A 251,661-nucleotide genomic window follows, 5' to 3' on the forward strand; every position below is an offset into this window, starting at 1 on the left:
CTCAGAAGCATCATGAGCCTTGCTGGTCAGAACACTGGTAACAAGGCAGAAAGGGTACAGGGAACAAACTCCATTAACTTTCCTTCGTTTCTTTAGGGTACTCTAGGTTTTTAATGGTAAAATATGCAAGGGAACAATACAGCATCTGGGGAATTTAAAGCTATTCTGCAATGCATGCTTTGGTTTCATGAGTTGCCAACTGAAGCAGGGTGGTGTTAGTTTGGCCATCGAATCAAAAGTAGATGGCAGAACGCATCTTTAAGTGTCTGGTGTGTGTGTTTGAAAGGTTCTATTTAACAATTCAGGGTTCCACCGAACATTTGAGGGAATAGGCCCCAGGTCTTTAGGGGGCTTTAGGAGGCTTTAGGAGCAATTCAATAGCTGGAAGGAAGTGAGGACCCAAGGCACAACAAATGGTCGAGAGATTTCTGGAAGGGGTTTGTGTTCCGCATAGCATTATTAAACTAAAATGGCTCTTTTGGCAAATGGGGAAACATCCTTCTGGGATTTTTAGGAGAATGGTTTCTCAGCTTTACAGAAAACAAAACAAGGCTTTTGTAGAGAATCTTGCCAGGGCTTTTGACTGTATCAGTGCATTGCAGCAAAAGTCCAGCGATGCTGATTGTGCACAGATGGAGAGGAGGAAGAGGCAAGATGGAAGGAGCTGAAGCAACTGAAAGCAGGAAGAGGATGCTGGAAAAGATACAGAGGGAGATGCAAAAGTTGAAAGCAGGTCTGACGCACAGTGTTTACAAGGCTGAAGAACAGAGCCATGACACAGCAGAAGGGACTGTTGGTTACAGGATAAACTTGATGAAGATGGCAGGCCTATCTGCCAAAGATGTGGTAAAGCAGGGCACATTGCCAGTGGAGAAATGATGCTGGCAAGAGTGTTCCTTAGTTGGAAAAGTCAAACAGAGCCCTGGAGCAGCTGATGAGACAGGTGCAAGACATGGAAGTGGAGTGGGAAGAGGAAAGGGAGCAGCACTCCATGGCTGTGGCTGCCAGGAAGCTGGAAACAGATGTAATAATGGATCTAAAGGCCCAAAGGGACTTTGCTAGCAAGAATCATGAGGCAGCCATCAAACAACACTGCAAATTGCAGGCCCAAATGAAAGATTAAATGCACAGCTGAATGATACTTATATGAAATGTTAACACAGGCCATTGAGGATGAGAAGACATCCCTCTCTTGCTGCGTCTGACATTTGGCACACTCCTTTTCAGGGAAGCAGAGATTATTCGGTTTGAAGAAGGAACTTGCAGCTGTTGAACATGCTAAATGTCAGGCACAGCAAGAGAGGGATGAGATTGCAGTGCCTGAAGGCTTGGATAGCTCTGCTTGAAGAAGGACTGGAGGAAGAACAATTCAATACTGAGCTGTATCTAAAGGAAGCAGATCTTCAGATTGACCAGATAAAAGCAGACCTAGACATAGAGGATAGTAAAGCCCATAAAGAATGAAAATGCTCACCAGCAGCTTCAGCATCAGAACAAGGAGTCTAAGGCCAAGCTGCAGGAAATGGAGAATGCTCCAAAGTTTAAATACAAGTCTTCCATCACTGTTCTGGAAGCAAGGACAGTACAACTGGAAGAACAGCTGGATGCTAAAACAAAGGTAAATAAAGTCCCCAGCAAGCAGGTGCAATGTACTGAGAAGAAGCAAAAAGGTGTGGTACTGCAAGTGGCTGCCTCAGTTTGGGTTGCTTCACCTCAAAAAGGGTATCCTAGAATTGGCAAAGGTTTAGAAAACGGGAGCCAAAATGACTGAGGGAACGGATAAACTCCCATATGAGTAAAGGATCACAGCATTTGGGGCTTTTTAGTTTAGAGATGAGGCAAGTAAATGGCAACATAACAGTTGCATAACATGGAGAAAATTGAGGATCACAGCATTTTTCCCCTCACATAAAACTAGAACTCATGGAGATCCAATGAAGCTGAATATCAAAATATTCAGGACAAATAAAGCTACCTCTTTACACAACACATGAACTAAAGTATTCACTCCCATGAGAGGCAGTGATGGCCAACAGCTTTTTTACATTTAAAAAAGAGGATCAGAAATTTCCAGAAGGCAACTTCATCAATGGCTACCAACCCCAATTGCTATCTTGTACCTCCCCAGTTGGAGGCAGTATGCTTCTGAATACCAGGTTCTGGAAGCCACAGGAGTGTGCTTGCACTCAGGTCCTGCTTCCTGACTTCCCATGGGCATCTGAGTGGCCTTTGTGAGAACAGAATGCTGAACTAGGTGCGCCACTGATTCAGCAGGGGTATTATTAGGTTCTTATGAAGAAGAAGAAGAAGAAGAAGAAGAAGAAGAAGAAGAAGAAGAAGAAGAAGAGTAGTAGTTTGGATTTGATATCCCGCTTTATCACTACCCAAAGGAGTCTCAAAGCGGCTAACATTCTCCTTTCCCTTCCTCCCCCACAACAAACACTCTGTAAGGTGAGTGGGGCTGAGAGACTTCAAGAAGTGTGACTAGCCCAAGGTCACCCAGCAGCTGCATGAGGAGGAGCGGGGACGCGAACCTGGTTCACCAGATTACGTATGCTGTCAAGGTGACCTTAAGTGAAATTCCCACAAAGCAGTGGTTTGGGATGCCTACAAATGGGGGACAAGGGGTTAGCTCCACTGATTTTGAGACAAGAGTCTTAGGCACTCTAAGAAGCCCCAAAGAGACATTCCCTCCAGAGTTCATGAGAGTGGTGGAACCTCATGTTCACGACAGGGGATAGGTTGTGGCTCTGACTAGCTTAAAGGGACAAACAGGTATCAGTAGAGTGACTTACTGGAAAATAAAACTCCAAGGTGGCTTTCACCTTTGGAAGCTAAGGCCCGAAAAAGACTCAATATGGAGGCCAAATGGCCAAAATATTGGGAGATATTAGAAAAAGACTAAGACAATTGGAAACTGCAGAGTTTGGAGAAAATGAAGGATAAAGTGCGAGACTGGTTACACTACACTCAGATTAAAGAAGTTTTTAAAAATGATAAAAAGATAGGGTTCCAGGTGGAGAAATCGAAATTGGAAACAGAACTGTTAGAACCTAGGTCCAAGGTACTTTCAAGAATGTATAACTTGCTGTTAAAATGGAACACACAAGATGAAACGGTCAAATCGGCTATGATAAAATGGGCACAGGATATTGGGCATAATATTATGTTTGAGGACTGGGAAAGGTTGTGGACCACTGGGTTGAATTTCACTGCATGTAATGCTTTGAAAGAAAATGTTATGAAAATGATATATAGATGGTACATGACCCCAGACAAACTTGCAAAAATATACCATTTGTCTGATAATAAATGTTGGAAATGTAAAGAAAATGAGGGAACATTCTTTCACCTCTGGTGGACCTGTCCTAAAGTGAAGGCCTTCTGGGAAATGATATATAATGAGCTGAAAAAGGTATTCAAGTATACCTTTCTTAAGAAACCAGAGGCATTCCTCTTGGGCATTGTCGGTCAGAGGGTGACAAAGAAAGACCGAACTTTTTTTCTGTATGCAACAACAGCAGCAAGGATACTCACTGCTAAATACTGGAAGACCCAAGATTTACCCACACTGGAAGAATGGCAGATGCAACTGATAGGCTACATGGAACTGGCTGAGATGACTGGCAGAATCCAAGACCTGGGACAGGAAAGGATGGAAGAAGACTGGAAGAAATTTAAGACTTATTTGCAAAAGTATTGTAATTTGGTTGAATGTTAAGAAGGATGCTAGATCACTATAAAGAATTTGGCACCACTAAATTAGATGGAGTAATGAGGATAAGCTATTTAAGGAGAATTAAAAAATTTTTTTGAACAACTATTAGATAATATTTAAAGCATTAAGATTTGGTTAATTAAGTTGATAAATTGCTGGAAAAATTTTATTGGAATGGAAGCAGGAGCGGGGGATGTGAGGAAGTCCAAAGAAGTGCTGAAATCATGTTAAGAAATATGTTTTATTGTTTGGCTTTATTCATTGTATTAAAAAATTCTTAATAAATATTATAAAAAAAAACAGGTATCAGTAGAGCAGGGCAAAGTATGTAACTTTAGAACACAAGCAATGCGTCTGGGAGGGGCATGGAATGGTGGTGGTGGAAGTGAGTCTCAGTGAAGGAAGTACAGTTGGGGCAGGGCAAAGTCAGAGGCCAGAGAGAAGACACAAGGGGAAGCAGCAAAGTTATAAAGAAGATGGACAAAGGGATCTAATGAAGGATACAGAAGAAGGAAGAGTAGAGAGAGAGCACACAGAAAAGTGAACTCTGAAAGACCAAAGACAGAAACTGTCACTTAAATAAAAGCAGTTAACTGACAACACAATTCATTTACTCAAGAGATTCACTGTTGCAAAATAACCAGCAGATGTTTGAAGTTGGGTGTTTTAATTGTTCATGAATTATTGCAATTTTCGTTTCCTGGTTATGTGTGCATTTTTTTAATGACAAGTAAGTAGTTCCTTGATGCAAGATTGATTGCAGCCTGCTCCTTCTCATCCTGATCACAGAACCCTTAAGCATTATAGCTACATCTAGTCAGATATGCACCTTGTATACCCAGCAAGTCAAAGGCCCTGCTTAATGAGGTTAGCCAGAGAGCAGGTCACAATGCTCTACATCAGAGCTTTCCAAACTGTATGTCATGACAGATTTGTGCGTCGGCTGCAGCGTGTAGGTGTGTCACACGAATGCTCCCCACACCCCTCGCAGGACTGGAAAGGAGTTAGTTTGACCTCAGGTTTGCTAGTAAAGCTGAATTACTGTGACGCGAAATGATGCATGTCTAAAAAGTGTGTCACCAACATGAAAAGTTAGGAAAGCTCTGCTCTACGCTCTATCCCCCCAAGTGTCACAGAAACATTGCCAAGTCCCTTGATGACATCCTTTAAAATGCCTAAACCACCTAGAACACAGTAAGCCACTGTTTCGTGCTCAGTATTCTCACGATCCTATGACCATCCTCCTGTGCCACCTTGGCAAGATAACCAAAAAGACACCATCCTTCACCACCTTCTTATTACTGCTGATGCCATCTGCCAAATTAAGCCTCTGGTGACACCTACTTCCCCATCTAGCCATCTCTCCACCACATAACTGCTGGTCTCCACTAAGTGAGCAGGCATATTGATCTTGTCAAGAACCTGGGCATGGAGCAGGCACCACTTGTATCCTAGTGCCTACTCTCCCTGCCACCACAAAGCAGAGACAGACGGGCATATTTGCAATTTGGCTGCTCTAGATACAATATTTGCTTCTCTGCTCTGAGCAGCTGGTCCTTCTCATCTTTAACAAACCAGTACACAGAGAAGAAAATTTGCTAAACATGTTACATGTTAGACTCTTGAACCTGGGGCCCCTTTGAACCAGGCCCCCATACCAATTTCTGGAAGGGCTTTTCTGTGCCAGGTGATCAAAAGGGGAAGAATAAGAGTCTTTGGTACCTTTTAAAATCTGAATCAAGATATACATTTTTTTAATTAAAAAAACAACCCCATTAAAATCAGTATCCAGTGTAAATATAGCCTTATTTAAAATGCATCTTGGAAGTGATCCTTCTTGCAGTGTCAGGATTGCAGTCTTCCATGTTAAGCCGATGGTCTTGGACACTAGTGTTGATTCTAAAAGAAAAAGGAAAGCGTGCAGTAGAGGGCAGTTAAGCCAATCACAATTGCATCTATCTGAAATAATGAAATTATTATTTAAAATGTTTAGTTTAGTCATGCATTAAACAAGGCACCTCAGCAATAAGAAATCCTGCAGCAAGGCATGATTGTTCTCAAAGTTTTTAATTTATTATGTATCTCCTGCAGGATGAACAAAAGCCGTACTCCCTGTTTACTCACTTGTAAGCGATTCTAAAATAAGTCATTAACAAGTAAATAGGTCCAGACTAATTCATGCAACCATTTTAGCCCTTGGCAGCTGGCCTACCTACCAGATGCTGTGGTACTCCAACACACATCAGCTCCAACCTGCATAGGCCATCAACATCAACACTAGTTACTACTGTATTACAGTTGTGTAAGGCCAGCTGTGGGTGTTAAGTGGCATGTGCACACAACTATGCATAATATAAATAATAAATCTTGCCATGACCTGAGTTGCTGAAGTCAGCACTGGCTTTCCCCTATGGCTACTATATATTAAAATGATTGTAAGTGAGCCCTGGGACACTGCATTATCATAGGTTAGCGTTACAAAAAACAGATTTTAATGGCTTTTTTAATACAACCAAGCAGACAGTCTGATCAGCACATACCTGTCACATTACATAGTTTTGATTCTTTTCCTGACACTTAAGTCACAACAGATCAAACTGGCTTTCACCTCCTCTACCATATGCTTAGCACAATACTATGTATTGTCTACAGGGACAATTTTCCATAGTATTTTAGTAAGCAGTAATAATAATAATTTTATTTATTTATACCCCGCCCTCCCCAGCCAAGGCCGGGCTCAGAGCGGCTTACAAGCAATAATAAAAACAAGATGAATGATTACAACTTAAAAACAAAAATAAAATACAACATTAAAATAATGGAACATTAAAATATTAAAATGTAGCCTCATCGCAGGAGGAGAAGGAAAAGAAAGAAAAAAAATTGCAGTAGTGCCATGCAATTATCAAAATTTAATTAGGTGCAACATTTGCTCAAAATTGCACATTTTGTGAATAGTTAAGATTTGATCTAGTGGAATAGAGCTTTGGAAAATAAGGACAACTAGGATTTGGGTAAAGGAAGTCAAAGAACTATTAGGCAAAGGGAAACTAGGGGTGTTGGTAGTCTTTAACCTACCTCTAGTTTTTTTCAGCTTTCCCTAAAGCTGCATGCATGTATTCACACTTTTCCCTGCAACCATAAAGACAGAAAATGTTTAATTTATAATGGCACCAGGTTATATAAGTTAACAGCTCTTAATGAAATAAAGTCAAAGGGTTCTATCCAATGGCAGCTTTGCAATGTAATGTGCTGCATGAAAGCAGTTTTTCCAAAGTTCTAGAACACTAAGATCAAGAGAGAACTAAGTTACTTTTGGGGAGCTATAATAAAATACTCAAAAATGGATCACAACATTCTCTTTCCAATTGAATTAATTTTGTGTATTAAGAGATCCTATTCTGATCCTAACCAGTTTCAGTATTTTCAAAAGTAGGTCCCTTCAGCATTTCAGGTTCCCCACCCCAAGAGTTCCCAAATCATGAATATTCACCTTTTTCATTATCTCATCACGGGTTGTGAAATGTGGTGCATCTTCAACTTCAATTCCCTCAGCCATTTCAGTTACCTTCTCCAAGAGATCTTTGTTGTAGCTGAATAAAAAGAAGAGTAAATGGAATATTTGTGCAATATTTTGCTGTTCCTCTCGATTCTCAATACAATCCATGTGTGATTTTAAAAAAGTTTAGCCTTGCAATTTTAGCAGCTGAAACTGCAGCATACATTAAAGGTAGAAAAGGCTGAAAGGGTGAGTGAGGAAAACTGGGTTCTTCTATCTAGACCAACTCAGTCGTCTTCTTGGATTTTAATTGCATTGCAAGACCAACCTCCCTTGTGTGCTTCACTTATATATGTAGGAACGGATTCAACAAACAAGTCCTGCCAGTGAAAACCTGTGTGCAAGGGACCTTCATTAGCCCAACTGAGTTTCCTCCCTGCAACTCCAATCCCAACCCCCAATTGGCTGCTGGTGGTGGGGGTGTCAGGAAAAGCACCAGGAGAGGGCACACTGCTTCATCAGGAAAGCAGAAATGCTTGCACTGCTCTGAGCAACTTGTTTAGCACTGCACTGAATTCCTCTCATTATTCCCCCACCAAGCCAAGCAGTTAGGAAGTAAATTTTATTAAGTTTCTCCTAACAATGCCTGGAACAGATTACAGTGGTAATGTTAAGTACTTAATTCGTTCTGGAGGTCTGTTCTTAAGCTGAAACTGTTCTTAACCTGAAGCACCACTTTAGCTAATGGGGCCTCCTGCTGCCGCTGTGCCGTCGGAGCCCGATTTCTGTTCTCATCCTGAAGCAAAGTTCTTAACCTGAAGCACTATTTCTGGGTTAGCAGTCTGTAACCTGAAGCATATGTAACCTGAGGTACCACTGTACTGAAGTGTGAAATGCATCTGCTCAGTTTTAGCAGGGGAAATATTGTTGCCACTGCGGCTGCAATCTTTACCCTCTCCTTTAAACACAGCAAGATCGAGGCTTGCTGTAACTTCTAAGTACTGTAAACAAATATAGGATGCTGCTGCTGCATCGGAGCCTTTCAAAACCTGAGGCACATAATATTTTTATACTGAAAACCTACAATATGGAAACAGAAACAAGGGGATTTCCACGGACAGAAACAGACACGTTAGCTGCAACTCTCAGCCTCAGCAACTGTTAAAAAACTCGCAGGTGGGCAAATATGGAAGGGAACCATGTGTGCGTGCCTGTAAAAGCACGTGGGGTGGGTATTGCCTCCCTTTTTTACTATTATTATATAATTTGTTTCGTGATTTATGTTGTAAACCGCCCTGTGGTCTTTGGATTAAAGGCGGTATATAAATTTAATAAGTTAAAAAAAGGGAGCGGAAGTTAGATTCTGCCGCCACATGCCTCTAGTCCTTTGGAAGGCGGGAGGGAGATGGGGCGGTACCTGCATCCCATGAAGATGTGATTGGCCCAAACCATAGAGAGCGAGAGCAGCTGATCCACGCGGAGCGGAGAGAGCGCCTCCCCATCTCCCGGCGGATAATTGCGCACGATGAAGGCACGCCGCGCCTGCCAGTGCTTGTCGTTTTCCGAGTAGGAGCGGAACTGCTCGGGGAACTCGGCCTCGCAGTCGTCGCTCACCATCCCTCTCCCTCTTCCGTCCTCTACAGCCCGCCAGAAAATAAAAAGGGTGGGACTGCGGGGAAACGGATATGACGCACCCGTTCGAAAGCGAGGGCGGGGAAGAAAACAGGAAGAATAACATTGCCGCTCTGGCCTTGCCCTCTCTACTCCTCCGGTGCACCTCCGGCTGCTGAATGCGCCCAGCACCCCCGCTCTCTGGTCAGGTTGCGCATGCGCTATGGGGCCGTATGGGCTCATCTTCCGTTCCCCAGCTCGCTTGGGGCTGTGGGATCGCGAGTTCAGTTGAGGCGTCTCAAATGGACGTCGTTTACATCTCTTCAACCCCCCCTCCACGCCCACTGCTGTCAGCATGAAACTGCCCCCACCCATCCTGTGTTTTCCTATGTCCCCGGCTTCCTTTTCCTACTCTGGTGAATCCATAGCCCCGCCTGACGTCATCGGGATGCCAACTGCGCTGCTTCCCTTTCCCGCCCTCTCTGCGTCGCCTCACAGGAGGACGAGAGGGGCTGCGTTGGACTGCGCCAGATCCACGCAAAGGAATGTTCAGATTACGTGTTTTAACGCCCCCGGCCCTAAAGCCTCAGAGTCTTCCAAAGCACTTCACTCACTGATCTCTGAGGGGCTTAGCTTCTGGGGAAACGTGAGCCCATGATGTGCCTGCACACGTTATGCGTCAACCTTGATGCAGAGAGCCAATTCTAACTACAAAACAGAAAGGAGATGCCCGCCCTTGTGCTCACACTCCTGAATCTGCCCCCACAGGGATTATAATCCCCTGAACCCAGTATCCCGAGTTGGATCTTTGCTTCAGACAGAGAGTCTACCCTCTAAATGTCAACTGGCCAGTACTCCCCCCCCCCTCCGGGGGTACTCAAGGATACACGGTAACAGCACCTTTCTTTCCAAAATGTTAAAAGTGTGGCATTTAACTGTAACAACTTCATGGTGAGTATTGACAGCTTTTTTCATTAAAAAAAGCACTGGAAATTATTATGTTAATTAAAACCACTGTTCCTACAGAGTAGCCAGGCCATCCTATGGAAGCCTAGCTAGGCAGGCAAAGACAAAATGCCCCACAAGGTTCAAGAGTGACAGTTTACTCCAGTGTACTTCATACAGCATTAGATGATCATCCCTGAAAGGGAATTAAACCATATGATGTGGTTTGGGGATTAGATTATGCATGAACAAGCCTTATTTCATAGCACACGGTTATGCATGTTTACTCAGGTGTAAGTGTGCATTGGATGGCAGCCATTTATCTTCCTGCCCACATCTTTAATTTTTAAGGCAAGGATGGGGAACCTCTTGCCCTCCAGATGTTGGTTTGCAGCTCCCATCATCCCTGACCAATAGCCATGCTGGCTGAGGCTGATTGAAGTTAAGAGTTCAACATCATCTGGAATGACACAGGTTCCCTATCCTTAATAATCTAAAACGGCATAGTCAAAACATGGCCTTTAATTATTTTCCCTTCCTCTTAACTGTACTTAGAGAGGCTAGTGCACACACATTACAGAGGCTAATGTGCAGACAAAGCCCATTATTGCAAAGTGTATCCTAAATCCCTGAAACTAAACTAATTCCAGAGCCTCACCAAATCTCCTATTGCTGAAACCCTGTTTGTTCAGGTAAAAATAACTCCTCGTTGATTTCCACTATCATTCCACTGTCCCCTAAATCCCCAAGGCCTAATTTAACAGAAATATCTGAGAAGAGAAGAAGACACTTGGGGCCACTACACGGCTGTGCCATGTTCTATAGTGTAATTAGCTCTGCAAAGCCAATAGATTTCCTTATAGCACATTCCAGCTAATACATCAAGGGACGAATCAAGGGGGAGTATGAGCACTTTCTGGTTCTCTATTGAGCCCCCCTAATGTACAGCGGGAGCTTCAGTTTAGACTGGCTACCCCATTTACTAGTCCTTTTATATTGAAAACATGCTACTTTGCACCAATCTCTATCAACATGATGCCACCCCCCTTCCCCACTAAGCTGTGTAGTCCTTCTCTTTTTTTTTTTAAACATTTTTTTATTGCTTTTTTAAAAGTACAGAAATACAGAAAAAAGAATAAAGAGTGGTTATAAGAAAGAGAGATATAAATAACAAATTTCCATATTCTTTTTCCATCTAACCTATAGGACTTCCCCACATCCTCCGAACCCTGCGTTCTCTGTCTTATAAAGCATCAGCAATTTGTTAACTTATTTCAAAACTTATTGTAACTTCCATTTTATCATGTTCCCTATTTTCAATTTTACTGTCGCTCAATTCTTATATGTTTTATATTAAACACAATAAAGTTATTTCATTATTTTACCTCTGAATTCTTGTGTCTTAGTTTTCATTCCAATAACTTACATTTGCTGAAGCTAGAATTTCCTGAAAGGTGCATTTTTTTTTTTTAACATTCATACAACTTATAGTGTTTTTTCAAATAGTCCTTAAACTTTTCCCAATCCTCCTCAGTTGTTTCTTCTCCCGCGTCTCGGATTCTGCCAGTCATTTCAGCCAGTTCCATATAGTCCATCAACTGCGATTGCCATTCCTCCAGCGTGGGTAAATCTTGTGTCTTCCAGTATTTTGCAATCAGGATCCTTGCTGCTGTGGTAGCATACATAAAAAAGGTTCTGTCCTTCTTAAGCACTCTCTGGTCCACCATGCCCAGAAGGAAGGCCTCTGGTTTTTTAGGTAAGGTAAATCTCAATACCTTTTTTAGTTCATTATGGATCATTTCCCAGAAGGCCTTCACTTTCGGGCAGGTCCACCAGAGATGAAAGAATGTCCCTTCCGCCTCTCCACATTTCCAACATTTGTTGTCAGACAGATGATATATCTTGGCTAACTTGACTGGGGTCATGTACCACCGGTATACCATTTTCATAATATTTTCCTTCAAGGCAGTACATGCCGTGAATTTCAAACCGGTGTTCCATAACCTTTCCCAGTCTGCAAACATAATGTTATGCCCCACATCCTGAGCCCATTTTATCATAGCGGATTTGACTGTCTCATCCTGTGTATTCCACTTAAGCAGCAAGTTATACATTCTCGAAAGTAGTTTACTTTTTGGCTCTAACAATTCAGTCTCTAATTTCGATTTTTCCACCTGGAATCCAACTTTTTTATCTAATTTAAATACCTCTTGAATTTGCGCATAGTGCAACCAATCTCGTACCTTAGTTTTCAATTTCTCCAAACTTAGCAACCTCCAATTGTCTCCAGTTTTTTCAATTATTTCCCAATATTTAGGCCAGTGGGCCTCCATGTTGGGTCTCTTACGTGCCTTGGCCTCCACCGGTGAGAGCCATCTCGGAGTTTTACTCTCCAATAAGTCTTTGTATTTTATCCAGACCCTCCAAATTGCTCTTCTGACAATATGGTTTTTAAACAATTTGTGCACTTTGGCCTTGTCATACCACAAATATGCATGCCACCCAAACGCGTTGTCAAACCCTTCCAGATCCAGGACATCAGTGTTCTCCAATAAAATCCAATCTTTCAACCAGCAGAAGGCTGCAGATTCATAATATAGCCTCAAGTCTGGCAGGGCAAATCCCCCTCTTTCTTTCGCATCAGTTAATATTTTAAACTTTATTCGGGGCTTTTTGCCCTGCCAAACAAACTTAGAAATATCCTTCTGCCACTTTCCAAAACATTCCACCTTGTCCACGATCTGTAGGGCCTGAAACAAAAATAACATTTTCGGCAATACATTCATCTTTACAGCAGCTATTCGGCCTAACAAGGAAAGTTTCAGTCTTGACCATATATCCAAGTCTCTTTTGATTTCTAACCAGCATTTCTCATAATTATCTTTAAACAAATTCAAATTTTTGGAGGTCAAGTACACCCCTAGGTATTTTACTTTTTTAACCACATTCAACTCCGTTTCTTTGGAGAACTCATCTGTTTCTGTAGCTGTCAAATTTTTTGCTAAAACCTTGGTTTTTTGCTTATTTAACTTAAACCCCGCCACCCGACCAAAATCAGAAATTAATTCTAACACTCTTTTAGTGCTGGAGACTGGTTCCTGAAGTGTTAATACCAAGTCATCTGCAAATGCTTTCAATTTATATTGTTTCACTCCGACCTCAATTCCCTGAACCAACCGGTCCTTTCTAATCATATTTAGCAACACCTCCAGGACTGAAATAAACAATAGGGGGGATAGAGGGCACCCCTGGCGTGTCCCTTTTTCAATTTTAAACTCCTCTGTCACCACATTGTTTACTATCAATTTAGCTTTTTGTTCTGTGTAGATTGCTTCTATACCATTTTCGAACCCCCGCCCCACTCCCATCCCTTCCAAATTTTTCTTCATAAACATCCAAGAAATATTATCAAAGGCCTTCTCTGCATCAACAAAAATCAAAACCGCTCTGGTATTCAGATTTGTTTGTAGAAGTTCCAAAATGTCAATAATGTTTCTTGTGTTGTCAAACAAATGCCTACCGGGGAGAAAGCCAGCCTGGTCTTTGTGAATCACTTCATTTAGTACTTTTTTAAGTCTATTTGCCAAAATATCTGCAAAAATTTTATAATCCACATTTAGGAGTGAGATGGGGCGGTAGTTCTTAAGTTGGGTCTTTTCAGTCTCTGATTTAGGTACCAATGTGATGAAAGCTTCTTTCCACGTTTCCGGTACCCTCCCTCCCTCCATTATCTGGTTGCAAACCTCCATCAAAGGTTGTATCAAATAGTCCTTTAAAACTTTATAATATTTGGAGGTTAAGCCGTCCGGGCCTGGGGACTTGCCAAGTTGAAGATTTTGAATGGCATTTTCAATTTCTTGCTGTGTAATATTACAGTTCAGGTTTGTTCTCATTTCCAGGGGTATTTTTTGTAATCCATTAGTATTTAGAAATTGATCCACCTCTGAGGCTTTTTGCAGCCCTTGTGTATAAAGTTATTTGAAGTACCTCTGGAAGCACTTTCTGATTTCCTCGGGTTTCTGAACCATTCTCCCTTCGATCTCTAGATTTGTAACCGTATTAAGCTTTTGTCTGTGTAGTCCTTCTCTATATAGCCTTGTATTATGCTGGTGGGCTTCCCACTTCTGTCTCATTTCCTATAAAAGTCCCATCTCCCTCCCTTTAGCTAATTAAGACTGCAATCCAATACACACTTACATGAAAGTAGGTCCCATCCAGCTCAGGAGTGCTTACTTCTGTGGTGCTTACTTACTTGTGTTATAAGACAGCAATCCTAAACACTAGGGCATAAGTCCTATTGAATTCAGTGGGATTTCTTTCTGAATAACAATGCTTGTAAGTGGGCTGCACAAACTTCAGCAGCTTGCAAGGACTGTCATTCTTCAGATGAGCTGAGGTTGATCTACTGTATCATCCAAGTTGGTCCAAATTATTGCTTTCCTGTTGCCAGTGCTCAATAAAAATAAATCCTCACACAGCATGTAGATACAAGTTAGCAATGTCTGGAGTTGAATATTTATAGTATTTGACGGTTGCAGAATGTTCAGCAGGCTTCCCTTAGTACTGGAGCAACCCAGGCACAATAATCACAGGCATCTTCCAGATGCCTTTAGAAAACAACAACAGGGAAATGGATGTGGGTTTCATTTTCCATTCTCATCATATTCTAAGCAGTTGGGGTGAGGGGGTGAATTTCTAGAATCTGCTTCAGTTTAAAAAGAGTGGCTTCATGCAGCATTCCCTTGCTGCTTTGCCTTTTTGGATTCAATTCTTTACCACTGTCTTCCATGTGGGGCACTTTGATTCCTGTGCTGTCTGTCAGAGATGCAGAACATAAGCGAGGGTGTCATATTTTTCAAAATGTGATTTAAGCCAGTCTGCATTTTAAGCCTATCTATGAAAAAACTGGTCTTTAGAAAGGCAGATTCTCAGGCTTGCATGCATCTTTATTTACTATAGATTGGCATAAGGCTGAAATTGTATTCATGCTCTCACCTGGAACTCACTTCCAAGTAGACATATATAGGAATGAGGGGTACATTTACAAAAATAAATAAATGTTGGAACCTTTTTCAGGACTAGCTGACAGCATCCTAAAAATAGATTGTGTTTGGTTGCAGATACTGCCATTTTGGTTGCCTATGTGCACACCTTGCCATTCCTATTGTTAAGCCTGCCTGTTTCTATTCCAAGTTCTGTTTCTCCCAAATTACAAAAACACACACATGCAGACATTGTATTCTGCTAGGACAGCCTTCTACCTACCTGCTGCCATTTTTAACCTTATTCATAGTCATCTGCCTAGCCTTAGTACATTAGGGGCTAGTCCATACTTGCACTTGTCCCATGCCTAGAAAGCATTGGTCCGAGAGGCTTTCCATTGGTCCCACAACTTTCCCAGGGAAAATCCACTCTTTAACTCTAAATCAGAGCAAAATGTCAATCCGGAGAAACCCCAAAATGCCGTTTGCTCTGAATGAGAGGTAAAGAGCAGTTCCCCCCGGGGAAAGCTGCAAGATAAGAGGAAGTGTGGCAAAGCCCTCAGCCTACATTGCAACAGTTCACTTCCAAACACTATCCAGCTCAGCTCCCGGTTTTCTCTTCTTGTTTGCTTATGTGGCCCAATCTTGGCCAAGAAGAATATGTGTGCTAGGAATATTCCCATTCCCTCTAGCATACTTGGGATAGTGCCTAAGTGTACAGGAACTTCCTGTTTCAGGGCAAATAACCAGCAGAATGACCTATATTGATGTGGAAGCCTATGATGCAGTTTCCATGCTCTTGCTTTCATTGAGTGCCAATTGCATTAGCTGGACAGTACTAGGGATGGGATGATACCTAGAAGGAGAAAAGGAAGTGGCAAAATACACTTGGTGGGGCATACTTGGGACTGCAGAGGAATAGGGAGTGGGAAGAAATGTTGGATTAGCTGTGAATGCCATTTCCTAGGGTTGCTTTTCTGCCTGACCCACGGAAACGTAGCAGGTGGTTTCCCCTGGAAAAATGAAAATGAACTATTGGTGAAACAAAAAGGTAAAAATCTTAATCCTTGTACAACACAGTCCTGTGCATGTCTGCTCAGAAGGAAGCCCCATTGAGTTCATTGGGACATGACCCCAATTAAGTAGGAATAGAATTGCAGTTTGTTATACAAAGGAGGAGCACTGTAAGGTGAAAAGGTGACAACCCCATAAACATCAAGAAAGTCGGGTGACATTGCTTGTAGTTTTTTTGTAGCACAAACTACTACAGCAAATAGCATTATTAGGGATAATGGGGGGAAAGAGAGAGAGAAAGCATGTGTTGGGGTAAAAAATATGTTCTAAATGATTTGTGTAGGTAGCATTCCACAGCTTTACAGCCAAGAGATCAGTTGTACTGAGCAATCTGACAGATTGGAGAATACTTTATTCCTAAATTCATGTCTGCTGAACCTATAACTGTAGGTATAAAACAAGGAAGAGTGTGTTTGCAACACTATACAGGCAATCTGCAACACTCTCTACTGTGGCTGTCTGGCACAGCACTGTATCTTCCCTCCAGTTCTTTCTTCCTCCTCTTCTTCTTCTAGAGGGTGCACCTTGGCCTCTTCAAACTGGATGTTGTCTAGTCCTGAAAACCACTGTCAGTTTTGACATGTATTCAAAATAATATGTATGTTCAGGGCTGTTAGTTTGCCAGCAGTTTCTTTTGCTGTATTGCGTCTTTCGTATCACACTTAACCATGAGCGAAGAACATACACAAGGAAAAAACTTTTAAAGATAAGAGCTGTAATTAACATCATAAGACTGTAAAAACAATCATATGCCCCAGAGATTTCCTGTCATTCTTGTCTCTCACCCACCCCCATTGCATTTTTAAAGCAGTATATTTTGTTGGCTGTTGAATGAAAATTAATATTCTGGTCCTTCATCTCGTTATCTATATGTCTGTTAAAATGGCATCTCTGGGTTGATACAAAGCACTTGTAACATAAGCAGCAGAAGACTGACAAAAGTGATGATTATCTATGTGTCTTCATATATTTCTCTCAGGGGTTTCTAGTAGTTTAACCAAACTGCTAGCTGATTAATACTTTTTGTAGGCCAGAGAAATCATTCTTTAAAAAAATGGGATGGCTTTTTCATGTAGTTTAAACATTTGAAACTGGGAAATGAATTTTACTGAAGGCAAACGATATTAAAGGATGGAATCCTAATGCACACATAAAGGGGGGGGGGGTAAATCCTTTTGAAAACAGCAGAATTTAGAACTAAGCAAACGTGCATAGGCTTGTGGTGTTGGGCTGCAATCCTGCACACTCAGCTGGGATTAAGAGCAACATGGTGAATTTATGAGTGAATATGCTTAGGGTTATGCTGCACAAAAGGCTCTTAAATGGAGGTGGAGCAATTCTTGATCTAGTTCTCTGGCTTTTCTAGTCAGGGAGGTACCTAGTGGTTGGTTAGGTTGGCACCCACCAAGGGGGCAGGTCAGGGGAGAAAGTGCAAAAATTGTGCTTCTCTTTTTGCTTTGACTGGGGAATCTGGGTGCTGATATGGGCCGTCGCAGCAACCCTGCAGAGTCCCCTCCCCAGTCCACCAGCAGCACTGGTGGTTAGTTTGCACAATGGGGCTCCCAGTGAGGGCACCACTGCTTGGCACTCCATTCTCATGTGGTGCTGCTCCCCACACTCCACTCCTCCTCCTTGTCCCAAGAATGGCCTTTCAGCTGATATGGTGACTGAGAAACGTTAGGTGAGGCTCTTATTTTACCACAGCTGAGTCACTTTTCCTTGGTTTCTTTGCCGCCTTGCCCAATTTCCAACATGCACACTGCTGCATGTTTACGCCAGAGAGCAACAGCCATTGACTTAAGTGGGGTTTACGTCTGAGAAAAGTGTGCACTGGAGCACAACCTCCAAGTTGGCGCATTGTCAGAAGTAACGAAAAGGCAAGCAAGGTATTGTCAGAGGTTTCTGCCTCTGGCTTACCAGATTTAAGTTGCAGTCCTGTGTACTGGGTTTTTGGGGAGTAAACCCCATTGAACTCAGTGGGATTTACTTTTGACTAGACATTTATAGGATCATGCTGTTAAACGCCCAGTTTAAGAGTCATTGGTGATTATTGAATTACATCATTTCTCCTCCTGGTGATGGGTGTGTGTGTGTCGATACATCTCCTTGCCAGGGGTGCAAGAGACCAGGGTGAGGTGCGCAGATACAGCTCCTTGCCAGAGGCACAAAGGAGCCTAGGTTTCTAGTAACCTGGGAAGCTGTCTCATCTAGCTCAGCATCCTCTAAATACCAGATAGGGTAGTGGCTCTCCAGGATTTCAGCCAGGAGCCTTTCCAAGTACTACCTGGAGTTGGCAGGTTGGGTGGGGATAGAACCTTGGACTTGAACCTTATAGGAGGAAAAGCTGCTTAGGTAGGGGAATGATTTGCAGTGAGCAACCTATAGATGGAGGAATGGCTTCATCAGCCCTTTGTCCTCTCCCCTGCTACAAATAACACCTTCCTGAAGTATTGCATCTTAGCCTGGCTGGACAACTATGTGAGCTGAGCTTGGGTTCCTGGATCTTTTCAAGTTTCCAGGACTGGGTATGAGCAAGTTGCATGGGTGACCCATTCCAGCTACAGGTGATATTTATTTAATTGCATTTATATTACACCTTTTACTCCAAGGAGCTCAGGGCAGCATAGGTGGTTCTCTCTGCCCACATTGTATCCTCACAACAACATTGTAGACTGAGAGATTGTAGCTAGCCAATGGTCACATCCTGAGCTTCGGGACTCAGCGGAGACATGAGACATGCTCCTTGTCCAACACTCTAATCTTGTACTACATAAAGCGCTTAGAGGTTTTTGATGATTAAGTGGTATATTAGACAAAGATACGGCTAAAGGGAAACACCCATGGTCTAAACAACACAGAATATTGGGTCACCTTAAAGACCTACACATTTATTGTGGCATAAGCTTTCGAAGACTACAGTCTGCTTCATCGTTATGGCTAGAGACACTATACCCATGACTGTGAGTTGTTGGGGAATACCAGTGAAGAGTGGTGTTGTGCTCATTGTCCTCTTGTGCACTTCCCATAGGCATCTGGTTGGCCACTGTAAGAACAGGGTGCTGGACTACATCATTTGATCCAATGGGGCTCTTACGTTCTTCAAAATATCTTGGATAGCTGCACTAGGAAGAGACCTCTGTGTGGGAGACACTATCACTTTAAGAGGATTATGCTTAAATGTATTGCTTGTGGGATCCGAAAACAGCCTTCAGTAGGAAATGATCTGGGGGCAGCAGTGACTATAGTTTTTCTATTAATGCTTCATTTTGTAAATAGTTAATAAAAATTGGTTTGCTGCATTTTGAACCCTGATGGTATAAATACAACTACCTCTGGCTGAGTTCTGCTGGCATCTGAAGCAAGACAGTACAAGGCTAGACAAGCCATCATCTGACTTGGAATAAGACAGAGTTCACATGTTTCTGTGATAGGGTGGAGCTGAAACAACTTTAAGAAGCTCTGTGGCTTTTGCTGCTGCTGCATTTTCACCATCCCGGCGACTGGCTTGGAAGCCCTCCAAGTGGTTTAGGAATATGGTCTTCTGTGATTACATTCTGTTAGCCAGAATTGGTTGTGATCATTCATTTCCTGTGTTCAGCTGTTATGCAATGTTTCTGTGTTTTGATGAAGAGGTGCTGGAGGAAGTGAGCATTGTTATAGTTAGTGGGAGAAACAAAAGCTTTTGAACTTCAAATTTCTGGGAATAAAAAAAAAGTACCTCCTACTGTTTTCTGGGAAAAGTAGACAGAAGAAAACCTCTCATTCTACAGTGTTGTGCAGAACTGTCATATGCAGTTCTTGGGAAGTAGTTGGCTAAAATCTGCACTGTTCTTTCAAAACCTTTGGCAGCGAACCAGAGGACCAACCAACAGCATGAGGAACAAACTCTGTACCAACAAACATCATCCCCAACAGAAGACATTCTTGTGTTACATTTTGTAGTGGGGGAAACATTTCCCTCCCCTTGTAAAGAAAATAAATGGTGTGTAGGGAAGGTGTTTCCTTCTGCTGATGCAAATGAAATCAAATATATGCTTAATGCTTACAGTGTATTTGAAATATTGATTGCCCTAGATTGCTGAAGAATTCAGACTCATCACATAAACTACAGCTCATCACATAAACTAATATGCCATTGATGGCTTCACTCCATTGAGAGAAAGTATAAGGAAGCTTTCAGTGGAAGTTGTGCATCCTCTACGTTTGGGGAGCTAGTCATCACACTGTTTCATAAATCTCGTCAAAATTAAATTTGGTCATACAGTTCCTATGACAATTTCTGAAGAGCAAGCATGCAATGTGTAAGAATGTGGATGGGGTGAGAAGCAATACACTACTTGCAGCAGTTTTGTGCAGCCTCCAGGACCTTGACAGATAACAGAAAACCTCAACCTTCCTATTAAAAATGGTCCTTGTGTATTTAGATACCTGGCACTTGAAAATAAGATGGCAAAATAGATTACAGGCTTAGGTCATCCTCTATCCCGAAATTAGTTTTATAATTATGTGAGTGGTTTCTTGGTGGTTTGAGCCTACACAGAGATGGCTATGGGCAGAATTTGTGCATTTGCAGGGGGTTGGACTAGATGACCCTTGGGTCCCTTCCAACTCTACAGTTTTCTATGATTTTATGGTGAGAATGTTCACTTCTCCAAGTTCACTTTGAGATGTTGGTGTCATCCAGAAGGAAAGGGGATGGCAAAGATACAGGGGCTGAAAGAAGGGGTGGTGGTGGTTAAAGGGCAGAAACACAGTTTTGAATGTCACCAATGTAAAGGCTGCAGCTGAGGCCATGAGAATGAATATGAACTAAGAGATATTGTAGACTAGTGTGCTTGCCGCAGGGCCTCTATGAGAAATAGATTGGAGTAGAGACAGTAACAGTGTAAGTGGTGAGGCCATAAGCATCAAAGCAGGCCACACAATTGGAAACCTCTTGAAAAATATACCAAGGAAGATTGTCATTACCATTTCCTCTTATTTATTCATCTAATCAATTCATTTATAAATCACTTGCCACAAGGCACCCCAAGATGATTTATGATGTAACTTACATAAAACAGTTACGTAGATTAAAACAATTGCATATATTACTAACATGCAGCTAGTAAACGGAAATGTTTTTCATTTCTCGCTTATCAAGGCTGTTTCAGTAGCCTTAGAAATGCCAGGTAAGAGTCGTGGCCGTGCTTGGGATTACTGCCCCTGCTGTAAGATTTTTATTATCTATTTTTTTAACAAAAAAGCAGAGTCGTCAACTCCCATTAACCAAGCCTAGTTGTGTGTCCAGCATTCTGTGCTGAACACTTTACCCTCATTTATCCCATGATGTGCAGGAAGGCAGGAGACGGGAGCAATCTCCCATTCTTGTTAACGGGAATTGTGTACCTCATTCTCTGTGCATTGTGCTGAGAATGAACGGGGAAAGACGTGTTTGGAATCAGCAAAAAGCTTCTTCTATTCAGCTGGAAGAAAGCGCTGGCTAGAGCTGGCGAGTAGAGGGAAGAATTGGAAACAATTGCTTAAAAAGAGAATCGGTTGGATTTCTCCCCAAATTTCTGCTGAGGCAATGACAATTTGGAAGTGTTTTGCAGCCTTGCTCCCAACCTGGTTGATAACCTTTGTGTTGTGTGCAATAGTGCTGCTACCAGCACTTTCATTGGTACGTCAGTTTTTCATCTGTGCTAGCTAATGACTAAAACAGCCCCGGTAACGCAGTTGCTTATTTTCCAATATAATTATTTCTGAGCACTCCTACATTTGCTGCTTATCCCAGGGGATGGGCTCTCTGCTGTGCTGCTTTGATAGAGCAGTCCTTTGCATTCTTCTACACCTTCCCTTCAGGTGTGGCAAATCAGGTTGGCAGCACCGCACTGTTTTCAAGCTCTGGTGGCATCCCACCCCTTCTTCTTGGCTCTTAGGCTGGCTCTGTAATTAAGCAGGAGGTGGCAGGTAAACACTGACTTGTACACCCCTAATGATGCTACCTTCTGCCTTGACTGAAGACCCGAGAGCATCCTAAGCATTAATGAACAAAGCCTCACAATGCCACCGAGAGCAAAAGCAATGGGGAATTAAGGCCCTGTTTACTTGAGCTGTTTCTGAGCAGTTAAGAGCAAAACCGTGTCATTGTGCAGCAAAGGCAATCAGAGAGCCACTAATACAGACTCCAGAGTGCATGCTGCTCACCTAAAAAAATATGTGAAGTGCTGCATGTTATTCCAACCAATGTTAAAAATTTAGAAGGAACCCAAAAAGACATCTGGTTAACTTCTTCAGGATGGGACCTTGCTTCTCTCTCTCTCTCTCTCTCTCTCTCTCTCTCTCTCTCTCTCTCTCTCTCTCAGGTTTCTTTATTTGAAACCTATGATCTTCAGGGAAACATACTGGGATAGTTGCCAGCACACCCTAGACATGGATGCGATAGGCAAAGCCAGCAATACCTCAAAGATGGGTGCCATGTCAGATTTCAGGAAGGGACTGAAATCCAATGGGATGTGGGTTTCCTAGAGGCATCTGGGTGGCTGCCTCTGTGGGAAGGAGGATGCTGGCAGAGGCAGTTTTAGGGTGGCACAACCAGTGCGTTCGCTCTGGGCACCGTGTGCTGCAGAGGGTGCCAAAACAATGCTATAGAACAGAGCATGAAAGGCAGAGGGTGCCGAATTTTAGCATCGTCCAGGGCACCGCTGAAATTTGAAAGCTCAATGTCCACCACTGATGTAGAACCAGATGGACCTTTGGTCTGATCTAATGAGAACAGCTGTCATATTCTTATGCCAGTTGACTTGCAAATATTTATTGTGATTTTGCTTTTTCGTGTATCTCACAGTACCTAGGGGAATGTTATCAGCATAAGATAGTTATTCTTTCCCTCTTTCTTGAGAAAAATCAACCACCAAGGGATTTGTCTCTTGGGACTAGCGTATGGAGGAATTGAATATTGTTTATAATAGTAGTTGCACATCATAGACAACCACTGTGCTTGCCTGAGACAAAGATGCTTCTGAGGGACAATTCCATGGGTGGTTGTATCCAGAGCAGATTAATTGCAATTAATGAACATGGCTAAGTTTGGTCCATTGATTTCAATGGGTCTGCTCTGAATAAAACTGAGTTGACCTGAAGGGGGGGTGATGACTGCCCCCTGCTCAATATTGCCTCTCTTCATGGACTATGTTTGTTCAGTACCATGAAGCACAGCCATTAATTAGAAACATACTGGCTTTTAAGGCCTTATTGCTGTTACCCAGCATGACATCATTTTCGTGGTTTGATTGGTAGAGCACTGGCTGGCTGACAGCTGTCTTTAGGTCATTGGCATCATTTATCTCATTCAGTGTTTTAACGCAATGAAGACCCACAATATCTCTGCTTTCCCGTCTCTCTTCTGCACAGCAGCTGCCAATTACCACTACACAGGTGCTCAAAGAGAATCTAAAGGATTTCAGATTTAAGTTTTGCCCAGAGGGTTTCCCCTCTCTTTCTTAAAGCAATTTGGTTTGCTAATCTCTCCAGTACAGCAATTCTAGGCCTGAGGCACATATTTATTTTCCTTTAATAGTTTCAAAATTAGGGCTACCCAAAGCGGGTGGTTTTATTTACATCTTCTTTTGTCTGTCCTCCCCAACTGAACTTCTGGGCTGGGGTTCAAGTTGTATTTCTATGCAGAAGAAATACAGGGCAAACTGGCTATCCAGCTGTAATATCCACAGAGATCTTTTGTATTCTGCCTTTCAGTTCCTCAGGAAGTGGACCAAACAGAACCTTACATATAGGTGCTGCTTCCTGGGTTCATCCGTTAGTTGAGATTCCTGCATTGCAGAGGGTTGGACTACATGATCCTCAGGTCCCTTCCAACTCTACAATGTTATGATTCTACAATCAAGGAAAAGGCAAAATGCAAAGCTTCCGTGTAAGCAAATTAGTCTGAAACATTCATTTATCCAGGGTGCAAGCAGTAAAAAAATCACCTATTTCTTAGAGGCAGGTGTGGATGCAGGGAAGAAATACTAAGTATTTTTTATTATTAAGATACTAAGTAAAAATTAGATTGCAGGATGGTATGTTTTAGCTATATTTTAAATGTGGCACAGGCATCCCCTTCTCCCTCTCCTGCTGAGAGGAGCAGATTTCTAATATGTATGCATTACCTCTCATTAGGAAACGAGCATATTTAATGCTGGGTAGTTCTTTGAACTGAATGACTGCAAAAGGAGGGATGTTTTTCACTTTGAAGAGTTGCCATGATTTCAAGGCAACACACTCCTGATCACCTTTTGAGTTAATCTCAATCTGACATGAGCAAAGGTGGGATGCTTGATAGTTGGAAAGAGCAGCCAGAGTTGAGAGCAGAGTTTGGCAGTGATGTGAGCCAGAGGAAAAAGCAGCAAGCTGGAGAGAGTGGGAGCCATGTTTGATTTCTGTTTGAATCCAAGATTGTAGCTATGGGGAAAATAAGGCCATTTTGGGGTGTTAATGCTGCAAACTCCTCCATCGTAGGCTCAGGTTGTACATGTAAATCATATATCATAAAGACACCGCAATCTCTTCTGTGCCTCATTTCCAAAGGAAACACAAACCCTGGGTAAGCGCCTGGAACCCCTGGAATCTTGCGCTGTTCAGAGACTGGGGTGACGCACAACTACACTATATCATTGCCAGTACAGAAATATGATTCAGCTACCAGTCCAGTTGGCTTTTGTACATAGAGGGGTAGTGGTGGGGTGCCATTTTATCCTCAGGCAGCAATATGTCTTGAGCTGGCCCTAATGCTGCAGAAGCAGCCGCCAATGTGGCTGTATGCCTTGGAATTCCTGGCTGCCACCACTGGGTAGAATTCAGTGCAATGCTAAGTGGGGTTTGCATGCAGGGAAGGAGGTCTGTTCACACAAGGAGACTCCATCCCACCATGTGCACCCGCTGAACCTGTCCATGGGTTCCCCCATCCCTCAAGAGCATATTTAAGGGCCACAGGAGGGGGAGGACGAAAAAGTCCTGTTGTGCGAGTGGACCCCGTTTCGTATTCTGAACAACTCTTTTGAATCCCACCCACCAGGGAGGAAAGAGGAATATGGAGTCTGCTATAGGCCCTTGTGCGTGTGCCAAATTATCTTTCATTGATAAAATAGGGTCTTATGATGAAGACAATTGTATCTGAACCTAAGATTAAGAGTAATGATGCTATTTTACCTGTAATCAGGATAAAGGTGTGGAGAGGTGTTAATGTATCTGTGACATAGGTTCCAAGAGCTGCGTTGGTGAGACTGAGATGGGGCTGCTTCACCCATTCCTGTTGTGCTCTGTCGCTCCTTTACACAGTCAGATCTGAGTCTGATGTGTAGTTATTCTGATGGCCATCTTCCCCTCTTCCAGTGGCCAGTAAAGACATGATGGACCCTGACCCACACATTAAACTCTCTCCTGATAAGCAGTGAAAGTGCACCATGGGTGCCAACTTGGAATAAAATATGGGGGGGTAAGCCCCACCCCACATAATTGTTCACATGATGCAGCACTTGCACCCCATTTGAATGGCAATGTCCATTAACTTTGGAGTGTGTGGGCCCCTCAGATACCTTATGGGGGTGCTGCTGAAGGGACTTTGAGAGTTGGCCCAATGCCACATTGAGTAGAAGTCTGAGTTTGGGTAACCAATTCAGATATATACTATTTTTTTTAATACATCTGAATTGGCTACCCAATTTTTATCCCGTTTACCTTGATTCCTAAATAGCAGAGAGGCTAAGCTCATGATGTTCTGAATTTAAGCAGAACACACCAATAGCGGTTCCAGGAATAAACTTTACAAGGTTAGTTGTCGTTATCTGTGGCTTCTGATAAAAATACAAATGTGCTAACCTGAGGTTATGCCTTGAACTGTAACTCCACATTCAATTCCTCAGAATTTCACCAAAGCCGCCGCAACAACAAAACAGTAGTTTAATCAGTGATTGCTAAAGAAAACAATGTGTCACATCCTGAGAATGTAGGCATCAAGCTGCCAAATCCCTGTAGGTGGGCAGCCAGCAGTGCAAGTAGGAGAATGCAGTATTGATATCTGGGGAGGAGGGTGAGTCAGAGAGTTTTCCAGAAACAGGAAGTCAGGAATCACTCCTCCTCAGTCCTGCCCCAAAGTCTTTTCAGCTGCAAAACTCACTGGGGGCTAATTTGTTTCATTGGTCCCGGCCTCTCACTAGCCCTTGTAAAAGGTAGGAGGTACAGTGGTACCTCAGGTTACATACGCTTCAGGTTACATACGCTTCAGGGTTACAGACTCCACTAACCCAGAAATAGTGCTTTAGGTTAAGAACTTTGCTTCAGGATGAGAACAGAAATCATGCTCCGGCGGCGAAGCAGCAGCGGGAGGCCCCATAAGCTAAAGTGGTGCTTCAGGTTAAGCACAGTTTCAGGTTAAGAACGGGCCTCTGGAATGAATTAAGTACTTAACCCGAGGTACCACTGTATCTCTTACTACCTTTAGGCTCCTCAGCAGTTTGTAAGTGGAGTTTACCTGTATCCTTAAACCTGCCTGTTTTGTTTGCATCTGTTACTCCCTTTTCATTGCTCTACTCCAGGCTTCCTCAACCTCGGCCCTCCATATGTTTTGAGACTACAATTCCCATCATCCCTGACCACTGGTCCTGCTAGCTAGGGATCATGGGAGTTGTAGGCAAAAAATCTGGAGGGCCGGGTTTGAGGAAGCCTGCTCTACTCTATCCCATCGTTTCCATTGGTCTCTCTAGTGCCTGATCTGGCAATGCCCCTTGTATCCGTGAAAGCTCCTAAAACAGAGTTCAACTTCAACAACTGGTCAAAGGAAATTCTTCCATCTGAAACATTTGTTTGCCAAATTTGTTGGGGTGGAGGAGGATTGTACATGTTTGGTCTCTAGGCATTGTCTGTCACGTCCGTTTGATGCAAATGCATCTTTCTGGACAGATGATATCTTTATCATTGTATTCCAGTAATTTTATTCACATTCTCATGGTGATTTTTTTGGTGGGACTAAAATTGGTTTTTTTATTCTATGCACATTTTAAAACAGTGTTTTATATATATGTTTGGTGTTTCCCAGTGGTATAGTGCCAAGTGGTTTTTAGAAAGCATTGCTAATATAGAAGCATTGGCAGTACCCAATTTGTAATGTGTTTGAAAGTAAAATTATCATTGTCTAAACAATCAGATAGGACCTACCGTAGCAACTAAGGCCTTGGTGTTTTACCTTGGGTCCACTACATATAATGCTCATCTGAACTATGTTGTCTGAAAACATCTCTGTAGGTGAGGTGTACTATCCTGACAATTTCATTAGTCTGAAGATGGGCAAGTCTCCCCACATTGCAACCTGCCACATAAAAGCATAGATGAACGAAAAGCGAGCATTTGTAATGACAGTATATACTTGATAATCCTTACCATTCTACATTGCTATCTTCCACCACTACCATGATTCCTGGGGAAATTCCTCAAGCCCTTGGGCCACTGGACACTTTCTGAGCAGCAAGAAAATCTAGCAAATTGCATCCTTTGGCACCAGGGAAAAAACATTTCCCTTTAACCTATGTCATTTTAAATCTGTTTGTGGGAGAGGGCTGTTACTGGTTTTATTTTTGTTTTTATTATGTATTTTGTATTCTCATTTTGTATTTTTATATTGTGAACCGCCCTGTGATCTTAATCAATAAAATCTTTCTATTTCCTCCAGCAGTGCTGTGCCCATTTTGGGTCTGGGGAGTCACTGTCTTGCCTCTTGCTACAAAAGCAAGCAAGGAGAGGCTCTTACCTGTAAGAAAGAAAGAGACTTTTATTCATGGAATGAACTGTACAGGCTCAGCAGCAGACAGAGTGCTGAGGGGTCATGATTCAGGACCTCAGGAGCAGGGCAAGAAGTTTAGAACTGGACGGAATCAATGAAGATGTCCCAACAAGTTTCCATGCAGTGTCTGCCAAACTTTTAAAGATGAGGTATGGCATGTTCACTTGTGAGACTTGCTTGCTTTGCAGGAATGTTGGGATGGCATATGCATGCTTCATCAGGGTTGGTGAAGATCAATGGGATCAAGTTAGGTATTACTAACTCAATGAATGAGTATTTGGTGACCTAAAGGTATAATGACTGGGAACCACTGATAGCTTTATCCTCTGTGAATTTGTTCAATGTTAAGCATGTTTTGTGTGACTAAGTCCTTCCCTTTGTCTGTCTTGAACCTTCTGCTAATCAATTTCATTGGACAATTCAAAGTTTTGGTATTATCAGAAAGGAAGTAAGGAAGGCTCTCGATCTACTTTCTCTACATTATACATTATTTAACTTCTGCCATATCCCACTTACTCACTTTTTTCTAAGCTAAAAAGCCCCAATTGTTGTAGTTTATTCTCATGGGCAAAGGGTACAGCTCCCTAATCATTTTCCAACTCTAAATATTCTTTTTGAGGTGAGTTAACCAGAACTGTACATGGTACGCCAAGCATGTCCACACCATAGATTTGTGCTGAGAGTGTTATGATTCTGGCAATTTATTTTCAGTTCTTCTCCAAGTAATCTCAGGCACAGAATTGGTCTTTATATAACTGTTGCACAATGAGTTGACATTTTTCATTCAGCTGTCCACTATGACACAAATATATCTCTTCTAGTTTGTAAACACCAGTTCAGCTCCCTGGTATGCAGACTGTTTGTAGCTTCTTCTTCTTCTTCTTCTTCTTTTAAAGAAGATCGACCATTTCCTGTGTCTTTAAGAAATTTTGGCTTGATGTCATCAGGAGCTGGTAATTTGTTACTCTCCTAGGATTTAATATTTTGTTCTATTTGCTTCAGTTCTTCAGACTTCCTTCCTGAGAAAGTCTGTTCAGGCACAGGTATCTGACCTACTTCTTCCACAGTGAAGGCAGACGCAAATAATTAATTCAGCTTCTCTGCAATCTTCCTATTGTCCTTCAGCATACATTTCTCTCCCTCCCTTGTCAGTTAGTAATCCTGGTTCCTGTTCTTCCTGCCTCTGCAGTATGGAGATAGAGACTGCAGGGTGCCTGAGTCTGCATGTCCTTTTCCAGACAAGGGCTCAGTCAGGGACTGTGGGCCTTGGAAAGGAACTGGGCCTAGTGGATTGGCTTACCACCTGTTCCTTATTTAAAGGAATTGTTCCTTATTCAATAATACTAAAAATTAAAAATTGGATAAGGAACCCTTCCCTGAAATGAGCAACAAGGCCTGGCCCAGCCTACTGAGTTACCATGTGCATGTTTTTGATACTATTTTTCTGTATCTTTATTTTATATCTTATTATGATTTATGTGGAAATCGTTTAATTTGGTTGTGTGCTTTTTGATGTTCTATTTGTTGTTTATGACTACTTTTGCTATGGAAAGGTGGCACACAAATAAAATTATGTAAGTATGTAAGACATCAAAGTCCAAGTTGACTGTGTTACCCAGGCCTCAAAGCCCTCTTCAAGAGGCAAACAGAAATGTTTAGTGCAGCATAGGCTCCTGGGATTGGCAGGCTGCATGCAACTATTCGAATGGTCAGGTCTGGTATAAAAACTGGTACCTTGGGCCTGTCTTGCCCTGGTCAATAGACCAGGTTCCTGAAATACAGCTTCTAGTTCAAATCATTTAGGGACCCAAAGCACCATCCATGTACAAATTTGGGTACAGTTGCCCTTCACCCTACGTAGCCTGCCCTGACATGCTTGCCTCTTCCTTCTTCCTGAAGATGTTTGCTCTTACATTTTCCCATATTAGGGGAATATGTGTTGACCACAGACAGAGTCTTGAAAATACCATGAAATTGTTCCCAAATTCACTTGATTTGCAAGACCTCCTCTGTGGCAGAGGCTTCTCACAAACTAATGTCCATGTGGCTTAAGCCAAACCGCACAGAAATTGTTCTGAGAATGCTGAGCCTCACTTATTTTCAACCACATGTATATTGTAACATGGAAACATTCTCTATGGCTTTGAAATCTTCCCCATCTTGTTAAATTGTCTCTGCAAAAGGTCCTGTGGTTTTGACAAGCTTTTGAATGTGAAAGTGCTGGTGACTGCATCCCAGGCTAGGCAGAACGGAATTATTGACTGAAGGCGTAGAGATGAGGAGCTTTAATATGTCTAGAGTACCTGCTCAATAGGGGTCAGCACAGACCACTACATGAAAAGCATCTCTGCTTGAGCCATGTGCCCTCCCCAGCAAGGGAGGACGGCTGGGTTCCTGTGTAGGCACAATACAGGGGTTCCACTCCCCCAACCCCCCATGTCATGTGGGGATGGCCAATCAGACACATGAAACAGTTTGACACTGGGAGAGATGAAATGTACAATGGCGACTGATGCCAAACCAGGTTATAAACTATTGAGTGAAAAATAAAAAGTAAAAAGAGCATTGGAATGATACTCTGTCATCTTAAAAATACACACGTATTTTGAGAACTATAATTTTATGAATGAAGAAGCAGAGCAGTCAGATTCCTAGCCAGCTTAAATATACATCTGGAGTACATATTATTGTTTCCATTAGAAGCAATAGCTCTTGAACACTCGAAGGATGGGCTTGCTAAAGATACCATCATTCTGTATACAGGCAGATGAAATCAATGCCAGAATGTGATCCTTCATCCATCTAAGAGATGGTTTTTCAGGATCAACAACCCAAGCAGGGGCATCCTTGGCCCAGTCTGCCCCCCCCCCATCCCTTGCCGCTTCCTTTTTCCAAAAACTTTGCTTACAGAGCAGCTGGGCATGATGCAAAGCAAAGTGCAAGTGAGACCCCAAACCCTGACCATCTTTCTTTGTTCAGAGGACATATAGTTTTTATATTTTATACATACATTATATTTTATACATACATTTACATATTTTATTTACTTCAAATATGCTTAGCCCACACTTCATCAGATGATCTAAGGGCCAGTAACAGCCACAAAAACCTAACAGTATCATCAAACTTCCTTTTGTTCTATTTCTTACTTCTATGACAGTAATAAAATACTTAAAACCACCAATTTCTACGTACCGATAGAATGGGCAAAACAGTGTAAGGCTGATGGAAGCTACCTAAATTCAAGCAGTTCAAGCAAGAGGAAACAAGTGCGGTTTTCAATTGGTGTCAAAAGATACAGAAGGTTTGTAACCAAGGTTGTTTAAAATAGAAAAACTGCATACACCCAAGAACTACAGGGTTTTTTTTTTAATATCTTTGATAATTCTGTGTCATTAATTATTTTCATGTTGTGTATTTTATTTTATTTTTGCATATAAATAAAAAAACCCTTCATAAAAAGAGGAAAGGGACAGAGTGTTGGCACCAGCAGCAGCTTCAAAGGGAAGGAGATTCCTATGGAGAAGGGACTTTCCCACATAGCCACATCATATACTTCACCCAACACCAGCACACTCAAAACAGCTATATAAATCAGCATTTGCAAATCTATGTCATAACCCTGTGCCCTGGGTCTTTTGAGCTTCTGGCAGTGCCCCTGTCTCACTCTCAAATGTTTGAAATTATTTCCCTAGACCACTTGGCCTCACCCATGGGAGCTCTGGAATAGTCCTAGGGCAGGGGTAGCCAATGTGATGCCCCCCAGATGTATTTGTACGCTACAACTCCCATCATCCCTAGCCAGTATTGCCAATTGCCAGGAATTGTGTGAATTGTAGTCCAGCAACAGCTAGAGGCCACCATTTTGGCCCACCCTGGTTGGGGACCATTCAAATTGATTAATTAATCAATACAATTTTCTACCATGCTTTACCACAGTCCTGTCCGCACATAACATTTCCAACCCTTCTTCTTTTTAAAGTCTTCCTTCTTTTCAATGTCTGGCAAAAAAAACAAAAAACAAAAAGGTATTTATCTTACCTTCTCCGTCATCTCTATAGTTTAGTAAGTGTGAGGGATTGTATTGAAGCCACAACAATCATATCAGAAGACACAAAAAGCTCAACATCCCCTCCCCCAAAAAAAACACCACCACCAAAGAAATTGGATCAGTGTCATTCTGAAAGTCGGCAGCATTTAAGGAAATAAATTTCACCTTACTTTGTAGCACATGGAACAATTTTATGAAGCCTCACAAACTCTGAGTGGGCTGAACCATTTCAGAGCACAGTCAGCTGCCTTCTACTGAGTGAGAAGAGGGAGCGGGTGGCACTGTGGTGTAAACCACTGAGCTTGCTGATCGGAAGGTCAGCAGTTCAAATCCGTGCGATTGAGTGAGCTCCTGTTGCTCTGTCCCAGCTCCTGCCAACCTAGCAGTTCGAAAGCACGCCAGTGCAAGTAGATAAATAGGTACCGCCGTGGTGGGAAAGTAAACAGCGTTTCATTGCGCTCTGGCTTCTGTCACAGTGTTCCGTTGTGCTAGAAGCGGTTTAGTCATGCTGGCCACATGACCCGGAAAGCTGTCTGTGGACAAACGCTAGCTCCCTCAGCCTGAAGCAAGATGAGCGTCGCACCCCAAAGTAGCCTTTGACTGGACTTAACCGTCCAGGAGTCCTTTAGCTTTACCTTTACTGAGTGAGACCATTAACATCTATAAATCTACTTTGAGTAGAACTAGTAGTGAATACAACCCATAATTTGGGATGAACATTAGAACTATGTTTTAATTGTCATCACTAATTGAAACAAAAACTAATATACAAATCCTTCGGAGCACAGAATTAAGGCTAACTGTTGTAATATCAGCAAGAGACTAAGTGCAATAGCACTTTGAATATGTTCAATATATCAAGCACCATTGTCTCTAGATACTCCCTTGTTGTAACACTGAATAATAATGATTTTTTGGTCATGTAAACTTTTACCTCTTGAGCATAAAGCTGAGTCATCACACAGACCATTAGCTTTATCTGCAGTAAAATGTACAGTCTAGTGGGAGCCCCCAGGCCCATATGGTTTCACATCTGAATTGTTTTAAGCCATTTAAGTAACAACTTGAAACAACCTTCCTTTCCCCATATGTTGAGGAGTGTTCCTATTCCCTTGTACAAAGCAACTCCTGCCAGTCTTTGAAGAGCATGAATCTGTCTTTGATCTGCATGGAAAGAAGTGGCCCAGTCTTATGGTGGCAATACAGCTCTGTTTCTTTCACAAGTACCTCATCCAGAGAACATTATTTATGGTTGCCAAACATTACTGATCTTCATCAGGCTAGATTAACTTGAATTTATGCTATGTATTTCCATTTAGACACTAAAGGAGCTTAAAAGGGCTTATTCTTATCAGGCCTTCTTGCAACAGAGCTACGAATGTGGGGAAACTTAATATTTGTGATGCAAATTAAAATAGCTAGGCAGGAAGAAGAAGCCATTGTTGCTGATCCCCAGATTTTACCATAGCTATGAAAGTCTCTTCTAGCTATTACTAAGCACATTTAGATGGGCTGTTGCTTTTTATGGATTCACTTGGTAGAACAGAGTACAGGAGAACTCTAGATTTAATTGACCAAATGCCTCTCTTCATAGTTCTATAAATAACCTCAAAGAGACAAACTACATATTCTGCAAGAGATTCGTGATTTAGTACTTCTTCACTTGAAGGGCCCAGACATTTTTGCAATTATGCTACCCACATTTTTCTACAACTTAATATAGCAGAAAACTATAAGCACTGTACATGAAAGCAATAAAAACACATCTACTGCATTCAAAGAAAGAGTCCTAAGAGCTAGATTAAAACAAAATGCAACTGTCTATCACAAATAAACTTCAGCAGTGTACAAAACAAAACAAAATAGTGTGGGCTTCACCTAACAGTCCTGTCAGCAGCAGCACTATACAAGGACTCCACTTGCACAAAGGGGCTTTCTGCCCCCCTCAACTGCCCCAATTCCCTGAAATTGTCTTGCGGGGTCAGGAGAACCCCCAAAATAGCATGCATTGGGGGGGATTGTTCCACTTGGCAAGCTGAAATGTTTGTGCAGATGGAACAACTGGAAGAGCGTGATGTTAAATTACCCCCTAAAAGTCAGAGTGCAGGGAAGCATGTAGATTCTTAAGAAATATCTAAATGTCATTACTGCCTTGACCTCACAAATGACCAAAGGAAAAGGACATCAGAAGGACAGTGCTGTCACTGAGAAGGTCTGCTTCCATGTTGTCACCAAGTGATAATGCACTGATCATGGTATAATCAGCAAAATCTCCTTGGAAGATTTTAAAAATCTGTTCGATCTGCCTCAGAGGAGGCACAATGCCCTTCAGAATTATGAGGGGGAAAACAATACAATATGTTGTTGTTGTTGTTGTTTAGTCGTTTAGTCGTGTCTGACTCTTCGTGACCCCATGGACCAGAGCACGCCAGGGACTCCTGTCTTCGCTGTCTTTGATATAGAGATATCAAAATGAAAAGACTTATTCTATCACATTTTAGATTACCTGAGATTCCTTTTACCTGAGGCTCCAAGAAATCAACATTCTGATCCACAGGAATGAGAGACAGTAGAGGAAGACCTGAAGTTAATAAAGTATGCCTTAACTGTAGAGCCATGTTAGCTTTATTATTAACAGAGTGACTTTTGCTTTCCATGAAGGAAGTTCCTTCCATGTGAGCTTCTTTGAAGATTAAAAATGTTCTCAGTACTGACCCAGCAACCTATATATGTCTTCTCATATGCCTCCTACTTTTCTTCTGACCTACTGACCTGCATACATTTTTGAATACAACTCCTATCATCTTTTATCATTGGCCATGCTGGCTGGAGCTGATGAGAGTTGTAGTCCAAAAACATCTGGTGGGCAACAGGTTGGGGAAGGAACAATGCTCTAAACTAGGGGTGGAGAAGCTGTGGCCCTCCAGCTGTTGTCGGCCCATCAGCCCCACTCGGCATGGCTAACAGTGTGGGACTATGGGAGCTGTAGTTCAGCAACATCTGGATGACTTAAAAAACCCATGCCAGCATACATGAACAGCATAGCATGTGTGATATCCTCAGCAGACTTCATAGCCCGCCCACCCACCCCCAGTAAAGGAAAAATCCACTTTAGCTCATTGTCAGGTTCAGGGGATATATACATAACAAGGAATGTGAACAACTTGTCGGTCAGGGTAGCAAGCATCCCAAGTCTAGGCATAGCTGGAATTCATTTTAATTCAAGTTTCATAAAGCACCCTTCCATTGAACTTCCAGGGTAATTTACAAAAACATTATATCATATATATTAAATATAACAAACAACATGTTAAAAAGAGCTAATATCTAACAATACATTTTAGAACCTAGGATAATGAAAACATCTTTGCTGGAGAGTCTAAAATAGGCTTCCTCAAACTCGGTCCTCCAGATATTTTTGCCCTACAACTCCCATTATCCCTAGCTAGCAGGGCCAGTGGTCAGGGGTGATTGGAACTGTAGTATCCAAACATCTGGAGGGCTGAGTTTGAGGAAGCCTGGTCTAAAAGGACAGTCTTCTCTAGGGTTCCACCACTGAAAAGACTCTCCATCTCTCTTATTGCCACTTGCCTCATGTTGGATATTCAGGGCACCTGGAAGAATATGATCTCAATGCAAGGGCCATCAAGGATGACCTCAGTGCATGGACAGGTTGGTGTGGGAGCAGGTGTCTCTTCTGGTACCTGGTTCACAAACCATGTAAAGGTTTGAAGGCAAGAACTAGCACTTTCCATTGTGACAATTCCAACTTACTTTGTTTTCCGAGTGTATGAAAATAGATACTTTTGCAGCAAGTATTAATTAACATCAGTTGGGAGCTGCATCTATCCATTCCTGGAACTGATACGGAAGGCAAAGAATTTTCAAATGGCCAGGTTTTAATAAAAATCCAAGTGACACGCTTATGGTAAGAATCACAGGTTGTACTTTGTTATTGTGACTGTTAATTAATGGGATATGTGGTAAGCTACAGTATATGTTTTCAGAGGTCTGCTTCACAACAGGAAGAATTATTTTATCTCCACACAAGTGGGTGGATTACAACTTGGCAGCATCTCTTATTGGAGTTTAGCATGAAAATATTTCCCAAGAAATTAGGACTTTGTTATACAACTTGATAAAGACTGCATCTAGTATATTCAGTCCTGTTGTTCATGTTATTGTGTGTGTGGACCCTCACTGTGTATACTTTTGTTCTCTTTCGATACCAGAGGCATACGTTCCCATAGATCAGGCCTAGTGCAGAACCCAGTGGATGCATTTTGAAGTAACTGAACAGGCTTCAAAGGCGGGCCTATTTATTTATTATTTATACTTACAACCTGCCCTTTACCAACTGACCCCAAGGTGAGTTACAAAAATGTCACAATTAAAAGCAAGTACAATTTACATTATATTCATAAAATAAGACCACAAAACAACCAATAGAAAAGTAACGAACAGTAGCACAGAACAGTAGTGGACAGCAATGCAGGAGGAGGAAAGCCATCTACTCTACCAAAGATCTGGTGGTGAAGAAGAAGAAGAAGAAGAAGAAGAAGAAGAAGAAGAAGAAGAAGAATTTGGACTTGATATCAGCAAAGGTCTTTCAGTACTGTCGGAAGAAGAACTGGCTGGAGACACCATCAGTTCTTGTGCTACTAGGAACTTTAATTGAGAAGGGGATGCACCACAACCTCTTTTAAGGGCCAATCCCTCTGCCCTGCAACACAGCATTCAGCACTACCTGGACCTTTCCAGCCACACCCTGTTGGCTAGTTTTTATAAATCATGATGGACAAGGGTCAAGAGGACATAATGCATTGCAGCAGTCGTCCCTGGATATCACTACAGCATGGATAAGTGTGGCCGTGAGCGTAGCCAAGGGGGGTGGGGCTTGTGATATCAGGTGACTGACAAATGGGTGATCCCACCTGCCTGTCAAACTTGACCTTCCAATGGACCAGATCCAGTTCTCCACCTTTGAGCTTAAGGAGAGGAAGCGTGGTCTTGGAGGACAATGTTCAGCTGTCAGGTCTGGTGTTTGCCACTCCTGCTTTAGGGGGAGTATAACCCCATCTGAAACAGCTTGAATATAATTTCTCTTCACAAATACATTGCCTGCCCACAGAACTGGCTTGTCTTTCCAGCTCATTGCTGATTCCAGGCCCTGGTTCTGCTGTTCCACTTGCTCACCTTAGTCCAATGAGGAAGAGACAGAGATTGGTATTGTCAGCATGCTAATAGCACCTCACTTCAAATCCCAAAATGACCTCTCCCAGCATTTCCATGTAAATGTTTGAAAGCTGGGGGGACAAGACAGCATCAGTGCAATGGGGCTGAGCAGCAGCACCTTCTGAAATTGACAGGAGTAGAATTTCCCTGTCACCAAGTCTACAACTCTCAACCTTAGAGAGCCCACCCAGAAGCGCAGCATGGTCAATATTATGGAAAGACCGGAGAATTAGCAGAAGTGTGCTCTCTGCAAATGTCCTTCTTCTGGCATAGTTGATTCAATTTGGTGTCCAAGGCAGTCACCAGACCTGAAATCAGATTAAAATTAGTCCAGACAATCACTCTCATCCAAGAGCATCAAAAAATGGGACACGGTATTAGTGATTGACCAATAATAATTATCCTCAGTGTCCAAGGAGGGTTTTTTTAGGAGCAGCTTCACACCTGGGCTTTGAGACTCCAAAGCCTGCATTGATGAAACACTCAGACGTGCCCTGTCACTTTGTGCTTAGATCTTAGCAGGATCAAAGCTTGTACACTTTTAGGGGTGCTGCAGCCTCCTCTTCCCTCCCCCACCCCAATATATACATAAACTGATTATCTTCATGTTTTTTTAAAAAAAATAAAAATTGCAGACACAATTAGGAGTGAAGATTGCCACATGGATTCAGATTCCTTTCTAACATACATTTTTAAAATGTTAATTCCTTCTTGTTTCCTCTTTATTTCAAAGATCTGTGCTACTTTTAAGAACATAATTTGTCAGCTTAGAATACAAAGTATTGATCAAAGGACAACTGGCAACTCTTTTATACAGTGAAACAGAAATCCAAGCATCAGAACTCTGCATCAGCAACTGTAAGTTTTTAAAGCTTCCATCAGCAATTCTATTGCACCACATTCCACTTAGCACAGATGGTTTTATGGAGAAAAACAGATTTTCCCAAGCAAACATATTATATTAATTAGGCTTCTCTCCCCATTCAGGTTATGATAGACAGAACCATTGGCTCATAGCTAGAAATCAAGCTTATCTCCTGATCCTTTAATTAAGTAACAATAAAAATAACAATTATTTTGTTTGTTTATCACCCTTTCTAAATATTCATCCCAGGGTGGTTTACAATGAAAATGAAAATTACAAAGCAACGTCAATAAAAATATACAATTAAACAAAACAAATAAAATTATTAAAACTGTAACACAATTAAGCACTGGAGTGAACAACTTAATTCTCAGTGTTTAAAATACAACTTCCTCCCAATATGTATACTCCAAATTTAGCACTTTGTAATGTAAGTGATTCAGATACTGTACACTATTGCACTGATTACATGCCCCCTGTAAGCCTTACAATGTGAACATGCTGCCTTCCAGATTTCATTAAACTCCCACCATCCTTGAACTCTGACATACTAGGCCAGATAATAATAATAAATTTGGAAAATAATACAAAAACTCTGTCCAAAATGTATAAACAATTATTGGATTGGAACCTAGTTGACGAGGAAGTTAAGGCAGTAATGATACATTGGGCTAGAGATCTGGGTCGCAATATCTATTTCGAAGAGTGGGAAAAACTCTGGAACCAACACCTTAAATTCACGGCCTGTGTGTTATTAAAAGAGAACCTAATGAAAATGTTCTATCGCTAGTATCTGACCCCTGCAAAACTAGCAAGAATGTACGGATCTAGCAATAAATGTTGGAAGTGCAGGGAAAAGGAGGGAACTTTCTACCATATGTGGTGGGAATGCCAAAAGGTTAAAGGGTTTTGGGAGAGTATATATAATGAAATGAAGAAAATGTTAAAATATACCTTTGTTAAAAGACCGGAGGCGTTCCTGCTGGGTCTGGTGGGAAGGGAGATCAAGAAGAAAGATCATAAGCTATTCCAATATGCAACAACAGCAGCAAGGGTCTTAATAGCCAAAAATTGGAAATTAGAGGGTATACCGTCATTGGAGGATTGGAGATCGAAATTATTAGAATATGCGGAGATGGACAGGTTGACAGGAAAAATCAGATACATAAAGGATCAGAGGTTTGTCAAAGACTGGGAAAGTTTCACAAAATATCTGGAAAATCTAATTGATGATCAGATAACTCTGGTGGGTTTCAAAGATGCTCTGTAAGAGGTAAAGGGTAATGTCCAAAAGGAAATGTACAAATGGAAATGACTTATGGCATTACAAACAAAGAAACGCAGAAATAATGTTTATTAGTAGTATGGACGATTCGTGGTAAGACTGAAGGAAGTCATCTTCTTATAGAATATGTAGAGAATTGTTATGTTTGTTTGTATTTTGATTTTGTAAACCAATAAAAATTATGCATAATAATAATAATAATAATAATAATAATAATAATAATAATTTTATTACTTATACCCCACCCATCTGGCTGGGCATTTCTGCATATCAGAAGGGGCACAGATTAGCACCCTTGCTGTAAGGTAAGCCAAATACTGTTATCCCCATATCCTCAAATATCTGCATTGTTTGCCAGTCTGTTACTGGGCCAGGTTCAAGGTGTTGCTATTAGTATATAAAGCCCGTAACAGTTTGGGATCAGTTTCCTTGAGGGATATGCTCACACAACAACTTCAATATTTGTAACTGTTATTATTACATGTGCCACATAGTATTCATTCTGCACTTGTAAGGAATAAGTCTTTTAGTGTGACAGACTCATACTTCGGAACTCCCTGCCTATTGACATCAGGCAGACTCTTTGCTGTATCCTTTTTCAGGGCTTGTAAGCGGAGGAAAGTAATTATAAATGTCCTTGTTTCCAGGAAGTACATCCCCGCCCCCTCTCTTATTACTGGCAGGCATTCCTGAAGAATATTTGCATTTAGACAAAGGTATATTGATTGCAGCTGTTTTGCAGAGAATAATAGGCAAAGAGAGTAAACATAGTTTTTAAAGAGGCTAAAATATATCCTGAAATAAACTAAACTAACTAAAATAAAATACAGTGTGTTATGAGGAGTTTGTGACATTCCTAAGAAGTGAGAATCCCACTTACTTGCTTTTCTTTTTGTTCTTTGGAACTTTATAAAGACAGTGGAGTAAACTAATCAAAAGAGAGACGTGAGGAGAAAGATGTGAAGTGGTGGGGTGATATTGTTGTGTGTCCATGTCTCTGTGTTCCAACAATGAGAGGAGGTATGACTGGAGGCAGTGGCATAGACTGGAAGGAGCCAGAGAAAATACCAGATGGACTATTGAAATGGTGGCAAGAGGATTCAATATTAGGCCTGAAATGACTGAGGATGCCTTCCTTAAGTTGTAGTTACAGATAGGTAGCCGTGTTGGTCTGCCATAGTCAAAACAAAAAAAATTCCTTCCAGTAGCACCTTAAAGACCAACTAAGTCAGTTCTTGGTATGAGCTTTCGTGTGCATGCACACTTCTTCAGTTGTGGCATGAATATAAAATAACATTGCTTAACATTCATATTATTTGAGCTTGGTATATATGTTACAGTGGAGTGAAGAAATAGTCTGGTTGAAAGCATAAAGAAACGTATGGTTGAAAAAGTAAATATTGTGTATGTTAAAATAAACCAAACTCCATATTTAATCCAAGCCTCCAAATGCCTACCGGAACACAAAGGTTTTTAATATTTTCTCTTCTGTTAACCTATAGGTGAAGGAAGCTCCACAAATCTAGGGCTGCTCAACAAAATGCCTCTTTGTGTAAGTCCCAGATGGAGGGCCAGAGCTTAGCCCCACCCCCAAACAGATGGATTGATGAAGATGATTGGTTTTGTTTTACACCAATCACACTAGGGTGTGAACCTGACCTCAAAATCAATAAAGTGGAATAGGAGACTAAAATAGCCATGGCACAAATCAGCAGTGAATTAGGGGAGAAGAGCAATGGCAAGGATGACTCAGTCACTTGTCATTAACCATCTTGAATTGTGTGAAGAATTAAAAATGGTGATTAAAGTCTGTTATGGAATACGTAACCTGCAATAAGTGATCTTGAGTGAACACCCCTAAGATCAGTCTCTCACGCTTGCTGATAAATTTCTGTGCTAGCACTATTGCATTACAGCATTTCCCGCATTCCATTAAGCATTGCTCAGCCTAGCTTGACAAGCAACTTGGCTGCTGTACCCTCTTGTCTTGCAGCTGTGTGAACAGCTTGCACTTTGGAGCAGTTCTCTGTACACCTTGGACAAGGGAGCAGCCAAAAGCCAAGGTGAGACTGCATAAAGTTAACTGAAATGTAATGGGTAAAAGCATTAAGTGATCCAAATGTTGATGGATGAGAGTTGGAAGCCACACTTAATAACTGTTGACAGTTTGCTCTGTAGAGATGCAAAATGACATTATTGTGAAGCTTTTGTATAGCTTTCTATCTGAGGGTGCTTGCTTAATGGCCTTGGAAGGCTGGTGGCTACTAGCTACTGCACACCCACCTGGTACTGGGGACTGAAGGAAGCCATTTGACTGTTCTGAACACAGCCAGAAAAAAGAGAAATAAGTCTGAAAGTTTTCAGCTTTCTGAAAAGAAGCAGTCTTGTGTAGACTGCGTGCTGTTCCTTTGGGGAAACGGATGCTGCTTTAAATACCAGCTTTGTTTGTCTAGGTGTCTGCGTGCTGCTCTGTACTTAACTTGCATTTTTGTAAAAAACTTTAAAAACCACAACATCAGAAGTCCTCAATATTCACAAGGGAACTGGTCCTGTGTAAAAGTTGCTTCTGAAACTTCCTACTATTAAGGAAAGTAGGCTTGTGAAAGAGTAAAGCAAGTGGGACAGGGGAGGAAAGGAACCCCAAATTACAACCCTGGATGTTTTTAATCAAGCTGATTCATTCTAGTTTCTAAATCTGTAAGTGGAGACATCAAACTGAATTTTAAAGTCCTTTTCATTCAAGGTACAAGTTTAAGACGAATAATAACCATTATACTTCATCTATGACCTATTTAATGTTCAAGTCACTACAGTACTTTTCCGGTTTCCCCCCGATATATCTGCAGGTTTTTACTAGGCTTCCAAATGCTGTTTCAGCTTGATTTATAGAAAATGCTTAGTCACTGACATTAGCTTTGCTTTTTATGTGTGAAAAAAGAGACACTCCTTAGCGTTCCTTTACAGCACATTCTGCCAAGAAGCTGCAGCTGCCCTGCTGTTGAGAAAGCTGACTGACCAACTTCCTAAAGGTCTTCCTCTATGGCTGCAGATGAACTGTGGTGTAGCAGTCGGACCATCAAACAAAGGGATTGGCTGACTTAAGTCAAAATCCCCATGCAACAGTGAACTTCACTGAGTGAGTTTAGGCTAGTCACCACCTCTCAGCCAACTTTTCCTCACAAGGGCCGTGGTGAGGACAGGGGGCATGTATGCTGCCTTGAGATCCTTGGAATATAAATCATGGATTCATGGAATTGTAGAGTTGGAAGGGGCCCCAAGAGGGATGTAAATAAATGAATAAACGTCTGAAAACGATGCACAGAAATTCAGCTAACTGCAAAAAGTACAGGAGACTCGTTTTTTCCCCCTGAAGTCCAGCCAAAGAACAAAACAAATACACAAAATCCTCTGCAACTAATCTGTCACTTTTCATCTGCTCTGATGAGAAAAAAAGTGCTCAATTCAGTTAAGATGCCCTACTTTTAGCCTGAGGAGACCCTTACAAATTTGGAATTTCTAGGCTTAGTTACTTCAGCCAGTTATTATTTGTAGGAAAACAAAAGGATTGTAAATCTGTGCATGTAAATTACCTCACAGAGGAAGGATGTGGACAATTTGGTGAAGACTTAACCGCTATCTTGAAACATTTGGCTGAGAGGCCTGCTGCCTTGTTATGCAAAGCCATTGGCATGGCTTGGTCATTGTTGTCAGACAAAGGGTGCTAGCGGACAATTTAAGCTTTCTTTAAAGCCCTTACTAAAGGAATGTACCTTGACTTACCCTCACCTGCAATGCCTGGGGCAGGGAACCTTTTTCACTGAAGGGCCATATTCCCTGATGGTTAAAGGGTCCCCCCAACACAAACCAGTGATGAGAAGGGCCAGGGACAAAAGTAGGCAGAGCAACAAATGTTACTTCTACCTTTGTGCAGGAGACTCATTTCTTCCAGGGCCAGCCCTCCTATGATGCAAGATGAGGTGATTGCCTCGGGTGGTAGGATTGGCAGGGGCAGCAGATCCAGCCTCCAAGGAATGCATTGCTCACTGCTGCTGCCACAGGTGAGGTGGCAGTGATAGCTCCTTTGAGGCCAGATCTGCCACCTCCTCAGCAACCCCCCATGCCCATGCTTCATCTACAGTGGCCTCGTGGTGAATAGGAGGTGTTGCTGGTCTCCTCCTACCCTTGTTCTTTCCCTTGTTCCTAATGTAGATCTTCACTCACCCCTTCTTCCCTGGCAGGGGAGGATGCCATTCTGTGATTTCCCTCAAGCGTCAAAATGTCTTGGGCCAGCCCTGGTTTCTTCATACACAGACATCCCTTCATCTAGTTCAGGCTTCCTCAAACTCGGCCCTCCAGATGTTTTTGGCCTGCAACTCCCATGATCCCTAGCTAGCAGGACCAGCGGTCAGGGATGATGGGAATTGTAGTCTCAAAACATCTGGAGGGCCGAGTTTGAGGAAGCCTGGTCTAGTTCAATAAGAAGCATGAGCAGAGCCAGACAAAAAAACAGGGCTGGGGAATGGTGTGGTTTGGGAGAGAGTCCTGAGGACCAAACATGGAGGAGGGCCATATTTGGCTTCCAGGCCCAAGGTTCCCCACCCTGCATTTGTGGAGCAGAAATCTGTTTTACTTAATATAGGAGAACATATCTATTATTATTTTTTCCACATAGTTTCTTCCCCACTTTATCCTCACAACAGCCCTATGAGGCAGTATGACTGACTGACTCAAGGTGAATTTCATAGCAGAGCAAGGACTTGAACCTGCCTTGGTCTCCCCGATCATTGTCCAATAGATTAATATGCTAGTCATACTATCATACTGGTTCTCTTGCCAAGAAATAAGCAGGTAGTTTTTGGATTCTAAGCTGGTCTTACTTCTTTCTGACAAGTGCTACCTGCCTGAATGTTTGCATTTGCAGCCCCATCACCTATCCACATTCAACAATGCTACAGCTCTCCAGCTTACACACTCATATCTTACAACACTCAGAGAAGGGCTAGTTTGAAGTTCCATCCTGAGCTGCTAAAGTGATATTCTCCCACTCCTCTGGGGCGGGCAGGGGAGGATAGTTAGTGGTTCAAAGCTATTACTAAAAAAATAGACCTCAGATCACAGCCAGTAGACAAGATAAGCTGCATTTCTCCCCTCTATGCTATTCTCCAACTCCAGAATTGGAAGCTAGAAATTGCAGCTTTGGATGTGATTGGCAGAAGTTAAGCGAGACCTCAGTACTGCTGAATCTAATTCACAAATTAAAACATTTGCTAAGAAATATACACATTGCCAAGTAGGTAATGGGAAAGACATGTGATGACATATTATAGTTCACATATTTTATTTGCCCCCAAACTAAGAACATTTCAGCAGAATGGTGTCCTTTGAATTTGACGACAGCATCTGTGAGCTGTGTAAGTAGGTTACTTGTAGCTGTGATTCATCATTCTAATATGAATTCCAGAAGTGTGCCTGTATTAGTCAGTAACAGCAAGAGGGTACTCCTGAAGCACCTTACCTAGTAACTCGTTTAGCCTGGCATGAGAAACAGCCTTTTTCAGCACAGTGGAGTAGGAAGGTGGAAAGGAGTCATATCAATTGGCATACAGAAGAGGGAAACCAGGACTCATCAAAGCTGCTTGTGGTCTTTATAATGAGGTTTGACTCACATAACCTTTCCCAGGGATGAAAGTGTATTACATGTTTTCCCCCCACCACACACCAAGATTACGGTATATCTAGCCTGGGGAACAGTGCTTTAACAATTATATAATGGGCAAAGATTCAGCAAGTGCAATTCCTGATTGCTGCATTTCCAGGTTGTGGGGTAAAAAAGCACTTTTTCAAATTCTAGCTGTTGCACAATTGTTAAAGGCACAGAGGATGCTACCAGAAAAAGGTGGCATCTCTATAAAAATTTTTTTTAAGCCTCTAGCCCTTATATTTCCAGATATATTAAGGGAAAACATGCAGACAATATTTTGCTCACATTTTCAGTATGAAGCAAGCTTGCTCCTGCTTTCCTGCATCCTACCCAATGAATGGAAACCACTGTTTAATGATTATTTGATCAAGGAGAAGAAAGCAGCAATAGCTCTGCTAATTGGACAGAATTTAAAGGAGGGAAACTGGATTTTGATGTGTGGCTGTAGGATGACTTTCCTTTGGGCCAGGGAAAAGAAACTAGTGGCCCTTCCCTTGTTGGATTCTAGTTCCCTACTACTGTTCTAGACTCAGCCTTAGAATTAAGACTTCACAATGATTCCTTAGTAATTTCTGGTGCTAATTTCAATTACTTGCAATGCATCTTACTGTATTACATTTACTATCCATGGTCTAGAAGGATTGTGTGACTTTATCTTGGGGAGGTGCTTTGTGCTCAGTCTGGCTGTGCAACTAGGGGGACAGAGCTTGGATCTGTTGGTTTCCCCTGACTTTAAATGCTTGTTTATTCCTGTGAAGAGAAAGATTGGTTTCCTTGACACCCCCCACCCAAACATGAATGTTATTGATCAAATTCTTGTTTTCACCCTCAAACACTGCAGGCGATATTATGGGGGGTGAATTATAATAGCTTCACAAACAGGCCCCACCGCTCCCAAACCTTAAGCTAAACTGTTTGACTGATGCAGTGCTATCGGTGTGATCTGAAAGAAGAATCAGGTTGTCACCTTTTTGTTTTCAGAAACTTAAAGCTGGGAGCCTCTGAGCATACATGGAAGGCCTGTCCTTTGACAAATGCCTTCTTCCTGCTTGTATTAGTGAGCTGGGGAAATCTGGTGGTTGGAGCCTTTAATCGCAAGGGTAGCTTTGTGGTGCCATATATGTTGCGCTGCCAAAGAGGTGGCCTTTGATGGGAGATAGTTTGCAGCATCAGGACTTAGGGGGAGAATCTCAGGTTCTGCCAGACGGGGCTCTTAAAAGTAAGAATCTAGTACCAGTCTGGTCAGCTTCTGGATGTGCCAATTTGTCCTTTGCCATGCGCAGCAAAATGTCTTGGGCCGGTCTTGTTTCATGCTAGAATGTCTAGTCCATGAGACTGATTACTGTTATAGTGATGACTGATCCTCTAATGACCTTCCCATGCCTAATCCTGCATCTGAGGACTCCTCTTTTAGCGCAGGGTTGAGGGTGTTGCTGAACTACAACTCCCATCAGGCATAGCAAGCATGGCCCAAGGCCAGGGATAATGCAGTTCAGCAACATCTGGAGGGCTAAAGGCTCCATATGCCTGTCTTAGTGGAAGAGAAAGTACTCTCTGCCATGGAAGATACAAGAGCAAGTTTTTTAAATTTTGTTGTTTTTTTTAAAAAAAAGAAGTGGGAAAGCTTTTCCTTTCAGTCTGTGGCCTGTTGCTAGGAAAAATTACCTCAAGGCCTGTTGTTAATTTCCGAGACCTCTGACCCCACAGATTTGTGCTAATCTTGCCCATTAGCCTTGCCTTGTTCTTTTGCCTAATAGGCTCCAGGGACTGGCCTCTTTCTGAAGCACATCTTATTGATTCCAAGCCAGGGGGTTGACGCTGATATGGTTCTACAGACCATGTAAACTAAGACACATAACTTAGAGCAGCTAACTTGTGGCGCTTGAGATGCTGTTGTGCTCTAACTCCCATCAGCGATGCAGGCCCGGTCAATGGTGAGAGGTGTGGGGAGTCCAGCAACACCTGGAAGTCCACAGTGTAGCCACCCTAGAGTTGCCCTAGAGTTTTTTTTGGGCCTTTCAAAGAATGTAAGATCCTTGGTTTGAAACTCATGGTTTTGTTTGGTGGAGGCAAACTATGAGCCTGGGCTCAGATGGTATCTTAAGCCTAACCATGGCTTAGTGCTGTGTAGCACAGCAGCAGGAGGACTGAGGAAGGAGCACAGCAGCCTCTCTAGGAACCCATGTGGCTTGTATTCTTTGCACTACGCTTTGGTTTGGCTTGGGGGTTACATGAGAACTGAACCAATGAGAGAGACCATTCTGTGCTGGCAGAAGCTCCTTCCTGGACTTTTGTGGTCTTTGCTAGGAGCAAAACACAAAGCATTTGGTAGAGAATGCAGACATTAATGTGCCTGATTTGCATAATTAGCAAGTAATTACATATCAGGCTACAGTACTCATATTGGGGGAACTAGGTTTTGACCATCTTAGCTGCTGGTATTGATTGGTGCTGACTCAGTTTTGGTCCTGGGTCTTGAACTGTAACCTAACATGCACAAAAACTGAGCCTAGGCAAAGGGGATTCCTTCACTTACAGTATTTTGGTGTCTGGAAAAGCTTGATTTCTGCTGGCCAGTCTGCTGTTAAAGGCACAGCTTCAAAACTAGTAAAAAAAAAAAAAAGTTGGCAACCTCATTCACAAGAAAATAGAGTTACAGGATCCCAGTTTGCATTCTTTCTGACAGTTCTTTGTACACTGGGGTGGGGTAAGTTCCTCTGGTCCTTTTAAATTAGATAAAGTGCAACCTTAGCAAGGAACAAAGAACTGATCTTCTAAGCAACAAACTTAAAATCCCTCTGACCTCATAGGCAGGGAGAATGCCCTTGTCCTTGGAGCAACAGCTCCAGACATCAGGCCATGAAAGCTAACTTTAGTCCAAGCTTTAAAAGGTTTCCTCTGCCATTAGACAGAATTTGCCTCCAAGTTTTCATTTCAGTGTTGGCATTTAGTGCTCCTGCTCTTGGCCCCAGCTCTCTGGCTTTGAAACTTTCTCTCGCGTGGGGAGGGGGCAATGCCACCAACCAACAATATCTCAAGGATTATCTGAACAGTAAATGCTAAGCAGGCAAAACCAGATAACCCCTCCTGAGTTCTCATTAACATGCCAACCTTTGTTTGCCAAGATCTGATTTAAAATAAAAGAATACAGATAATATTTTTGGTGCTGTCACTTTAATGAAAGTATCACTTGACAAAACCAACAGAAGAGAGAGACATTTGCAACCAATTATGTTATTGCTGATCAGTCAAATTGCATTGAAAATTACATGTTGAGTTTTCTTCAGGGCTGCTGATAAATTAACTGGCAGCCTAGTGCTGAGATCCGGTATCAGTCTAATATCACATTGGTTTAATTTGAAATGCAAAAGAAGTGGGGGCATTTGTGGCAGGAGGCTAATGTAAGCTACATGGTTATTAACACAGTGTAGCAATAGCCATCATTAGCAATGTCTGAAGGGATCCCTTTTTTTGTACCCCTTGACCCAATCAAAAGCAGCCTTTGAACAGGGTATAAATCAGAATGGGATTTGGCTGTGTCTTATGTAAATTCATAGCTGTGGCTACTTTTAAACTTCTGCTTTCACAAAATATAAAATTATTCCTCATAACCACAAGAGGAAGTTAGGTACTTCAGCATATAATTCAGAGGTTACCAAATCACTGGCTAACAATCAGTTTATGGAGAAATACTTGCTCTGCACTCCTGCTTCTGGGGAAGATAGTGATATTTCCTCCCCACGGCAGATGCATTTCTTGGGGGTTTGCGCACAGCTCCATTTTCTTAATTAGTACTGACATTTTGAGCTATCAAGTCATAAGCTTTTTTGGGGGATGGAAGAGACCCAATCAAGTGTTGTCTTCAGAAAACAGTTTGATTTAAATGCATGGAAAATAACAGGTGAAAAAAGAAAAAGAAAATTCACATCTTAGGACTGGATGAAAAGGATATTGAAGAGGTAGCAGGGTTTTTTTTTGTTTTTTTACATCCATGGCTATTGGATACACCATAGAATCCAAGCTGCATGCCAATGAAATTTATACTATGCACCCAGAAAAAATTATGTAGATTGATAAATCTTTTTAAAAGAAAACTCCAATTTTGCTTTTCCCCTTTGCTCTTCATTTGGATAAACTGAAAGCATGCAAATCTAATTTCTGCTTTTGAAATCTGCATTGATTCCTCCTTTTTTGGTGCTGGCAGGGCTTCTCCACTTTTACCAACTTGTGATAGGCAGAAATCCAGCCAGTGCAGCTTTTCCAACATAGAGGTACAATGTGCTCCGGTTGAATTTCTGCCTCTCTGTTTCATTGTTAAAGTCATAGGATGCTGCTAGAGAGAAAAGGTGGTAGCCTTCCCTACCAGGACTGGCTGGCTGGTGCAATGTGGGATTCCAGAGTGTGGGATAGGTGAATAAATTCCCAACTGTCTAGAGAAACCACAGGCCTCCAAACTGGGGCTAGAGAAGGGAAGGGCCGGGCTCGCCTTTTGACACATGGTTGCCTGGAGTCCAAAGGGTGCCGGGATGATTTTGAGTAGTCGCCTCTCTATTTTTTGTTCTCTATTGCTTCTCCTTCTGCTCTATGAGGGATGAAGAGGAAATCCCTCCAGCTCCCTAATTGTCTTCTGCAGGCTTTTTGAAAGCAGACTTTCCTATCAGACACCCCACTCTGAAAGGAAAAAAAAGAAATCAAAATGAACACAAAGAAATAGGTGTCTCAATATTGCAAGAGGTTGCAGTTCAAAGTGGTGTGGTGTGTTTCTTGAAGGTAGCATGGTGAGACCTTTCAGTGCATGAGAAGCCACTAATGGCAAGTGATACCAATCATATTTAGCCTCAAGTTGAATTCAGTTGCTGGAGTTGGCACAATCTGTGTGTTTGAGGTGGGGGGGGGGGACTTTGGCAATCTTTTGCAATATGTCATCCTGTGTGAGGCCACCAAACACATCTTCTCAATTTTGCTCTCCCTTGCCTCAACGCCCTCTGTGGAGGAACTACCTGCACCGCCCTAAATCCGGTGCTGGTATGCAGGGACATTTCGAAACCTCGGATGGGTTTCAAAAGCCACCTGCAACATTCTGGAATTTGATGATTGTATTGGAATGGCTGGCTTTCACCTTGATGCTGATACTAAGGACTGCACGTGAGAGAATACAGAAGTGCTATGTGTAGCTGGCTCTCTTTAGCTCAGGGGTCAGCAAACTATGGTCCGAGGGGCCATCAAACCAGCCCCCGGCCTTTGCCACCTGCTCGGTCAGTCCCTGTGTGGAGCTAAACTGGCATGGCGCACCGGTTTAGCTCCGCGCAGGGAATAACTTCTGGGACGCAGCCACGGCTTCCTATTGGCTGCAGGAAGCTCTTGCAGCCAATAGGAAGCCACAAACACCTCCTCCTCCCCTGCCATGGCTCCGAAAGCCAGCGGGGAAAGAGCGGCAGGCGTGAGCGCTTGCGCATGTGTGCGTGCGCTCCTGCTCTAGTTTATGGTAAGAAACACGACTGCAGAGGGTGGAGCTTTTTGTGTTCTATTTCAGCCCTGAGCAGGATGAAAGATAAACCACATTACTGATTTTGTACCTCCTCCTCCGACCAGTGGCAAATGCAGGACAGCATTTGCATGCTCAGTTCCCTTTGGAAAAGAACCCCGGAAATCCACACCACACCTTTAAAGCACATCCAGTGCCCATTTAAAGCACACGACTTCCCTCTAAGAATCTGGGAAACTGCGGAAAGTCATGTGTTTTAAATGTGCCTTAAATGTAGTGTGGATCTGTTTCTTCTTTCTAACCAACTGTTTACAGAGATGCATAGGTTGACCAGGTATTTTAAGGGCACAGCAGCAAGCCCTTGGGTGATTCAAGTTCCAAAGCGACATGAGTACATGTTTCAGATTTAGTTTAACCCAAGAGCTATGGGCTCCAGCTCAGAGAGAATTGTTCTGTCAAACAACCTGAATTGTAGCCACTGTAAACCAAAATTCTAATGACAAAACCCTCGAGCGGTTTTCCCGATCAGCTCCTGCAGCATATAGGAAGCAACAAATGCAGTTACTCTTTTTCCTTGTTCAAGGATATTCCTTTACATGCAGCCCCGAGTACATATACCTTCTTTATTTATGGTGAGAATGTGAACATCGCACTTCTCTTCGCACGCTTCATGTTAAAACCTAGGTGTTTGGGTAAACTGGTAACTTAAATGTTCCGGAGATTTAATTACCAAAGCTGTGGGTGGGTGGGGAAATAAAAAGGTATTTAGAAATATAGATTACAAATAATTTAGAAGAGCTAGTAAAGATTAATCATGAGAAATTATCAGTCCTCCAGAGCTTGCCTTTGCATGCAGGGAAAGCCCCTAACTCACTGAGGGTTTGAGACCCATTGGCTACCCTCACCTGGTGTAGGCAACCAGTCAAAACTGTTTTCCGGGGTGTGGCCACTGTCTCATGCTGACAGCTTCTAGGAGCCACAGGTGAGAGCTAAGTGCGGGATGGGGACCAAAGGTGAATAGGCTACCCCAGAAGAAGCACAATGTGTCCCCCACCAGAAGTACTATGCCACCCCATACACCCCACAAAATATATTAACTTTCGAGGTACAGGTGAAACTCGGAAAATTAGAATATCGTGGAAAAGTTCATTTATTTCAGTAATTCAACTTAAAAGGTGAAACTAATATATGAGATAGACTCATGACATGCCAAGCGAGATATGTCAAGCTATTATTTGTTATAATTGCGATGATCCTGGCGTACAGCTGAAAAAAAACCCAAATTAACAATATCAGAAAATTAAAATATTAAATGAAATCAGCAAAACAAGGACTGCAAATAGAGCAATATTGGACCTCTGAGAAGTAGAAGCATGCCTATGTACTCAGTACTTGGTTTGGGCCCCTTTTGCATCAATTACTGCCTCAATGCGGCGTGGCATGGATGCTATCAGCCTGTGGCACTGCTGAGGTGTTATGGAAGACCAGGATGCTTCAATAGCAGCCTTCAGCTCTTCTGCATTGCTCGGTCTCATGTCTCTCATCTTTCTCTTGGCAATGCCCCATAGATTCTCTATGGGGTTCAGGTCAGGCAAGTTTCTGGCCAATCAAGCACAGTAATCCCATGGGCATTGAACCAGGTTTTGGTACTTTTGGCAGTGTGGGCAGGTGCCAAAGTCCTGCTGGAAAATGAAGTCAGCATCCCTATAAAGCTCATCTCTGGAAGGAAGCATGAAGTGCTCCAAAATCTCCAGGTAGACGGCTGCGTTGACCCTGGACTTAATGAAGCACAGTGGACCAACACCAGCTGATGACATGGCTCCCCAAATCAACACAGACTGTGGAAACTTCACACTGGACTTCAAGCATCTGGCATTATGTGCCTCCCCATTCTTCCTCCAGACTCTGGATCCTTGGTTTCCAAATGAGATGCAAAAGCTGCTCTCATCAGAAAAGAGATTTGGGGAGCCATGTCATCAGCTGGGAAGGTAAGCTGCGTTTCCGTGCGCTGCTCTGGTTCGCCAGAAGCGGCTTAGTCATGCTGGCCACATGTCCTGGAAACTACACTGGCTCCCTCAGCCAGTAAAGCGAGATGAGCGCTGCAACCCCAGAGTCGTCCGCGACTGGACTTAACTGTCAGGGGTCCCTTTACCTTTAAACTCAATATACATAAATTTTAATTAATGACTGATTACTTTGTAGTAGGTGACTTCCATTTTTTTATTAGTTATTTTAAGTTTTTCTCCATCAGTGTTTATGTTATGTGCCTAGATATTTATTTCCAAATGCCACACAAAAATATACAGTGTCTGTCTCTTGGAACAAGTCTCTCAACCCTTTAGGCTGCCCCTCTCTGCATAATCATTATTTATCTTTGCTCTTAAAATGTTCCTTCTCTGAATTTGTCCTGTCCAAGAGGGCTTAGATCACTTCCTTTGCTGCACCAAAGCTGGGAATTTGTAAAGACTTTTATTCAGTTTGTTCTTTATAGCACCTCTTACTTCCCAGATGCTGGCTTTCAGAATTCTGGAAATCAACGAGGTGCAAACTTGGATTCCCCAAATGCCTACTTGCATGAATAGAAACACCCCTTTACATGCACACCCCACAAGGTAGTTAAGAAGGTCCTCTCTTTGGGTGTTTTTGGGTAGCCACAACAAAGAAACACAGCAGTCCTGCCTCAATCAGAGGCAAGAGATGCCCTGGACTGCCAATATATACAGTATAGTGTGTGGGTCCCACTTAGACTTGTCATATTCTTTTTACCCAAAAAATGGTAAATCTTCAACATGAATTTCACAGGCTTATTAAATGATGGAGAAAAAGGCCATACAGTGTAGGTAAGCACCTAGTGCTCATTGGCCCATTTCTCTTGTGGGTTTCATAACAAAGGGGCAGAATCCAATCTTAGACCAGCATTGAGAACCGGAGAATATGAGCTGTTGCTTCAACTTCTTTTATTCCTTTCACTTTACAACTGAAGTAAGAGAGCCTTGGGCCTATGGCTGGCCCAGAACATTTTGGTGTCTTGAGGTTGAAAATACAATAATAGTTTAAACAATATATTGATAAAAAATATCCTTCCTTTTAATAATTCCTGAAATCTGACGCCCAATGCAACCATTTAATTCTACCTTATTGCATGGGCAGCCTTGCTTTATACAAATAAAATAATACTAATACTAATAATACTTTTATTTTTGTGCGTGGTGCTTGACTTCTTAGCATTTTAGTGTATTTCTGACATGTGTCCTTCCAAGAAATTCCAATAATCTCCTAGAGACGGTAATACTTAACATATTACAGCAGCCTTGGGGAACCTATGGCCCTCAAGATGTTCTTGGACATCCAGCATGACTGATATTCAGGAATTATAGTCCACAAACCACCTGAAAGGCCACAGGCTGCTCACCCCGTGCTATGGAAAAGGAATCTGCAGCTGTTCTTGTCTCACTGTTGAATGGGATTTGCCAATGGAAGGGTTGTCTTTTGTCTAAGGACCCAGATTTTATCCTGCTCATGTCTAACAAGGGGGAATAACATTCCTGGTGAATGCCAGCTCTGTTACCCCCCCCCCCCATTACTCTTATCTTGCGAAGTGAATTGAGACTGATAAGAGTGATGTCCGGATCTCCTCTGTCCACAGTCTGACAAGATGGAGTGGAAGACAAGTATCAGTGCCTTTTAACTTCGAAGTGTTTTGTCAGAACAGGTAGTTGCCTCTTTACGGGAGGAACATGAGTCTTCCTCCTGATAGGGACCTGGGGGAAATGTGTTTGTGTTTCTTCCGTGATGGATGACACAGCAGTTTACCCTTGAAATCGCACACCCTGGAAAAGGATAATCAGGTTTTGGTTTCTAAGGTGTTTTCACACATTTGGCTTCAATCAAATTTTCTCAAGCTTTCTCTCCAAACAAATATTACCTTTATTTTGTTTGCCATGTACACTGTACGGCCCAGGGAGTCTCAAAGCTCCCCTCTAGGAACAAGAGAATGCAACTTAATTCTCTTTGCCACCTTAGTAGCTTTCTAGAAGAGGGAGTTGCTGAGCTTCAGTGCCAGCACTGCTGAAGGCAAGAGGACAACATTGCAGCTAGCAGGCAGTCATGTGACACAAGAGACCAATAGGGTTTGCTGTAGGGCAGGAGTGGAGAACCTAATTTGTATGCATATATGCAGTGCATTTTTTCTTTAAAAAATGTTCGGGGGTACTCTCATTTTGACTCAAGAAAATCACCATTTTATAGCTCAAATTAGGGGGGAAAACCTGTAAATGGACAAAAGTACAAAGATTCACAAAGTGTTTAGGGTATGCGTATCCCTGCGTACCCCCAGAAAAAAAGCACTGCATATATGCAAATTTAGAAACAATTACCGTAATTTAAATAGAAATACAGTGATACCTTGGGTTACATACGCTTCAGGTTACAGACTCTGCTAACCCAGAAATATTACCTCGGGTTAAGAACTTTGCTTCAGGATGAGAACAGAAATGGTGCTCCAGCAGCAGGTGGCCCCATTAGCTAAAGTGGTGCTTCAGGTTAAGAACAGTTTCAGGTTAAGTACGGACCTCCGGAACGAATTAAGTACTTAACTTGAGGTACCACTGTACAATACATTTTAGTATGGTGAGGAAGACTGTGACCAGGTGACTTGTGCACCTGTTCAGTTGTCCAGGTGCTAACTGTTAATAGGCACCCTCAAGTCTTCTCCTCTTCCTTCTTACTTGATTGATTGAATGCCTGAAAATGTGACAGGTAGGCTGGCAACATCAACCCCACCATATGAGAATCCCTTACAGACAATCACCAGTGCCGGGAGACAGACAGTCAGGTTGTATATCCACAGCGTTTTTGCCTAGTGCCTAAATATACGTAACGAAGGTGCCAGGCAAGCCTCCCTGGGGAGAGCATTCCACAAACAGGAAGCCAACGCAGAAGAGGCCCATTCTTATGGTTCTTTATCTTTATAATGGACAGCATTTCAAATAGAGGACTCCTCCAAACAGATGACTGTCACCTGCAAAGTACCCTACTACTGCTACTACTACAGCATCAATGAAAATTTTCTTTGTGAAAGCCTGATCGCCATAACCAGAAATGATACAGAGGAATCTGCCCTGGCCTACAGAATACATCATTATCTGGCACAGAAGCAGAGAATAATATTTACAGCCTTCCAGCACATAAAGCGGTTTTGCTGAGAGACGCTGCACATTTTGTTTGTCATGGGTGTGGACTGGAGTCTGGAAGCAATGTGTCAGAGCTTACCAGGTCTACTTTTGCTCATCATCCTAAGTCTTTCCTCCTCTTCCTTAGCAGGATAAAGTAGTGTCCAGTTGGCTGAAGAGGCTTATCAGCTCTGTCTGTCTGGGTGTTAACAATCTATTTGTCTAAGTACCTGTCACATTCACATGCCACGTTTCCATTATGACTCACTATATTTGTCTGGTCATTTTTTTTTCCAGTTCAGGATTGTGTGTGCGTCTGTGTGAAGGCTCTCTGCCTTGCTTTATTGGTGCCACCATTCTGAGGCAACAGCTAGTTATATGTAAACATTGTCCAATAACAAATCAAGCTCCATTCATTGTCCCTTTGAGGCCGTTCCTATATCCCACTTACAACTCCCAAAAAACTGTCTCTTAGAAACCAAGGCTGTGTTCATTGAAATCAACAAGCTGAAATAAGTCAACCTTTGAAATCAGTAGGATTTGGCTGTGCAAGATGGCATCCTCACTGGGGAACCATTGCGTTCTTTGTGTTTAAGGATGAAATCAGGGCTGACCCTACCATTAGGTAGTGTGAGGGAAGCCACCTCAGATGGCAGATGTGGAGAGTGGAAGCAAGATGCTGATACTCAGAGCTGCGTGTGCCACACAGCTTGCCCTGTGCCCTCTAAGCTAGCTTGTGATGGAAGACGGCTTTCCCATCAGCAGCATTACAGTCAGATTCAGCTACCGGTCTGATTAGCTCCCACGCATGGAATGCAAAGGGGTGCTGTCTTCTCCTTTGGCTCAGGCAGCAAAATTAAATTGGGTAAAATGAAACAGAAATCCTTCTACCTCCTCCTGCCACACTACCTGCTACCATCAGGGACCAAGAGCTCATTTAGACTTGATGTGCCACAAACCACCTTGCTGTGGTTTGGTGGCAGCAGGTAAAAGCAGATAAAGGAAAATGAGTCAGGTGATCCACGGGCTGAAGGAAAAAGAAGCCTGCTGGAAATATGAATCAACTCTTCCCCCATTGCCTGTGCTGAAGGCGCTGGCATGATTTAAAGGTGGCAATAGGAATAGTTCCCCACCTTTTGATACTTGGGTCATGAGTGTTTCACCTCCTCCTGGATTATATTTTAAGCACATTGCTCTCTTACACCCAAAAACATACTACGTATGTATTTTTTCAGTATTTCTTCTAGGGCTTAATTCTGCTTCCACAGATTTTAATGAGTTCCTGAAATGGGTCTTTATAACTTGTAAAGAAAGGGAGTGAAGATTATCATTTTGGATTTGCAGAATGAGTGTACAGAATGTTTGCGAACCATTCTTGTATTGAAATGCAAACAGAAAACCTAGACCAGGCTCCTGTTCTTCAATGTTTGACTATGTTGATGATGTTCCTACCATACTCAGGTTTGCTGTATTGCCTTAAATAAACATAATGCCCAAATGTGCAAATTGTTCTTGAGGGGGCCCCGAAACACACTGACTGTGAACCATGCTTCTAGTGAATTTGCTAAGGAACCCATCAACTATAAAACTGCTCTTATATACAGTATTCCTATATTATTATCTCCAGGCTGGTGGAATACTGCTTTCAACGATATTTACTGAGTCAATATTTGTTGTAATGAAAACAGAATCACCAGAACAACACTTTAAACATAAGATAACGGTTTACACTTTAGAAACTCTACTAAAATTTCTTTTTTCTTTTTATCAGTGCCTCAGTGGTGATAGTGCAACAGGAAACTATTCAAGTGTCATCTGATAGCTATATCACTTACACAGCTGCAATTTATAATGCAGATATATTTAATAGCACTTCTAAGCCAAAGCAAATTCTTCTAAAATGCAGTACTTGTGGAAAACAAATGTCATTCTAGCTATTTGTTGCTTATTGTGTGCATGTGTGCATATACCGTATACTGTATACTGCTCCATTCTGTCATGCAGTAAATTAGGCACTTGCTTTTGGTAAATTTTTCCCTTGGGAACTAGAGGCTTTAAAATGGAATTCTTCCTCTGTTTCCCAGGAGAAATGCTGTGGAAATTGACTAAGTGCTTTATACACTGAGCAGCTGAAGGAAATCCATATAAAATGTTGGATCTATACAGTTTTAATATATGCAATATATGTAGTTTCAGAATCAGTTGTGGGAATCCTAATATTGTGGTAAGGTTTTCTCTACTCAACACCTGTAACAGTTTAGTTTGGCTTCAAGCCCAGTCATGACACTGAAGCCACTTTGGTCATCTTGGTTGATGCCATTTGTCAAGATGGCAATGGGAAGGCATGGCTGATGACAGTCTCTTTAAAGGGCAACTTCTGGTCCTTTTAGGCTGAGTCATTGTCACTAGTACAACCCTGTTAAGTTAGAAAATGGGAGGAAAGTCTCTATGGCAGTGCACAATGCCATCTGGCATTATCCTACTTACAAGATTCAGGTTGTGTCTATAGCTGCGGTGGCACCAGCACCAAGTTGTTGATTCTACATGCTTTTTAGTTTAGCTACACAATCATTTATTTATTTTCAATTTTCTCTCCAGTGTATTTGTACAAAATAGGTAAGAAAATTCTTCTTGCAAGAGACAGTTAAGTAAAAAGAGGTTAGCTATTAAAAAAAGAAGCGCTAGCAAAATGAGATCCTTTGTGGTAGATGTAAAAATTTCTAGCCACAGCTGATAACCTTTTGCATTTACAGCAGGAGTAAGGAATTTGTGGCCCTCCAGATGTGGTTGGAGTCCAAGTCCCCTCAGACCAGCCACCAGGCCAACAGTCAGGGATGATGGGAGTTGTAATAATGAAGATGATGATGATGATGATGATGATGATTTTTATTATTATTTATACCCCACCCATCTGGCTGGGTTTCGCCAGATACTCTGGGCGGCTCCCAACGAAACATTAAAAACATGATAAAACATCAAACAGTAAAAACTTCCCTAAACATCCAAACAACATCCAAAGGTTGCACAGGTTCCTCATACCTGGTTTGCAGTATTTAAGTTGTCCCCAATTATATCATTGCTATTATTTATTCATTTATATTGGCCAATAGGCCCCTAATACATTAGAGAAGGTGTCTTTTTATTTATTTAAAAAATAGCATTCTCCCACCTTCCTTAGCTTCATGTAAATATGCAGGCCTCTGGAATGCCCTCTTATGTAGTTAGTGTAGGAACAAATGTTTAAAAAGAAAGCCTGCACATTAAACGTTTGACATTTTAAGGGCTCATGTTGAAGCGGTGCAAAATATAAGGGATCTTGAACTTTTGGATAAATTGTGGTTGGGAACATTAATTCTTGTGAAAGGGGTGTTTGAATGACTGTTGAATAATGGAGGCACTATTGGCCTGTGCTATGAACTAGTCTGTAGTTTAATTTTGAGAAACTTTGGTACTGCTCCAGCTCCCACTCCCCATTAGTGTTTTTTGGTTAGGTGGTAGTAAAAAAAGAAGAACCCCTCATTATTCTAAGATGTTTGTCTCAACAAAAGTCTGTTTGGGGTCTAAGTGGGGAAAGGGGCTGTGAGTAACAACTGGAAGGAAGGACAAGGAGCAAAGTATTACAGTATATCCCAGCAGGAAGTTCTTTTAATAAGTAAATCTTGTAGTGATGACTTGTAGAGATTCAGAGAATGGTGTTGGATAAAACAATAACAACACAAAACATTTATTTGCAGCTTGTGACAAGCATTTGCATTTGCATTTTCTTTTATATATACATATGAAACTGTAAGGTGCCTTTTCTTCTACCATTGTGTCAGTTAATTACTTTTTCTTGTTTGTTAGCATTGGGGCTGTCAACTTTTAATGGGCAGAAATTCTGTGTTTGTAATAGAGAAAGCTTTACAACAGGCGGGTACACGAAAGAAATGCAACTTTATTGTGGCTGCAAATTTTTGCACAACTTCCACATATCTTCCTCATAAAAATGCTGTCCTATGTTATTTCTCAATTTAATCTGGATTTACCATTTCTGCAAAAAGCACACAGTAAAAAACACCTTAAGAACACAGTAGATTAAAGGGAGATGGGGTGGTGGATATGGAATGGGATTTTTATGAGAATGCTGTAGAAAAACATGCATGCATGAACGGCACCAAAACCACAATAAATTGTTGTGTGGAAGTGTGGCCTGTGTTGGGAGAAACCAATTTTTGCCTTTCATGTAGCTGTTCATTGCAAAGCCTCTGTTTATAAACTAAAATTAAACTCTTAACCAGGCAACACTGCATTTTAGGCAGCACTCTCGGCAGGATCAGGACCTGATGGGTGAGTTTATTCTGAACCAGAGGCTGCACAAGGCAAACAAGCACAAAGGTGGCAGGCAAAACTCAGAATCAAGTTTGACAACTGAGTGAAGGTTTTGAGAGTGCAAAGTTGTAAGGGATTAGAAGTTGTTTGCAGGAATAAATAGGAGCCCAGGAGGTGCAGCAAATGTAAGTGAAACAAGAATTGATAATACTGAGATATAGAAGGATCCCGGTAGGAAGTAACAGGAAAGCCCTAAGTGGGCAGTCATAGGACCTTCATGTCCTTATTCTGGGCTTCTAAGAAGATCCATGAACGCGGGTGTTGCTGTGGTCTAAACCACAGAGCCTAGGGCTTGCCGATCAGAAGATCGGTGGTTTGAATTCCTAAGGGCCAACCAGATTCCGCTGCCCAAGGTATTTTGAGAGACCTGACCTTGTTCAGATCCAATTTAGTCCTGCATGTCCAATGTTCCAAAACCGATCAGCAGTAAAGGACACTAAACAATTCATGTACATGAGCAAGGATACTCATCGCTAAGAGTTGGAAAACTCAAGATCTACCCACGCTGGAAGATTGGCAGATGCAGCTGATGGACTATATGCAACTGGCCGAGATGACTGGCAGAATCCGAGACCTGGGAGAAGAGAGGGTTGAAGAAGACTGGAAGAAATTTAAGATTTATCTACAAAAATATTGTAATTTGGTTGAATGTTAAGAAGGATGCTAGATCATAAATAACTGCCTACCACTGAATTAGATCCGAATTTGACGATAAGTGAGACTAAGGAAAATATAAATTTTTTGGAGAACTGCTAGATTCTATTTAAATGAGCGGATATAAGATTGTAAACAAGATGGTAATTTGCTTAGAAAAACCTTTTTTAACGATGTAAGTGAGAGTGGGTGACGCGAGGGAGTCCAAAGAAGTGATGAAATTATGCTATGATATAAATAATGTTGTTTATTATTTATGCATTTGTATTTGAAAATCTTAATAAATATTTTTTTAAAAAATAAACAATTCATGTACATGAGACCAACCATCTCAGGTCCATTCCTCAAACATTGGGATGGTTCCGGCCTTGCACGGCATCAGTCCATGCGCGTTATACGAGGGGCGATCAGTCCATGCGCGTTATGCGATGGGCGATTGCTGCCTGTGGTTTACCCTCAGCTGAATTCGCGGTTAACTCCTTTAGGATTGGGGCCGCCACCACAGCAGTGCATTTGGGACTCTCATCTGAAAGGATGAAGGACTTGGGGGCAGTGGAAGTCTGATGCATTAAGGGAAGTCTGATGCATATAAAGGATATATTCGTAAGACCTTGTGATTGTTCACAGTATACCTGACCTGGCTTTGTTACCTTCTTTTGCTTTCAGGTGATGTTGTGATGCATATTTGGAGTATAGGCCCTGCACCGTCCACTGGGATAGAAACCATGCCGTTAACGGGGACCTAGGGTGCAGGAGCTATGAGGGCGCACATCTGGATAATCGGGCACAGCATGGTGCATTGGGCCAGGGTCCGCGCCATCAATTCCAGTCTCGGGCCGCACCTTAGCTACATCAATATATCTTGGATCTCTCGAAGGGGAATGCGCTGGGCCGAAATGTTGCCCGCTATTAGGGCCAGAGCGGCAGCGGAGGGCCCCCCAGATGCTTTAGTTATCCAATTAGGCGAAAAGAGTTAGCTTATAGAAAGGCAGTCGACTTGATGTGGCATATCTTTAGTGACTTTGAGGAACTTAAGGCCTCTTACCCAAACGTCACTACTATTTTATTTGGGCCTCGTGGATGGAGAGGCGGGTTTGGTGAGATTGCAGGTGCCCGATAGCCATAAATAGGGCGGTGGTGCGTAGAGTGGCAGCCCTGGGGGGGGAGTGTCATTGACCACCCGGGCATATGTGTCAACGGTGAGGCCCTCTACCGGTTTGATGGCGTGCATCTTTCGGATGCGGGAAATGATATTTGGCTGATGGATATGGCAAAGGGGATAAGGGATTGGTTTCAGGCATGAGAGTATTGGCGGCGAGCGATTGCTCGTGTGGCGGTAGGCATTGGTAAGAAGGGGTTAAGAGGATGTGTGTGGGGGGGGAGGAACGGCATCACCTCCCCCCAGTGAGCGAAGGGTGGTCCGTTAAAGGACTCCGGGGGGCGTGGCCCTGTCCGAAGCCTATGGAGGTGTGGGCCAAAGGCACGCCCCAGAACGGTGACCCGGGGGAGCTCCTAGTCAACGTGCCTTGGCAGGAGACTCCCCCGATTAGTGTTAACCCTTCCCCGTGTCTCCAGCAAATGGGCTGGAGCCGGATAGTCGATAGGACCAATTCCTAAGCCAATGCCTCTCATTCCTGAATTCAATAAAGTTGTGGCCTAATTCGCCCAATTAACCTTAATTATGGTGTCTTGTGTCTTTATTTATCCTGGTGGGGGGCGGGAACTCGCCACGCAACTGAGTGAAGGTTTTGAGAGTGCCAAGTTGTAAGGGATTAGAAGTTGTTTGCAGGAATAAATAGGAGCCCAGGAGGTGCAGCAAATGTAAGTGAAACAAGAATTGATAATACTGAGATGTAGAATGATCCCGGTAGGAAGTAACAGGAAAGCCCTAAGTGGGCAGTCATAGGACCTTCATGTCCTTATTCTGGGCTTCTAAGAAGATCCATGGACGCGGGTGTTGCTGTGGTCTAAACCACAGAGCCTAGGGCTTGCCGATCAGAAGATTGGTGGTTTGAATTCCTGCAACGGGGTGAGCTCCTGTTGTTTGGTCCCTGCTCCTGTCCACCTAGCAGTTCGAAAGCACGTCAAAGTGCAAGTAGATAAATAGGTACCGCTCCGGCGGGAAGGTAAACGGTGTTTCCGTGTGCTGCTCTGGTTCGCCAGAAGCAGCTTAGTCATCCTGGCCACATGACCCGGAAGCTGTACGCCGGCTCCCTCGGCCAGTAAAGTGAGATGAGCACCGCAACCCCAGAGTCGGTCATGACTGGACCTAATGGTCAGGGGTCCCTTTATCTTTACCTTTAAGAAGATCCATGCCACCCACAAGCAAATGTGGATTATACTCTCCTACTCCATCAGTTCCTGACACGAACCCCGCATAGTCCTCACATCCTCAGTCACCTCACTCTTCTTTCAAATCCTTTCCCTGTATAACATTACCTCACTTCCTGATTTTTGTGGCTTCTTCTGTCCTTACAATAAAACTATGATCAGAATGTATACACAGCCTAATTAACATATGTGGTAGTATGTTACACAGGTGTTATTTGAGTGTTTGGAGCTGCCTTACTATGAAAGCTGGTGTAGCTTTTATTTAGTTTTCTGTCTCGCAAAATTTATCTGCTTTGAAGTATTTAGTGGCTCTTAGATCCAGCTAACAGGGTTTGTTGCAAGCAATTATTGCAAGGTAATTTATGTTTTTTATGTATGCTGATTCAATACTGTTGTATTAATTTGCAGAAATAAAAAAAATGGGGGTGTGCAATTATGACTAAATGCAAAGAAGTAAAAGTGTGAGCAGCACCTGTTCAAGCCTTCAGCAGTCTCAGTCTGTGGAATATTTATGGGAAAAGTAAGTAAGAATCTTGCGGTTCTTGTAGAGAGCCCTCTTTAGTTACTGATTTAAGACCATATAAAACCCAATAAAAGATAAACTCTTTGTTACAAAACATCTGGTAATTCCACTTGTGTTTTCATCATGCAAAGGCTATTTCCCTTTTTCCTTCCAGATAAGCAAATGCAAGTGGGAGTATGGTCTTAGTGAATAAAGATGGGGGGGGGGGGAGAATAAAGCAGACATCATCTCCAGAGATAAAATTTCTTACGTATTAAACTGTTAAGTGCATCGTTCTGTCTGCCCTTTCAGTAGAGAGAATTCCTTTTGGGGTTCCCAGTAAAGTCTGCACAGCACAGCACAGCACAGCACAGCACAGCACCGCTACCATACACCATTCACATTACTGAACCATCTTCAGGGTTAGGATGTGGTTGTTCTTAATGGGGCAAGAGGTCAGGTTCAGCAGTGGCTGCTGCTACAGGAGACTGCATCAGATTTTCACTCTACTCCATCCCCACCCCAATTTAGCAACATGGTTTTTGTTTGGGTTATTGCTTTTCCATTTATCTCAAAGAAAGTATATGGACAGGGTTTTTGTGTTGGGGGGTGGGGGTTCAGTTCACGAGGGAAGGGTAAATAGAACAGCACATTTGATTTGTCCACTCTCCACATTTGTGGAGTAAAATGGGATGCACTGTAATGAATCAAAACATGGAATTTATCAGAACGGAGCAAAGCGTTATGTGTGTATATAACATTTTCACTATTATCTCAATTCTGTAAATTGTTCAAGGATAGTTGGCCAAATCCTATATAAAAAAGGTAAGGGCTTTTTTTTAAAAAAAGAGTATATGAGCATTTAGTATATTGAATTTATGTTTGAATTTGATACCCCAGCTTCAGAAGAGATAATATTATGCAGTGAACTCCCGTTGCTCAGTCCCTGCTCTTGCCAACCTAGCAGTTCGAAAGCACGTCAAAGTGCAAGTAGATAAATAGGTACCGCTCCGGTGGGAAGGTAAACGGCATTTCTGTGTGCTGCTCTGGTTCGCCAGAAGCGGCTTTGTCATGCTGGCCACATGACCCGGAAGCTGTATGCCGGCTCCCTCAGCCAATAAAGCAAGATGAGTGCCGCAACCCCAAAGTCAGTCACAACTGGACCTAATGGTCAGGGGTCCCTTTACCGTACTACATTTATTATTATATTCATTTCTGCAGTGAGCAAATGTTTGCTGAACTTTGCATTTCCCGCCCCAATTTCAGTATTATGTAAATTGTGTTTCTTATTTATTAATCTAATAATTGTTTTCTAGAATGTCTAATTATTCAATACACCAGCGTGTCTTTATGTCTCCTAGGAAGCTGAAGGAACAATACATGGAGTTCCCACATGGTCACTGAAACTGACCAGATGAAGACCTCCTTCTCAATGGTTTTGCTGCAACCTGTAGATCAGAGATGGGGAACCTGTGGTTCTCCAGATGTTGTTGTATTACAGTTCCCATCAGCCCCAGCCAGTATGGCCACTGGTCTTACTATTTTACAAATGCAGAACACCTGATGAGGGATTGTATTTCTGAAAGGGAAGCCGGTGGAAATGGGCTGGCGGGGTGAGAGGGGAATACTGCTTATGATTGCTAAAAAGCCATGAGTACTAGAAGACAAACCTAGACAGCATCTTAAAAAGTAGACACATCACCTTGCCAACAAAGGTCCGTATAGTAAAAGCTATGGTTTTCCCAGTAAGTGATGTATGGAAGTGAAAGCTGGACCATAAAGAAGGCTGATCGCCAAAGAATTTATGCTTTTGAATTATGGTGCTGGGGGAGACTCTTGAGAAAATCAAACCTCTCCATTCTGAAGGAAATCAGCCCTGAGTGCTCACTGGAAGGACAGATCGTGAAGCTGAGGCTCCAATAATTCAGCCACCTCATGAGAAGAGAAGACTCTCCGGAAAAGACCCTGATGTTGGGAAAGATGGAGGGCACAAGGAGAAGGGGATGACAGAGGACAAGATGGTTGGATAGTGTTCTCGAAGCTACCAGCATGAGTTTGACCAAACTGTGGGAGGCAGTGGAAGACAGGAGTGCCTGGCGTGCTCTGGTCCATGGGGTCATGAAGAGTTGGACACGACTAAACGACTAAACAACAACAAAGTAGAAGACAATCTACTATTGATAAAATCTTTGGCTTTAGTAAAAACAACTCCAGTTAGTTCAAACAAGTGTGAGAGATAGAGCAAAATGGAGACTGTGATTCTGCTGTTGATGTATTCAGTTGCATACTGGAGTATGCAAAGCATATGTGCCGCAGCTAAACTATCCTGCCCATCCAGTTCTTCACCCTGTCATGACCTGCTGATGATCATGCCAATTCAGTACACTTTGATATTTTGTTCCATATGCCAGACAGAAGGCAAACCATGCTTATGATTAGGGCTTGAAAACCCCACTGGATCCCTCCAAAATATCTAGCATATGATCAATGTTAATTGTATTACATTAATTATTCCCTTTTTCTGGCACAGGACATGTGTGTTCCAAGGGCCAAAAACAATGTGGTATGTTCCATGGCATGTGGTTCTGTAGCCTAGCAGAACAGAAGAGGCTAAACACAAATGTGGGAACAAGGTGATAAACTGACCCATTTGTCTGCCAAACTATCTACCTAGAAACTTGTGTATGAGGCACCCCAGTGGCTTCATTGGTTCTAAAATACACCAGCAATTTACCGTATATTACTATCGCACTTCTAATGTACATATGCTAGAGAGTTAGTCATCAATAAATTAGAGGCAGCATGGTTTAATGAATGGAACACAGTGATCTGTAGCGACTTAGGCTTTGAAAACACAAAAGAGGATAGATACTCTGCCCAAGAAGTGCACCAGGGTCTAAAAGTTTATAATAATATTACCACAGAGTTAAAACTAAGCACACAGTTTGAATGCTACTATGAATGCTTTATTCATTTGGCTAAGTTCCATTTGTTCCCTGTGGAATATACCCTAATGATCACTTTTCTTAATATAACTGCTGAGGGATGTGTGTTAACTCTGGGATTTATTTATTTTAAATCTTCACTGGGAAACACATGAATGGTTTTCCTAAAACGGCAACTCCCCTGAATCTTGCAGTGACTCTGAGGCATCCCCAGATAGTTTGAATGTATTGGGGTTCAAACAGTGAACATCCGGACAGAAAAGTTGCAAAGCTGCTGACCTTATTTTGACAAAATTGCAAAATAATGCAGTTTTTGAGCTTTTTTTTTTTTTTTTAATAGGCGAAAACAGCACTGTGACATGGGCTTCCATACGTCTGGATTTTCCCGGACATTTGCTGCTGCTGTGAATGCTGGAAGGAAGACCTGCTCTCTGCTGCAAGGCCCATTTCCACCTGACTCACCCTGAACAGCTAAAAGGCTCCTGGGAGGCCATTGGGACATTGCTGGAACAATTTTTGGGTTGGGGCAACTGGCTGAAATGTTTTTAAATGTTTTAAACGGTTCTAATTTTGGTTCCTCTGTTTTGTTTTTGTCAGGGTGGTAGTGGTTAAATGTTTAGTTGGGGTTGGCAATTATTTTAATTTTGGTATAACTGTAAACTATTGTTGTTATTGGTTTCTATTGATTTATTGGTTTTCTATGTTGCTTGTATACTAGGATATTTTGTTTTTTTAATGTTTGGTTGTGTGTTTATAGATGTTGTAAGCCATCCAGAGTGGCTGGGGAAATCCAGCCAGATGGGTGGGAAATAAATAGTATTATTATTATTATTATTATTATTAGCCCAAATTCCTCCTGAACACTGCTAGAGACAGCTGGATTCCAGCTATGTCCGGGAAATCCCAGACATATGGAAACCCTAGAATGTATAATTCCAATACATGAGGTAAATATATAAATACCTTCATATTTTAGGACAAGGGTGGTAGCTCAGTTATAGGGCATCTGCTTTGCTTGCAGAAGGTCCCAGGTTCCATCCCTGGCATCTCCAGGTAGCGCTGTCTGATATCTTGGAGATGCTGCCTGAACTGCAACAGCATAGCACTTTATGTTTCTCCTAACCACAACAATACTGCAATGTTGAGTGTTAGGAGAATGTAGCTATCATCTCAATAAGAAACCCTATGCTGGGAGGGATATCTGGTTTTCCTACCACATCTGAATAGCACTTGCACATGTACCAGTGTAAAATCCCTTAGTAATAATAATAATAATAATTTATTATTTATACCCCGCCCATCTGGATCAGTTTTCCCCAGCCACTCTGGGCGGCTCCCAATCAGTGTTAAAAACTGTACAGCATTACATATTAAAAACTTCCCTGAACAGGGCTGCCTTAAGATGTCTTCTGAACGTCAGGTAATTCTTTATCTCTTTGACATCTGATGGGAGGGCGTTCCACAGGGCGGGCGCCGCTACCGAGAAGGCCCTCTGTCTGGTTCCCTGTAGCCTCACTTCTCGCAATGAGGGAACCGCCAGAAGGCCCTCGGCGCTGGATCTCAGAGTCCGGGCTGAACGATGGGGGTGGAGACGCTCCTTCAGGTATACAGGACCGAGGCCGTTTAGGGCTTTAAAGGTCAGCACCAACACTTTGAATCGTGCTCGGAAACGTACTGGGAGCCAATGCAGATCTCTCAGAACCGGTGTTATGTGGTCCCGGCGGCCACTCCCAGTCACCAGTCTCGCTGCCGCATTCTGGATTAATTGCAGTTTCCGGGTCACCTTCAAAGGTAGCCCCACGTAGAGCGCGTTGCAGTAGTCCAAGCGTGAGATAACTAGAGCATGCACCACTCTGGCGAGACAGTCCGCGGGGAGGTAGGGTCTTAGCCTGCGTACCAGGTGGAGCTGGTAGACAGCTGCCCTGGACACAGAGTTAATCTGCGCCTCCATGGACAGCTGTGAGTCCAAAATGACTCCCAGGCTGCGCACCTGGTCCTTCAGGGGCACAGTTACCCCATTCAGGACCAGGGAATCCTCCACACCTGCCCGCCTCCTGTCCCCCAAAAACAGTACTTCTGTCTTGTCAGGATTCAACCTCAATCTGTTAGCCGCCATCCAACCTCCAACCGCCTCCAGGCACTCACACAGGACCTTCACCGCCTTCACTGGTTCTGATTTAAAGGAGAGGTAGAGCTGGGTGTCATCTGCATACTGATGAACACCCAGTCCAAACCCCCTGATGATCTCTCCCAGCGGCTTCATATAGATATTAAAAAGCATGGGGGAGAGGACAGAACCCTGAGGCACCCCACAAGTGAGAGCCCAGGGGTCTGAACACTCACCCCCCACCACCACTTTCTGGACACGGCTCAGGAGGAAGGAGCGGAACCACTGTATGACAGTGCCCCCAGCTCCCAGCCCCTCTAGACGGTCCAGAAGGATGTTATGGTCGATGGTGTCAAAGGCCGCTGAGAGATCCAGCAGAACTAGGAAACAGCTCTCACCTTTGTCCCTAGCCCGCCGGAGGTCATCAACCAGCGCGACCAAGGCAGTTTCAGTCCCATGGTGAGGCCTGAATCCCGATTGGAAGGGATCCAAATGGTCCGTTTCCTCCAGGCGTGCTTGGAGTTGTTCAGCAACCACCCGCTCAATCACCTTGCCCAAGAATGGCAGATTTGAGACTGGGCGATAGTTGGCCAAATTGGCCGGGTCTAAAGATGTTTTTTTAAGAAGCGGTTTAATGACCGCCTCTTTCAGCGGGTCTGGGAAGGCTCCCTCACAGAGGGAAGCATTCACCACCCCACAGAGCCCATCGCCCAGCCCTTCCCGGCTTGCTTTTATCAGCCAGGATGGGCAAGGATCAAGGAGACAGGTGGTCGGTTTCACTCGTCCAAGCAGCCTGTCCACATCCTCGGAGGTAACAGATTGGAATGGATCCCATGTAACAGGACCAGACAGAACTCTAGCACTCTCCCGCCATGGCCCTGCTCCCACAGTGGAGTCTACCTCCTTCTGAATCTGAGCGATTTTATCTGCAAAAAACTTTGCAAAAGCATTGCAGGAGATCTTAGCAAGCCTACATCTTGAACCCAGAGCTTTGAGCAGCAGCTCCTGAGAAAAGTTCTACTTTTGAAAATGCACAAGGTTCTCAGTTAAGTGGGAACCACTCTAGAAAGGCAAAGCATTATTAACAAGTGGTGGTGGTGTGCGATGCTTAAGGAGGCACTTGGGGGAGGCTGCTGCCTTGAGTGGGCGACAGTTGATCAGGCAGAAGGCCTCCCCTGCGTGAAATAACTGTTATTTTATGAGAAGTAGGTGCCTGCCTCAAGCAGGCAGCGGTGGGTGTGGCCAGCTGGATGTTGGAGCTCTTCTCAGCGGCGGCTGCTGCTGCCGCCGCCGCCACCACCACAGAAAACAGACAGGCAAGAGCAACAGCAACAAACACCCTTCCAGCAACGGATTGAAGTGTATTGTTTGTGCATCACAAGGTCAAGTCGAGAACTACAGGAGGGCGGACCTGGCTCCTCTTCTTCCTGTGCAAACTGGGCAAAGTTCTTTTTCCTCTTTGCCCTGTGGAAACCTTTCGGTAGTAAAAGAGGGCATTTGGAGGGATCGAAACAAACAGGCTCAATGGGGCAAAATGTTAAGCTCCCCCCCCATATCTGTGTGTAGGGAGGGGGTGTCGAATCATGCCGTTCAACCCCTGCTTTCAATCTCTCTCTCCCCCCCCCCCTTTTGGCACGCTTGCTGAAAAGGAGCAAGTGCTTAACGTCAGCATGCTCCCGGCTGTAAGTGATCTGGATAACTATTTGAATTAAAAGCGCCCCCCCATGCCCGTCTCTCTCCAGAGTGGTAGTATTTCAGCACAGAGGTGGCCGCGTAACTTTTGTGACCCGCGGGAAAACGATTCTGTTCCGATCTCGATTTGCAACCTCCCCCCCCCCCGGCTTGCTTCACTCCCTCACCTCCCGTGCCCTCCTAGCGAATGCGAGCTCCCCCCCCCCCCCAAGTCCCCACGCGCGGTTTTCGATGCGAGGGTCTCTTTCCTCCTTTCCGCGGAAGAGGTTTCTTGCTCGGCGTTTCTTTCCCCTTAATATCCCTCGCCGCCCGCCTTGCACCTCATCTGTTATTTGCAAGAAACGTCTTTTTGACGCAGGAAGAAATGGCAAATTTGAAGTACGTCATTAATATGGCGCCAAAAGATTTTGTTAAGTATAAGCTTATTTTTTGTAAGGTTGCAGCAGCAGGCTAGTGTGTACGCCTGTGCATAGCTCCGGGGAGGTGAAAGCGGCGCGGTACGGGGGGGGGGGCGCAGAGAGAGAGAGAGAGGAAAAAAGAGGGGGAGTGTGTATATATGAGAAGGGGAGGAAGCAAAGAAAGTGTTGCAGCTCTGTGATCTGTGTGTGCACTGCTGCCGCCGTTGTGTGCGCGCGCGAGGCTGAAGATCATTGCGAAAGTGACCTGATCAGGCTTGTAGAGAGAGAGGGAGAGAAGGAGAGAGGGAGAAAAGGAGAGCGAGCCCGTGTATGCAACCCGACCTCTTTCCAGCTGCCCAGGGCACAAGAGAAAAGAGATGGGGACTCAGCGCATCGGAGGGAGGTGAAGGCGAGGGAGGGGTGGTGGGTGAGCGGTGCGTTGGGGTGGGAGGCAACACATGCCGAACACAATCAGGGATGGGACCCACGTTTGCTACTGCCGCCGCCGCCGCCGCTGCACCTGGACCTGCTGCTCGTCAGGGAGAAACAACAAACAAGAAAATAAGAAATTGAGGGAAGGGGGTGCGAGGGGGCGTGGGGGGGAGGAAGAAGGTGGGGTGAAACCGCCAGCATCACCCTAATTTATATACTACTCCTTTGAAGAAGTCCCTTCTTCGCCAGCAGGGGAAAAGGGGGGTCGGAAGAGAAAAGAAGAAAAAGGGCAGTCGCAGGATTTCGGGCAATTGCAAAGAGATCCGAAAAGAAGTCTGGATTTAAAAAAGAAATAGGAACACGCAGGGCTCGCTGGATTTTGCACAGAGCGGCCATCTCAGCTGGAAGCAATTCTTTGGAATTGATTTTTTGTTGTTTTTGTTTTTAATTTTGCATCCATGGAGTTACTTTGTATCTACTCCTAAAAGAAGGGCATCATCTTCGGATCCTACAAGGGGGATGGTTTGCCCCCTGCGCAATGGTGCCGGATTAGTCTTTGCAAAGGGAGATTCCATGAGCGGTTACGTTTTTGGAGCATCTCTCCCCACACCTCTCTGGTAACCCGAGGGACAGTCTCAACTCTTGGAGGACGCTCTTTCCCAGGCAAGGTAAAAAGGGTGGAGAATTGCTCCATTTTTTATTTTTTTTGCAGCTTCTCTCGACCCCCCCCCCCTGCATTTGTTTTACTGCTCCCTGACTGTGCTGCCTGCAAAGGAGGATGGGGGGTGGAAGAGTGTGTAGCGTTTTTAGACATGGATTGCGCATGTTGGTCAGTCATGTTTTAAAAGGGAGGCGGCAGGAATGTAAACAACAACTTTTTAAAGGATCAGAAGCCTCAGGAAACGTTTCCTCGAATTAATGACTGCGGCAGAGCTAACCCCAAAAGGTCTCGAAGCAAGAGGGTGGCCGGGAGAGGGGAGTTAGACACGTTTTATTGAGGTGGAAGGGGGAAGAAGGCGCTCGAGGGGCAAAAAAGGGTGGCGGGCGAAAAGTGCGCGGCGTGTGTTGTGTGTTGTGCCCTGTATCCGTGAGTAAAAAGAGGTTCGCGCGGCAATTAGCAGAGACACGAGTTTCATTTTTGTTGATACGCAGCACGTTTTGGAGCCTTTGCATGTCTTGAAGCTGCACCCACATGATCCGCTCCTCTCACGTGCTAGGGTTGTGGGGTCCCTGCCAGCTCCTGCAACAGACACAAACAATGCGCCCAGGAGGCAGGCAGGCAGGCAGACGAGGAGAAGAGGCGCCTTTCCTTGGCGAGGGTGGGCGAGCCCGGGTGGGCTTGGAAGGGCGCAGGATTTTCCGGGGTGCCGGTGCCTTTTGCAGGCGGGCTGCACAGCCCAGCGAGGGCGGTGGGCGGTTGCCCGGGTTGGGAGGGGGCAGGGCGAGAGTCGCGCCGCTGGGGGGCATGGAGAGATTTGGGAGTGGAAATGTACAGGCAACGGCTGCGACGGAGCTGCGCGGTGGGGAGAAGGACTGTAGGGGGCGTGGCTGTTGTTTACCTTCTCAAACTCTCCCGGCTCCCAACGGGCTCCTCCGGGGGCGTCTCATCTCTTCCTCCATCTCTGCCACTGAATCCCTCCCTCCCTCCCTGCACTTCCTTGCAGGCTTTGCACTTTGCCTGGGCTGGGCTGGGCATTCCTCCTGAGGGCGGCGCATCCTCTTTTCCTGCCCTGCTGCCCCTACCCCTCGTGCGGACACCCGATGCCCCGCTTGCGGCTGCTTTCTATCTATACAGTGCATTTATATGGAGTCAGAGGGACAGAGACCTGCAAGGCGCAGGTTCTGCCCTGGAAGCCCACCCCTCGTCCCAGAAGTGTGTGGGCTGATTGTGGTTTACGTGACCCTGAGGACAGATGCTACCTCCCCCACGGTTAAACCAAAAGGCCTTTTCTTCCATTATGGTTGTTTGGTCTCTAGGGCTGAGTCCTCTTGTCAGCTTAACCCCTGCAGATCTTTCTTCACTCAAACAGTCTTCTCTGCTACAGGTGCCGCTTATACTCTCTGTCGCCCCCCCCCCCCCAAGTGCTGAACACCTTTCTGTCTTTCCCGGGCTTGGTCAGTCATCTTTTCCAGGCTGAGGGCAGGCATTCTGAATAGGGGGAGATACCCTTCAGCCAAGGGTGAGGTTCTTGTGGCCCTGCAGGTGGTATTGGACTCCAGCTCCCACCAGTCCCGGCCAGCACAGTCAGCAGGTCAGGGATGATGGGAATTATAGTTCAGCAATGTCTGTAGGGCACTATGTGAACTACCTCTGGCCTTCAGCCTCCTGAGCTTCATCATGGTGGGAGGTTGAATACTGGTGAAGGAGAAAGCAAACAAATGGCTGGGAATCTTTAGGCTAATTTGGGTGTCGGAAGATGCTCAGAATCAACATGGAATGAAAATAAACACATAGCTCACCCCGTCCCTCCTAGTCCTTCATTCTTGTGTTTCCCAAGGGATTAGATTAGGCCTCATTCAACACTTCTTTAAAATGAGTGTTAATCTTTTTTAAAACAAAAAAACTTTCCCATACAGCTTGCCTACCCCATCCCACCTTCCATTTTTTTCTCTGCTCCTTTTCCAAACTCTTAGTCTTGACTTCCTTTTACATGTGATTTTTGTAGCAGTGCCTGAGCTTCCTACTCTTACCCAAGATTGTTCTCTTGCCTCTTTAACATTCTTTGATGCATTCTGCACTTTGCTGTTACCCATGCTTCAATGGAATCTCCTTACCCTTCTGTTAAATTGTCAGTTATTCTGTCACACACACCCCTTGCTATTTTCCTGTGCCACTGAGACAGTCATACCTTCTTTTGATACTTTTCCATTGCTGGCACACTGGGACTATGTCTCTTCTGTATAACTTTGCTTCTCCTGTAGTCCTTAATAGTATTAGCAGCCCTCAAGGATGCCCAGGTGCCCATCTTCTCTAGCTTCATTAAGCCCCACAGCAACATGATCATGCTCACTCTGTATTCCTGTTCTTAATTGCAATCCTCATCCTTTTTGTCTGCTACTTGTTGATATGTGGATGCCGCCTTCCTTTGATGGGACTGTGAACACCTGGAAGTACCATAAATCATGCTTGGTAGATTCTGGGTTATTGTCCAGAAACTTAGAAGTAAACAGAAATGCAGGTTAGCATTTAACTGTGTTAACTATTGGTTAATCTCCCCCAAAGCATCTCAAAGATAGTCAGTTTCTCTTTGCCTGTTTCTCCCTCAGTCAGCTTCCTCTGTTACTCCTCTGTTACTCTTCATTCCTCAGTAAATGATGCTTGATGGTCCTTGCTTTTTCCACGTGTCCCTTTCATTTCTCATTTTGTCTTGCTTACTCTCCTTCATCTTCTGTGGAATTGAGTTCATAGAAGCAAACATTTTAATCTCTTCTCTCCTTGCTTATGTTTGCATAAAGAAAAAAAAAACATAATCTCCAGAAGGTTGATTTCTTCAAGTAGCTTTGCAAATTGTTGGGGCCTCCCAGCTGTCACTCTGGGATATAAATTAATCTCTTTGCCCTCCACCCTTGAAACTTTGAGCACATTTTCCCTACAAATCAAATGCCCGTCTTTGATCGTGCGGCTAACAGCATTTTAATTTTAGACCTAAATTGAATATAATATCCTAATTGCCTTTTCAAATCCTAGGGAATCTGTCAGCACCCCTCTTAGAAATTGCATTTGTAGTTTTAAGTTGAGGAAGATGAAAATGCACCTGATCATTGCAAAAAGCAACTGAATTTCAGATGCATCTGTATAGATCCCTAGGTGCTGTGAACCTTATGCACAGCAGCAGCAGCAGCTGTTTGCAAACAGGCAATTGATTATTCTTCCAACTGTCATTAAACGCAGTGCACTAATTTGGTAAATCTACATGCAAAACAATATCAGAAAGACCTTTGCAAATGAGTCTTTGGCTCCTGATAGGGCAGCAGTTCACTTCCCTCATCTTCTCACTGGGGTTAAGCAATATTGGCCTTTAAGAACTATACTTGACCTTTAAACATTTGCTGGCCCCTGAAGTTGAAGCATATTTGAGACTGAATGAAAAATAGTTTGTATAAAGGTCAAGTTTGCTGTAGGAAAATTCAGCTTGGGTTTTGACAGCCAAGGCTGCTGAAACAGGGCAGGAAGGTAAACATATTCCTTGCTTATGGAGGCTGGCCTTACTCAAAATTTCCCTAAGGTTGTTGCCTCTGAGGATATAATTGGAATAACTATAGTTGCCTGCATTAACATGGTCAGATGTTGAGGAGGACAGAACTTTTAATGTTAGGTAAAAGAGGAAGTTCTGTCAGGAAAAGCTTTTATCATGCAGAATTGAGAAAAGCTGTCCCTGCTGAAATTGCCTTGTTTATATAATTATTGAAAATATTGAAACCTTGGCTTCTTTGGACTTCTGTCATGCTAGTCCAAATAGGTATCTTAAAGTCACATTAACTTCTATTCTGTTTCCAAGAATCTTAAGGCCTGACTATGTTTACCCTGCCTTTACCTTGTTTGTATGAAGTTAAAAATGAGGAATGAAAATTGTAACCTGTCAAATCTGGCTGTGTGAATGGAGCCCTGGGTACTCCTCTGGCACTAACGCACATTTTTCATTAACCTTCTGATCTTGTTCTATAAATAACAGGATTCCTGTTCTATAAATAACAGAAAATGGGAGGTGAGAAGTTGTGGGAACAGAAAACTGAAGTATGACTTAAGTTGTCAGTTGTCAGATACATACGTTGGAGCTGCTTCTGATTTGGGGAAGATGTTGAATAGTTTGGGACAATAGTGCACAGATAACTGTGGAGAAGATAAATTTGCTGCTAGGGTTGCTACTCTTGAGTTTATTTATAATTTTATTTATTCATTCCATTTATATCCCACCTTTTTTCAAAGGAGTTCAAGGTGGCATAGCTGGTTCTCACCTCTCTTTCTTTAATCTCTGCAACAACCCTGTCAGTTAGGTTAAACTGAGACTAGCCCAAGGTCATCCAGTGAGTTTCGTGGCCAAGTGGAGATTTGAACGCTGGTCTCCCAGGTCCTAGTCTCACACATTAAGCACTATGACTTCACTGATAGATAGCTTTCAGTTAAAAGCTGTAGACGGTAGAAGTTATTTTTCTCCCTTTGCTAGTAGTGCAGCCAGCAGCTGGCTTTGAAAGTTGGTTGCCAAATCATTTTCAAGGTGCATGTTTGCCAGTTATTGTAGGATTCCAAAATTAAGGCCTGAAGCATGCATATTCTGTCTTTGGCTACCCAGCATCTTTCAATAATTCTGTTTAGAGTGGGCTATGCTTAGTTGCATTTTATTATTGGTATGCTTAGACATTACTATGTTGGTGATGCCCATCTCTCCTCCCTGTATCTAGATTAACATCTGTTGTCATTAACTTAATAATAATATAGCAATAATTTATTATTTATACCCCGCCCATCTGACTGGGTTTCCCCAGCCACTCTTGTCTGTCTCTGTTGCTAGTTTGTCTGGATATGTCTTTGGATAACCAAAGGGTTAGCAGAATAAAGAGTCAGAAAGGGAAAGTAGGATTATAAATATGTGTGATAAAAAAAAATCCTCCTAGATATGGAAAAATGCAAAGCAGACAAAGTGAACACAAGAGTTTTGTTTTAAATTTAAATGAGCTTAGAAGTTGCTCCAGGAACCAAGATAGTGAGCATGGCTAAAGCAAAATCAAAAATACCCAACTCTAAGAAGTACACAGTGCTAGTTTAACCCCTCAATTAGAGTAATTGAGCCCTTGTTGCATCTTGAAATGTCTGAATGCAACTCTTTGGTAGCTTTTTGCTGGGTGATTGCACAGACAAAAATGTAGAGTAGTTTCACTGGATCCATCTACCAGCTGCTTTTTGGATACCAGAGACCAAGCAATTTCAGATGGAAGCTGCATGAGTCATGGGGTAGGAGAGAGAGAAAATATGTGGTGTTCAGTGACCTCTGAATATGGCCAAACAATGCTTTCAAAGCGGCATTTTTATACTGATGCTCTGCTAAATAAATAAATAAAATGTTTACATGCTGTCTTCAGACAGCAAACTCGCACAACAGCTTGCAAGATAATAGAACAAATCCAATAGCTGCTGATGATTAAAGCTATGTAAAGTAATACAGCAGAGCACAAAAATGCAGAGTATCCAAAACCAGCAGAGAACAGTTAAAATCACCAGGTTAAAATCATCTAGCTGACATTCTAGAAGACCTGGGCATATAAAAATGTATTCTGGAATTGGGCTAGGTGAGCCGACCCTGGGAAGGGAGTTCCAAATGTGGGGGCACCACAGCTGAAAAGGCCCCCTCTCTAATTACCACCTTCAGAAGAAGGGGGCTTGAAGAAAAGCCTCAGGTGACAAATGCCAGCCGTTGGGGAGACTCATGTGGAAGAAGGCAGCCCTTTAGGATCATAGAAAGTTGCCATCAACTGGGTCAAGCCATTGGTCCATCTAGCTCAGCTCTGTCCACACATAGGCAGCCGCTCTCCAGGGTTTCAGACAGGAGTTTCTGGAGATGGCAGGGATTGAACCTGGGACCTTCTGCATGCAAAGTAGATTCTTTACCACTTCACTATCCTTCATTCCCCTTAGAAACCCAAGTCCCCAGCCATTTAGAGCTTTAAAGGCCAGCACCACCACTTGTGCCCAGAAACTGACTGGCAGCCACTGTTAGCGGGACAAGCAACTTACAGTTTTCTTATTCATTCATTCATTCATTTAATAAAACTTAGGCACTGCTTGATTGTAAGCAACCCTCAATCTTCTTATAGCCAGTCTCGGTTAGCAGCATAGTCACTATATTTTGAAAAGTTTCTGAGAAGTTTGCAGAGTAGTCGCCTGTGCAGTGCAGTAGTTTAATTTAGAGACTACTGGAACATGAATAACTGTATATGGGCCAGCAGGGATTGAAGCTGATGGCAGGAGGTGCATAATGTGACCTCCAGTGACAACACTAGATCTATCGGCACCCACAAAATACAAACTTGATTCTTCAGGTGGGTGTAACCATGCCCAGAATGGGTATTGTCACAATTTGGCTTCGGGTGTATTGCTTCTTGCCTGGTCCATTATTATTATTATTATTATTATTATTATTATTGTTGTTGTTGTTGTTGTTGTTGTTGTTGTTGTTGTTTTGTAAAGAACAGTTATAGCAACAGAAGAAAATCAAAAGATGAAAAACAAAGCGATAAAATAGGTACATAGAATGAATACAGTTGCGCATGGGTTAAAACAAAGTCCAAGTAAAGACCATCAGTGCTATCAGATTATAAAGTATAGTTCCAGTTTTGCCAGACTTGTGACAAGGTTTGTCATGAAAATGATGGTTCTGCTGACCTAGTTTAACACTGGCCAAGTTAGCTTGTGATCCTATACTGTGGTTTATCACTATGTACATGAGCTGCATCCAACATAATTAAACAAGCCAACTTCATAGCCAGTGTTTTGAAGTTGGTTTGTTTGGAAACTAAGCAGAGTTTGTCACTGAAGTGCAGGAAAATTAGAAGGGTCTCGCTCTCCCTGTCCTTTCACTTGTGCGATCAAGGCTGTTTCCGTGTCAAAACCAGGAGTGAAGCTAGATTGAATGGATCTAGATTTTTCATATGTTGGAGCTGGCAGAGGAAGAAGCAGGAAGTAACTTTTATCTTTGTTTAGAAAGATGACTCCAATTATTGGAGTCATCCTTTGCAACGGGACCTATTAAGTGGGAAATGTTTACAGGAGGCACACAGCTCATACTTTCCACACAGGCCAATCTCCCATTCAGTTTCTACATACAGTGGTACCTCGGGTTAAGTACTTACCGGTAATTCGTTCCGGAGGTTTGTTCTTAACTTGAAACTGTTCTTAACCTGAAGCACCACTTTAGCAATGGGTTTCCTGCTGCTGCCGTGCCGCCAGAGCACGATTTCTGTTCTCATCCTGAAGCAAAGTTCTTAACCTGAAGCACTATTTCTGGGTTAGTGGAGTGTGTAACCTGAAGTGTATGTAACCTGAAGCGTATGTAACCCGAGGTACCATTGTAATCCAAAAGCAAGGGTAAGTGCAGGGCTTTAAATATAATGGAACTTTTCCTTCATGGTCTTTTATTAGTTGCTGCTTCCTTAGGTATTCAGGTCTGTCATATTTTTAGATGTTGAAACGTGTATTGCATTACATATTCAGATATGTGCATAACTACTACTTTGTGTCGTTTTAGGGGAGATTGATTACTTTTTAGTGAAAGCATTTCTGTCAGGGATGGGAAGCACCTAGTTATGCTGGGGGTTTGTATCTGAGACTGGAGAAGGCAATAATTTCCACATCCTTTCCACAGGATCCCCACACACAACTAATGGGAATGCTGCAGTTATTGTCTTGTATTGTTATTCTGAAGTTGTTTGCCTCAAATGGGAAAAAATGAGTATAGTATTGAAGATGATTGATATGTAAACACAGGGACTGAAAAACAATTGAAGCCTTTTTGTTTGATTCTGTGTTTCTGATTCTATGGCATAGTTCTCATTGAAAACTAGAAAATAACTTAAAAATGAGAACTAGAATTCACAGGGTTCTTTAAAAGAAGCAGAAAAACTGAATTATTGGATACAAACACCAAAACTTGGTGTATACCGCATGGAGGGGGGATGGGTCACTTTTGCTTTTCAGTTATGCACCAGGAAAACCTCTCTCCCATGGTAGAGGTGCAAGGTATCACCCAGTGTGTGTGCCATGCTTGATGGTGCAAATGCAAGAGTTTCTCTTTGGATATGTTTAGTTAGTCTACTCCCCTTCTCAACTTTGTTCTTTCCTCCAGTAGAGGGCCTTCTTATCAGTTTGGAAACTTCTCTTTCTTGGAATAAGTAGAAGGCTAAAAATAAAAATTATCCAAGAGAAAACCAGCTAGGATAGTTAGATATGTGGAAGGGACAGGGAACAAAGAGCTCAGTCCTACCATGTCTACTCAGCAGTAAATCCTATTGAGTTCAATGGCGTTTACTCCCAGATTAATGAGATTAGGACTGTAGTTTTAAAGCATGGTTAGGATTACATCCTAAGTGTGGTTAAGCATCTTAAAATACTAACAAGTACAGAACATAAACATAATGAGTGCCAAGTCAGTTATATGCATTAAATAAAATATTTATTGAACCATATAGATACTATAGAGGGAACTTTATCCATATTTTATTGGTTTATTGGCTTGTGTATATCCTTCTGTTCCATGGTATTGAACTTAGGACATAAGAATCCCAAACTTTATAGTGCTAAAGCTCTTTTTGGAAGGTCACTTCTCTTCTTTCATAATGTGCCTCTCTTTTGTTAGCCACGGAGGGAAATGTTAAGAGTTCCCATTAGTTCAGTCCAGGTAAAACCAATAAAAATAGCCAGATTGTTGACCAGGCTGGTTATAGGAAGCATATTGCTACAACACTTCCACTGGCTACCGGTCTGTTTCTGGGCACAGTTCAGCATTTTGGTTATAAAGGTCTACAGGGCTTAGGTCCAAGCTCTCTGAAAAACCATATTCCCTCATAGGAACCTGCCCTTCCTTCAGTTTCTCTACCCTCTCAGGCACAATTGGTAGAGATGCAGGAACAGGACTTCTCGGTAGCTGCTCCCTCCCTAGAGAAGCTAGACTGGCCTCCTCTTTGTTGGTCTTGCCGCAGCAGGTGAAGACTTTCTTGTTCCCACAGGCTTTTGGGAACTGACTGCTTTTAATGAAAGTTGTGCTAGGGGGAAAGGTGTAGTAGTAGCAATAGTAATATTAATATTAATAATAGAATGGAAAAGTTAGCTATATTATTATTTCCCAGCATCTTAAGTTTGAAAAATGCAGAGCACAAGCTAAACAAAATGTCAGCTTGGTCAGAAAGATGATAAAATGAGATCTAGGAGCTTAGTTTTCAGATGTGCTCTGAGCCAATCTTAGGAGTGTAGGAAGCAGCACAGTCAGACCACACTGGTTCTGCCTAGCTCAGTATTTTCTACACTGGCTGCCTATGGCTCTCCCAGGTTTCAAGCAAAAGCTTTCTTTTGCCAGTCCTACCTGGAAGCAACAGGGATTGGACCTCTCGCATGCAGTGCTCCATCACTTTGAAACTTGAAGCTGGTCAAACACTAGTCGATGGAGCAGGTGTGGAGGGGCATGACTAAAAAGCTTTAAACCTCATTTGCTTTACTAGCTTCAGGCTTGAAGATGTGCTTAGAGTATTTTGAACACATCGTGGGCTCTTATCATACACAAAAGCCCCAGAAATCTGAATTTGATTGATAGCCTTTGAGAACCATGAGAACGACTTCTTGCTTTTTATTGTAGAAGAGGAATTTAGAGCACCTGGCTTGGACTCATTCTTTTCAGATTAATAAGCCCTCTTGTCTGAACCTTGAGTGAGGCCTAGTTTTTACTGAGGTACTAAATGTGGGTCTTGGATCACTTTATAGTGCAAGTGAAGTTTTATACGGCTGTGAATGCTGTATGACTGCAAATAGTTCTAGCCATTCCGCCCCCCCAAAAAAATTCTGTTATTATTATTATTATTTGGTATAGAGTAGTATTCAATCAAGTGATGCAGCCTAGGGTTACCTAGGCCTTACATAGTTTTGATTCACAAACTGTAGAGGGGAATGTTTTATGGCACGGAGCAAAGAAAATACAAAGAAGAGAATGAAAACCCAAGGATCAGTAAGATACTTTTTAAGGAAAAAGGTTAGCTGTATTTTCTAGAAGTTACCAAGCAGTTTCCATGAATGCTAAAAGGCAGTGAACTGTCCCGTGTGTTTTTAGCTGACAAAAAGAAAAGTGTCTGAAAATGGATTGCTAGAGAAGAATTACGGATTCAGAAAGAAGATTCCTAACATGCCACCGGGGGTGCTGTTTTCTTTTTTTTTATTCAGGTATGTAGGAAGAACAAACAGGAAAGTGGTTTCTTTCAGCCGTACCACAACTTGAGAGAACACAGAATTCAGTGTGTGCGTTTCCCTTGACCACCATAGGATAAAAAATGACTAGGGATGGGGAAATTTGAGCCCCAAATGGGACACTGTTAAGTAAGGCATTCCAAAGGCAGATTATCTGATGACCAAACACTTTTTTCCTTTTCTACAATTTGCTCTCCCAAGACGGTATTTGAATAAATTAGTGATATTAAAGATAGAGATTCCATTCACATGTTGGAGTGGTTTAGGCATTTGCACATTACGGTTGCTGTATAATTCTCGCTTTCATGTTAAAGAGTGCCACTCTGGGAGAGACTTTCCAGGCAAAAGTACTTTAGATCTTATTAGCATCTCATTTTATTCAACTTCTTAGTGACCTGCCACAGGGGGAAGTCTCAGAAGTTGCCTCCTGCAGTTAGCATTATCAATTTAAAGTGTATGTGTGTGTGCGCGCGTGCGTATCTGTATAACTTTGAGGCAATGGCTTTGTGGATTGTAATGCTGTTGCAAAGCTTATTCCTACACTGGGTAGGCTGGCTGATTGAGCTGTGTGGAAGAAATTTAGAATTTATGCCAGAATTCTGCCAGATCTTTGCAATATATGCCACACAGAATAATGTTGTGCCTTCTGAAAAGTTGTAGAACTTGAGATACACTTCTGAGGGACAAGGCTGCTGGGCTTGCATATATGACTTGTTTATGCACGTTATCAACCTTAAGAAAAAGTGCGTGTAGAAATAATGTAAATAGAGGATTAGTTTATGAGTGGTTTTTAGCAATGAAAGTTAAGTGGGCTCTCCATGTTCAGGTGAAACAAATGACTATCACCTCCTGTAACTTGCTATGAGCCTTCATAAGTATCTGGCTAGCTGAGACCGAAAACAGATTCCTGAACTAGATGGCTTGGAATGATCCAGCAAGAAAATGCATATGTCCACAAGTGAAAGTTTTCAAATAAAATGAGGGAGCAGGCCATTGTAAGTCAGAATTTTCTACGCCTGAGAGAATGACACAGCTAATGCGTAAAGCAGAGGAAGGAATGCATAGAATGTCATTTCCCCTGCTGGATAGGGTAACCTAGTAATCTAATCAGCAGGTTGTGGTTATTTAGAGACTCTGGAACCGCATATAACATCCAAAGCCTGGCAGGATTGACTCAGCTCTTCTTCCAAGGGAAAAGGGGAGAGCACAATGCAGCTTGCTGTTAGGAGGCTCTTTGAAGAAAATCTTTGAAAGAACATTCATCCTTAATTTCTTTTTGGAAGAGTAAAGTTCTCAACCCACATTCCTGCAGTTATCTGCCAGGCCTAATAACATTAGCTTGCTTACTGGTGGTTTGCTTTGTACATAAAGTAAAATTACTGCCAACACCGGGGCTTCCCTTACCGTCCCTGTGTGTGGCACCTGTGCCGTGCAAGGTCCACTGCCCCCACAGCATGTCAGGTCTTTATAAATGCCTATGGCTCAGTTGTTCAAGAAATATAAAAAGGTCAAACATAGTTGTCATTCTGTTGCACATAGATTTTGAGGAGTACCTTGGGACGGTTATAAAAACATTCTTAGATGCTTAATCATCTTTGGCAAATTTAGTTAGTAGATGTGATGAACCAGGCTCTTGCCTACAAAATCTCACTTTAACAAATGTGCTGGCGTTTAACAATATTTTATTGTTTTTTTGCTGCAACAGACTAGCATGGCCACTCTTCTAGAATTTTCATATCTTTGGAACAAACAAGCCGTGAGCACTCAACCCCAGACCCCATTTGCTATATGAGGATAATAATGCTGGCCATCCTTACAGGGGTGTTGTATACTGAAGGAATGCATGTGGTGCACCTTGAGCACTAAAGCGTGTTTTTTAAATAAATGCAGATTATTATACTGTGACTGCTAACCTAGAAGGACTTCACCATAATTTCTCATGTTATAGGAGCAGCATGAAAGAACATTAGCCTCTCAGCTTGATGCAAAAGGGGAGGAGACAGGCTTTACTAGCATCATTGTACACATGACAGCTTAAGTATCTCTGCCAGGTAACTTGTTTACTCCCGATTCAGTGACCTAGGCTCTGGAGTGCAGTGCATGCTCATTTATGTCCTACACCTACAAGTGTTTCTCCATTTCAACTCAGTGCCGAGGAACTGGGCAGGCAGCATCCTGTGCCATTGAAGTGGCACAGGGGATTCTGAATTGGCACAAATAACTCTGCCACAGCTGGCAACAATATTAAGAAGTAAAAGTCTCAGTGGAACTTAGCAGAATTTTGTAGCTCTGAGTCTTGCACCCTTCAGGATATTTTTGCATTTAATTTGCCCCACAAATACTTTTTTGCAGGAGAGCTTGTGAGGGACAAATATCAAGTCCTCAAATGAATCTTTCTCTGCCCATTCTTAGTTCCAAAGAGTAGAAGCTGCTCTGTTAAGTATTTATTTATTTTTAACTGACCTGGTCAGCAAAACCCCAGTAGGAAGATGCTCAGTTGGAATTTCAGCTTCATAAACTGTCTTCAAATCCATCTGCGGCATCTTTCTCTCTCCCTGAAATCTAATGGCCCTGAAGTGCAAGGCTGGTTTAATAACATCTGTTCCCCCTGAATTACTGGAGAAAAGTATTGATATAGCCATATTGTCAAGAAGTAATTTTAATCATGTTTTGACAGGGCAATTCTTTACCACAGCGTTGTCAGTAAAAATGTTTATGTTACTTCGCTGTTATTATCCTTCGTAGTGGCATGGTAAAACATTGCACATGTGCTGGAAATGAAGGCAGTGCTTAGGATTTTATGATTTAGTATTTATGGGAATTCCTTTGCGGATTGTCATCTTTTCCAAAGGATAATAGCATCCTGTGGTCTTGTCATCAAGTGCAATTTTCTCCTAATAGCTCTTGTGATTAAACCACAAACAAAACTATTTTCCACAGTTTTGTTCTTTCCTTCCTCATTCCTAGAAGAAGAAAAACAGGGTGGTGGTGGTGAATGGTATCTAGTCATTGGTACCTTAGAGAACCCCTGCCCTGTATGTTATGATTTCTTATGGTGGCGGCTTGTGAGATAATGTTGTACTTGGGGATTAAAATATGCTTATACTGCTTTAGTTATGATGAAACCAGGCGTATTTTGGAAAATCTGAAAATATACAGAAGCAGCAGAAAAAAGCAGGCCTTTGTTGTTAGGGTTTGCCAAATCAGGACCCAGAGGTTATGTGAGTGGTTTTAAATCCCTCTTCGCCGTGAGAAAAGAGGTAGCCAGAGCTGCTTCTGCCTGTTTGTGTTCAACCAAAGGTGACCCGTTCTGGAAGATTTACTAATGCCATCTTGGTAGTCAAGATAACCCCACAATTAATTGGTAGTTGTTGCAGCAGCAATGAGCTCATATATGTTTATACTCACTTGCTTTGATATAAGTTAATGGGCTTGCTTTGATGTAATCCTTATCTGTGGACTTGGGGTGCTGGGCTCTGAGCCCAGAAAAGGGGAACTATCTTTCAGACTTGGGTATTTGCCACCCATGCCCTCATCTGGGCAGGTGAAGCAACAGGAAGGCCTAGACAAAGTGACCTTTGCTGCTTTGTGTTTAAAGAATGTATGCATGTTTATTTGGGCATGGACAAGCCATCTCCTTTCTGTGGTGTCCATCCCACGTCTGCAAAGGCTGAGGGTGCTTACCTTTTTCCTCTCTTGAGAAGTACATAGAGCTAATGCAGGAAGTTGGAAGAGTTATTGGAAGAGCTCAGATTAATTTTACTGGATCCAACGTTTACCTGCATTGCTTGGAAATGTAAGGCATGTGTGTGCATGTGCACGCTTTCTCTTTCTATGTCTCTGTGGGAGGGGCCCCCATCCAGGAAGGTGGGAGTGATCGGAGGATGGTACCCATGACGCTTGCTCAAAAGTCCTAATGTCCCCATGGGCCTAGAAAGGTTTGTGATATATGACTTGTGCAATTTGGACTAGATGTAGTACCATCTGTTGCTAGATAGCAATATATAAGGGAGGAGGAATTGAGAGTAGGTGTAGTAAGGATCAATTGCTCCATTTGTGCTGCATAGCGTATCACTGTAGTTACATCCAGCACAGTTAGCTGTGATGGTGTGTTCACAGCAGGGTTTCTGTACAATTGGTGTGTGAATCTCTGCTGCCCTTAATATTCTTTTTCTCTCAATATACTTGGTTCAGGGGACAGTAGGAAAAATGCTTTGAATTAACCAAGGATACTGTTCTTAAAAAATAAAGGAAAGCATAAGAGTTCTAGGAATAAGTGTTCCTAGAAATAACTTGGGCCATGTCTGCATTACAGTTTATATGGAGTGCAATCTGATTTCCATGCACATCTGACCTGTGCACAGATGTGCATTCACCCTTATGCACCATAGCAGAGAGTTAATTGATGTAGATGCAGTGGGTTGGTATGGAACATGGCATCTGGCATACTTCTTCCTCTCGGGAATCATTTGTTTTGCAAACAACTTCCACACCTGCATGCAAATACTGTGAGAGGGACGCATAGGCTTTTTTGTTAGTGTTGTGTAGAAACAATACCACTTAGCGTGAGCTCTGACCATTGAGATACTTGCACACCCACCCACTTTGTATATACCAGCGGAAAGAGTGGTAGTGATAATGTGCAACACAAGTGAGGCTTTGAATAATTGGAAGACAGTTGGCTTGCGGTATGGACATAAATGAACTGAAGTAAAGATTAGCTTCTTCCATCTTAGAGATTTGGTGGTGATCTTGGGGTGTGCATCTCCCTCTCTCCTGTTTGAATATGAAATTGGGTTTGTGCCAAAAAAATAAACCTCCAGAGTGGCTTCTTGTGGTTCTGGAATGTGCTGGGTCATATCCTGATGTGGATTCTCTAGTTTAAACAGGCAGTGGTTCATTGGTTTGGGCACTAAAGTACTGTAATAAAAGGTCATGGGTTGAGGAGAATTGTGCAAGGTGTCATCTTTAATCAATAGTGTCACCTTCTCCTCAAGGTAAACGGCGTTTCCATGTGCTCTGGCTTCTGTCACGGTGTTCTTCTTAATCATGCCGGCCACATGATCTGGAAAGCTGTCTGTGGACAAATGCTGGCTCCCTTGGCCTGAAGTAAGATGACCGCCACTCCTCATAGCTGCCTTTGACTGGACTTAACCATCCAGGGGACCTTTACCTTTTTTTAACTTAGTTGCAGAAGCTCAGTAGGAGGCTAGTCTTTTAACCCATTTCATACAGGAAGCTTAATTAGGAGCATAAATTTCTGGGAACAGAAACTTCTCCCTCAAACCCTTCTGAATGTCAGTCCTAAAATCTTGGTGAAAACCCTTGTAAATGTTATTGTCTTGGTGAAATCCGCATGATAAGCATTTTACATTTCAGTGGCTTGTTGAATGGAGCCAGCCACCATGTGGTTCAATTTTCAAACCATTACCATGGGGCTATTGCTTGTCCAAGACTACATCTTCCCTTAGCAAAATAATTTCCACCTTTTATTTGAAATCAAGTCAAAGGTCGATGCTGTTGCCGCTATGGGCCATGGATGGTTTCTAAAGGGGTTCTCCCAAACTTTTCATCAACTCATTTGCTCCATTGGGCAATTGGCTATAAGTAAGTGCTGACCTTGATCCAGATTTAGATGCATGGTATCCTTCTCCACGCCACAGTAATGGACATTCCTTAAATTTGTATTTATTGTAGAATTGGTTTGAAAGTTTTGGTTTCCACGAATTCTGCATGATTAAAAAATAAAATACACCCAAGTGGCAGAGGGATTTAGAAGAGAAGTGTTACTGCACCTTAAACTGCAGTGGTTCAGTGATGTTCTTTTTCACTCTTTAAGCCCCTGGTAATTCTCTTGTCATTAGGCTAAGTATTCACTGGTATGGTTGGGTTAATGCGATGTGTGGATATCCTGAGATAACAGTGATTTGGTGCCATAATGAGTTTCCTGAACAGTAAGTGTAATATTCACTTTCTTTTGTTACAGATGGAAGAGAAACGGCGAAAGTACTCGATCAGCAGTGATAACTCAGACACCACTGACAGTAAGACCTTTAATTCAAGGCTTTGAACAAGATAACTAAACGATTCACCTCCAGCAGGGAAAGCATTTGAATAATTACTTTGCAGACAGCCGGGGAAAGCTACATTTTACTGGGTAGTCCCTGAACAATAAATTGTACTTGGGGATTGCTTTTCAAAATATGCTACAAGACGTTAATATCCACTTGCATATCTGGCAGTGGGGTGCCTTTTGTCTGATCTAAGTGTCCTTCTCCTTCTGTGAATGGTGCGCAAGAGGAAGCCATAAAATAAAACTGATTATAAAACTTTGACTCAGACCTTATTAGACAGCACACTGCAACCTATCTTCTCTCATAACAGCTTAGTCAAAGGACACTGGGCTTCAGGAAGGAGCAAGTGTTTGAAATAAACTTAACTTTAAAACCAAAGTAGTCTATGGCAAGGCTGGAAGCTATCTGATGGCTACGTTCCAGGAACAAAAACTGAGGAAGACACCAAACACAAGGAAGCCAAAAAGAGGCAAAGCCTCCAAGTGGTGCTTAGAAGTATAGCATTTTAATTGAAAGATGCAACATAGTCAACACATTTTGACATACAACTTCTTCTGTACTCTATGGGAACTGTTCTGGCTCAGTTTTCCATCAGTAAATTGTGTAGTTTAGGCTCTTAGCACTTCAAGGGCAGAATGTTTGTTGGCATAAAAACAAACTGTAGGTGGTTAAACTGGGCATATAGTGTAGGAATTAGTTTGGGATGTGCAACATGAACACAATTTACTTTAGTGTACAAATATTATGGACTCTTCTCTGTAACTTCCCATGCTCAGTTACCTTTAAACAAGCTACAAGATGTGGCATTTAAAACCGTGTGACAATCTGCAGCTACTGTCACTTCCTGGAAAAGGAAGGTCATGGCTGTGTTTACAGTTACTCTGCAGGAGAGCATTTGTCAACAGTTAAAACATCACCTACTGCATAAATACCAAAGTCCAACTGAGATAAGGTGGTGCAGTTTAATATTGTGATTAACAATGTTTTAACCCCTCAAGAGCCCTGAAGCTCTCCTGAAAAGTTTTTTTAGAGGTTTATTTTTTAGGGTTAATTAAAAGCCTGGTGCTGAGAGGAAGGGGCGATAGTTCAGGGATAGAGCATGTGCCAGGCAGGCAGAAGGTTGAATGGCTGGCATCTCTTGTTAAAGGATCTCCAGTAGAAGGGAATCAAGTGGAGCCTTCCCCATTGGTGCTTTGTAGCTGTTGTTAGACTCCCAACTCCCACTCAGTCAGTATTGCAAATGGTCAGGGACGAGGCCAGGTTGGTAAAGGCTGATTTAAACAAGACACTGCTAACTGAGTGGACAATACTGGTCTAGATGTTCTAACTCAGTGAGAATCAGCTTCATGTGTTGTGCTTTGCCTCTTGAGTTAGCCATGTGAGGCTGGATGATTCCACTCTTGGGATCAGACACTTCCTGGGGATTTTCACTTGCTGACCCAAACTTCTAGGTGGAGTTTAACATTTCTTCCATGTTTAACTTTTTAATACAGGGGTGAACACATCCAGGACTTGATACATTCAAATGCAAAATGAGAACAGCATATTATTACAAATCTTTCATTATGTCTATACACATCTTTATACGCAAGTGTCTTTCTTAAAAGAATAACCAACCACCTCTTAGAATAGAGAGAGTGTCCAAAAGCTATATGCAAGTACAGGACTATGATGTGCAGTGTTCTTTAACTCATGTAAGAGTAACAACACAGTACAAAAATTGACTTGTATTAGGTTTTGGGGTAGGTTTCACCACACAGATGTTTTCAGAATAGTATGCATGGGTAGGCCTCAGCATGGCCTATATAGAACTACTTCCATAGCCTTTTACCCCTTGAGGTAGTGTATGTGCATCATTACACATGCCGGCATGCTGGCAAAGAGTTCGTCTACCCATTCAGATTTATAAGTGTCAGACTCAAGGAGGAGTTGACATGTGGGAGGGAAAGTTTGCCCTCCTGACCCACAGAATAAAGCAAGTTTATTCTGAACCGAGAAAGCCAAAAGAGATAAATGGCAGCATAAGGTTCTATGTTATGATTTAATTGGAACAAGTCAAGCAACAAGGACCTTTTTAGCCTGCGGGGACTTTTACTGCAATGGCAACAGCAGCTTTTCCCTCCTCTTTTTTTTTTTTTTTTGCAGACTCTCTGCATGGAGAGCATTTTAAAAAATTGTAAAGGTGTGATCTCTAGCACTTGAGAGAGGATCAGAGCAGAGCTTCTGCATAAACTATTTAAAGCAACAGCTAAAAGAGCAAGTTTCTGTGGCCTTCCTCTAAATAGCAGAACCACATAACAATGGATGGTTTTATCAAATACCCTGGCTGGCATCTCAAATTGGATTAGAAGAGACTTAACACAATTAACAACAGTTTGTAATCCTTGAATGTCTGTAACCTGTAAAATCCACTCATTCCGTGACTGCTTGTGTGAGTACTCAGCACCTCATGTGAAGTACACTTCAGTGACCAATAAAATTAAGGCTTGTTGATGACACTTGAGTTGCTACAAGGGCTCTTGCTGGGCTGCTTCATTGTAGACCTCACCATGTCTAAAAGCTGCCATTCTTGTCACTTGGTAAAGCACCTGAGGGAGTTGCTCTAGCAAGAGACTCCTCCCAGGGCCATAGGAAGCTGCCTTAAACTGAGTTTATATTGATCCATCTAAATCAAGATTGTCTACATTGACTGGCAGTGGCTCTCCAGGATTTCATGCAGGGCTGTCTCCCAGCCCTACCTGGAGACGCCTGTGGGGCTTGAACATGGGAAATGCTTGCAGTGATGGAGCAATCTGCTTAGCCGTGTTGAATCCTTCACTTTGGGTCTGCATAGGTTGGCTCACAGTGACTGTGATATATGATTAGCACAGGGGGGAAAGTAGGAAGGAATCACCCAACAAAGAGTTAGAGCTAATTAAAAACCTCAGCTTTGTTATTAGATTTCCACTAAGGTTTGTCCACTCTTATTAGGCTTAAAGCTACTAGCCCATAACTGAAGCAACACTTGATGCTTCACCTGGATTTGTATTTTCTTAAGACCCAGATGCTTGTCCAAATTAGAAGCATTTGAAGTACAATAGCTACACAGGATATTCAAGAGCATCATTTAGGACAGTGGTTCTCAACCTGTGGGTCCCCAGATGTTTTACTACAACTCCCATCATCCTTGAGCTCTGACCTTGCTAGCTAGAGGTGATGGGAGTTGTAGTTCACCAACATCTGGGGACCCACAGGTTGAGAAAGGCTGATTTAGGAGAAACCTATATGTCCAATCAAATAATGCATCTAGCAAAGAGATAATTCAAACAAGAGGCAACAGGAGCAAAACAAAGCTGCTGGCCTCATGTAGAACCAGTTTATATACCTCTGCTAAGTTTCCCCCAGTTGCTTTCTCAGAAGTTCTGGTGCATTGAATTATTCTCCTCAGCAACACAGTTGGTGTTCAGATTGCAGTCCATAGGTCCTCAACAAATGAACTGTAAATTTCTTGTTAGACACAGTTAGATGGTGATTAGACTTTTCTTCATGGAAGTCTTGCTGTCGTTATCTTAATGAATTTTGTTTTCGTTTGAAGGTCAGACAACATCAACTTCAAGATGCTCCAAAATTCCAAATACAAAATCCGGTTGGTCCAGACAGAAGGAGAAGAAACCCTCAGAGGTAAGTTGCATTTCATCTTTCTGTTCAGCCTCCATGTTTGGCGGAGTGTGTGTGTGTGTGTAGGTTTAAATACAAAAAGTAATGATCTCAAACCTGAAGTTAAGGGCGGCACTTGACACACCAGCAGGGATCAGAGACACTAGAAGAAAGCCCATATCTCTCTCCTTAGAAATACATAAACAATTCTAGTGAACTCCCATCTGAAGATGCAGAAAGCACATTCCAGCACCATTTTAGTGCAGGGCCAGAACTCTGCTTCTCATAACACCTCTCCAGCTAACAGCTGTAGCTGGGGCTAGATCTGGTCCGAGGAATTACAGCTATATGACAGTTCCCAGTTGAGCTTTGCTAGAGCTGTCTGTCTAGTTGCTGTCCTTGGTCCTGCAGTACCTACTATCTGTTGGCTTTCATTGCACTTTTGATCCAGGTAAACCCCTAGTTCATCCCAAACTTGAGTCCAAGACAAATGAAAGCCTCTGCAGACATTCATTCACTGTCATTTGTATTCTGGTTCCACTTTTTGTCTTGACGTGGTAAAACCTTTATTACATGTTTATTCCTTGATATGCTTACATATGTATATATTTTAATTTTGCACCCTGGTGTGGAGCTGTTGGGTAAGCTGTGACCAAGCAGAAGGCATCCAGAGTTGTGGTATATGACCATCCACAGAAAGACTTGGGGACGGTCCAGTAAATGGCTTTCCATAGAGCTCACTAAAACCTAGGGCTAGCCTTGAGCATATCGTTTGTAGATGATGGAATGTTACCATCCTTGCAGCACTCATGGATCAGTCTAATGTGTGAATGAGCCTGACACAGTGGGAAATGCTCCAACAGACTTCCATATGGCTTCCAGTTTCTTTAGCTATTTTAAGACAATAGCTAAATTTGACTGGATGATGAGTATTCTCAGTAGACCACAGTTTAGAGTTATCCTACATCTCCCAACAAAAAGCAGTTTGTGTGTGCATTTGGGTGGTGCCAGTTTTAACTACAGCTAAAGATGCAGTTCTGCACTAGTGGCGTTTGGGATGAAGACTCCACATAGTGCAGGAACGAATGCATTTTGTTTATTCTAACGTTCATTGGCTGTGTTTCCACTGAAAACTTTGCTTAAGGCAATGCACAATAAAATTAAATGCACAGAATAAAAGAAGCAAAACAGCAAACTACAACTCAGCAGAGAACGAAGATCAAATTCTATACATCAGTTACATTTTTTAGTTTCGCTGCCTGGTACTTGTGGTGAAGAACAGCTCATTTGACAAGAAAGGTTAGTTATACATATTTCTCTAGGGCCCCAGGAAGTGTGTGACACACATAACCCAACAGAAGAATCAGATTCCTCAGAGATGAGGTGAATCACTCATCACAAGCTGAAGGAGAAACAGCCTGGCCCTTTCTAATGACAAATCAGGGTTGGAAAACTGTTCTCTTTGGTTGCCTGAGGTGTCATTCCCCATTGCTCTAGCAAATACCATTCCTTTCCAAGATATGCTGATTCATAACTCAGTCTTTTAGCCACTCTGCCACATTGACTCTCCAAATAAGCTAAGATGCTGTCTCTGGCACACTAAAAAGCAGCCCTGGATTCTGGAAGGCGTGAGATCCAAGATGAACAACCCTAGGACTGTCCCTCTTGAGGCCGTGTTCTAGTTCCATCTTTGAGCTGAGATGCCCTTCTTGTTTCCTCTAGATAGAAGCATAGGCAGGAAAGATAAGGAATCAAAGGCATTAGTGCAACATAGTCATTAGCTAAATCAAGAGTGGTGCTTATTATGAAAGGCTGTGTGACAAGGGATTAGCTATATGCATTTGCAGTGCAACTGGAAAAACGAGCTTTGCAGAGGAAAAAAACACCAAGCCTTTTGTCAACACTGAGGTCATTATGCAGCATTACCAGGACACCCAGCAACAAGCCTGAGGCCCGTTCCAAACACTCAAGGTAGCTGCCATGTATCTGTGGAGATGGTGAGACTATAGAGTCCTAACATAATATAGGCTTCTGCTTACATATATGTTAGCAATGTGGTTTACAAACGTGTGCCATAATGGCTCTCCTTTGGCAAGACTATATATATATATATATATTCCTTTTGAGAGCCTGAAGATGTATTTGAGTGGTGATAAAGCATAGTGAAATTGTAGTATGGATGGAATTGCAAGGCTTTTCACTGTTCACCTGTGTCTGTTCCTCTTATTCAGGAGCTGGCTAGTGACATATACCAAGGGAATATGTATGTAAAGAAGTACAACCAAGGGAATTTGGGAATACCCTTCTTTTGGCTGCCATAGCCCAGGTTAGCCAGATACAGTGGTACCTCGGGTTACAGACTCTTCAGGTTACAGCCTCTGCCAACCCAGAAATAGTACCTTGGGTTAAGAACTTTGCTTCAGGATGAGAACAGAAATTGCGCGGCGGTGGGAGGCCCTATTAGCTAAAGTGGCACCTCAGGTTAAGAACACACCTCCAGAACGAATTAAGTTCTTAACTCGAAGTACCACTGTACTAAAAACAAAGACTGTATGTGGTTAAGTGATCTTAAGTGTGACAACCTCTTTTGCCCTTTTCCAATCCTGCAAGATCTCTGTCATCACCTTCCCATTGTTCCCTGAGTTTCTGGTTCCTGGCCTCTGAACAGCGTTTAGATCTGACCTTGCTGTGTTTGGGATCCATATTAGCTGGGAGCTGCCAGAAATTGTCCACTGAAACTATCAACTTAATGTAGCCATTCAAAGGGCAAATGGCATACTAAGAACCAATAGTAAAGAATATATAATGCCTCATTTACAATTATATTCTGCCTGCCTTTTGAATATTGAGCACCATTTTTGGTTGATGTCTTATGGAAAGGATTTAATAGACTTTGGAAAATAAAGCAGAATAAATTGACCAGGAACATGGACCAGGGGCCTTAGATAGCAAAAGGGAGAGATGGATGGTAGTACTATATCTTCATAGTACTGCTCTATAGCAAAAGTGAATGAGGAAATGCTTAGTTAAACACACAGGTTTTAAAACAGATGGAAGAAGATACTTTTACACAACTCACTATTAACCCACAGAACTAATTATATCGGGAAGGAGTGAAGGCTAACTTGCAACCAAAAGAGGTTTTTATATTTTCACAGAAGTGCATCAGTGGTTTTGACCAAGATGTCCAGAGGCTTGGAATGTGGATTAAATTCTGCATAAGCCTTTTGTATACCTCTTCTGAAATTGCCGATACTTGCTGCTTTCAGTAAAAGGGTTGAAAACATCAATCACTTTCTAATACATAGGATTCAGAACATTTATTCACAATGGGGCCAGTTCTCAAACCACACACCAATGAGAACGACACAATCCTATAAATGTACTCAGAAGTATGTCCTGTTGAGCTCTATGGGACCTGATCCCACATAAAGACGTGTAGGATTGTAGCCCTCAGTGCCTAATCTAGGTTCCAGTCCCACATCCAAGGTTAAGTGAAAGTATTAAGATAAAAGCCAATTCATTCCCATGGCTCCAAGTCCCTATCTAGCTGCCCATGCTGGTCTTGGAACTCACATTCCCATTTCTTGCCAAAAAGGTCCTGAACTTTGAGCAAAACAAAGCATTGCAATTCAAATTAAGCATGTTTATGAAAAATGGCCTTATCTTCTAGTTAAAAGCAGTTTTATTCTTTGTTTTACTTTTAAAGTCCAAAACAGAATAAAAAGCTTTAGATCTCAGCCAGAAGCAGCTTTCACACAAACACAGAAAAGTTAACCAAAGAGGAAGGAACTCTGGTGTTTCCCAGGGACGCTTAAAGCAAGCTAGGTGTCTAGCAGCACCAGATTTGCCAATCTGCAGCTGCTTTTAAAAGCATTGGCTGTTGGTGGAGGGTTTAAAGTGCCAGTTGAATTCTAGTGAGATTGGCTAGAGCTTTTGTAGGTGAATAAAATAGCCTTGAAACGGATATAGAAAAATTAATAGGAAAGCAAGTGAAGAGGCTGATGGGAAGAGAGAAAAGTGAAGTGGTTAGATGTGAAGCAGAAGTGGTTTTGTGCCAAGCCAGTGAAAAGCAGCACATTATGGGAGACAGAGAATTTCAACAGTTGCAAAGGGGTCTGACAAAACTGCTGACCATTATCATCTTCAGGTTTCTCTTGTTTGCACGCGTCACTGGGGTAATAAAGTTGAGTCTTCAATGCAGCAAGAAAATGGCTTCTAAAATTATCTTCCTCTAGATTAGGGTCCAGTGGAAGTCTGTTTATGGTGGTGAAGTCCCGCTTGTTTCAGCACTTTGCAGAGCATATAGGCACTTCTCCTGGTAGGTATGTACTTACTGTAGACTGCTAGCCACAAACTGCTTAATTGATTTGACTTCCCTGTATTTAAGGCAATTTTATTGCTTGCAGAGTTCCTACTTGTTTGGTCCTGTTGGTCAGCTGACTTTCAGTTGGAAACCAGACAACGGTGGTGGTGGTGGTGGGAATCTTCAGAGCCCTATTTGAAGATGCTGGGGATTGAATCAGGAAACGTCTACCTACAGAGCAGATGCTCTGCTACTGAGCTACAGTGCTTCATGTGTAACATCAATTCATGGATTCCATTTGCACCCATCTGCCTTTCCACCACATGCATCCATAAGGGAATGCCTTGCAGAATGGTAGTTTCCCCCAAAGTATAAATGCAAGTAGGCCTGAAAATGATCTGCCTCTACTCACAGTTCGAGGACCGTAAATTGTAGTCCTGTAGGGCCAGTGAGTAGAGGCAGATCATTTTCAGGGACGCGGGTGGCACTGTGGTCTAAACCACTGAGCCTAGGGCTTGCTGATCGGAAGGTCGGTGGTTCAAATCCCCGCGACGGGGTGAGCTCCCGTTGCTTGGTCCCAGCTCCTGTCAACCTAGCAGTTTGAAAGCATGTCAAAGTGCAAGTAGATAAATAGGTACCGCTCCGGCGTGAAGGTAAATGGCGTTTCTGTGCGCTGCTCTGGTTTCACCAGAAGCGGCTTAGTCATGCTGACCCGGACAAAGCCTGCTCTGCCCCATTCCACTCCCTTTCATGGTTGCCTCTGGGTTGCCGTGATGCGTGCATGCACAGTTGTGCACATTCTAAATGTGTGTGAATTGGTCCTTGCCTGTAACCTGTTTGGTTTAGTATGGAATATACTGACCACAACACCCATGGAACAAAAAACCCCATAGAGTGTGATTCACCTAAAGATCCTGCATAAGGGATTCCCCCCACAGTCCCCTTCTGAATTTGGCTCTGGGGAACACTGGGAGAACCCTCAGAACAGCATGCAGGGGGAGGAGCAATTGTTCTGTCTGGCCAGCTGAAAATTTCGTGCAGACAGACTGATCGCCTCAGCTTGACATTGAATTCCCCCCATAACGTTATGTTTATACTGAAGGAGTGTTATACTGGCCTTCAGGGCAGATTAGTCAGAACAGATGTTTCAGATTGGAGTGTTAGGCTTTGGTCAGTTACTTTGGAGTAATCTCAGTGGCTTCAGTATACGTACTCTATGCTAAAGATTCTGCAAATCATAGCCTTAGGCTCATTTTAATACTCATGCAATAGCATGAACTGAGCATAAACAATTGTTCCAACACATTAATGAGCCTTCTCAGTGTGAGAACTACACAGCCTGCATCAGTGTCAGATTGTTCCTTTATGGGCAAAGTCTACAGCTGATAAAGTATTCAAATTAAGCAAATTTATGCAAAACTGTCTGATCTGCTAATTAAAAGCGGATCTAAGCAAGACTTCCTTCAGTTTACTTAAGATGTCTAAAATGAAAATGATCACTTCTCCTAAATATAGTTGCTTGGAAAGTAAATCTCACTGTTTCAGTAGAACTTTCAAGTAAGTGTGTTTTGGATCAGGGCTTAGAGTCTCATTTCAGAATATGGCAGTGTCATGGATTGGCTAGAAATAATGATACTTTGAGAAGTGGCTGATTGGTTCTGCATTGATTGATTATACAGTTTCTTTTAGATTCTTCCAGCCTTCAAACCATTCATGAAGTTAGTGCCCAGTTGACTTACTCTTGCTTGGTAATTCCAGAGCAGTCCATTAGGGGCTAATCTCACTGGATTTTAATATTCTAGATTGCATTTTCTGTGTCTCTTAAAAATAATATAACATCTAGTTGAACTTTTTTTTTTAAAGAGCACTTCATATTTGGGCAGGTATAGCCATAGGATGGCTTCCAACTCTGACTATAAGTTGCTTATGAAAAGCTAGACGGCAGCCTTTATGATATTTGTTTATGATTATTCTTGTAATCTCCGGTTCACACAAGCAAAGTATTTCCTTGGCCTTGAACCGAAACCTGTGATTGGTTGTTTGAGCTCCGAGAAGTAAAGAGTCATGCTGGTTGGGTTATCTTTTGTTATGGCTGTGGCTAATATATGGGGCTATTGCTTCCTATTGATTCAAGGCTTTTAATTTTTCAGAAGTGTTTAAAAAGAATACCAACCCACTTTCCTAAGTAGGCAATAAATAAGAACCTTTGCAAATAGCATGTTGAAACACACTTGTGGTGATTTGATTCAGCCTCTGCCAGTCTCAGGAGCTCAGAGGAGTGGAAATGACATATATTTCCATTGAGCTGATTTTTAATGACAGTATTTATCATGTTAAAGCAGTAGCCGATGCAGAACCAATAACTCAGAAGGACAGATTGCCAGTCCAGCACCTGCAGCACTTCCTAATGCAGGGTTTCTTACTGGCTTTGGAAGTTATAGATGTTTGCTGTAGGTTCTTTGGGAGCGGGAACTTTTCTCTGGGTGAATGAATTCTCCATTCACAAACTGTGTGAGGCAAGAAGAGTTCTGAATGGATGACACAGAGCTGATGAATGGCACCACAGGGGCGCCAAGTATGGGGTGCTCTGGGTGCCTGAGCACCCATCAAAATTTTGTTGTGGGTGCTCAGCACACACACCACAGGGCCCCCACACAACTTCTGAGGTCGTGCAAGGCTTCGGACAGCATCTCTGAGGCTTCAGAGATGCTTTCTAAGGCCTTCTGAGGTTTCAGAACCTGACTTCTGGTGGTACCAGAAGTCAGGTTCCAAGGCTGGGGGGGGGGCGCGGGTGTGATGTCATACACTGGTCACCCATAACCTGGGGCCCAAGTTGGCTCCCCTGGTACACCATAGGCTTTATTAGAGCAACCAGTTGGCAATTCACCCATCAGTCAGTACAATGGCCCTAATCCAAGTAAAGTTGGTGGTGCCAAAGTCCCATTGAAACCAGTGGATAAAACACATGGACTAACTTAAGTCCAGTTCCTTTCAGTAGAACTTAAGGTCAAAGTGTTATATCCAATGGAATCCCCTCAAAGACAAAAGGCTTATTGATCCAGTGGCAGCAAAACACAGAAGGGAAGTGGTTTGAGCTGATTCCTCCTCTCACTGACAGTTCCGCCTGCCTTTGGGAATGGTAGTGCAAGGAGGCTGCAGGATTGAGGGTGAATTGGCAAAATATACACTCCCTTCTCATTGCACTAATGGGAACATCCACTGCATCAAACCGTTTTCAGCTGCTATCTTGGCAGCTGTCACCAACTGACTTTACTATTAGCAGAATTCGCACATTGGAACGCCCTGATTATTGACACTAGGAGAAAATATACATAAATCAAGGGAAACATAAATAAAATACAGCATCTTCACAGACAGGGAAAGAAAGGTAATACAATACAGTGTTGTGCGAACAATTAGTCTATCAAACTTAAATTTATATGTGCATTCACAGGCTTGTCAGATAAAAAAGATAATAGCATTGCTTCCTATGCTCTCTTTTCTCAGTTTTTTTCTAACACAAACTGTTTTCTGTTAAGACTAATACCTCAGACCAGAACATGTTCACACTATCCAGACCTTAGTTTCTGGCCACGTGTCTCCTAGTTTGGAAATGAAATGAAATGAAATCATACTGTTCAGCAAGGAATTTTTCCTTTGTACTTCTTTGTCCCCTTGGATACTTCATTTATAGGAAATTTCTCCCAGGAGGGCAATTTGCCATACAGGTAACTCTCAACTTACACACATATAACTTGTGCGCATTCAGCTTGATGTGCTTGACAGTTAGGGGAGGGGGAAGGAAAGGGGGTGGGTGTCCATGGAAAAAGACTTTGGCAATCCCACCTGCCATTGAACCCAGTGTGCATTGGCTTTACACGCTGTCCCCAGAACGTAACCCCCATGTAAGTTGAGAGTCGCCTATCCTATTCTAAGCTGATCAAGTGTCTTTCAGAATTTTACTACAGATGACCATGCCAGTGCTAACAAATACAAAATGATCCCTTTGTTTAAGTCTATCTCTTCCTTTGTGTATAAAAATCAGTAGAGCTAAATAAAGAGGAATGACTGTCTATTTAATTAGAACGCTCTCAGTTGTGCTGACAAAAAGTTGTTTTATACCCCTGTCCATTCCATTGCTCCTCCTCTAGTGGTGTTCCAGTTAAGTTCTCACTAGAGTCTCTGACTCCTGAGTGGAACCAAAAGAGGCATCAAATCAATATTTTACATGATAAAGAGACCAGGCCCTTTACAGGCACATTTGCATCTTTATTTATTTGGCTAAATTGGATTTATTACATAGTGGCGCTCCCCTTTTTTGTCTATGAACCTAACAGAAAAGAGCTCAGTTGGCAACCCAAGAGCCAAGTGTGTCTTAATATTGGTTGTAGATAATGTTTTGCATAGAAGTCCAATAGAGTGTATAACTGATGAGACTGTATAACTGATGAGGCTATATATTAAATGATCTGCTATTATATTTGAACAAGAAATGGAGCTGCGGTAGGATAACTGGGGCCATTCCCGATGTCAAGTGTCTCACCCATTTGGTCCATATTTTAATTGTAGGTGTATAAGCATTTTCGAAGAACTGTAAAGAACCAAAATTTTGTTTCCAGAATGGGAGGGTGCTGTGCTGTGTGTCCTCTAACTACATCCCTCATCCATACCCGTTGTTCATTCTCATTCTCTATTAGCAAAGGAACCATATGGTTTAGTTGACATGTTTCCAGTTCAGAAGTTTATTTTTCTAGCCAAAAGCCATGACAAACTTTTATTAGGCAATAGTATTAATAAAATAATACAGAACATACATCCATAATATAAAAATCCATATTATAACTAAGGCTTTGTGCATCTCTGACAGCTAAAATTCTGTTATTTTGCCTTTTAAAAATCCAACACCCAACGCCTTTTAAAAATTGCCAACACCCATGATGTAAGAGAGAAGTTTCCAGAGACACCAGCAAACTGAAATCCAGCTTGATTTCAGATTAAACTTCCGAATCACCACAACAATTTATAGTGATTTTCCTGATGCTTTTGCAGCCAGTGCATAGATGGCCTCTCTCTGTGTTACGAAGCTATTATTTTCCTTCAGAAGAAACCAAATCCTTTCTGCTGGGGTGTGCCTGCTTGCTTGTGTGAAAAGGGTTTCAGAAAGTGATCTCTTGGATCTCTATATGAGGGGCAGTCTAACAGATAATGAGTGATGTATTTTACCTGAGGTTGACCACAAATACAAAGTCTGTCTGAGTATGTTATAGCGGCCATCCAATACTGCAGTGGGTGTCGCTTGGAAATGCAGCTCAGTAAAGGCATTTCTTAAGGAAACTGGTGAGAGCTCGGTCAGATAATGAGCTCTGAAATGCTCTGTTCTCAAGACTGGATACCAAGGGGGGAAATTGGTGTTTCTAATTAGTTGTAGGTTCCTTCTGGATTCTATCTAGAAGAGCCAGTCCTTTAGTTGACACTTATTCAAGTTCAAAATAGAGCTCATTTCTGAAAAATAATAATACAAACATCTTGACAAGCTGCTTTCCAGAGTTGGTTATCGCCCGATTCTATATAGCGCAGTACAGGAAAATGCTCAACAGGCACAGTAGCAATTTAAAAAATGTACTTCAGCTGAGTACAGTCCACTTTTGCCTTAATTGTTGGACTGGACTCTGTGCAAAGAAGAACTGCTCATATCCCTGATGGTAGAGAGTAAAGCTTCTGGGAAAAAAGGGGTGCCAGGACTGCCTCAAGCAAAGCCAAAATAATGCAGCCCAACTCTTGTTGGGGCAAAATTTCCAAAGGTGTTTGTGGAACTATCCAGACACTTAATTCCTGCCCTCTTCTCTTCCATCCTTTCCCCCTCATGGTGCCAACATCTGAAGCTGATCTCTTTGCCCAAATACATGGCAGAAGCAGTCATGGCTTCAAATGCTATTACCTTCCATCTTCCATAACTTCCATACTCTGCTTTCTTCTCCAGAAATTTGTTACATAGAGAAGGCCCGTCTGTGCAACTAATTTCTGCTTGGGGGTGTCCTGATTGTCTTTTGCCCAGTGGCTACGGAAAGGCCAAATAAACTAAAGCCATAAAGCTGATTAACCTATCATATTCCTGACCAGTTTATCATTCTATTAAATTAGAGGTGTATCCCTTTAAACGTTTCTCATTGTTTGGAGAAGCAATTAACATCTTCCAAGCAGATCAGTGGAACTGGTGTTGCTAAGCAGCAGAACTTTAAAGATAATTTGTCAATTTCTGCAGAAGGAAGAAAATAATAAACAGTCCTATTGAGAGAAAATTGCTCGTTTTCCAGTATGCAACTTTCCCTCCACCACCAGGTCTTCAGTTCACCATTGCTCAATTTATTCTTTATTTAGCTTCTATAAATAATTCAGAATTGAGTGGAATGATTGAGTCTTTTCCCAAACGCTAATCCTAGATAATTTGAAACAAAAGGGGGGAAATGTTCAGATTACAGTCTGAGTATATTAGCTGTTGGTAGCTTTCCAGACCACTTCTGTGGTTTCTTTTAGGCCTTTTCTGCAGCATTCCATCACTTCTAAAGGGCCCTAGTTTGAACATTCATAATTTTGTGCATTTCCAGCTCCACATCAGAAGAAGTATCATCATCACTAGAGCGGTGGCACACTTCCTTGTCTTTGAATGTGGGAAGCTTATCTCTTCAGAGGGGGGCACTAAATAAGTGAGGTAGCAATATTACAAATCAAGGCTGTGCATGCCTTTCCATTTTCAAGGAAATAGATGCAGTCATTTGGCATAATATTAGAACTAATCTGCTGTCTTGGTCCTGATATGAAAAGCCAGAAGAGACAGCTTGGGAGTAGGGGATGCTGGGAAAGGGTAAGTTAGTGAAGGAAAAAGCAGAAGCTTGCAACCTGTGTGGATGTTCAGGTAAGATATTTGTCCCAAACATCCATTCTGGATTCTACAAGCTCTCTTGAGCTTTGTAACCCTGCGACTGTTGCGTGTTTTCCATTAGTCCTGGCTCACCAGGTAGCCAAAGCCTCACATACAGCTCAGTATATGTAAGCTTTTCAGCAAAGTTGATGCTGCCAGAGGCTGCAGCAGGGGAGAACATGTGTTCAAATGCAGAGAAGCCATGACCCCCATTAAAGCCATCCTGGTGACATAGAATGAACTAAATAAGTGGAGCCAGGTAGCTGCTGGAAATCAGTCAATCAATCAAACAAACAAAAACTCAAACCAACCAACCAACCACCACCACATTTCATTTTTATGGTAAGGAGCTTGCTTGCAAAATAAGATTCCTTTCTCATCCAGGCACATGTCAAGGAGAAGGTGTGTCCACCTGCTGCTACAAAAGAACCCCAAAGTGATTGATTTTTAATGCTTGATCTTTAATGCTTGATCTTCACTGCTGTGTGCCTGCGGCATGGAAGTTGGGGGTGGGGAGTGAGTGAGTGAAGAGGGAGGGGGACTGCAATGAAAGCAGCAAACTGTCAGGTAGCTGACTGTCAATTAAGCGAACTGCTCTTCATTCATGACCTTCCGTTAGCCCACCCTCTGCCGAAAAGGCCTCCAGATGGTGGGGAGGGCGAGGAGGAAAAGCACTTTGCTGCAACAATAACAGATTACGGAGGCACGCTTAGCTCTGCTGACATTTGGTCTGTGAATGAGATCTTCCCCTTTGTAGGGGTTCATTGGGTGGGAGTTCAGATGCTGCTTGGATGGGACAATATAAGCAGATAGACAGCCAGATTAGATGGAGTTAGCTTTTATCTCCTGATCCCCTATTAAAACTATTTGGGTGATTCACGCCATTGAAGATTCCCATCTGTGGCTTTCTTTTCTTTCTTTCTTTCTTTCTTTCTTTCTTTCTTTCTTTCTTTCTTTCTTTCTTTCTTTCTTTCTTTTGCATGGACTCTGCAAACAGTATCAGCCCCCAAGCGCTAATGCATTATATAGTGCCCAACAGCTTGCCATTTAGTTCTGTTGAGAAATATTTCATTTTTGTAGTGCACACCTCTCCAGTCACGTCTGCAAGTGAAAACATAGTATTGGTTGTATGGATTTCTGGCTTCCATTTCCAATTTCCTTCTACCACATCTTAGAACAAGACATTGTTTCTCTCTCGTAACAATTTCCAGAGGGGTTAGCTGTGTTAGTTTCTTACAGCAAAAACCGAAATGAGGGGGGAAAAACAATTTCCCTCTGACCTTGCTGTTTACAATTCCTAACCACCAGCAGCCTCCAACCATGTGTACAGATAGATAGATACCTGTAACTCAGGATAACACTTCATGCATCTCATAATGTGGACTGTATTCCATAAAAAATCTTTGTCTTTAAGGTACCACAGGATTCTTTGTTGTTTTCTCTCTTGTGCTCCAGTACTTCCATTTCACCAGAATATATTGATAAAAAGGTCCCAGCCATTGCATACCCAGATTTACTAATATCTCTGTTCATAGACACCTACCTATAACTTAGCCTGACATGAAGCCCTAAACTAACCACATGAGAATACACTGCTTTATGTTGAGTTTAATACACTGGGTGCAAATTCTGTGTTTTATCGATGGTAGGTAGAAATGGGTTAGAGTTAGTTAGGCAAGTGAAGAGTTGAAGCTATCTGGGATGCTGGTGTTAAGGGCTTGGCAGAGCTAGGAACTCAAGAGCTTTGCAACAGCAGGACTATCTTGGATGGTTTCAGGACCATGGCTAGAGTGCCTATAATATTCTCTGACAGGCAGGTAACACCGACCATGTTTGAACAATCAGATCTTCGTTTAATAAATCAAAATGCTCACGAGCTCATGGTTTAGTGTGAAGTTTGAAAGTGTCCCATGTAACATGAGAGCAGAGAGCAAGAGCGTACTTGCGCAGGATGCAGAGCTCAAGGGAACAACGCATTTAAGCAAAGCAAGAGCCATTCCAGATTCCTGCAGGCAATCCCTTGCTTCGGCGCAGGGGGAGGCAGAGCTGAAGTATCACTACAACTTAAACCATAGGATATTTGAAATGTCATTCCTTCCTATTGTTTAAGTTGTAGCATGTGATTCTCATTTAGCATGCTTTAAAAATGGGAATAAACAGATTCATAGAGGATAAGTATGTCAATTCCTCTTAGGCATGATAGCTATAAATGGAACTTCCATGGCCAGAGGTATCCATCTATTGATTATTGGATGCTGGGAACTTTCATCCAGGGGGCGGTGAGTGGGCTTTGCTTCCAAGTCTCCCTCAGGGTATCTGATTGGTTGCTGTTGCAGACAAAAAGGTAGACCAGACCGTGTCACATTGCTTTGCTCAAGCATTGCTGCTTGCTGCTTGTTTGCTGTACCAGTTTTGCACTGATGGGGAGCTTCCAATGTTAACTTTTTAAACTGACGCTGTTGGCTAAACCTGCTGTGATAAATCCCTGCCCTGTTCCACAGTTGTTTTTGCCTGTGTCACTTACTGAAGAAGCTTGCCAAGGTTTCAAAATGCCTATTTTCTGGACAAAGCTAAGAGCTTCTCCTGTGTCTTCTTTCTTCTTGGTCTCTCTACTTCTTCCGGACGCTATCAGTCACATCACCCTCTGATTCTTCTCTTCTTCAGGCTGTCTTCTTCCAAAACTCTTCTTGTCTCTCCAACTGCCTTTTATTTGGTCAATTCTGTTTGGTTCTTTCATTCCCCATGGGAGCTCTAGAGAACTTAGCCTTTATTTCCCTCCTCTTCTCACTCTGTATGTCTGTCTTCAGATGTTTTCTTTTTCTCCCTTTATGTTGAGGAGTCTCCAGTCTGCATTTCCACCCCTGCCTCTCACCGTTGTCACTATGGCTGGAATCCAGACATGTCCACAATGGACCGAGAGGGCCAGCTCTTTGCCTCCTGTTTTCAATGTGCAAGTTCCCACTGCAGAAGAGGCAAGCTACTTGTTAACATTGAATAGCAGCTTGTTTCTTGGACAGTGGGAATTTCTGGTGCTTTTGCCCTGAGGTCAACCCTTCCATTGTGAACCACCCTGGGATGTTCAGATGAAGGATGGTATACAAATTTAATAAATAACAACAACCTCCATCTTTCTTCATGTCATGCTGCCCATTGAAATTCAACACAGCAAAGACAACATTCCCAATCTCTTTAGCAAATCTGTTTCTTCTCCTTGGTGTTTTTATTTTGGGGGGGGGCATTGGTTATTGTCAGATACTTTGTAGTCTCCTTCAAGCAGCCCTGGTCCTCTCGCCATCCTTCAGTTTCAATATCGATGCTGTTTTTTGTTTCTTTGTTTTAGGTCTTTAAAATCCTGAAGCATTTAAAGGAGGCTTTTCAGAGATGGAGAGAAAAAGAGCAAGGTTTAAAATGGGCATAAAATGCTGTCATTAAACCACATCCAATATATGGGCAGGCAGATTGTCATGGTCACCAATCCTAATAGATATGCAGCGCTTAGCAGACTAGGCATCTGGTGGAGGCTTTGCTTTATCTTGTTTGCTCTGTCCCTTTAGGAGATAGTCACTTGGCAATACTCAGTAACTTAAAACCACCTCTAGCCTGATATAGTGACAGAGAACAGCAAACACATGGAATGTATTTCTAAAAGGGCAACAGTGTTCATTATGTTTTAGAAAAAAACTCCTAGATTAGCATTGGGCTTCCTTTCCTTTTTTATTAGCTCTCTTATTGCCTGATAACTAGATATGCAAAACTGCAAGGATTCTGACATCTTTTGCAAATCCTGCCTTGTGTTTAATTAGCATTTATCTTAATCTCATTTTAATTTTTTTTTCACACCCAGCAGCGCAATCAAATGCTACTGCGGCATTTTTTAACAATTATGTTATGTTGGCAGATAGAGACTTCAAGGAAGCTGACCTTTCTCAAGCCCAGACTTATAAAAGAGTAGGCTGTTAATTATGTTTTTATTGGAAGATGCATCCCGACTGCGTCTGGGCAGTCCAGCTTTGCTCTGTTTAGATGGGGTTGGAAATGTTCTCCAAACAAATGTGGAGGACAGAAAGAGCTGCTGGTGTGGAAAGAGGGGGCCCTGACTTTAGAAGAAAAGGTTGCTTATGTTTTTGTACTTTAGCTTTAATTGGGTTATCAGCTGCAGCTTCAAGGCTTAAACGAACTGACCTAAATATTAGATCTCTGTTGGGGTTAAATGTTCCCCCTTCCTATAAAGATTTGGTTTCCAAAGTAACTTCTGGAGCGTTTTAGCTCTGTGTTGAAAGTATAAAACTGCCTTTGAATCATTTATTACTGTTCATGCTGAGCAGTAGTTAGCTTGTCGAGAATAAGCACTCAAAACAAATTAAAAGGCATCTGAAGAAAACACCTGATCCATCTCTGTCCTCATGTAAGATCAGAGAATTCGCTAGAGAGAGACTGATTAGAGCTGGTGGTATTTGAGTATTATTGCCAGTTTTGTAGATTATCATTTCTGATAATAACATATAGCAGAAGGAAGGCAAAATTAGCCATTTTCGTTTACAAATGACCCTTTATTTCCTGAGAAGCGGGGCGGCTGTAGTTAAATCAAAGGCTAATTCTTGACAGAAAAGCATTATTTGCCATGATGGAATTGTTGTTCTTGTTGCTGTTAGGATGTTATTTCTTTTACCCTCACAGTGTACATTAGGGGAATCTATAGAAGGAAAATAGGAAGGAGATGGGGGATGAAATATTCTCATCAGAGCAAGACTCAGCATAGATATTGGTGTTGCAGTTTCATGTGTCACTGAGAATCTGGTTGGGTTTGGCTGCAGACATTGTCAAGAAAGACAATGGCTACCATTTTGTTTACTATTCCCACCCTTTCTCTGAATAACCTTTCCCCTTTCTACCCCCCCAAGATGATAACCCCCCCATTCTTCTAAGAGAAAACGAAACAATAAAATACATGTATATTTTGTAAGCCACTTTGAATTACTTTTGAGTTATTGTAAAAGAAAAGTGACTAATAAGTACTAATATTATATCTTAAATCAAGATGGTGATCTGATTTCAGGGAGGTATATTTTGTGGCAAACAGGAGTCCTATCAGTCTGGGCCATTTCAGAAGGGAAGATAAAATCTGCAGTCAACAAAGAGCTGCAGAACATCACAGCTTTGTGACAAGTGTAGTTGCATGAGTCACCTACAGAAAGGCAATGTGTGAAGTGGTCTTTCTTCGAAACAAGGTTTGCTGTAAAAGAAAAAAAAATGTTCAAGCTTGTAGACAGGTAAGAGCACTTCCATTGTGTCCAGCAGCTGCAGAATGTTCCTAGGTATTATTACTCGGAACTAGGAAAATTATTTCCAACTTGCTGAGAGGCCTCACTTCTGGGAGAAGAGACAAAGAGCTTTCATTAGCTCAACAGATACAGTGTTGATTCATACAAATACCAGCCAGGAAATCCCCTACTCATGGTGGAGGTAGACTCCATGTGCATGCTTACCACCACAGTACACACATACATCTAGTTCCCTGTGAGCCTTCTAGCTTGAAAACAGTGTACAGTATAAAGTTTGAATAAATTGGGCGGTATGTATACTTACCTGTATTGGTTCACAAGTACACCTGGTGCAGATGTTATGGATGCCCTATGCATGTTGTTGGAGTCTTGTAACCCACCACTTACAAGGCGTTCCCAAGGCTGATAAACATACTGTCAGGACTGCCGCTAGGTCCCAGCTCACAGAGGACCAACGCCCAGTGGATATTATATACAAAAGTCTTTATTGAAGTTTAGTTTCCATTTCCAAGCTCTGGGCGCGCAGGCCCACGTCTTAACGCTAGACCGGCTAAGTCCCCTCTGACTCACTGCTCCACCCACACCAGTTTAAGATTCTAGCCTGGCTCCACCTCTTGCGCTGCTCTTTCCTGCGTTGGGTCCTTCTGCCCTCTGGGGTTCCCTCCTTCCTGGACTCCTCTGACGCGGAGCCTCCTGAGTCTTGCCCCTCCCTCCGGCGGGCTTTAGGACCTGGCTCCCTTCCCGGGCTCCCCGCTGTGCCGCGCTCCTGTACATTTGAACTTGGCGCGCGCGCCCAGCCGGTGACTTTCCTTCTGACCGTTTCCCCGCTTCCTGATGTGGGTGTTGCCAAACCTGACTCCTCTCCTCCCTCTGGTGGTGAGGACACTGGTCCCGACTCCTGGGACTCCCCCTCCCCACTGCGCTCTGGTGGAGACGCTGGCCCTGATCTCCAGCTGCTGTTCAGAGACTCCCCGCTGGCCCCTCCCTCTTGAGGTTTCTCCCTTGGAATCTCCCTTGCTCTGGCCACCGGCGCTCCCTTCTGTGAGTCCTCCGATTCGCTAGAGAGGCTTGTGGAATAACTCTGGCCACTGTCACTGCCTGCGCCCCCCTCGTACTCCTCCTCCTCACTCTCCATTTGCTCCCCCTCCTGTGTCTCTCCTTCTGAACCCCTGACATCCATCCCCCCCTCGAAGCCCCCCCTTCCCCCCTCCCCCTCTTCCGGTGCGGGTTCCGGGTGCTCCATTGTTGTAGGGGTGAGTCCAGGATACAGCTCGTCCCCTGAGGCTTGCAACCATCGAGATAAGTCCGGGAAGTCCCCCATGGGCTCGTCGACGACGACCTCCTCCGCTTCCATCTCCTGCGCGGTGTGCTCGAAATCTGCGCTCGACCCCAAATCACCCAAGAGCCCTCCTCCCCCTGTTGTTTGATGGGGGTCCACCTCCCAGGGCCCCTTCGGCATGTCTCTGCGCCAGCCCACCTCGGGTTGGTCCTCCCACCAATAAGATCCCCCCGTGCCAAAACCTGAAAGTGATCCCTCCGGAGAGCTGCCTCCCGGAGCCGAGTCCTCAGCTGACGAGAAACCCCGGAAAGTGCTGGCCGAGAGTGTGGGTGTGAACAAACAATCCTCGAAAAAGCCCGCCGGCATAGGCTTGTGCGGGAAAAGTGTGTGGAATTCTTCCTTGAGCAACTGCTCTTCCACTGCGTAATCCGGCACCCACCTGTTGGCGCTGGCCGGGGTGTCCTCCGTGGCGAGAAGATATTCAATCCCGTCCTCCCCCCACCTTGAGTCTAAAATCTCAGTGGCTTCATTAAGTGGCTCCCCTTTCGGCGACCCCCCTTTTTTGGGCGCTTCTCTGAGCGGGTCTGGCGCCTTCCCCGGTGCTTGAAACCTGTGGGGCTCTCTGTAGGGCGTGAGCACTGATCTATGAAAGACCGGGTGCATTCTGGAACCCTCCGGGAGTGTCAACCGGAAGGCCACTGGGTTGATCTGCGCCTCTACTTGGTAAGGCCCTAGCTGCTTGTGCCCTAGTTTCTTCTTGGCTAACGATCTGGCTGGAACTGCTTGTGCTGCCAACCAGACCCAGTCTCCCACCTGGACGTCCTCCCCAACCCTCCTGTGTCGATCTGCCTGCACTTTGTAAGCCTGTTTTGCCAACTCTAACTGCCTCCTGAGCTGCTCGTGGATCTCCTGCAACTCCGCTGCCACTTCCTCTGCTCCCTGTGGCTCCCCCTCCCGCACTGTGTCCAGACCCGGGAAGGTTCTGGGATGCCTCCCGTAGTTGGCAAAAAATGGGGTCACCCCCGTGGACCCGTGCTTCGTGTTGTTGTAGGCAAACTCGGCCAACGGTAGATAGTCCACCCAGGTCGATGGCTGCTGGTTCGCGTAGCATCTCAGGTACTGCTGCATGATGGCGTTGACCCTTTCCGCCTGCCCGTTAGTTTGCGGGTGTCTCGCCGACGCCAGGCTGACCTTGACGTTCAGGAATCCCATCAGCTTTTGCCAGAAGTTGGAGATGAACTGGCGCCCCCGGTCGGACAAAATAGACCGTGGTAGGCCGTGCACCTTGAACACGTGGTCTATGAACATCTTAGCGGTCTGCTCGGCCGTGGCCACCTTCGCGCACGGAATGAAGTGGGCCATCTTGGTGAACAGGTCCACTACCACGAGCACTGCCGTCTTGCCCCTTGAGCTGGGTAGATCTGTGACAAAGTCCAGGGCTACCCTCTCCCACGGTACGAACGGTGTCTGTAGCGGTTCCAACAGGCCCGCCGGCGGCTGGTGCACAGGCTTAGCCCTTTGGCAGGTGTCGCACCTATTGACATAGTCCGCGACATCCCCCCGCATCTTAGGCCACCAAAAGTCTCTGGCTACTAAGTCCACCGTCTTCTCCTTGCCGAAGTGCCCCGCGCTGGGCGCGTCGTGCAGCTGTTGCAGGACCTTCGCGCGGAGGCTGTCTCCTGGTACGTAGAGAACTCCCTTGCGTAGGAGCAGGCCGTCTCGCACTTGGAATTCGTCGCCCCTCGCCTTGCCACTGCACACCTCCTCCATCTTGGCTCGGGCGAACGAGTCTGTTCGCAGCGCGCGGCGCACCGCGTCCAGGTCCACCGTGGCTGACGCGCATGCCCACGCCTGTGGTGTGAAAATGTGCTTGGCCGCCGCCGGTGCCTCTGCCTCCAGATACTGCGGTTTTCTGGACAGCGCGTCCGCCAAGACGTTGCTGTTTCCTGGGATGTACTCAATTCTGAAGTCGAAATCTGCAAAGAACTCCGCCCAGCGGATGTGTCGCTGGTTCAGGAACCTCGCCGTGCGCCAGTACTCCAAGTTCTTATGGTCTGTGCGGACCTGCACCGTGTGCTTGGCTCCGACGAGGAAGTGCCGCCACGCCTTGAAGGCTGCATGTATGGCCAGCAACTCCCTGTCCCAAATGGTGTAGTTCTGCTCCGCTTTGCTGAGTTTTCTGGAGTAGAAAGCGCACGGCCTCCAGTCCCCCTGGTGGTCTTGCTGCAACAGAACGGCTCCCACGGCCCTGTCTGAGGCGTCCGTCTCCACTCTCATGGGCCTGCTGGGATTTACGTGCAGTAGGTTCTCTTCGGAAGCGAAGAGCTGCTTGAGCTTCTGAAAGGACTGCTCTGCCTGCTCCGTCCAGATGAACCTCTTCTTCTTGGAACTGAGGGTGTCGGTGATGGCCGCTGTCTGCATGGCGAAACCCTTGATGAACTTGCGATAAAAGTTGGCAAAACCGACAAACCTCTGTACTTCCTTCCTATTGCGTGGGCTCTTCCAATCCAGTACTGCACGTACCTTGGCACCGTCCATAGCCAGTCCCTTGTCGGACAGTTTGTAGCCCAAGAAATCCACCTCCGTCTTGTCGAACTGGCACTTCTCCAGCTTGGCGTACAGCCTGTGCTCCCGCAGCCTCTGCAGAACTTCCCTAACATCTCTCTCGTGAGCCTCCGGCGATTCCGAGAAGATTAGGATGTCATCCAGGAAGCAGACGCACTTCTTGTAGAGGAGACCCGCCAAGACATGATGCATGAAGGCTTGAAAGCAGTGGGAACCATTTTTTAATCCAAAAGGCATAACTCTGTATTCATAAGTGCCCAGCGGCGTAAACATGGTTGTTTTCCACTCGTCGCCTTCCCGTACGCGAATGAGATTGTACGCTCCGCGCAGATCCAACTTGGTAAAGATGCGACCCTTCCTCACCGTCGCCAGCAGGTCATCGATCTTGGGCATAGGGAATGCTGAGGGCTTGGTCTTGAGGTTCAAGAAGCGGAAATCAACGACCAGCCTCTTTTGGGGCGTGTCCCGCTTCTTTACAAAGAACACGGGACTGCCTCCTGCCGCCTTGGACTCCCGGATGAATCCCCGCTTCAGGTTGTGATCTATGAACTCCCTGAGCTCTTGCAATTCATCCTCAGACATGGAGTACAGTTTCCCCGTCGGGAGCGTCGCCCCGGGCAGGAGGTCGATCTTGCAGTCGTAGGGTCTGTGGGGTGGCAGCTTATCCGCCTCTTTCTCGCAGAAGACCTCCAAAAACTCCTTGTATTTGTTAGGCACCGCTTGCAACATGCCCAAGTTCAGCTGTGGTCCATCCTCGTGCCCCTCATCTTCCAAGTCCGCCAGGATGCAGTGTTCTGCGCAGTAAGAGGAGCCGAAGGTCAGTTGCCGCTGGTACCAAGCTAATGCCGGGCTGTGCCTATCCAGCCAACTCATTCCCAACACTATGGGCGTGTCTGACAGGCGGGTGACGTTGAAGCTGATGACCTCACGGTGGTTTCCAATGCGCATCACCATTGGCGGCGTCTGCTGTAGCACTTGCCCTCCCAGTAGCTCCCTGCCGTCCACTGTGACGACTTTCAGAGGTACCGCCGCTGGCAGAAGGGCTATGCCATGTTGCTGGAGGAACTGCATGTCTATAAAATCTGCATTGCTCCCCGAGTCTACGGTGATGGGAATTTCCACCAGTAGCCCATTGGGGAGCTGAAGGGATGCGGTGAGCTGCACTACTGGTTTGGGTGGGAGGGGGTCGGTGGGCTGTAAGATCCCTGGGGATTGCTTCACTGACTTGTCTGGCTGGTCCCCAGAGATGCCATCTCCAGCCAGACAGTGGAGTTTTCCTGCTGCGACTCCCTCTGCTGAATTGCGTCTGTTACTGTCGCTGCGGCTGCAGTATGCTTGTGAAACCGCTGGGGACACTCTTTTGCCATATGCTGAGCACTGTCGCAGATGTAGCACTTCCTGGTTCCTCTAGGAGGCTTCATCTTGACTGCTCCCGGAGTTAGGGCTCCGACTGTGGAGTGAGCCTTAGCACCACCTATCTCCATCGGCTCCTCTCCCCCTCCCAGCGGAGGCATGGATCGAGCGCGCGCCGCCTCCTTGGGGAAGGGAGGCAGTCCTTTCGCTGGCGTGCGTCCCAAATGCCCTTCCTCCCTGCCCCAAGGGCGTCCTTCCAACCGAACCCCAATGGAGAGTGCCCGTTCCACCACTTCCTTGGTGGTTTGGGGTCTTCCCCCCCTTGCGATCTCATCTTTCACAGCTCCGCTCAACCCCTCCCAGAACAGGTCTCTGACGGCAGGCGATTCTTTCTCCCAGGCTAGTACATTCACCAATCCGAAAAAACGTGCATGATATTGCCTCACAGTGGCTTTACCTTGTCTTAGTCCGTGAATCTCCCTCCTAGCGATATCCACATCAATCTCAGATAAAAAACACGCATCCATCACTTTAATGAAGGCAGCCGCATTTTGGAGGGCTGGATCCTTGTCTCTCCATAGATTGCGCAGCCACGATTTTGCCTCCCCCCGCAAATGCGAAATAATAAATCCCACTTTCTCTCCCTCATTTTTAAAGTCTTTGTCAAGCAGCTGCAATGTATAAATCACATCTGCTCTGAAGTTAGGATACTCCTGCAGGTCCCCATTGAAGTGAGATACCAGGCTCCCTCCTCTGTTTCCCAGCCCAATCCCTTCTGGTCTGGTGGCTGGTAGCCTCTGTGTAGTTAGCACTTCTAACCTGGTTCGCAGATCCTGGCAGGCAGCAGCTGCTTCCTGTTCTTTCTTTCTGGAAGCCGCAATTTCTGCAGTCAACTGCGTCACTGCGTTTTGCAAACTCGCTATCCTCTCTTCGGTAGTCATTTCCCTGTTTTTCGTGAGCTCGCGAAGCACCAATCTTCACCCCTCGCTGCTTTCCCGCACTCCACGAGGTTGCAAAATTGGTGAAAATTGTGAGGGGACTTACTGTCAGGACTGCCGCTAGGTCCCAGCTCACAGAGGACCAACGCCCAGTGGATATTATATACAAAAGTCTTTATTGAAGTTTAGTTTCCATTTCCAAGCTCTGGGCGCGCAGGCCCACGTCTTAACGCTAGACCGGCTAAGTCCCCTCTGACTCACTGCTCCACCCACACCAGTTTAAGATTCTAGCCTGGCTCCACCTCTTGCGCTGCTCTTTCCTGCGTTGGGTCCTTCTGCCCTCTGGGGTTCCCTCCTTCCTGGACTCCTCTGACGCGGAGCCTCCTGAGTCTTGCCCCTCCCTCCGGCGGGCTTTAGGACCTGGCTCCCTTCCCGGGCTCCCCGCTGTGCCGCGCTCCTGTACATTTGAACTTGGCGCGCGCGCCCAGCCGGTGACTTTCCTTCTGACCGTTTCCCCGCTTCCTGATGTGGGTGTTGCCAAACCTGACTCCTCTCCTCCCTCTGGTGGTGAGGACACTGGTCCCGACTCCTGGGACTCCCCCTCCCCACTGCGCTCTGGTGGAGACGCTGGCCCTGATCTCCAGCTGCTGTTCAGAGACTCCCCGCTGGCCCCTCCCTCTTGAGGTTTCTCCCTTGGAATCTCCCTTGCTCTGGCCACCGGCGCTCCCTTCTGTGAGTCCTCCGATTCGCTAGAGAGGCTTGTGGAATAACTCTGGCCACTGTCACTGCCTGCGCCCCCCTCGTACTCCTCCTCCTCACTCTCCATTTGCTCCCCCTCCTGTGTCTCTCCTTCTGAACCCCTGACACATACAAACAAGTTTGCCTTCAGGACCACGCTAAAATGTGGGCTTTCAAAATTTCCACTGGTGCTTGTATACACTTCTATCTCAATCAGGTCATGCAGAAAAGTTAAGATGGGAGAAGTCAGAAAGCGAAGAAGCTTCCACCACTTCTAGCAACCATCTGCACCTCCTTAATTTAAAGACAGAGGGTGGGATTCACCTGCTCCCCTCCCTGAACCTCCAGAACAGCAGGAGAGGAGAAGAGTGGGATGTTTTGCCAGGCAGGCTGATATGCTTGTACAGGCGGGACACTTGTAACAACATGACATTGAATTCTACTCAGAGTATATATGTAAACCTGGGATACTTTCTTTCAGAGGGATTACTCTGTATTTACTAGTAATGTACTAGAGTGCCATGGATTTGTAGTATTCATAAATAAAAATACAAGCTGAGTCCTCACCAGCTTGTAAGAACCACCCTAATTTTTATAAGTGGTATATGATCTCTCATGAACTTCCTCAAGGCATAGTCTAAAAAAGTAAAAGGTGACCTGAGTTACCCAGGCTAGAAAGATTTGCCTGGTTCTGTGCCAGCATTCAAGTGCCACACTCTACTGAACATGTGGGTGAAACACAATCCTCTCAGCTGAAAGACATCTAGCAAGAACTGATATGACTTTCTGCTAGCCTTTTGTAGGAAGTACAACAATTGTGCCATGAGCGTTAAACTGGTCAGTTTTTGTGTTTCTGATCATTAGTAGATTATATGGTTGGGGTCTTTGGCTGCTGTAAACTAATTAATGGCATTTTTCTTAACACTGCTACAATTAGCTTGGTCCTTTTCCAGTTTGCTTTTGGCATAAACCCAGTGGAGAGTCAAGAAGCATGCTAGTAGTCATGCTTACTTCTGGTAACAAGGCAATGCAACCTTTAGTTTTGTGGGGTTGCTGCTGTGTTTTAATTCTTATGTTTAACAATCCAGCATCTTGATGGTTGCTGAATTGGGCTCTGATTTGAAAAGAATGCTTTCTAAAGAACCAGGTGTGGGAGGTTTTATTTATTTAATTTTTTGCTGCTCTGCCTACAATAATATATAAAAGAGTAACATGTATGAGAATCAGGTGACTGCAGTTGCACTGCTGCATTTATCTGGACCAGCCATTCAATTACAAGAAAGAAAACATCAACATGCCCTAGGAAAGGCTAGCACAGTGGAAAACCTGAGTCATTTCAGTTGCTAAATTAGTTTTAAATTAAATGTTTCTGAGGCCGCTGTACTAAGTTCACCCATTGTCTGGAAAAAGGACAGCGTTTGGACTTTTGCTCAAGCAACTGGCGGCTTTCATATTAATGTGGAGTGCCATATGAAACTTGGAACACCTATTCATCCTCTGATTTACACAGAAGTAAGATGGAGTAACTTTTCATTTGATACATGCCAATTTCAAATCATGCTCAGAGTTCTGTTTATTTTTATTTTTATTTTCCTTGATACAGTCAAGGAATAAAAGCAATGAAAATAAAGAGAAAGATCAGCAATGGAGCATAGCAATTTGCAGTGCAGTATTATGTAGTTAAAGTAAATACAACCAGAACAAAACTAAAAGAAGGAAGCAGTGGGTGATGGGAGGAAGAAAAGCAGGAGGAGAATAGGTCCTGGCAGAACCTGATGGGCGTGTGCTTCCTTCAAACAGTTTCCAGTACAACTCCCAAATGTCCAAGTGTCTATTGTGCCACCTACTGAAGGTAGCTTTCCCCCCATATGGTGCCAGAGTAGATGAGCCCTCTGAGCGATTGTGGGTGTGGTAGGAGTGGAGAGATATATGCTCTTTCCACTAGTCTTTGGACCAGCAACAGGGCACGCAAAGTCTAATTACTTTGCTCCTCTGTCAGGACTCACAGCACTGCAGGATAACTGAACATAGCGTGAGCATCAAAGAATTTTGGGGATTTTCCCAGGACCAAGGCAGTATGGAGAATCCCCTCAGGACAGAGATCAGTCTGGGTGGCATGTTCATTTTTATCACAGGAACCTTGCCCCACAGACTCTGGGGTAAACATTTCCACCATTCCTAGTCACGCTGTATTTCCTTGATTGTATGCATAAGTTTGCAGTTGACCACGTTGCCGCTATCTCTGGGAACTAGAATTCCCAGATATGCTAGTTTAGCGGGACACAAACCGAAATTCCAAGCCTTGTAAAAACTGTGGGGCAGGACACCATCAATGGATACAACTTCTGGTTTGGACCAGTTCATGCTGTATCCTGAGAGGTGTCCAAAATAATGGATGAGTGTTGTCAGTAAGTGACACAGGCTCAGTGCCATTTGTTTGAACCAGAAATGCTATCTACCTCACCATAGAGGACTTGGGCACTAGCTTTTTAGATTTCTTCCTCTGGCATCTCACTGCTGCTTTTTGTTCCCTTGTGTCAAGGAGGAAGGGATTGGGTGACATTCAGCTGAATATTTTTTCCTCCCTCCTCCCTCCATGGAGACCCATTTGATGAGCAGTGTGGCAGCCTTAGTTAGGACATTCCTCGTTCTTCAGTAATATCAGAACCCAGTGGCGTAGCGTGGGTTGTCAGCACCCGGGGCAAGGCAAGTAATTTGCGCCCCCTACCCCATGGATTTTGCGCCCCCTAACCCGTGGAGCGCCCCCCCCCAGATGTTGCGCCTGGTGCTGACGGCCCCCCCTGCACCCCCATGCTATGCCACTGTCAGAACCTATATCCCCCTCTTTGCCTTTCTTTCTTGTCAAACTTCTTTTGTTATTGAGAGCGGATTGGATAGGCCCAACTGTTGGCTCACTTGCGCTCTTGTGTGTCCATTTTAGAGCATTTTGTTACGCTGTAGAAGTGTGTCGCTGTGCATTAGTCTGGCTGGGACACTGGAAATCCACACTTGGCCAAGAAGTCCTCTGGGTGGCCCTGAGGAAGTCACTGTCTATTAACGCAGACTTCTTAATATGGTCCTTATGAGGGTAAAACATCTCTCTCAACTCCCTAGAGAGCACAGGGGTGGGGCACATTCACTCCTAGGCAACCTTCTGGGTTGCACTGCAGCAGTAGGTAGTGCCAGAGGCAAAAGTGGGAAGAGCAAAGGAAGCAGTGCACCTCCGTACAGTGACTCTATTCCAGCTGTGTAAAGGCCACAGGGTTCTGTGCAAGCAAGAGGCACTATTGCAGTTCAAGCAATAGGTTCATTATTGCAGTTCAAGCAGGCAAATGAAGGCACTTGAGAAAGACATGGAGCTGGGTATATGTTAATGAATCGACAAGTAATTATGGATTATTGTTCCAATAATGGATGTTGGAGGGTTTTTTTGAGATAAAGTCTTCATACTGGGCTGGAGGAGGACTATTATTGACATTTAGTGGTAATAACAACTGGAGGCCCCCTTTTAGACTTTTTGTGTGGAAATGAAAATGAATGAACTTGGGATGTCGGGGGTTGAAGGTTGGAAAATAATGTGATAACAATAATGACGTGACAAAATATAATGATATATATTAACAATATTTCAGCTGGTACTAGCACCACCAGTATTACTACTACTACTGTTAGCAAGAAGTCAAAATCCTTTATGCGTCCAAGCTAAGCATATGCATCTTTTGAGGAGTAACTCTGCTGTTATTTGACTTTAAAAAAAAAAATTCCCTGGAACAGTTCACAGCATGTATATGCTAAAGGAGATGACTCATCAGAGAAAACAGTTTCAATCAGTCAACCTTTGTGGGTTAGAGTGAATTGCTGGGAAATTTCAAGAAACTACAGAGACAAGAAAACAAACAGAAAGTAGGGTTCAGTGAAGCTACCCTGCAGTACTAATTCCAGTAGTTATCTCCATCAGTGAGACTGTGCTGACAAATGGATTCCTAGTGAAGCAAGTACCCATAAGTCCTCCTGGGATACAGAGACATTCCCTTCAAAAATTATTTGTTTTGCACTTCCAACTCTTTCTTCAGAGTAACTTGCACACAATTGGTTCCAAGTTTCCTTGACATTGGTTCCTTTTGACAATATTCAGTACTGATGTAAGAGCTCAGCATGTATATAGGAGCTAACTTATTAGCTACCGTATTTTTCGTCCTATAGGGCGCACCGGCCCATAGGACGCACCTCGGTTTTTTGGGGGGAGGAAATGAATAAAAAAAATTATTTCTCCCCCCAGCTGTGGCTGCCGCCCCAAGCCTTGCGCACACCTGCCCGAAGCACGGGGCGCCCTCCGGGGGGTTCCCCGTGCTTCAGGCTGCCGCCCCAAGCCTCGCGCGCCCGGCGGGACCTCCCGCCGGGCTTGAAAGGCTTGCGGATAGCTTCCTGGAGCCTGGAGAGCGAGAGACGTCGGTGCGCACCGATGCCTCTTGCTCTCCAGGCTTCAGCGAAAGCCTGCATTTGCCCCATAGGATGCACAAACATTTCCCCTTCATTTTTGGAGGGGGAAAAGTGCATCCTATGGGGCAAAAAATACGGTACATTTGCTTTTGTGTATCTAATAACTTCCCTTAATTATCTAAGGCCTGAAGAGGTTCCCCCCATATATACATGGTACAGCCAGGTGGTAGACATGAATTTCTACTCCCAAAGGCCAAGGATGTGTCCTGCCTCTCACTGTCCCACTCTCATCTTCTTCTCCAGGTTTTTCGTACCGATCTGATAACAGCTATGAAAATCCCAGATTCTTACCAACTGAGCCCAGATGAGTACTACATCCTTGCTGATCCCTGGAGGCAAGAGTGGGAGAAAGGTGTTCAGGTGCCAGCAAATACAGAAACAATCCCTGAACCAGTGGTTAGGTAAGCCTGATGTTCTTCTGCTTGAGAGATACCTTCAGTTGGTTTTCCCCCTTCAGAGAGTGCCATGTTCTGCCTCCTATGATTTAATGAGGAATCTTTACATGATTCCAGTTGTATAGGGTAGCTTTACGGGGTTAACTTTTCCTGTGAGGGAGTTAAGAGTCAGACCCAGTGTCACCATGTGGCATCCTCCAATAGCTGTTATGATATCAACAAACTGCTTTCTGATTTAGAGCTGTTTGATATGCCTGAGAGAATCTCATTTCTTCTTTGACTCACTTGGGTTCTGAGCTAAAAGGCAGAAACAGCATTAACTTAGAAAGCTGTGCTGCTGTTGGGATAGGATCAGTCCCAGCTTTAACCACTGCACCAGCAGAAATCGGATTGCAAGCATGAAATGGTTCAAAGGAGTTAGTGGTTAATGAGAGGGTTTATGTGCACCTGAAAATCTATCTTGGGTATGATTTTCCCTGAGGTGGCAGTCCAAAACTTGCTTGTCTGGGTTAAGCCCAATTGAATTTAGTAGGACTTGCTTGTTACTAGACATGATTAGAATTGTGATGTTACTCCAGATAATTTGAGTGGATTTTGGTTGCCAAAAGTCTACTGCAGGTTGCATTATATGGAATGCTGTTGGGGGATAATGAATCCCAGGCTGTTGCTATGCTTTCCATCCTCCTGATCTTTCCTATTCTGATGGCTTTGCAAAGTCACAGGACAACTATGGTAAGTTAAAGTCAAGTGTGTTTGAACATAAGTGATAAATGTCCCCCCGTATCACCAAATTCTGTTTTCAAAGATTTTCATAAATCCAAACTGGACAGAACTGCATTCTATCTCCCTGTTTTCAGAGTTTCTTTCAATGATACATTATATGGCAGGGATGTCCAACAGGTTGATTGCGGGGTGTCCCTGGTCAATCCTGGGACCCCGATGCCCCCCCAAAAAGCTCAACAACTTTGGCTCATCCTCATTTTTTTAATAGTGGGAGTAGATCGCAGTCTCTTGGAAGTTGGACGTACCTGTCATACAGGGTCACTTGAAACTCTGAAATTGTTCTCCATGTATTGCACATTTGACCATCTTGTAGATCAGATGTTTATGGCTTGGTGCTGTGATAACCCGGGTTAATACAACTCTTAGTAAGTAATTGTTCAAGATTCTGCAAAAGAATTCTGGCACAGAACAGTTCCAAGCCCAAATCTCCCATCTCCTGGCATCCTTATTAGCTTCTTATTAAACGCTGAAGCCCAAATGGAAAAGGTCCTATTTAAACTAATTCAAAGCTGCACCTTGGGACGCAGGTGGCGCTGTGGGTTAAAGCCTCAGCGCCTAGGATTTGCCGATCGAAAGGTCGGCGGTTCGAATCCCTGCGGCGGGGTGCGCTCCCGCTGCTCGGTCCCAGCGCCTGCCAACCTAGCAGTTCGAAAGCACCTCCGGGTGCAAGTAGATAAATAGGGACCGCTTACCAGCGGGAAGGTAAACGGCGTTTCCGTGTGCTGCTCTGGCTCGCCAGAGCAGCGATGTCACGCTGGCCACGTGACCCGGAAGTGTCTCTGGACAGCGCTGGCCCCTGGCCTCTTGAGTGAGATGGGCGCACAACCCCAGAGTCTGTCAAGACTGGCCCGTACGGGCAGGGGTACCTTTACCTTTACCTTTTTAAGGCTGCTCTTCCACATGATGTACTGCAAAAGCAACTGACTAGCATTTGAGCAGGCTTTGGCCAAGAACATCCCTGCCTCTGCATTTTGCCATTTCTTTTTTCTTTCCTGTGTCTTTTCAAGTCAACTTTGATATCGATATCAAAGATCCTGGGGCTTTCTGCACTTAAAAGATGTTACATGTAATTCTGAAGCCCACTGTTAATCTGTGAAAATCAGTGCGTTGAAAGAGCTCAGGAGGATTTTAAGCGCATTAAGGTGTTTTCAGATTTCATGCAGGAAATTCCTCCCCTCCCCCCCAAAAAGGATGGAAATATTTCAGTAAAGTCAATAATTGCCTGAAGCACAGCTTGTCCAGCAGTGACAGCAGCAACAGCTGTTGGTGGAGGAAAGTTATGAAATAAACTTTTGTGCACTCATCTCCTTCCATAAGGATTTGGGGAAGGTTGGGGGATGAATGACACGACTGGAAAACAACCAAACTTCAATGAGGAATCTAAACGCGTCCAAAATGGAAGCCATAAAAATGGAATTTGAAGTTTATTTAATCCTTAAAAAAATGTTGGGTGGAATATCTATTTTTACCAACTTTGATATACAACCACAGTCTGTAGTCGTAAATGTCCTGCTCTAGAGCTGAAGGTTGATTTTGGTGCTGTGTCAAGATGAAAAGTGATAGCCTGACGTTGCCTGGGCCGGAGGTGCCTATTTAAAGACAGACTAAACGGGTTCACTTTTTTTTTTTTTGGCAAGTATACTTTGCAGGCAAGCAGTTTGTTTAATGTGATCTGCTCTTTCACCCCACTGAGGAGGTAGCCAAAGGCTCTGGACTCAGCCCAGCACAGAGGTGGGCACCCATAAAGCCTTTGAAATCAAGGCTTAAATGTTCCTAACTCCACGTTGGACTGAGGACTCTGAATGATATACCGAGACCAAGGGATTGCATATGGAAGCTGTGTTGTACAGTGTTGCAAAGGGGGAGAAAAATGCTTTTGCATAAACCAAAAGCATTTTTCTTGAGTAAGGAAATGTGTCCAGTCCTAGGGCTGTTGTGCTTCAGTCTTCATTATTCCACCATCTTTTCTGAACTAATTGAATCATCTGCCACACACTATCAAGCCATTGTTGGCATTTCACAATACCATCTGAAGAACTCTTGACTCTTGGCAAAGGTTATACTGAACCGATTTGTTCTGCCCTATCAGATTTCCAAGGTTTAAGCAGTGGTTTGTGTAACCCCAGGCACTGATTTCCTACACCAGTCATGGGTAGACCTAAGGTTTGCAGGATCTACTTTTGACTTTTGCAACTAGAACCCCAAGATCCATCAACCAGAACTAGGTGCAAAATTGTGGCTCAGAGGCCAGAGCCAGAAGCAAAGTGGTGATTAAGAGGTAGCCTCAATTAACTATTGCTCTCAATGAACCATACACTTGAATAATCTCCATATGCAAGTATAAATCTATATCCAAGGTACTACAAAAGAGAGATTTCAATGTATTTGAGGGGATATCCTATTTAGGGGCATTAGAAATGCAATTTTACTACAAATCATTCTACAATGTACTAGTAGATAGATCCTGATGTACTTTTTAGCCACTCTTGCAAGGGTCAGTGGTCTGAGATGATGAAATAAGTTTGATGTGGGATACCAGCAGCGCAGCCTGGAAGTGTCCTGCACTTGGGAATCAGGTGCTCTCAGATAGCCAGTCACATGCTATTGCCTGCTGCAGTCATTCAGTGTGTTCAACCCATCACTTAGGGAGGCCACCTGAATCCCTTTTCAGCTCCAGAATCTCTACTGCTGGTAGACCTGACCATCTCAAACTACACAGGAGCACCTTTCACAGTTCTGCAGGACGTGGCCCTTCTCTGTTGGCTGTGGATAGGGTGCCACCCAGCAGAGTTCATCTGTACTTCTATCCCTTTCCTACATCCATCCTTGCTCAGCCATCTGCACATCATTCTAAATTAGTAAGTCGAGATGGAAACCACAGCTTCCTGTGTCAGTAATGCAGGTGCATCTAAAGTGCCCATTATTTCCTGTCAAGTGGCCATTTCAGTTTGCAACTTCTTACATTTTCTCATAGGCTAAAAACTAGAGTCCCACTTCCATAGGAACATTTCAAGGCAGCTTTTATCTCCCAAGCTAAGTTTCAAAATAAGGAGTGACTTTTCAGGAGTGTTGCTACCGCCTTGCAAGTCTGTTGTATCTCAGTTATGACCACATTTTAAGAATGGGTAGCATAACCACATGCCATAAATGACTGTAGTTAGCACAAGCAATAGAGAGAACCAGGAGAGTGGAATATAAATAGTGACACTGACGGCTGTCTTTATGGCAGCAAACAGGAAGGAGGGACAGGGGATGTATGCATGTATTGTTCCTTCTCTGAATACCCCTGGGGCATAATCACTTGTCCAGGTGTTTTCCACTTTCTGTCATATGCTAGATGATAGTCCCGTTCAAAAGAGGAAGGCGGATTTCAAACACAGAGTTTATGACTTCTGGCTATAAACAACACTTTGCACGTTTCGCTTTATGACAAAAACATGCACCCTCAACATTCTGTACATGTGAGACCCTGGAAATATGTTTTCTGTTTTGTTCAAAAGCAGGCTTCAAATAAAAACTGAATTTATGGAGGGGTTTCAGACTCTTCGGAAATTTTCTTTCAGATGTTACAAAGTCAGTCCTGGTTAGCTGATGTTAGAACTGCTGTAGGGAGACTTTGTGATGTCTGAAACCACGTTTCCCCCATAAAGATGAAGTAGCTACATAGTTGGCCCTTGAACAGTCGCTCTAATCTTCTTTTTTTCCAGAGAGACTACCGTGGACCAGTTGAATAAGGAGCAGGTGCTTCAAGGCTTTACAAAGCTGCCCGTGTCTAATAAATGAGTAGATTATTTGGATTGATTTTGTGCCATCTGAAAATGAGTCACAAAACTCTCATGCCAAAGAAGCCTTGGAAAATCCCACACCTTACTTACAAGAGGGATTTGGCTACTCGTTAGAGAGGGATGGCTCTGCCATGCAACATAGCAACTACTCCCCTTTTTTCTGCAGTGTCCCCATTCCTACAGTATACACACCTGGGGAGGGCCTTAAAGCTGTTGAGGTGACTTGTGGGGAATGAGGTAAGAATATGTGACTTACAGAACCTGTACATGAACAAAGCAGCAACTTTCTTCTTCTTCTTTTTTACCAGTTATACCACATCCTTCCACTGCAACATTTGGAATCTCAGACCTTAGTGGTTCTCTTCCTCTTAATGTTTTCTTTTCAATTTGCTCAAATAAACAGCACAGATGACCTAATGCTTGCTCAAACAAAAATGGGCAATTGCCCCCTCTTTAAGGTCTCTTCATAATGGGACAGCGTAAATGCCTCTCTGAAAGTGAAAATGAAGGCCGTGGGGTTTTAAGCCAGCAAGGAGACAAATGCCCTGTGTTCTGTTGTGCTAATGCTGTCATTCTTGACAGTGATTTACATTGGAAATTCCTAGAGGGGAAAAGAGCCATACCAAGGTCTGGAAGCCACAAACACAGGCAATAGCATGTCATGACACATTTAGGAAATAATTCCACTACACGCCATAGACAAATAATCTTCCTTAGTTAGCAAATGTTTAGATGATGCACAGATAATTTTTTTCCCCTGGGAGGGAAAGACGGAAGCAAGATAATTTCTCTGCCTGTCCCTCCTCTTCTCCCAGCAATGAAGACATTGGCTTCTGAAGGGAAATTTTTTCTCTCTTTTATTTTCATCTTTAAGCTTGGGTATCTATAAACTGACAGCCTACTTCCTCATTGCCTCTAGGTGTGCATGTCCCAGACTGAAAAATAGGTTGTGGGACATATTTCTAGTGCTTCTGAATTCTGAAGCTTGGGGTAGGGAAGGCAAGAAGAATTTATTTAAAGATATATATATATTTAAATTAGATAGCGAAAGCCCCCTTGAAACCACTTGGTCAAGAAGTAAGAGTGCTCCCATTACTGTTACTGAATACAAAGGAAGAAGTGATTTCTTGATGGTTTTCTTGGGTCTGAGCCCGTTTGATCCAGCCACAGTCCTCTCTCTTGTTCCCATTTAAAGTCTGCTTCATACCATGTATTAATTTCTTTGCTCTCCATTATCATTGTGTCTCTCACCTGGCAAAATTTTGGCACAGGCGTCTTGCATCATGAATTTGGGAAGGCAGGCTCCCAGTGCCTTACTCTTTGCACCATTGTGCTGGCATTCCAGAGAAGATACCCACTGACCCGCTCTCCACCGCCATTCAGTATCATCACTGGGAAACCTGTCTTGCTTGAACCCATTTGCCTCCAGATTGTCTGCCCTGACAGCTATATTGCTCATGCTAGGAAATCGTTTCTTCATCATCCTTTTCTGTTAAAGTTCTGTTACTTCTTTATTTTTTTTTTGCAGAGAAGTTCACGGCAATTTTTTAAGAGACCAAATGGCTGCAACAATTTGAATTGATAGTCCCCTTCAATGGTTTCTCCAAATCGTGTCGGGGAGAAAGAGTCAGACAGAGTAGGGCCCACAACATGGCTCTGCCCCCAGAGTCACATCTCCTGCTAATCCTAGCCCTCACCACTCCACATCTCCATTAGGGCTGAAGATCTGAAGTGGGGATCCTGGCTCCCCATGTGATTGAGATCCCTGACCATGCAGGGTTCTCAGGCATGCAGGGATCCTGCACTTGTTGAATGTCACTCGTGAATCAGCTGAATAAAATGGTAGAGTTCAGTGGTAGAAACCACAGCTTGGAAACATTAAGTTCCAGTTTCAATTCCTGGCACTTCCAGTTAAAAAAGGATATCCATAGCAGGGTACCTCCATAGCAGAGAACCTCTGCTTAAGGTTCTAGAGAACTAGATAGACCCCTAGTCTAACTGAGCTGAAGCAGTGGTCTTACTCTTTATAAAGCGACTTTTTGTTAATGCAGGGAAATGATCAATTGGAAACTTGTTTCTGTTAAAAAGGAATTGGAACTGCTTATGGTTAAGCAGTTGATGATAGCTATATCCCCTTTTTTGCAAAATGCTTTGCAAACAGTCACAACTTTCTGGCAGTGCCTTTTCTGTGTATACTCCATGTGTAATATGAATCTGTTTGTAAGTACATTCTGGATCACTGAGCAACTGTTCTTGATTAGTGTTTTCACTAGACAGTGTATTACAACAGCATCAAGGTCTGGTGTGTTAATACTTTTGAAACAGGGATGCTTGATGAGGACTTTTTTTCTGGGTGTGACAGGTTGTGAAATCAGTATCCTCTATAATTCTTGGATTTCACCTTAGTAACTGGTGAGGTGGTTCAAGTATCAAGATGAACCATTGTTTATCGTGATGACAACAATCTGCAACAAACCTTGGGCTTGAGTACTCTCCCTCCTCTCTTCTCAGACATGGCTGCAATGAGCAGATTATAAGGTTTTGCTCTGGTTGTTGTTGTTGTTGTTATTACAAACTAAAACTTCAGCCAGTTTGCCAATCTTAGCTATGGTTTGTTTGAAACAGGCCAGCTTCAAACCATTGAATTCATTGGGGTTTATTCCCAAGTAAATGTACAGTGGTACCTCGGGTTAAGTACTTAATTCGTTCTGGAGGTCCTTTCTTAACCTGAAACTGTGCTTAACCTGAAGCACCACTTTAGCTAATGGGGCCTCCTGCTGCTGCCGGGCCGCCGGAGCACAATTTCTGTTCTCACCCTGAAGCAAAGTTCTTAACCTGAAGCACTATTTCTGGGTTAGCGGAGTCTGTAACCTGAAGCGTATGTAACCTGAAGTATGTAGCCTGAGGTACCACTGTACTTAGGACTGCAGCTTTCATGTATGCACTGGCCTCGGGTGTAGCTTCCCTCTCCTAACCTGTAAACATGTAAGTTTGAATTATTGTTTCTAGTCATTCCCATTCTGTATAAAGCTGTGCAAATGATACCATATTTTTTTAATGGCAATATACATTTCTTGCCTGAATTCATTTCTGTGAGTAGCCTCGTTAATATTTTTATAGGTCAGATTTCATAGAATTCTAATCAGCTGTACAGGATTTGAAGCACATAGCAGATGCATGAGTGCGCACACCCACCAAATACAGTTCCTCTTGTCTTTTAATAGGTGGTTGCAAATGCATGCATTTTTAATTGAAACACTTCTGGAAACTTTATGTTGCTTCGATAATCAATCCTAGTCCTTTTAATGTTAGTAACTCTGGTCTAGCTCAGACCTACACAACTTTTGACACCCCCACCCCAAAAACCAATCAGAGTCCACAAGCCATACATTTCAGGCTACCAAGATCTTAGTAACAACAGCCAGGCTAGGACTGTAAAAACAGATTTGGATTTAGCTTCTGTCGGCAGTGCACACTATCTCTGAGAAGTTCCATTCCCACAAATTATTATGCTTCCCTCCCATCACATATGCAGAAACGTGCCCCTTACTCCACACTCACATTGTCTGCAACAAAGAGGGGGCATAGATCATGACTGGCATCCAGTGCCCCCTTAAAACTCCACTCTGTTTTCAAGAACTGATTTACACATGCAGTATCTCCTTGGTCCCAAAGCCTGACAAGTGAGTATTCAGTTCCCCCTACTGCCCAATCCATTCCTACCACTCAGAAGGGCCTTTCTCATTAATGGTTTCTCTGAAGAATAGGCATTAACAGCTGGTGCATCGAGCAGCAAATATGCAACTAATATCACTGAACATTGCTGATATTTACAATACAGCAAAATTGCTTTTTGTCATCCAATCCCCTCACCCCAAAAATCTGTCCCTTTGTTTTTGTTGGAATGGAACCAAATCTTTACTTGTTGCTCAGTGTCTTGATTCGATTTGTATCCATAAGCCATTCCATAAAATACTGAAAATGTTCCCCTTAATCTCTTGTGTTTTAATAATAGACTCCCGATTATCCCTCGGAGACATTGCTGTAGGTCGCAAGTGCTTTTATTCTCAAGGACTCTGCGTGGCAGTTATCTTCAGGATGATGGACTGGAGTTCAGACTTAAATAATTCATTTGTTCAGCCTGTCAATTTTTTCTAGAAATGTTAAAAGTGGGAAAGGCATGAACACCAACACTTTTTGGACTTAACTAGTCGGCTGAGTGTCAGGCTATTTTAATACACCAATAACAGCTTGGGATCTATTTTAGGAATGCTGTCTACTGGATGGCAGCTTAGTTTTCCTGTTTGTTTGTTTATTTTTAACCTGTTAAAAATGTATCTTCAGACACCTCCCCCGGAACAGATTTCCTGTGGAATTTTCAGAGCTGCATAGGAATGTGGCCAAGCTGCATGCATGTTCATATTTGTTGTGAAGGCTCAGTGCATAATGGGATTTGTAGTGTTCATTTTTGTGGATCAAAATGGGGGGGGGCACATGCTGTCACAGTACAGTTGGAATAGGTTGCAATGCAGTCAGCTTTGCAAGTGACATGGTCTGCAGCTTGCTGAGAACCTCCTGTGTTTCTTATTCAGAAGAGAATTGTGGCACGTATTAGTAGTGTTGTTGCTTGATGCGTTGAAATTTCAATTAATTTCAATTTCAATTAAAACAACCACGTGTGCATATGCAAATGGGCACATGCGATTTTAAAATAGGATAATATAGCTATCGCAAGAATAAATAATTCCCATTGCTGCGCATGTGATAACAAGAAAAACTTTCCTGGTCCATGGCAAGCCTGTGGTGGACTTTCAGAAAGTAACAGAGCAGCTTTGAATTGAATCCAGGCAGATCAAAAGAGAAAACCTGTTTTCTGACTCACTTCTACAGGCATTGTTCGCTGTGGCTAGGATGGATAGTAAACAATCATGGGAAGGGTTTTAAGTTTCATTCCTGTGATGAAGTGGATAAAGTGTTGGGACTGAATGTGAGAGATGCAGACTGAAATCCCTGCTGAGCCACAAAGCTCACTGGGTGGCCTTGAGCCAAGTCAGTGTCTCTCAGCTTAAAATTCTTGGGCCATTACTGTAGTCCTGTGAATTCTTTTGACCCAAAGTCTTAAAGGAGGGAGACACAGGCAGGACTGTTTGCACGATACTTTTCCATGCCTCTTCCCCACCCTCATCACAATGCATAGAAAGCACACGTGCATTAGCTAATATAGGTTAAGATTCCTGTGTGGCTTGGGGAGGATGGGAACAGGGCAGGAAAGGGAGCACATAAGCCTAAATCCAGCTCCTAATCTCATAGGGCATAGAGATGAGTTCAGAAATGCATCACATTTTAACTCTCTCAAACATGCCACCAGCTGAGATATTCCATTCTAGACAGTGCTCTTGGTAGAGCTGGAAGTGTTCCAAACCAAAGGTATTTCTCTGGTAGTAGACTTTAGATGCCAACTCTCTCTCTCTCTCTCTCTCTCTCTCTCTCTCTCTCTCTTAAAAACGAGGGATAAGGTTTCTAACACATTGTTAATTTCAATTTAATGAGCCAGCTCGTGTTTGAGAATTGGTATCAGTGTTGCCAAAAGTGTATGAAAATAAGCTTTGAAAGGGGGAAGGATGGAGCAATACATTAACTGGAGCCAAATTACTAATACAAAAGCATCTGGAATTATTTATCTAATTATCAAAGCGGCAATATTTTCAGAATTCTTTCAGCAATGAAACAGACAACTATTCATTTGCACTCCTCGGTTAAAAAGTGTGGAAAGTGTTGCTATCCTTCCACACCCACCAATAAACTATAATAATTCACTTTCTGATAACAATTATCACAATGGCACTGATGCTCACTAATAACGGAGAGATGGTGAGATGTCTACCAAAGAGGGATCATAGTGTCCTTGGTGTATACATGGCAGCTGGAGCCCATATGTAATTTGCTTGCAATGTAAACAGACCAGTGGCTATTGATGCCCAGTGAAAAGTTGGAAGACTTCATGGGAAAGTTTATTAACATTTAAAATCCTATATTGCTCCCTGCTACAACACTTGATTTTAAGGATCATAGTCATGGCAGCTTAGTACATGCCATTCATGCACAGAGATGGGTTCTGTGTTTGGATTGTGCTTTTGTCTACCTTGCACAGAAGAGTTTTCAGGGCGGGAGTGGGAGAAGAATGCTTCCAATAGTTGAGGGAGCTATGATTCAGAGATGTTTGTTTTCAGACATTTTGGGATCTCTATTGACTTCAGTAGCAGTTTCTAAACTTCTGTCACCTTGTCTGCAGATTTTATATACCATTCCATACCGTTGTCTCTCAGGGTGAGGAAATGATATCGGAGTGAGTGTGGGACCCCCCCCCCCCGCTGCTCTGTCTATTTTTGCGTCTTGTGCAACAGCACACCAGCACACCTGCTGCATTGTCATGCCTTAAGACCCCACCAGTACAAAGGGACTTAATAGCTTTTTTGTTTTTATCCATAGAGTGTTACTTGTAGATAGGGTTACAGCTTTTACTTTCATTGAATGGTATTTTGTTGGTTTACCAGTGGGTATGATTTCGGAAAACTTTTCATTCTTTCCTAGGATTTCTCTCCCCCTCCCCAAATAATATCACTAGCCCCTTCCCATGTCTGTGAAAGTCATAAGATTTGGCAAATCATTTTGCCAGATACATTTAATAAGCAGCTATAATTATCAGAAAATGAAAAACATCCCTTTTACAGTGTGTTTCATTATTATTTTTTGAGTTGTGCCATTTTTGTAAAATAATTCCTGAGTGAATCAAGGTGGCAGTAAATAACAATGTGAGATTTCATTGAAGACTGCTAGCGGAACTATCTTCCCACTTTAATAAGCTGATTTGTTTATGGGCATTGGCCACGAAGGCTTTATACTAGAATGTAGGTAGAGAGAAGATGACTGACTAATGCATTTGCCATAATAAAATTAAGGATTTGCATAAGGGAATTAGTATATGTAGCATGCCTATCTAGCACATTAAAGAGGAACAGTTTGTATATAAAATAAGAAAACACATTTGCTCCTGCTGGTTAGCATTCATGATGCCGAATACTCAGGAGCTGGACTGAACCATTTTTCAACCACGCACCAGCTTCATAGTTCAGCTATTGGCTTATCCCCCCCCCCCCCCGCAAGCGAGCGCCTCTGGCAATTTCTCATGCAGTGTTTTAATTGTTGTAACCTGCCCTGGGACCTTGGGGTGAAGGGCGAGTAATAAATTTTAATAAGAACAACAACAATAATACCATAATAATAGTACTACTCAGGGGCAAGCCTAGGTTGTTTTGTTACAGAGAATACCAGAATTTTTGGCCAACAACTGTTCCCTGGCAAGCATGTGGTTGCCACATTTATGCAATACACAGTTAAGTGCATACCTACTGTATTGTATGTGTGTGCTCAGAAACATACATGAGGTGACCCTGCAGCTATTAAAACTAACATTTCTATTTATTTTTTGCTGCTGCAGCTTTCTTGAGTGTGTCAGGGCTGTTGCAGCCATTCAAAGATGTGCCCTGACTGGCCTTGATGCAACAAGCACTGTCGGCAAATATAGTAACAGCTAGCCAGAAGTGATCACTAATTGCAGTAATGGAAAATGGGCTGTGCCTAAGGCATAAAACATGACCAGGAGTCTGTACAGTTGTACCTTGGAAGTTGAACGGAATCTGTTCTTGAAGTCCACTTGACTTCCAAAGCGTTCGAAAACTGAAGCATGGCTTCTGCAGCCAATCAGAAGCCCCATCGGATGTTTGGCTTCCAAAAATAGTTCGCAAACTGGAACAGTCATTTCTGGGTTTGTGACTTTCGGGAGCCAAAACGTTCGGGAACTAAGTTGTTTGACTTCTAAGGTACGACTATATCTTTTTGTGTGGATATCATGGTCCATATATTGCATGCTCCACACAAATGTTTCCCCAAGGACAGTTGTGTAGTGAAGATTTGAAATACCTGAAATGACCGCTGGCTTCCAGTTGCATGGCACTTTATAGTGCATTCCTGCATGGTTGCTGTTCGGTAGGCACATGGAACCAATACCCTTATCCACCTTTCAGAATACATGTATTTTATTTAAAAAGAATTAATAAAGATATTCAGAAAGTAAAGAACCATTGTGGTGTTATGAAGCAGCTACAGGAGAAAAGCTAGAGGTGAAAACAAATCATACTGTATGAGAAAACCCCATGGCATCTGGTTGAGGCAGATAGCCAGGCAAATGCTTTATTTATTTCACGGCCACATACTGCGCGCCCCCCCCCCCCCCGCCAGTAGTTAAGTCATGATTATTTGTTCCATCGAGGTCTCTTGGGCTGGAATGGCTCCCCAGGGGGCAGAGCTTCAGCGATGTCCTTGACTGGGCAAGGGCTGAGGAGATGGCAAAGTCATAGCTGCACAGAAGCAGCAGTGGGAGCACCAGATTGGCTTTGCTGGTGTGTCTGCCATGTCCTGACCTCACTGCCTCCTGTTCTTCCTGCTAAGCATCAACAGTAGGAGGCTGCTGCAGTAGCTCCACATGACCAGGAGAGCCATCCCTGGTCAAGATTAGTTTTTAAAAGGAGTATTGCATGTCTGAGATGTGACCTCAGACGCTGCTGTTTCTGGAATCACTAAGCCATACATGTCACCCCTGTGTTCCAAATCTACCAATCTCCACACATCTGTTGGAGGCCCTGGTTAAATGGAGCAGCTCTTTAGCCCAAGGTGCAGTCATGGTTGTTCAGCCCTCCGGTTCGTGTCTAATTTGTAATTATGAGGATAAACTGTCAATCTGGAGTTGAATCAAAATAATCTATATGACTCGGGGCACACCAGTTATAGTCAAACAGTTGGATGTTGGGATAAATGTAAGTGCTGTTCACACTGACGCTCCTCTTACTGCATAGTTTGTTAATTACCTTCTACCTTTAATGAGGGGGAGAGGTGGTGGAGGGAGCACACAAGTTCAGAACCCGCTTTTGATCTTGCCCTATATAGAATTCGATGGTGAAGCAATATCTGAACAGGTCCCAATTACTAGTTAAGGGATGCTGCTTTTAATCCTGGCACGCAGAATATTCACAACAAATGTTCAGTGTCATGGATGAGTAACACATAAAATAAATTTGTTGCAACTTGTTTTGGGGGAGCAGTAATAATCTGGGAATCACTTCTCTGCTGGGTTCCCAAGTATGTTTTGACTTCAGTAGAACACAATTCTATGCACATTTAGTCAGAAGTAAGTCCTGCTGAGTTCAGCTGGGCTGTGTTGATACCAAACTACTGCATTTGGTGACCAAATTGGCAAGAGATTTGTTCACTTACTGTTCTGCAGAGGCCTTTTTGGTCTCCTAGTGTAGGCTGGTTTTACCAGAGCAGTGCCACAAGGCCTAAGTTGCTCTTTGTCACTTTTGATACCACTAGGCAAGTCACTTCTTTTCACTGTACATCTTGTTATCCCATTTACCTTGCAGCAGTAACAATTTATTTCTCACATTTATTCCCCACCCTTTCTCTAAGGACCTAGCAGCTATTTTGGTTTAGAAAGGACTGGATACCTTGAGGCAGGGCCAGCTAGCTGCTCTCATATGAATTTGCCTCAAATGTTAATACTCTCATCAGGCACCTAGCTCTGAGTAGCCCCACCTTCTGAGGTTAGGTGAGCAGCTGCCAGGGGCAGGATCATTCCCCTTTTCTACACCCTATTTATAGAATTCCCTACCAACCTGACAGTCCCTTTGATGATGATAGTGTGCTAGCTAAAATGATTTTATTTGCCCAGGCTTTTAGTGGCAAATAATAATAATAGAATCATAGACTTGTAGAATTAGAAGAGACCACGAGGATCATCTAGTCCAACACCCTGCAATGCAGGAATCTTTTGTCCAACGTGGAACTCCGAGTTTAAGAGCCTCATGCTCTACCAGCTGAGCTTTCCCAGACTGAAAAATCAAGAATGTTACTGTGCTGCTGCTATTGGTTTTATTGATGTATTTTTTGTTTGTTTTGATGTATTTTATGTTTGCTTGTTTTTTCAAAACTTTTGTTGTAAGCTGTCTGGAGGACTCTGCTCAAAAGGCTGGGTAAACATTTTAAAATAAATAAATACACAGATGTCACTCCCATGTTATCCTTGCCACAGCCCTGTGAGATACGACTATGCCAAGATCAACAGTGAGATTCATGACCAATAATATTTTGAACCCAGGTCATTCCGGTCCAATTATAGCATCCTAGCTGCTATATGACACTTATTCTCCAGATATATCATATTACAAAAGCTATGAATGACAAATTACAACATAGAAGCAAATGCCAACCGATGGAATTAGTGTTCAATGTTGTGTCTAAAAGAGAGGCTTTTGTTGTGTGGGCTGAGGTGAACTGATGGTAGATTGTAACCAAATGATATTTTTGACACATCTGGTCTGAAATACATTTAGGTTTTGCCTCCTCTCAGTTGAGTGCATTGTTTATTTATTTCCCTTGTATTGTGTGCTTTCCAACCAGCTCAATAGACTACTTCCCTTTAACACCTTGAATTCAGGAACTTATATTTCTGTCTGAATTTCTGTCTACAGCCCCATTCATGTGTGCCACTTAGCACTTAAAACTAAATACAAGCAGGGCACTTGATGACGAAGGTGCTGAACTTCATCCCACCCCTATGTAAGTGTGCCCATCGCCACCGACAAGTTGGAGGGCAAAGTCCAAAGTGGGGAGCCTCATCTACTAGTGGAGGCTGTACCATGATTTAGATGCCCAATTTTGCAGGTCCCTGTATGATGTGGCAAGGCTCAGCAAGTAGAGGAGTGTCTCTGCTCCAGCTCATAGAAAGTGGCTGGTTTAGCAATGCAGAGTGTCTGTAGAGTTTACCATGCTTGGAGACGCCTGTGCTGCTTGTGTGTAGCCTTTGCATGCAAGCAGCACAGCTGAATGGGGCAGTTGAATGTGTCAACTGAATCCATGGAACAGAATTACAGTGTAGATTGAGTTACCCGCTAAACCTTTCCATCAAGACCTTCCCTTCCTTAAACATACTTAAATATAAGTGTTTTCAGGAAAAAGATAGGCATAAATTACAGAAACGCATTCACTACCTCTGAGCTGCACAGTCCCTAAAAGGCACCAGAACTTACTCAGCAGAAAGTTACTCTTTCGTGGCAGCCCTCCTTCCTTATCATGCTGAATTCGGCCTTGAACTACTTGCCTCCTGGCTGTCTATCTGTTTTAATAGACCTCCCTTGTCATTCATATGCCACCAGGAATCATGGGAATGCAATTTCTCGTGGGACAGGCAATAGCTCTGCTTTGCACATCAAGGGTCTCAGGTTGAATCGCCAGCATAAGCTCCTTCCCTTGGGATCTCTGCTCAAGGAATGTTTAGAGCTTTTCATTTTCCCACCCGCAGACTGGGGTGTATCATCCCACACATTTCACTGCCTTAATGTTTGATGAGCCTGGGGTGGCACCCGCATAGGACTCCAGGTTAACCCTATGCCACCCAATCAGCAGACAGGTAAAAACAAGCATTCTCATTTTATATACAAGCACTCCAGGACAGTAAAGTCCAGTTCCTTCACAGTCTGTGATAAAAGTCATAGTTTGATGTTGTTCGCCTGCATGTTTGAAGTGGGCCTTCGGTGTCTTGTTCTCTTGCTTTCCAAATTTACATATCCATCGTTTCAGGGCATGCCCGTGTCCACCATGCATTTAAACTTTATCTGAATATCTTTGATGTCCTCCATCTGGGCCATTCAGATGAATGTAGCTGAACTGTGCATGAACAAATGGATCTTGTACCTCCAGTGCAGGCTTTACATTTTCAGACATATCTGCTTCCAGAGTAAGGAGCCCTCCAGTGCCTCTGGCTGTAAATGAAAGCTTTTAATAGGGTGGTTTGCTGCACACCCTGAAAGGAGCTCTCAGAGGTTTCCTGTTCTAACATCACTTATTAACATCATCTTGAGATGACTCATCTCTGCCTTTCAGTTCGTCTTGTTACTCCCACCTCTGGCACAAACTTCAAACGGCTTCAAAGGGGAAAAAATATATAATCAGCATACCAGACTGCAATAGCGAAGGAGCATCTCCTGGCTATTTGCTTAATTTTTGCAGGTACAAACATTTCCACATATGAACATGTGGGATAAGCAGCCGTGTGGCTCCTCTCTTCCATGGTAATGACAGAGATGTGCGACTTTTTTTAAACAACAGCAATAACAATATGCCATCAAACATTTTTTTTAAAAAAACTTTTGAACAATCAATTATCTTTGCCTGGGGTAGGGGAGGAGGGAACCAAGCCTAGCAATTGGGCTCTGTGTAGATGCTTCAAATTTAAAAACAAAATTTCCCAATTTTAATAGAGAAATGATTTCCCATATATTCTTGTATTTTACTTAGTCACCTTTAGGTTGAATGCATTTATTCATTTAATGGTTTCCCCTTTCAGTGTATTTATCCCCTGCCCACTTTCTAGCCTGTTTGAAAAGATTCCCTCTGTACATAGGGATGAGTCACTCAGTTCCTGTGACATTTTCTACCCCCTCCAATGGTTATGATCAATTCTTTCTGTTCTCTTATCTCCCTGTATATACCAGGCAGAGCCTTTAAAGTTCAAAAGTGTTATCTTGTTCTCTTAGTGGCAGGCTTATCTCGACATAAAGTTGGTTTCATTCATATTGTTCCCTCCTTTAAACTTAAGAACGCTCATCCTGGGCTTTTTGATGTTCACTCTTGGTGCTTCACATTAAATCCCCATCATTTTAATTCTGAACCTGGAACATTCCTATTTTCCACCCCACCCCAACGCCAACAGAAGCAGCTAAGATATGAGGCAAAATTGCAGCTGCGAGACCAAATCTGCAATGGGTGTCTCACTTACAGTAGGTACACTCAGCGCCTCCTGTTGGCCCAGACTGAACATCATTTTTAAGGATGGAAAGGCATGCTTTTAAAGCATTATATGGCAAGGATTTCAACTTCTGTATCTCTCTCCATAATTCACCATTTACACCGTGACAAATAATAATGCCTGTTAGCTACCAAGTTATTTTCAAGGTTTAGGGACTTGGATATCTAAAGGATTGCCTTCTGTTACTCAGACCTGCTAGGATGTTAAGATCAGTGGAGGAAGCTTTGTTATCAGGTAGCTTTTTACAATATTTTTCTTGCTGACAACATGGCACTCTGTAGTGGCACCCACTCATTGAAACACTTTCTCTCCTGCTAGACAGGAGGCACTCACAGGAGACTGTTAAAACACATTTCTTTTGCTCTGGCTTTCACCACCTAGTTCGTTGGCCCATTTTACATATTATGTACATTCCTGACACTGGACAATATCTAACTAATGTGTCTTGCTAGCACAAGTGTTTACACTTGCATAACATAACAGAACATCCTTCCTCTGCATGCCTTCCTAAAGTTCCAGAGCAGATTTGGGGAGGACACAGGGGAAGGAGAGGGGGAAGTGCCATTGCACAAGTGTAAATCCTTGTGCTGATGGGAATCTTGAGTTGAATGCTGCCTATTGTTTGCTATTGATCTTCTTTAAGTCACTGTGTGCATCAGCCCTAGCTGTGGTAATCATTGACTAGGATTGACCTTATACTCAGAATTTGAAACTAGAGTTTGAAACGGATATGCAAACCCTGGTTATGAGTGAATCTGGTTATATAGTTAAAGCAAACTATAGAATTAATGTGTGGGAGAAGGAAAGAAGAGGGGTATGGAGTATGCATGTCTGCATCGTGTTTCTGATCTCAGTTGTGACTGCATTGTAGCCTGATAGCTCTATGCCACCAGAATGCTGTTGGTCACTGGGAATTTTCATGCTGGCCAGATGTAAAAGGAGAGGGTTCCTGCCTCTTTATAGAGTTGTGTAGAAGAGAGAATTTCAGCAAGTCACGTGAAGCCCTGTGTAGGAGTCTTTCATGGCCACCATAGTTGTGTTGCCAGTTTTTAATCTCTCCTTATCCTTTGAGGCTTGTGTGGTACTAGGGAAGTTTATACTTTGCATACATTTACGTGAATTGGTGCTCAACATATTTTAAAAACGCACATGCAAGATCTTGTTAGAAGATAAATTCCAGATTCTGCACAGGCCTTCTTCAAAAGTGCCAAAAGTGATTGGTCATAACAGCAAGCCTCTTTTTGGAAAACAGCGATAACATAACTTACATCTGAATCTATGACTCATTCCATAACTGCCTCAGAAGTTACAAGGCCAACTTTTGCCTCACCAAATGTAATTAAGAGGGCTGGGGAAAACACACAAATCTTGGCTTTCCCCACTTCCACCATAAGACTTGAGGTAGACCAGGAATGGGTAGCATCCTGCCCTCTGTATGTTGTTGGGCTACAACTCCAATTGTCTCTTGACTGTTAGCCATGTCAGCTGGGGCTGGTGGGAGTTGAAGTTCCCCAACACATAGAGGGCCACAGGACCCCCATTTCTGAGCTAGACAACATTTTAATAAGTGAGAGAACAAATTTGCAGTATCCTACCTAAAAAGCGATACCTTCCGCTAGCCTAGAACCTGGGCAGAATAGAGGGAAAGGATCATAGGGAGAAGGAGCACTGAAAGAGGATGTTTATTACAGAATATGTGGCAGACAAGGGTGACCTTAGACCCATTAATTTCTCACCCATAATTAAAATGGGAATAACAGTGATCTACCTCATGGTATTAGTGTGAGGGTGAATGAAATAATAGTTGTATAGCATATCACTTGCTGAAAATGCTATAGAGATGACTGATGATGATAATAAAAAGAATTTGGGCCTCTGGTGAGCACCCTTGGCCTAACTATCCATCCTTCCTGTCTCCAGATGATGTTTCACACCTGAACCATAGTACATTAGCCTGCCTTTTATGCCTCTCTTTTATTTCCATTGTTAACATATTTATAGCAGGCAGTATTCACTGTGATGGCTTTTTTTTTAAGCCTTAAGTGGTTTCACAATGGTGCTGTATATTATAGTGCTGGACCCCTCCCAAAAAATAACTTTGGGGAAAGGTAGTCGTTTATATGTTCCTAGGGTCTCTGATGCCCTATTCATAGGTGATAGTAAGGAACACAATATCCCTGGGATAATGTTCGGTTTTAGATTTCAAGGAAACTTGAAGTATATTTTGGCACTGGACTTCACATCAGCCCACTGCCAGGCAACAAGCCTCAGCTTTCCTCTTTGGAGCTGGAGAGGAGGGGTGGGGTTTGTTTTTGGCAATGGGCCTATGAGGCTCTCGCAGCACAGCTCCACAACAGCAAGGCTCGCAGTGCCAAAGTAATAAATTCCAGCCTCCTCCTTCAGCTTGGAACTGGGAAGGAGGAGACCAGGGATCTTCCCCATTCTTATGCAGGGCTGAGCACCTCCATAGCACAGCACAACTGTGGGGAGGATCCTCAACCCCTCCCCAGCTCCAGGGTTTGGCAGAAGGTTGGGTCATGACACACTTGCCAAAGGACGAGGCAACATTGGTGGAGTTGTGGACCTCTGGGCGTTATGCTTGGCATGTTATTTTTAGACCCATTCCTTAATTATACTCAACACTGGATTTGTCTTTATTATGCTTGCAGTATACTGAGTCCTTGTTTCCACTGAATTTTCTACAATCCACTAATCTTTTCCTGAGTAGTTTAAGACCTCATCAGTGTATATGTCGTTAGATCTCTCCACCTCCTCTCGTTTGCATCACTTTGCCTTTGCTCTTATGTTGCCTTTGCTCTTATGTTGACTCTTATGGGCCAGCACTCCCCAACCTGGTGCCCTCCAGATGTTTTGGATTACAGCTCCATACAGCCAACTCATGCTAGCTAGGGCTGATTGCAGGGCACCAGGTTGGGAAAGTCTGTTTTAAGCTGTTGTGTGGATTTGTCATCCAGCTTAGAGAGCTACTTTTCTACCCTTTTCCACATTCTTTGGGATTTCACCATCTTGAATTAATTGAATGTTATCTTCAGCTTTCCTAGCTCATTGTACATCTCTTGACTCCATATAATTTATGAATAAAGTAAACAGAACCAGTTGCAAGAGGTAATCTTTGAGAACCTTATGTTTCACTTCTAATAATGGTAATAATTATCAACCCCTAGCTCTTCTCTCTCTTTTTTAATTCATGTACTGTACGTGATGTTTGGTGGTCACTGCTCTGTGCCCACTGGTGGAAGAAGAGGTGTACAGGGGGAGCTCACTGCCCCTGCCCCCCCCATCCTGGGTGCCACGCCCAGGACGTGCACTACGCCCCCAGGATACGTGCCAGCCCCGCCCCAGCCTACTCTCTGCCCCCCCCCCCCCGGTGCCGAGCATGAAGCTCCGCCACTGTGTGTGCCTTCTTAAGACCTTCTGAGGCAGAATGAGTCAACAAGTTTGATATTATTTGTTTCATTTATGTATCATTTCCGTTGAAGTGATTTCACAGAACAATAGAAACATATACAAAACAATTGCATATATGAAAGCAGATAAAACGGTTGCATATATAAGAACTATAAAAACAATTAACGCATATTAAAATGACTGCACATACAAAAACAATTTCCAATCAAATACAGATAGATACCAACTGGGACAAATAAGCTTTGTTGAAAGAGGGAACTTTCAGTGTGTTAGCAGCCATTACTCTCACCTATGGAAGCTAGAGCAGGAAGTGCTTACCAGCAAATTGTTCTGGGGCCTTGGGAGCAGAGCCTTTATACTCAGTAGAAAAAGGGAAGGGTTTCGGCTGTTGTGACCAGGAAGGCACACTATACAGGTTAAAGCTTACTGAGATCCCAGGTTGAAAGCAGCAATCCAGAATAGTACCTCAGGAGACCCAGAACCATGTTTCATGTTAGCTCTAGAAGGCCTTTGGCCACCACACTTCATATTAATTAGCAGGAGCAAAAACCCAGAGAGTCACATAATGAGAAATGTAGTTTCCTTCTCTTCCAGCTCTTGGGGGTATTTGTCATTTTTTTCTCTGAACTGATTCTAAAAAGTAACAAGACTCCCTTCATTTCACCAGGGAGTTAGTCCCTGGCATAACTCTGGCAGCCTCCTTTCTTCTTTCACCTCACGATGAAAAACAAAAGCGGAGGTTACAGTGTAAGGACACAACTCACTGAAATCCTGAGAAAGCCCAGGCCACAGTTACCATCTAGTTTTAATCTATAGTCAAGATTCAGGTTGTTAATTATGCTGGTTAACAGGTTCGCACTTTTTGCCTGAATTTTAATTGAACAGACCAAAGAAAGTACTTCATCACAAAACACATAGTGCAATTCAACATTGCATTATCGCAAACATTCTGTCTGCTCAAGCAGATCACTTTGCCAGATAAAACAGCCCCCCTCACCTCCTCCGACACACTGTTCTGGGGGTTCTTCAGAGCTGTTCAGAGCAACTTTTGGGGTGAGGAGAGTGGGGCAGAACCACCATTGCACAAGCAGAAACTCTTGTTTAGAGCTTGCTTTAATGGAGTGTGTCACGTGAATGTGTCCTGTGGTATTGTTGTTGTTGTAATTCATTGCTACAAGACATGCTGATGGTTGAAAGGGGATTAGAAAAATTCATGGAGGATAAGTCAGTCAGTGGCTATCGGTCATGATGACTAAATAGAACTAATTTTGCAGGATAATAACTATTTCTTGAAGTTCACCATTACATAGCCTTGTCTAACCTGGTTCCCTCCAGATGTTGGTGGATTGCCATCCCCATCAGCTGCAGTCAACTTTGTCAATGGTCAGGGAGTGATGGGAATTATAGTCCAGATCACCCGGGGTGCAGTAAATTTGGAAAGGGTGGCATCTAGGACATCATCCATATACCAATTCAGTCCATCCTGTGAATCTCATGCAGTGGGCTATTGCTAGGAAAACTCCCACCACAGCCAAACAGTTAGTTATCACAGAAACCTGCCTGTTGCACTGGCAAGAGCCACCAGATGCAATGTAATGTTGATGTGCAAAGCTGTTTCATGGGTCAGAAATGGGCAAAGCAGGGGCAAGGACTCATATGTTCCAGCTTAAAGGTGTTCCGATAAGAGCCAACTGCATTAGTTCAGACTGTGAATCTGCAGGACCTGGAAGACCTCCTATGAAATACATGTTGATCTGACATGTATTCAGACTGGTGTATGAATAACCAGGATCTGGCCCCTAGTTTCCCTCCTGTCTGAGCAACAGCAGAGAAGCTAACCCACACAGTAATGCTACAGAGAGTACGGCTAAGCACTTAACAGAATCCATTACTCTCAATGTACGGTCTTGGTAGTGGCTCTCCCCCCCCCCCCCCCGGCTAATGGGAACAGCTTTACACCTATTACATGGACATTGTGAAATTCTGCACACTTCAGGAGACTTTCTTGGAAATGAAAAAATACTTTCCTTTTTTGTAGCCTCCCATCAGCTTTGTGTCAACATTGGAAGCCTTCTGCTGTGTTTGCAATATAAACGACTACAGCGGGATTCTGGTAGTTTGGAGACAAGGGCTGTTTTTAGTTCTAACCATTTTATGACTAGCGGTTCAATTACTTATGTTCTCAGCTATCAAATGGACACTGTGATATTTATTTTAAGAGTGTGTCAAGAGGCTTGATTCGTGTACATTTGTAAATTAGGCACTGTGAATTATTGCTGTTAGATGAGAGGCTGATGCCTTAATTAAGCTATTAATAGCCAGCCATAATACCCAAACTCTATCCTGTGGTGTAACATATGGAAAAGAAACACTGAGACAAATAAACCGTTTTTGACATGTTTTGCCCTAATCTAGCGATTTCTTATGCATGTAGGACTCCAATATACACACAGAGATTCCTCGCTTGAAGCCGTGTTACACATTATGTTCTTTTCTTTGTGTGAATTTTTTATCCGTTGATATAAATGGATTCATACACACCCAAACTACAGGATGGGCATTGGATTTCTGTATTTCAAAACCTTCCCCCACATTTTACATCAGAGGACTGAGACAACATGAATGTGACTGATTTTCTAGTTTTACAGCAGTGAAATGTTTTTGTTCTAGATCGGGAACTGCACTTCTATTGCAAAGTATGTGTAAGTCAGCCTTCACTACCAGAAGTTTTTATCTAGAACTCCCGTAGGGCTGATGAACAGTTATGGTCCAAAGCATATGGGGGGCAACAGATTGGTGAAGCCTAGTGTAAGATTCGGGGGGCATTGAAGGTATGAAACTTTTGATTGATGTGCAGTTTACACTTGTCATGTGGAAATTGCCCCAAACAGTGCATGTGTGGTGCCAGCTCTGCATAGTAGCTGTAATATATGAAGCGGGTGCAGCCAGTTGTGTCCCTCCAGATGTTGTTAGACTCTTTAACTCCCATCACTCCCAGCCAGAAGAGTCAGGGATGGTGGGGCTTTTAGTCCAGCAACATCTGGAAAGCTACTGCTTCCTAACTCTGATATAAAGGAATCTTGCAGTGTGAACTACTCATTGTGCCTCCATGTTGGATCAGATATTCTTGATGGAAGTCGATGTTGGTGTGGAAATGCTCCCATGTGATCAAGGTGGTCCACTTGGCAATCCATCCATTCTACACATTGCAGCTGTTGCATTGGTAACTCACAATGTGAAACAACAACAACAACAAATAAGCTTGCTGTGGCATAAGCTTTCACAGTTCAGATGCAATTTTAAGAGGTCTTCATGATGCGACAGCGACATAAGAATTGGCTCCAGGAAACATGAGCTAAATGCAACTTGCGTCCGCCTTCCTTCAGATGTTGATGCATTCAGAGCAAACTTTAAGAATGAAGCTGTGCAGGATCTTTAATCAGGCAGGTCAGAGGGGCTATGGGAACAGCTTGTGGGAAGCGTGTGATTAACAAAACAAGGAGGTATCAAAGAACTGAGAGGATGGTTCTGGAGAACAACCTATTAATGAGGTGGGCGTAACCTTAAGTTAAAACATAAACATACTTTCTTTTAAAAATAGTATTGCTAAGCATTACACAAGTCCCAGTTCATTGTCATTTTAAGAAAAGTCAAAGGCTGTAATTTACCAGTGAGAGTGACTGACAGCCTGACCCCTGCTAGGCACTGCACTCATGGGATTTGTTATTGTCACCATCCCAGAACTGGCATAAACATGCAGTTGCTGAGCTTTAGGCCATGCAAGAGGCATACTCAAGTCATGATGAGGTTGCCAGCAGCCCCTTTCCCAGGTCACAGGTACTGCTGGAAGTTCTGTATCGTTCGCACAGGCACAGAGTCTGGATTGACACTGTCTTTCCTTTCCCCTGGTAATTTAGAAATCATTGCATGGCTCGGTCTCACTTGTAGTGTTCAGGATGCTAACTTTAGCTGCAGCAGCATAAGTCAGTGCTTGCAACTAAAGTAGCCCCTCAGGACTGACTGCCAGAACTATAATGTTCAGTCCACATCTTCTCTTCTGTGATAATGTTTTTTATCTCTACCATAGAACAACATGTAGAAAGTTAAGAGTTAAATGTAGTTACTCTGTACCTCAGGTTTTTAGGTGCTTGTAGCCATTATCAGCATTAGACAGGTGATTGCGAGACTGGGTGAAGATTTATTTCTCACCATTGGAAAGTGTCTCACCTCTAACTTCAGCAGAGCTTCATTTCAAATTCTCTTCTGCGAAGTGATAATTTTGAACAGAAGCCCTCAGGGAGACACACACACCCACCCACACACACACACACACCCCACAAGAGTTGTGCATGCACAGCTCTCTGCAAGCCACCAATGCTTAAAACCTGAACTTTCAGTTATCTTGGTACAATATCATATGTGCAATGTTCAAAGCCTTCCCCAACCGCATGCAGTCTGCACTTGCATCAGTATCAGAGCTACTGTATTCCATAGGCTTTCACCGCTCTACTTGAACAAGCTCTTTGGCATTATTCTCACCAACAAGTGCTTTTAGCTTTTGTTTAACAGATGCTTAACACACCTTATCTCCACTTGTTTTGTCACAGAAGCCCTGTAACATTGCAGTTCGAATGCACAGAACAGGAATAGGGAACCTGTGGCTGTCCAGATGTTGTTTGACTTCAGTAGCCATTGATCAGTAATATTTGGAGGGCCATAGGCTTCCTGTCCTTGGTGTAGTGCATGAGAGGCGTTCAATGATTGCATGGACTGAGCACACACATGTTGGGCTCTATACTTGTATTCTCCTGTGTGTAATGCATGGATGGGAGGTCAGCCCAGGAAACGGCACTGTGCATAAACTCTACAAAGTTATTGGGTTAGAGAGACACCCACCCATCGCAGCTGAGGAAGTAACCTATATTCATTCCTGGGATTCTTCTGTTCTCCATCATTTCTTCTTTAGAAATCAAACCTCCAGGATAGTGTCATTTAATTTCACTAAGCACAATCCCCTTTCATTGGGGAAAAAGTGTGGTGAATGAACATAGAATACAAATGAAACAGAAACCAGTCATTCCCAAATAACCCTAAATAACCCCACAGCAATATCTGTAGCTCTTTGCTTTTGTCCATGTGAATGTAGCCTTGGATAGGTACAGTGAATGATCTTTGCAGTTTAATGCCAGGCTAAAAATAAAACCTTCTTTCCGCTAAGGTTCAAAGCCCAGTGCTTTTTGAGCATCATCAGTTGGATGCATTTCAAACTATCACCTGTTGCAAGCTGACTGTTCTGTAAGCAAGTTATGTAAGTAGGATTAATAAAGCTTTAAAGCCTGGTCATGCTGTGTAGCTGGATCAGTTCAGACGTTCTTAGTGGCAGTGAAAAAGCAACACATTTATTGTCGCTTGATCAATTTGCAAAAGAGCACTAAGCTTTCTATTTAAAGTAGCTGCCTCATGATTTAACACAGACTTAGATTGTACTGATACTAAGATGTCAAGAGAGTGTTTAGGGCTGAAATCAATCATGGTGGCATTTTTAAAACTTCAACAGACCTTTAGAATAGAATTGAGCCTGCAGATTTTAAAGGAGTCATTTCCTCTTTAATCCAATATACAGTATTTCTGGAGAATCAGTCATGCAAAGGATTATTAGATGGCATTCCAAGTATGGAAGACCTCTCAAAGGACAGTTTTGTTATATGTGCAGGAAGCTGTATATAGAAAAATTGTGAAGATAAACAGTTCCTGGCAAAAAGAGAAAAGGCATAATTCACAAATGTATCAAAAAATAGTTTTGATTAAAACAAAGCCCTAAAATAAGGTCTGTTCAATATGGAACTAGCTTTTGGGAGTGGAATTGATCTATATTCTAGTCTACTACCCTAGAAAATGTCTTCACAGAACTGCTGTAGGTGGAAAGACAAAAGTAATTATTTTATCTGAAGTGGTGATAGAGAATTTGGTTACCACTGGTGACTTCACCTGTTGTTACACTTGCTAAATAAATATATATCCCAGGTTGAGGGGAAAGGCAAATTTCCTAGATACAATAAATTGTTGGCATCCATCTGTCTCAAGAGACAGTGCCTTATAAAAGTCATGGATTCAGGTATGGGGAAGGCTACCATCCCTTAGTATGCCTAGCTCAGGTCTGTTGGTTGAAAGCATTATTCAAGCTATAACTATTAAAACATGAACTATTAAAACACTGAGGTCCTGCTCCGAGGGCTTTCTGGCAGTTCCCTCTCTGCAAGAAGTCAGGTTACAGGGAACCAGGTCCTGTGGAACATCTTCCCATCAGATGTCAAGGAAATAAACAACTATCTGACTTTTAGAAGACATCTGAAGTTTAGGGAAGTTTTTAATGTTTGATCTTTTATCATGTTTTTAATATTCTGTTGGAAGCCACCCAGAGTGGCTGGGGAAACACAGCCAGATGGGCGGGGTATAAAGTATTTATTTATTTATTTATTTATTTATTTATTTATTTATTTAGGAGGATAAGCCTTGCTAATGGAAACCAGTGTTATTCGTGTAAAGAGAAGCTTTCGCTTCACCAACCTTTTTAAATATTAATTTTTTAAAAATCATTATAACATGATAAACATAGCATATGGCACAAACTTTAGTGCTTCAAATAACATCAGTTGTGATCCTACTCCCACCCAATTGTTTAGGTAAGAAAGACACCACAGAAAACAAACACTAAACCTTTTTAAAAAAATGCTCAGGAATCTATCCAGATTTCCCTTTCTAATACATTATAACCTTTGACCAATGTTCCATAAATCCTGAAAAATCACATTCCCTGCCTTTCCCCCTAGCCTGCTGAATATAAGTCAGTTTTTCCATTTCAGTGTGACATGCCAGACATTAAATAACCACTCATTCAAATCTGGTGTTGTATTTACTTTCCAGTGTGTAGCATAAACATTTTTAGCAGCTACTAGGGAATCCATCAAAACATTCTTCCTTTTACATTTACTTCCTTCATTAGTCTCCTCAGAATGACTTTTGGTTCTTTTCTATGTCTTCCCCTCTCATCAAATCCCAGGAACTTGCCTCCACTGGGCAATCTCATAAAACATGTCAATCTGCGTCAGTCCTAATGGATTCCCAGTAGCAATATATAATTGCTTGGATTCAAAGGCATATTGTGTGAGCAGAAAGGCACTTCAACTTGCACACCGTACCTCACCTCCAACCTGAATATCCCAGTTTCCCCAGTTCCTCTGCAGTTCCAGAAGGTTCCTTGACCCCCAGGAGTGGTTTTTTGGAGGGTGCAAAACATTTTTTTATGTGGACTCTTCTGTTCCAGAAGATCTCAGTGAAACTGTTGAGGGACATTTCCTTCTCATCCCTCCTCCTCCTGCCTTCCATATTCTCTCTTGAAAGAGTGACGTGAACTGAATGATCACGAACATCCCAGATTTCAAATTATTTCCTGAAGGACAAGGAGTATGTTGCTCTTCCTCTGCTTGTTTTTGTCAGCACCAGTGTATATTGGCATTTGTGTCACAATGTGATATTTCCAGGGAGAGATGTGATCTTTGCAAATACCATGGCAAGCTTCAGCTCCTGAGTGTGCCGAGAGCTGTCAGAGCTGGCATCACAGCCCGCTTCTCAGGCCGAGCTCTTCCTGTGATGGTATATCATTATGTGTGACACTGTTGTTGTGTGCGTGGCAAGTGTCATGCGTAATGGTGCCAAGCTGCTGGAAAACAGCAGGAGAATTGACAGCAAATGCCCATTCAATTCCCACCCAGAAACTACATGGGCAGACAAGGCCCCTCTCCTCTCCTCATCCTTATTTTTCAGTGTTCAAGGCCAATCTTCATGAGTGATGTGTGTGACACCTTCCCTTACGAAACATCCCCCACATCCCAGCACCTCTGGGAAATAGAGAACATTAAAACTTGCATAGAGCACTGTTGATATGCGGTTGCCAATCTGGGCTGCTACCCACATGTGCAGATGTCTACAGTACTAGGTACCACACACTTAGTATGTAGAAGTCTCCAAATATGCTATGCTGCATACAAATGAACTGCTACTGTATAGTGAGAAATAGACAATATATTTATTTATGAATCGCTTTCCCATGAAACATATTGAAGTGATTTAATGACCAAAACGTCTACAACCAAAACATACGTAAGCATCAAATAAAAGTCTCACACAAGCTGAAATTGCCTGCCCACTGAGGAGCCTGTCTGCTGCATCTCTCAGTGATTCACGGCTTCAGCCTCGATGTCTCCCACTCAGCTTTTCCTGGGGGTGGGTAACTTTGCTGCATGTCTGCGTTGGGTGTAGTAGGATCATTTAGTTGATCCTGATGCAGAGATGTGCCAGAATGAACAGCCCTTCAGAGGAAGCACAACCAAATCCAGAGCTCTCACACACTCTCAAATGAACCTTTTTTGGGGGATAAGATTGAAACATGCCTGCAGCTGTAATTTACTCATAAAAAAGAAACAAAAAAGTGTGCCCAAGCTGTCAGAAGTTTTGGGATCCCTAAGCAAGCCTGGCATGGATTCTTTTGCTGTTTAACACCATTGCCAACAGGGAATTATCCTGCCCATGGCTTGGTGCTTCCTTCTTCCCAGTCCTCAGGGCCAATAGCACTTGAACCTTGTACATGAGGTTGCTGTGCATGGGACAACTAAAATGTATGACAACCTACAGTGTTTTTGCCTTTCCATTGTCTCCTATGTGTTTTGGCAACATTTGTGCCCTTTTCATTAACCATCTGGCAAGGATGCTGTCCAGAGAAAAATCACTTCTGCCAATTCTTAAATTCAACTTGGGGACCAGTCTTTCATTTAAATGGGACTTAAGAACATCCCCAACCAAAAAATGCCCGCCGTGTATTCCAGCCTTGATGTTCCACAAGAAAGGCAGATGCACCCCTCTTTTTTCTCTGTGGCCCTGTTTCTCATACTTAACCATTACGACTCAACAGCTGAGTTTGCTTTCTGTTATTGGTTTTGTTTATAGGAAACCCTTCATCAAAAGACAACAGGGGGGTTTACAGTGCGCAGTAAAACAATAAAATCAAACAACAACATTGCAACCAATAAAACAATAAAATTCAAACAAGAATTTGCAGATCCATAGTAGCACAGCAGCAAATTAATAAATATAGGTAACCCAGCTCTAATGAGTGAGGATGACACAAAGGCCTGGGTGAATAAAAGATGGTGATGAATTATCAGCGCCGGAGATGCAGGACACAGTACTACTGCAGAGAAGGCCTTCCCACAGTTCACAGAACAGGCAATGTCCACAGCCAGGACGACAATAGGATGGTGGATGGTGCAGCGAGAGCTAGCTGGCTTATGGAGACACTAAATAGCAAGGAAGTTGTCATTTTGTGAAAAAAATACAAAATTCCTGAGCTTCCCCACCTTTAGAAAAAGGGGCAGGAGGCTTAGAAAATAAGTGCTTTACCCTTAACAAGCACAGTTGTCAGTTTCTGTTTTTTTTATAGACCAGAAGAAGCAGAATTCTTTGGGCTTATTGTCTCCTTCTGGAAGCCCTCAAAGTAAATGACTTTAATTGCTTGGCTTTGCCTACCTCAGCTGAGGCTGAAACAGCCTGTATTCACTTATCATTTTGTATCATATATAAAAATCCCATGGTTATTTCCCCTCCCTTCTCTTCCTGAAGTGGTGGTTTGTACATGTGATTATTCTGAGTGATATCCTCAGCAAGCTCCAGGGGAAAGAAAACCTCCAGTGTCATAGGAAACATTATGAGAAGATTGATGCAGGCAGATTTAGCCGTAGGTAGGGTTATTTGTTTGACTTCAGAATCAAAACATGTGGGAGGTTGTTGCCGACAGGCTTATAGTAATGCTGGCAAAGCAACAACAAAAAAGGGAAATAAAAGAATCACATCTAGTGGGAGGGTGGGAAGAACCACTTTAATTCATTGTGGTGTGAGCATAAGGCATTTGAGTTTCAGACAGTCTTATGGGCCCAGCTCTACAAGCTCTTCTATTGGTTGCACCCAGTAGCTTTTCCATAGATCAGGAGATAAAAGCAGAAACTAAAGACATGACTCAGTCTGTGCGTTGACTGTGGCAATGTGTGCCATAGCAGGTGACGGAAAGTAATGAAGCTGGAGGGTAGTAGTCAGGAATTGAGTTAATCATCCCCTGAATTTACTTCAGAAAGAAACTTGTAGCTTTTGGTCCAGTGTAACAGACAGAACAACAGAATTAGAGAAAAGGAAAGGCCAAAAGGCATCTTGTCAATCCCTGTAGATATATTCACAGGGTGTCATGGGGAGGCTGGCCGGATGTTAAATGAGCTCTTGCACCTTTAATGTGTGGAAGGAAGAATTTCAGCTGAAGTTCCTAATTCTTCAGAGCTATTAAAGGTGCTTGAGCTCTGTCTTCTTCTACATCTGGTCACCCTATTCTGTTCATATTTGTGGCAAGCCTCTGGTGCACCAGATGAAGAATGTTAGATTAAGACTCTAGTAAACAAAATCCCATTACCATTGGGCCACAAATGCAGCACTTGAACAGAAAAACAATACGCCAATGTGGGAGAGTTTTTGGGTTTTGTTTGCTGCTTCCTTTGTTCTGGAGAGGTTCAATTTTTTGCTATTGTAGTAGGTTGTTTTTTTAAAGAAAAAAAAGAAATAAAGTCTTCTTATTTCCAGTCTTCTTTGTAAATAGTACAGCCCCCCCCCCCCCGTACTCTTAGGGCAATTGTAAGCATTAGGTTTATGTGGCATGTACTTCAAGATATTTTCAACCAGGCATGGTTGTCACCTATAGAGGTAAGAACCAATTAGAAAATCCAAATTAAGGAGTTACCTTCAGCAGTACAGTCGTACCTTGGAAGTTGAACGGAATCTGTTCCCGAAGTCTGTTGGACTTCCAAATTGCAGCTTCTGATTAGCTGCAGGAAACCGCAGAAGCCTGTTGGATGTTCGGGCTACAAAAGAACATTCGCAAACTGAAACAATCACTTCTGGGTTTGCAGCGTTCGGGAGCCAAAACGTCCGGGTTCCAGGGTGTTCGACAACCAAGGTATGACTGTACAGTGGTACCTCAGGTTACATATGCTTCAGGTTACAGATTCTGCTAACCCAGAAATATTACCTCGGGTTAAGAACTTTGCTTCAGGATGAGAACAGAAATTGTGCAGCAGCGGCAGCAGGAGACCCCGTTAGCTAAAGTGGTGTTTCAGGTTAAGAACAGTTTCAGGTTAAGAACAGACCTCCAGAACGAACTAAGTTCTTAACCCGAGGTACCACTGTACTAGCTTTATGATTAGGTGGCCTATCTAAAATGACATCATATTCAATTATTTGGTTTTATTATTTTATTGTTAATACAGGGGATTTCCTCTTGGACCAACTGTTTCCTGCCTGTCTCTGGTCTCAGGCTCATCCTTAGAGATAATCTTGCAATTGTTTCCTGATAAACACTGGAGTTACCTTTTGGTACAGCAGCTAAATCACTTAGGGTTGCATGCTAGAACCCAAGGTTCGGTTTGGGAAGGGGTTCTTCCTCAGTAATATTACCTGTGACTTAATAGTTGAGTAGCAGTTCCATGGTCCCTTGAAAATTACACCTCTTCTGGTGCCAACACTAAAGGTGTCCCCGAAACCATTTGTCATGTGAATCACTTCAACAGTGAGTTTTATCAGCAAGGTCAAGGGGAAGTACTCAGAGCTTTGTAACAGTGCTGAATGGTTATATCTTTCTTGTCACTCAGAAACACGTTTTTCTTGACACTGCTGATTATTAAAACCCATTACGTAGTCTTTGGTACATATAGTTTATTCTCTTCGTGTTATGTCTTTTAAAAAGCACTTCCTGATTGTCAGAAAGGTCAATAGTTCCCAAACAAACCATTATTTTTGTGTCATTGGTTTTGACAGCACATCAAAGGTCTTTCAAAGAGTTGGAAGTCAGTGCCACTTTTGAGGTGATTCTAAATTGGCTTTAATAATAAGCAGGTGTCCCAGATATTTTTCCCAGTCTGGCACTTCAGCCCTGTAGAGTTTGAGAAATTTTGGGAAGTGATTCCTTTTGACTTCTTGGTCATTTGTTTATTTTTGCTGTGCATCTGCAAGTTTTGGAGTCTCATTGAACTCTTCAGCCAGAAATTACTAAAAACTAGCCATCTTTTCTCTCCACATCTTAACCAGCTTAACTATTGCACCTTCTCTGAAGAAATCCTAGTGGCTATAGCTCTGTGAATATGCCAATAATCTTTCTAATTGAATTTTTAACAACTTCACAAAACTATGCTTCACAGGTTCCTTGGGAAAAGCCATAATGGTTAAACCAGTTTCCATTTGTGGTATAAATATTGCTAAATTATTCTGCTCCAAAATGGTAAATTTTATATCAAGATGAGTTGACATTTAGGCATAAATTAAGCTTAGGCTTCTTAAATTTCAGTATTTAAATGCCCATTCTTGTAAAAAGGAACTGCTTCCTCCCTGTACCTCTCTTTTATGTCCATGCTTTTTTTCTTCCCTAGGATCGTTCCTGTTCTAGAACATTCATCACCACAAACCTCACCAAGCAACCTGTCCAGCTCTGACAGTTTAGATGTCACCAGGACATACTCCCAAAGAGCAAGTCGCTATGACCTGGATGAAATCGATGCTTGCTGGCTGGAACTCTTCAACATGGAGCTTAAAGAAATGGGTAAGTGTTGTTGTTGTTGTTTTTAATTCTCTCTTGGGTTGCACACTCACCAGTCTTAAACCAAAGGCAAATTTTCACAACTAGTAGGCTTTCGTGCATATTGTTGAAAAAATCAGGGAAAAACTGTCCCAGTCTATGAAGGATGATGATCTTTGAGAAGTTGAAAGGCAATAGGCAAAAGTCAATCTAGATGGAGGATAAGGCTGCAGTTGGATACTGGACATTGTCTATTCTCTGCCTCCACATCCGAGGCTGTATGCTTCCAACTACCAGTTGCAGGAAACCATGGTATGCTGGGAATGCTCTTCTGCTCATGTTCTGTTTGTAGGTTTCCCACAGGCATCTGGTAGCCATTTTGAAAACAGGATGCTGCACTAGATGGGCCTTTGACCTGATCAGCAGGCTTTTCTTATGTTCTTACTGATATTTTTTTAATAGCACCCATTACTTTGGGATTATTGTGGCTCTTTCATATCCTACAAATGTTATAACCAAAAAAGGGAGGAGGAGAGGTTATAATGACTAAGATGTATTCTTACTTTAACAGTACATTATTTGCCTAAGACAATTATTTTGCACTAGTGGACATATCTGCCAATCACTTTGTCCCTTCCAGATTTGGGTAGAGTGAGTTTGGGGACAACCCCATGGACCAGGACTCTGTATGTTACCAAGGCAAGATAGCTCCACGTTACTGATTTCCTCTAGCCTCCTGCTGTTCTGGTGAAGGGTCATATTTGTGAGCATACCTCACCATAGCCTATCTGAGCCTTCAATATACTCAGTTCTGTGAAGTGGGATGGTGCTGTGGCCTCCAGTTTACCAAACGTATTACAAGAAATAAGCTGGGAATTTACCACATATCTCCTTCACTGAGGGTTTCCCCCCCTTCTCAGGACTAAGCTATATTTATTCAGTATACATGCACAGCCCCCACAATCACACTCTTATGAAAGATTGGGTTGAGGTAGATGTCACAGCGTGTGTGTAAAGGTGTGATAAACTCCATAACACATTTATGTCATTTCTCTAGGGCTGTGTCCTACATTTTTATCCTACACTAAAGTTGCAAGCCTGCGCAAACTTATTTCTGAGTATGCCACATTAAAGACAGTAGAAATAGGACTGTAAAGCAGTCCAGGAAGTTTTGACTTAGAAGTGTCCAAAGTCTTGCTTTAATTAGTACCTTGTTTCCCTTTCCTTCCATTTCTGGTTCCAGAAATTCTCATATTGCAGTGGGAATTCCCTGCTTAAAAGTGGGTTGTGGGGACAGATCTGTAGCCATATAGATTGTAGACTTGTTGGCACATTGGTCCGAAAATGCAAGGTTTCCAAGAAGTCAAGTGACACCTTATTGGGGCCATCCTGAGAAAATAAGGCAGCTTTAGAGTTGTACCAAATTAGGACCCTAATAGGGGGTCCTAATTTTAGCTTATGGAAGGCAGTATATTGGCTGTTGCCTGTTCCTCATCTTGTATATTCCATTTTAAAAACAAACTAGTTCTTGTCCTCAAAGGAAAAGCAACAATGAAGAATTGCACAGAAGCTTACTGCTACATAGAGGGTAAGGAAAATACCTATTAGAACCTCTAGTTCAGTGTTTTTCAACCTTTTTTGGGCAAAGGCACACTTGTTTCATGAAAAAAATCACGAGGCACACCACCATTAGAAAATGTTAAAAAATTTAACTCGGTGCCTATATTGACTATATATAAAGTAATTCTCTTGAATAGGAATCAAATAAACACAAAGAAAGTACTTTATAATTACTTTATTATGAAATAGTAAGTAAACAGAAATATGAAAATTATAAAATACTTTATTTTAAAATCTTTCGAATTTTTCAATTTTTCCCACGGCACACCAGGCAACATCTCGCGGCACACTAGTGTGCCACGGAACAGTGGTTGAAAAACACTGCTCTAGTTCACCTGCCTGATGACATGGAACTGCTCTACCTAGTATAATTTCTAATGCCTTTTCCATGCTAGTTTATATCCCCCACCCCTGAGATGGGATTTTTACACATGCCTCCCAGAAATAAACAAATATTCTACTTTTCTGGAGTACTTTCAATATAAAGTAGACATCTTTACCCAGAAACAGAAAAGCCTCAATATAAACAAAATGTACAATTAATTCATCAAACACAAAACAGAAAAAGTCCATTTTCTTTATCAGAAGCTCATGCTGGCCATCAGCTCCCCTACTTGGTGAAAATACGCAATGTAAAGAGCTGCCAACCGATAATGTGATGAACATTTAACTGTGTCTGATGGTTTTATTGGTTGCTGCTGCTGCCATGTGCGATAATAAAGAAAGTTGGTCTAGAGTAATTTGGATCAAACACTGAACTACATTCACATATAGGACATTATAGGCAGCATAAGACTGTTTTCCTTTTAAGCAGAAGCTGGGCCATTTATGTTTTTATTAAGATTTCACGCCATATATTGTGATCTCCGTTTAATCCAAAGCTATTGTATGGTTGTGACTAGTGAGACTTCAAAGGCATGAAAAGTCCCTTCGCTGTTACATAGCCATCTCTCCTTCCCCCCCAGATCCCCCCTTCTTTTCTTATCCTCCTGATTCACTAGCTGAGCTCAGTCTCTTTCTGCCACAAATATATTCTCAGAGAATTTGCAAAAAGACAATGGGTTTGATCTAGTGAGGTCATCCCATTACTGCAAGGACTTCCACCTGTAGCTCAAAGGTTCTTCCAATGAATCTCAAAGTTAATCTCAGCTGTTCTAACGATTTCCTTTGACACAAACATCTCTGCATCACTGCACATAGGACTGAGATTAGATTTTCAGTGTCCATATTCTTGTGCTCCTGCTCCCTCCTCTGTGGTTGGCATCCTTGGGCCACAGTGGCAACAGCTATGGACACTATTGCTTCACAAGAACACCATTTCATAACTTATTCCCCACAAGATACAGAGAAACAGTGGGAAACCAATGTCCACCACACCCATCCTAGTATATGTGAAGAGGACCTCCAGCTCCTATTGCAAGCAAAGTCTTAGCCCAGCTCAGAGCCATAGTAAGATAATTTATTCCTTTTTTTGCCTTTAGAGGCAAGCAGAACAACTTTTCCAGCTCTTTTCTTCTATACCTCTTGGGGGCTAGTTGAGAAGCTGATGACCCCATTGCCTGCCTCAAGCATTATACCATGGAAATATCTGTTCGTGCTGCAGACACTAAGAAGGAGATATGATCATTCCAACTGACTTCCACCTTTTGTTGTGGTGGGGGTACTTTTTCTTTAGCAGTTGCCCAATGGCCCCAAATACTGCAAATCCAGATTTTCCAAGTAGCCCTACTTCCAAAAATTTAACACAGCCCTAACTAGAAGAGTTACCTGGCCTGTTTATTGAAATGCTAAGACTCTTCAAGGTATATTCCATGCTGGTGGTCCTAGGCTGCTGTCCTATTCTCGGACTAAGTCCGATTGAATTCCTTAGGGCTTATTTTTTGAACGTACGTAGGATCATTTTGTTTTGTTAATTTGTTAATTAGTTACGGGATGTAACTGGAAATAGGCGATGTCTTTAGTCACCTGAGAAGTGGGTATGAAACAGTTCCAGAGGGATGGTCGCAAGATCACATGTTCTAAATGAGTTGTTCTTTAATACCTCTGAACTTAGAGCAATGAAGGATGTAACTGCACTATAATGTCCTCTATAATCTACTGGGGAAGGTAGAAAATAATAGAAAAAGAACCAGCAGGGAGACTCCCAAGAGAACGTGTGGCTTTAAGCCAGAGAGCCCAGAGTCTGAAAACACAAATAGCAGCTTGCCCTAGAATCTAGAGTCTCTAAAGGAAGCTCTTTAAAAATGGACAACTGACTAAAGGAACTTTTAAGAGCTAAATACACATAAATAAACCACATCAATGCTGATGAAGGGAAAACCAGAAAGCCCTGTGTGGTTTGTTTGATGGCAATAAAATAAGTGGGCCACAGATTCAGCAAAAGATTTATAGTAGGTGTCTTGGCAGTTTCTAATACAGGAAATCAGCAAGCAGGCAAGGTAGATGCTTCTTGTTTTAAAAGCCAGCTTGTGTAAAAATATTCATTGGACTGTAAGATGGCATGATACTGTATATTAAAGATTGCCTTCATATATCCTTTCATATTCAGTCATGATGCTATAATTCATAGGATGCAGATGTGTGTGTTTGTAGGTGTTTGTGTAGGTGTAGACTGTAGGCAACAAAACGATATCAAATTACTAGTGAAAGACTCAGAGACCACAAAATGTTATTTTCAAATCCATTGTGTAATGCACTTCAGATTGTTCGTCTAAAGTATCCTGTGGATCTTGGAATTCAGAATCAAAGGCTTCCCTACTGAACTGTCTGACCAAAGACTTGGAAAGCATGCTGTGACATCAGAGCAACTAAGCCAATTGCAATCGGAGAGTTAAAATATTGGGGAACTTCTTTAGGCATTTAATGGCATAGAGATCCTTGCATCTTTAGGGTAAGGAACCTGGCCACTTGCAAGAGTAACAAGCCTACTGTGGCATGAGAGCAAGTCAGCCATTAGCATCAATAGTAGCAGAGCAATCAGAGGGGGATGCAGTACTGTCAAAAAAGAAGTTTAACAGCATTCATTGTCTGTCATCCAGGCAGGATCGCACATATTAATATTGAACTATCAAGTCATATGAGTGACTGATTTTCAATACATATGTCTAAGCAATACAGAATTCATAAGAATCAGTGCTAAATTCTGTTACCTGTATAAATTATACAAATTGGACAACTTCACATACTTTATTTTGCAATTTAACAAATTTGCATAATTCAGACATGGGGAAGGCAAGGAGCCACTGGAAGTCTTTGACATCACCTGTCTGACTTCTTGATATCTCAGCACAATTTAAAGCATATATTTCACACTATTTATGCCATTTCAAGCATATCTTCAAATCCATAAGAAGCAGAACTTACTCTTTTTAAAGCTGAAAGCTGATATTCTCAGGGAGTTCTCTGCTTTTTCCTGCAATACAACTATTGTTTATGCCAGAGGTTTTCAACCTTTTAAAGTCTACGGCTCAAAACTACATTCTTTCTGCAGCACATCTTCCCTTGTTGAGTGTACCCTCAGCCTAGAAACTGTCCAGCACTGGCATTTTCATTCCTCCATCACTCTTGAGTATGGTAGACAAAAGTGTGTCAACTAGCCCTGGTGGAACGCTGAATGCACCAGGTCCCATGGTACAAAGGTCTTACTAAGATTGATACAGTGGTGCCCCGCAAGACGAATGCCTCGCAAAATGAAAAACGCGCAAGACGAAAGGGTTTTTCGGTTTTTGCGTCGCTTCGCAAGACGAATTTCCCTATGGGCTTGCTTCGCAAGATGAAAACGTCTTGCGAGTTTGTTCGCTTTTTTCCTAAAGCCGCTTGAAGAGGCGCAGTTGCAACGGACCGTGCTTCGCAAGATGAAAAACATCGCAAGACGAAAAGACTCGCGGAATGAATTAATTTCGTCTTGCGAGGCACCACTGTAAATTTAAGGGTACCTGGTGACTCCCCCAGGTGTTTGTTACTTGATCTGAAGGGCACATTCAAACTCCAGTCTTACAGCTCAGTCTTTGGAGACACTTAGTTTAGGACAGTGATCACTCGTGATTTTTGGTATACCTCACATAATATTTTTATGACATTTTTCAATTTTAGCTTTGAGGTGCTTTCTCCCAAAAAGTTATATGCTGCAACGTATTTGCAGCTCCACTGTACTGTTTACATTTCTCTCTTTTATTGTATTATCCTTTCTGCCATTTTTTTTTGCTCTGTTTTCCTTCTTTGAGTCTTGTAGCTTCTTTCTCTACTTGCATAACAGAGTGAAATAAAGGCATATTTGAGGGGCAGGAGGGGAGAAAATTGTAGCTGCTCAGGTACTGATGGCCAAGCTAGGAGTCCTTCCTGTTCCCCAAGGTTCTCTTGTGCCCTTCAAGTGGGGAGGGCGGCCCCTACCGATTTGAGAAATCCTGATCTAATGCACAGTCTCCAGTAAGGCTTAATTAAGGTCTATTTATTCCTCAAGGAGGAAGGGAAAGCAGTTATTAAATTGAGCTTGGGTGCGTGGGAGCAAAGCTCTTCTCATGAGCAGTTGATTTCCTGATCAGTCTTGTTTGTACTGCCAGTAACAGCTGATTAGAGGCACTGTCAATAATGTCTCTGTGTTCTCCTGATGAGTGGGGGCTGAGAGATGAAGATACACTTGTAGATGGAACTGTAGGGGATGTTTCACATATAATTTCCTGAAATACAGTTTAGTATATTGGTCTTTTACAAAACAGCTTGCACTTGATTTTGAAATAAATAATTCTCTTGTACACTTTGTAGACCCAGAAATGTGTATACTTTACAACTGGTTTCGACTTTAATCATCAGTATTCTATATTTTACTCAGTTTTTGGACCAGAGCACATATGCCTTCTACCAGATCAGACTGTTCATCCATCAAACCCAGTTTTGTTCACTTTGCGTGGCAGTGACTCTCCAGGGAGTCAGGCAGAGGCATCTTTAACATCACTTGCAATGTGGTTTCCTAATTGGAGATGCCAGAGATTTAACTTGGGGACAAAGCATGTTCTCCAACACTGAATGGGGTAGTAGTCTGGCTAATGCTTTCTGTGTTCTGCAATGTGTGTCTTATGAATGGGTAAGGTGGATAAGTAGAACACAAACCCTACTCCAGTGGTTTTCAGACTTTCTTGTCTGGACCAAACTTCCTTGTCTGAATAAAAATTTGTTCATGCCACACCAATTTTTTTTTTTTACTGATAAGAAATACATTGGGAAACAAAAAGAAACGACCCCTGGCAGTGCTTGATTTATAACAAGCGAAATCAATTACGTTATAAGATGATCATGGGGCATCCAGAAAGTATAAAATAAGTCTTCTCCAGCACTCTTGAACCGGATCACTCTTGAACTGGATCACAACTAGGTTTGTCCTCAGTATCGATTGATGCTCCCATTCTCATTTTGAAAAGATACCTATCCATATTCTTCAATATAAATATATAGAGAGAGATACAGTACAGATACAGATATTACACTGTACTGAAATGTTTAAATGTTTCTTTGATTGTCCTTGAAACTTCTTGCCACACCAATATGGCACGCCACACCCTTTGAGAACCACTGCTCTACTCTGTTGCCCTTTTCATGTTCCGATCTTTATTGAATTAAAGATTGGTTAAAGATTCTTTAAACTTCCCCCTCCCCTGAGCTGTGTTATAATCTATTTTATTTTGTCTTTGCAATGCCTTGTAGGTATCTTCAATTTATGGAACTGATCTTCTTTTGCACTTCAGTGAATGAAGTCTGAATCAAAATCATTGATATATTGGTATTGTGTATGAAGTAATGCTTAATACTGTTCCGTCTTTCATCTCCTTGGCTCTGTGTATTTTATTTCTTGAATTGTGGGTGGGATGTGGGAAGCCATGTCCTTTTAAGCATGGATTCTACTTCCTTTAATTGTCAGGCCCACTTCCTTTTATCTGCTTTCCAACCAGTTCCTGTGGTATAGATCATCCTTGTTCATGTCTGACTACATATTGCTATTCATATATTACAAACAGGAGGAGGATGCCATTAAGAGTCAGTTCATCCATTTGTCTTCCACATGTATAGTTACCAAGCTCTTTGATTTTGTAGGGGAAGTGAACTCATCTTAGGATAAAGTTTGCAGGAAATACCCTATAATCAGTTTAGAAGGCAGCTTTCATTTTCTTGGAACTCTTTTTGGTAACCCATGTGTTGCGCAAGAAGCCTTCAAGTGAGGGCTGAATTTTTTTGTTCTCATCTCTTTTTGTATGAATAAGAAAACCAGTAAACCCACTGCCACTTAACACTGTGTTATCGGTTTTGAATGGAGGATGCAATCAATCATAGGAATTAGATGTGAACTAGCAATTATAGAAGCCTTGGAAACAGATCTGGAGCTTGGTCTCACTTAGTTTTTCACCACTGTCAATCTGAAGCAGCTCCATTGGACATTCCAGAGCTGATTTTGTTGGTCTTTCATTAAATAAGTTATTACTTTTTACAGAACATGTGCAACATTGCTATTAAAATTGATTTTTTTCAAATGTATGCAGCCGTGGGATGTATTATTAAGTTCATAATATGAAGTATTTAAAAGCCCTCAAGTGATCAATACAAATAAGTGCTTTATAACTAGAGAGACCCGAGGTCTCATTGACTGCAATATTTGTCTTCATGGGGGCACAGAAGCATAATGCGAGGAAAATGTTCTGCTGTATTAGAATTAAAAATCCATGCAGATCTCTCTGGGACAGCACTTGAGGAGCTGTTACTGCTGATTCAGTTACTGCTGGAAAATCCATTAGGATTACCACTTCTGATGTAGTGGATGTTCTTACAAAGAATGATAGAAAAAATGACAAAGCCAGATTTGTTGATGTTCCGATCATTTTACTTTGCCTGTGGTTGCGATCCTATTACAGACTTAATCCTACTAAAAAGCACCATTGAACTCAGTGGGATAGAATTGTGTTGTAATGTAAGGAAAAGGGCCTTTTCAGTTGTGGCATTCCTTCCCTAGAGAAGCCCAGCTAGTGCAATCACTACTGTTCTTTGAGAAAACAGTGAAAACAGGTTTAGATAATTCTCCATGTTCATTTAATCCTACTCCAGGGCCCCCTCTTTGGGAGTATTGGGGAGGTATGTAAGTTGCTGCTTTCCCTGCCCCTATCTCCTGGTAAGCCCCCTCCTCATAAACACACAGGTATAGGGCTATATAGGGGCAGCACTGGGGGCACTTTGCCCAGAACCTCCTCAAAACCTGGAGCCAGTTATGCATTCGGACTTGAGAGGATATTAGGAACCAAATAGCCTCATAATCAGAGTTGTATCAGAACAGTTCTGTGATAGGAGAGCTTTAATGCAGAGGCTGTGTGTGTGTGTGTGTGTGTGTGTGTGCGCGCGCGCGCGCGCGCGCTGATTATAAAGTGACTTCTAAAAACATTTTGCCATCATCTTAAATTTAAGAAATAATTGATGTTGGTGGGTGGCATAAAGGGTGCTAATTGGTTCCTGTAAATCTTTTAAGTGCATTAGCGGGATGTGCTCATAATGAAATATCTAGGAGCTTCATAGCGCACGCTTGGCTCATATGCTAGCTGTATTTTGTTTCATTTATGGAGAAGGGTTTCTGTGCCACTCATCACTGTATCACCTGAGCACCTTAATGCACCACTTTAAAAAGAAGCAAGCAAGCATTGTGTTGTTCCTTTTATTCCTCTTACAAAGGAAGCAAAATCAGAGGTAAATATTTAGAAAGGAAGGAAGCATGGAAGGGTCCCATCAATTTCTAAATAATTCCTTTGACGTTCATGGGATATATCCAGAGCTGGTGATTTGTCAGCAAGTTCACCTCCTGATCTTAACAGAAAGCAAATTTTAGCGATTTCAGAGGAAAGCACTTGCATGTGCTTAAACAGAGATCCCCACCAATACTGAAGTTCGGTCATCGCTATTTTTGATTTAGGACTTGTGAGTTCAGAAAGCACTGGAAAATGAGATTTTAATGAACTTATCTGCTAAGAAGGTTTTAAAAAATATACCCTTGCCAGCTCAGAATTTCCTGACCCCACCATACTGTAGCCAGATTGCATGATTTATCTTTTGACAGAACTGTGCCTCTAATTTCCATTGGAATATTTGAAATGGTTTGGTATCATTGTCACTGAACAATCAGAGCACACCAGGACAAAAAGCGTGTGTGCCCAAAATCCAAAGGAAGGGTTTGGGGGATTAAGGGAGAGAACCAGTCCTATTTATTTATCGTGCTTTGAAATCCCAGTTCATGTTCTGATAGTTTTAATAGTTTTTATTCTTGCAACATCCCTGTGGGGTAGGTAAAGGGCATTTTCAAACTAAAGCAGACAGATTTTAAGTGCCTTTCATAAAGCTATATACAGAAAGAACATTATTGTTGTTGTTGCTATTGTTATTATTTATTAAATTTATATACCACCCTTCATTTACAGCATAAGAATACCAAATGAGAACACAAAATATGTAACAACGACAACTAAAGAAAACCAATAATCCCCCTCCCACAAACACGTATAAAAGGTCATAAATTAAAAGTAAGATAAACATTTAGTGCATAGGAAATACTGCCTCTGTTCTGAAATCTGCCTCATGCTGCATTTAAAAAAAAGGATGCCCACATGCTTACTGCTGAAATTTGCCAAAAGAGTAAAATAAAAAAGAAGACAAAAGACTTAGGGCTTAGGCGGTAGAGTTTCTTCCTGTTAAAATTGTAGGATTGCAGCTATATTTATTATATCTCAGTATCTAAGAGTGGTTATATATGTTATACATATTAGTATGCATGCGTGTGTGTGTGTGTGTGTGCGCGCACACACACACACACACAGACACGCACGCACACAATTAGATTTGTGCTGTTGGGAATCAACTAATGGCACAGCCAGTGGCCTTAAAATTGTTGCTCATGAGCAATTTTATCATCCTCTCCAATATACTCTGCAGGGCGAAAGGAGTTCTGGTTTCAGTAAATTGATTTCAGTTGAAGTGCAGTTTAGCTGGAAATAAGTCTCAGTTATTGCACAAGGTGGTTCATCTGTTAATATTTCTCTCTGGCTTATTAAGCAATTCATTATCAGAACACTTCAAAAGTAGAAAAATGTGTATTTAATGGGAAACTGTTGATCCTCTTGCCATGGGACTAATATGAGCATGCCAAACCACCACACCTCTACCACATAACATCATTATGAATATGTGGTTGATGAGAGTCCAAAGAAAGAGAATTCTCAATGGGATGATTGGAGCCTCACCCTTGCCTGATGCTAATCTCAGCGGAGAGATTGCATTGGTAATGCAAAGTGGGATCCTTTTTAATAGTGTTTTGTAGTACTGCCCTGGGGGTAGAAATACTGAAGGACAGGATTTATAAATATAATTACAAACCAACCAACCAACCAAATAAATAAATAAACGGAGAAGTTCTGTTTGTAAGTTTTGAATTTATGACAACTTATTTTAGACCGTTGTGAGGTTTTGACACATTTCATTGCCTTTTGCTGTCTATGAAAAACACTAGAGTTGACAACCTTCTTGCTGGCATTGCTCCTGTACCTGTATTTTTGCCCTAAAGCAGGACTGGCAGAAATTAAGCATTTTACACTTTCCTCCAAACATAGATCTGATGGGAAGCATCACCTGTTCTATTTCTACCTGTCATGCAGTTTTTAGGTGCAGCAGTCCTTCCTTTAAAAAAAGTTGGCAATTAGTAAACATCCATCAAGCAGTATTTATATCCATCGTAACTCATTTCACCTAAGGAGGGATATAAATAGATAGCTTCCATTCCATAGTGGTTGAACCACGGCTTTCCCAGGCCTGTTTTTATGTAGCAGGTCCCCGCTATAAGAATGCTCATTATCCAAAATCTCAGAGAGACACAAAGAATTATACCCAAACCTCGCTACACAAATGGCTGATTCAGATATCTGAACAGCCGAGAGTTTGCCCACTTTCTTACTTGTTTGTGTTTTGCTGGTTGGCGGCAGCCATTTTAAGCAGAAAGCATGGAGGGAGGACGAGAGATCGGACAAATTGGAGAGCTGGAGAGATCGAACAGCCTCCCCCCTTGTTTGACTTCTTCTGATTGGTTGCAGCAGTTTCAGTCAGAAAGCAGGGAGGGAGGAAGAACCAACAAATGACGAATTAGATATGTCCCCATAGGAAATAATGAAAGCCATCAACTTGTTACGCAAACACTCGCTTAACAAACAATTTCCTGGGATATTGAAAAGCAGGACCTGCGTGTGCTTTTGAATTCGTTTGTGTTAGTCTAATTACATAGTCCCTTAGCACTGTGTCTGGGATTGCTATAGTGATTCCAGCTCTCTTTCAAGGGGCTGCTTGCATATTACATTTCCCCTGCTGCTCTAGAGTGAAAAGCACTGAACTGTCTAGAAATGGTGCTGGCTCTGCATTTTCTCTTTCTCTTATGCCTGTGACATAAGTGAAGAACAAGATACTTGATGGCCAAGAGAGCTCCTCTGTTGAACACTGTCAAAAGCCAATAGTTCCACTCAGTAGGTTTTTTTTTTAAAAGAAAACTTTATGAATAGCAATAACTTTATATGATGCTGAGGAAGATAAATGGAGCATAAATGGAAAAAGAACTTTACCCTCAGGCCTCGTCGTTTAGCGATTCATAAGCCATTAATCGCCTCATACCCATCAAGTACATTTGTCGAATAGGCTCCGGGGTACTTGTGAGTGGAGCTTGGCAAACTAATTACAGTGCTAATGTAATTACACATAAATGGAATGCAAGTGTATGTGTGTAAGAGACAAGAGAAGGAGATTGGCCGTATAACCAACGAGCGTTCCCGTTCATGCAGGCATCGCATATAATTCTTGCTTACTGTTTAAAAGCCCCAGTGGAGCTCCAGTCTTCTGCTCACCTTCAGAACTAAGTGAAGCCAGCCAGGAGATGGAAGAGGTTTTTCAGCAACTAAGTCCCATTTCTTGTGGGTTCAGCTGGTGGTATCACTAACAATGAAAAATTTACAGTCTTCACTGGCCAGAGGGAAAAGGCTGTAACAGAAGGCGTAGGGTAAGGATACAGTTGCAGGCATAAGAAGTTTGTTTCCATTTTGAATTAAATAGGCACTCTCTCAGTGCTTTTGTCAACTCTGGCTTGGTGTTACATTACTTTTGAAAACCCTCTCTGTACCTTCTTCACCTTTGTCCTGCTTTATGAAAGAAGAACAGTTTGGACCCAATGCTAAGCCATAGTTTGTTTAAACCACGGTTTGTGAAGAAGTAGGGTTCCACTCACAGACAAACAAAGGAACAGTGGTTTATTTCATTTGAGGTTGGTTTCTTGTCCCCCTGCCTCTTTTTAGCATTTCAGGCCTGGCTTCTATTACGAGCTTTTATTGGGAGTAGTGACTTTCTTATTTCTTTTTATACAAGTGTTCATCTTCCTGTTTAACCGGTGAGCTGAACGATGCAACCTCTGTAGGCCTACTTCTTCAGAGAGGTGGCTAAATACTACTAGATTATAGTACATTCTCTGGAATTCCATTTGCACCTCCTGTCTATTCCACAGGTTGACAAAGATCCTTACCTCTTCCATGTTCCAGTCTTTGACCTCATGCATGTGGGGTGCCAATTGCTGTGAAATCCTTGTATCCTTAGCCACAGCAGAGGGAGTCTATGAGAGAAAGTCTTGTCTGCCGTAGCTGTGGCAGTGACCTCTCTGTGTGTTTTAGGTCCCAAGAATACCAATTTAGATTACACATATTAGTTTATTCACCTTCCAAGGAAACATGAAGAAGTACCAGGTGTGTGTATGGGTTTTTTATTGTCCTTTACTGGACAGTACCTGCTACATGCTCTTCATAGCCTTGATACCTAGGTCCAGCATGACTGCCTCAAGGGAGCATGCATGCTTGGGTCCATGGAAATAGCTTTCTGGAGTCACTCTTCGGTCAACAATGTACAAAGTACAGAAGATTCGCAAATGTGGCTTTCCCAGAAGCAGAACTGCAAAAAGCACTTGAGTGTGGAGGAGCAAAGGTTGGCGTTGTCTGCTTCCTTTGTGTGGGTTTTTGCATTGGTTTTTTAAATTGGATAAGTTGCTAAGAGCAAAATTATGCTTTTATTATGCGTTCCTGGATAGATGTTAGGAAAATGGCCCAATGTTTTTCTCAGGTTTTTTCTTCCCACACGCGTGCTGCAGAGCTAGGCTGGAGAGAGAGGAGAGGGCTAGTCAGCAAGGAGGTTTGTGGAAGAAGAAGCCTGCTGTCAGGTAGAGTGAGGACAAGGTGCAGAAAACGTTGCCCCGTACCTCTGTAACCATGCAAAGTGAATGGCTGGGATGGAGATTTGGGGGGGAAACTAGGATGAAGTCAAGATAGTCTGATCAGATATGACACCACACCATGGTTAATGCAAGTCAGGATTGCCATGGTTTCAGATTATGGTTTGTTGGCTCCCAATAAACCATACAAACCATAGCTAATTCGTTGGGAAGTGAGTTGAGATGTGGAAATAAAACCACAGTTAAGCTAAACAAACCATGGCTTAGCATTAACTTGAAACATAGATTCATAGCAAAGGCACTGCCATAATTTCTGTTCTACTTAATATCTGTACTGGCTCTACCTCAGATTTAATGTATGGGCATTAAGAAAAATGTGGTCACTTACGGTAGACTATTTGTTGTACTCCACCTTAAGTTTACCTGTTAGACTGCATAAAAGAAAAGGTAGGAATCATGCAAACTAGGGCTTCCAAATACTGAAACTTGTTTGGTTGACTGGCTTTGAATTACTTAACAGTTGGTTGACATAGAAATAATTGGTTTACATTGAAATAAATACAAGTTTTTTCTCAGCACAGGTGTCATTTAGGTTATTTGTAGAATGGAAGTGCTGATTTCTCATTTAATAGCACAACAGAATAATTTGTTTAGACAGACCTTGCTTCAACTTGAATGGATTGTTCAGTTAATGCTTTCAGTCCTATGAAAGAATACTTCCAATAATATATAAACAAAGAATCCTCAAGCTAGCTAGCTTTGTCACATCTGGACTGCAATACACACTTCAGGTTCTGTAGCAGTGAAGAACAAGTAGAAAGGCACTTGTTTCCCAAAACATAACTGGATACTGAAATGGTTGATGAACTGACTTGTTCTCCTCCAGCTCATGGAAAGCATTCCAGTCACTTCGGGGCTAGGGTCCTCCTCCCCCCATTTTCCAGAGGCACGGCCCTTCAACTTTTGTTGATCTAGAAGGGCCTAGACCTCCCTCCGTGTTCCCATGTCAGACCTGCCTAATGTCAGAAATACAGAGTCTTGTCAGAGCTCCAGAGAAATTTGACAGTCCTCCCCAAAAGGATAGCTTTGATCTTTTACCCAGCCTGTCATGAATTAGGCAGGGCAAGTGCAAGTGAAATGGAACATTAGTCCATTCGGTACGTCTTTGCTCCCTCTCACAACTGGGTGGTGGGAGTGCACAACAGTGTCTGCAGGTTCTGTGGGTGGAATGAGCATCTGGGGGCAGAAAGGTAAGGACAGCAAAGGGATTGCAGCCTACACAACAGAGGTATTTTGGTGCAGAACACTCCGTTTTCTCTTCTCACTGCCATCCCCCCACATCACTGCTCAGCAATGGCATGATATAAGCTCTTCTCCTTTGGTGGTGGTGGGGAGCAGCCTGATCAAAGGGGCCTTCCCCAGCCATTCCTTACCCTGGTCTTCACTCAAACAAGAAGGGAAAAGGGAATAGAAGCAGCTCCCCAGGAAGAGGCAGCGAGAGAGAGGCACCACAAGAGCTACAACAAGTTTTCTAGCATTGTGATCCTACTCAGTCCTCAGAGAAAAGGCATGTGTCGTGGTCAGAAACCTTCCAGGATTTGATTATCTAAATGCACATAGCCTCTCCTTCCTTGACTCAGGATCTCGATTAGTGAAAAGGCTTACCATTTTAAAGGGTGCTGATATGCATACTCAAGCTCTCGCTGGACAATGCTTCTTTATACTGCCATCTTCAGTATAAGCCAGTAGCTATAAACCTCTCAAAAAGTTGTCTGTGTGTACTGTGCCATGAAGCAGTATATACTAAGGCTGTGTACCAGCCACAAGATCCAACCTGTACCTGTAGCTTTGGGAAGCAACCCATCTGTTTTAGCAACTTTTATGTCTTTTCAGCTCAACACATTATTTGAGACCAGATAGATCTGTTAGAAAAACGAATTTGTTGCTTTCTTTCCATTCACTACAATGAGGAATATAAACAGGGATATAACTTTTTTAGTTTTACAGAGGTGCATGACATAAGAGCCTCCCCAGAATGGATTAAGCCAGCAAAATTGTAGGCAACTGATTTTTTTTATATATATAAAATGGGGTTTCTGTTCCCCATAACATATTTTTGCAGATACAGAAAGAGAGAGCTCTCTTATCAACTATGCTTCACTTTTCCTTTTTCCTTTTTTTAAAAAGGCCACCCAGGTCTACCTGGGACTTTAGGAAGTTCCTGATCCATTGCTTTGTTAATGGCACAATCCAACTACAAACTATGAAAACCTCACCCAAATCACCCCTATTTGCCTTATAATTTGGGAAGTACACAGAGTCAATGTGTGCTTCCTATTATATATCAAATTTAGATTCTGAAAGCATCCTGTAGTCATCCATGAGGTTTGCCAACAGCAAAACTGGTACTGTTAGGTTTCTCTGCATGTTCTAGCGTAACTATTCTAGCGTTTGAAAGCCCTAGTAGGGAATTGTGTTGTCTGGCTGGCTGAATCCCAGACTGACATAGACATGCAAGATGCCAATCCAGATCCTTGCCTAAACTTGTCAAGCCAAGGAAAACAGCATGAAAATGGATGGCTCTTTGAGATGCTCTTTATGTTGCCCAGGTGTCCAAGCACATTGTAGATCTGCATGTTTTCTGAGCCAATTACTCCCTGCCAAAATTCAGATAGTGGTATCTGAATAAATTGTTCAAATCGCATACACCTTATTCTCTCGACAATGTTTAACTCTCCCTCTCTCTTTTAATATTGTGCCTATCCTTGGTCTTCTGCACAGCTGTTAACACAAAACTACTCAGATTTCTACATTATTTTCCATAATTTATTCTGTGTACAACCTTAAGTTTTTCAAAGAATTTAGTGTGCTTGACAAGAGGTGGGGAAACAGAAATGCGTAAAGAGAGAGAAAGGACTGGATACTGAGACCTAAACGCTTGTGAAGGGGTGTGTACTGGGAATAGCTACAGGGCAAAGAGAATAGAGAACCAAAGTCCCAGCTCTCAATCACTGGCAGTGCTTCACCAAATGCTACAAAAAAAACAGCTTCTTTCTACTTAATAGCTTTAACTAGGAAGTAACTACTTGTACCATAATCATACCCTAGATCAGTAGCTCCCAACCTTTTTTGACCATGCCCCACCTAAGCATCTCTAAAATCCTGATGCCCTCCCCCCGTGAGATGTAATTCTTATTATTTAAAAAGGAAGCCTAAAATGAGTTATTAACTATTAATAACTCATTCTCGAATTCCCACCCCCTTAAAAATCAAATTGCCCCCCTGTGGGGTGTGTACCCCACATTAGGAACCATGGTCCTAGACCCAAGCCCAGGAGGGGGTGACATTTCAGGGTCAGGACATCCTGGACTGCAGGCCCATTATCATGAAAAAGAATAAAATAGGCTAAATTGCCAGACTTAATTATCTGTAACTATATGGGGTATCTGGACACTGGTGGCACTGTGGTCTAAACCACTGAGCCTAGGGCTTGCCAATCAGAAGGTCAGCAGGTCGAATCCCCGTGACGGGGTGAGCTCCCGTTGCTCGGTCCCAGCTCCTGCCAACCTAGCAGTTCGAAAGCACGTCAAAGTGCAAGTAGATAAATAGGTACTGCTCCGGTGGAAAGGTAAACAGCACTTCCAAGTGCTGCCTTGGTTTCGCCAGAAGCGGCTTAGTCATGCTGGCCACATGACCCGGAAGCTGTACGCCAGCTCCCTTGGCCAGTAAAGCGAGATGAGTGCCGCAACCCCAGAGTCGTTCACAACTGGACCAAACAGTCAGAGGTCCCTTTACCTTTACCTTTACCTTTTACAGTGGTACCTCGGGTTAAGTACTTAATTTGTTCCGGAGGTCCGTACTTAACCTGAAACTGTTCTTAACCTGAAGCACCACTTTAGCTAATGGTGCCCCCTGCTGCCGCCGTGCCGCCGGAGCACGATTTCTGTTCTCATCCTGAAGCAAAGTTCTTAACCTGAGGTACTATTTCCGGGTTAGCAGAGTCTGTAACCTGAAGTGTATGTAACCTGAGGTACGACTGTATATGGGGTATCTACTAAAGGTGCACCATAGATATCCACTACCCCCTGCACACTTTTACAGGGCCATGCATACCCTGAAAAAAAATGGGGTGGGGATATTTGGAGACCTGGGGAGGAAATGGCAAAATTCTTACACCTTTTTAGGCTCTCTTTAGGTTGCTAGCTCTGTAGAGAAAACACACAAACAAACAAACAAACAAAACATGCTTGTAGATGAAATTTTAGAATTTGTGGTTTGAGTCACCAGAGATCCCGTGCCACTCTGTGTGACATGCTGTCTCAATAGCGACAAGCCCCAAAGAGTTCCTGCTGGCATTTCCTAGTTTGAGGCACCAACAGGGTCTGGCAGCAGGAGGGTGGAACAAGCACTACAATAATCAAGGGCATTAACATCACAGGGAAAGTGGGAGTCCATGTTGCCAATAGGATTTATAAGCCCCAGGACATATGTGGCTTCTGAATCCTGGCTTGCTTGGAAGCTGTTGACCTTAGTTTCAGAGACGTACATAGGGTCCCTTGCATCCTTGCAAGGAGCTGATACAGCACCCACCCGCCGAAAAATATCACTTTACTGCACACTTTTGTGCCATGGTGCAGGAAGGACTGGAAGCTTCTCCTGCGTTTGAATTCACTGCGACAATTGCGGCCTGCCACCACACACATACATTGTACACTCCATAGTCTGAGAGATGATTTCTTCCCCCTCCCTGGGCCTGCGCCCCCCAGCGGGGGCCAGTTTCACAAACCCCCAGGTACGTCTCTGCTTAGTTTCCAGTTCACATATGGCAGTAAGCTATGGTCAACTTCACTTCCTACTTTGTTTTGTCCACACACATGAAGGAAGGATTGAAGCAGTAGTAAGGGGGTTCTGTGTACTTGCATGAATTTCCATTCATTCATTCAAAACATGTACCTTCTGCTCTGCAACTGGAAAAGCTCCCAATTAAAAAACTAGCAAACCAGGCTTTCAGTACATGATGAAAAGAAGAGAGGATGGGAAGCGAAGAGGAACAGAAGCTCAACCTATTATTCTGTAACTACGCCTTTTGCAGTCTGGATCCAACCTTTAAACTATCTTGCAGTTGTTACTTTTCTGCCCATATTAAGATAAAGCTTTTATTCCTCCCCTCTTTTGATCCTCACATTCAGTTCATCCCATCATTGTCCCAGGGGTCATGGCCAGAGGTTAGGGTGCACCACCTTAGAGATCAACAGGAAGCTCCTTGGATAGGAGCACCTGCAGAAGAGCCTTTGAAGATAGCTTACATTGATTGGTCAGATGTAACCAGTGTATTTGGTCTCAAGGGGAGTGCATAGAAGAATAGATCTGAGTGATAGGGAGCAATGTCTAAAGGGCATTTGTTATTTGCGTAAAATTAATATGTATGCTCGTCATATTCTCATGTCTGGCAGTCATGCAGCCAGAAGCATAAGAAACTTAAACAAAGGGACCTAAAAAGCCCAAAGGACACCAATCAATGCTCTAATATTTCAAAATAGGAAAAAAGGAAGCAGATCTGTGTTACAACTTTGTACTGGGTGCAGAGGAATAATTATTGGGCCCTGAGTATGCGCTACAGGAGTGTGTTGTGATTAGCCAATTGTGTTTACACTACTGATTTTGCACTGAATGCAATGTGTGCATATTGCAGATAAATCACAGCATCATTCTGTACCATGAACATATGGTGTGAACCATAACTGAAAATCACTTTTATGATCCTGCTTATGAATAAGATAATCTGTATCGCTCTACAAATTTAGTTAGGTGGTGGTAATTGTGTACTTTTGATTTAATTGTGGTCATCTAACCTGTTTTCTTTTGCATATTCATCATTTATTTATTGATTTAGATTTCAGTTGGGGAAATATGATGCAAATACCCTTAGCAAAATAAAATGTGTAGCAGCAAGAGTGTCTTGCAAATATAGCACTTCTTAAAGTACCCCTCTGAGACACCCTGCTTATTCAGTGTTTTTAAAGGTAAGAGCTTTGGTGCTCTAGTTAGCCTCATTGTACATGCTCAATGGCAGACTGTTCCATTGAACAGTGGGGTTGCATTCCTATTGGCCTTGGGAAAGTGTTAGAATGGGGGGAGAAAAACCCTCAAAGAAGAAGTTGGGTGAGAATGAAGGCTTGGTGAAATTTTAACACTTGTAGATTTTCCTGCTTTAGTTGCTAGTTTTTATTTATTTATTTGTATCTTTCTAAAAACTGTATACCATCTCTCTCCCATTATCAACATCTTAGCTAATTAACAAAATATCAATAAAATGTCCAAAGAACAATTATTAAAAACCAAATAATCACATGATTAAGGTAGCAGCCAGAAATTACTTTTGCTAACAAGATGGGTTTGGTATAATTTCAAAGTAAAGATTCCTGCTGTGGATCAGCCACTGACAGGATCACATTACCAGCTATAGTTGCTGAGAAATCTGGTATAATGAGAATAAAAAGCAAAGTAAGACATACAAAAAGTAAGCAGACCACCCCATTTTAGCATATCAGCTGACTAGGGAAAACAAAGAACCACTACCACAAAAGGGGTAGATTTTAAGAGTGCAAGAAAAAAAATATTTATAAAATACAGTTAACATAAATACCAAAAAATACAAAACAAATTAATTTATCACTTTTTGTAGTGTTTGTGAATGCCCCCTCCCCTTTAAATTTTGTGCAGGGGGTGTAAAGCAAACTAATAAACACATTGTGAGCAGTTGCCATTACTGTTAAAATGGATCAGTTTTCACAAGCTTATTTGCATCAAAGCATTCTTTTTAAAAGTTCAAACAACAGAGAACATCCTTGCAAGACATAAATGTTGATACTGCCAAAGCAAATTATTGGCACTGGTTTGACTGATCTCATCCCTCTTTACTACCCACTGTTTGCCACTTTAATGGACACATCCTTTTATTACTAACTGTGACACATAAACTCAGCCTTCAGAACCAAAAGCAGCTTTCTGAACAAGACCTTGTTTTACCAATCCATTTGTCTATTCAACACTATAAAGTGTTTCTTTTATGTACAATGGCCTTGTGAAAATACCCTTTATAGGTAGTTAACTATGTAGCTCAGGTACAATGGCAGGTACTCCAGGGAGTTGCTTCCAGGGCTTAAAGGCAAGACTGGTTAACAGAACAGTCATAGTCCACAAAGGGAGCAGGATTGTTGTTTCTTTAAGTAGACACCAATTATAGTCAGGGGAGGCAAGCATTCTTTTCTGTGCCCAGCTTTGGCACATATTTCGATTGGGCTAAGGTGATGAGGCTCTGTCAACGATGTGCTCCTTTTGCGTCGGTTGTGCTGCAATTAAACATAACACCCACCCTTTCTCACTGCGACAAAGTTTGAGAACCCTTGACATTAAAGTAATTTGAGCGTTGTTGTTTTTGGTCTTTTAGAAAAGCCAGAAATGGATGAATTCACCTTGGAAAGAGTACTGGAGGAGCTGGAGACGCTGTGCTATGAGAACATGAACGTTGCCATCGAGACAGAAGAAGGTCTCGGCATAGAGTACGATGAGGATGTTGTGTGTGACGTGTGCCGCTCGCCAGAAGGAGAGGATGGCAACGAGATGGTTTTCTGTGACAAATGCAACGTCTGTGTGCACCAGGTGAGTAGCATTTCTCACTTTGCTGAGGCAGTACAGCCCCCTCCCCCAGAGGACTTAGTTGCCTGGCACACACCAGAACTAAGAATGACAGCCATCCTCCAGCCATTACTGCTGTGGCTTGTCACGTCCTCTCATGACATGGGAAAGTTTGGGCTTTTCTTCACAGTTAGCGTGTGCATTGAGAGTCTTACCTCAGAGGTAAGAGAGAGGAATCACTGTGCTAGGGAATAGAGGATGCCTCCAAACTCGTCCTGCTTATAATCTGCCTGCCTGCCTTTTGCATTTCTTATTCTTCGGTATTTATGTTCTTCATATGTTATTTCTCCCTGCATTTTGTTTTGTATTGTATTGTGTTCACATTATTGCTTACCATAATATTGGAGGAAAAAGAGACTTCCTTCAGGCCCACCTGAACATAGGCATAAGTAAATTCACACATGCCTGTGTTGACCAATAGCTTATGCTGGTATAAAAACAGTAATATAACGGGTGTGAGGCATGGAGCTAAGTTCTTAAGTTTCGCCCCATGATTTCCTTCCCCTTTTTTACTCAAGTATAGTTGAATCTTTAACTACTCATTTACATGCCTTTTTGTAACAAAGTGCTGGTTGATGATTTAATGGTCTTGACTGAGCTGAATATGGCTGTGACTAAAAGAGGATCTTGGATAAGTTGCTCGCAGTCAATTTAATAGACAAATACGTAGCAAATATCCTATACAGGTCTGTCCAGTCAAGTTTCTCGACTGTCCTTTAGAAGGAAAGAAAATCCATTGAAGGCCATTGAAGTCAGGCCATCAATAGTGACTCTGGGATGTTCTGTGTAATCATAGGTAGCTTCCTTTAGGCAGAGAGAACAGGCTTTCCCCTCTTTCTCTTTTGGCGGAGTTTAAGTGCTGTCACTTGCTAGCAGGATTTGCACCAGAGCATTTTGGGATTTAGAAAAAGAGTTGGTGAGGAGGACACAGGGCACAGCTTCCATCACTGGTGTCCATTTCCTAGTGGATCACAGTTATACAAGTCTTTGATACGTTAAAAGTAAAACATTATCATATCTTCCAGAGATTACTCTTAGGATGTTACAAGACCAGCATTACAAAGAGGAGTCAACTCTAGTACAAAAGGTGCATGTCCTTTAATAGAACATGGAAATGAAATGTGGTATTTCTACCGAAGTAGCCTCATGTATATGGAAAAAGTAGTCAGCATTATAGTGCTAGGAAGGCTATGGGCTTCTAACTTTTCTTTTCCAGTGAGTCTTCTTTTGTTTTTGTTCCCTGCCCTCTTCATGTCTATAACAACTCCTCACTTATATGACCAGCCCTCTTGTCACTTTTTTCTGCTTTCGTGTGTTGTGACACAGTATAAGACGCTTTAAACACATCCCCCCCCCATGAGTTCTAATGCCAAGGAGGCCCAGGAATCATAAAGATTTCTTACACGGCAGAATATAGTGTGGGCAGGCTATAACCCTGGGTTGATCCAGTATAATGGAAGAAAAGGGTTTTGATAACTCTTTAAGTGTTGTGTACATGAAAGAATTTCAGAACATGCTCTCTCCCTCCCCCCCAACTATATACAACAAGCTGCACCTGTCAGACAGCTGCAGAAGTTCACTTCTCCTTTGTATCTGTTTACCCTCATCCAGACAAATTCTTTCCTGGTTTATGTGCTTGAGCAATAAATTTATGCAAAAAGACACAGAAGTGGACCCTTGTGAGGTTTTTTATTTGTTTGTTGGTTTTGTCTAATTGCCTCATTTGTTGATTTCACAATTTCCCCCAATACATTCAACAGCTACAATTTTAAAGAGAAGTCCAGCAGGCACAGCTGTATTTCCATGGTAGAAAAAGTTTCTGGTGTTGAACTTTTGTTTGTCTTACACGGGACAGAGCCTTTGTGAGAAAAAAGGTGGTGCTTAATGCACCTCATTGGAGAGTTTCACGCTGTGTTAAGAAGCAAGCATTTCTTCTCTCCCTCAAGGCTTGGGCACATGATTGAATTCCTCTGACTGGCTGCGTCTTGACCAGTAGCAACCAGCAACCCCGGTCCTTTCTGTAGCCTCTTTAAGACATTGCAGTAAACTGAAATATGGCTTACCAAAACCATGCAACTGAGCTGGCTCTCAGAAAGAAGCTTCCACCCACTTTGCTCCTCCTCAGTCCTTTTAGCTGCGCTACAGGTCATGGTTAACAAGGCGAGGCCTTAACTAGGATCCTGGGTTCAGATGTTCTGCTCAGCCAAGCCTTAACTTAGCTGCCCCACCATACTGTGCTAAAAGGACCGGGGAAGAGCAAAGCAGGTGCAAGCTCATAGTTTGCCTTATCATGACATGCAAACCACATGCAGACGAGGAAGGCATGCCTTGCAAATGCCCACAAAGTGTGTCACCAGCAGTTTCTGCGCACGCTAAAATTTTACGACCTTATTTTGGCCCTCTACCAAAAAGCAGATGAGAAAACTTTGTCTTTAAAAAACAACAACAGTCATATGAATTTCAAAATTGGAAACAGGTAGGGGTGCTGGGGGGGGGGACGTGGGTGGCGCTTTGGGTAAAACCTCAGCACCTAGGACTTGCCGATCGCATGGTCGGGGGTTCGAATCCCCGCGGCGGGGTGAGCTCCCGCCGTTCGGTCCCAGCTCCTGCCCACCTAGCAGTTCGAAAGTACAATTAAGTGCAAGTAGATAAATAGGTACCGCTTTCTAGCGGGAAGGTAAACGGCGTTCCGTGTGCTGCTCTGGTGCCGGTTCGCCGGAGCAGCTTCGTCACGCTGGCCACGTGACCCGGAAGTGTCTGCGGACAGTGAGATGAGCGCACAACCCTAGAGTCTGTCAAGACTGGCCCATACGGGCAGGGGTACCTTTACCTTACTAGGGGTGCTGAGAGCTGGTCTTTGAAGGAAATACATTTTCGTTTGGTTCATTAGTACCCTTTGCTACTTAATTGGGTGCAGCTTGTGTGTCCCCCCCTTTCCAAACAAGCATGCTGTTGATCTCAGTGTAGGGATGCAAATGACAGGTGAATTTGAAGGCAGTTGATTATAGATTCCTCTTTGCTCCTAAGGATTTCTTCTTACTCCATTCTCTCTGGCACAGTTAAATCAAAGCTGTTTAAACACTGTGCTTCCAAGACACATGAGCTCAGAATGAAGAAAATGGATATTCGATTTTCTTTAAAAGTCCATAATGTGATTCACACACTAACCTACAAGTGAACTAACCTGGAAGGAAGAACACAACAATCTGGGACACATTGTGAATTTTAAGGAGCTTATAGTTAAAGATTGCAAACAGCTGCAGGAAAGAGCACAAATTCTACCTTTTCCAAGAGGAACTTTAAATTGTGCATCAACTGCCGTCTTGCTACACACGTCAGATCAATTAAATGAATAAGTCAGGAGCTGGTTTTGGATTACCTTTAGGCTTTAAAATTTACCACCTACAGAGGGACCTGCTAATGAGGCAGTGAGCTTTTAACGTCTAATGTATTCATTCCAGTATGGGTAGCCCACACTGATGGGCTTGAGCTGTAGCTTGTGTGGAAATGAACCTGAGGTGTTACTCTTTCTCCAAGAGTGCCTTAGTGACTTTCAGGGTGGCTTGAATTCAACATGAACATAAGGAATTGCTTTTTACTGAGTCAAAATGGTCCATTTACGCTGGGGGAGGGAGAACCTGTGACCCTCCAGATATTATTGGACTCCGGCTTCCATCAGCCCCAGCCTGCATGATCAATAGTCTGGGACAATGCGAGTTGCAGTCCAGTAAGATTGGGGTGGGGAATCTAACCCAAGAGTGTATGCTCTGACTGGAAGCATCTTTCTCCAAGGCTTCAAGCAGGTCTCAGGCTTCTTTAATCCTGCTAACTTGAAATGCAAACATACTCCCTCCCCCATTTTTCAAACCAGGAGGTGCCAGGATTGAACCTGGGACCTGCTGTATGTGACAAAAACTATCCTCTAGAAATCCATGACTCTTTAGTACAGGCATGTCCAAAGTCTGTTTCGGGGGCCTAATGTGGCCCGCCGTTTGATTTAATCCAGTCCCCGTAGCAGTATACGTCCTGGGGTAAAATCCTAACAAAAGCCCAACAACGTCAATCCTAGAAACAGCTCAACAATCTTGGGGTCAACTTCAACAACTTTGGTCAGCCCTCACGCATGTTCACTTCATCATATCTGGCCCTCTTTGAAAAAAGTTTGGGCACCCCTGCTTTAGGATGTTAATATGCCTAAACTGCCTCAAAAAAATGAGAGCCCAGTACCTGTGTTCATTCCTCCCATGTTCACTCCTCTCCCAGTTGTTCATTAGTAGCAAAGATATCAAGCTCTGGGATTGTCAAAACACCAGAGAGAGGAAGAGCTCTGTAATGAGATCATCATTCAGCCCCCATCATGGGTGAGGGCCAATTTAAGCTTAGGGATGTCCACAGTACATATTTAGTTATTTTTTATTTCCATTTATTAATTGCTTCCTTTCAAATATCTCAAAGCAATCTTGACAACAGTTTTTTTTTTAAATTATGTAATTTAAATTAAATAATTAGTAAATTATTTGAAGTTCAATCTAGGCATAATTGCACAGTGATGTACCATTTAAACATCATACATAATATGTGGGTGTATAATGAACGAAATCTGGAAGTTAATGCCACTTTTGGCATATAAATAATTTAAACTTTGCTGTGGAATCCTGAAAGGCGTGTTTGGAGCATGCCTGCCTACACACACACACACACACACACACACACACACACACTTACACACTTGCATAACTTCTAGAATACTTAAGATTTGGACACTTGTGACTTGAACTCCAGTGCTTTGTAAATAATCATACTGATGGATTCTCAAAGACTAAGAAAATAAGACTGAATAATGTAAGAAGTGCAATATGTCTACCAACAGGTTTAGCACATGGAATTAAATGTATCAAAGATAGCCACATTTAATTTGCCTGTCTTGGTTGTAGTGCATTTTACAGTGTTGTTTTCCATCCCTCATAAAAACAACTTACTTTTTGCAATATGTTTACTTAGGCTTGCTATGGAATCCTGAAAGTTCCCATCGGAAACTGGCTTTGCCGAACCTGTGCCCTTGGAGTCCAGCCAAAGTGTTTACTCTGCCCAAAGAGAGGGGGAGCTCTGAAACCCACCCGGAGTGGGACAAAATGGGTCCACGTTAGCTGTGCCTTATGGATACCTGAAGTAAGATACTAAATGACTTTCTAAGTGGTAGGTAGATGTGATGTAGATGAGATATATTTGGATTTCACCATGCCAGGTACTGTCCAGAATCATCACCTGTCATTCACGCTAAGGATTATGTGGAGCACACAGGACTTGAGGATGCCTGAAATTAAAAGCTTATTGTTGTTAAGCACTGTGATCTCTAAACAGTCCATTCAGACATTCAGAACCTTCTCCATGCAATGTCCTATAATTATCCCCAGGGCTATTCACACTACAGTTGTAACATGTATTGCAGGCATTCCATGGATACACCTGCAGTTTCCTGGTAGCAGTTTTCACAGTTTAATTCTGTTTCACACATTACATGGTTGATGTGTCGAATTTAGTTTGTATCAGAGCCACCCTTGGAGTTCTGTTCTTATCCTTTGAGAAGATACATGAAAGCCAATAATTGGTGTGTTCTGTGTTGTGCTCAGGTTAGCATTGGATGCCCTGAAAAAATGGAACCCATTACGAAGATATCACATATCCCAGCAAGCAGATGGGCTTTGTCATGCAGTCTTTGCAAGGAGTGCACTGGAACATGTATTCAGGTAAGCAGTTATGTGTAGTCGAACTGTGCACCACCCATATCAGAAAGATAAAGAAATTGTTTTAATGAAATGCGTGTTGAGAGTCACTGGCAAATAATATACACAAGCGACCAAAAGGCGCAACCTTTTGTTATAACTTTTGTTTATTTATTTATTTCATTTCTATACCACCTTTTTCTTCCAAGGAGCTCAAGATGGTGTACATGGGTGTGTGTCCCTGTCAGAATGCTGGGTGGTAGTTGCTCGTGAGTAACCAGGCAGGACTCTGACCTGTCTTTTACAGGTTTTATTGTGCAAACTATATACAGTGAAGATACACAAGGTTCATGTCCGTCTTAGTCACTTAGGCAGAATCTGGGAGTTGCCCCTTCCGGCTTCTCCCCCAACATAAGAACTTAGACACCCCAAATCTCCACCTCCCCTCCTTGTGTTTCATCCCTCTGTGCAAGCGTGGCGACGGAAGTGGCGTATGTGCCTCCTGGGCTCTCAGCAGCATCTTTGAGCCCTCTCCTCACTTGGCTGGCCCCTTCCCTCTCTTCTCCACTGGAGGTGTGGCTTTTCCCCTTGCTGGAAGAGGAACTGCTCCTTAGAAGCATTGGAGGCTCCCTGTATCCCGACAGTGTCTCTGCCTCTCTCCCCTGTTCCAATGGCAGTCACATGACACCCCCCCCACAAAATTTTCATCCTCACAACAGCCCTGTGAGGTAGGTTAGGCTAAGAGATGGTGACTGGCCCAAGGTTACCCAGTACCCTTCTTGACTGAGTGGGCGAACCCTGGTCTCCCAGGTCATAGTCCAACCTGCTAACCATTATGTTACTTTACATTGACCTCACTGGCTTTTATCTCATGTGCAGCTTTTAGTTGGAAGGGAAAGGAGAGGGACTCCCCCTCCTCTCCTCTCCCAGTGTCTCCATGGAGTCAAGGGGGTTTGTGTGTAAATTATTTCCCTTCCTGTCAGGTTTTGCAGGAGGTAGCAGCAGAATGTTGGTCTTTTTTATCTTTAGTTCCCAGGTAACAAGAAATGCCACTGAATACAGTCAAGTGTTCTTTTCCACTTCTTTTATCACAGTGTTTTATCTTATCTAAGCTCACTTTGATCTCTAGGAAGATTACCAAAGTGTTGATCTCTGGGTCCAAAGGGAGGATCTGTCAAAGATTGTTTGTACGTTGAGGCTGCAACTGTCGTGAGACAGCTATCTGGTGGAAGGAAAGTCATGTGCTATATGAACAGAAAGTGTGAAGCCACCACCATAACGTTTGGGGCATTGTAAGGGAGAAATTTTAAAGCAATCCCTTTTAGCCTGAAGTGAAAGCTCTCACACACGTTTCATTAAATCTTTCCAACATTTGATTCAATTCCATTTGCGATGGCTCTGGGTGGATCTGCTTATTCACCCTGCCAGATGGAGATATTCTGTCATAATGGCAACTGCTTTTGAAGAATGGAAGGGCAGGGAAATGAGACGGCTACACTTGGCAGCGTTGGGTGGGGGGGGGGGGAAGAAAAGGAAGAATTCAGTTTTCTCTGAGACTTCATCCTCTTAGCTCTGGCTCGCGTGTTAGTTTTGAAATGCTCTGAGCTGAGTGGATTTGCATGAAAGGTCACCTGAAATGGAAAACAGGGTTTTATTGTCTCCTTTGCTGACATCCCACATTTCATAAGTCTTCATAAGACTGACAGTTGAGCTTTTGTTGGCGCTGGCCTCGTAAGAGGGAGAACATTTTCACCAAAAGAAGGAATGAAAGAAATATGTAGATGATTCATTTGTTTAAACGTTTAAGCAATGACTAAGCATCAAACTGAAACATAGGGGAGGGGGAATTAGAATTCAGATCTGCCCCCACTTTCATCACATTAGGATTGCAAATCTCATTATTTGTGTTGATGTAGCATCTCCATCTGGGTTTGCTTATGCAGGTGAAATTTAGCATAGAAGACTCCACAATAGCTTTATAAAATAGCTTTTGGCCAAGGGCGGGGGGTAACTTTCCTGAAACCTTCCAGGCAAAGGGATCAAAATTCATGCAGCTCAGTGAAAGTGACAATAGCCAGGGACTTAGTGGAGAAAAGTAATGGAGTAGGTAATGGAGTAATGGGGTTGCTAGGAATTGTGTTACTTGTTTTTATAATCGTATACAAATCCTTCCTCCTTTACTTGTATGATTATATTACTATAACCCACCCTGGAACCTTATGGTGAAGGGCAGATAAGAACTATTATAAATACATTTGTTGTTATTAAATTTATTACCCACCCTTCGCCAACAGGTCTTGGGGCAAGTTTCAGCAATCTAAAATTAAGAATTAAAAACAGTTAAAACAGTTTTCAGCCATAGGAGTACGTTGGGCACACAGGCAAAGCTGCATCTTGAGCATTCTCTGAACACACTATAATGAAGAAGCCACATGCACCTCTGTAAGAGGGAATTTAGGGGCAGACACAGAGAATGCCCTCTCCAAGGAGGTGGTGTTACCAAGAAGGCCGCCTCTGCTGATTTTAACATCTGAGAAGTGCTGTAGGGAAGGAGGTGGTCTGGGAGATAGTACCTTTAGGCAATGCAACATCAGTGCAACTACAGTGGTACCTCGGGTTAAGTACTTAATTCGTTCCAGAGGTCCATTCTTAACCTGAAACTGTTCTTAACCTGAAGCACCACTTTAGCTAATGGGGCCTCCTGCTGCCGTCGTACCGCCGGAGCACGATTTCTGTTCTCATCCTGAAGCAAAGTTCTTAACCTGAGGTAATATTCATGGGTTAGTGGAGTCTGTAACCTGATGCGTATGTAACCTGAAGCGCATGTAACCCGAGGTACCACTGTACACTGGTTTAGAGGTTCAACAGTGATACAGAGGATCATTCACAATAACCACGTTGACGCGTAAACATATGACTTTGGTTTTCCAAGGGCCAGGGATGTGCAAGAGTACAGTACTAAACAATTCCCTTTTTGAAAAGACTAAGTCCACAACCCTATACAGTGGTACATTAACACAATTCCCAACTCTTTCTACCTTTCAGTATATTCTTCTCCCCACTCTGCTGTATGGTTTTATTCTGCTAGCTGGGCTGGAGGAGGGGAATAATGCATCAATAACGTCTTCATTATCACTTTAATGCAAGGTTCTTTGGTAGCTACTGCTGAACAGGTACTTTTCGTTGTTGACCTGTCAGCTCAGCTTGCTAATTATTTCCTATTTGCATTTCGGGCAGAGTCCCTGACAACTGCTACTTGCCATCTGTCAGAGGAAACCCAGGATGGGTGGCATCCTGTTTGTTTTATCTCTAAGGTAGCGCGGATAATCTTTCCTTCATAAAAGGGCACTGTGTAGGCTGTTGTTCTAGCAAAAGTCATAAACAATTTAATAATGATATTAATACTGTTTGTGACGCAAATAGGGAGGGGAGGGGAGAAACCGAGATGCATTTATTTCAGTAGCTTAGCTAAGACGGAGAGGTCCTTGCCCAGCTTTCATCTCAGCACTGCAGCTAGTTGTGTGCACAACAGCACAAAGGATCTTTCCAATCACTCATTTTAAAGTACCCCCAGATGTTACTCCAATATAAACACAATTGGCTCCATCAGTAGCTATCTAGCTATGTATGCAGTAAAATTACAGCTTTGGCTACCGGACAAGAAAACTCAATCAAAGCTGTTTACTGCTGGCAAAAGCCTGTAACCTCAAAATGCAATAACACTTAGGAAAGTGACTCCGCTGCATCTTTTCAACATAGTCTCCCATCCCCAGCCCAGGTATTTATATCAGGCAGGCCTATGATAAAAACCGCATGATAGCAGAACAGCATTGCTTTACAAATCTGGGCACTGATACTGTGCATCCAGCAAAATGAATGAAAACTCAATACTCCGATTCTTAGGTCATGTCTGAGTCAGTGCATCCCACCACACCTTATCCCCGCATGGAATGCAGTTTAAAATATTTGGTTAGATCTGCTGTTTAGGGGCTATCAGATCACCACCCTGGACAGATTTCTGTTAGTAGCTCCACAAGTTACTAACACAAGTGGAGTATCCCATAGCACTGTTATGGCTCTTTTGCCCTCCTTAAGATCCTGCAAATATGAGGACCAAACCTGACACATCAGCATCAGACCTCTTTGTTTAACCCTAGGTCTGCCCCAGTCACAGGGATACGGGTCTGCCTTTTTAGAGGAAAGGGAGATGCTCGGGTGAGGGGAAAGTGAACTCTCTTTACCCCAACCTCTTATATTCCCTTAGCATCCTCTCACCAGATGTTTTTCCTGGAGCTCAGCAGAGGAGAAAAGCACCTTAAGGGACCAGTGGGGCAGAGATAAAGCTGCACAGAGTGTGCATTAAAAACTGAACATAAAATTGTTTTTCCTCTTCCCTGAAATGCCCTCACACTCAATTGAGTACGTATAGTATCCCGAAACGCTTCTCAACATCCTTCAGGAAGTGTCCCCTTGCGTTAATGCGATCATTCAAGCTGGAGCAACCATGGTTCTTAACAAATATATCTGAACTATGTAAATTGCTCAGTGTGGTGTCTTCAGCAATAAGGTCTTCAGAACAGCTCCTTATTGCTGTTTAACTGGCCATTAGCAGCTGGAATAGACTGATTTCTTAAGGGTTATGGCTTAAATAATTACCTGACACTCGGAGCTATTAAAAAACAGTTAATGAATAGTGGGTGGATCCATGAGGAGGCAGCAGAGTTACATACAGCTAGCTGGGGAATGTGTTATATTGGGTAGGAAATGGCACTTCAGATGTTGCTGCCTGGGGGAGGAGGGGGACAGAACAAATTAGATAGGGAGGGCTTTAATAAAATTGTTTGATTTTTTTTTCTTTAAAAGAACTGTTGACAGCTATTTAGCGACTACAATGAGCGTTAATCAGTTAATTTTTATGTTACTAGCTTGCCAAAAGCTTGAGGCTCACTTTTTTGTTCTCTTTCTTTTTAATATATAATTAGAGGACATATATCAAAGGGGAAGATACTGTTAAAGGTCCAGTCTTTCCAGGGGCATTACAAGCCCCCAAGAGTGTAGATTTATTCATGAACTTGTGACCCAGTCTGCGACCCAAAAATCACATTAGCTAAGGTAGTTCAAAAAGAACAGAACAATGTGGTAGAAACTCTGGTCTCACCACCACCCTCATAAACACACAATAATATAATATGAGTGTTTCAGAAGGGCAAATGTATGCTTCGGCACCATTAGTACTTTTGTTGCTCTGTTTTATAGGCAAAGGCAAAATCTCAACCAGAATTATTTGGAGAGTGGGGGAGAGTCTCTAAAGTCCATTTTCTTTCTACTGTTGCTGCATTTTAGTACAAAACAAAAAGCAACCCACTCATTTCTCAGAACTTCTCCATACCTTTCTCCTTTTATATTAAGGTTGCACAGCCTGTGACTCTCATCATCACTCACCATTAGCCTTGCTGACCGGGGTGGATGTTTGTTGTGGCCTCAGAACATATTATGGAGTGTCACAGGTTCCTTTTCCCTGTTTTGGCACATGGACTCAGCTCTACTCAAAGGGTTAAACATATTACTTAGTTTAACAGGAGATTACTTTCTATGTCAGCAATGTTTGTGTCATATATAAATACCTTGGGTTTTTACCTCCAGGAAACCAGTAGAACCATGTTTACCACTTTGAGCTCCTTGGAGGAAAGCTGGTGTATAAATGTAATAAAGTATCCTCAATTTTTTTGGCAGTGGCAAAAAAAAAAAAAGTCCTATTCACCATTCAGACATTACAAGTAAAATGTTTTTTCCCCCGACACCTTTTTACTGAATTCCGTTTTCCTTGTCCTTCCCTGTGTCACAGTGAAAAAAGGATTCTTCAGTGTTGAAAACTGGTACATGTGGGATAGGTTTAAATGGGTAGGAGAGGATATATTGATTGCAGTTTATCCCACCAGGCCCCCATGCGTGTGGGTTAACAGAGTTTGAAAATCCCATCTTTGGCACCCCAATTAAAAGAATAGGAATTAGTCTGCAGGGCCTCCTTTGGAGAAAGTTCAACTAAAAAGTAAGCTGGCTTCTCCCTTCTTACCTCACTTAACAAAGAATCAGGCAACAACTTGTAATGTAAGTTTAAAATAAGATTTACCTACTTTATAATCATGCTTTGCTTCACAGCAACAGTAGCAGCAAAAGCCCCATACCTAGAGCTGCAGCAAGCAGGGCCATGACTACATCCAGCACTAATCAAAGGAAGAGAGAAGAGAGAGGATCAGGAAGTACTATATGCTGCTTCCTCTCCAGGAGAGGAGGGGAAATGATGTAACACACAGCTCTCTCTACCAGTTGTATTTCTATGGTCTGAGTAGACACTCAGCAATTGCCTGTCAGCAGTACAGCTCTATGGTATTAGCCCCTTCTCATGCTAACTAGCAAGGAATATGCATTAGTTACGTTTGGCTGCTAATCTCCCACAGTTCCATAGTTCATGTTTGTTGTTGTTGTTTAGTCGTTTAGTCGTGTCCGACTCTTCATGACCCCATGGACCAGAGCACGCCAGGCACGCCTGTCTTCCACTGCCTCCTGCAGTTTGGTCAGACTCATATAGTTTATGTTACCCCATGCTAATTAGTATTATATCATAGCTAGCTGACCTTTTGACCAGCACGCTGGCTTCAAGTATCAATAACTTTCAAAATGTAGTAAGCAGGGCAAAGGCATGGCCCTTGTGTGCTCTGAATAATTGGTCACCAGGGGAAAATATGGAGAGGAAAAATAAAAATCCTGCATCCTTCTTTTCTAATTTGCTGCTTATCAGGATGTCAATGTTTGTGACATCCTACAGAAATTGCATTAGCCACCTTGGAATCCTTTTGGATGAAAGGCAGTGTAAAAATAAACAAGCCGATGATGATGATAGATAGATAGATAGATATAGATAGATGATAGATAGATAGATAGATAGATAGATAGATAGATAGATAGATAGATAGATAGATGATAGATAGATGATAGATAGATAGATAGATGATAGATAGATAGATAGATAGATAGATAGATAGATAGATAGATAGATAGATGATAGATAGATGATAGATAGATAGATGATAGATAGATAGATAGATAGATAGATAGATAGATAGATAGATAGATAGATGATAGAATGAACTGTACTTCCTCTGGGATGCAGCTTGTTAATGTGAAATCAGTGCACTCTTCCTACCCTTCCCACCCAGAGGAGAGGCCACCTGGACAAGTTTTAAGAAGAGCAAAGAAAACAGCAGATCTCATCTTCACCCCATTCCACATAGCACCTCTTCCTGGATGGGCTTTCCTTCTATTTTTGCTAGAACAAGGCTTCTGAGTGTAATCAGTGGAAATATAATAAAAAACTGGGAAAACTTGGCCTGGCCATGCAAAATACCTGACCATCACACTGAGCCAATTTGGTGGGACACAGGATCAGCTGTGCTGTATAATTAAATATCTCCTCAGCAAAATCAAGAAGACAGATCCCATGAGGAATGTTTACATGAAGGAAAAACAGCAAGAACATAAACGTAGTGTGTAAGCAAGCTGTAGTGTAGTGAATAGAAATGTACTGTAGAAGATGAATAGTGAGAGAGGGCATTATGGAGGGGTATTCTTCCATCTCCTCAAGAAAACTGAGGGGTCTGAACAGAGAGTAATGGGGATGTGGTACTTTCCACCATCACCCTCTGTTAATTTTACTGCTAGTATTAATTACGGCAGGAAATTTTTTGCTGTTGGTACTCTTGTAAAAGTGATCCTAGTTAACCATGAAATGGTTTTACAAGAATACTCAGGTCTTCGCTCTGCTTTCTCCCCCTATCCGTTGCAGTGTTCCATGCCTTCCTGCATCACAGCCTTCCACGTAACATGCGCCTTTGAACGGAATCTGGACATGCGGACGCTTTTAGCAGAGAACGATGAGGTGAAGTTCAAGTCCTTCTGTCTTGAGCACAGCAGTGGTGCCACTAAGCCACCAGACGAAGCACGGACGGATGCAGATCAAGGCAAGCTGGATATGGAAAAAGTAACGCTGAGGAAACAGAAGCTCCAACAGTTGGAGGAAGACTTCTATGATCTTGTGAAGCCCTCTGAAGTGGCTGAGAACCTTGACTTGACTGAGGGGCTAGTTGATTTTGTCTATCAGTACTGGAAATTAAAGAGGAAAGCCAATTACAACAAGCCTCTAATGATGCCCAAAACAGATGAGGTGGACAACTTGGCTCAGCAAGAGCAAGATGTGCTGTACCGACGCTTGAAGCTCTTCACACACCTCAGGCAAGATCTTGAAAGGGTGAGTAGAATTACAGGCTTTGTGAAATGTTCTGCTGTTCTACCGTTTCTAGTAATTCTTTAACTCCAGTGGCCTGATTATCCCAACAATCACTGAAACTTCACAGCGCCCAGGCATAGCTTCTGTTCTGATCGCTATCTGTATATTCATTTTCGTTATGATTTTTACTCAAGGAGTTCCATATTTTTCATTTGCCTGTCTAGAGCATCCTTTTGTAAAGATAACGAGAAAGGCCCCAGCCTTCCTCTTTACCTTGGAGCTAGGGAGAAGGCAGAATTTGTCCCCACAGCTGAGTGAGCTTCCGAGGGTTCAGTACAGCAGTGGAGAAAATCCCCATCCTCTCTCCAACTCAGAGAGGGAGGTTTGGCTGGCACATGGATCCTCTTGGCCACATGGGACCAAAATGAGCACCAAACTTTTCCTCCTGTTCCTTGGGTAGCTTGTGTGACAGAGTGAAGGACTCAAAGCACTTTTGTCGGCCGGCACCAAAACAAGTCCCTGGTCCTCTTCCCAGGTGACAAATGAGGGCTGCAGTCCTATGTACAGTATATTTACCAGGGTTAGGCCGGAATGAACACAATCAAACTTTACTTCCATGTAAACCAAAAGTTGTGGGTCCATTCTTACTCCAAGCAAGCACAAAAATCAAATGGAAAAATGGGGGTAGGAATTGTGTGCATGTGTGTGTGTGAGAGAGAGAGAGAGAGTGAGTGAGAGTGAGCAGAAAAATACTATCTGTTGTAGGTCCATGACATGGGGTGTCTTTCAGCACAGACCCATTGGCTTGGTTAGAACTAGCTCTTGAAAAGCTCAGTAGGGAAGTCAAATGCCCATAAATCCTGCAGTCCCTTCCACCCCACCACACATTTTGGCCCTCCTAAGCAAATTAAAAGCACACTGCTAGGATAGCATAGACAGAAGGGTATCTTTTCTCATTAAATTTATTCTTTCCTTTGTGATTAATTTTTATAGTAGGAATCAGTTTCTAGATAAGGCCAGGGAATGCTTTGTTAATAATCTTTTCAAAGGAATGGTCAATGTTTGTGAAATTGCTCAGTGTAACAATTTATGATGACAGACCTTCATCTACTCTTCTTTTGCCCTACTTTTCCCCTGCTGTGTCTAGTGCAGGCTGTGCTGCCGCATGCAAGACAGTAAAAGGAAATTTATTAGAGTCCTGCTTTGTGAAGTTCCACGTTGCCAGAACTCTTGGACTCTTGTAAATTTCTCTTTTATTAGCTATGCATACAAAAACAAACAGTGGCGGAACCAACTGTGATGCTACAGAAAGTAGAGGAGATGGGGGCAGAGTTGGCACTGCATAAACAACTGAGGAGATGGAAGACACAAAACAAATTGCCTAGTGAACATCTCTTGAGAAAGGAAAACACAGAGAAGCAGAAAGGAATGGGAAGCAAAGAGGATTTAATAGTGCATGGGAATAAATGTACAAGGGGTAAGCGCTGACAGAGGGTAGTGCAGGCATCATCCTTGTAACTGACTGCCCTAGTTGTGCCAGGTTCAGAGGTGAAACTGGAGGTTCAAATAAGCCATGAAAATACAAGATCTGTCCTGATCAGAGAGAGGAAGATGAAGAATCAAAGCATTTTGTAAAACACTGTATTCACACTTAATTTTGATTCTTTCTCCTATGATTATATGTGTGCTTACGTTAAAATGCATCGCTTGCCTTTCTACCATAAACAGTACTCAGCAGCACTCTTTTCAATGTATATGGTGCTTCAGAAGGTTCACATGAAATGCAATTCATGACCTCTACCATGTGAGGCTGGGGGACTTTCTGCATTTTGTGTATAAATGCCACTGGGCCTTAGGAAGTGACCCAAAGAAATTGCTCTTCATGAAGGAATTTAATGCTTCACTTTTAAAAAAGACACCTTTTTACCCCCTAAAAAAAAACAAACCCAGCTAGTGTTAAGTTTCTTCCAACTCATTATTATTTCTGCACCAGCTGCTGCTACAGTCTTAAAAACAGGTTTGAAACCAGCATCATGCCCCCAAAATGCTACCCAGATCTCTTCTTATGATGAGGATGGGGCACATGGGCCATCCAGATTTTGTTAGACTCAACCAGTCCAACAACATCTGGAGGGCCACAAGCTCCTCATCCCTGTTTTATGATGTAATTCATGGTCAGAAACCTGTTTTCTCTGCTCTTTTACAAATATTTTAATTGATATTAAAAACTATATAAGAACCCAAATTAACTTTATCCATAAGATACAATTGCATCTAGGACAAAATTGTTCATAAAAACCACTACGTATTGACACCATTTCAACTCACAAGAACAGGGCCAAGAAGAGGAATATCACAACACGTGAGTTGAGGCTAATAGTGCAAGTTCTTTAATAAAGTACTAGTTTTTGTGGAGTGGGTAAAGGGGCAGGATCCTGCATTAAACAGGAACAGTAAGTGACAGATCACAGGATAAGGCATGGATTGAAAAGGGGGAAAAACTTGTGCCAATCTGAAATATCTTTAGAATTGGACTAAAAGATTTTAAAAGTGGAATAGAGATTTGAACCAGATATAACCTTTATCCTAGATGATATGATTATGCATTAAGAAACTGTGTTGGACTTTCAAGATTGCTCTTCAGCCATGTACATTCCCTTCACCCTTTATTTTCCTGTAACATAGGAGAATGATTCTCTTGCTTACATTTCTGATCTCTGTAATTTTAGGTTGTTGAAGCTGTGTTTTTAGCAACAAAGACAAACACAGCAAAACAATCTTCCACTGAGAGCCACTGTCCTAAGTTCCCCCGAGTCTCAGTGAATTCAAAACAATGCAGCTGTAAAAATTAATTTATCTTAATCAACTTCAGCAAAGCTTCATAATCTTTCAGTTACTTGATAGAGAAGTGCAGCTTGTTTATGGTGTGTGGTGTAGCTTTAGCTATGCTGGTGAAAGTAGTTACATGGCCAATAAAAAGCATTTTTCTCTTAGACATATAAATTAAGAAACTGAAAGACATTCTAACACATATCTTGCCAGAGGCAGCTGTTTCCCTTGTAAAGAGATTTCAGTCTGATGTTCACTTCAAACCATAATAAATCGAAAGGTGTGTGTTAAAATATAGATCACATAAAATATATAGTGCATAAATCACATTTCTATACTTGAGTCTTGGGTATTTATTCTTACCGTTTTTTTCTAAAAACTTTTCCACCTCTGAAACAGGAGCTTCCAAAATTTCTTGAGATAATACTAACATTTTGTATGGGTTTGCAGTCCAAACCATGTAGGTCTGAGAAGAAAATGCATCACTGTTAGAGCAGTCATGATACGTTTATGCAGATAAGATAGTATTGTCTCACACCAACTTCCTTCTCTGCCATCCACTTTCTTATTGCTTCCTCCACCAGTTTTATGGTGGGGCTAGGAGCTGTCTCAGTATATTTCAGTGTGTGTATTATAAGACTAAGCAAGCAATGTATAGAGAACTTCACCTAGGGAATCATCAAAAAGAGCATACAGGATATATTGACAGTGTGAAGACTGCTTTCTAGGGTGTTTACAGATAAGACAAACATTTTACTGTTTAAACCTTCTTCCCTAACACCTGCTATTCCCATTACAGTGCCGCCCAATTTCTAGACCCATCGGGGTTTTTTAATGCCACAAACCTCCCATCATCCTCTGTTGGTTCACCTCACTTCTCCCACCTTTCACAACCAGCTGTCCGCATTTCTTTTAACCCGTTTTTATACCACACCATTCCCAGTCTCTGTAGTCCATTTTCACCACCTGGTTTTGATTCTAAGCAGTCCATAGTATTTAGTTTAGAGACTATATTTGCTTTATTGCCCTGGGTTACAGCCTGAAAGTTCATGTAGAGGCCCCTTGTTGGCTGTCTTCAGTTACAGATATTGCAGCTGGGGGAAGTGTCAAAGGAGTTGCAAAGTGTAATCATGGCTTGAGTTGGTATAAATTTCCAGATTTGAACCTATTGCAGAAGTGGACTATGTGAAAGGGAAGTTCACAGAGCAAAGTGGACTATCCACCCAAACCTAAAGTTAAGGAGGGCAGAATATCTGGCACAATTCCTACCAATAGGCAGCTATTTAAGCAATGATCGGTCTCCTCACAAAAAAACCAACAAAAGAAACATCACTGATAGGTTTAAAATAAGCATTCTTTGATCTCTGAGTACCCACAGGAGTTAGAAAATACTGAAAGCCTCATCTATTAGCTGGAGGTGTCATACCTTATAGTATTTAAGGCTTGTTCCCGTGAGCAGATTGATTCTTGTGTTATTATTCAGGATTAGCTGTCCATGTAGGAACTACTTAATCCTGTGAGTGCTTAACCAAACTTTTAGCCTGATCCTACCTATGTTTATTCACAACTCAGTCCCACTGAGTTCGGTAGGCTTTCCTCCCAAAGAAGTATGCATATGATTATATCCCTAAAAAGTAATTGTGCAGTAGGAGCCAAATCCAGGAGCTGTGTATTATTGAAGCATTGTATTGAATCCAGGATTTGGGCTACTGCATTCATGCAGGACCTTTGTTGCTTTGGCAATGGGAGAGCACAGTCAGAGCTGCCGTGAATAAAATTATAAATAAAACTTGCAATTATATCCTCATAAGATGATTGTTTTTAGATTTGGTGCACAATATGCATTTTACCACTCTACTCAAACCCTTTTAAAACCTTAATGAGCATGTATCAGTAAAGTCAAGTCCTCTGCTTTTGCATATTTAGTTCCCTTTGAACTGTTGTTCACATTCATTTCAGGAGGGTGTTCTTTTTTTCTGGATAATTAGGACTTATTGAGGAATTAGTCATATTTTCAATTCACTTTTGATTGCTTTTACTTCCAAACTGACATCATATTTTGTATTCATGTTACTCCAGGAAGCCTTTATTTAAAAAAAAAAACAAGAAAGAAAGAAAAAAACAAAACCACCCATTCACAGATGTGACAATTTTAAAGTATTCCACTGCCCTGTTTCTTTGATTCTTTTGCCTTTCACATTATTGACCTTGATAAACCAAAATTAAGAAACTGACGCGGGTGGTGCTGTGGGTTAAACCACAGAGCCTAGGACTTGCCCATCAGAAGGTTGGCGGTTCGAATCCCCGCGATGGGGTGAGCTCCCGTTGCTCGGTCCCTGCTTCTGCCAACCTAGCAGTTTGAAAGCATGTCAAAGTGCAAGTAGATAAATAGGTACCGCTCCGGTGGGAAGGTAAACGGTGTTTCCGTGCGCTGCTCTGGTTCACCAGAAGCGGCTTAGTCATGCTGGCCACATGACCTGGAAGCTGTACGCTGGCTCCCTCGGCCATAAAGCGAGATGAGCGCCGCAACCCCAGAGTTGGTCACGACTGGACCTAATGGTCAGGGGTCCCTTTACCTTTTTTATCCGCTACCCCAGTCTAGATTCCATTGCGTCTTAGGGTGGTAAAAAGCCCCCATGCAAAGCCATGTGTGTTTTGTCAGAAAAAGGGCACCTGCATGCTTCACTGGGTCAGTTTTTGCTTGCAAACCTGCATGCGCATTTTTTTACCTGGATATGTTAATATAGATAAAGCACCTCAGTGGCATAAAATCAATAGATTTCAGGGGTATTTTTACCCCACCAAACACCTTTCAGAAGCAGAAACAACCATAAATTGTAATACCTTAAATTTTGGGACATCAGTTACTATTGTGCAGGTGACAGTCTCCTAAAAGGATTACATTGTAGGTCTACTCTGACATGAACACTGCAGTGAAAATGCACCCAGTCTGGATGCAATTTTCTTAACTGCACCCAGAGAAAAGAATAATTGTTTGAGTGCAGGGTTTGTCCTCCTTAATTACATAAGGAACAGGCCCTTGTTTTTATTTGTCTTGCTGGTTATTTACAATTAAGATCCAGGAAGCTCACTGCCCAAAGTCTCACTCACATTGATTCATCAGTGAAGACAGAAGAAACCCAGATAATTGGGCAAGTGTAAATTCATGGTGTTTCTGTCACCATATAGCTTTTTTAAAAAAGCCTCTGACAAGCAAGCAACTCTGTTTACTATTTTGGTTCCAGCTAGCAGAGATTAATGGTGGGGGGCAGATCAAATGTGATGTTAGAGATACACAGGCTCCTAAATACTTGCACTGTTTTGTAAAAGCTTACCAAAGGGATGCATAGTCATGGATATACAAGGCTTACTAAAGAGATGGATATTCATCCCCCCCCCCCCAAAGCGAGGGGGAAGAATGAAAAATGTTATGTGAATATCATTCTTTGTCTGTATAAATTACTGGAAATATTGTTGAGGACATTGTACATGAAGCACTCCAGTGAGAATTTACTTTTCCTCCCTACTTTCACGCCATCCCACAGTTTTACTTCAGAAATGCAATGCTATTATGAGGGGGATTTGTTTCCACATGCACAGTCGCAGTCCCTAGTTGGAAGAAGATTCATAAACACAAATAGATCAAAACAACAACAACAACAACAACAACCGTATTTTTCGCCCTATAGGACGCACTTTTCCCCTCCAAAAATGAAGGGGAAATGTGTGTGTGTCCTATGGGGTGAATGCAGGCTTCAGGAAGCTATCCGCAAGCCTTGCGAGCCCTGTGGAAGTTCCCGCGGGCTCGCAAGGCTTGCAGGCAGCAGCCTGCAGCCCGAAGCACGGGGCGTGCTGCACAGTGCGCCCCGGCTTCGGTTCCCCGACCTGGTTTGGAGGCTGGCGGCGGGGAGAAGCTTCTCCCCGCCACCAGCCCCACAAGCTCGGGGAACAGCGGAGAGGCGGAGCGCCGCCATCCTGCTGTTCCCCGACCTGGTTTGGGCTTCAGGCAGATATCCGCAAGCGTGGGAGCCCGGCGGGAAGTCGCGCCGGTCTCCCAAGGCTTGCGGAGAGCTTCCTGTTCTGGGGTCGGGGGAAGCTCGGGCGTCCTCCACCCCAGCCCCGCGCCTGGGGGGGGAATAATTTTTTTTATCCCCCCCCCAAATTAGGTGCATCCTATGGGCTGGTGCGTCCTATGGGACAAAAAATACGGTATATTTATACCCCAGCCATCTGGCTGGGTTTCCTCAGCCACTCTGGGCAGCTCCCAACAGAATACTATATTAAAAACCTTGATAAAACATTAAAAACCTCCCTAATCAGGGCTGTCTACAGATGTCTTCTAAAAGTCAGATAGTTGTTTATTTCCTTGACATCTGATGGGACGGCATTCCACAGCATGGGTTCCACTACCGAAAAGGCCCTCTGCCTGGCTATATGCATTTGTGATCCATCTATTAGGGCTGCACACGCATAGCTATTGGGAACTCTCTTTTTTCTGGAGTGGGTGGGGAGGAGCTGAATTTAGTCATTTTTCCTACCTTGGACACTGTTCCTCTTGTGCAGATACTTCTCTGAATTCAACACCCACCCACCCCTTTTCTTTACTTGCTTGGAGATTGCTTCAGGACCTTTTAATGTAAACCTCTATACAAATTTAATGAGCTAAACATCAAGCAAGACACAGAGTTTGTGCTTAAATTGGTTCAGAACTTCTTTTTGGTTTTGCTTATTTTGGGTCCCCCCCCCCCAAGTGCCTGTTATACACAGTTGTGGGTAAGGTCCTGATGAAATAGCACAGTTTCTTAAAAGTTTGATGCAGGTAGGAGTTGGCAGGGATTCTGGAGGGGTCTCCAGAGAGATTTTTTTGTTATGTGAATAAAGCTTTATTTTCATACCAGCTGCTGTTTTTGTTCATGGGCATGAGTGTAACAGCATTGCACAGGGCTTTAATGAATCAGAATTTGGCCCAGTTAGTATATGAATGAACCAGGGCAGACTTAGGTCAGAAGAGGATGGGTATATTTAGATGCCTGTAAAGTCTATATTTACTTCACACTGTGCCTCTGACAGTGTGTGACAGGGTGGCTTAAATCATCAGTGAAGTCCTGTTAGAGATTAGCAACAGGCTTTTCATGCCCCTGTGCTGATTTGGAAAAGCAAATGTTAAAAATCAGGAGCTCTTCTGCTTGAAGACTGATCTTGAACATCAGGGGTCAGGGGTTGAGGTCTCGGACCCCTGCAGTTGCCTCAGCATGATAATGTGTCAGGAAGTAATTTGACACTTGAACAGCTCTTTTTGGTCTCCTTGATCTGTGTCTGGGCTTTGCTCTCTCCTGAACAGCTATGCTGTCGAAACAGGATAGCCAACTGGTACAAGGTTTTCTTTTACCACTGACATTCCCTCTGCATACAGTATTTATGCTGAATGGAGCTTTTCTCTGAGGGTGATTTCTTGCAACTGGGTCATCAGTCACTGGTGAAATGACAGCAGCTTTCCTGAAGGAAGCAAGACAGAAGTGACCTTTGGGTGACTGGGTTTGTTTTAGAAGCACTGTCATTTGCTGTACACCTGCCAGAGAGAAAGGTGTTATTGTTTTGTGTGGGGTTTTTTGTTTTTATTTTTAAAAAAGAAGCATTTGGAAAATTCTGTGGCAGATTGTTGTCTGTGGGGACAAACAAAGCCAGTAGTATTAAACCACAACCCCTGTCATAGCACTATGAGGAGTTGTGGTTTTTCCACACCTTGTAAACCACAATCTGTAGCCAAAGTTTGTTAGTGTACCGATCATGGTTTGTTGGAGTGAAACAAACCATAATCCCTGGTTCGGATATGACACTAAGCCAGAGTGTCCTCTGCGTGCCGACAAATAGTCCAGAAAGATGCACTCATGGTGGACCATTAACTGTGGTGTACCATGCCATGCAAAGTGGGCCACTGTATCTTTTTGACATTTGTAGATCAATCCTGCTCCTCAAGGCTCCAGCAGTGTCTGCAAACTGAGTCTTTGCTGTATAATTCTCTTCCACTATACAAAGCTATTACTAGCAACACAGGACCTTTAAACGTAATGACAGAAAAACTTGCTGCAGTTCTACTGCAGAATTCCATAAAAGTACTATTTTATGTAGACACATCCTGAACCAAGCTGTATAATTAAAACAGTAGGTTTTAATTATATTAAACGTATCCTACAGATGTTGTGATTTTAAAGTTCATTCCCGTTACCAGAGCCATGCGCAAACAAAATAATGCATTGTACCAATAGCTCAATCTTTGTTGGAAGGAAGGACAGCTGGGCTGCCTCTGGTCACTGAAGGCACAGTAGTTGCCTGCTTGAGAGCGGTTGTACCATAGTGGCTGGATTTTGAGCTTGGACGTGGATGCAGAAGACCCAAAGTCCAATCCTTTCTTATCTTTGACATTCATTTAGTGGCCTTGGCCAAGTCATTATGACTCAGCCCTGCCTGGCTGACATTGTCATATGAGAAGAATATGAGTTGTTGTATGAGAAGGATAAAATGAGACAATTTCATCTCTTCCAACCTAGAACTTTGTTGTGCCCTGCAAGTGTAGGGTAAACAATTTTCTTTAGAAGAAGCAGAGACTTATTTGTCAATAATTATTAAAAGATTCAAGACACAACAAAGGTTTTCTTACCCCAGTCTGTGACTCATTAATATTTGCTAGTTTCACCTTCCCTCACTCTTTCACCATAGTTCTTGCTCTCATAACCAGAGGAACCCACACTTCATGGCATGTGCAGTCCTCTCTCCTGCCCTCCACAGATCAACTCCATTCCCACATTAAGACTGGACAAAATATTTGTGGCATCTTCTCTTTGCAAACAATTGCTGCTTGAAAAGGTAGATAAGCTACCCTCCCAAGCCTATTACATGAATTAGATGCCAGACGGCCTTTGCTGATGGTCAAAGGCAGCTTATAGCAGCCTTTGCTTTAAGCCCAGGTATAGAAAACCTGCCACTCTCCAGACATGGCTGGACCCCAACTTTGGCCAATGGTTGGGGATGGTGGGTATTTCACCAACATTTCAACCACAGGTTACCCATTCCTGCATTAGGTTATTGTCAGTTATTCATAGGTATCAGGCTGATAACTGATCCAAGAGGGAGATGTTTCTTTTATTGGTGGTTTCTTGCCCGCAGTATTTGCATTATTCGAACTGCCTCCAGAGTGTACAGGAATGCAGGCATGAAAGATGGAGAAACAAAGTGTGCCATGGAAAGATTTGATCACGATAAACAAGAGGGCAAGGATAAGCAGAGAAATGGGGTGGCATTTTAAGTAGCTGAGATGCCAGTGGATTTTTGTCAGAATTCACTACTAAAGTAGAAACTGGGCTTATTCTGTTTTGCAGGTTAGGAATCTCTGTTACATGGTGACAAGGCGAGAGAAAATGAAGCACTCCATTTGCAAACTCCAGGAACAGATCTTCCACCTACAGATGAAACTTATTGAGAAGGACCTATACCCAGGTATATGTTCCTTCTGGGGCCCAAAAAGCCTACTGTCAACATAATGATTATTGCTGATGTGTTTGCTGACATTTTAACATGCTATATTTATTTATTTATTTTTGGTAATAGGTATGTATGTGTTCCTGTAAAGATGCATTAATTCAAGAGCTTAATTTCTAAATATAAGCTGCAGGGGCTCAACTTTGTTGGATGTTATACTCAGTCCCTGTTACACTCCCTCAAGCCAGTTTAAATAAGGAACGGTCAGGGATTATTATTTTAAAAAAACCACTTAATGTCACTATGTTAAGTCATAACATGACTTATAAAAACATACTTTTTTGTTATAATAGAAAGCTACCACCTAACCATTCTAGATAATTAATTATTATTCATTTGTAATGCCAAGCCTGAATCTGAAACGGTACTACAGTTAATTGGTTTGCCATTAGCTACCCAGGGCCTAGCTTGCTTATACAGTAGAAGCTGTAGCTGTTTAAAAGGTAACCCAGTGTGTCATCAACCCAGCTATTAATGGGGATAAGCAACAAGGTTCCTTCTGAACACGTATGAAATCATCTTAACATAGTTAGCAAGACATCAGGGCAAATCCTTTAATTTCCTGATTTGCAGAAGAGCCTGATATCTCAGCTCCTGTTTATCCTGTGCAAACAAGCCATATGTCACATCTAAGGTAGAAATTAGCTAGAAATCCTAACTGCATTAGTTAATTTCTGTTTAATCAACCTGACCTGTTATGAAATCCTATTGCAGAAGCATGCTGTTTGCTTCCCACCTTCTTTGGATTATTATTGCTCATCCTGGCCCCCAAGGCTCTAGACTTTAGTGTTTTTAGTGGCAGCATCTGGTTCACTAGAACGGTTTGCCAGCAGTTGCACTGGCTTCCTGGCAACTGCCTCTGACTCTATTAAGGATCAAAGGTTGGACTGCTGGCAGCTGATCTTTTTGCTCCTCTTTGCTCTTAGCTTTATCTGCAAATTAAGTTGTGGCTATCTGTTAATAAGGAGAGCCTTAAGATGCATGCAACCATCAGAAGATTTTAAAAATAAGCTCCTTTGAAAAGGCGCACACCCAGCCAAAAAGCACATCGTTGTTGAGTCCATATCTTGTAAATTATTTTTTTTTAAAAAAAAAATCCCCTTTTGCAACAAGAACACAGAACCCAAAACTCAAAGCTATGTAACATTTTCTCCAGAAGGAGCATCTGGCTGTCTGGCAGAGTTTCCAGTCAGTTGTTGTGTTTGTGGCTTTGGAGCCTCCTCAGAAGCCATCACGTGGTTAGGGTTCCTTTAGGACTGTCTGGACCACATTCTCTTTTGCTGAAAGCTTTTTTCTCGAGTTCCATTTTGAGGGTCTGAGGAATGTGTTACCTGAGAAATGTGTGGTTCCACGTTTGTTTGACCATGATGCAAACTTTCTTTGTGCGCAAAAGATCCCATAACTACATTTATGGCAACCCAAGCAGAGGCAGACAAAAGCTTCAGAAAACTCACCACATCAGGGACACCAGTGCAGGGCCCTCCAAATCCTATTTTACAAGTCCCATCAGTCCCTGCTAACTTGACCAGTGGTCAGGGATGATGGGAGTTGTAGTTAAACAACATCTGTTAGAATAGACTCCTGTTGTGAATGGATCGCTCTGTTTTTACCTTGTACACATTTGGGATCTTCATAGAAATGTCACAAATCTCCTGCTGTATACTTGTGTTTTGAGGCATGGTGTTTACAGTTTTTGCAGTATTCATACATCGCTCGCTGCCAACTGGGGATCATTGTTTATGCATCTAGTGGGCTCTGGTCCAGAAATGTTTATGCCAAAAGTAATATGTTAAACTGCAGTTCTTACCCTGGCTGCTGCCTGGCAGGACTTAACAGAGCAGTGGGGCCACAGTAGGATGTGCAGCCCTCTAGGTGGGTGGGGACACCCAAATGACTGATGCTGTGATCATGCCCAGATCGGCATGCAGTAGGTCTGGGCTGCTCAGCCCTGGAACAGAGGCAGAAGGGGAAACTTCCTGCTGCCGGAGGCCAGCAGGGCTGGCACAGGGACATCCAGGACAACACAAAGGGGGTTTGGATCACAGTATTTTGTCAGCTGCTGTGTAGCGCTCTTTTCTCTATAAAAAGAGAGCATTAACAAAGGAAAGAAGTCTAAACTCAGCCATATTTTCTTCATTACCTTTTCTTACTGAAAGGAAACAACCACGATATAACAAAGTGTTAGGGAAGTTCCAGAATTTCCAGTGGGTTTAAGGTCACCTAATTCTGTGCCGGATTCTGGACGATGTGTTTTCCCTTTTTTTAATGGCATGACTCATCCTATTGCTGCAACAGTCTGTGGGGGTCACACATTTCATAGACTTAATTTGCTAGGGTTACTTCCTCATTGGCTAATATTTCACTTCAACGTGTTTGTGCAGATTTGCAGATTAGGTTGGGAGTCAGGTGTCAAACAGGAGCCTGCATAGCAGAAAAGGGGAGTTATATTTATGCTTAATTATTGCCAGATTGAGGGGGGTTGCAATAATTGGGGCACATTACTTAACAGCAGCTTTTCACTCGATTAATGGAAATAAACGGGAAAATAGAGATAGCAGTGGAATTAGGACCACTTTGGAAATTCTGTGTCCAAACAATGTTGCCATTAGCAGAACTATTAAGAGGGGCGGGGAGAACAGAAGGTGAAGGTGGTAGGGATGTCATGAAAACCTTCAGTGCATCAAGAATTGATGCTTATCCCCAGCAGCAAGTTACACAGTGACTAAGGGAACAAAATTCATTTCAGGCTGAATAATTTAAAGTCCTTCTTTGTGAACATTCTATGGAGCGTATATGTTCAAAATAGTGCTTTGCCCTTCTTTCTTTCTTGCTTGCTTGCTTGCTTGCTTGCTTGCTTGCTTGCTTGCTTGCTTGCTTGCTTGCTTTTTTGCAGACCTTGAGTTTTCCGTAACTGTAGTAGCAAAGCAGCCAGCATTCTAGAAAACATGAGAATTTGCAACAATAATTTATTTATTTTAGTAGTTCTGTTTGAATACACTAATAAACTCTTGTGAAGATAGCAGTTATCATGGCACAACTAAACAATATAACCTACCTACAAGAATATTCAAATATTATCTTGGAATTTCAAATCCTATACAGTGGTACCTTGGGTTAAGTACTTAATTCGTTCTGGAGGTCCGTTCTTAACCTGAAACTGTTCTTAAGCTGAAGCACCACTTTAGCTAATGGGGCCTTCTGCTGCCGCTGCGCCCCCGGAGCACGATTTCTGTTCTCATCCTGAAGCAAAGTTCTTAACCTGAGGTACTATTTCTGGGTTAGGGGAGTCTGTAACCTGAAGCGTATGTAACCTGCAGCGTATGTAACCCGAGATACCACTGTATTACAAGCAAAATGCCATAATAAATACAAATGATGACTGGTATCCAGAGTGAGTCATGGGTACTTCTGCACAAGCATGGGTGGGTTTTTTCTTTCTTTCAGCCTCTTTCCACCTTTGGGCATAGCTGTCAACTTTTCCTTTTCTTGCGAGGAATCCTATTCGGGAATTTCCCTTTAAAAAAGGGAAACGTTGACAGCTATGCCTTTGGGAGAGCACTAAGGTTGGGGAGAAACAGTGAGATAAAAATACCATGTGTATGCATAGAACTTGTGCAATGCATTTATAGATGTGAACCACTTAAAAGCCATTTTGGCATATAAGCAGTATTTAAACTAATAAACAATTGGAGGAATCCAACATAGCACTGAGCAGGTCACTCCCATTAGCATGTGTATTTCTCAAGTTTCACTCTCACAAGTTGTGGCGATAGCCATTTACTTGAGTTTCAAAAAGGATTGACAAACTGATTTAAGAATTGGTCTATCAAAGGTTAATGATAGCTGAAAGGAGCCTTGTGGACCTCCAGCTGTTGTTGGACAACAGCCAGCTGTTGTTGGACAACAGAGACTCCTCACCCCTGTCTTTCCTGCAGAATTTGGATCTGAGCTTTTTGTTTGTGTTCCTTACACAGAGTATATATAGGCCTGCATGTAATCAGGCTTCAGATAAGGGAACTGTTGTTTTTATAGGGTGATAATGGTAACCTTGAGAATTCACTTGAACTATATTATCCATGAGCCACATTTGGATTAGAAGTGTGTTAATATTGCATGTATGCTTGGGAAAGACTGTTCCCCACCTGCTAATCTAGCGGTTGTTTCTGCCAAAATAAGCTGTCAAGGAGAATATTGCAGCTACCATTTGATTCACATGGCAGCTTCCATGCCGGTTTTGTAATTAGCCAGGATGTTTTGGTGCAGGTGTTTTGTTTCAGTCGCCTACTCCAAATGGTTCACATTTGCCAGCTTAGATTTTTAATTTTTTTTTAACAGGAGCTGAACTGATTGGAGCCGAGTTGTCTTTTCTGTTTCAGTTGTAGTTGACTGCTAGCCTCAGGTGATGCAGACTTTCACAAAAGAGCTAGTGAGATTGAGAGAGACTTGAGACTGAAGAAGCTCTTTCCGGCTTCCTGTTAAGTGAAGTGGAGCTTTGCCAGTGACAAATGCGGAAATGGGATCAAGCCACAAATATCAGTTCTGTGATTTAAGGAGAAATTGCAGCTTCACTAGAAAAAGCAATCTCAGCCATGAACACAGTCATAAGGCAGCATCTTTGTTTACTGCTCTCTAGGATTATAAGCCTTTAGGCAGAGCCTCTCCCCCACCTCCAGCTGGGTAGAGCACCCAATTATTTTACCTCTTTTAAAAATAGTTATAACAAGAATACATGGGCCTCATGCTTATCTCCCCATTTATACAAATCAAACCTCTATTTAAGTGAAATAGGAATAGGTTTTTGTTTTTCTGAGACTGATATGCAGATCATTCACATACAGGCCACTCTGCTTTGGCAGTCACTAGCTAGACCTGCGATAATCATTTTCACACATACTTTCTACTTACAATGTGTTTGGATAAATAATCACTCTTGGCCTGGGAGTTTAATTTTGGCACATCATTCTGTAATCCCAGTGGTCACAGAGGCTATTTAGTAACCCCAAGAAATGCATGAGAGTTGCATTTCACTCTTTTGATCTGTAGCCCAGAAGCCTTTACTTCCAAAACAAATCTGTTTTCTTGGAAATGTGCTTAAAGTGGCCTTTCGTGCTGTCACTTGTGGTCACTTTGGAAGCTTGGCTTGTGAAAGATGAAGTTATGGAAATTCTTGTAGCTTGCCCTATATATCACAGTGTAGGTTGTATATTCATGTGATACTCCAATAGGCAACTATATAAGGGGCTATTAATGGCGCAGGTTATGGCCCATAATAATCGGGTTTGCGGTTGCCACTAGCCAGGCCACCCTGCCAGCCCCTCCTCCACTTTGCAAGCAGGAAAAAAATGCATTATCTGTAGCTGCTGAAGGAGTAGTTAAATAGATGCAACTTTTCTCCTTCAAGGTTTCTGACTAATGTATTTCCTCTTAGCACCCCTAAGAACAGCCAGGCAAGTTTCATGGAAGGAATAACATGTTACCTGGCCTCTCTCTATCTTTTAGCAAGTAGAAACCATAGCTCAGTCTGTATCACACCTCCCTCCCCAGATGCTCTTTTACAAAATTTAAAGAGATGGAAGAGCCAATTGTGCAACTTCCTTGTCTCATCTAGTTTTGCCCCCAGATACACAAAAATACCAAATTGCCACTTCAGAGCTTTGGTCCAGGAACTGGCACTTGCAGGTTTCTCTTTAACCCACTTCTGGTTTCCAGAGCAGGAAATGGTTGAGATGAGCAATAGACTGCCAGCAGCTTCTATGAAGTGGGCGCCCTGGTAGGAGGCAGTGGGCTGGAAGATGAAGTGCTATAGGCCATATGTTGCTCACTGTACTTCATATAATATATTTATGTCTGTACCAATTCCTGGGTGCAAGGGATGGAGGAGGTTTGCTTCTTTATGATTATGGGTCAATTAGACAAAAGATGAAATCACTTCCTCAGCAAGTAGTTACTCTGTGAGTTATAGCCCTGCCAAATTGGCGTTGTTTGGAATCGAAAGCCTGCATGGAGCTGGTAGCCCTTGGAAATTGGCTGAATCTCCTCAACTCCTGTTGCATTTAATTGGGCACAAGGATCAGTGTTGTGGATAATTCGTTATTAGTGTTACTATCCTTGCATGGAACGACAGGCTTACCGAACAAAATGCATTGTTGAGATTGACCCAAGATGTCTTTGTCCTCTGTTGTCTTTTCTTTCTGGAGGGAGAAAATTCTTCCTCTTCCATCATTAGCCCAGTGCAAGTTTTTAATTAATGTATGCCACAGAGGTTAATGAGCAACATCTTGGTGAAACACATTTGGCACACTTCACTTTTGGAGACGGCCCTCGTAAAGTTAAGCTTGCCTTTTTATTTTGCCACTGATTAATAATCATTTAGGCATTGCCTCTTGAAGTGGGAAGGGGCTGCCCGTTTAAAAGTGGGAGTTTTCTATTTATCTCCCGTGACCTGAAAAGCACCCCCCCTAGCTGTCAGACTTTGAAATGCAGCTGTTGTTCCTTTTGACAGACTTCCTTTTCAGAAAGGCTAACATTCACATTGCTGTTTGGAAGGATTGCAGCATCTAAACAAAAGCCAGATACTTTTATTTGTTAAGTCAAGTGAAAAATGGGTCTGCCCTTCTCCAGTTAGCTGGCAGGAATTGAGCAAACATCAATGTTGCTTTTCTTTCTTCCTGGAAGTCAGTTCCGTACTTGTGAGGGCTGGGTGGGGGGAGGGAAGTATTTGATTGGCATGCCTGGAAACATAAATTCTCCACATCAGTGGGTTTATTAAGTGACTACCAAGGACAGCCTAATTAGTTTAAGCCAGCAGTTCTTGAACACCACCACCATTTGTATTCATCCTCTTAACACCAGACCGTTCTGCATGCTTGGAAATAGGTTCATAATAGTACGGCCTATTGATGTGTACCATGGTAGCTGCTGTGTTTACCTCTCAACCACCAGCCAGCATGTAGAGGCAATTCTCTTGCATTAAGCAAGTAATCTAACCATGAGCTGTCTATTTATCTCACATAACATCAAAACGGGTAGAAGCCTACTAAAACGCAGGGTGTTAGCATTCCCACAACACTATTACAACAAGCTGTCCACCACAAGCAGAATCAAATTCATTTTTCATGTGGCATCCTAATACGGTCCTAGGTGTAAGCATAAGAAGAGCCTGCTGGATCGGACCAGTGGTCCATCAAGTCCAGCGATCTGTTCTCACAGTGGCCAACCAGATTCCTATGGAAAGCCGTAATCAGGACCTGAGCACACAAGAGCTCTTCTCTCTTCTGCAGCCTCCAGCAGAAGGAGCTCTAGGCAGGACCTCACTGAGAATGCTCAGCATCCCAAGGAATAAGTAAAAAGCTTGGAGAAGTTCCTTTGCTGGAAAAAAAGTAATATTTTAACAAAAGTCCCTTGTTATTTTAGTATGAATCAGCCAAGGGAAATAAATCCTGGGGATCATTCAGATTGTTTTGTATAAATTGAATGTTGGAGCAGGATTCAATTTAGTTTGTTGTATTTGTGGAATGAGGTCAACTCACACAATGGGACATTTTCCCACCACTATCTCGGCAGCCCCTAAATCTGCTCTGTGGAGAGGGAACCCAGAACAAGTTTAGGTGGTACACAGGGGAAGGGGCAAGGCCCATTACACAAATGGAACTTGTTGCATTTGCATACAGCCTTTGGGCTGTTTTGAATGGAATTAAAGATAAGCAAAGTGTCGTAAAAGATAAGGAACCAGTTGATTATGTCCTCCAATAGCTGGAATGCTCTGCTGACCCAAACTTTCTAGAGATGTGCAAAACTGGTACCATAAAAGTGGATTGTGAATCACAGCCTAATAGTCTGATTCACAAAGAGAGGTACTTGACTTTAAAAGATACTGGTTTTAATCCAAGGAGTCTTATTTATTTCAGTGGTTCACATTGAGTTAAATCTTATGTATTCAAATAAACCCGTGTGCCAGTGACCCCATTCATGTGTCTCAAAACAAAAAAAGTCTTAGACTGACATAGAATTGCAGCCTGTGATGCTTTGCTCATGGGCCACAGGGCAAGTTTGCAATGTCCACTTTCCTAAAATGGTGGTAAATGAATTTTCCATATAACTTCACGCTCTACTAGCAGCCGTTGTAATACTTTGTTACATTTTGTTTCTTCTTAGTTTCGTCTGTATTTCCTAAGTGTCTGCTGGTTGTGTTTGGTATTAATGATTTCTGTTTTTTAAACCCAAACAGAGCAAACTGGAAAGAAAACAAAGGGAAGAAGAAGTGACCCAAAAAGAAAAGGAAGAGATGATAGGAAAAGCAGCCCAGAGAAGAAAGAAAAGAGGAAATCGGGGAATGAGTTGGTGCTGGGGCAGCTGGGTAAGTTTGGCTTCAAAAAAGCTGCTTTAGCACCTGTGGAGAGGTTAAATGCTTTAAAAATGTTGCCCATGGAGCTTGTGGGTAGGAAGTTTAACGATTGCCCCATTCAGAAGCTTTTATTCACATGTTGAGTGATCATGTGAACAGGACTGCACTGAATAGCTATGCCCCAGGCATGTGGGCACTGGCCAGCAAGGACTCAGAGTATCACATGTGCAGCATGCCCAATGGCAGGGACTGGCAGATGGAGTCTTGAGTCCACACAACCTGGAACTCTTGATTGTTATTGGTATTGTAGAACAATTCATACATTAAAGAAAGAAGGTTCTACTGTTAGTGAAGTAATCTTCAATATGACTCCTTTAGCAGGGCTGTTTGTCAGCCAGTGACGCTGAGGCCCTTAGGTGTTACCGCCTGCTGATGCTGAGATAAATTCTGGTCTTGGTTTACTAGTTAACTATACCAAACTGATTCTTTATGAGGATGAGGAAGTACTAATGTATTTGTGAACCCCATGTGTTTCGTGAAAAGAGTTGGCTATTTAGATCATAAAGAATCCACTCACTCACTCCGTGGGAGTTCATCCAAGTCTAGGAGTTTCCATCTGTGTAGAGGAGGGATCCCTGACCTTTTTGGACTAGGCACTTCTGGAAATCTAAGAAACAGTTGTGGGCACCACAATATACCCATTTCACAGAAGAAAAGCAAGCAGTTCTCAGGTACTCCCCCTCAAACAACAAACAAAACAGCTGCCCACACTCCAAAACAAATAAAACAGAAACAGCCAAAAAAGAGGGGGGGGACCCAAACAAGGAAAAGGTCCCCCAACAAACTGACAAAGCACCACCATGTGGGGCCCAGAGGAAATCTGGAGAAAGGAAGGATGCCTTCTGTCCCGCCCAGTGCCATCCATGGTTAAAAAGGGGGGAAAGTGAACATGTCAAATTGAAAATACTAAGAATTTGGAAGGGTGCCATTATGTATGCAGGTGCTGTGTTGGAGACCCTAGGATGTAAAGCTAATGATTCTCCTCTAGTTCACTCCTAACTATAGAGTTTCATGTTACTATATCAGGGCTTTGTATCCAGCCATGATAAAATATTTGATGCAAATAGGTGGCCGTGTGATTCACATTCAGGCTTCCCTGGACTGAACAGTCTACTTAGGAGTTGTGCTATTACAATCATACGTAATGTAATATTTTGCCTTGGTCTTTCTGAAACTTCTGTCTGCCTAATTACTGACCCAAATTTATTTATTTGTTTATTTGTTTGTTTCCGTAGCCACCCTGTACCGTAAAGCCCCATGCTGAGTTACAACAATGTAATATACAATTATAAAAATTAGATTAAAATGTTACAATTATAAACAAATAAAACTGTTCTAATTGGAACAGAAATTACCTTTGTGACGGCGGTTAAATGTTTACTGAATCCTAAGGCGTCCTGTTCTTTTTCTACTCCTTTTTGGTTTAGGTTTGTCCACTTCCTTTCCCATTGATGGGACCTTCTTCAACAGCTGGCTGGCTCAATCTGTACAGATCACCACTGAGAACATGGCAATGAGCGAGTGGTCCTTGAACAATGACCACCATGAAGACACCACCCCAGGCCTTTCTGAGGAACTTCTACACGACGAAGAGACCTTGCTGAGTTTCATGATGGATCATTCCCTGAAGTCCCCGTTGAAGCACAGTGACACTGCAAAGAAAGCTAGGAGCAAAGTGCGAACGCACACGAAGAAGAAAGTGGCACGGAACGGCTTGAGTACCATCTTTAAGAGACAAGAGGACTCACATCACTGGACTAACGTGAGCTCTTTGCCAGATAGCACCACGAAGTCCTCACCCCATGATTTAAGAAACAGCAAAGCAGAGAAAGGTGGGGACAAACTTCAGCCAGAGCGCAAGGTGATGTGCGAAGTGAAAAAGTCAGCTAAGAAGGGCTCTTCACACCCCACAACTCTTCCAAAAGCAAATGATTCACATGCCTCCCAGAGCCTGATAAGTAACCTGAGCAATGAGAAGGAGGAACCACTGAAATATACTCCATCTTCTGATCCCAAACCCCTGGTTAAAGTGCCTGATTCAGTAGGTAGTCCGAAAACAGTAGTGAGGTTCAGATTACCAAAAGAAGGCAGAGGGACTCGGAGATCCCAGAGCGAGAAGCCTGCTGAGCTGGTTAATGGACCTTCAGGAAGTGAGAGGTCGAAAGTTATCTTACACCCTTTTGACAATGAGACTGATGGCTACTTCTCAGATGCGGAAATGAGTGACTCTGACACAGAATCTGGTAGTGGCAGAGGGCACCATAGCCAATTAGATTCAGGAAATGAGGATAATTTCAGAATGAGCATTTTGGCATCCTAATACGCCAGATAGACCAATTGTGACAGCTCTGTGAGCCCTAAATCCAGTTACAACTGCCATGTCTAATTTCCACCTGGTATCATAACAGAGGGTTTTGTTTTTCGTTTTGTTTTTAATTTGTATATATAGTTTAAGAAAAAAGAACTGTTATTTTTCCTCTTCTCTGTTTGACTCAAAGCTTCACTGACTTAGACTTATATACTGTAACAGTAGCTAGCCTCTCCTAGTCAAAACATGTGTATCATAGTGAAACAAAATGCAAGCATGTGCATTATTAGGGGGCTAGTGCTTTCTGGTAGTGAGCAGGACATCCTAGGATTTTAACAAGGAGGCCTGAGATTGCCAGTATCTGTTGTTCATGCAGGGATGACAGTTTTATGGGCATTATTTAAACCAAGCAAATAGATTTCATGGTCTGCCTGGTATTGTCTCTGTTTAGCAGGCTGCAGAATGGGGGTACTATTGTAGTAGCCAACTATATACACATAACTTATGGAAAAGTAAATTGTGTGTGTGCATGTGTGCATCTATGCATACATCTGCAGGATTTGTCAGTGTGTGTGTGTGTGTGTGCGCGCGCAACTATGAAGTAAAATAAGCGATAATATTTTTAAGAAGCACAACAAGCTTATTTGAAGAAAGCACTTAATGGTTGGAGGAAAGACAACATTGTATTTATGGTCTTTTAAATCCTTGATTTTTCTTTTTTACCTCCAGTTTGATCCAAGTCCATCCAAGGGTTCAGGAACCAAGATTTAGCCCTATCACTCACAACTTATCAGCTGGGCAGCACCATAAACCCTCATCCAAGGGTCTAGGTAGATAAAGAATGACATATCTTTGTTAAAGCTGCTCTGCTTTTAATCAGTATGCATCCTGAGTGACATCCGATATTATTTATTGGTAAAACCTAAACCTTTGGTTGTCTGAAGCAATTCCCGTAATTTGCTCAGGTTGATTAAAGTAGCCTCTTACCAAAACACAATGGAGATAATAGGACGGAAGATGCAACTCCACGAACCTGAGAAAAATATTACTCAAATGTGTTGGGGTTTTGTTTTGTTAATCAAATGGCTTCAGTTCCCATAAAAGAGGTCAGTCTACATTTTCAGCATAAATACCCAAATTATGGCTCCTGTTCAGGGAGCAAAACAAGTAAACCTCCTCTGTACAATCATTTTACTGTAGACATCGAGAGGCGATTGAACCTTTTTTCCTTTGCCATTTCCCCCCCTTTCTTTCTTTGTAATGGAATTGATGGTTTTCCTACCCTTTCCTCCCTTGCATTTCATAACTGAAATCCTACTAGGAGGCCGTTGAAAGTGATAGACAGATGTCACCGTTCTAAATATTTCAATACTGTTGTGCATAAATTGTGTCTAGTACGCCTTAAGTGTCATTCATAAACTCATATTACCTATGAGTCACACAGGTTTTCCATGTTTGCACTTAATTACACCATTACTTCAGTTTTGGCTTCAAAGGTCATGGTTAAGGTTTGCTACATACTTTCTTGGAGTGACCCCAGTGTGAGCTCAGGGAACAAAAACAAAAAGAAAAGTGAACTTCACTAAAACTTTTTGTTGTTGGTATGTTACTTTAAATGTGTGTATGTGTATGTGAGCGTGTGCGTATAGATATAGATATATATATACTGGGACACTTCCGCTTGTTAATCCATCACTTTCAAACTGGGGGAGATGAAGACGTTGCAGTTGTTCAGATGAATCAGTTAAATTATTTTATGGATGCCAAAGAATATTTTGAGAATAGCACAGCCAGAAACCGGAAATTTGTCATTTTGGGGAGGGGGGTGATGAATGAATGAAAGCTGTTTAGCTGCAAAAGGACTAAATCAGTGTTCATGACACAGCTGAGGCATTAGGTTGCAAGCTTGCTGAAGATGATGCTTTTATCATTTGGATCACATCCCACCATTTTGATTTCTGATGCTCTTTGCTCGTTGCATTCTGAGCAATGTTGGTTTTATGTTTTCTGATGCCAGACATTGGCTGTCCTTGGTTTTTGAGAGTCAGTCATTTTACAAGCCTTCCAAAGTCCTTAATATCACTCCAGTTGAGCCACAACTTGGAGAACCTTTATTCTGAAAAGAAACCAAAATCGGGAGCCAAACACACATCAGTGTTTTTGCTGATTTGAGAAGTTATGTTTGCAAAATGATTTTTCAAAAGCACTGACTGAAATGGAACAATTTGGTATTTGCCTAACCCATACGAGTTGGCAAGTAAATTCTGCTCCTTAATTAAGGCTTGGTATGTTCAGATAATGTTAAATACAGTAAATAGGACTTAGTTTTATCTTATCAAGCTTGCTAGGCTTTAGCTACAATATCCTAGTTATGTCATACAAATAATCAATATGCTGCCTTTTAATGGCTCTTGCTTCCGTGTGCTTCAGTTCAACTATAGCTTAAAAAAAAGAGAAAGAGAAACAGAAATCCAGAATTCTCACTGTACACAGCTTTGTTCATCAGCTACTGCATAACCTGCCTGCTCACCAGTACAGGACAGCAAAAGGAACAAACTTTAAAGAACAACCAAACTAAAGCAGCACCTATCGTCTTGATTTGGATTATATGTAGCACTCCGAGACACTCCCATTGTTACTGTGAATAAGAAGTAATAGTGAACCAAAAACAAAAACTAAAAATATATGGGGAAAAAGAAATGCTTTCTCCCATTCTAGCACCTTCAGCCCATTAATGAGACCCTGTACACAAAGTCTCTGAAATTACACCATGGAGTTACACACTAGGAGAAGCCCCACAAAATGGAAGAGAGCCAGGGCTGCCGTTGTTCACAAGGGAAACCAAAGCCCTGTGGAGTGTTGGATCACAGCCCTTCCATGTAATACATCCACGTTTGCAACTAACAGGGAATAACACTGGGTGTATGTGGATTCTGGCCTTTTTGTATGGAGAAAGATGAAAGAAAAAGATGCAGACTACTTTACTGGAAGCCAGGAATATAACATTGTTCCTAACTAGTTGATGACAATGCCCTTCTGTTCACAATGTCCTTCTGGCTTGGATCCAGAAGGGGCAAACAGAAGTATGGGGTGCAGATTCCCCATGCAGCCCCCCCAAGTCCCATGATGAAGATTGGGGGGGAAGGGAGAAGTAGTATTTTAAACAATTGTGTCACACATGTGAACAGAAGAACACCATTGGAGCCACCTGTTCGTTAGAAAATATATTCACTATTTTCAGTGTAGACAAGCATGTGGTAGAAGACGTAACTACTTTTACCTTGTTGCTTTGGCAAAATGTTAGTATTTTTGTATAACTGCTGTGGAATCCCTTGATCTGGATTCTGCAATGTGCTTGGCCTGGCAATAATGCTCCTAATGTAACTGCAAATGTGGCAGCAGCGGCCAGTGAGTGCCTTGGAACAAGGCATAGTCTCTGGAGTTGTAGAGGAGCCCATGTAAGCTGCCACCTTACAAGCAAAATGCAGTGCTGAGTACACAGAGGTGCTCCGTATGGTTAGTCCAGGTTCGCCTTTGGTATCAGAGTTTTGGTATATATCTGGCTGGCTACGTGAAAACGTTTGTAGCCAAAGGCATTGCTAATGAAAAGGGGTTTTCTGGCAGTGCAGCTCTGACTTACTTTAAATCATTTCCAGTTCTGATTATTTCATATGGTCTCCAGTAGTGACCATCTAAAGTCTTGTTGACGTTTCTGTGCGGTTGACATATCTGCATATTGCTCAAAAATATTTTTAGAAGAACTCCAATCTTCCTTCGCTGTTTTGCACTTGCCTTTTTCTCAACAACAGCAACAAAAAAGATTTGCGTAAAGGAAGAAGAAATTGTCCATGGAAAATATTTTTATGAACTGTAAATGTATTTTGAGATGAACAGAGAGCATATATGGTCTATTTTATTAAGCAACGGTCTTTAAGATGATGTGTGAACGGCAAGCATTTGTATTTGCAATGTAAAGGATGAATCTCATTTCCTTTGGAAAAGCAGCATCATGCTTTGGCATTAACATAGTCATAACGATTCTCCTCTTTTGTTCATCAACAAGAATCAAATCTTGCTTTTAAAATATCAGTGTTCAGTCAACTGAATTTCCTAAAGGCAAATTTGTAGCATATTTTGCATCTCTGAAGATTTTAACATTTATTATTAAAAAATAAAATTAAACTATTATTTGACAGAGCTTTTCCTCAAAACACAATGGAGAATTAGCCATTTCTGTAGGAAGAAAGGAGAAGATTTCAATCCCACCTGGCTCCCCCCCCCCCCATGAGCTCCTCAAAGTGAGGTTTTTGCAAGCTCTCATAAAAAGACTCCTGTTTCCTGTTACCAGGTAGGTGTGTTAATTTGGTTGTTCTTTAAGGAAACTGTAGTATACTTTGCTCCATTCCACACAGACGCAAAACAGGCCCACTCCATATCAGTTACAGGAAACGATATGAATGTCACAGAAGGTAAAGCCCTTCTGTTTTCTTTGTTTCAAAGAAAGTTATGTGCCATTTGTTAATATAAAAGAGAAATATTGAAAATATATTGAAAAGAGCAATTTTAAATTATTTTTGGCTTATGTTGCGATATTTATTTTCTTGTATTAGAAATTCCTTTGTAGAGAAAAAAAATGTATTTTTCATTAATGCAAAAACCTATTTCTCCTTTTGTACATTTTCCATGTTAGTTAATCCTTAAAGCAATATAATGTATCAATTGTTGTTCTGTGTGAAAGCTGTATTATGCATGCTGTTTGTGTTGCTTTGGAATAGGTCTGTCTGCCATAATTTTCATCATGTTTCGATTCAGTGTATGCTTTAATACACATTGGGACCATGAACCATTTGCTTATAAAAAAAGAAAAGAAATACCTTTGCATTCTTCAATGTGTTGGCAAATGCAGTCAATAAAGCCGTGTTTTCTGTGTACTTTTGTTTGGCTATTGATTATTCAACAGGACTAACCTCCATATCCAAAGGAGTCATCTTTTTCACCTTTCCATAAAATCTCAGTAGCAGTGAGCCTTAGACTAGTTAGTATCTATGCAATATTAATCAGTTTCTATCAAGATTGAGGGCATAGTTCCTTTTTAATTCCTCAGTAGTGGTACTGTGTTTTTGCCACAGGACTTAAAAAGTGCAAGAAAGCTGCAGAATAGTAAACACTGTAGAAAAGGGATGTATCCCTTCCATTATTATTATTATTATTATTATTATTATTATTATTATTATTATTATTATAGCAGGGTCCTTCAAAGCATGCAGCCAGTGCAATCATATGCGCCACAGTTTACTCCCAAACAAGTGCACATAGGACTGCAGCATCAGGAGTGTAAATGCCATAGGCAATCTTATACACCCTTACCTGGAGGTAAATCCCATTGAACCCAAAGGTGTGCACGGCAGGCACCAGGTGCTATATACCTGCAAAATAACATTTTATAGGAGTAAGAACACAACACACTGAGCTGTGAGCCAGCTGTAACTTTGAGGTGCCATTGCCTCCTGGGGATTTAAATTGTAAGGCAGGCATAGGCAAACTTGGTCCTCCAGATGTTTTGGGACTACAACTCCCATGATCCCTAGCTAACAGGGCCAGTGGTCAGGGATGATGGGAGTTGTAGTCCCAAAACATCTGGAGGGCCCCGAGTTTGCCTGTGCCTGTTCTAAGGACTACTTTCCTGTTCAGAAAGCACTGCAATGTAGGGAAATAATTTGAATTGAACTACATCCTGCTTCCCACAGTGACCAAAGTCCACTGGTTGGGCATGAAAGCAGTCGTCTCTTCTCCCCAGCTGCTGGTCATCTTGACATGTGCAAAGTATACACAAGTTTATCTCACTATGTTGTATGTATTCACCTTCCCAGCCAGCATGAGGTATGTAAATATACAAAGAAATAAGGGGGGGGGGGAATCGTTTCAATACATGCTTGTTATTTCCTGTGACTTCCATACATAATGCTTTAACCCCCATTGGTTATGTGTTCCAATCTAGTAACTGAGTGAGACAACCACAAAATACAATTTAAGGTAAGGACTTAGAGTTTATGCTGCAATCCTGCAGGAATGGTTGACTATAAATAATAGCAGGAACATGTCAACAATGGAGAAAAGTACAGATAGCCAAAGAGAAGGAAAGACAGACCAAATTATTAAGTATTCCTTTGTAGCTTTATCCCAACACAGAATGATTCCGCTACTCCCACTGTGTATTTCTGTTGTATCATGACCTGATCAACAAGTTTAAGATGACTTCCTCCCCATCAAGAATATCTAGATTGTGCCACTAGCTTTGAATCCCGTTTTGTTTAATTGTCTTGGGAGTCACAAAACACATGGGAACACTCCAATCTAGTAGAAGCAAGTTCACACTAGCTGTAGCAGGAACATACCCTTGTAATCTGTTAAACTAGAGAGACCTATACTGCCACCAAGGTAAATGGATATAGACATTTTGAAGATGCAACTTATCACATTCTTGAAGGAAACGTGTGCAATATTGCATGAAGAAAGCTCAAGAATACAGTTCTGGAGAAGATCTCCACACACTACAAGGGCTTATAAGACAAGAACAGAAAAATATCAGCAAACAACCGAAAGGGCAAAGCTCTTCACATAGTGTTTAATTTTATACCAAACACTCTGAGGCTTAAAACCACAGTCATTTATAACAGCTGGGTTTACATGTTCTTTTCTATGTAATTTTACTTTTACATATACATCCCGTAAATGAAAAGCATGAGTTTGCATCCACAAACACAATATTCACCTGCTGGGTCATTCAAAATAGTAGTAGGTGTATAATGTCTGTAAAGGCAGCTAAACTGAGTATTCTGATCTTTGTTTATGCGAAGGTGGCTCTTAAATCATATGAGCGCTCAACATGAAATTTTACACCGTTATACTTCTTACGGTATTTTAACTTTCTAAATTTGAGGGAAGTGGGAGGATTTATATATATATATATAAGTTTTCAGTGCCACATTGGTTTTTGCAGTTAACTACTGGTACATGTATCCTAGAATTTGGCATGCAAGTCAGGCCCATAATAAGCCTTAGAGCAGGGAACAAATCCTGTGGGGAACAATCTATCCCCTATTTGAATCCCCTCCTCTGGACAGATGCATGGCCACAACCTGAGACCTACAGGAAAGTCATCACTGCTCTTCCCTTTTCAAGGCCCTCCTGGTTCTAATAGATAGTGGGGTTGGGAGGAAGGTGGGGAATATCCTGCATGCCTTCCTTTGCCTCCCTTGGTTCCTGCCTTGCAGGTGGTGTGACACCACATAAACCACTGGTCCCCTCTCCTGAGTCACTCCCCTGGTCTGCTGCCTCCGCCACACACTCTTCAGGGCCTTGCCAGTCCCTGGCCACCCAGTGGGTTCATAGGCAGGATTGGGAGAAAATGGAAGGATTGGGAATGGAGGATTGGGAATAGCACTTTATTTTCCAATGTGGGGAGGGAATGAGATTTTTAAAAGCTAACATTAATCCAGTGGCCACTGATACATCATTGGGTGACAGACAGCAAACAATTTAGGAAGAGATTGGAATTGTGCTAGACTGTTTCTACCGCCTTCTGTATGTTTGAAGAAGGTAAAAGACAATTGTTCCCGCTGGCTCATAGCTAGACCAAAGCACGAGTTCAACAGAGGCATCGTTTGTTCATCTTCCAAATGTCTTAATAACCAGACCAAATATAAACTTTTTAAAAGCAATACACCCCCATCTCCTTTTTCTGAAACTGCACACTAAGACAAATGGAACCAAATCTATTAAAAAGTAACGTTTTGCTAATGTAATACCCAAATGGAAAAGAAAGAGCTGAAACATATAAACTGCTATCAACGTTGGTCAGAAGCCAACGAAAATAACAATAAAGTTGCACTCTCTCATATTGGAGATGAAATATTGGCTACTTTTGCTGTAAACATGAATAATGGCCATAAGACAACCGCTGGACTCATTCGGCGGAGTTTTTTAAAAGTGATAAATGGCCATCTAGTGGCAGTTATGGTTTCCATTCATAACAGACATGCAGCTTCACCCAAACAAACAATAATCTTCCAGCCATGTGATTGTTCTCTCAGATTACTAGATGATTACCCGGGTGGGTCTGATTGTGTCAGAATATAGGAAATGTTTCCCCCCGTTGTAAACCTTGGCTCCCACTAGATCAACTCCCTGCTTTTATAAGACAGTAAGTGGTCTGGGACACATTTGTAATGTTTTTTCGTTCTGGGCCAACTGCCATGTCTATAAGGTATGCAGTAAGGTAACTTGCTTCTGAAGAGATGCTGCAGTATGATGACTGCACCACTGCTTTGTTAACCAAAAGAGAACAGTAACTTGATTATGCTGAAATCAGTAGTGCTAGAAGAGCTACGAATGCATCCCAGGGCCTGAATCAAAAACACTCTCACCAAACCTTCTAATGGAAGCAAACAGGCTATGACCACCCATTTTTAAGGATGCTACAAGCCATGTCTTTCCTGTACCGGGCTCTACAGCCACAGCAGGCACTCTAACTCTACAATGGTTTGACCTCACTCCCAAAGGTACACTCCTCCACTGTTCCCTGAGACAGATGGATGCCAACCAACAAGTCAAAGGCAAATGAAGGTCAGGTTTTCATCAAAGCACCCTATATATTAGTAGGAAAGCAGCAGGAGACATTCCGATTGGCAGGTTGGAGGCAAAATGGCAAGCACATTCAACTTGACTCCCCCACTCCCTGAGCTCGAGCCAAATGGCAGGATTCAACCACACTGTTGTGCTAGTGGGAGCCAGCACAATGAGTCGTGCTAGCACAACTGGAGTTTCCATCCTTTCCTCTCCCCCCCCCCCACATGCCTCTCAAATTGGCTCAGGGTGGGGCGAGGGCAGGAGAATCCCCAGAACAGGCCACACAGGGATAGGAGAGACCATTTCAGCATAAATGCTTGCACTGATGGAACAATCATAATAGCATGAAGCTGAATTCTTCCCAAAGTTTTGTGTGGTTACTTTAAATTACTAAATGATGTTCATCTTGCCTCCCGTATCCCAGATCCATCCCAGGTCAATAACGGGTCCCCAGGGTTTCCCCATTTTTTCTTCTTGCTAAAAATGGGCAGCCTGGTCTGTTTTTAGGTTCCGTGTAGTTATCCAACCCTTTTTCCCCCCTCCAGCTAGGGATGGGGGAGAAAAGGAATGGGATTCAGTTCACAATGAAAGGCAAATCTACCTCATTTTGCACTTTCTGAAGCAATATGTGAACCAAAATTTAGCCAACCTTCAACATTCACACTATTCTGAATTTTGCAGTTTCCCAGCCAAGTAAGGTGTACAAAAATGCATATACTAGAGTCAAATGTGCACTAAAATGCATATAATAGTGAAAATAACATATAAAGTGCATTCTAGTAGGGGAAATTGCTTTGCAAAAAAATATGTCTATTACGAGAAATTAGCATTAAAATGTTGGTGAATTTTCACAGGGACTTTTTTTGTTTTATTGCAAACGGATGTGGAAATGTGGGGGACCGAACGTAAGACTGGTAAAATGAGAAACTGAAATAGACAGATTTGCCCATCCATCCCTACCTCCGCCTTTCCCCTCTTTCCGGGCTTTGCTTTTCAGCTGACTCTCCCTTCCTACAACCACCCTGGCTATTTCACATCCTGCTGTCTCCACATCCTCTGTTTCCTTTCCCACATTGATTTTACTATCACCAATCCCCAGCCTCTTTGCAAGCAAATCTTAGGTCTCCACATTTTCCCCCAGCAGCGCTGAACCTCCTGCTCTAAGCAAAGCAATCCCAAATGGCTTCATGAAGGAGAAAGCCACCAAGGTTCAGTGACACATATTTGCATGGAATGTGTCATTAGCCCTGGAATCTGCACAGAAGCGGAATCGAACAGGATGCTCATTGATGAACTCTTTTCCAAGCATCACCAGTGGCAATATATGCAGTTATCTCAGTTACATTGTTCTGTACTCCACCATAGTGGGGTTGGACTAAATGACTCTCAGGGTCCCCTCCGACCCTGTGCTCTTGCTGTAACTCTGGATTCTGAAGAAAAGGGGGCTGCTGAAGAGGTCAACCCTCTTCAGAACATGCTTAGCCTGGCAGATTATGTTATGCTGGGAGGTTGGGCCTTTGCAACAGATGTCCAAGTACAAATGACGTGTTGCCATAGAACAAAGTAGTAGCTGGAAAGCCTTCTGCAGGCAACATGTCTCTCTTATGTCCCCTGGCTGGTGTCTGTGTAACTCTATTGACTTTGGGGCTGCCCCAAAATACCTACAGAAGGAGCAGTTCTGTGGATGCTGTGAATCTTCTATCTTATACTCAGGTTGTATAGTTGCATAAATAAAACCTCATATCACAGAAACACTAAGTTCCCAGTAACCTTCATTCAAAGAAAGGTAAAAAGGTAAAGGTAAAGGACCATGGATGGTTAAATCCAGTCAAAGGCAACTATGGGGTGCGGCACTCATCTTGCTTCAGGTCAAGGGAGCCGGCGTTTGTCCACAGACAGTTTTCCAGGTCATGTAGCCAGCATGACTAAACCGCTTCTGGCGCAACAGAACACTGTGATGGAAACCAGAGTGTACAGAAATGCCGTTTACCTTCCCACCACAGCGGTACCTATTTACCTACTTGCACTGGCATGCTTTTGAACTGATAGGTTGGCAGGAGCTGGGACAGAGCAACAGGAGCGCACTCCATAATGAGGAATTGAACCACCAACCTTCTGATCTGCAAGCCCAAGAGACTCAGTGGTTTAGACCACAATGCCACCCGCGTCCCTTTTTTCAAAGAAAACCAACCCAGGGTATATTTAGGAACCACATCTCATCTCTTAGACAGACGTACGTTTGTTTGTGTGTTTGTGTGTGTGTGTGTGTGTGTGTGTGTGTTACAGTACCAAACCCAGAGCTGTTGAGTGCATAGAAGTGGGGCTCTGAAGATAGTGATCTGTGGCTCTCATTAAGGAAGCTACAATCTGGAACATAATTCAAGAAGGTGGTGGTCTTTCCCCAGACTTCAGAGGGCAAGAGGGATAAAAACAGTGATTAAGCAATGTTATCCCCAACTGTACCCCTTTACTTCATTTACAGATGAATAGCTCCTCCTGCACTCTAAGGAGGGAAATAATTATTGCAAGAGGCCCAGCTACTGTCCACGGATGATCTAAACCCCACCAGCAAGGGGTGGGTGGGACCAAAGTATACAGAGAGGCACTGTACATGTGCCTACAGCTCATTGTAGAGCTTTGCATGCAGGAGAGTTCAGAATCAGTCCCCAGCACTGGAAGGGTCTGGGAAAAGCCTCAAACCTGTGGTGCTCGATAGCTAGATGAATACTGAGTTAGATGAACCAATGACCTAACTCAGTACTAAGGCACTGTCATATGTAGCAGCATGCAAGTGATGTGGCGGGGCTGTGTGACTATTCTGACTTCCATCCCACTGGGACACTGCAGCAAAGCAGGATGGAGAGGAGGAGCATGGTGGCAGCAAGGTCAGTGCTGTGGAAATGCAGCGGCAGAAGTGCCAGGGTTGGCTCTGCCATCATGTTTCCACCTCACACTGCCTGCTGCGGTTCATCCATACATATGTTCTCGCAATATGCAGCCCCTGCTTACGCACACATAAAACCAAACCACCTGTTGTAATGACAGGCTTTTTGATAGCAAACGTAAGACTGGATGATGGTCTTGTCACAACAAGATATCATAAAAGGCAGCATTAACTAGCCCTCCAGACGTGATGGAAGATTATTTTCTCTCTCGTTGCATCTTTCACTACATCAACAACATTTCTAGGTTTTGGAAGGCTTCTGAAATGCAAGCACAAATGTTTGTGTTTCACAGGAAAGTTCCCCTGCTGAAAAGAAAACAAACAAAAGCCAGACAACAGCTTTGTTTACAGCTTTATATGAGCCTGGCAATGAAGTTGCATAGAGTAGCCTATGGGGTTGTGCACAGCATTACACTGACTAATTCAGGAGTACCCAGCAAAAATTAAATGGAATAAAATCCAGCTTTGGTTAATGCTTCTAGAAAGGAAGTGTTTGAATAAAAGGAGTGAGTGTGGGTCCATTTCACCAATGAATATGAAAAATGCTGAACTTACAAACTTAAAAGGAGTGGCACAAGATATTTTATACCACAGCTGATTCAATACTACTGTAAAAGCAATACGTTCCCTAAATGTGAAAAAGATGGTGCTGTACTTGTGCATAAAGGCATTTAATTTTACACATATGCATTATAAGATCTAGCCTTCCCAAATTAATCCATTTAGGGCAGCCATGCTGGGTACTAAAATAGCGCATTTCTCATGGATGTCCATGTAGGGATGTAAAACGAGGTGCACCTGCTGCAATTTGCAAGCGACGATTTGAAAACAAATCTACTATTAAGTGGCAGCGAACCAAGGGAAATATCCCGTCTGGGGGAAGCAAAGACCCTGGCTCACAGACATGTGCTACAACTTAAGCTTTTGTTGGAGTCTGCCAATTCTGCCAGGAGCGACAGAAAGGAATCAGGTTTTGATTGCATGCAAATGTTCAGGGGTACCTTTCTGAATGTGACAATTTGCAAGTCTATCATCTCCTAAGGCACAAGGCTTAATGCCCTTGCTGTTTGTCAATGGGAAGCAGCATCTCAATACAGAGCCCAGGTGCGTCCTTTGGAATACTTTAATAAATGCATATAGATATCATCAGATGGGAGAGTAACAAGGACAAATAATAATCAGCACACAGGAGTGGATTTGCTCATTCGTTGCAGGTGGCGATGTTTTCTCCTCCAGCGATGGAGGGGGAGGCGTAGATGGAATGCAAGGGTTATCTGCAGCAAAAGAATGTGAGGGAAGTCAGCCAATGGCTATGTCGGGAACAGGAATAATCCTGAGATGAGAACCAACAGCTTTTGCTGTTTGTGGCTGTTTGCAGAGAATGACTCAGCAAGCAATGCTTGTGTCACTCAGGCAGATCACCTGCAGACAGAAAGGGCTCTGGAGAGAGATTAGGACTGGCACAGAGAGGCAAATAAGGGAGGAAGGGGGCTTGCAGGAAAGAACGAAAGGGAACTCGCATCCAGGAGCTCAAGACATACTATCAGGAGTTTAATTAACTTGACAGAGCTGGAAGCAGCAGCAAGGAAAACAGCACAGCCGAGATGTACGGATGCCAAGGATCCAGATGGATCCTTGCTGGAAGAATACATTCACTCCTTTGGCAGCTGCAGTGCATGATAATCCTGCACTGAGGAGGTGGAAAAGTTGGGCATTCGGTGGCCTTGTCTCTTGATGGTCTTAGTAAGAGAATTCAGACTACTAGACAGGCCAGGGTGGTGTTGACCTGAATCGCCAGATTCCTGGTGAAAATTCCCACTGGCGTAAACAGTATGTCAAATCCAAAGTTCAAGTCGGAAAACATGGTCCGGGGGTCAATCCAAGTAAGCAAAGTCTGAAGTCCAGCAGTTAGGAAACACAGTCCAGAATCAAACCCCAAGTCCAGTCCTGTAGAAGTCCTGGAGCATCCAAAACAAGGTCCCTCAACATGGGCCGTTGAGCAGACACAGCACCTCAGCTCTGCTACCCTTTTATACTTTGTATGTGGACTGCAGCATCTGGGCTTGATGGGACCTGTTCCAAGCCTATTCCAGCTTTGGACTCAAACCCCTCCTCCCAGAGCCAGTGAGCCCCTCCTGGGCTGTGGGGCCTTGCCTGCTTCAGCCTGCCACTGCTCTCTATGCATCACACAACCATGCAGCTCACCGGATGACCTTGGGCCAGTTACAGTTTCTCAGACTAGCCTACCTCACAGGGTTGTAGAGAGGATAAAATGGAGGAAGAAGAGCTACGTACACCACCTTTAGCTCCTCGGAGGAAAGGTGGGATAGTTACATAATAATGTCATGGCCTAAGCTGCAACCCACAGGAGAATTGTCCTGCGCAAGTTCCCATTCTTGTCAAGGAGACTCATGTAAGAGAGCTTCCCAGAAGACTGGGCCTATAAGCATGAATTGCAAGTCAGCCCCCATCTGATAATTAATCAGTTACACAGACGTATATAATGTGTAAATAAAAGGGGGGGGAGGTAAAAGGTAAATACCCTAACAAATGACCTGACAAGGTTCCAGGACCTGCAGAATGTGGGTGGCAGTCGAGACCAGGAAGAAACAGGAGCAGAAGGTGCCTAAAGGAACAAGAAGTCAACCAGATTGTGCGACTCTGCCAATTCTATGGTTGGAAGCAGCATGTTAGAGTCTCTGTGGAGGAGGTGGGAAAGTTAAATGGAGAGCAGGGAGAAAATGGCCTGTAAAAGCTGCTTTGTAGCATGTATGCTGAAAAGGGTGGCTTAGGGTAGTGGAATTGCATGACCTGAATGTAAACCCCACTTCCCGCTGCACAGGAATGTTTCCGGAGGAATGACATTTCCCTCCTTTTTTATTCTCCTCTACACACACACCATAAAACGCTCAGGTTCCAAGTCTACTGCTATGTAGCATATAATGGGAAGGAAAAGGTGTTCCTCTCCCTTACCTGAAACTTCCCTCTTTCCATCAAGTTCTGAAGAGGCCTACAAGGCTCCTGTTCCAGGCTGGCTGGATCTGTGAACAGAAGCACTCCTTTTAGGGGCGAGGGATGCACTGCAACATTATGTTGCAGATCCCGCATCATTTTAAATGCCACTTTTGCCTTGAAATATTTATTATGTTCACAGACCACACACTACCACCACCCTGGGCTGATAGAGAGGGTGGACATAAACGTGGAGCTAAGGGGATCATTCGGTCAACATAAACATTCCTGCTTGCCAGATTGAATGAACTCCCCTTTCCTCCCACCATGCACTGCTCTGGGAGTTCTTCTGATCCTCCAATGTGGGTTTGTTGGGGGAGGAGAGTGGGGAAAGCCCCACTGTGCTAGCAGGAGTCTTTGCACTGGCTTCCACAAATGGATCCAGGTGGCTAAATCTGACCCCAATTGTCCAAGGCTACACATTAGACTCCAGTAGAAGTGAACATTCTATATCCAGTTCCTCCACCCCAACCCACACCCCCAGGGGCTCTCAATTCAACTTCAGGTGGTGATGTGAATGCTAAACCAACCATGACCACAATGCTCATTTCCATTATGAATGTATTTCTGCTACAATTAGACATTAGCATAGATGGGGCAGGAAAACCGCAGCGGTGATATGTGAGTGCCTAACTCTGTTTGCTGGACTCTGTTGGCTTCCTGATTACTATATCCAGCCCTAAGTTTCCCAGGACTATTTGTGACAGGTTTGGGGAGGACTTGCTGGAGGGCAGATGATCTAATGTTTTTTTATGCAAAAAAAGAATAGAAATACCCTATCAAGGTACATCATGACTCTTCACATCAATAAAGTATATTTTTGTGAGTCAGATTTAGGGCAGGCTCCAAGAAGGCAATTTCAGCTAAGAACTACTACTAAAAAAAAAATAAAGTAAAAAATAAAGGAGGCTTAAAAAAAAAAGTGGAGAATTATTGTTGTACATTGAGTTTTAATGATGACATAATAGCTAGCCAGCTGTGCTTCTCCTTTGAAACAATGAATTACCCTACTGCCATTATAACAGGTACTAGGGAAACAGACGTTCCAAAAAGATGGAGGCTAAAAGGGCACTCATGCAGATTGGCCATTAGCGGCTTTGCTCTTGAGGCTGAAATTGTCAGATCAATAAAGCTGAATTTTCCCTGAAAGTCAATCAAGTTAAGTAGCAAAATAACACATGCATACAATGTTGCAACTCCTGCCAAAAAGATACAGAAGATAACTGCTTTCAGAGCCTCCCTCAGCAAATCCATCTGGACATAAATGAGACGTTGATCCAAATGTACCCGAGCAATTCATTATCCCTCATTAAGGGTTATCCAACACACAGTGCTCCAAATTGCTAGAGCCTCAAATTTAGCAAAGGGGGATAAAGAGCCAGCATCCAAGGTCACGTTTGATTCTCCTATCCGTGGGATGGATGAGCCATGTTTTCCAGGCAGTGATCTGACAGGTGTCATGAGGCAGGCAGCCCTGGTCCCTGCCCCTCTTTATCAGCACACCAGCCACTTTTGTCTGCTTGGAGATGAAGGTGGCTCTGTAGCTACAAACTGTGGGAAGCTTAAGAAACCAAGGGGAGGGACCAAAGGAAGAAATGGAGACGACTTATTCCAGAGCCTGAAAATAGAACATGATCCAAGGGGGAGGAACTGCAGAGCTAGAACTGCGACCAAGTTTCCAAGCATTGCTCCACCTTGTATACTGTGTCTCCTCCTCTTCCCTTCCCCCTTTCTCTCTGCTGTTTTCTTTTGCTTTACAAGCATCTTAATTAAGGTCCAATTAGCATATGGGCTTTTCTCTCCCCCTCCACATTGACTGCCTGACTGGGTCCCCAAAGTCCAAACGACACATGTGACAACCCGCTTTCTTACCCAAATTTCTGGTCCTATATTGCACTTCTTTACATGGTCCTTGTGCATATATCTTTGCCTAGTAAGTTGCCACTGAATTTATAATTCTTCTGATGTGCTAGCAAGAGGTGGGGAGAAATTTGATCCAGTTCACATCTCAGTGCAAAGCTCCCTGATTTGCACTTCCTAGAACAATATGAGATCCAAAATTCAGCTATCCTTAGAAATCAAAATGCCTGTATTTGTGAACATACACAAATGCATTTTATTAAATGGCATGCAAAAAACCCCTGTATATTTGGCAAAATTGCACGCAAAAAGGTATACATATCAGGAGAAGAAATGCTTGAGCATTTTCCTGAGGAATTTTAAAAAAACTAGTTAATTGCAAACAGACTTTTAAAAAATTATCAACTGAAGCTGACTAAAGACTGGCAAACTAAAGACTGAAATAGGGGAAATGAAAATTGAGAGATTTGTCCATCCAACACCTGCCAAGATGGTTAGCTGTCTACACCTACTCTCTCTCTCTCTCTCTCTCTCTCTCTCTCTCTGCATCCATTTTCTGTGCCACTACTCAGCAGAGAGATATTAGAGAGTGGATTGTGGGAGGATGATTGTGGAAGTGTTCACCCACTTCCCACACACAAGCCTCACAAGCTCTCACTTTGATCTTATGGTAGAGGCAGCCTCCTACAGAAATGAGGATGACAGACAAGGCATTAGCGGAGAAGCTGCTGTGGAGCTGCAGCAAAAAGGTATCTTATGCACTGCACAAAACCTTCTGTTGTGGTTCGAGGGCCCGACCCCCGCGAAGTGAAATGAAGACACAAGGACACGTAATATAAGGTTAATGGGCTAGAAAAGGCCACAACTTTATTAATTACAGCAATGAAAAGGTATTGTCTTAGGCATTGGATCGAAACAAGTGGGTTTATTCACCAGGGGTTCATCACCTGTTGATGCTAATCCAACTATAGGCTCACCCCTGCTGTCACCGCGGGTCGTGCCATGGCCTCCCGCCAAGCAGGCATCGGACAGAATACACGACCGCCAGATACCTTTAACGGAATACCCCTAAAAATTGAAGGCATAGGCGATGGCCTAATGTGAAATCAGTTTGCAAAAAAGACAAAATGGAACACCCCCTCTTCTCTCTGTGCATGCCCCACACCCTCCCCAAATCTGCTCTGGGCAGCTGTGGGGAAACCCAGAACAGATTTAGGGGAAGCAGTTCTATTGCACAAGTGACAATCCTTGAGCTGAGGTAATGAGCTAGTTGGACACTGCCCATGGCTGCCTTCAGTAGTTGGAGGACCTCCAGAGCAGATTTAGGATGGCTGCAGGGTGCTGCTGGGTGCCTGCCTCTCCTCTTTCTCCTGATGTAAGCTTTGCGTCATCAGAGCAGCATCACTGGATACAGCCAATATAACAGTACAATCCTGTCCATATTGACAAAACAGAATCAACAAAAGTGAAAAGATAATAGCTGCCCGGGACAGCAAGATAAGGCAAATATATATATGAATTTCAGAAATACATGGCCAACATTCAAAATCCAAATGTTCAGCAAGCATAGGAACATCCATCTGTTCTTTTTAAGCTTTAATTTTTGTACAACAATTCAATTTTTGATGTATGCTTCAGGTCCATCCTAGGTTAGTGGAGATTAATTGTCCAGAAATTATTTTATTAGCCTACGAGAAATTAGCTGGTGCTCTGAAGTCTTCCCCTTAAATCATCAGTGCTCACACTACACAGTTGGTTGGCATATATACTGTTATGGGTTTGGGTGGAGGAAGTAGGCTTTATGCAAGATCCTTCTAACCCCTGGATCCAGCAAGCGTTAAAATATAAGCCAGGTTAGTTTCCTGCATTGAGGTGATAGCCTGTGTGATGGGCATTAAGGGAAACAAAGGAAAGGGGCTCTGTGTGAGATGGCAAATTGGTGGGGCCCCCTCACCCAGCTCACAATTAGTTGAACAAAGCCAGAGTTTGGAGTGGAAAGTGATTGCTGTGACCTAGAGGTAAAGCAGCAAGCTGGAAAGAGTCAGAGCAACATTTGAGAGAAACGTTTGATTTCTGTTTGTATTCAAGGCTGCAACTTTGGGAGAAACAAGACACTTTTGGGGTATTGATGCTATGAACCCCTCAATCCCAGGCTCAGGTTGTTGTTGTTTAGTCGTTTAGTCATGTCCGACTCTTCGTGACCCCATGGACCAGAGCACGCCAGGCACTCCTGTCTTCCACTGCCTCCCACAGTTTGGTCAAACTCACACTGGTAGCTTCGAGAACGCTGTCCAACCATCTCGTCCTCTGTTGTCCCCTTCTCCTTGTGCCAAATTTCTCCTTGTGATCTTTCCCAACATCAGGGTCTTTTCCAGCGAGTCTTCTCTTCTCATGAGGTGGCCAAAGTATTGGCTCAGGTTGTAGATATGTGTAAATAAGCCATATATCACAAGGACACATCTTTGCTGTCCCTCATTCCAAGGAAACCAAACCCTGGAAGCCTGGAAATCTTGCACCGCTTGGAGATTGGGGTGGCGTGCAACAATATGTCACCTGATTTCACTTGAAACCCTTCTGATTGAATATGTTTGTCATTGGATCTATTTTAGTTTAGCTGCTCTTCATTCTTCAGTGACCAAATTTTAAAAACATTATATTGAGATTTTAATTTTAATGCCGTTTTATGATATTTTTATGATGCTTAATTCATTAATTGTAAGCCTCTGCTTGGTTCTCAAGGAAGAAAAGCAGAATATACAGTTAAATACAAAGAAATTCAAATAAATAGGGTAGATATTCAATCTAGATTATTCTCTCTCTCTCTCGCTCATATAACTCAAGTAGAGGTGTCAGTCTAGAATTTTTTATTGTGGCCTCTACATTTACCACATGCTTAGATGCAGATGAAGTATTAGCCACAGACATCATTTATAAGATGCACCTCCTATATAGTAAAGAAGGAACACACAAAATTGTTTGTAAGCAGCAAGAGCAGCCTTCCTAGTTGGATCAGGTCAACAAGTAAGTACAGTGGTACCTCTGGTTACGTACTTAATTCGTTCTGGAGGTTCATTCTTAACCTGAAACTGTTCTTAACCTGAGGTACCACTTTAGCTAATGGGGCCTCCCACTGCTGCAGGTGCGTGATTTCTGTTCTCTTTCTGAGGTAAAGTTCTTAACCCGAGGTACTACTTCTGGGTTAGCAGAGTCTGTAACCCGAGGTGTTTGTAACCCGAGGTACCACTGTATGACCTCAAAGCTATTATAGGAGTCAGGGAATATCACCTGACTGCTCAGGCCTATTGGAACAAGATCGGAACTGGTGTGGTGGGTCTCCCTGCAGTTTCTTCCTGTGGCTATGGATGAGCAAATCTATTAATTTCCATTTCTATTGGTTACTCATTTTTCCAGTGTTCAATTCAGGGTTAGAAACCCTGGAAAGTGGCTGTCACTCAGTGTCAACAGTACTGAACTAGATTGACTAATGGGTTCTGAATCAGTGTAAGGCAGTTTCCTATGTTCCTAGAGTCAGCTTCCTTATAAAGAGGAACCACTGAAGCCTTTTGGCATTTTGTGATATATGTTTATTACAGATATACACGCTGAGCATAAGGGAGCAGGAAAGTGCTTGAACAGACAGTGCTAGCCTTCATAACAACCATCCCTCCAAAATCAAACAGCATGACCTTGGAAGTAGCCAGTACCATTGTACCTATGCTGAAAGTTATGAAATGGCAAATACTTTGAGCGGTGTACTGCTTGCACATGGATGAATGGTTACAATAATTTGATTCCTTGTACCTTGGGGAGTCAATCATAATTTGTTTCGATTTGGTTGACTCCATTTACACATTATTTCTAATACAGCAAGACACGGATCATGGAAACCAGAGACAATCACAGACATGTTCTTTCACTGACATGTAGTATGGTCCTAATGAAAAATGAGTTTGTGATTCCATAGCTTTGACCTGCCCAAAGAATCTATGAATCGGTTGTTAGAAAAGAAATGTGCCTCAAGGGGCAATGTTCATGCCAGTATTTTCTTGTATTCAGAGATTTCAAATCTGAAGGATTGTGGGTTACCCAATTGGTAAAACATCTAGCTTTGACACTGGACTGGTAAAAACACTAATTTTCAACTACTTAAAGCAGAAATTAATTAGAACAATAGCAAAAAATAGAGAGAATTGTGCTAATTTCAAAAATGACTTTCTTCCTGAAGATTCCAGAATCTAGTCTCTTCTAATGTATAGCCACCCTCAGCAAACACGGTGCCACAATAAAACTGCTAGCACATTTGCAAATCATAAGCAGGGTCTGGTATGGTTTCAAATTGAATTCCTGCATTGCAGGGGGTTGGACTAGAGGACCTTCGGGATCCCTTCCAACTCTACAATTCTATGATTCATAAACACAATGAACCCAGTCTTGTTCTGTCTTCTGTGAGCAGTTATTGTTTACAGAGACTCCAGCACCTAGCACTGGATGTCTCTAAGTACCTGCAGAGTTTCTTTCTTTCCTGAGGAGAAAGAAATCTTTTTTTAAAAAAATCACTTATGGGCAAAGTGTACCTGAGCATGTGAAGAATATCATTCCCATGTGAAGGGACAGAGCACTCATCTGTTCCAAGATTGCACTGCCAGTTCAGAAATGAACTGGTATGAGCAGGGCCGTCTTAAGCATATCCGGCACCGTGGTGCAAAGCTCCCTCCGGCGCCCCCACCCCTGTTTCCCAGAGTTTTTTTAGGGAGGACGGTGCTGCCGGCAGGGCTGGAGGAGGCAGGCAGTGGCTGGAGGGCAGCTCCTCTGGCGGGGAAGAGGCAGAGGCTGGACACAGCACCTTCCGGCTCAGCTGGCTGCTTCGTGCCACGGTGGCCACGGCAGATGGAGGCTCTGGGTGTGGCGCTGCTTCGGCGCGGCATGGCGGAGGCAGGCGAGGGCAGCGAGCTGATGCTGGGAGGCGCCACGTCCAGTCTTCGCCTCTTCCCTGGCGCCCTCCAGAACTTGGCACCCTGGCACCCCGTGCCACTAGCCTCTATGGGTAAGATATGGAAAGTAGTAATTCAGTTGATGGCTCTATTCTAGGCTCATTGCATGCAACGGAGAGACGGACAAAGACCTGCAGTTTCACCTAATGCAAGATGAGGAATGGTGCCATTCTTCTCTGTGGTTCTTTTATGGAGCAGCCCAATTTGCATGAGTTCATGCCAGAAAGCTTTCACAGTGCATCCATATGTACTACCCTGCAAATGCAGCCGCTTCCCCCCATTGATATGGCACCTTTGTGCATATGCTCTCAGTATCACAGTGCTCATTGAAATACTGTTAGCATAAATTACTCAGCAAGGTGCTTCCATTTCTGCTATTAGGTGACTGCTACTTACACAAAGGTAAAAACACATCCTGAACCCCATGTGGAAAGTGGAGCGGGGCAGCAGGGTGGTGATTTGGAACAGGAAAAGGTACTTAGGAAGTGGTTAAAAATCTCCTTCCCCTACTGCTTCTCTGTTCAGAATCACATCTTCTGAAAGCTACTTTTCATTTAAAAAATAGTCTCTGGGATTCATGACACACATTGCCTGTAACATGTGGTTTTCTCCCAGGTTTTTGCCACTCACTCATGGTGGCTGCGCAACATGGGATATGGACATTGCTGAAAAGAACCCATACAGGGACTTGTTTCCTTGGAGGGCATCTCCTGCTCCAGCTATGCCTTTCTGCCTGCTCTCAAAGCAGAAAGTGGTGACTTTTTGAAGGAAATCCCCTTGATTCCCCATAAAACCCTAAAATGAACAAAACACATGAGGAAGCAACAAGGAGGAACAGTTATGGCAGGAAAAGATGGAGATCTAAGTAATATTTCCACCTCTGATTTCTAGAATTTCGATTTAGTAATGACAATAACAGATCTCAGTTTCTGAGTCACTTGTAAGAAAGGCTGTTTCCCTCTAGAACGGTCTCCTGCTCATCCATATGGGCTGTTTAGTTTCACCCTGTACATATTGTTGCGAGTTTGAGGGAAGGATGTTAGGCTGTATGCATGAGTTCCTTTCTAATTTCTGGATCCAGCAAGGATTCAATTACAGTGGTACCTCGGGTTACACACGCTTCAGGTTACATACGATTCAGGTTAGAGACTCCGCTAACCCAGAAATATTACCTCAGGTTAAGAACTTTGCTTCAGGATGAGAACAAAAATCGTGCTCCGGCGGCGCAGCAGCAGGAGGCCCCATTGGCTAAAGTGGTGCTTCAGGTTAAGAACAGTTTCAGGTTAAGAACGGACCTCCGGAACGAATTAAGTACTTAAACCGAGGTACTACTGTACTGGAATAGCCAGGCAAGCTTCTTGGTAATGGCCCCCTAAGTATGGGTCTTTAATTTAACAAAGGAAGTGGCTCTAGGCCAAAGGGCAAATTTGGTGGGGGGCTCTGGCAACTACCTGTTCATTAGAAGGACAAAAGTCAGAGTTGCATGTGTGAGCTGGGCTAGAAGTAGGGAGAAACCAGAGATTGAGAGCCATGCCTGATTTCTGCTGGAATCCAAGGCTGTGGCTTTGGGAGAAGCAATACCTTATGGGGTATTAATGCTGTGAAGTCCTTCAATTATAGGCTCAGCTTGTATATATGTGTAAATAAACCAAATATCTTAAACACACCACAGTCTCTGTTGTCTCTCATTTCCAAAGGAAACACAAACCATGAGGAAGTGCCTGGAATCTCACACCACTCAGAGATTGGGGTGGTGTGCAATGATATTGTTTCTGAATTACCCCCCCCCCTTTTCCTGTTAGGGAAAGTTGCAAACCTCCATTTACAAATCAGTCAATCAATTCTGTCTTTATTCAACAGCAAACCTTCCATACTAAATGAATAGGCTTAATTGCTAAGGATTCACACAATCAGCAAGTCTTGATCACCATGTGTGGTATTAATGCAGCCTGGTTGTGTGTTTTTTTCCAAATTGAACAAATTAACAGAGAAATCCTAAACATGCATACGCAGATGTAAATCCCACGGCATCTAATGGGACTTCTAAATCATTGTGTTTAGGATTGCAGCCTGATACATTATAGCGGTTTCATGAACCAACCTAGTATACAAATGGTATATACAAGCCTACAATGATGAAGATTTTCTTCAAAGACTGTTTCATATGCAAAAAAATTCCCACGGGGATATCACTTCCATGCTGCGAGTAATATGTGAGGAATGCACACATATCTATTTCACTGTGCTTACATTTCATTGAGCAGCTACCATTGCCTATGGCTTCCCACATTGCAAAATAGTCAGAGAAGCTTGCGCCCAAACCCACAAAAATGATGAGATGGACACAGTAGTTTGCATTTAAAATGGGCAACATTTTAAATCAAATATAATGAAGGATTTATGGGAAAGGAGTAGCTTAATTACTACTTACCAGTGCAGATTCCTAAAATCTGAGTGCTTTTAAAATTAAACTCCTCGGATTTTTTTAGCAAGCTACCTTGGTTTGAGGTCCCCAAATAGTTAGCTTGCTACACCCCCTGGCCTTTCACTGCTGGCACATTAACTGTGCCTAAGGATTTCATCCCAGTTCACCCTCTGCTCCACCCTTGAGGCACTGGTGAAGGTAAAGGTACCCCTGCCTGTACGGGCCAGTCGTGTCTGACTCTAGGGTTGTGCGCTCATCTCGCTCTAGAGGCCGTGAGCCGGCGCCGTCCGAACACATTTCCGGGTCACGTGGCCAGCGTGATGAAGCTGCAGCTGGCGAGCCAGCACCAGCGCAGCACACGGAAACACCATTTACCTTCCCGCTATAAAGCGGTCCCTATTTATCTACTTGCACTTAAGAGTGCTTTCGAACTGCTAGGTGGGGACTTCCGGTCGGCGCCAGCGTTTTAATGGCGGTCTTAGCCTCGAGCTCCGAGGCGAGACTGCTCTGCGAGTTCGGGTCTGACCCGCTACGGCGAGCGGGGGACCCCTAAAATCGCAGGCGCTGAAGCCTGCGAACAAGGAGACTCGGTGGGCACCTTTGCGCCCCCCGGTACTGCGAAAGAGCCTTTTTAAAGGCTCCGGAGCGGCATCGGGTGTGAGCGCGGTGCTGAGAGTCGCTACCCAGCCCGCAGAGTGAAGCCGCGTCGCCATTAACGGAGAGCGCCGATTCCTTCCTGAAACTACAATTGGCATCGATACCCGTGAGTAAGAACCTCAAAACAACTATTAACGGGACTTAAAAACTTGGATTTGGCTGAAAACGGGAGGCATTAAATCAAGGAAGTCTGCCCCCCGGAAACTGCATGTTTAATCAAGCAACAAAAAAATCAAGTTGTTTTTATATGACAAGTGCTTTTTAAAACTACAAGCCCGACATCAGAGAGTAACCTCCCCCCCTTTTTTGGGCAGGAATAGGGGGGGGGGAGAAAAAAAGAGACATTATTAACCTGCTGAAAACATTAAGAGAAGTCATCCCCCCTCACCGCTAAACTCCCCTGGTAGGGGCTGCCTGATCAGAGTTGTATCGCCGGAAAAGGGAACTGTCAAAAGGGAGCTGTCAAAATCGGACGGCAGATGTGAATGACTCTATTTGACAAAAAGTAACGGTTTTGGCTTATTTAGAAGATTGTTTTACCTTGACACAAAGTAAAGTTCGTGTTGGACTATTGGATTTGTATCGATATATGCTTAAAGCTTCTTTGTGACTTTCACTTTTGGGATACATTTTACTCCCCCTAGAGGGAAAGAGAGACATTGTTCCATTGGAAAAAATAACAGTGGGATTTTCCACTTAAACCTTTCCTGCGAGAACGACCTTGGCTATGAGCAATCCAGTGGAGGAAATATCAACAAGGGCCAGAACAAAAGCACAAGCACAAAAGAAAAGGGCCTCCACGGCAGGCTTACCAGCTGCACAGGAAAGAGTAACAACAGCATCAATGGATTCTATGACACAGGCACTGCTTAAAATAAACCAGTCTCTAGAGGCATTGACAAAGCAATCCACAGACAACTCCAAGAAGTTGGCAGAAAATTCGAGAAAATTGACAGAACTTACAACAAGATTAGACCTGAACACAACAACGATATCATCTCATACTGACTCCATAAATAAATTAATACAGGAAAATACAGAAACGAGGAGGATAGCTGAGAGTGCTCAAAGTACGGTTGAGGAATTTAAAGGAAAATTTGTTCCAATTGAGAGGAAAGTGGGTGAACATGATGCAACTTTGGCCTTGATGGAACTTGAGAGAAAAGGGAAGAATCTGAAGCTGAGACTTGTCCCTGAGGAAGAAAAGGACGATCTCAAGGAATTCCTCACAGAGAATATTCATGGATTTTGGTTGGAGGACTGGGAAGGAGAAGAAGATTTTGAGATAACCACAGCCTTCCGGCTGGGCAGGAGACAAGGCAAAAAGCCGAGGGATTGTCTAATCACATTAAGATCCAGAGAAGAGAGAGACAAAATATTAAATCTACATTTTCAGAAGGCATTGGTGATAGGAAACTCTCAGATACAGATTTTTAAAGACATCCCCCGTTACATCTTGCAAGTAAGGACCTACTTTAAAGACCTTGTTGACCTGCTGAAGGGAAATAGCATCCCATTTAGGTGGGAATTCCCACAAGGATTGTCCTTCAACTTTAAAGGGAGGAAGATAAAGATCAAAACAATACAGGACAAGGACCAGTTTTTGGAAAGAAACTCTGAGGACTTACAAAAAGGGACTGTGACCCTAAGAGAACCAACAGACATCTCAAATCTATCATTTGGACTTACTTCACCACCACCAACCGAAGAAGAACAATTATTGGGTGCGGTCGGAGGAACAGATACCCATCAATAAACAAAGATGTCTCTGCAATTATTAACCTGGAATTGTAATGGTTTGAACCTTCCCCGAAAAAGAAAACAAGTTTTTTACATTCTAAAAAAAGAACAATTGGACATAATATGCCTTCAAGAAACACATATAGCCAGGACCCACAGGAAGCTTCTGATAAATAAGAGACTAGGATTGGAATTTATATCATCAGATAAAGTCAAAAAAAGAGGCGTAGTGATGTACATTAAAGAAAAATTGGCCCCAAAAATGATATTTAAGGACGAGCAAGGAAGATATTTGGCAGTTGAAATTCAATCGCAAGGAGAAAAACTTTTAATAGTAGGGGTGTATGCACCTAATGAGGGGAAGGCGGAATTTTTCAAGAAACTGCATGAGACTCTATCAGACTTTATGGACTATAAAATTGTAATGATGGGCGATATGAACGGAGTAGTCTCCACAAACATGGACAAAGCTCAAAGACTTGTGATATCCAAGGACGGGAGACTACCAAAGGCTTTTTTTGAAATGACCGACAATATGGACTTAATAGACATTTGGAGAACAAGGAACCCTCTAGAAAGAGAGGGAACCTTTTTCTCCGAAGCAAAGATGACATGGACTAGAATTGACCAAATTTGGATCTCCAGCAATCTGGCATCAAAAGTTAAGAAGATAGAAATCTGCCCAAAAACCTGCTCCGACCATAATGCTGTAAAAATGGAAATGAAACAAACAACGGCGGGAACATTTCGATGGAGAATGAATGACACCCTCTTAAAAGATGAAGAAATCTACAAGAAGGCCCAAAAAACTTTAAGAGAATACTTTGAGATAAATTTAAGAACAAATGTGGAGAAAAGAACAATCTGGGATGCAAGTAAAGCCGTGATGCGTGGTTTTCTTATTCAGCAGAATTCCCTAAAGAGAAGAAAGCAAAAGGAGAGGGAAGAGAAAATCCTGGAAAAAATAAAGGAAGAAGAGAAGAAGTTAAGATCTAAACCAAAGTCACAAGAAATATTAAGAGAAATAAAATTCTATCAGATGCAATATATGGAACTGATGAATCAAGAAATAGAATGGAAGATAAAGCAGATGAGACAAAAGACATTTGAATCGGCAGATAAATGCGGGAAACTGCTATCATGGCAATTGAAAAAAAGACAAAAACTGAATACTGTAACATCTTTGGAAGAAGATGGAAGAATAATCACTAGACCAAATGAGATAAGCAATTGTTTTCAAAGCTTCTTCAAAAAACTGTACGCGCAAGGCCCAACAAACGAGCAAGAAATAGAGGAATTCATCAAAAAATATGGACTTTCAAAAATCTCAGAACAGAATAAGATGACCTTAAATGGGAGAATAACAGAACAAGAAATAGAGGGTGCCATTCAGAATATGAAATTGGGGAAATCTCCAGGACCGGATGGTTTAACTGCAGGATATTACAAAATGTTAAAAGAATGGTTGATTCAACCATTGAAAGAAGTTTGCAATCAAATTTTGGAGGGGAAAAAGGCTCCCGAATCGTGGAAAGAGGCATTCATCTCACTTATACCAAAGACAGAGACTGGCAAAAGCCAAGTAAAAAACTATAGGCCTATATCACTGTTGAATGTGGATTATAAAATTTTTGCAGACATTCTGGCAAAAAGATTTAAAAGAGTGCTAGTAGGGGAGATTCATAAGGACCAAACAGGCTTTCTCCCAGGGAGATATATGTCAAGTAATGTGAGAAATATTCTAGACATTCTGGAACTGTTGGAAATGGACATTAACAAAAAGGCAGTCTTAATCTTTGTGGATGCGGAGAAAGCCTTTGACAATATCAATTGGAGTTTTATGATGAAGAATCTCCAGGGAATGGGGGTAGGCCAAAGATTTCAAAATGGTATAGGTGCGATATATGCAGAACAAAAAGCAAAATTAATCGTGAATGGTATGGTGATGGATGATATATCAATAGAAAAGGGTACACGACAGGGATGCCCTATGTCTCCCCTCCTGTTTATATCTGTCCTGGAGGTTTTGTTAAACATGATTAGAATGGACCCGCTGGTTAAAGGTATTCAGGTCGGAGCGAAACATTATAAATTAAGGGCATTTGCAGACGACTTAGTTCTTACATTACAACAGCCAGAGGAGAGTACGAAAAGAGTGTTGGACCTAATTGAGATATTTGGTCAAGTGGCAGGATTCAAATTGAACAGACAAAAAACCAAAGTGTTGGGGAAAAATTTGACACCGGAAGAAAAAGATAGATTTCAAAACGTAACGGGTTTGGAAATTGTTAAAAAAGTTAAATATCTGGGGGTAAACTTAACATCAAAAAATGCTAATTTATTTAAGGACAATTATGAGAAATGTTGGACAGAAGTCAAAAGGGATCTAGATATATGGTCTAGACTGAAACTTTCCTTGTTAGGCCGTATAGCTGTTATCAAAATGAATGTATTGCCGAGAGTGTTATTCTTGTTTCAGACTTTACAAATTCTGGACAAGATGGAGTGTTTCAAGAGGTGGCAAAAAGATATATCTAAATTTGTCTGGCAGGGCAAAAAGCCCAGAATTAAGTTTAAGATCTTAACAGACGCAAAAGATAGAGGGGGGTTTGCCCTGCCGGACTTGAGGCTCTACTATGAGGCAGCAGCTTTCTGCTGGTTAAAACAATGGCTACTTCTTGAGGACACAGACATCTTAGATCTAGAAGGTTATGATAATAACCTAGGCTGGCATGCGTATCTGTGGTATGACAAGGTGAAAGTGCATAAGAGTTTTAAAAACCATATGGTACGGAAGGCATTGTATAATGTCTGGATCAGGTACAAAGATTTAATGGAAAATAAAACCCCCAGATGGTTATCACCAATGGAAGCAAAAGCAGTTAAAAAACTTAACATGGACTCAAATTGGTTAAAATATGATGAAATGTTAGAAAAGGATGGAGAAAAGTTTAAATTAAAGAGCTATGAAAAATTAAAACATAGAGTTAGAGATTGGCTACATTATCACCAAATAAATGAAGTGTTTAAGCTGGACAGGAAAGTAGGATTCCAGAGTGAAAAGTCAAAGCTAGAAACGGAACTGTTAGAACCCAATACAAAAAACTTATCTAGAATGTATAACCTGCTGCTGAAATGGAATGTACAGGATGAAACGGTAAAATCAGCTATGATTAAATGGGCACAAGATGTTGGTCATGACATTATGTTTGCTGACTGGGAACAGTTATGGACCACCGGTTTGAAATTCACAGCATGTACTGCTTTGAAAGAAAATATTATGAAAATGATTTACAGGTGGTACATGACTCCAGTCAAGCTTGCTAAGATCTATCATTTGCCCAACAACAAATGTTGGAAATGTAAGGAAGCTGAAGGAACCTTCTATCACCTTTGGTGGACCTGCCCAAAAATTAAGGCCTACTGGGAAATGATCTATAATGAAATTAAGAAAGTCCTTAAATGGACGTTTTCAAAGAAACCAGAGGCTTTTCTTCTGGGCATGGTGGGCCAATTGGTACCGAAGAAGGATAAGACTTTCTTTATGTATGCTACCACGGCAGCAAGAATTCTTTTAGCAAAGTATTGGAAGATGCAAGAACTACCCACTCTGGAGGAATGGCAGATGAAGGTGATCGAATATATGGGATTGGCAGAGATGACTGGCAGAATCCGTGACCAGAGGAAGGAGGCGGTGGAGGAAGATTGGAGAAAATTTAAAGTATACCTTAAGAACTACTGTAAAATATTGGACGGTTAAGATGTCGAGAGGCTAGAAACAAAGAACTACAGCTGTAAATCGTAAATTAAAGGGGGAAACTTAATGAGAATATATAGAGAAATTGACTGAAGGGTTGCTGACACATTATAAAATAATGATGCAGAGAAGGGGAGGTATGGGGAAGTCACGTTTTATGTATTTGTTTGTGATTTGTTTGTTTTTCCTATACCCTTGTTCCCTGTTTTCTTTGTTTTGTAAAAATAATAAAAAATTATTATAAAAAAAACGAACTGCTAGGTGGGCAGGAGCTGGGACCGAACGACGGGAGCTCACCCCGCCGCGGGGATTCGAACCGCCGACCATACGATCGGCAGGTCCTAGGCACTGAGGTTTTACCCACAGCGCCACCCACGTCCCCTGAGGCTCTGGAGCAGCCAGCAAAACCTGCCTCAAGAAACCATTCTTCACCCAAATGATTCTAAGCCCAGGAAAGGCAGAATGGATTGAAACAAATTCCACCTCAGCCTGAAAGCAAATGGATATGCTTTCCCTCAAGTCCAGGTTCATTCTCTCCCTAGCATACCAACAGGACACCAGGCAGGAGCCACTGACCCACCATTTGTGTCCCTTCCAACTCTACACTTCTGTGATTCTATGCCTGAAAGGAGCTGGCTTCAAACCATGCCATGCATCCCAGACCACTTGATACAAGCAATCAAACGAAGGCTGAGATGTGAACCCATGCTGGACACCCATGCCACAGGGTACAAATGTAGCTTGTCCGTTCAGTGTAAGTAGTCTTGCCTGGACACCTTTTTTCCCTTGTCCTGTCATGTTGGCACCATTATCATAACATGGAAGTCTTTAATGTTAATGTTGTTCTCCCTCTGTTTTTCAGCAATAGTTCTGTCAGACTTTCTCCGATTGATTATTGGCAAGAACTGTCTGGAATACTGTTACACATCACCCCGATCTCCATAGTAGTGCGAGATTCCAGGAGTTCCAGGCACATTTTACCAACCAGGATCTGTGTTTCCTTGGGGAAACAAGGCATAGCAGAGACTGTAGTGTCTTTATGGTATATAGACAACCTGAGCCTACTACTGTGGAGGGGTTCACAGCATTCATACACCAAGAGGTTCTGGTTTCTCCAGTAAACCACAGCAGCCTTGCTCTCAAATGTTGCTCTCTCCTCCTCTCCAGCCTGCTGCTTCCTAACTTTGTTGCTTAACTTCTAACCCTTTTCACTAAAATTCTGCCTGCATTACTTCTCTCTATTCTTAACCCCTGGTTTTTTGTAGGCCCCACTCGTGTTGATTTGTTGTTGTGCTAACAACCCACCTCATGCAGGAGGCTAGTCCTGATTTAATTGGCTTTCGACACTGGGCTTAATTAAAGGATTAGCAAAGCCTAGCACAGCTCAGATACACATGGGTCTATCCTAAATACACATGAGTCTGACTATTTCCCGGTTTTAATTCTCCAAACCTTAATTTCTAACAGCAGCTTAATCCAGAATTTAGGGTGTCCTGCACCCCACCCCACCCAAATTCATAAGAATAAACAGTACTACAAACTGTTCATTTACCCATCTTCCCCATCTTCAGCAACTCTCACTTGTGAATGACATTTTTTCAGAGCAACTTACATTAAGATATGCAATCCAGTGTGAAGAATAATCTGTTCTGTATGCTCTCTAACATTTCCTTGGGACTACTGGTTCATTCTGAATAGTGTTCCCACAGCAGTGACCATTACACTCCTTTGAGAATACACACCACAAATGTTCTCCATTTCTTCATTTTACTTGCCAAGCAACTGTACAACAGAAATATTCTGTTGCCTCTGAACAGCTTCTCCGAAAATCTCTGGAATGCCAAATCGTGCACCATCAGGGGCCGTGGAATATCCATTAGGCATTTGAGCACACCCATCCAATGCTGAATTTCTTGGTTTATCATCCGCTGATGTTCTGCATCAATGCACTGGTTCAGCCTCAGCCTCGACCTAGATTCAGTTTCTATCCAGTTGCAGAATGAAGTGAAATGCTTGGATGACTTTTTGTGCTGTTTCAGAGTGTTTCCAGTCATTGGTCCTGATACTCCCAAGCGAAGAACTGGCAGTGGCAGTGGCACCACCTGGAAATGTTTTGCAGAAGCAGCAAAAATCCTTGCTGGTACTCTTAGAATAAACAAGCCAGCACCTTTTCAGCTTATCTAAAGCCCTTTCAGCAAAAGCTTTTGAAAAATGACATTTGTTTTCATCTCGAGCAAAAGCCATATCCTCAATTTCATTTGGCCCGTTGGAAACCACAGAATGAGAAATATGTATACAGAATGAGAAATATTGTAGGGGTTCCTTCTCTTTTACGATTTCAGCAGGTGTCTCATGAGAGGCAGAGTTCTCATCTTCTACATTAATGGAAACTGGATCATTTAGACAGTTCTCATTGAGAACTCCTACACAAATGCCCCACTTATGCTATCTGCCTTGCTGCAGTTAACAGTATGGTGATATCAGCCTAAATAATACTACAAAACTGACTGGAGTTCAAGGCAATTGCTTGAGTTGCGGTTACTGCCGCTCTATATTTTGGAGCAACAGCAACTTTCAGTTTTCTTTTAAAAGCAGCAAGGGAAGAAGGCTAAAGAAGCAGCTACAGTCTGGGAGACTGTAGTATGTCCCTTAAAGACCAATTATATCACTTCAATTGAGAGCCTACTTCATGTAGCTGAGGACAGAGTGCTAGAAATCAGAGCTTGTAGCAGGAGCCATTTTGTGTGTGCGCTGAACATAATAAAGTATATAGGCCTACAAATCCATGAGGCCTTACTGAGTGAGTAGTGGAGAAGGCCAGCAGCAGGCCACAACCAGAAGACCTGTGAGACTGAGCTCTGACCAAAGGGCATTGGAACTACATATTGAAGGAGGCGCTCAGGAGAAGCACAACCTGATCCCTCATGCAGGGGAAAATTCTGCTTAATTTCAAAGCAAGAATTCTCACATATAACCTGTGCATGCAATAATTCTAACATGTGATCCCTAGCTTTGGACACACCTGCATAGGTCCTTGTAGGGGGTTCTCAACATCACACCTCCACCAGGCTCCATAAACACTCTGGGTGGCCCTGAAGAGCTGGCCATGGAGGTGTGGGCAGTATTCATTTTAGGGCAGGCCCTGCCTGGCAGACTAAACATCTGGACATGTCTTGTGGGGTCATGCCCCATCAGAGATGGGCCAGGTGCAAAAGGTTTTTCCCCACCCCAAAGCTGAGCTCAGGTTTGGGGAAAGGGATCACAGATATCCATGTACTAAGATCATCAACTGTGGAAATGAAATTGTCATTTGTTAGGAAGGACTGTAATTTTTGTTCAGGTAAATACTCTTGGCAGAATTCACTCATACGGAAAGTGTTATTACTACTGTTGAAAATCATAGTGATGGTTTCTGCTTTGCTTCTAGCCACTTGGTCTCCTCATCACTGCTTCTAGCTACAAACTGCACAATGGCTTCTTCCAGTCTTAACACTGCAATTCATAACCTAGATAAGCAGAGCTTTTGATATAGGCCACTAGGTCGAAGGGAACTAAATTGGTTACAATTACAACTGCGTTGTTGTGAACTGAGCCATGTGCGCTATGCTGAATTCTCTTTTATGCGACAACCCATCTAGATTAAAGAAGACTGACTCTTCATAGACGCTTCACTTACCCACAGAATAGCTAGAGGCAAGCTGTAATGGCCTAAGTAAGAAAGCCGTCTGACTCGCTCTGCGTTCTAGTGCTTGCTGGAGTACTGCCCACTGCTTAAAGTTCAGTTTTTATAAGTTTTGATCCTGTTTGAAAAGAGCATTACTCTCTAGCTTACATGAACAAAGGCTTGTCTTCCCAGCCTTGTAAATGTGAGTATTGGTATTTGTGTAGAAGCAGTAGTGACTTGCACATTATACCTAAATTTCACTCCTGGATAATTACTTGTGAAATCAAAAAAGATGATCTTCCCACAGTGCTGGTCTTAATTTGGAAAAGACCTACATCTCTGCCTCACCTTCATTTGAAACATGGTGGACATAAAGGGTAGTATCCAACTAAGTTCTACTCAGTGTAGGGCCATCAAAATTAAATAGCAATTGGATTTTTATGCAAGAGCCAATCACCCAAGCTCTGTAATCTGTTAAGTTAAATGTAATGGAAATGAAAGCACACAAGAACAGCACAGTGGAGCAACTCAAGGGTTAGGCTAATGAACCATGCCAATCATTCAAACTAATCTGTTAGTTCATCTACACGCCTTACCTGGATTAACTGATTGCTTCACTGAGGATTTGTTTCAGGGATGAAAACCAACCTGCTTACAGTTCGTTGAAGCTACATCTATCTCAGATATATCACACTGAAGAAAAAGAGTTTCAAGTCCATGTCAATTCTATTCAGGAACTTTACAAATCTGAAAACTTTAGGAATTAATCTGCTACTTGGTAAGAGTTGTGGGCAAAAAGACATACCAAATAAATATCACCCATCATTGCATGACATATGCAACATGTTTTAATGGGTATTATTTACTGGCAGGATATATTAATTATATTTAATACTCTACAGATCCACATGTGTGGGATAGGGAAACAAAAGAAAAACAGTTGGTGCTTGTTTCTAAAAACACAGGGCTTGCACATAAAGAGCCACAGTAGCAGAATTTACCGGTAAATCCAATCATTAGTGAAGCATAGGAATAGGCTTTTAAAACTTATTTTAATACTTTCCAGCTACCTGAGGTATAGCTGGCCCCCTTTATCCCTCTTGCAGAGAAACAGACCACATAATGAAGTAAGTTTTAAATATACTTTACTTACAGTCATGCATTGTCCTTAGGAGCAGTGATAATAGGCAGGTAAATGTTCTTAGCTTAAAAATACACTGAAGGCAGCCTCAGATATATTCCTGAGGCAGAGAGATATGTTGAGGCATGGCTGCCTCCATCACATGCAATGTGTGTGAGAGAGAACAGAAACAGGATACAAGTCTTACTTACTTCCTCTCAGGAGAAGAGGGGATGTGACATTCCTGAGCCTGCTCTAGAAATTTAGAACTCTGTAGTCCTCTGTAGTCATATACAGCCTAGCATTGTTAGGTTTGACTGCAAATCTCTCACAATATGAACCTTATTGAACTACTGGAGCACACCAAACTGCTATTAAAATGGCCACCTTCCCAGTTTCTCTCCAGTTACAACACACACACAACTGAACAATTCTTTAGCGCTTTGTGCAGTGTGAAAACATGGCTACATTCAACTATGAGTGAAAACTGATCGTCTAGATGGTGTTTGCTGAGTGTCCACAGAGAAAAGTTGAAGATCTCTCCCAAAGGAGAAATTTCTAAAATAAATAATTGACTGTTTTGGCCAAGAGTGTTGAAGACTCCAGTTTTCATTTTTAAAATGGTTCACATTGTGTTCTACTTTTCCTTATGTTATGGACAGACAAACATTAACAAAATAAAAGTCTGCTGGTTTCAAACCTTATGTCTTGCATTCACCATCATAGCTAAGGCAGTTTCTGAGCCAAAGGTGTGGCATTCAGCCTTAGGGTTTTTTTTAATTATTATTATTTGGTTGAGAGTGCTGCAGTGTTGTTGTTCAAATTGAAGCTCTATGTCTTTCTAGTATCTTACCCGGTTATTGCTGACTGGACAAATAATGCAATTTGTTTGAAGTTAGTTCTGAAAGGTACAATCCCATGCAATACAGTAAATCGCCAAGAGGCACAGCCCAACATTGTTTCTCGTTGCTTCTTTTCTTCACATGTAATGGGGCGTGGGGTTCAGTAGTATAAAGACTGCAGTAGTCAAGTCAACAACCGGCTCCTCCACCAGAACTATTTATGTAGACACCCGTGCTGGCACCAGCAAAGTATTAAAAAGAAAAAGGTTTAACCCCCAGAGCAAAGAGCCTTCACTTGGAAAGGCCTGTTGATGTTGGCCAGGCTATCAGAATAAATAAGCAAGGAAAGAATGCAGCCGGGAGAGGTTCTTCCACTGGGCAATGATGAAAAAACAAATGTTTCATAACTTGGACAACTGAATGCATTTATGTAGGTAAATCTTATAATACCAAAGCCCTACATAAAATCAGCATATTGACCTGAGCACGAATTAAACTACACTGCTGGTAATTTAATGGCATGCACACACTGTGTGATAATGGGCATTCAGGGGTGGTTGCAGGCAACTTTTTTTGGGGGGGGGTGCCATACACATAGTATAATCCCCATGTCATCCTTGCCCCACACTATTTGTCAATCAATCAAACCTTTATTGCATTAGCATACAGCCATAGCAAGATAAGACAAAAATGCTAGAGAAAAGTAACCAATCAAAATTCAAAGCGATATTACTGGCGTTATGACATTTAAATTACCCTAAGACAATAATGTAAAGATTTAGTTGCCAGCGCCGGGAATCTAAAGTGCGGATGTATATAAAGCATATAATGGCCCCAAAAAGGCTCGGCACATTAGGTTAAAAGGTAATAAAAAGAATTCAAACAGGTCCAGGTCTAGGACACACTACCCAGTCAGAGTAGCCCTGAGTTTCAAAGCCTGCACTATAAAGATTGCCACCCCACGTGAAATTTGGGGATTTGCGTCCACAAGAAGCGATTTCAAACAGACTTCCTTAGATGTGATGGTGGACGGGATCAAGAGGAGGAGCTTAGTTCTTATTAGCTCATAAATAGGGCAGTAGAAAAAGAAATGTATGAAGTCCTCTACTTCATTCATTGTGCATGGACATAGACCACACTATTTGTCAATCTAAGAAATACTCTGCTGAAATACTTCACAAGCACTTGCTGCACATATTTGTCCACAGAGAGTGTGGTAACCTACCCACCCCTGTATACCAATGTGCATCCTCTTCAAATCAATATATCAACACACCAGTATCCAGCCCCTCTATTTGGAAAAACTGAAAAATTATTACTTTAAAAAATGGTATGTACAAACAGTAACTGAGGGAAAGCGTAATAAAGGACACCCTTGCATGCTACAGGGACGCGGGTGGCACTGTGGTCTAAACCACTGAGCCTAGGGCTTGCCAATCAGAAGTCGGCGGTTCGAATCCCCGCAACAGGGTGAGTTCCTTTTGCTCGGTCCCTGCTCCTGCCAACCTAGCAGTTCGAAAGCACGTCAAAGTGCAAGTAGATAAATAGGTACTGCTCCGGTGGGAAGGTAAACAGCGTTTGCGTGCGCTGCTCTGGTTCGCCAGAAGCGGCTTAGTCATGCTGGCCACATGACCCGGAAGCTATACACGGGCTCCCTTGGCCAATAAAGCAAGATGAGTGCCGCAACCCCAGAGTCGTCTGCAACTGGACTTAACAATCAGGGGTCCCTTTACCTTTAGCTTGCATGCTACTTTGAAAACATGCACACCTGTGTGTATAAACCACACAGATAGGAGCTACTGCTTTGGATTTCATAAAGGTGTGTACAACTGCAAACCATTATGCACAAAGGCGTGTTGTGAATAAAACCCTCAGTGCCTTTCAAAGGCTACGTGTGTATACAGCCCACATACAAACACTTATACTTCACTCACAAGCCAACCCTACCACCAGATTCCTTGGCAAATAAAAACACTATTTCAAGTGACAGAGACCCATTTATGTTAATATGCAACACGCGTATGAAGATTACATAGGGACACACTTGCCTCTGGACACTTAGAGCTATCTAACTTGAAATTCAATCAAGTTGTTTTGGATTACATTTTTATCACTTTCCTTCTTGCTCTTTCTCCCTTGCTTGTCAGACACACAAACACATACTCTCTCCCTATTACTCATCCTTAAAAGGTAACATTTTCAAAGTAACAAGAAAATTGGTCTGGAAAACAAGTTTCTGGCAGCTGCTCTCTGTCAATTTCTGTCCATGAGTCAGCAAACGGCTGTGTAAATGCCAATGCTCCACAATACTCATCAGGCCCTGGCAGTGCCAAGGCCCTTCCCACTGCCAGGCAGACAAATCCATCATCTAGAGCTGCTGTAAAGACAGCACTGACATTTAAAACCTGAGGGCTGCCTCCATTTCACGGTGTGCCTCAAAGACTTCAGGATTGCAGTGCAAGAGGTAGGAGGGTAAGTCTTCAAATTCCAGTACAGTGGTACCTCAGGTTACATACGCTTCAGGTAACATACGCTTCAGGTTACAGATTCTGCTAACCTAGAAATATTACCTCTGGTTAAGAACTTTGCTTGAGGATGAGAACAGAAATCGTGCTCCGGCGGCACGGCGGCAGCAGGAGGCCCCATTAGCTAAAGTGGTGCTTCAGGTTAAGAACAGTTTCAGGTTAAGAACGGACCTCCGGAACGAATAAAGTACTTAATCTGAGGTACGACTGTAGCTGCTTTGGTACCAAGCAGTCTCCTTGTCAAATGAAAAGGAATTCTGGTGAGGTTGTGCAAAAGCTGATTTGTCTCCATCTTTTTAAGAATAACAAAGGTCTGTGGAACCTAGGGGCTAACTGCTCTGTTGTGGCCAGAAATTTGTGGACTAGAGCCCACGCGCAACTGACAACATAGGTTCTACTCCAGGCACAGGCAAACATCTGGAGGGCCACAGGTTCCTCACCCTGCCTTAAAGACATGAATGAGTATATCCGATTTCAGGAGGAGCTGTTCTGAGCTCATTCAGCACACCCCACAATATACTTCTCTTAGCAACCTGATACACACAATTTCAGGGGTCTAACTGGGCCACTCGATAGTATGTGGCTCTCCAGGCCTCTCTGTCTAGCCCAAAGAACTATATCCAGGCCACACACCCTCACTGCCCCTGTTTTACAACCTCCATGAGGGTTCTTGCCTGGCTGGAATGTGCCCCTCAACTCCAATAATGCTTCTCACTTGCATGGATGGCGGATAGAGAGTAGCATGCGAGTAGGAACAAGCCTACTGTGCAAAGGTAAAATTCACATTTGTTTCTCATTTCACTTTTGCCTCTGGTCTAATCCACCAATGCCATATGGCCTGCAGAAGGGGATGGGACCCTCAGGTTGAAAATGGTTCCCCATCTCTGCTGTTATACAGAGATCGTCCTGATCTACCAAATGCTTGCAACTTGATTGCACAACCAGAACCAAGCACTGTTTGCTCAATCCTAGTCTTGTCATTAACCCCAGGCTTAAACCCAAGACTTAAATATTAGGTGCCCATAAATACATGTCTTAAAAATAAAATGTAAAAACAACATAAACGTGGGATTCTGTTTGCAACTGGGATTACAGCATGCCCTCTGCAATCCTGGACCATCTCCCACAGTTGCAATTAGCAACAGAGAGTGGGAGCTCCCATTAGTTAGAATGCTGGTGCTCAGGTGGTGGTGCATTACAAATGAGAAGGCATTTGTTTCCAGGGAAACAAACTGATCTTTTCTACATCAAACAATATTACACAATTACATTCTGCATTCAAATTCCCAGCATCTAGTTAAGATGTTCAGAGATGAGACAGAACATTACAAAAGAACAGACTAAATCCCGGCCGCAAAGGGTCAGCAAATATAAGGATGGAAGAGACCACAAAATAAGCCATCTTGGAAGAATCTCAACACAGGACGCAGTTCACTCTAACCATGCCTTATTTGCTGGCGTGTACCTCGAGAGTTAAAAACCACTTCTTGTATCATATTATTATGACTGAGAATTTCCCTCTTCTCCTTAAGAATTCTCTTCCTCCAGACCAACTGCGTTCAACCCAGAATTGCCAAGTCCCCATACCTTATTCACTAAGAGGCTATTGTCCCATGAGGCAGCAACTTCTGGAAACTAGCAGCTGCCTCCCTGCTTCCTACCATCTATTCACAGTGCCCTTTTCTCCTGGAGCTCCAAAACAGGGATGCAGCTGGGTAATTTTAGACTCAAAGTTGTAATCTAACCCTGCTGCCTTTGGGGTCTCCTGCCTTACACTCCCCTTTAGGTGGTATTGCTTCATTTTCTTCAAAATATGTGGCAATACAGTCCTGCTGGATTGGGGTGGGTGGGCTTTTAATGATTGTGTAAGACAGGGGTCAGCAAACGTTTTAAGCTGTGGGCCGGTCCACTGTCCCTCAGACCGTGTGGTGGGCTGGACTATTTTCTGAAAGGAAAAAAATGAACAAATTCCTATGCCCCACAAATAACCCAGAGATGCATTTTAAATAAAAGCACACATTCTACTCATGTAAGAACACCAGGCAGGCCCCACAAATAACCCAGAGATGCATTTTAAATAAAAGGCTACATTCTACTAATATAAAAACACGCTGATTCCCGGACCGTCCATGGGCCGGATTTAGAAGGCGATTGGGCTACATCTGGCCCCCGGGCTTAGGTTGCCTACCCCTGGTGTAAGACCTCTCCCCCAAGCTGGTTAACTGAAAATGTTCCCTTTAAAACTTCACTGTGACTAGTGATCATTTGGGGAAATACGAAGTCATGGTGGGAACATGCAATTTCATATGGATGTTCTTTCCTCAACCAGACAGTTCACATTAATCATTCTGAGAGGCCTGTTTGGCCTTGTTCACTAGTGTTTTGGTAGCTGCCATAAATCAGACCACCTGGGCACAATTCCAAGCAGAAGCTGCTTGTTCAGAAGGAAGTTGTAGCATGGTGTTGCCCATTTTAATTACCCCAGCTAATCCATTCAGGGCAGGCCCCATTAGGATTGTGGTATAGTTGCTACTGCAAAGTAGCTCCACAGGGCTGGCTCACACATTCCATTAGTAACTGATTGTTATCAGGATCTCATAAGCAGTTTGACTTGCGGGTACTTACTCAGGCCACTGTCTCTTAGGGTTGGCTGCCCATGCTTGCTCAGGAGGTATCCATGTGATCCTGGCTACTCATCTGCTCCAAACATCCACACTGGGCTACGTTCAGGGTGCTGGTAATGCTAAATAAAGCCTTATACAGCTCAGTACCAGGGTACCTAAAATATTGCCTTACCCCTTCTATACCCAACTGATCACTGCACTCTGCAGGTGAGGACTGTTAAGTATAATTGACTTAATTGACACTGAAGTGAAAACACCTGTATATTAATGAAGTTCTAAAATGATAAATAGCTAAATGTGTATTGGTGAAAAGGTTTAACTTGGTGCCTATGGATATTTTTGGATATTTTTGGTTGCATCTTTGATGCTTCTGTTTTATTTTGCAGAGTTCTGCTAGTAAAATTTGAATAACATTTTCATGGGTCTGGACAATGCTTCATTTCCAAAAGGAGTCAAATTTATTGCATCTAGTCACTTCAAACTGCACAATATCTGCAACAAGGACATCGCTACAGATGCAATCTGATCAGGAGGTTCATTCTGTGTGATGTTAGAATTGTGCCTTCACCTGCGCTTTGGAGCTCCTGATATGAGGTTTTAGCTGTTACCCTCCATGTTGTGTCAGGAGTGAACCAAGGATGAGTTTGGCTAATGCGAAAGACCCTGGCTTGACCTTAGTTGTAGTACTGCCATTGGTTTTTCTATGCTTGATCTTTTTGCCAGCATTGAGGATCCAGAAAGTTCGTCTGACTCACTAGAAAGCCAACATGCAATAATTCTAATAAGATAAAATGACTGGGAAACAAAAGGTTATCTGGGGCAGACTTCTGGC

At 42.8% G+C, this 251,661-nt stretch overlaps 2 protein-coding genes and 1 long non-coding RNA gene across 9 annotated transcripts; 2 read left to right on the top strand and 1 right to left on the bottom strand.

The window, feature by feature from the left end:
* Positions 1-5,441: 5,441 nt before the first annotated feature.
* CDKN2AIPNL (CDKN2A interacting protein N-terminal like) lies at positions 5,442-8,908 on the bottom strand. 2 transcript variants are annotated; one of them, XM_083728671.1, is made up of 4 exons: positions 8,635-8,903; positions 7,212-7,311; positions 6,797-6,850; positions 5,442-5,617 (listed from the first exon to the last, which is right to left on the bottom strand). In XM_083728671.1, exons 1-3 carry the CDS (start codon positions 8,832-8,834, stop codon positions 6,839-6,841), a joined length of 312 nt encoding a protein of 103 aa, XP_083584797.1. In that variant the 5' UTR covers positions 8,835-8,903; the 3' UTR covers positions 5,442-5,617; positions 6,797-6,838. The 2 variants fall into 2 exon arrangements, with proteins under 2 accessions (XP_083584797.1, XP_083584798.1); XM_083728672.1 differs by lacking the exon at positions 6,797-6,850 and having other exon boundaries at positions 8,635-8,908.
* Positions 8,909-9,040: 132 nt separating this feature from the next.
* LOC310839752 lies at positions 9,041-64,954 on the top strand. Of its 3 annotated transcripts, none has more exons than XR_014561634.1 (4): positions 9,041-9,779; positions 27,534-27,793; positions 37,664-37,788; positions 64,654-64,954. It is a non-coding gene; the product is annotated as an uncharacterized lncRNA (long non-coding RNA). The 3 variants fall into 3 exon arrangements; XR_014561635.1 differs by having other exon boundaries at positions 27,537-27,793; XR_014561636.1 differs by lacking the exons at positions 37,664-37,788; positions 64,654-64,954 and adding exons at positions 34,197-34,290; positions 35,928-36,057.
* Positions 64,955-69,593: 4,639 nt separating this feature from the next.
* Positions 69,594-214,971, top strand: JADE2 (jade family PHD finger 2). 4 transcript variants are annotated; one of them, XM_083728403.1, is made up of 12 exons: positions 69,594-71,534; positions 87,795-87,852; positions 91,457-91,542; positions 119,642-119,799; positions 153,228-153,397; positions 174,709-174,920; positions 179,958-180,125; positions 180,587-180,703; positions 188,523-188,984; positions 199,169-199,286; positions 207,556-207,684; positions 209,160-214,971. In XM_083728403.1, the coding sequence occupies exons 2-12, from the start codon at positions 87,795-87,797 to the stop codon at positions 210,050-210,052; spliced, it is 2,571 nt and encodes an 856-aa protein (XP_083584529.1). In that variant the 5' UTR covers positions 69,594-71,534; the 3' UTR covers positions 210,053-214,971. The 4 variants fall into 4 exon arrangements, with proteins under 4 accessions (XP_083584529.1, XP_083584528.1, XP_083584530.1 ...); XM_083728402.1 differs by having other exon boundaries at positions 70,223-70,414; XM_083728404.1 differs by lacking the exon at positions 69,594-71,534 and adding an exon at positions 71,640-71,812.
* The last annotated feature ends 36,690 nt before the right edge of the window (positions 214,972-251,661 follow it).

Source organism: Podarcis gaigeae (assembly GCF_964106915.1).
Source record: "Podarcis gaigeae genome assembly, chromosome: 2".
NCBI lineage: Eukaryota > Metazoa > Chordata > Lepidosauria > Squamata > Lacertidae > Podarcis > Podarcis gaigeae.

Coding starts and splice junctions, on each gene's coding strand:
- CDKN2AIPNL (XM_083728672.1), bottom strand. CDS start 8,834: ATGGTGAGCGACGACTGCGAGGCCGAGTTCCCCGAGCAGTTCCGCTCC. Junction 7,312..8,634: donor CACATCTTCATGGGATGCAG/GTACCGCCCCAT, acceptor CTTTTTATTCAG/CTACAACAAAGATCTCTTGG.
- JADE2 (XM_083728402.1), top strand. CDS start 70,268: ATGCGAGGGTCTCTTTCCTCCTTTCCGCGGAAGAGGTTTCTTGCTCGG. Junction 153,398..174,708: donor CATGGAGCTTAAAGAAATGG/GTAAGTGTTGTT, acceptor TTGGTCTTTTAG/AAAAGCCAGAAATGGATGAA. Junction 174,921..179,957: donor GCAACGTCTGTGTGCACCAG/GTGAGTAGCATT, acceptor ATGTTTACTTAG/GCTTGCTATGGAATCCTGAA.